Source organism: Lithobates pipiens, unplaced genomic scaffold (genome assembly GCF_037356315.1).
Source record: "Lithobates pipiens isolate NorthernLeopardFrog02 unplaced genomic scaffold, aLitPip1_a1.2 Scaffold_8, whole genome shotgun sequence".
NCBI lineage: Eukaryota > Metazoa > Chordata > Amphibia > Anura > Ranidae > Lithobates > Lithobates pipiens.
In genome coordinates, this window is record NW_027507903.1 from 312,750,749 (window position 1) to 313,039,106 (window position 288,358).

A 288,358-nucleotide genomic window follows, 5' to 3' on the forward strand; every position below is an offset into this window, starting at 1 on the left:
AGAACACCAAAGGAAGACCAAAAGAAGATGGAAGTGGGGGAAGAAGAAGACATTAATAAAGGAATTGTCAAAAACCATCAATTGTCTTTTTTAAAATTTTTGACACTTTTTTTGTGAAATGGTAGGGGTACATTTGTACGCCATTACCAATTCACATGAGGGATGTGAGCTGGGTGTCCCCTTGTTAAAGGGGGCTTCCAGATTTCGATAAGCCCCCTGCCCGCGGGCCCCCACAACAACTGGGCAAGAGGTGTGGGGATGAGTCCCTTCTCCCCATCAACATGGGTGCTTTGGAGTGCTTTGGCTACCCCAAAGAACCCTCCCAATGTTGAGGGCATGTGACCTGGTATGGTTCAGGGGGGAATCCCATGCCATTTTTATCATTTAACTTTTATGTGTATTGCTGGGACTGACAAATTATTATAGCCACGATTAGTTTTAAATGACTTTTTTCCTTTAGAAATGTAATTTTGCTGTCAGACTGTTCTAAACACGGAAAACATGCGCCACTTTACAGGCATACTATAGACACCCCCCAGGTACAAAATGTAAAGAAATATTACACTTTTATTGTTTCACTTTAAGCATCATTAAAATCACTGCTCCTGAAAAAAAAGCAGTTTTTAAAACTTTTTTTTGCATTGATACATGTCCCCTAGGGCAGGACCCAGGTCCCCAAACACTTTTTAAGACAATACCATGCATATAAGCATTTAAAATTAGCACTTTTGATTTTTCATGTTCATGTCCCATAGACTTTAATGGTGTTCATGTGTTCAAACTAATTTTTTGCCTGTTCGCGTGTTCTGGTGCTGTAGTGAGTGTACAGCTTATATAACAGTTTAAATTTGCTGTCCCCTCAAAATAACTCAACACAGAACCATTAATGTCTAAACCACTGGCAATAAAAGTCAGTACAGCCCTAAGTGAAAATGTCCAAATTGAGCCCAAAGTGTCAATATTTTGTGTGGCCACTATTATTTTCCAGCACTGTCTTAATCCTCTTGGGCATGAAGTTCACCAGAGTTTCACAGGTTGCCACTGGAGTCCTCTTCCACTCCTCCATGACTACATCACGGAGCTGGTAGGTGTTAGAGACCTTGCGTTCCTCCACCTTCCATTTGAGGATGACCCACAGTTGCTTAATAAGGTTAAGGTCTGGAGACATGCTTGGCCAGTCCATCACCTTTACCCTCAGCTTCTTTAGCAAGGCAGTGGTCGTCTTGGAGGTGTGTTTGGGGTCGTTATAATGTTGGAATTCTGTCCTGTGACCCAGTCTCTCAAGGGAGGGGATCATGTTCTGCTTCAATATGTCACAGTACATGTTGTCATTCATGATTCCCTCAATGAACTGTAGCTTCCCAGTGCCAGCAGCACTCATGCAGCCCCAGAGCATGACACTCCCGCCACCATGCTTGACTGTAGACAAGACACACTTGTCTTTGTTCTCTTCACCTGGTTGCTGCCACACACGCTTGACACCATCTGAACCAAATAAGTTTATCTTGGTCTCATCAGAGCACAAGACATGGTTCCAGTAATCCATATCCTTAGTCTGCTTGTCTTCAGCAAACGGGCTTTCTTGTGCATCATCTTTAGAAGAGGCTTCCTTCTGCGACGACAGCAATGCAGACCAATTTGATGCAGTGTGTGGCTTATGGTCTGAGCACTGACAGGCTGACCCCCCACCCCTTCAGCCTCTGCAGCAACCCTGGCAGCACTCATGTGTTGAATTATTTTGAGGGGACTGCAAATTTACACTGTTATACAAGCTGTACACTCACTACTTTACATTGTAGCAAAGTGTAATTTCTTTAGTGTTGTCTCATTAAAAGATATAATAAAATATTTACTGTACTGTGAGATACTGTATATATATATATATATATATATATATATATATATATATGTGTGTGTGTGTGTGTGTGAACCCCTTCCCTGCCAGTGTCATTAGTACAGTGGCAATGCATTACTTTAGCACTGATCACTGTTATAGAGTCACTGGTCCCCCAAAAAAGTGTCAGTTTGGTGTCCAATTTGTCGTAGTCCCACTATAAGTCGCTGATCCCCACCATTACTTGTAAAAAAAAAAATCCATAAATATATCTCATACATTGTAAACGCTATAACTTTTGCACAAACCAATCAATATACACTTATTGGGATTTTTTTTTACCAAAAATATGTAGAAGAATACATATTGGCCTAAATTGATGAAGAAATTCGTTTTTTTTTTACTTTTTTCTTAAAGCAGAAAGTAAAAATTTTTTTTTTTCAAAATTGTCAGCTGCAGAGGTAATCAAATACCACCAAAAGCAAGCTCTATTTGTTGGAAAAAAGGATAACAAATTGTATTTGGATACAGTGTCACACCATCATGGAATTGTAATTGGGGGTAAATCTTCCGGATGTGAAGTGGATATTCATTAATGAATTATAGTGCTGACAATTGGTGTTTAAAATATAACTACTTCAATTTATTTATTTTCTATAGTCCCTCATCAAAATTAGATTATTCTCTATGAAGATGGTTGAAGTTAAAGAATGAATATTCACTGTGCTGATATTCAGGGCAGGGGCGGATCCAGAGTCTAGTCTCGGGAGGGGCACTGCCAGAAAATATGGCTGCTTTCACACTGGGGTGGGCGGGCGATGGCGGTAAAGGCCGCTAATGGGACGGTTTTATCTCATTTATTTCTACTGAGACACACAGCCGCTATATCCCAATATGACATGTTGGTGCGGGTCCTTGAATAAACCCTGCATGCATTCTGGGATCCGCACGCATGACATACTGGGATATAGCGGCTGTGTGTCTCAGTATAAATAATTGGGATGCATGTAACACTTTATGCATCCCCAAGCCAGTAAAAGACAGCCCTGCATGTCAGACGCATGTCTGCCTGTGTGAATGAAGCATAAAGATACAGATTTCTGTCATTCTATATCATCATTATCATCATGATAATCACACAATACAGGTGCTGTGGCTCAACGCACCTGTGCTGTGTGATTATCATGATGATAATGATGATGATTGGTAATTGTAATATGACACATGGAGGGGGTTAATGTACTCACTGATGTATTACTGACCAGTGGCAATTAATTAACCCCTTTGTGCTGCATTAGTGGCACTAGTGGCAGTGTTTATAAACCCCTTCATGCTGTAGCATAAAAGGGGTTAATTAACATTGATGGTGCCACTGTCATTAATGCAGCACAAAGGGGTTAATTGTCACTGATCACAAATACATGAGTGAGTACATTAACCCCCTCCATGTGCCATATTACAATTACCAGTGTAAATTATTTCACCCCCCTCACCCCCAAAGCATTCACCACTTCACCTGTAAGACAAGGTGTTAACTAATTAACATAGCAATGCCTGCCGTAGCTAATTAACATAACAATGCCGCTCGTAGCTCATTAACATAACAATGCCCACGTAGCTCTTTAACACAACACTGCCTTAGCTAAGTAAGTGATCACTCACTTGCAGTGCACTGAGCTGGCTACAGTCCATCTTGTCTTCAATCCTGCGCGCCTCTGAATCGTGACGTCACACCAGCCGGGACTAGGAAGCTCCTGTCGGGTAGAGATCACTCCGCCTGACAGGTAAGTGAAGTGACACTCGTGCCGCTCTGCTGCAACTCTGCCAGCATGTAGCAGCAGCCTGTGTCACATCAATTACAGACCCCCATAGTGACCCACTGGCCCCCTCTAAATAAACTGATGGAAGCCAGGGGAAGCAGCAATAAAGTCCCAGCTGCATTTAGATGCCTCATGCAAATCTGGTGAGGTGGCGGAGGGAGAAAGCCCTGGAGTAAGTTCTATTTTCTGGGAGGGGGAAATTGTCCCGTTGCCCCCCCCCCTGGATCCGCCCCTGATTCAGGGTAAAGTGCAACATACACTTATTCCTTTTAAAATTTTCCCAAAAAATCTCCAATGCCATTCTCGGCCCCTTCCATGTCAGCAAAATAACATCTATACACTTCTTCCAAAGAACAAGGTTCATGTCCCGCTCCCCTTTGGGCCAGATGACATTGGATTCCTAATCGGCCATATATATATATATATATATATATATATATATATATATATATATATATATATATATATAGCAAAGCTGGGCACAAACCTCAAACCCATGGGTATTCCAATCAACTGTAGGTAAAACTAAATACTATAGCTCCAACTGAATTGAACATTGACATAGAGCTCTTTGCATTTGATTGACTTTAGAGAATGCTGAAAAAAAGTTTAAGATTTTTATATTATAACATATGTATGATGATGCATTAGTTTCTGGACATGACTGTGCATATTTTAAAATGTTATTGTTTAAAGATCAGCGCTTATTGAAATGTGTCATAGCCATAGGTCATTGGGGTAGGGGAGTCTCTTCTGTTTGCATATGACAGTTAATTTATCTACCAGAGTACCGAAAACTATAACTTAGACTAAATATCTAGTGCTCTCTTTCTTCCACCTTGCTAGTTCACCCCTAGTTCAGACCTGTAGTGCTTTGCATGACACTGCTGCTCTACTATAACCTTGAACACTGGAGCAGTGTGAGTGAAATTACATTTTTATGCAGGTACTTAAGTTGACATGCATAATTGGAGTTGGCGTGAGGATCCAGCAGAAATGAACGTTAACACACAGCAAAAAATTTGAATAATACAAGGGGGGCTTCTGTCCAGTATTTTTTAACCGTATTTGCAATATTTTATTTATTTGGCCACTGAGGTCTACTACCGGGGGGGGCTCTCTGTCAGTGGACCTTAACTTCGGGCTTTGTGGGGTGTTTTGACCCTGTTGGAACACAACACCCTCCCCTCGGTGCCTGACGGTATTCCTGTCACCCTGCACACATTTGGGTGTTCCAAGATGGTCACCAAGTGCTGCTATTGCACATGTGTGGTGACATAGAATAAATCTATAACTCCCGCGCTGTCAGATTAAAACAAGGGTACACTGCAGCAGACACCTGGTTAGCTGATCCTTAACAGATAGAGAGGTAAATGAATAAATGGTGATGTTGTGCTGTAAACCGTCTAAGAAAAAATAAATAAAATGCTAGTGCAATAATCAACACACAAAGTGTATATCTATACAATCAAAAGCTTGCTGAGTGCTAAGGTGCTAAGTTAAACAAATATAGTTACTACAAACAGTAAACATCTATAACTGATGGTAACAGCTTGGAACCGATCACGTAGCGATAAAACAGTGAAAATATACGAACGTGCTGAAGTAATTGATAACTTATAACAATGTGAATAATAAAAGTGCAATGCACACTCTAATTTAGAGTATCTTGAAGGTGTAAATACAATCCCAAAAAATACAGTGACAGTCAAACAATATTGAGATGAGTAATATATCCCTCCACCATGAATGGGAAAAAAAATGGCTCATGCCAGGCCAATCCTCTATAGTGACACCTGAATGTGTACAAGCCCCTCGCCTTACTGCTGTAAGGGTACAGCATTAATGGATCAAATGCAGCAGTCTCCAGGAGGTTCTTCTTTGATGTTTACAGAAATGGATCATGGTATAGCCTTCTCCTCTAGGAAGCTCAATTTGGGGAGTTTGGAAAATGGAAGAAAAGTCCCAATAGCCTAAAATGGTCAGGCGATGATGGGAGTTTGAGGGAGAGACATGGGTATTGCCTGTGATAAGGGGAGTAAGCCAGACAGTGTTTTCCCTCTCTATCAGCTACTTGAATATCAATACTAATTGCTCTGTGTCCATCCTGTCAAGCAGATCTATGTTGCAAATCTGGAGCCAGAAGTCCAAAGATGACACTGCCTACAACCCCTTTTATTTTACTCTGCCTGTCTGTCCTGTATCCCACCGTAATGTCAAGCCAGTCAAGAGCCCAAAGGATCTTTCAGTGAAAGAAAACAAAACAGATGTTGCAGAGTTAAACCAGATGATAGTTTTAATATATCTCTTGGAGACTCTTTTGATTATGTATTTGTGCTGGGAGATGTTGAAATACATAAATGTTGGTGGCAATACTCAGATCTTCCTGCCATAAATCCTGATTTTGTTCCTGTCAAGCTTGAAATTTTATCTGTTGGAGGATCCAAGACATGTGATGCTGTGTACAAACGGTCGGACTTTCTGGCAGAAAAGGTCCAATGGAATCATTCCATCGTAAATTCCGTTCCTGTGTGGGCTTCATCTGACTTTTTCTTTCGAAAATTCTGACGGACCTAGAAATAGAACATGTTTTGAATCTTTGCAGCGGAATCAAATCCTATTGGGAAAACTGTTCATCTGTATGCTATTCCAACGGACCAAAAACTATGCAAGGGCAGCTATTGGCTACTGGCTGTTGAACTGTGGGCTTCATCTGACTTTTTCTTTCGAAAATTCTGACGGACCTAGAAATAGAACATGTTTTGAATCTTTGCAGCGGAATCAAATCCTATTGGGAAAACTGTTCATCTGTATGCTATTCCAACGGACCAAAAACTATGCAAGGGCAGCTATTGGCTACTGGCTGTTGAACTTCCTTTTTCTAGTCCCGTTGTATGTCATCGCGTTATAAATGATTGGACTTTGGTGTGATCGTCTGTAGGCAAGTCTGTTTCAGTGGAACTCGGTTGGAACTTCGTCGGAAAGACCGTCAGAGTTTATTCTGACAGAGAAAATGGTCGTGGCATGAGAAGCCAGCATCTTACTTAGACCACCAGGCTCTACCTATCAAATATAACTTTTGGGTCAAATGACCCTTAAAGAAAAGTGCAGCAGACAGAAACATGCACACAGCCTTTCTATTCCAAGTAGGGTCACACTTTTAACCATCATTAACAATTCATAATGTGCATTAATTCAATTTGTCAGACTGAGAAAGTCAATAGGAACCAAATCCTCTTACTGATTATTGAAGATATGCTGGAGTGAGTAAACTGCAGGAATTGATTATATAATTGGAACTGATCACTGAATATGTGCAGTGTTATTGAGAAAAACACTATACATGCTTAAAAAGAAGTGTGTTCACAATCTTTGTCTGTTTTATTTTTTAGGGTGACTGGATAATACAATGGCACTTCAAATGGACATCAAGGAAATTTTAAAAATTTTAAAAAACTGGTTCTTAAAAAAAGTTATGACATGTACGCAGAATAAAGCACATCCTTGGTAAAACATCTGGTATTTTTTAAAGGATTATCATTAGTTATATTTAAATCTCCAAATGTGCATTAAGTTTGCTACTGCCTATTTTGGCATTTTGTGAAGGGCACTAGACAGCACCTGGACAGTCCTTGTAACTTCCAAGTGGCGGGGCTATTAAATCCCTGTTTCCCTATTACCTCCTCAGCTAATCCCTCTTTTTGGTCTGATGTATAGACTGTTCTAAAAATGGACTATTAGATTAAAATAAGACTGTAATCCAACACTAAATGTTCATTCATCCAAGTTTTAAATGATTTTATTTAATATTAAAAAGAAAAAAAAAGGTGATAAAAGCAATTGCAGGTTTAACCAATCAGTTTTTGGCATACCAATTCCTTATGGTTTGTGTAACTGGGGGTGTGGCCAAGGGGATGTTCATTATCTAAACACTTTTTTGTCTTTATGTTGCTCTTTCTTATCTGAGAAATTTAGGAAGTAAACTGCTTGAAGAAGCAAAACAGGCAATGGTTTTATGAATGTTGCTGATAGTGTTTAGACTGCAGCACCACAGCACCCCAGCTTCGATTCAGCTTATTCCAAAGAACTGCCAGTCAAGTGCTCAAATATTTTGCAGCACAGATCAGATAAAATAGAACATAATTTGTTTAAAAATGAAATACAAAATAATTAGCAGATTAATCAAAGAATCAAAACCAGCTGTTTAAAATGTGTTCAAATGTGTTAACATCTATTCAATAATGTCAATTTTGGACATGTATGCTTTGTTTTACAGTGGTAGGAACAATTAATTTACAACAGAAAAAAAAAACTAATATAAAAGCGGAACTAAACAACTCAATTTAGCTGTTTCCAAAAACAGTTTTGTTTTGTAACTTGTCGCTCGAAGTTCAAAATTGCTCAACAAGTAAAACCCTATTTATTTCAATAGCCCTTAACATCTGAGCTTCCTGTTGCTTCTAGCAAAACGCCTATCACTCAAAAAAGTACATGAGTTACTTTTCAGGCAGAATTGAGTGTTTTTGTCCACATAGACTTGTCAGTGGAAACACCTGGAAAGTGTGACACAAGTTTTTTTTCCAAGAGCGTTGTCGTGTGTTTCTGCTCAAACAGCAGCTCTCCGCACCTTTTAGTTGAAAATACATGGAAAGAAAAACACTTGAAAAATGCTTGAAAACGTGACACTAAGGTGCGAATGTAGCCTGACATTCAAAGCATGCTGAAAATAAAAACCTTGCCAGTAAGGATGAGCCGAACACCCCTGGTTCGGTTCGCACCAGAACCTGCGAACAGACCTAAACTTCGTGTGAACTTTAGAACCCTATTAAAGTGTATGGGACTCGAACGTTCACAATCTAAAGTGCTAATTTTAAAGGCTAATATGCAAGTTACTGTCCTAAAAAGTGTTTGGGGACCTGGGTCCTGCCCCAGGGGACATGGATCAATGCAAAAAAAGTTTTAAAAACTGCAGTTTTTTCAGGAGCACTGATTTTAATAATGATTAAAGTGAAACAATAAAAGTGTAATATTCCTTTAAATGTCATACCTGGCAGTGTGTATAGTATGCCTGTGAAGGGGCACATGTTTCCCATGCTTAGAACTGTCCCTGCACAAAGTGTCATTTCTGCAGAAAAAAGTCATTTAAAATCACTCGCAGCTATAATGAATTGTCGGCTCCCGTAATACAGAGAACACACATTGAAAGTCATTGATAAAAAAAAAAAAAGCATGGGGTTCCCCCAAATTCAATTACCAGGCCCTTCAGGTCTAGTATGGATATTAAGGGGAACCCCACATCAAATAAAAAAAATTGACGTGGGGTTCCCCCTAAATATCCATACCAGACCCTTTATCCGAGCAAGCAACCTGGCAGGCCGCAGGAAAAGAGGGGGGACGAGAGAGCGCCCCCCCTGAACCGTACCATGCCACATGCCCTCAACATTGGGAGGATGCTTTGGGGGTCTGTGACCCCTCAAAGCACCATGTCCCCATGTTGATGGGGACAAGGGCCTCATCCCCACAATCCTGGCCGTTGGTTGTGGGGGTCTGCGGGCAGGGGGCTTATCAGAATCTGAAAGCCCCCTTTAACAAGGGGACCCCCAGATCCCGGCCCCCCCGTTTGTGAAATGGTAGGGGTACTTTTGTACCCCCTTACCATTTCAAAGAAAGTGTAAAAAATAGTTAAATAAGACAAACACACTTTTGAAAAATTCCTTTATTAAAAAAAAATGTATAAAAAAAAATTCCAGCGGTGGTAATCCACTCTTGCTATCCAGCGACGGATGATCATCTCTCCGGGGGCCCAGTGATTGACGCGATTGGGGAACTGACCCCACCCCCCTCTGATGTAACGGAAACCTGTGTTACATCAGAGAGGGGCGGGGTCACCCATACATCATTGGGGAAGCTTTCCTCACTAGCGTCAGAAGGGGGCGGGGTCAGGTGATGGGTGGCCCCGCCCTCCACATATAACAAACGTCAGGCCGCCGGGATCCTCCGTGGAGACAGAAGATGGATGGATGGGCTGTGTTTGATCAGATCAGCCATCGCTGGACCCCGGAGAGATGATCATCCGTCGCTGCAAGAGTGGATTACCACCACTGGAATCTTTTTTTTATTTTTAATAAAGGAATTTTTCAAAAGTGTGTTTGTCTTATTTAACAATTTTTTACACTTTCTTTGTGAAATGGTAGGGGTACTTTTGTACCCCCTTACCATTTCAAACAGGGGGGCTGGAATCTGGGGGTCCCCTTGTTAAAGGGGGCTTCCAGATTCTGATAAGCCCCCCGCCCGCAGACCCCCACAACAACCGGCCAGGGTTGTGGGGAAGAGGGCCTTGTCCCCATCAACATGGGGACATGGTGCTTTGAGGGGTCACAGACCCCCAAAGCATCCTCCCAATGTTAAGGGCATGTGGCCTGGTAAGGTTCAGGAGGGGGGGCGCTCTCTCGTCCCCCCTATTTTCCTGCTGCCTGCCAGGTTGCGTGCTCGGATAAAGGGTCTGGTATGGATTTTTAAGGGGACCCCACGTATTTTTTTTTTTTATGTGATGGGGGGTTCCCCTTAATTTCCATACCAGACCTGAAGGGTCTGGTATGGATATTTAGGGGGAACCCCACGTCAATTTTTTTTAATTTGACGTGGGGTTCTCCTCAATATCCATACCAGACCTGAAGGGCCTGGTAATTGGATTTGGGGGAACCCCACGCTTTTTTTTTTTTATCAATGACCTTCAATGAGTGTTCTCTGTATTACGGGAGCCGACAATTCATTATAGCCGCTAGTGATTTTAAAAGAATTTTTTTCCTGCAGAAATGACGCTTTGTGCAGGGACAGTTCTAAGCATGGGAAACATGTGCCCCTTCACAGGCATACTATAGACACCCCCCAGGTACGAAATTTAAAGGAATATTACACTTTTATTGTTTCACTTTAATCATTATTAAAATCACTGCTCCCGAAAAAGCAGCCATTTAAAAAAAAAAATTTGCATTGATCCATGTCCCCTGGGGCAGGACCCAGGTCCCCACACACTTTTTAGGACAGTAACTTGCATATTAGCCTTTAAAATTAGAACTTTAGATTTCTCCCATAGACTTGTACAGGGTGTTCCGCGGCTTTTCGAATTCGCCACGAACACCTCAAATTGTTCACTGTTCGCTGAACAGGTGAACAGGCAATGTTTGAGTCGAATATGAGTTCGACTCGAACTCGAAGCTCATCCCTACTTGCCAGATGCATATCAAACAGAGGCTGAGACCGCGTACACACGGGCGGATTGTCTGCCCAACTAAGTTCGTCAGACAATCCGACAGACAGTCCGTCCAACATTTGAATGAACGGTCTTGACCACACACGATGAACAGACAGTCCGCTGAAAGCTTGCGCGATGACGTGTACAGCACGTACGACGGGACTAGAAAAACGACGTCCAATACACTGCAATGCAACCTTCGGCCGTGTAAATCCTTTCTGAGCATGCGCCATACTTAGTCCGTCCAACTTGCCTACACACGAGCGGACTGTCCGCTGAAACCAAGTTTGGATGGACAAAACCAAGTTTGGACGGACAAAATTACGGAAATTCCGAAAGACTTAGTCCGTCAGACTGTCCGCTGAAAAAGTCCGCTGAAGCCCACACACGAGCGGATTGTCCGCTGAAACACGGTTCAGCGGACTAAGTTGGGCAGACAATCCACCCGTGTGTACGCGGCCTAAGATGGCAGCTTCCTTGGCTGTAAAGGATAGGATGGTTTAGTTCCACTTTAAATCATACTCATCAAAGTCAGGCCACATCAAGTCTGCTAATATGTATTTCTATACTTTTATAAGGCACACATTGTCATTTCATGAGATTTTTGCAATCGGTCACATGTACTAAATCACATAGCAAAAAGATCCATCTGACAGTCATTAATTAATAATGATAATAATTACTTCATTCAACAGAACAATTCCTTCTCTGATCAACAGCTCCTATGAATAATTACCAAGTAATTGCATTTTGATTCTCATCTGATCTGTGCCAATTTGTGCCAGCATCATAATCCTCTGTGTTGGCTCTAATGGTGTTTAGATTTATTTTGTAGGTCAAAGGAGTCATATATAAATGAGCAGCCTTGGTCAAAAGTGTTTTAAAGTTGTACTTTCACAGGGTTGTGGCTTCATACGTAGATATTCTGTCTGTGATGTAACTACTTGGAAACAACGAACGGAGCTCTGGCAACTAAATTAAAAACAGCTGCATATAATAAAGGCCATATTCATTTGCAGAAAACATTATTTTGGCAATTGTACCTACCACAGACTCCTATGACGTGACCTAAACAAGGTCCCATGTCTTTCTTACACAAAAAAAACAAACAAAATAAAGTAACATATGTATTTATTTTCCAAAATACATGGCTGTATATATATAATGGCAAAAAAAGTCAGTTTGGACACTGTATACTTTTGCAGTTTAATTTTATATTACATTACCATTACATATTAATTTTATATACTGGTTGGTCCTGTATATCCCAGTCTGAAACTGGCTTACCTTTCATAGCACATAGTGTATTGGCAGCTCATCTTCACTTAACTTAAGGATAAAATGGCAGAAATAAAAACAATTTTTTTTTTTTTTAAAGATGCGTCAGGTATTAGCCACCAGGCATTAAGGCACTCCAAAATAACAGTAATCAATACACCAGATATTAAAGTGTATCTATCGCTAACTTTATATTTTTGTTTCGGATAGAATAAAGCAGGAATTATGTTTTAAAAACTGATACATGCAATGCAATACCACCTGAGAGCTAGTCTATATGGACTTTATGGCATTTGCTGATTTGAAAGGATCCACAGGCAATTTATCTCAATAATCACTTAAGGACCGAGCCTCTTTCTAAGATTTGTCGTTTACAAGTTAAAAACATTTTTTTTTTTTGCTAGAAAATTACTTAGAACCCCCAAACATTATAAATTTTTTTTCTAACACCCTAGAGAATAAAATGTCGGTCATTGCAATACTTTCTGTCACACCGTATTTGAGCAGCGGTCTTACAAGCGCACTTTTTTTGGGAAAAATACACTTTTTTGAATTAAAAAATAATACAACAGTAAAGTTAGCCCAATTTTTTTTTTCATTTCCAAAGTTTTTATTTCTTACTAGCATGTTTCCCATTCAGTTTCCAATTCACAACTCTGATTTCATCACCTTTATAAAATTCCTAGGATTTCTAGCTGAGCATTAAAATACTGTTGACCAGGTTTGTGTTTATTCATTTGGGTGGGTTTCACGCATCAGTTTCTCTCCAGGGAAAAAAAATTGAAACCGTCTGTTTAATTTGAGTTTGTACATTTATTACTGCCTTTTTGTTTCTATGCAAGAGTATGGACTTCAAAGTTTATAAAGCCCAGCCTCCATACGCTAAAAAAAAAAAAAAAAAAAAAAATATATATATATATATATATATATATATATATATATATATATATATATATGGGTTATGAAATCCCTCTAATAAAAACAATTAATGAAGTGAATCTTGAATAAAAATGGCAATGTCCGTGGTGGCTGGTCACATTTGTTACCAACTAATACCATAGGCACATCATCAGAATCTTTTGATCGGTTGATCTGTTCTCTGTAATGTTGAATGTCCTCAAAGGACTTTGTGTTGTTAATAGCAAAGACACACAGAAAGCCTTCTCCAGTTCGCATGTACTGATCTCTCATGGCACTATACTCCTCTTGACCTGCAGTGTGGAGAATATGCATCAGACATGATTCACCATCTATCACAACCTGCTTTCAGTATGAATCCTCAATAGTAGGATCATACTCATCAACAAAGTGGTTCTGTATGAGCTGGATGGTCAGAGTGCTCTTGCCCACGCCTCCAGCACCAACCACTACAAGCTTGTATTCAGTCATTTCACTTGCACAGATCCTGTCAAACTGCTGACTTCCCGGGACCTCTGTGTCCGCCTGTAGCGCCTCTCTGGCTCCTATTTTCCAGCATTATATCCATCCTCCCACAGAACTGACACCAGGGATCCGGAAGTGCTAGCCCAATTTTTTTATATATTGTGAAAGATAATGTTATGCCAAGTAAATTGACACCTAACATGTCACGCTTCAAAATTGGGCCTGCTCGTGAAAGGGCAACAAACTTTTACCCTTAAAAATCTCCATAGGCGATGTTTAAAAAATTCTACAGGTTGAATGTTTTGAGTTACAGAGGAGATCCAGGGCTAGAATTATTGCTCTACTGATTGTGGTGATACCTCACATGTGTGGTTTGAACATCGTTTTCATATGCCGGCGCTACTCACGAATGCGTTTGCTTCTGCACGCGAGCTCGTCGGTACAGGGCGCATTAAAATTTTTGTATTTTTTTTATTTATTTTGCCTTTTATTTTTTATTGTTACACAGTTTAAAAAAAAAAAAGTTTATTTTCCTATTACAAGGAATATAAACATCCCTTGCAATAGAAAAAAGCATTAAAGGACCACTTAAAAATGAGATCTGAGGTCAAATAGACCTCAGATCTCATATTTAGAATAAAATGCAATAGAAAAAAAAAAACATTTTGTCATTTACATTTTCTTTTTTTTAAATGGCCCTTTAAGAGCTGTAGACGGAAGTGACGTTTTGACGTAGCTTCTGCCCAGCAATTGTATGGAGATAGGTGGGGGGGGCCATCTTCCCCTCACTCTTCTCCATACTGAGGCAGCAAGAGGACGCGATCGCCTTCATTGCTGCCGACGGCTCTGGTAAGTGGAGGAGGGCACTGGATCGCGGCAGTAGGGGGGGCCCCTCTCCTGCCACCGATAAAAGTGATCTCGCAGTGACTCCACCGCAGAGACCAATTTTATCTTGTAGCGGACCTCCTGCTGAAAAGGAGGATACTGAGGTAATGGCAGCTAGCTTCTACCATAACAAAGATATCCGCCTTCAAATAGCCACCGTAAACCTGCGACTGGTGGTCCGTAAGTGGTTAATATTTCACAGAGGGAGATTTTAGCATAGCTCACTACAATACAGAGGGTAGTATTCTAGTTTTTGTAAGTGAAAAAAACAATGACTTTCCTGAGTCATGACTCTGCTCTGGTCTGAAGCAGGCTGGGGCTAGATAAAGAACAGCAAACAAGAGGAGGGGGACAAAGCAACATGCCAAAAAATAATAAGAAGAACAATAATAATCATTCTACTGTGTGTGGCAGCACAGAAAGTCCTGTGAGTTTATTTTTTGCTTCCATTATGGAGATCTCCCTCATTTCCTGACCTGAACATGCAACAGAAAGTGAGAGCAATCTCTACTAAGTGTCTCTCACGTAGAAAAAAAGCCATGAAGTGAAATGGCAGAGATGAGTTTTTAGGTCCACTCACAGGTCTTTGGCACAGGGCTGACTCAATCTGCTGTTTTTCATTTATAACGTGTCAAGAAATATTGATTCAATATTTAACTGATGTTAACACTCTGTCAATTGTGCTAATTTGCAAATGTGTTTTCAGTCCTTCAAATAGATTAGCTGGTTATAAAGACAGCACAAGTTGTAGACCACTGTAACATAAAGTTATTTGTTGTTTACCTGAGAATGCAAAGATCTAATTGCCATTTTCCTTGTACTCACTGCCCTTAAAAGGGGACACACTGCTCACTAAGTGTTTACCATACAAAATCTGTTAATGGACAGCTTCATCCTAAAATAAAATTGCCAAGCTTCATCTCCCTTTCCAAATAATCCATCCAACCCCCACCCCCCTCCTTGGTGCTTACATTGCAACTGCAGCCTAGCTGCACAAATTTCTGCCTCCCTTGCCCACGCCTGTGCAGTTACTTCCCTTATGCCGCGTACACACGAGCGGATTTTTCAACGGACTAGGTCTGACGATCTTCCCGACGGACTTTCAGCAGAGTTTCGATGGACTTTCCGAATAAACAGACTTGGCCACACACAATCGCACCAAAGTCCGGACTGGAATAAGGAAGTTCATAGCCAGTAGCCAATAGTTGTCCTAGCATCGGTTTTTGTCTGTCGGACTAGCATACACACGAGCGGATTTCTCTATAGGAACTGAGTCCGGCGGAGTTCCAGCGAAAAAATTTGAAACATGTTCTAGTTCTAAAGTCCACCAGATTTTTGGACAGCAAAGGTCAGATGGAGCCCACGCACGATCAAATTGTCCAACGGATTTGTTCCATGTGACCTTTGCTGTCGAAAAGTCCGCTCGTGTGTACGCGGAATTACACTTGATTGGGCCATACCCATACTGTTTAGTAAGTCATCATTCAAATCTATAGGTGATTACTGATTACTGGCCAGGCAATGCGTTATGAGGTTTATTTTAGTGACGCTGAAAACACCATGGAAAGCCACTGTCTTTGGGAAGATGTAAGTAGGCACCTAGGTAGAATAAGAGTAGGGGAGGAGAAGGGGTGCTGAGGAGCTGCTTTTTTTTTACAAAAGCATTTACTTTGCTATGCACTGCATCACAGGCAATCTTACATGCAACATTTAGCCTTCCCTTCACTCTGCTTCTGCTCTTGAGTCCCCCTTCTGGCAGACTCTGCCAGTGCTGGGCAATATTTTGAAAAAGAGCCAAAACACTAATGTGTAAAATACCTTACAGCAAACCATTTTTTTTAGTTTTGGTCTGAGTCTCTCTTGGTCTCCATTGGACAGAATTAAATTATCTTCCTATGCCAAAATCATACATATAATATGTAAAAATCTCTGCAAAGTGATCCTTTTGACATTTTTGCTTAGATAAGTTCCCCTATTAGAAGAAATGTTAAAAACCTTGATAGAGATTCTAATCCATCTATACTCCAAACCGGAAAAACATCTTTATCTTGAGTTTTATTTTAAAATTACAAATTTATGCTTTATACATTTATATACATATTTGCATTTCCTAAAAGTCATCTCACAAGCTCATAACATCCATAAAACCCCACAAGCGTATGAACTTGTGCTGAATCTATATGGGAAAAAAATATTAACTTCAATATAATCTCATTCAGCAAATTATAATACGGCAAAGAACTGGCCACTATAATTACTGTGGATGAAGAAAATTAACACCACTAAGTGTTATGCACCATACATACGAAAAAGCTCTGATGGTTTTCCTGGCAGAATTCCGATGGGATTTCGCTCAAGCTATCTTGCATACACATGGTCACGCCAAATTCCGACCACCAAGAACGCGGTGATGTACAACACGTATGACTGGACTAGAATAAGGAAGTTCAATACCCAGTAGCCAATAGCTTCCGTCTCGTAGTTGAATCTGAGCATGTGTGAGTTTTTGCGCACCAGAATTGCATACACACGATCGATACTTTTTCCGTCTGAAAAATTGAGAACCTGCTCTCAATCTTTTGCTGGCGGAAATTCGGCCAGCAAAATTTCAATGGAGCATACACACAGTGCATTTTCCGATGAAAATTTCTAATCGGTCTTTTGCTGGCCGAAATTCCAACGGTGTGTACGTGGCATTAAAGTGAAACTAAACATGTCTATACTTGGCAGCTCCCTTGGCTGTAATCTTAGGCTGTGTTTGATCTGAAGTTGACATGGTGGTGCACATGTGATCAGTTATGACACAAGCCATGTCTTTTGAGGATGTCTGGAAGGATGTAACGCGTAAAGGAGGGAGCTTGCTAACAGCAACATACTTGACTGGGACCTTTCACTGATTATATTTGCAGAATGGGGGAGCTATTTCCTTCATATTGGCTGGCTTTGTATTACACTGATGTTGTTAATGGATGGTTGTTCACATCGTATATGCTGTTGGCTGGTTTACTATCCTGTAAGTATGTTACATAATGCTGTGGTGATTGATTACATGTTAATTAATGCCTTTCTTGTATCAAGCACTTCTAGACTGCCTATAGTTTAGGCCCCATTCACACCTGAGCATAGCGTTTTCATGCAGAAAACCACGCGATTTTACCGCAATTTTACAGTGATTTTGCGGTGTCTTTTGTAGTGTTTTTTACCGCGATTTTGTGGCATTTTTAACACGTTTTGCCGCGATTTTGTGCAGAGCAAAAGGTCACCAATGTAAAAAGAAGAAAATCGCCCAAATCTGCCTGATTCGAGTGACAAAAAAGGGTCCAGAACTTGTTTGAGCTTCAGGTGTTAGGCTTCAGGCGACTTGAGGTGGAGATGTGAACCATCTCCATTGAGAATAATAGATTTTTTCCCCTCCAGCGTTTTGTAGCTTCAAGCTTGAAGCTACAAAATGCTCAGGTGTGAATGGGGCCTTAGAGTTCTAGGTTTTGGGTGAGTATTCCAAATGGCACAAGGTGATTAAAGGGAACATTGGCTGGTGACACTGGACAAGTTGCTTAACCACTTGAGATCCGCGCTATAGCCAAATGACGGCTACAGCGCGGATCTCCTTTGCCGGGACTACGTCTATTGACGTTGTCCCGTGCACGAGCGGCCTGCGCGCCCCCTGGGGGGCGCGCGCGGCGCTCTCTGTGATCGGCGAGTTCATGAGACTCGCCTGATCACCGATCCGCGCAAGGGGTCGATCCCGACCCCTTATCACGTGATCAGCTGTCAGCCAATGACAGCTGATCATGTGATATAACGGAGCTGGTAATCGGCTATTATTCCTCCTCGCGCTAACAGCGCGAGGAGAAAAAAAAAGCCGATTACCGGCGGCCGTGACTGGGACATCAGTCCCGATCACGGCCAGCCCTGCTAGTGCCCACCTGCCCCCTGCCAGTGCCCACCTGCCCCCTGCAGTGCCAAATGTTTAAAAAGTAAGTGCCCACAGTGCCACCCAGCAGTGCCCACAGTGCCACCCAGCAGTGCCACCCACAGTGCCACCCAGCAGTGCCCACAATCTGCCTCAAAGGTGCTGCACCCCAGTGCCATGTATCCGTGCCCATCAGTGTCATCTACCAGTGCCCAGCAGTGCCACCCATCAGTGCCCAGCAGTGCCACCTATCAGAGCCACCTATCAGTGCCACCTATCAGTGCCCATCAGTCCCATCTATCAGTGGTACCTATCAGTGCCCATCCGTGCCACCCATCCGTGCCACCCATCTGTGCCCATCTTTGCCTATCATTGCCGCCTTATCTGTGCCCATCGGTGCTGCCTTATCTGTGCCTATTAGTGCCGCCTTAACTATGCCAATCAGTGCCCACCAGTGCAGCCTATCAGTGCCCACCAATGCAGCCTATCAGTGCCCACCAATGCAGCCCATCAGTGCAGCCTATCAGTGCCGCCTAATCAGCGCACTTCAATGAAGGAGAAAAATTACCCGTTTGCAAAATTTTATAACAAACTATTAAACATGATTTTTTATTATTTTTTTTGCATCTTTTTTTGTTTGTTTAGCAAAAAATAAAACTCCGAGCTGTAACTAAATACCACCAAAAGAAAGCTCTATTTGTGGGAAAAAAATGATAAAAATTTCATTTGGGTACAGTGTTGTATGCCCGCGCAATTGTCATTCAAAGTGCATCAGCGATGAAAGCTGAAAATTGGTCTGGGACTGAGGGGGGTTTAAGTGCCCAGTAAGCAAGTGGTTAAAGAAGGTCACCTGGTGGGCTATTTTATTGCTTTGGCCATACAGTATATTACACTATAGGACTTCACTGTTTGGTTTTTGCACAGTCAATTTTTTTAGTACTAGCACTTGTTTTCAGGCGTTATATGCCCAGCATATGGGCATTTGGTCTATAGTAATCCTTTTAGGTTGTTTCACCAAATAGTTTGATGCACACATGTTCATGTCTATTTCATGCACTTTTTTTATTACTTTTTTAGATTGAAGGTGTGAAACACTTACCACGTGCTGGCTAGCTGCCCACATAACTTTTGAAACATTGTAGTGCATACATTTTTTTTTATCTTGAATGTATCTGTTTGCGAAACAATTAAATTAATGGGTTTCATGTTTCTTTATATTTTACTTTCATTTACAATATTGTCTGCTTTTACCTTTATTTATTTACTTTATTTAAAAAAAATTTTATTATTGCATGTGATATATTGATTAAATACCCATAAATTCACTAGCAGAAATGTTTGAAAGTCTGTTGCCAGTTTATATTTGATAAACAATAGATTGGTTTTATTTTTCAAAAACTAACAATGAATAATCTATCATTCCAAGAACTGGTGTTATGCCTTAATTCTAACAAATTATCATGAATATGCAATGCATAATACTGTTTTCTATAGTAACCATGATTAACTGGCATCACTTGTCAACTAAATTAAACAAATATATGATTTTAGACTGACATACATGCAGTGGCTCTGGAGTGAAATAATGAACTCGACTGAAATACAGCTACTCCCATTGAATGGACAGAGGGTGAACGTGAGCCAATTAAGCAATGAAAACATTGAGAAAATATTGTCAGATCAGAACATGGGATTTAGAACATCTTCTGCTAAGGCTATTATGGGTGTCCAGGAATATGAATAATGCTATATACCTTTGAATAAATAGACAAACTGACAAATTCTTAAACCTGCATTATAATATTATATTATTGAAGAGGAGATTAATTAAGTTCCACACCACTTATTAAAACTCTCCTTCACTTTGACCTTTAGAAAACCTTATGTGTTTGTGTATATATTAATTGTAGACAAGAATTTAAATTTATCCAGGGGTGGATAATGGACCGCCATGAAGGCATGTGTTTGTCTACTGGATAGCAGATGCTTAAAGATATCATTACCATCTAGTGGAGAACACCTGAAACCCTCATGTAAAGTGTTATTTCGGAAGCTCGTTCAACAATAACATTTAATTCAGTCACAATGCAAAGTGGAGGTCTGTAATAGTCCACATATTATAAAAGATTTATTTCACACTAACCACTAAGATGATGTTATATTATATGCTATCAGTGTCTGAACTGTAGGTCTGCTATAAAATGATCACAAAAATGAGTCCTCAATATAAACAAATGCCTTCATAATTCAATCTCTCTATTTCATGTTTGGTACTAATATTAATGCAGAGGCCTGCTAACATTAAATATAGTGCTTTTATAGTTTTATGATCTGCACGGAGAAGCTAGGCTGCAGCCAAATTAAATATTTCTTCAATTATGAAGCAGTTGTGTACTGTTTCCGCCAGCTGTTGTTTAGCATGTTTCAGCAGTTCCAGAAAAGTTAACTTCTGAGTTATGATTTTCTAGCAGCTCAGCCAATCAAGTAGGAGCTATTCCTAGTGGTGTAAACTAAAGGGGGGTGAAAAAGGCTTGTGTCTTCATGGATTCTGTAGCTTTTTGGCTTAGGCCTAATAGGCTGTGTGTTACAGGAGTCCCAAAATAGCTCCCAACGGTCCCTAATTTTGAGGGATTGTCCCTGATTTGGAACAAAGTCCCTCTGTCTTTCTTTCCACCTCATTTGTCCCTTATACAGTTGTGTATAAAATGTACTTTTTATCTTTCAAAAAGTGATTCCAAGTGCTAAACCTTTCATCCAACTTCTAAATTGCTGCATTTATTTTTACATTTCAAAAGCCAGTATAATAGACTAGTAGAGGTAAAAAAAAAAAAAAACACTTGTGTGCATCTTGTTTTATTTGTATTTATTTTGGAGGGGGGTTTGTCCTATGTCTATATACTTTTGTTAATAGGTGTCTGTGACGGAACCGATCCCACACTCCGATTGAGTGCTTCCGTCAGTATACCACTTCCTAAGTCTGAATATCGATATCAGATATTCCAATCGCTCACAAGCACAAAACAAGACGAGTCTTGCTTAGTGCTAACATGGACTCATTTATTAGAACCAAAATGCCAAGTATTTATAATACAGTAGAAGACTAAAACCTAACCTAATTAGCATGAGCTAATTATCTAAATCAACACTCAGACTAGTAGACTGAGGGATAATACTTTTCGGCTCCTAGCTCACTAACAATTCAATAAACATTACCATAACATAAACACAGGGTTAATTAGCACAAACAACAATGTGTGAATACTCCTACAAGCCAGAGTAGACTCATTTACATAACAGACAGGTGGCTGGAGTTGATGACATTAGCATCTAACAGTTTGTGTCCCAATAGTGTGATTCAGTCTATTGCTAACACGGCATTTACATATCCAGAGTCTGTGTGTCTTGGGGGGGACATGGATCTGAAACCAAGTAACACCACCTCGGGGGTCCCCAGGCATACAGCTCACAAAGAGCACCATTCCCCCAAATGCGAGGGCACATAATCACAAGGCAAGAGGCTCGCATTCAGTCCCCTCCAAGAGCCTCAGTCCCAGCTAGGTCTGTCACAGTGTCCACCATTCCCATCTCAGAAAGTTGGGAGATATGAATACTGTAATATGCTGTCCTGCTAAAGAAAAATGCTTCCGTCTTGGGAAAGCACCCATGGCTGTCACCCCACTTGAGGGAGGTGGTGAGTAACTTTTATGAGGGAGACATTGAACAATCTTCTCAGCTCTCTTTTCTGCTAGCAAGATACCACTTGGTCAGTTCGATTTTTGAGACAGAGTGAATTTGGGGTATAGTGATTTTTCCTCACCATCCTTCCTCCTGACTACAGTTCTGCAATAAATTATTTGTTTGGGTTTCTTCTACAGGTCCCGGGTTTTTTGCTAACACCATAGAGAAAGAACTAGCCCTGAGGTGGATGTGCCTGGAAAGTACAACCAATGTCTTGGACAATCCATTACAATGAAATATGTTATTCCATCTAGAGTTCATTTACTGTGACCCCAGGGTAAATAGTATTAAGCTGGTCATAGGTGACTCATTTTTTACTTCCATTAAACAGCAGGCTGATGGAAAAAAAACTATGATTTCCTCCCTATTGGGGCATTGTATTTTTACAGCAGTATTCCTCGGTTGAGAAATGTTTTCCAATATTTCCATTCAACAGAAGTTGATCCAATGACCTGCTGCACTGGTTTCGATCCACCTATGGCCAGCTTTACATTAGTATTTATTCTTTCAGGGGCCATCAGACTGGACTTTAGTTAGTAATGCAACCAACCGCCTAAAGCTGGCCAGGTTTTTTTTTTCAGCCAGATTCCTCCACACAAACAAGATGGATGAGTGAATTCCCCCAGCTGGGATATTGCATTCTGAAAGTGCACCCACTGCTGTCAGAATGTAGTGATCAGAGGTTGCAACTGTTGATCAAGAAAAGATTTCAAGCATGTCCTTTTAACAGAGGTCAGTCAAATGACCGACTTCTGTCAAGTAGGAACAGCCACACACTGATCAAAATTTGTCCAGTCACCACTGGGTCAGTCTATGGCCAGCTATAGTATCCTGTTACTATCGTCTGCCATGTGGACAGTGTTTAGATTTATTTTTTAGCAGGGTGCCTATGCTACAGTACCGAGGCAAGGCCAAAGGTTTTATAAAGATAAATGGGAACACTGTCTGGGAAAAATTAATGTAAATGCTACTGAACAGTGTGGCAGACTGGGTAGTGGGTCAGTGCGTCATCTAGAGTTCAGGGGAGGGGCTCAGAGAGCAGCTTATTCCATAGAAAAGTGAGCTTGTATCTTAAGTACAGGAGTGAAATTATCAGTTCCTGGGACTCCAATAGCAACATATTTTTCTGAAAAAAAAATGCAACATATTTTTCCTAAATAATTGCAGCTTATACTACATTGGTTCTGCAAAGAGATGTCCAGCTGTTGGGCTTAAAGCAATTGTTTCTGTTATTATGTGCATACACCTCAATCATTGTAGTAGTATGGACATATACATATCTAGATCTGAGAGATCTTATACAAAAGAGGTAGTTCCATCCGCAATACACATTGATAGGGTTCCATAATATATACAAATGACACACCAGACTGTATTTACAACACGATGTACAGCGTAGGTCCCCTGGCTTACATGATATTTCCAAATTACCCACAAACAACCATATTTATAATACAATTAAGATGTAAGCATAGTGTTAGATTACCTGTTAACTTCAGATCGGCCCATGGTGACTGCTCTCTGTCCCCACACTTGGTCACAAAGCATTATATCCCCCCACCTCCTGTTTGTACTGTGGCTAATATATTTCTCCCTAATTGGTCACTGTACCTAGTAAATGAATATTGGGCAATTGGATGAATCAAAGAAGGCTATTTTTTACTACCCAGGTGAGATATTATCAGGGAAAAGAAAAGACCAAGCTTTGAAGTTGAACTAAAATAATTGTTTATGGGTAATCTCCTTTAATATTTGGAGCTTTTTGCTTTGCCTTCTGAAATAAAAACTCTTTGAGAGAAAAAACAAAACTTTTAAACTCTCCATCTCTACAGTCCACATCTCTGGATCCCAGTATCGGTAGTCATTACTTGTTCTGTGTGTCATAAGTCCATAATAAAAATCATAAGATAAAACCACCATAAATAAAAACCACGACAATCCTTGTTCTCAACAGTCCAATAATAATAGTACAAAAGTTCATAATGCCATTCTGCTCCTGTTGTCCTTACTTCTGGGACAGCCTTCCCTGGTGATTCCAATTCGATACAGCATACAGTAACGGCCTTCGGACCAGCTTTCCTGGCTTTCTGAGATTATATTTTATTAATGAGGACAAAGGTAGAGAAAGAAACACGGGTACTTTTAAGACATATGCATTAAAATGAATGCTTGTCGGGTAAGTCTGAGCAGTAAGGACCTTTGATTAGAATTGCCATAGATATACTGCAACATAATAATGAGATCCCTTTCCCAGTGACGTGTAACAATTTAAATGGTTATGCCCTTCAGCCGGGTTGTCTGATTTCCATCCCCGATCTTTCTTCCTCCATTGTCATATGCCTGCAAGTAACTCTGCCCCCCTTCTTCTGAATACCACTGTGTGTGTGTGTGTGTGTGTGTGTGTGTGTATGACCCTTCAAGTGTCCAGAGGGATCTTGTTGCCATCGCAACTCACCACTAACTCCTTTTACTGAAACTGTGCTCAGTTATACCAACCCCGATGGGCTAAAACCTTGGCTGGTGCCAGACATTTGAGCATATAGCTCCGTCCTTGGCTACCATGTGTAGCTATGGTATGAGTCCTGCCTTTAGCAGGCTACGGAAGAGGTCATCACTTTAAGAGTTCTCAGTGAAGATTAGGCAGTGACGACTTATGCCGTGTACACCCGACCGGACTTAGGTCCGACAGACTTTCGACGGAGTTCTGACAGACTTTCCGAATGAACGGACTTGGCCACACACAATCACACCAAAGTCCGACGGATTCGAATGTGATGACGTACGACCAGACTAGAATAAGGAAGTTCATAGCCAGTAGCCAGTAGCTGCGCTCACATCGGTTTTTGTCCGTCGGACTAGCACACACACGAGCGTATTTCTCGGTAGGAACTGGATCCGGCGGAGTTCTGGCGGAAAAATTTGAAACATGTTCCATTTCTAAAGTCTGTCAGACTTTTGCAAATCAAAAGTCCGCTGCACCCCACGCACGATCGAATGGTCTGCCGGAATTATTCCGTCTGACTTTTGATGTTGAAAAGTCTGGTCGTGTGTACGTGGCATAAGAAGACAAAAATAAAACAACGTACTGTATACTGTAAAAAAGTAAGTGCATCCTCCAGTACAATGACTTGCAATGACTTCTGTAAAATGAATGTCATCTTCTGGAACTTAAAAGTGGTGAATGAATGTGCGTGTGACCTGCCACCAATCTGCTTAACGCACACTACTGTCATCTACGTTGACTGTTCAAATGTAAGTAATGCACTTCACAATGGTTTATTTGGCAGTGGGTGACCTGTATCCTTGATCAGCGGGGTCAATCGGAATTATGGGTGGCGCTGTCTTTGTAGCAGCAAATGTGTCCAAAACGGAACACATAATGGCACTGAAGATAAATAACGGATCATCCACTATCCAGAAAACCAGATGCATTTGCAAGTTCTGACTCCCACAAATTGATTCATTAATTAATTTTTTTGTTGCTGTAAGAGCCAGAACGTTGCTTTGAGCAGAACTTCCCCACATGCGACTGCATAATCTTATCAATGCACTTCTGTTTTAAATACCTTGTTTTTATGTATAGCTTTGTACCTATTTACAATTATAGGCAGTAGTAGTAGAAAGAGCCAGCGCAAAAAGGGCCCATAGGTAGGTCGACAGAGATGCCTGATGTGGTTGTTAGACACGAGTCTTCTGCTTTGATAAAACATCCAATTACTTTATTCTACATGTGATCCACCAAGAATATTCCCCAAGGGTATCTCACTGGAAAACAGGTGAGCCATGACTAACTACTAACGTCTGAAATGCGTAGGATGTTTTATAGCTGTGTACATGTATTTAATAAAGAAATATCATTTTAAATGTCATCCTGAGTGCTGACCATCCCTTTCCTTTAAGTGGATCTCACTGCCAGCTGATACTAGAAACCAATTTTATCACCTTGAACTGAGGAAGTGGCAATTTATTGAAATAATTTAGTGAAATAAAATAATTGCATATTTTACTAAAGCAGATGACTCACGCCTATCCTCTGAACAATCACATCAGACACCTCTGCCAATCGAACTACCTAAGGAAGCTTTTTGCGCTGACCATTTCTGCTACTTCGTTTAGCCACCTGATGAGCTCCCCCTCAGTCTTGCAAGCTCCCATAAGGCATCCAGGCTTTCCCACCGATATGTCCCTGTTACTACACAGATTTTCAGAAATTTTGGCCGCAGACCTGACCCAAAACACCATGCAGATTACAGCTACCATCAAGGCCGACCTGCAAAGCCTTGGAGCCAGCATGGATGCCGTTGAACAGGCAGCGGATAACACAGCCGCACGCACTAACCAAAACGCCACCTGTATCCAATTGCTGCAAGAACAACTTTAACCTGCATTGGCCAAATTGGATGATTTTCGAGAACAGGAGCAAACAATACAATTTCCACATCAGAGGCATCCCTGAATCGGTCACAGATATACAGAGCACTGTCAAGCTTTTCATCAAAGACATTATCCCAGATATCCAGGGCCACAGACTTGAGCTGGACAGAGCACACAGAGCCCTGCAGCCCCCCTGCCAGTACAGGCTTCTGAGGGACGTAGTGGTTAAACCCCACTATTATGGAGTGAAGGAAGACATAATGAGAAGAACTCACAATCTGGACAACCTCTCCTTCCAGGGGTACAAAATTAAAATCTTCACTGATATCTCCCCAACCACGATTCAGAACCGGAGATCCCTTAAACCCCTTCTTGAAATATTGCCACAGAAATCCATCAAATACCACTGGTCTTTCCCTTTCCGTCTTCAGTTTCAGTACATGGACAAATCATATGGATTTATCAACTTCCAAGAAGGAGAACATCTGCTACTCCAACTCGGATTCATCTCCCAATAATTACCCCCCAGCAAACAGCCGTCAAATCAAACTCTTCCATGAAACCCCTTCCAAACAGCCCCCTGACTCCGCCCCCCAAGATGAGCAGTTTTCCCCATGCCCTAACGGGATGTTTAACCCCTACTCTTGGTTCAGACGGTTACCCCATTTGTTTGTATAGTGGACTGCCCTACACACACCGGTTCAACCGTTTTCCTCAACGAAACAATTCCATCGATCCATCTACATGGAACCCAAACACTCCCAGGTTTTCACATGACGATCCCTGATCTCAATCGGCTCAATGTGGAATCATTGTATAATAGTATTCCTCACGATTTAGGCATTGCTGCCATTGATCGAGTTCTACTTTCAAAATATTTTATTTTACGATAAAGGCACTTACATACGTATAACAGTATATAAACAAACTGCAGCAGGGAGGGCCTGCTGTCACAATGTAAGTAATGAAAACAGGAGACATTAGTGAAAGACAGACAATATCAAAAGGGTACAGTCGGCATGCCCTTCCTCATCGAGGGGCCACATGAAAATAGAGGTAAACGGAGGGTGACCCCCCAGGGAGAGCCCACCAAGTAGATCCATTAGGGGTAGCCCCCAGGAGCCCCCTTCCCGACACCCCTAAAAGGGAACTTGCTGTGCCAGGATGGGGGGGTATCCTCCCAGGCCCCCCCCTCTCAGAGGGATAAAGTAGTTGGAGGACCGTCCGCAGTGGGCACCGCAACATTAAATTGGACTGTATGGTGAACCTGTCAATTACAGCTCTGTTGAGCAAACCAAAAACTTAGAACGTCTAGAAGGACAGAGAAAAGAAGAGAGGAGGAGAAGAGGAGGACAGAGGGGTAAGGGGAGGTAAGCTATGTCCTGAAAGGGTGGAAGGTTATAGCTGGAGAATGTTTAGCATTCAATGTAAGAGGAGGCGCTTTAGGGGTGAGGTCTGATCACTAGAGAAGAGCCTAGGGGTACCCCAGGCAGCAGAGAGATTCCCATGTAACGGGCCCAAGGGTCCCACACCTTTCGGAATTTAGGTGTGGTATCTGACAGAATACCTGACAGTTTTTCTTGGGACATTATCCACGATATCTTCCTCTTAACTGCGAGGAAGGAGGGTCTGGGTTGCTTCCATGCGGAGGCAATCGCAATTTTGGCTCCTAATAGGATAAAATAAGTTAGTTTCTGAGTGTTACTAGACATCAAAGGAACAGGGGTATTGAGTAACGCAACCTCTGGAGTTCTCGAAACCCGGCAGCCTGTGACTAAGTAAATCAAGTTGAAGATTTTAGTCCAGAACGATCGAAGTCTAGGGCATTCCCACCAGATGTGGATCATGGAGCCACGAAGTTGGCACCCCCTGAAACATAAGGGGTTAGCCGTGGGATATATTTTGGCTAGCCTGACTGGAGTGAGGTACCACCTGGTTATCAATTTGATGCTAGCCTCCATTAGTGAGGTGTTTTGGATCCCACGAAAGGATCTGGCTAGGGCCAGCTGCCAGGTTTCAAGACTGCCAGAGGTCTGGAGATCAGATTCCCATGCCGTCATATAGGGGGATTTGCCCGTTGGGGAAGTGAGAGCCGCGTAGATCACTGAAATACCACCCCTCTGCTCCCCGATCCTACCACACCAGGCTTCATATTCAGTAAAGGAAGGAGGAAGGGGTTTGTTTTTCCAAAGTGAGTTCAAGAAGTGAGATATTTGTTGGAAGCGGAACCTCTCTGTGTCTGGTAGCTCTAAGTGTTCGATGCAATAAGCTAGGGAAATCGGACCCCTGGAATTGAAAAAGTGACCTATCCGGTATAGTCCCTTGTCCAACCACCATCTGAAGGCCGCAATGTCCAGACCAGGGGGAAAGTCATGATTACGGAACATGTGAGCAAGGGGTCTTAAAGTGGAGACTAGGGAAGGCTCTTTGCGAAGACCGTCCCATAGGGCGCAGGAGTGAGATAGGGATGGGGACATGATGGGCGGCCTGGCTTTGGGCGGGCACCATAATAGAAAATCTAGTGTAAAAGAGGGTACAGAACAGCGTTCTATGGACTGCCAATCCGGTTTCTCGTATTTGGAGTAGATCGAGGAGAGTTGGGCTAGGCGAGCTGCAAGGTAGTATTTGTGGAGGTTAGGCAAACCCAACCCCCCCCTGCGTCTATGCAGGAAGAGCGTGTTTTGCGGTAGACGGTATCCCTTATTACCCCAGATATATTTCAGTATTTTGCTTTGCAGAGAGCAAAGGTGGTCCTTCCGAACTGGTATTGGCAGGGCTCGAAAATAGTAGAGGATTTTGGGGAGAAGGGTCATTTTTATGGAGTTAATCCGGCCAAGCCAGGATAGTTCGTGTTTAGACCATGAGGAGAGATCAGTTTCCAGCTGTCTGTATAATTTGGGGTAATTGTGGGCATACAACATCTCTATTTTAGGTGTAAGGGAGATACCCAAGTATTGGATGGCAGTGTCACTCCATTGGAACGGAAAGGATTGTTTGAGTGAGAGGACTTGGTGGGTGGGGAGAGAAATATTCAATGCCACAGACTTGGAGTAATTAACTCTCAAGCCTGAGACCTTGGCAAAGTCGTCCAGTACCCGGGATAAGTTGGGCAGGGTTGTGAGGGGGGAAGTGAGGAACAACAGTATGTCGTCCGCGAAGAGTCCACATTTGTGCGTTTGACTACCGCATTGGACACCTCCAATGTCCATATTGTGGCGGACTGCGATCGCCAGTGTTTCAATGGCTATTGCAAATATGAGGGGGGATAGGGGGCACCCCTGTCTGGTCCCCCTGGTGATGGGAATTGGCTCAGAGAGGTATCCCTGCATTCGAATTTGGGCCCTCGGCTGGGAGTATAAGGCCCGTAATAAGCCCAGGAAACGAGCCCCAAATCCCCACCTGTCAAAGAGCTGGAAGATGTACTGCCATGAGACCGAGTCGAAAGCCTTCTGAATATCTAAGGAAAGGAGGAAGCCAGATTGTCCGGGTCCCCCTTCCCAATTAGACTGCAAAATGGAGATAATATCAATCGCCCTCCGAATTTGATCAGGTCCCTGTCTGCCGGGGATAAAACCAACTTGGTCCTTGTGGACGTAGCGTCCGATGAAGGAGGCTAGCCTATTGGCCATAACTTTCGTGAGAATTTTAAGATCATTATTAATAAGGGAAATCGGTCTGTAGTTGCTGACATCTTCCAAGTTCTTGCCAGGTTTGGGGATGACCGTGATATATGCCGTGTTAAGGTGGGGATCCAGGGGGTCTCCATTAGCTTTATGATTACCGAGATTGGCCAGGTGAGGGGCTAGCGTGTTGGCAAAGGCTTTATAGTAAGGGATCGTCGGGTCCAGGGGCGGAGCTTTTTTTAAGATCCTTTATGACTTCCAGTATCTCCTCTGCCTGGAAGGGGGCTTCCATGACTTGTTTGTGAACGTCCGATAAGGCAGGGATGGGGAGTCCCTCCAAAAACTTTGGAAGGAGGTTATCTTTGGGAGGTGGGGGGCTACTGTAGAGAGAGGTGTAAAAGTTCTGAAAGGCATTCAGAACTGTGACCGGATTAGACGTGGGCGGGAGTCCTGCGCTTCTGATCCGAGGGAGGGTGCTCAGCTTGGTTCTAGGGGAGAGTCTATTAGCCAGGAGTGTGCCTATTTTGTCCGCCTGTGAGTAAAATTTGTGGCCAGACCACCTAACCGATTTTTCTGCTTTCGTGGTGAGGGCGAGATTGAGTTCTAAGCGAGTCTTGTCTAGTACGGAGGTGGGGGTGCGGAGGGGGTCCTTTTTGTGAAGAGCTCTGAGTTTAGAGTATTCCTCTTCTAGCTTCAGGATGGTTGATTGCCTTTCCCGTTTTATTTGAGAACCTAATTGCATGAGTTTTCCCCTGATATATGCTTTGTGCGCCGCCCACAGGGTTTCGGGGGAGACATCAGGAGTCGCATTAATAGAGAAATATTCCTGCAGTGCTTTGTCGAGATCCATAACTCGTGATGGCTCCGAAAGGAGGGATTCATTTAACCTCCAATGCCTGGGGTGTCTCCCACTCGAACCCCCCAGGGCCGTCACAATTACCAGCGAGTGATCCGAGATCACTGTGTCAGTGATGGAGGCTTTGAGCATCCTGGGAAGGAGCGAAGAGGGGACAAGTATGTGGTCTATACGTGCATATGATTGGTGTGGCGCTGAGAAGTGAGTGTAGTCTCTCTTTGTGGGGTTTAATTCCCGCCAGACATCGGATAACCCATGAGCGTGCAGCAATTTGGCGATCCGTAAGCTTGCCTTCGTGGGTCTGGTTAAGCGGGAATGTGAGGGGGAGGATTTATCAAGTCCTTGATCAAAGGCGACGTTAGAGTCCCCTCCGACAATAACCGTTCCCTCTAAAAGAGGTGCTAAGGTGCGCAGCAGGGATTCGAAAAATTTGGTCTGACCTGTGTTCGGGGCGTAGTAGGAGACCAAGGAGTAAAGTTGGTCCCCCACAGTGCCCTTTACAAGTAAATACCTGCCCTCCGGATCCGCTTTTTCAAAACTTTTATTAAATTTGCATGTTTTGGCAATCAAAATGGCCACCCCCCTGGTCTTGGATTCCGCGTTGGCTAAGTAGAACTGAGGGAAGTGGGCATGTAGGAACTTGGGACCATACCGGATAGGAAGGTGGGTTTCCTGAAGTAGAATTATATCTAGTTTCAGGGATTTGTAGTAATCAAGGGCTTTTCTCCGTTTGATGGGGGAATTAAGACCCTGAATGTTATGGGAGGCTATCTTAAGCCTAGCAGCCTGTGGATCAGCCATGGAGCAGAGGGGGAGCCCAGCATCTGAAAGCGACCTCACTTACCCAATCCATAGCGGGGTTCTCGGTAAGGGCATTGGGATCGGTGGCCCGAGGTTGTCTCCCAGGATACCATGCCGACTGGGTTGGCTCAGCCCAACCTGAGGAGAAAAAGAGTAGTGTCATGTAAACATTCAACGGGGGTAGCTTACCATCAAGGGGGGAGAGAGGAGGAGAAAGGGCAAGGAAAGAAAGGGTTCCTGAGAAGAGAGAGAGGAGATCAGGGCAGGAGACACCCCCCGAAATCCCAAGAAAAAACAGTGTAGACAACCGACCCATAAGGTCAGAAGTCCCGACCCTCAGACGCCTGGGAAAGGCCGAGGGAGGGAGAGTTACACATGTGGTCCCTCGTGGAACTGGGGACCCCTAGTCGGGTAACTACCCGAACTGTGAAATCAACATTCAATAGCAATAACATATAAGCAGCAATATACAAAAAAAAAAGAATTTTTCTTGAGGCACGGCTAAACATAATGATTAGAAGACACTGGGGCTAAACAATGAATGCTGTTCTTTAGGCAGAAGGTAGGATGGTATATCCAGGGGGGGTGCTGGGGAATGCAGCCCCCTGGGAAATCCTCAAAGCATCCTTAGGGCTCATTTCGAGGGGACGCAAAAAATATGAGGGGTTACGGGCAGTCCAGTAGATGGACGAAGTACTGCATAGCGTCCCGGAATATTGAAGGCAATGGGGAGAAGGGTAGCACAAGTCCTAGGCAAGGGGAGGGCAAAAAGGGTTGGAGGGCCAAACTTTCAATGTTTGGGGAGCAGTCCTCCGGCCCTCTCCAGGACCTCGGACGGTCAGTCACAGAATGGAGAGTCTGAAAAGGGGTCTGTATGTTGCTCAGGTGGGTGCATTATCCTTGACCTTCTTGGCTCTTCCGGAGGTCCACAACGGGGATTGTGGGCTGTTAGGAGTGGGCCGTTTGTTGGATCCTTGGCTAGGGTTAGAAGTGTCCATATCAGCTTCTTGAGAAATGATTTTCAGCCTGGTGAGGAGCTTTTCCCCCTCGGGGAAAGTGGAGAAGGCAAAAGACTTCCCTTTGACCGTGAACCTGACCGCAAATGGGAATGCCCATTTGTATTTTATGTCTTTTTGTGACATTGCAAGCAAGAGGGGTTTTAGAGCTCTCCGTCTCTGTATAGTGGAGGGGGAGAGGTCCGCAAAGATCTGAACCTGGAGACCCTGGTATGTGACGTGTTGCAGGGATCTGGCTCTCTTCATAACTTCTTCTTTCACCGAGAAGTGATGTGGCTTGGCCAGAACATCGCGCGGGGTGCCATCCTTCCTAGGGGGGCCGAGGGTTCTATGGACCCGGTCAAGTTCAAGCTTAGTAGCTGGGATGTCAGGGATTAGCTGTTGAATGAGGTCTTGCACCGCCCTGGACACATCAGTTATTGATTCTGGAAGCCCGCGAATTCTGATGTTATATCTGCGTGACCTATTTTCGAGGTCATCTATACGGGCCATGGCTATGTCCAATTGCTCCTGTACTGAATAAATGTGCCTGGAGTTTTGGATGGATCTGGCTATGGTATCCTCCATTTTATGTTCGATCGTTTCGATCCGGGAGCCTAGGTTAATAAAATCAGCTTTCAATTCCCCCGTGATTTGCAAGGCAGTTTGGGAGAGGCCCCTTTCTAATAGTTCGGAGAATTTGCCAAACAGGGCATCCATGTGGGAGACTGGGTCTGCATGAGCAGCCTCGTGGGGGGCCATGGCGGCCTGGGAAACCCTGTAAGTCCCCGCTGGGGAGGGGGAGAACTCCTGGATGGTGCGTTCCAGCAGGGAGACCGTGGAGGCCGGGGACGGTGTGGCTTCCTTGGGGAGACCCCTGGGGTAGCCTGGGGTGGCGTGGAGAGGAGGAAAGTCTGTATCTGACCTGAAATCCACTGTGCCTGCGGATCTGTGATCCTGAGACAGGAGCTGTGCTGCGGTGGCCATCTTGGATTTCTCCCTCACGTCCAATGAAGCGAACAGCGGGCCCAGATTGCATTTAGCCAGTCCACCGGTCATTCAGAAATGTGCCCCAACACTTCGGGAGTCCGTCCCTATAGCTCGGGAAGCGGAAGGGTAGCCGTGTCGTGCGGTAGGGGTTCCGTCGTTCCGCGAGGTAGCGGAGCTTTAGATGATCGCGGCCATCTTGGAAGCCTCGCGCATGCGCTCTCTGATTGATCGAGTTCTAAAGCAATGGTCCACTATAGATTGGAAGTTCAACCTTTTTGTTGTACGTATGTTTTTCTTTTAAAAGGCTCCCACTACCTCCAGGTACAGGGAGTGGTAATGGGGATGTGCTGTGCACCCTCATATGCCAATCTGTACCTGGGGGAGTGGGAGAAAGATTTCCTATCAGAGGAGGATTTATCTGTGTATGCGTGCCACATTTTGTTGTGGCAGCGATACATAGACAACGTCCTCATGAAATGGGATGGACCTGAGGAATGTTTGAGGTTGATGAATCACAAGAAACTCAACCTCTTTTTTACAATGTCCTATGATTCCCAGGAGGCCAATTTTTTGGATATCACTATCCGAAAGGACCCCAATGGAGGATTTAGTAGTAAACTATATAGGAAAGAGACCGTGGGCAACACTTTGTTGCATGCGGATAGTTTTCATCCTGATTCATTGAAGAAATTAATTCAATTTACTCAATTCCTTTGTATTAGAAGGAATTGTACGTCTAATAATGACTTCCAAAGAGAATCAGATGAACTCACTACCAGATTGCTGGTAAGGGGGTATACGAAAACCACCCTGAAAACAGCCTTAAATCATGTAAAAGGAACCAAGAGGAGAGATTTAATTTTCAAAACAAACAAAGAGGAAAATACCACTAGGATTATTATAAGGTTCTCCAATGAACATTGGACATGAGTCAAATTAGACAGATTGTTACCAAATATTGGCCTATCCTCACGGAGGATCCAGTTTTGAAAAATCTGGTGACTCCAAAACCACACATTACTTTTAAAAAAGCGTACTCTTTTGGTAATATGTTGACCCAGAGTGAGTTCAAGGGAGATAAAAGAAGAGATCCATGCAAAACCTGGGGCAGAAATTCATGTGGAACATGCTCACACTGTAATGCAATAGGTAGAAGGACCACACTGGGGCTGCCTAATGGGAAGACTTTTGCCCTGAGGCACTATGCTTCTTGTAGGACCCGGAGTATAGTTTAGCTCATGCAGTGCCAGTGTGGGGCCTTCTATGTAGGAAAGATGAAACAAGAACTGGGGAAACGAGTGGAAAAACACATGCACAGTATGCGCATTGGCAATTTATATCAACCACTAGGCAGACATGTTGCCAGAAGATGCAATTACAAACCTCCCCAGGTCAATTTACTGTGCCTAATAGGATACATATATCTATCAGGGGGAGAGATTGGAACAACATTTTTCTCCAGCACGAAATGCGTTGGTTATGAAGTCTTAGGGCCACGACCCCCCCTGGTCTAAATTAGATAGAAAGTTTCCAGGGCTTTTTTTACTCTTGGATAAGCGGTCTAGACTGCAGATTTCTTCATATTCTTTTGTGTATTTCCTAATATTATGTCATTTGGTTTCCCTCCTATTTTTCATTTATTTTTTATTTTTATATTATTTATTATTTTTATTTTTTATCCCCTGTAACTGTAGGCCCACTGTGGGATTCGGTTAGGTGAGAGAATGTTTTTTGATTACAATATGCAAAACATATATAGGGTTTACTAAATTATTATATAATATAAGTTTTTCATTTTTTTCTTATGTTTTTTCTTCTCTTTTTCTTCTTTTTTTCTATTTTCAGTGACTCTGAAGTAGACTAATTTGCCAGAAGGAACGTATATATACTTTATTAATTAAAATTGGTATGTATAGCCATTTTTTTTGTTGCCCAATAGGTGTCCAACTGGATGGAGTTTTTTCTAACATCCCTCCTTATTCAGGGGAGACGCGATTATTGATAAGCAGTATGTGACAGTCCTATGTTATCCCTACCTGACACAGAAAGGCCCCACAGCCTCTTTATGCGCTGGGGCTTTTTTCTTTCTCTGGAATGTGACCTGTTTCACCTCCGGAGATAGTCTGTGTCGGTGGTTGTTTGTCCTTGGACCCAACTATTATCCTTAGGGTTTTTTTTTTGGGTTGATGTATCGCGTTTGGCGACATTATCCCAGCAGTTCTTTTGATGCCCTGCCCATATGTGCATATGTTCCAACAACAAAGAATTTTTCCATCTTACAGGGCCACGTGACAGTGACCCCCTACGACACTAGGGTTAAACTGCACACGTGACCTGGATTATGCCAGGTGGTATTATTAACCTTGTTTTTCCCCCCCTTCCCCTTTTCTTTTTTCGCACTGAGGGTGTCCTTGATTTTTCCGGGGTCACCCTCAGAAGCGACATATCCCCACCGGTATTTTTCATCTTTCATTGTTTTTGGTTTTGCCGGCACTTTTTTATCCTATGCGACCACCTTTTCTGTTCCTGGAGATATCTATATCCCAGGGACAGGATCTCTCTGTCACATCCAGGAACGCTGCATCATCACGTATTTGCGGCGAGTGTTTAGTGGTAGGCGGGATTTCTTCTGATTACGCGGTGCGCTGATGCGTGCCACGTCACCGAGCTACATGTCAGGGCCACTAGCAGCGGCCGGGCAGGTTTCTTTGTGTTTCCGGTTTGTGATGATGACATGGCGCATCGATACATGCCACGTCATCGCTCAGTGGGCATGGTGTCATCATGACGCACAGAATATCTGTATAAAAAGGACACCAAGGACGGTATATGGCGCCATTCCCTTTTCTGAACTGGAAAGTTGCAGGAGTACTTTACCAGGAGACTTTGTTAACATAGTTATTACATTGAAGACCGGAGCTTTTTTATACAGGGTAAGCCTTGTCGGTGTGCATGTGCAATTGCCTGTCCTTTTGCCCCTCAGTCTTTTTATTTATTATAACCATCCAATAATGGTTTTTTTATAGTAACCGAAAATTTTGGGATATAAACACCTGGTTTTTGGATCTCTTTTATCCGGCCGTCCTGTATGGGATATAATGGGGGTGCTTCAATGTGCTTGTCAGAATTAGCCCTCCTTTTTGGACACCATGGGGAATATATCTGCCATTTGATGCTTATCTGAGTAAGTTGTTGTGTATATCACAACATATGAAATATGTTGTACTTGAAAACATTGTTTAATACTATATGCACTAAATTAACTCAATCTATCACTTGATCGAGTTCACTTGAACACTTGATCTAACTTAGATAGTGATACAATATCCCTGATGAAGATTGTATTGATAATTGCTATCGAAATTCGTTGGATTAACCACTTTCTTGTCCATCACCACCAGCTGTTCGGTCCCTGGATTGCATAGTGGATGGTATCACTTTCTCAAATGTTTTTAACATTTAGAATTGCATTATGGTTTTTTCTATGATTATGAATTATGTATGTGTGGATTTTTTGTACAATAAACAAATGAATTTTAAATATATTGATTTTTTGTTGCCTTAAAAATCCCATCATTAGAGATTTTCTACTGTTTTACAGGAGACCCATTTCCTCACCAGTAATTCTCCCTCCTTCCTCCACCGTAGCTTCCCCACCTGTAACTTAGCAAATGCAGACTCCAAAAAAAGGGGGGTTGCCATCCTTTTATCCAAGTGGATCTCATTCTCACAAACTCACACAGTCAGGGACACGGATGGTAGATATATACCGATTAAGGGTCACTTTGAAGGAGTAATGTATTCCATTATTTAATATTATGCCCCTAACCAAAGCCAAGCACACTTCATTTCCTCTATGCTTTCATCCCTCTCCCCATTGCTGGAAGGCAGAGTAATTATAGGAGGAGACTTCAACATCACTTTTGACCACCTACTCGCCAAATCAGCCCACGACAGACCTCATCTTAAAGAAAAAAACTAAAAAATTCTCCGTATCGCCTGGGTACTTCACTCCTTAGGCTTGATTGACACCTGGAGGGAACTGAACCCCAGGCCTAAAGACTATACAAACTATTCTGCCCCACATAGGACATATGCCAGAATCGACTACATCTTCATCCCCAATTCAGAGATCCATACAGCTTCCCACGCATCTATCCACACAGTCCCTTGGTCTGATCACTCCTTAGCGGTCTTAAGAACCACTGGCTCCTTATCCCCCCAGGGCCCCCCAATGGCAAATTCATCTTGTCCAACCCAGATCACTGCACTATGCTGGAAAGGAACCTACAGGATTTTTTTCCTCCTTAACGACACCGGAGACATGACCCCAAGCTCCCTCTGGGGCCCACAAAGCAGTCACGAGGGGAAAAATTATCCAACTAGCCTCCAAATTAAAAATAGAAACAAGAGCAGAAGTAGAGAACCTTGAAAAAGATTTCAAATCCCTCAGTGCTTCCCATAAAAACAATCTCACCCTCGATACCCTTGCTAAAATAGAATCATCTGGAGTAGCCCTAAATCTGGTCCTCACCTCCAAAGCAGACAAACATCTCCAATGGGTGAGTGGCAGATTCTACAGGCTGACAATATTGGACCTCAGCTAGCGGCTAAAATCTCCCCCAGAATTAGAACTTTTCCTCTCACCAAAATCAAATCCCTGACAGGATCCATGACCCAGAACCCCAAAAGGATACTGGAAACTTTCCACTCCTTCTATGCTAAGCTCTACACCACACACAACCCAAATACTCCTAGTAGTCTTGCCTCATTCCTCAAAGATATAACCCTCCCTAAACTCTCAGACTCCCACCACTCTATTCTAGAATTACCCTTCCAGGAAAATAGTCAGAGCGGTCATAAAAGATCTCAAAAAGGGCTCCGCCCCAGGCCCTGATGGCTTTTATTCCCATTATTACAAGACTTTCACTGAGGTCCTCTCTCCTTATTTGGTCCATCTCTTCAACTCTCTGCTCAAGGGTTCCCCCTTGGAAATGGCAGCCAATCTAGCATACATTACCGTAATACCCAAACAGGGCAAAGACCCTAGTGAAGTTTACATTTACAGACCAATCTCTTTAATCAACAACGATTTGAAGATAATGACGAAAATATTATCAAACAGTAGCAGAAGAAGATAACCTTACTACCCAGAATCTTGTACCTCTTCTGCTCCCTTCCCACACCCATAACGTAATTACCCCCTGAGGAAGATACAAATTAACCCCTTGTATCGACACGCATAGGGGAAGGGGACAGGACAGAATGCTAGTCAGTGCACCCACTAAGGACAATCAGCATACCACCCTGATATCAGCTGCTACAGATTGTTTTTTATGCTATTTTTGAGTGGCGCCCTTTCCTGACCTGCCGGGCTACATGCTCAGTAAAGGGTATGGTATGAATTTTTGGGGGACACGCTGTTTCTTTTTTAAATTTTGGCATGGGTGTTCCCCATAAAATCCATACCAGACCTAAAGGGCCCGGTATGGCTTGCATACGGAACTTCACGAAGCGGAACTCTGCTTTAAGGACACCGGCAGCTGCCGACTCCTTAACAGCCAGCTATTTACAGTCTTTGGTAAAGGCGCTGGCTACCATCGCTGGTAAAATACCACAGGCTTTCGATATTTAATTTGTTGTTTTTGTGGGGCTAATAAGCAAACTGAAAAAGGCGTAGGAAGTCAGGAACTGCCATGGGGGACATGTATCAATGGCAAGTGAGCAGAGAGGTCTTGTTAATGCTTCTTTAAGGTTCATTTTGAATATACACAAATCCTTTAAAGGGTTAGTTCATCTTTTTCTGCACATTTCCAACAACCCTCTATACATTTCAGTTTACCAAGCTTATTACATAAACGCAAAGATGAGCTCACCTACTGCTGGTAGAGGAGGAGAGAGTGCAGGGCACATATGCACAGTTTGAACCAGCCAGAGTGCCCACTGGGGGTGCATTTCTAACCTCTGAACTGTTCTACCATTCAGGCAAAGTAAACGGGGGTTTGGCTGCATGTGAGTGGACAGGCCGCACACAGCCTACAAAAATAGAGTGGAAAAGGAACACCATTTTAAAAAGATGAGCAGTTGCATATAGCGAGCTGAGGGTGCTGGAATGCATGAGGGCTTTATTAGAAATGTACTATCTCTTTATATTACAGGGGATGTGTTAAAGCTGTATGGTGTAATGGAACCCCATAATGTTTACAAACAGCCTCAGAAAGGAGGAGGGAAAGAGGGTACATTAGTGAGACTTCATGTACACTAGCCTACAATAACCGCGACTGCAGGAAAATGGAAAACTTTTCAAAATCGCACCACGATTTTGCCATCATTTTGCCACAATTTTGTCATGTTTTGCACTTTGCTGTTGCTGGCGGTCAAAGCATTCCTATACTGAATGTATTCAGTAGAGGGAGGTTGAAACTCACCTAAACACGGCAGCTCCTAAACTCTGCTAAATGCCTATGTGTACATTAACACATAAGCTTTTATGGAGCTGAGTTTTGCTTTGGCAAAAAAACGCTAAAAGCTCCTAAACTCAAGTTTAGGAGCTGCCAGCGTAAGCTAGTGTACATAAAGCCTAATATAGCGTACACACGATCAGACTTTCCAACAACAAAACTGTGGATTTTTGTCTCGAAGGGTGTTGGCTCCAACTTGTCTTGCATAAACACGGTCACACAAATGTTGGCCAACAATTACAAACATAGTGACGTACAAGACGTACGACGAGCCAATAAAAAAGAAGTTCAATAGTCGTGCGCCACCCTTTGGGATCCTTCTGCTAATCTCGTGTTTATCTCATGTTAGTAGAAGTTTGGTGAGTGACGATTCACGCTTTTCAGCCTCATGCTTTTACGTTTGTTTCTGCTTTTCAGGTTGTATCTGCTCTTCAGTGCATGCTTGTCAGTTTGTTTCTGTCTTTCAGTGCGTTCTATTTATAGTTCGCTTCTGATTTTCAGTGCATGCTTGTCCAGTCGTTTCTGATTTTCAGGTCGTGCTTGTCAGGTCCTTTCTAAATTATAGGGCGTTCAGTCAGTTCGTTCTGAGCAGCCGTTCGCTTACTAGCCAGCCATGTTGCGGTTGCGTTCTCATCATAGAGATTGTGCTGTTGTTGAGCTTGGTTTTATTGCTTTGACCCAAGTCCAGTCCATGAACAGGGTGAGGGGGGAGTTCTTGGACCAAGAATTGGTTGCTTAATCGTGACCAATTCTGTTATATTCCTTTGCTGCAGGAGCTCCAGGAGAATAATCCTGATGATTTTAGGAATTATCTCCAGATGACAGACCCCGTCTTTCACCATCTATTGACTTTGCTGTCCTCTTATATTATGAAGCAGGACATCTGCATGCAGCAAGCCACCTCTCCTGAGCAAAGGCTCGTCACCACCTTGCGGTACTTGGCGACAGGGAGAAATCTCCAGGACCTGAAGTTCACGACTGGCATCTCTCCCCAGGCCCTGGGAATCATTATTCCAGAGACCTGTACTGGCATCATTCAATTCCTGCAGAAGGACTATATTAGGGTAAGTTTTATATTTTAACATCACATTCTATGTATTTAATGTTTCCTAATGTATTGTATTAATTTCATCATTCCATAATTACCATGATTGTAATATGCTGTGAATGTCCTCTTTGTCCTCATGCATGCTGTAAGCTTTTAATGCTTCTTTTTTGTCCTTCATGCATATTTGCCTCGCTAACCTCCCCAGCATGCTGTCCTGGGCCGATACACACTTAGCCTAGTCACTTAACAATGTATTTTTTCAGCTCTATTGTAGTGCTTACCCTAAACTCCCCCTAAAATGTGTCCAAATGTTATTGTTGTCCTTAAATTCAGGCAGAGTGCAGGAGGCTTTTTTTGGGGGGCCCAAATTCATTTTTAACCACCCCAACCGCTAAGTCAACCGATACCAATACTCTATTTGCTGACTGTGCCAAACCCATACACACTATACCTACCTCTTTTGTGTTCATATTTATGGATGCATTCACCAAAACACGTAGTGCAAGTGCGTGCCTGAATACGTTCAAATGGTACTGTTTTTAAAGTTTTGTTCCCCTGTTATCTTGATAGGTAATTGCAGAATGTAAAAATGTGCTTCAATTTGGACAGTGTGTATTCATATTTTTGGATTATGAAAATTCTCACTTGTCCAGTGTGCTGCCAATAGTGGAAGTAAGGAGGGGCTGGCCAAAGTAACACACATTATGTATGAATTCAGCTCCCAATGAAGTTAGGGTTACCTGTCCAAAACATCGACCCTCCCACCATAAAATATTTCCAAAGGGTCACCAGAATGGATGAGGAATCTGATAAGTTGACCTTATACTTTTGTCTTTAAATACTCATTTCAATAAATGTTATACTTATGTTGGCCAAGAATGTTTGTGTCTAATCTGCTTGCAATGTTATGTGCAAAAGTACTATTTTTTTCCTTGTTTGACTCAACAGTTTCCTTAGAATCCACAGGAATGGCAGACTGTGGCTTCCCAATTCCACCACCAGTGAGACTTTCCCAATTTTGGTGGTTCTATCGATGGGAAGCACATCAGGATTGTCCCACCACCCAACTCGGGGTCATACAACTTTAACTATAAGGGGTTCAGTAGTATAGTGATGTTGACGGTGGTGACGGCCATTTATGAATTCATCTACCTGGACAAAGGGAAAAAACGGCCATATGTTTGTTGGAGGAGTGATTGCCAAGGCTGAGCTTTACCGGTGTCTCCAAAATGGCATCTTGGGATTGCCACCTCCGGGGGATAATGTTGTGGGCCTCAAGTTTATTATTGTGGCGGATGAGGCCCTTGCTCTGGAGAAACATCTGATGAGACCGTTCCCCATGAGGACCATGACCCCAGAGCAGAGGGTTTTTTATTACCGGCTGGCTCGTGCCAGAAGAGTGGTCAAGAATGCCTTTAGCATAATGGCCAGCTGGTTCAGGCTTTTCCTTACGGCCATCAAAATGGCCGAATACAAACTAAATCACAATGTGTTGAGCTGCTGCATCCTGCACAACTTCCTTTGCAAGAATGCAGCCAGCTGACTGGCTGACTTTTCTGCAGAACCTACATCACTGACTCGAAAGTGGCCATCTTTGCTTGCCCCCCCCCCCCCCAAAGCGCCCACAAAGTCTGGCAAAACTATGTTGATTAGTTCGTGGGTAGGGGGGCATTTGATTTACAAGCAAATCTTGCAGCTGTATAATAATTTTTTTTTTTTTAAACTAAACTCATATTTCATTTGAATTACTGTTTGTGTTTCTTATCTGTCTCCTAGGTTCTCCAATGGCCTTTTATTTTTGGCCATTTTCTTCAATAGTGCAAATGTAACTTATTTGATACACGAGGTGACAATCTTTTCTTCAGCTAACTATTATGTTGTGCTGTGGGTCTGCTACACACACACACATATGTATGTTGATGTATGTAATGCATTCGTGATAAAAATAATCATCCTTTTCAACTCCAGGAATTAATTGCTTAGAGTCCCTAAAATGGCCTGATTTTGTCAAATTTTAGAGCACAGTGGGGGTTATTTACTAAAGGCAAATCCACTTTGAACTACAAAGTGGATTTGCCTTTAGTAAATAAGCCCCATTGCCACTGTAACTACACCAACTCCAAAGCTAAACTGGTATTGAGCATTTAAATAAGAAGCCACACATTGTTGAGTATAAAACATTTTACTCCAAGCACATTAACATGTGCGTTATAAACGGTTTTGGAACAAACCAACATCTTGATGTAGGAAGGCAACGATGGAGAAACAGTTGGAATTAGTGAAGCCTTTGTACACCAGGGCAGACATCAATTATTTGACTGTCAAAATTGGTAACCTGAGGAGTCCATTTAATGAGGAGCACAATACGGTCCAGGGCTCCGAGAGATCAGGAGCGGCAGCAGATGACATATATGTCCCATGGCTGTGGTCTTACAACAGCCTGCATTTTTTGCCAGACCCCACCAAACCCAGGCCATCACTCTCAACACTTCCTTCCAGACTTCCTTCCATGATGCTGTGGTGGGTGGGGTGGGTGTGGTGGTTGTGGTGTTGGTGGAGGTGGTGGAGGAGCATGGTCCAACTCACAGAGGTGTGTTTGACGTGTAAGTTCGACACCTCGTCCCCTTGTTTAGGGCCCGCAGAATTATCTCCTCGCATATAGTGCATTGGGCCTCCTCCATCTGTTGTAATTTACTGACAGTGATACATCCAAACGCCTCATGGCCATCAGGGGCGGTGCTAATTGCCACAGTAGCATGTTTTAGGAAAGCAGCCGTGGCCTCCTCCTCGTTCCTTGTCTTTCTGGTCCTTTTGGTTGGAAGGTGGAGGGGAGGAACCTGTGATTCGGTTAGGCTGCTTGCCACAGCCACCTCCTGGCTGAGACTATCCTGTGTATGAAAATGGTACATAGTTTTAGTTTTCGGTCATCAATCATATACAATTTTGAGCTCATGACTGTTGCAAATTGAATGTTAACAAATAGAAAAGACTATCATTCTGACCCCAGCATTTTTCATTCCCAATCATTTTTGGTTACTACTGTCTATTGATTTGTAAACCACTTTGTTAAATCAGAAATTAGTAATCAATATTATCTAGTTAACATCATTAAATTTTTTACAAGAAATATCTTCAACAATGCTATACCTGAGTCAAGCTGGGCTCCTCCACATCTTCTTCCTGGGTGGAAGGCCCAGGTTGGACCTCAGGAGCCTCAGCTGATGTGGAAAAAAATGTTGATAGCGATGGCCTGGGTTTCGTCTGGTCAGACAAAAAAGCAGGCTGTGGTAGTACCACAGGCTAGGGACATATGCGTCATCTGTTGCTGCTCCAGATTTCAGGGAATCCTGGCCCTTCTTGCGCTCCCTATTATATGTGCTTCTCAGGCTACCAATTTTCACCTTCAAATAGGTGATGTCTGCAGTGGGATACACAGGCTTCACTAATTCCAACAGTTTCCCCAGCGCTGCCTTCCTCTTTAGCTTGTTAGAATAGTCCTTGCATTGGACTTGCCAGAGATATGGCATCAGGGCTGGACTGGGACAAAAATTTGGCCCTGGACTTCATCCAGACCAGCCCACTTTAATTTTGCAAACAAGCACAAAAACAGTTTATAAAACTATACGTAATTGTGCAAAAAAACATAAGTATACCATATGGAGTCCTCACTAACCTCTTTTATTATTTCACTTATTCTCCTCTGTATATTTCTCATCTTTCTCATCACTGCGTGAAGTTGAGAACGAGCCACGCAGTCATTACTTTGTCACTGAAACTGGCCCACTGAGCCATCAGCCCACTGGGAAACTCCCTGTAGTCCCAATGGCCAGTACATGCCTGTATGGCATCTCTTTGTATTTGCTGATGAAGTTTGGCAGGAAATCAGGGGCTGTAAATTTATCAACCATCTTATCTGCCAAACAAAACATAAGACAAACCCTAATGTCAGGCTAAACTCTCCTAATCTTGTCCCAATATAGATTAGATAAAATGTATTATACTATGGGGGTTATTTACAAAAGGCAAATCCACTTTGCACTGCAAGTGCACTTGAAAATGCACTGAAAGTGCACTTGGAAGTGCAGTCGCTCTAAATCTAAGAGGTAGATCTGAAATGAGGGGGAGCTCTGCTAATTTAATCATCCAATGATGCGCAAGCTAAAATGCTGTTTTTTTATTTTTCTTGCATGTCCCCCTCGCATCTGCAGCGACTTTACGTCCAAGTGCACTTTCAAGTGCACTTGCAGTGAAAAGTGGATTTTCCTTTAGTAAATAATAGTAGTTCAAAGATAAACAGCAAACAAATAATTACTGAGAAAAATGTGGCTGTTTATACAGTTACACATCAACACGGTACAATGCCTGAATGCTGTGAGGGGTCCTAAGACACCATGTAGTAGAGATGGAGTGCAGGCTCCACACCCAATGCATTTCAGAAATTGGTTCCTTCTTCAGGGGTGTATGAATGGATGAAAGTTTTCATATTAAATATGCAAATGGATAAAGTTTTAAACAAAAACAGCATATCAAAACAAGAACATTATGGCCTTTGTCTGTTATGGAAACCAAGCCCAAAAACAGACTTACATGTTGATGATGGAAGATCACATATTAGCTCCATAGAGTTGTCCCAATTTAAAAAAGTCCAGCCAGGAGTAACCCATGTGCCAAAAACCACTAGCCATCACCAGGGCTCAACAGAAGGACACCCAGTGAGGTCAGAAAATGGAAAAGGCTCAGCAGGGCTGATGTACAACAGAGAAGTCCTTAGGTTCTGAGTGGTATGGCTGCTGGGCAAAGAAGCAAGTGTATATGTAAGTTATATGGGACAACAACTTGGGCTGTAAAGTACAGCCAAAAATGCTACTTGCAAAAATATTGAATCATCCATCAAAAGGAGAATTTTCCACTGGCCTAAGTAAGTATGCATCTTGATAGCCAGGTAACCAAGATAAAAATTAACATATATAACATATATATAGACCATGATTGCTATAGTAAGCAGAACATAGATGTATATATGTAACCATGGAAATCTAGGTCTAAGTCTAGTAAACAAAGATAAAGATCAATGTAGTCATTCTGTGTCCTAATATATGTGGCCCCATTCAACACAGATATGCTGGCCATCTAAAGGAAATCACCAAAAGGGGGACTTCAGAGCGCTACTTGCCGATGCACAAATAGGCAGAGCCAGGATAGCGTGGCCAAACAACACCAAGGGGTTCTAAGCAGCCCAGGGGAGGAGAGATCACTGTCCGGCACGCAATTTGCCCAAGATGGTAAAATCACCACTCGCTGCAGCCACATGGGTGGCCTTGGTGCGCCAGGTGGGAACCCAGAAGAGCCGAGGGATTGGAGCAGATATGGGAAGAGTAGACCCCGGATGGAGAAGGCTGGAATAAATTACATATTTGAAAACTGATCCTTGGATAATGCAAGGTCTTCTCTGTTGCACATCAGCCCCGCTGAGGCTGTTCCATTTTCTGACCTCACTGGGCATCCTTCTGTTGAGCCCTGGTGATACGAGTGGTTTTTGGCACATGGGTTATCCCTGGCTAGACTTCGCTGTTTTTAAATTAGGATAACTCTGTGTGACTAATATGTGATCTTCCATCGTCAGCATGTAAGTCTGTTTTTGGGATTGGTTTCCATAATAAACAAAGGTCATAATGTTCTTGTTTTGATATGCTGCATTTGTTTAAAACTTTATCCATTTGCATTTTTAGTATGAATGCTTTCATCCATTTGTACAACCCTGAATAAGGAAGCAGTTTCTGAAACACGTTGGGTGTGGAGCCGAGTTGGATATTAGTGCGGCCTCTGCCTCTTTCACTTCCTGGAGCAATGATAGTTCCCACTCTTTGGTCCTGGTCTTTATCAAGGATATGGTTTTAATAAATTGCCCCCAGAGAAATGCCTTAAGGGCATCCCAGCACATACCTGAGGCTGCAGTGTTTTTATTAACAGCTATAAAGTCTGCCAAGGCATCTGAGATAGGGTCAGGTACCTGGAATAAGGACAGCCAAAATGGGTTAACTCTCCAATGGACGCGTTTGGCAGCACCTGCTACAGTAATTTTTGCCCAGTATGGGGAATGGTCAGAAACCAGCCTTGGTTCATACTGTGTGTCTGTAATATACGGTAACATTTCCTCATTGCAAAGACCAAGATCAATTCTGGACAGACCTCTGTGTGAGGCCGAATGGCAGGAGAAAAGTTTGACCTGCAGATTTTTCAGGCACCAGACGTCATGTAGACCCATGCCTTCCAGCAAGTGTACAACTGCCGTCTGAGTCCTGGAACCAGTCCCGCCTTGGTGGGAAATAGAAAATGTATCCAGTTGTGGATTTAGGTAGTTATTGAAGTCACTTACTACAAATGCTGGTACATTGGGGTGTTTATCTAGGAATCCTGTCAGTACCTTAAGTACCTCCGATGAGAACGGTGGGGGTATGTTGTAAGGCTGGCTGCAGGCCAGCCTGTATTTGTAGGAGGAGCCTGAGAGGGCTATTTAAACCTCCTCCTCTGTCAGGGCCAGTGTCGGTAGGATTTCTGGATAGAGGCAGCTGGCGCTCAGGGGGGGGGAGGCTGATCAATCTATCCTCTACTCTCCTCGTCCACGCCGGCTTCCAGGGTGGGGGGGTGATCCTGCTTGCCGTTTCTTCCGGTTTGGGAGGAGGGGAGGGTGTGATCGGCTACCCCCAGCTCCTCTCTCTCTCCCCATGTGTATCGCTCTGTGGGCGGATATTGTTTTGCTCCTTTCTCTCCCTGCCCGCCCTCTCCCCATGTACATGGTCGCCTGGTGAGGGGAGGTGGTGGAGGTCGGCCGCCGTCGGCTCCCCTTCTCCCCACACAGGTACTGAGCGCCCGCTGTTTCTCCTCGTTGGGGGCGGGGGGGAGGTGTTCGGCTGCCGCCGGCCCCCCTTCTCCCCTCGGGGGTACGGAGCGCCCGCCTTTTCTGCTCGTGGGGGGGAGGGGGAGGTGATCGGCCATGCCGGCTCCCCCGCCCCCCTCACATATACAGGGTACCCGTCGGTTCTCCTGGCGGGGGGAGGGGGAGGTATTCGGCCGTGCCGGCTCCCCCTCCCCCCCTCACATATACAGGGTACTCGCCCGTTCTCCTGGCGAGGGGGAGGTTTTCGGCTGCGCCAGAGTTAAATAAGTCGTGTGCACAAATATGCAGCAAACAGCAGGCTGTCAGCGATGGAAGGAGAGCAAAATCCAGACAAATGTCATTGCATAAGACATGAGCAGTTGGGGCACATCGCTGGGAACATGTGTCTCCCTGTACATAGGACGCCTCACACCCAGCGTGCCCCCTGCCTGCACTCTGCACCAAGCTTCCAGAGGGGGGAGGGGGGTAACCCCTTTACTGCTTATCAGCGATCATTCCGGGGGGAGGGTTAGCTCCTTCCCTGCTACCAATAATCATTGCAGGGAGGTTAACCCTTTACCCTTTACAAATAATGATTGGGGGGGGGGGGTTAAGGAATGAAGGTGTTAACTCCTTGCCTGCTGGGAGTAAGGCTCATGTGGGGGGGGGTTTGACCTCTTTCATGGTAAACTAACACTTTCTATAGTCTATATACTGTGTACACTTTATGCTGTGTATGCGGGCCCTTCAAACACTATGTATGATGCATACATTTCATGTGTCATATATGTACTGTGTTATATAGTCTGTTTGAAAATTCTGATGTGTATTTGTGCTCATGTCCTTAGGTACATTTTGTGCTATGTATCCTAAATGCATTCTCTATACACAGTATCTCCTGTGTGCACCGTGAATGCGTTGTGCTCATTTTACGTGCCATCTGAGTTCTGTGCGGGGTGTCCTTTGGGTTGTCTGCACTGTGTGCTGAAATACGACTTATTCCCATTCCTTTCGCTTTCTGGGAGTGGGCTCCAGCGGGGAACAGGAAGGTACATCATATATTTAAATATAAAAAATGGGAGGACAGTATTGATCACAATAATAACTGTTCTGCAGGCTTAAACTTCAAGTGTAACCATATCATCTATTGTTGTTGGCATTAAAGTCATAGAGGCGATTCAGTTCGCATTGTGCGCTATATAAGTATTTCATTCATTCATTCAAAGGGCACCCGGAGCAATTTCACACATCTAACAACACTCCTGAGCTCCACGTGGTGGGCCTCCTGAGCTCCACGTGGTGGGCCTCCTGAGCTCCACGTGATGGGTCTCTCCCCCCCTGAGCTTCACGTGGTGGGCCTCCTGAGCTCCACGTGATGGGTCTCCCCCCCCCCTCCTGAGCTCCACGTGGTGGGCCTCCTGAGCTCCACGTGGTGGGTCCCCCCCGCCTGTGCTCCACGTGGTGGGTTTCCTCCTCCTCACCCGCCTGAGCTCCTCGTGGCGGGTCTCCTCACCCGCCTGAGCTCCACGTGGCGGGTCTCCCCACCCACCTGAGCTCCACGTGGCGGGTCTCACCCCCGTCTGAGCTCCACGTGACATTACTGTCACAGCGCTCAGTCTAGCATTTCCGTCACGGCGTTATGTCCAGCGTTTCTGTTGCAGCTTTTCTGTCGCAGCGTTCTGTCCAGCTTTTCCGTCACAGCCTTCTGTACGGCGTTCTGTGCGGCATTTCTGTCGCAGCGTTCTGTGTGGCATTTCCGTCACAGCGTTGTGCTGCATTTCCGTCATAGCGTTGTGCTGCATTTCCGTCACAGCGTTCTGTGCAGCATTTCTGTCACAGCGTTCTGTGCAGCATCTCCTGTAGTTTTTCAGTCATAGCATTCTGTCCAACATGTCTGGCATAGCGTTTTTTGCCCCTGGATGCCTGTCATAGCATTCTGCCCCGGCATGTCTGTTGTGGCTTTCTGCCCCAGGACTTCTGTTTTCTATTGCATTGACTGCTATGTATGAGTGGAGCCAGTGACGTTACCTGTTTGGAGCCTTTGTGAACACAGCTGGCAGGGAAGCCTGTGTGGGGAACGCCTCCTTCCAGCTGATTGTTTGAATGCACTACTTGGCAGTCATGGTTATGTGAGTGAATTGTCGTGTGTGTAGCACGCAGGAATGGTAATTATTGCGCAATGAAAGCTTTGTTTATTTGGCGCTCAGACCTGGGATTTTACGATTGTGTTTAATAATCATTTGGAAAGTATTCATACCTTCGAATGATACGATCGTGAGTAATATTACTTGGAGAGCTATTGTGAAGATAGTAGTGGCACCCTTTTTTGATCCTGATCCAACTGCATTTGTAGCTGCATATGGATATGGGTGAAGCGACTATTGTATATGTTAATCTGTGGTCATAAGTTGATTTTAAGTATTTTTGAGCATAGTACACTGCTATAGTTGTCTGCACGGATGCATATGTGTGTGTATATATATATATATATATATATATATATATATATATATATATATATATATATATATATATATATATATATATGTTTATTTTGCTATTTGCACCATTTTTGGATTATATATGGTTTATCTGCGGCGTTCTGAACCAGGATTTCTGTCATGGCGTTCTGAACCAGGATTTCTGTCATGGCGTTCTGAACCAGGATTTCTGTCATGGCGTTCTGAACCAGGATTTCTGTCATGGCATTCTGAACCAGGATTTCTGTCTTTGCATTTCTGTCTCTGCATTCAGTCTCAGCGTGTTTTCGGGCTTTGCATTACTTGCCAGGATTCTGCTGTTGCTTCGCTGTCTCAGTTTTTCTGTTATAGCATTTCTGCCCCAGGATTTCTGGCATTTCATTTATGCCTCAGCATTTCAGTCTTGGTTATTGCTGTCATTTCGTTCTGCCACTACGTTTCTGCTTCAGCATTAAGTTTCAGCGTTTTCTGGCATGGTGTTTTTTCATTATGGCATGCTGTGTTTCTGTCTCAGCTTTTTCTGTCTCAGCGTTTTCTGTCTCAGCGTTTTTTGTCTCAGTGTTTTCTGTCTCAGCGTTGTCTTTCTTTGTGTTGCTGCCAGCATGCCTGTCATGGTATTTCAGACTTGGTGTTCAAGTCTCAGAGTTTCTCAGAGGGGCGTTGTTCACTGATGGTATACTCTGGTAGTCATTTGTCTTGTTGATTGTCATGTCCCATCGTGTCTGTGTCATGTTTTGTTCCTGGGTCAGGTAGCTAGGGCTCACACTTCAGGATCTGTCACGTCTATAGATCCATACGGGCTGAGGTTTCGTTTATTAATTGGTTGTTGTCCACAATCTTCTCGCCCGTATACCATACGTCATACGTTGCATGTTCATTCACCACATCTATACGACTACCCACCATTGCCTGTGGGTACACTAGCCCTGAGTTTTCAGTTAATTACCTGTCTCTGCACTGCAGGTTTCTCGGGCTCACTTACCACTTACATGTGGGTGGGGGGGTCCATCCGTCAGGTTCTTTTACGCACAGTGGTCTTGACTTTTCTGCTCATGTTTCATTTTTAGTTAGGCAGGGGGTATTGGTGTTCTCATGTCTGGTTGTCTGTCATTTCTCTAGTTTGTGTTTCAGGTTGGGCCGTCTTGGCATCCATGCCGATATCATCCATGCTTGCTATCACTTCCTTCAGCCCGGGCCTTGTTGGGGCCTAGTTGATTGGTGCTGATGTAATTTCACCACTGGGCTCACCCTTGGGTCAGAAGCAGTCGAAAATTTTCCGTCAGTTGATGTCTTGTTGTGTTGAGGCCCTGGTTACTGCCCAGGGATGTATAGTCTCTCTCAGGGTGTTTGTTAAGCCACGTCCCCGTGACAGTCCTTGGGGGGGGTAGGTTGGGCAGATGTCATAATGGTTTTGGATTCCACTCTTGGCTCTGATCTTGTTTGAACTTATTGCCTGGAGTTCCACTTAGGGACATCAGTCCAGTCGTCTTTTCCGATCCCCAGCTTGTTCCAAGCAGGGGGGCTTGGGTATGTCTGTATCATGCCATGGGGACTATTTCTCCGGGAGGGAGTCTGGCCCTCCTTGGTTCAGGATTCTGTCCCAGCTGTTGGGTTCAGGCTGTAGCATGACCCGATCATATCCGGTGGGACCTGGGTCCTGCGTCCGGTATGGTTTCTCCTGGTTGACAGTATTATTGCCATGGTGCATGGGCCTTATCCGCTTACTCCGTCACATCCATCAGGTTTCCAGCTTTTCGCACTCCTGCTAGTGGTCTTTTTTGCCACTCACCCTATGACTCTGGGCTATTTCACTGGTGTTCATTGGGGTATTTCGCCATCTTTTGCAGGGGTTTCCTCCGGCCAGGCCTTGTTCCTTTCCCCTCTCGTATTCTCTCATTTCACAAGCAGTTCATTCTCGGGTCTGGGTGTCACGGGCATCTGGCTCAATTCAATCTTTCAGGGGTTGTTCAGTTGGGTTCAGGGTAGTGTCACAGGTTCGATAGGGGGTTCCTTCTCATCGCCAAGTCAGGAGTCGGTGTGTTCTTTGCCATTGCGAACACTTTCCGGGTACTTGCTGGATACGTACTGCTGCCGTCCAGGAGCACCTTTATCCGTGATTGTTCATTACCTTCCCTTCTTCACCTAAATTTTGTGTCTTTTTGCCCTCTTCTCAGGCATACTGACCAACTAGGCCAAGGCACACCTCAGCCCTTGGTTCTTAGGAGTATCACAATTCCCTCTTGAAGACTCTGACTACAAGTTGTAAGGCTGGCTGCAGGCCAGCCTGTATTTGTAGGAGGAGCCTGAGAGGGCTATTTAAACCTCCTCCTCTGTCAGGGCCAGTGTCGGTAGGATTTCTGGATTCCCACCCACCCGTTCCCCAGTTTCATATATTCTCATAGTATTTTGTTCTTATTCTTACATTTAGGGTATGCCCTCTTCTCAGGCATACTGACCAGCTAGGCCAAGGCACACCTCAAGCCTTGGTTCTTAGGAGTATCACATTTCCCGCTTGAAGACTCTGACTACAAATATATATTAGCCAGTATACATTCTAAACCCTCCAAATTGCCTCTCAAAAATATATACCGGCCTTTGTCATCCAGCGAACCACAGTGAGAGCCATTATCCACAAATGGCGAAGACATGGAACAGTGGTGAACCTTCCCAGGAGTGGCCTCACTTGCCTCAGTTAAGGTCAGCGTTCATGCCTCCACCATCATGAAAAGACTGGGCAAAAATGGCCTGCATGGCAGAGTTCCAAGGAGAAAACCACTGCTGAGCAAAAAGAACATCAAAGCTCGTCTCAATTTCTCCACAACACATCTTGATGATCCCCAAGACTTTTGGGACAACATTCTGTGGACCGATGAGACAAAAGTGGAACTCTTTGGAAGGTGTGTGTCCAAGTATATCTAGCGTAGAAGGAACACTGCATTTCATAAAAAGTACATTATACCAACAGTAAAATATGGTGGTGGTAGTGTGATGGTCTGGGGTTGTTTTGCTGCTTCAGGACCTGGAAGACTTGCCGTGATAAAAGGAACTATGAATTCTGCTGTCTACCAAGAGATCCTGAAGGAGAATGTCCGACCATCTGTTCGTGTACTCAAGCTGAAACGAACTTGGGTTCTGCAGCAGGACAATGATCCTAAACACACCAGCAAGTCCACCACCGAATGGCTGAAGAAAAACAAAATGAAGACTTTGGAGTGGCCTAGCCAAAGTCCTGACCTGAATCCTATTGAGATGTTGTGGTATGACCTTAAAAAGGCCGTTCATGCTCGAAAACCCTCTAATGTAACTGAATTAGGACAATTCTGCAAAGATGAGTGGGCCAAAATTCCTCCAGGACGCTGTAAAAGCCTCATTGCACGTTATCGCAAACGCTTGGTTGCAGTTGTTGCTGCTAAGGGTGGCCCAACCAGTTATTAGGTTTAGGGGGCAATCACTTTTTCACACAGGGCCATGATGGTTTGGATTTTTTTTCACCTTTAATAATAAACACCTTCATTTACAAATTGCATTTTGTGTTTACTTGTGTTGTCCTTGACTATTGTTTAAATTGGTTTGATGTTCCGAAACACTTAAGTGTGACAAACATGCAAAGGAACAGGAAATGAGGAAGGGGGCAAACACTTTTTCACAACACTGTATATACATTGCCTTGAAAAGGTATTCATACACCTTGAAATCTTCTACATTTTGTCATGTTACAACCAAAAATGTTAATGTATTTATATTGGGATTTTATGGGATAGACCAACACAAAGTGGCACATAATTGCGAAGTGGAAGAGTGGAAGAAAAATGATAAATGATTTACAAAACTTTTTACAAATAATTATGTGAAAAGTGTGGCGTGCATTTGTATTCAGCCCCCCCACCCCCGAGTCAATACTTTGTAGAACCACCTTTTGCTGCAATTACAGCTGCAAGTCTTTTTGGGGAATTCTATACCAGCTTTGCACATCTAGAGAGTCACATTTTTTCCCATTCTTCTTTGCAAAATAGTTCAAGCTCTGTCAAACAAACTGTCAGGCAAACTGCTCCGATCGGACATACTCCGATCATGTGTAGCCTACTCCGACGGACAAGCTGCCACGCATGCTCACATTCAAATTCCGACACGGAAGCGCTCGTTCAGGTAAAACTACTGCTCGTAATCGATATAGCACATTCGTCACGCTGCAATGTTAACAATTCTTTCATGAAGCGCATTATCTTGTTCTTTACAATGCTGCAAGAAGGAACTTCTTTAGATGCTCATAGTCGCACACACTTCTCTCGAACGTATTTCCTGACTCTTTTTTAACCATTTCGGGAATGCAATTTTGGATTTCGTCACATCTACACAATTTAATATTTTGTTGTTTTTTTTTGGATGCATTTATTTTTTGTTTTTTCCTAAACATCTCCTTTTTTGACAGTTTGCTCATTTCTCAATTTTTTAGGGTGTGTTTTGTGTATAAACTTACCACAACAACATTATTATATTTTTTAGATTTTCTTTTTTAATCTACAGGAGGTTGTTTAGTGATGGTACCCATTGTTATTCATTTCACTTTTTTGGGGAAAATGTACCTGCCTGCTCACAAATAAACTGGCCTTTTGGAAGGAAAACACATACGCAAGTATTTCATCAAACAAAAAAAACCTTTATTTTGGTCGCAATAAAATAAAAAGAGGAACGCAGCACTGGAGAAACTTGTTACTTTGGTGCAGCCTTTGGCCCCCAGGGCAGACATGAAAAAATTTGAATAAGAAAAATTGGTGGCCTGAGGAGTACATATCTCAGGGAGAGAAGTCTGGTCCAGAAGTCCTAGAGATCAGGAAATTCAGATGCCATCTATGTCCCCAGGATGTGGTTCTTCAAGAGGCTGCATCTTCTGGCAGACCAGACTGAACCCAGGCCATCACTCTCTTGTCTTCCTTAGGCACTTCCCACCAGGCATCCTTCGAGGCTGTGGCTGGGCTCCTGTAGTTGGGGCAGGAGGAGGAGAAGGAGGGCGATGGTCGACCTCCTGGCTGCCACTTGCCACAGCCTCCCCCCGACTGAGGTCTTCCCCCCGACTGAGCTCCTGACTTTTGCAAATTGAAAGTTACCAAATAGAACAGACTATCATTCTGAGCCCAGCATTTTTCATTCCCGTCCCAATCATTTTTGGTCACTACTGTCTATTGAGATGTAAACCACTTTGTTAATTGCCAACTTACTGATCAATAAGAACATCTAGTTAACATCATTAAATTTATCACAAGAAATATGTTCAACAATGCAATACCTGTCTCAAGCTGGGCCCCACCACATGTTTCTGCCTGGAAGGCCCAGGTTGGACGTTGGAAGCCTCAGCTGGGGGTGAAGGATGCCTTGAAGGAAGACGGTCTAGTGGTGGCCTGGGTACCCCCTGGTCTACCAGAAAATGCAGCCTGTGGAAGTAAACCATCCTGGGGTAATAAACGGCATATGGATCTCCTGATCTCAAGGACTCCAGGTGCTTCTTTCTCTCCCTGAGATATGTAATCTTCATGGCCCCAATTTTCCTATTCATATAGGCCATGTCTGCCGTGAGGACCATGATACGCACCAAAGAAAGAAGTCTCTCCAGCGCTGCCTTCCTCTTTCTTCTGTCGTGATAAAACTGGTTGTTGATCTGCCACAGGCAGGGCATCTCCTTGTACAGTTGGAGTAATAGCCCCATAAAATTGGGGTTTTACGAATGGATCCATCTTGTCTGCAAGACACAACACAAGACAAACCCTAAAATACTAATAATGCCATGAAAAACCCTCCTAATCTTGTCCCAACATCGGCCTAGATAGAAGCAGTCTAGTCTAGTGATGCACCAAGTTAAAAATTTTACCTTCGTTTGCAAGATCGTCGCGTCCGCGCCTCACTCTGTTCCCAGATTGTACATACGACACACGCGTGTTGCGTTTTATATACAGTGCGCATGCGTGAAACTCCGCCCGCCCCTGACGTTCTTTCTAGACTATTCCCCACCCCTTTGCTTTCGGCACAGTGGGGAGAGCACATGGCGGAAAGAACACAGGTGCGCAATCACAGTTCCACTAACGAGGAGGAGGGTGAGGAAGGCCCAGAGCCTGAAACGTCCCGATCCAGGAAGAGAAGATTTAAGGCCTCAAATATGTCTTTTGGAGAGATGTTGGAGATGATGGACATATTGAACAGGACCGACTATGATGGGAATATGGACCTTACCCAAACCCATATATTAGAAAGGCCAAGATCATGAATAAAGTTGTGAAGAGTCTTCATAAGAATTTTGGGGTACGCCGATCCAAGGATCAACTGAGAAAACGCTGGTCAGACCTGAAACTGAGGGAGCACGAGCAGTACATAAGGATCAAGCGTGTTCTTAAAAAAAGTAAGTAGTTGTCGTGTGTTCATATGATTATTCTTGCTTGCATACTGCTCCATGTGCTTTGATTTCATGTTGTGCATTTTAAAATGGCCACTTTCAAGTTTATGGTTTAATTCGTTCGTAAGAAACATCGTTCTGCAGGTAAGTATTCCAGCTTCACAAAGTGTCCACAATAATGTTCTCACCTTGGAACTCGGCCAAAAAACACAATTGTACAACACTTCCAAGCAATGTTTCATATTCCTATTTCTGCCCTCTGTGTGCTAATTATTCTTCTTTTTACATTCTCATAGGGGAGAGAAGACTCGGCAAGTATGAGGACACCAGGGACCACACCCCTCCCAAAGAAGGCCAAATACCAAAACCAGAAACAGAGGAGCAGGAGGAGGAGGAGGAGGAAGGAGAGATCGTTGAGGTTGGGCAAATTGTCACCACAACAGGTCAGTTTCGGAGAACACAGCTTCCGGTAAGCTCATCAATGTATGTCACCATATTTTCATTACATGGTGTGTTTTTCTGCTTTGTTTTGTAGGTGATGTGGAAGAAGATTCCCGTTTTACCAGTGAAAGTGCCCAGATCCTGATTGGGGAGATAATGGGGTGCAATCAGGATTTGGAAAATATACAGCAAAACATCAATGATGTTAAAAATAAAATGAAGAACATCATTGATGTTTTGGGGAGAGTGTGAAACAGAAAAAACTAGATAGGGTTTTAGTTTTGCTATTTTAAAACACAACTTTTGTATTTATCAAAATTACAAATTTGGAAGATGCACAGAGTGTGTAAACATGTACTATCTCCCATCATAGGGGATCAGCCCCAAAGCATGTACATTGATCCCCCATGATGGGAGATAGCACATGTTGACACACTGTGTGCATCTTCCATATTTGGATTTTCCAGGGGTGACACCCTATGTGATGAAGGCAATATCAGCTCAGTTTGTACATACTCATGTCTGATATTGTCTTCACTTTTCAAAGTTCCTGTGTTCCGTATTTTACGTTTTGATACATGCCTGTTTACACAAAAACACCAAGTAAAGAAAAATTAGCTGAAAGACTGTTTTTGATAGACACAATTTCTTGGTTTGTTGTAAAAGCCTTTTCTAAACGCACATGTGAATGTGCTTGGATTAAAAAGTTAAATTATCAGCAATGTGTGGCTTCCTTTTTCATTGCGCCAAAAATGTATTTGGAGTAAAATTTTAGTTTGTGCTGAGAATGGGTGTTATTTACTAAAGGAAACTCCACTTTGCACTCCAAGTGCAGTTTCAGGTGCACTTTTGCAGTGCACTTGTAGTGCATAGTGGATGTGCCTTTAGTAAAAAACACCCACAGTGATGTGTACATTTGAACTATAATGCCATTTTCCTGCCATGGTGCTGAAAATGAGCACGATTTTGGTCAGTAATGCACTACATACATTAGTTACCAAAAACAAGGTGTGTGTGTAGCAGACACACAACATAATAAGCTTATCTGAAGAAGAGACTGTCCCCTCATCTCGCTCAGAAATTGGGTTTGCACTGTTGGTGAAAAAGGCACAACAAGAAAAAAACTAAATTTACCTAGGAGACACCTAAAAGCAAGCCAAGCAGTAAATGAAGGAGTTTCAAATAAATATTTATTTGGAAAATGCCTCTCAGACATTGTCTGGCATATCAATGGCCCCCCTACCCACAAAGTAGTCCATGTATTGGGTTCTAACCTCACGGGCGTTTTGGGCTGGGCAAGCCAGGATGAGCAGGTTCAAGGCCCGTTATCATTTTCCAGGAAGTCTGCTTCTTGTTGGCCAACTGAGACCGCATAGTTCACAGAAACTTTTTTTAAGAAAATTGTGCAGAACACAGCACGCCAGCACTATATGATTGAGTTTGTATTCCGCCATGTGAATAGGCGTTAGAAAAAGGCGAAACCGGCTGGCCAGTATACCAAAAGTGATCTCCACCACTCTTCGGGCTCTGGACAGGCGGAAATTAAAAATCCTCTGGTCTGGGGTGAGGGTCCTCATAGGAAAAGGCTGCATCAGATGGTTCGCCAGGTCGAACGCCTCATCCGTGACGAAGACAAACGGGAGTCCTTCCTGATTCTCCTCTGGGGTGGCAAGCCCAGACTGCCACTCTGGAGACGCCAGTAGAACTCCGTCCGTGTGAAGACTCCACCATCCGACATCCGTCCATTTTGCCCCACGTCCACATACAAAAACTCATATGTCGCAGACACCACCGCCAACATCACGATACTATGAAACCCCTTATAGTTATAATAGTACGACCCCGAGTTAGGTGGTGGGACGATGCGGACGTGCTTCCCATCTATTGCTCCTCCACAATTGGGAAAGTCCCAACGAGTGGCAAAGAGGGAGGCCACAGTCTGCCATTCCTGCGGCGTTGAAGGACACTGTGGAGTGAAACAAGAACCAAAATTAGTAATTTAAATAATCAACTGTCACGTACCTGGTTGGAGAGCCCAAACGTGCAGGGAGCGGCGCCTCGTAAGCCTCCGGCTCGAGAGCCCCTGGAGGTGGAAACAGGGATTCAGGAGTCCGGAGGGCACAAGTGCCAGGCCGGGTAGCAGCAACGGAGATACCACCAGCTGGTGCAGGAGGTCAGGCAGAGGATGAAGGGTGGCAGATAGCAGGCACAGCGGGAGCAGGTAGCTGACTGGAACGGCAGGTGCAACCAGCGCTGGAAGCCGGACAGGAACTGCAGAAACAGCTGGCACAGGTAGTCAGGCAGGAACCACAGGAGAGGTTGGTGCTGAAATTCAGGTGGGCAGGCAGGCGTGGTCAGAGGCGAGCCGGGTCGGCAACTATCGGGCAGCAGAGGTACAGAGCAGAAGGCAGAAGCGAGGTCAATCAGGCAAAGGGTCGGAGGCGGGCGGCAAACAGGCAAGGTCAAGGAACAGGCCGGGTACAGTATCAGGAACACACAGGAACTGGCAGCAGAAGTCACAGGAACGCTGTAGACAGGACAGCACTGGGGAACAGAAGCTGATTCCTTAAATAGCTTGTTGGGCGCCAAGAATGGTCGCACGGTACGTTTGCGTACCCCCGCGGGTAACCGTGCTCCCATTCGGGACCCCGCGTACCCGCGTACGCCCGTTCGGCTCGTCGCGCACCCGCGTGCGCCCGCTCGTGTCAACGCGCACCCGCGTGCGCCTGTTAGGGGCTACATGCACTCGCGTGCGTTCGTTAGCGCCAACCCGCGTCCGAGGGCACCGACGATCCTCTTGTACAGGAAACCTGCGGGTAAGTCTCCTATGTACGGTCGGGATGGTGGAACGATCGTGACATTGCCCCCCCCCCAAGGGGCAACCTCCGGATGCCCAACCGTGTCATCTTATCCGGATGAGACCTCTTAAAAGCAAGGATCAGCCTCTTCGCATGCAGGTTGGACTCTGGTTCCCATGAATTTTCCTCAGGGCCATATCCCTTCCACTTAACCAGGAACTGAGTCTGATTCTGTCTTCTCCTGCAATCCAGAATGGATTCGACCTCATATTCTAATTCTCCATCAATCATCACAGGTTCCGGGGGGTTGGCACTCCGATCGGCAAAGGGGTCCGGGACTGCAGGTTTAAGTAACAAGGCGTGAAAGACAGGGTGGATCCGAAACGACTCCGGGAGTTTTAGTTCAAAAGCCACGTCATTCAGCTTCCTTACAATAGGGAATGGACCCACAAACTTCGGGCCCAGCTTCCTGGATGGGCAAGCTAATTTCAGATTCAGCGTGGACAACCAGACCTGGTCCCCGACCTGGAGGTCGAGCTCCCCTCTTCTCTTCCTATCAAAGACATCTTTATTGTGTTCCTGAGTCTTAGCCAGAGTTTCTTGAAGGATCTTATTGTTGCTCTCGAAAAAAATTAAGGTCTTCCTGTACCGCCGGCACTGAGCATTCAGGGAGATTACCGGGTAGAAAAAGCAGGTGGAAGCCAAAGTTTGCAAAAAACGGGGACTGTTTGGTGGCAGAATAGATGGAATTGTTGTATGCAAACTCTGCTAATGGCAAGAGCGATGCCCAGTCGTCCTGGGAGAAGGAAGAGAAGCAACGCAGATATTGCTCTAGCGTTTGGTTGGTCCTCTCGGTCTGGCCGTTGGTTTGAGGGTGATAGGCCGAAGAAAGGCGAAGCTCAATTTTCAGGGCCCCACAGAGAGCTTTCCAAAACCTGGACGTAAACTGTACCCCCCTATCAGAGGTAATGTCAGCAGGGATACCGTGGAGCCTTACCACTTCTCTAATAAAGATCTTAGCCATCTCCGTGGCTGAAGGGGTCCCCTTCATAGGCAAAAAGTGGGCCATCTTAGTAAACCTATCTACCACCACAAAGATTGTGGAGAAGTCTTCAGAGGGAGGCAGTTCCACGATGAAGTCCATGGATATCATCTTCCAAGGTCTATCCGGGATGGGCAACGGTCTCAGCAAGCCCCAAACCTTTGATTTGCTACCTTTGTTCCTAATACATGTGGCACATGCCTCCACGTATTCCCTGCAGTGCTTCTTCATTTGTGGCCACCAAAACGTGCGTTGGAGCAAGTCCGTGGTTTTGAACACCCCAAAGTGACCGGCCAGTGGGTGGTCGTGGCAGGAGCTGAGAACTGCGGCACGTATTTCTTGGGGAACGAAGATCCTGTCCTGATGCCAAAGAAGACCGTCTCTGGAGGTTAAAGAAATGTCAGGTGGGAGAGCCGGATCGCTGGAGGCCTGCTTAATTCGGGAAAGTAGGCTCTCCTGAAGCAGGAGAAAGTTTCCTGGGGGAAGAATGGTATCAGGAGTAGGGAGCTCCATTGATTCATTGTACATTCGAGAGAGAGCATCGGGTTTAACATTCTTTGATCCCGGCCTGTACGTGATGTGGAACACAAATCTAGAAAAGAAGAGTGCCCACCGGGCCTGTCTTGGTTTCAGTCTCTTGGCCGATTTAAGATACTCTAGGTTTTTGTGATCAGTATAGACCAGGATCGGGTGGGAAGCGCCTTCGAGGAGGTAGCGCCATTCTTCCAGCGCCGCCTTGATTGCCAGCAGTTCTCGGTCACCGACGTCGTAGTTCCGCTCCGCTTCCGAAAGCTTGCGGGAGAAGAAGGCAACCGGATGCAAAAGTGACTTAGGCCCCTGTCTCTGGGAGAGCACTGCCCCAACGGCCACTTCCGAGGCATCCACCTCCAGGATATAAGGCAGCGTAGCATCGGGGTGTCTTAGGATTGAGGCAGATACGAACAGGTCCTTTAGGGTCTTGAAGGCCTCTTGTGCCTTGGAAGTCCATTGAAATCTTTGACCCTGTTTGGTCAGCTCAGTGATGGGGGAAATGATGGAGGAAAATCCTCTGATGAATTCCCTGTAAAAATTAGCAAATCCTACAAACCGTTGGACCCCTTTTCTGTCAGAAGGAGCGGGCCAGTCTAGGATAGCTGAGATTTTCTGGGGATCCATCTCTATTCCTTTTACTGAAATGATTAGCCCAAGGAATTGAATACTTAGCTGTTCGAAAACGCACTTTTCCGGTTTGGCGTACAGACCATGAAGGCGGAGTCGAGCCAAGACACTTTTCACATGTTCCCGATGTTCGGCTAAAGAGGAAGAAAAGATTAAAATATCATCGAGGTATACAATCACAAACAGGTCTAGGTAATCTCTGAAAACATCATTTACAAAATGTTGGAACGTAGCAGGAGCATTACAGAGTCCAAAGGGCATAACCAAATATTCGTAGTGCCCGAAGCGAGTACGAAAGGCGGTCTTCCATTCATCGCCTTCACAAATGCGGACGAGGTTGTAGGCACCCCGTAGGTCTAGTTTGGAGAATACCTCGGCCGACCCCAGTCTCTGAAATAGTTCGGGCACTAATGGTAGGGGGTAACGGTTCTTAATTGTGACTTTGTTGAGTGCTCGGTAGTCCACACATGGCCGTAGGGAGTGGTCCTTCTTCTGGATGAAGAAAATCCCCGCGCCTGCCGGGGAAGTGGATGGCCGGATAAAACCCTTCTTCAGATTATCGTCCAGGTAGGTTTTCAGGGTTCCCAGCTCGGTCTCGGATAAGGGGAAAATCCTTCCGAAGGGGATCTCTGCCCCCGGGAGCAATTCGATAGGGCAATCATATGGTCTGTGGGGAGGTAAAGTCTCAGCGCCCTTTTTGCTAAACACATCCACAAATTGGTGATAAGCCTCGGGCACAGCCTGTCGGATTTCGGTGTCCGTTTCTAAGCAAAGCAGTGAAGAAGGGTCCGCATTGACGACTGGGAGGCAGTGCTGACGACAATAGGCAGACGGAAACTCTATTTCTCCAGTGAGCCAATTTATCAGAGGGTTGTGGGCCTTCAACCAGGGCATGCCAAGGATAACGGGAAAAAGTGGAGACTTAATAATGTCCAGACACAGGAGCTCCTGGTGGGTTCCGGCGATGATGGCATGAAGAGGGGACGTCTCCTGGGTCACAGGTCCGGACTTTAGGGTGGAACCATCGGCCAAGTAGATTGAAAGTCCTTTTACCCTAGGCCGAAGGGGAATGTTGTTCTTTAAGGCAAAGGACAAGTCCATAAAGCCGCTGCAGGCCCCAGAATCAATAATTGCGTTGATGCTGATAGTCTTTCCTGAGAACTGTAAAAGAAGAGGCACAGCCAGATGAGAGGTGGTACTGGTACTAGGCAAGGTAGAAGGAGAAGCAGGAGGTATAAGAAGGCACTTACGCGATTTGGCAGGGCAAGTGCGAACATAATGTCCCGGTTCTCCGTAGTAGAGACAAAGGTTACCGGATCTTCGGCGTTGGCGCTCTTCAGGCGTCAGAGATGGGCGAAGTAGACCCAGTTGCATAGGCTCTGACGAATCCGGAGAAGATGGAACAGGAACAGGAGGGACCGGGCGGTTGGAACTAGGAACCCGTGGCAACATCCAGACAGGGCGAGAGGTAGAAGAAGAACGCTCTAGACGACGTTCTCTTAGGCGCCTATCGATCTGGACTGAGAGATCGATGAGCGCTTCAAGGGTTTCAGGGATTCCCACGCGAGCCAGTTCATCTTTTAATGATTCCGAGAGTCCCATGCGGAACTGGTAGCGGAGGGCTGAGTTATTCCACTCCGTGTCGGCGCTCCAGCGTCTAAACTCAAACACATAATCCTCCACCGGCCTGCGACCCTGTTGGAGCACGTGCAAGGCTGCTTCTGCGGTAGCAGCAAGCTGGGGGTCCTCATACAGCCGAGACATCGCTTCGAAGAAGGCATTTAAAGAGTCCAGAGAGGGGTCCTTTCGTTCCAGGAGACGATGTGCCCAGGCCTGAGGCTCGTCGGTTAGTAGGGAAATGACGAAACCCACTTTTGTTGCCTCGAGAGAAAAGGTCCGGGGTTGAAGAGCGAAGAAGAGCTCACAGGAGTTCCGAAAGGCCATGAACTTGTTTCGGTTGCCGGAGAAACGGTCTGGCTGTCAGGAACTTACCAGCAATAGACAGGTACAGCTGCGTGCACACAGGCGTCGGCGTGTGTCTTCTGCGCGTTCGCGTACGCGTTCGCGTACGCGTTCGTTTACGCGTTAGTGTGCACGTTCGCGAGTGGCGATTCGTACGCGCGCTCGTTCACGTGGTCGTGCGTGGCGTGCGTGCGCTCCTTCCCGCCACTGAGCGTTTAAAGGACCCTCAAGTGCGCCGGTGCGGCGCTGTTTCGTCTCAGCTTCCGTGTGTCTGAATATCTGATCCTGAACCCGGTTACCTTTGAATACCTGATCCTGAACCTGATTACCTGCTACCGTTATCGACCCGGCTTGCTTGACTTCTCTGCCTTCTCCAATCCCGACCCGGCCTGCCTGACCTCGAAACCTCTTCTGCTTGTGATTCCGTTGCCGACCTCTGCCTGCTTACCGACACCTCTTCTGCCTTCCGTTACCACCAGTCTGCTTACCTTCTGACCCGGACCGTCTGACTCTTCTCCAGCCTGCTGCCAGTTCCAATCTTCGGCTTCTGAAGCTACTGCCTGCTTCCAGCAAACCGCAGTCCACTCAGCCTTCAGAGGGATCTCCGCTCTTCTACCAGCTCCAGCGGCCCTATCCAGCAGGCCCTCCTACCCACTGTGCTCTCGAAACCGCTGTTCCCATTCCAGCGGCTCCTGAACCAGCGCTGTAAGAGAGGTCTCCTCCTACAAGTCGGGCTCCACATCTGGACTTTAACAGTACGAAACAGCCATGACTGAGCCCGCAGGAGAGACCTCTCCCATGAAGGAGATCTGCACGCACCTGTCGGCCCTTACCCAAGCGGTAAAATCGCTTCAAGATAGCTACGCCAGGCTTGAAGGACAGGTCCAGGACCTTACAGATATTGGTCACGTGGCCCCTGCTCCGTCCTCCTTATCAGCACAGCCCGTCGCCTCACCATCCGTTGTCATGCTTCCACCTGAACCAAGGGTACCCATTCCGGAAAGGTTTTCTGGGGATCGAACCAAATTTCGGGCTTTTCGGAACGCTTGTCAACTCTATTTTGCCCTACAACCACGGACTTTCTCCCTGGAAGCCACGAAGGTAGGATTTGTAATCTCCCTCCTACAAGGTGAACCGCAGACCTGGGCCCACCGTTTACTTGAAGGAGATTCAGTCGCAACCTTCTCTCTGCAATCCTTCTTTGAGGCCATGGCTCAGCTTTACGAGGACCCCCAAAAGACTGCCACGGCTGAATCTGCTCTGTTTGCGCTCCAGCAGGGCCGCAGACCGGCTGAGGATTATGTCTCGGACTTTCGACGCTGGAGCGCAGACACGGAATGGAATGATGCGGCTTTAAGGCATCAATTTCGCATGGGGTTATCCGAAGGACTTAAGGATGAACTGGCTCGAGTCGGTATACCAGAAACCCTGGAGGCCCTGATCTCCTTGACAATCCAGATTGATCGCCGTCTCAGGGAGCGAAGATCAGAGCGCTCCGCTCAGCAAGCCCGTCCAGTCTGGATGACAGCGAGAGCCCCAATGCCTGCTTCTCGCTATGTACCTCCGTCCAGTCCTATTCCGCCCTGTACGGCTCCTGACACCTCCGAGCCCATGCAATTAGGACTACTGCGCCCCGCTTTGCTTCCAGAAGAGCGTGCACGTCGCCGGCAGCAGAATCTCTGCCTCTACTGCGGTGGTTCGGGTCACTATGTCTTTAATTGCCCTGTCAAGACAAGTAAGTGTCTACCTTCTGCTTCTACCAGTCTCTCTGCATTGACTGCCAATTCAACCCACCTTGCTGTTCCTCTCTCACTACAGCTCCAAGGAAGGACGGTGACAGTCAACGCTATCATTGACTCCGGGGCATGCCGCTGCTTCATAGACTCCACCTTTGCGGGCCGACAGGGCATTCCGTTACGAGGCAAGGCTCATGAACTCTCAGTTTTTCTGGCCGATGGGTCTAGCATCAGTTCTGGAAAGGTAATTCAAGAGACTCTCCCTCTACCTGTCACTATCTCCTCTCAACACAAGGAATTTCTGACGTTGGATGTCATCTCCTCTCCAATGTTCCCGATCATTCTGGGCATACCCTGGCTCCAAGCCCACAACCCCTACATCAATTGGGTTACCAGAGAAGTCACATTTCCATCTTCCTATTGCTTGAAACACTGCCTAACAGATTCCACCAAGCCTTCCGCCACCCTTTTATGTTTAGACTCTGATCAAGACCTACTGCAGACTGTGCCCAAGCATTACCATGACTTTATTGATGTGTTCAGTAAAAAGGGAGCAGACACTCTGCCTCCCCATCGTCCCTATGATTGTCCGATCGAGCTACTCCCTGGGGCCGAGATTCCTTTCGGACGCATATTCCCTTTATCAGAAAAGGAGCAGGGGGCACTAAAGACCTACTTGGACGAAAACCTAGAGAAGGGGTTCATCCGTCCTTCAACTTCCCCAGCAGGAGCTGGAATCTTTTTTGTCACTAAAAAAGATCAGTCCCTCCGTCCATGTGTGGACTATAGAGACTTAAACAAGATTACGGTTAAGAACCGCTACCCCTTACCCTTGATACCCGAACTCTTCCAGAGACTGAGATCCGCTAAAATATTCACCAAGTTGGATCTAAGGGGAGCGTATAACCTAGTTCGCATCCAGGCCGGGCATGAATGGAAAACAGCCTTCCGGACCCGATTCGGTCATTATGAATATTTAGTGATGCCCTTTGGGCTCTGCAACGCCCCGGCCACATTTCAACACCTAATCAATGACGTGTTTAAGGATTTCCTCGACGTGTTCGTGATTTTCTACCTGGACGACATTTTAATATTTTCCAACTCTCTTGATCAGCATCGAGAACACGTCCGTAAAGTCCTAGACCGCCTTCGCCAGCACCGACTCTACGCAAAGGCTGAGAAATGCGAATTTGAGTTACAGAGCATCCGATTCCTGGGACTAGTGATCTCCCCAACGGGCATCAGGATGGATCCCCAAAAGGTGTCTGCTGTACTAGATTGGCCAGCGCCTTTGGATAAGAAGGGTGTACAACGCTTCATCGGTTTTGCGAACTTTTATAGAAAGTTCATAAGAGACTTTTCAGCTATAATTGCGCCCATCACGCAACTGACCAGACAAAACTTCCGCTTCTGCTGGACTCAGGAGGCCCAGAGTGCTTTCTAAAGACTTAAAAAACTCTTCACGTCCGCCCCAATTCTCAGCCATCCGGACCCGTCTCTACCCTTCATCCTCGAGGTAGACGCCTCTGAAGTGGCCGTAGGAGCGGTCATCTCCCAACGTCAAGGCAACAAGGACCTAATGCATCCCGTGGGGTTCTTCTCCAGGAAACTCTCTTCCGCGGAGAAGAATTACGACGTAGGCGACCGAGAGTTGCTCGCCATTAAGGCCGCCTTGGAGGAGTGGAGATACCTATTGGAGGGCGCTGCTCACCCGGTACTAATATACACAGACCACAAGAACTTAGAATATCTACGGTCTGCCAAGCGACTGAGACCCCGACAAGCCCGCTGGGCCCTGTTCTTTTCACGTTTCTCCTTTCACATCACGTACCGGCCCGGATCGAAGAACGTGAAACCGGATGCGCTGTCACGGATGTATGACAATCCCAAGGACTCATCTGTTCCTGACACCATCTTACCTGCCGGGAATTTTTTACTTTTACAGCCTGACCTCCTCTCTCTGATCAGAGAAGCATCCTCTGACTCCTCTAGACCCCCCGGAATCACCTTAATGTCCAGAGATGGCTTGTTCTGGAGGGGAAGTCAAATTTTTGTCCCCAAGAATGTCCGAGTTAAGGTGCTGTCCCTTCTTCATGACCACCCACTGGCAGGCCACTTTGGGGTCCGCAAGACCCTTGATCTGGTACAACGCACGTTCTGGTGGCCCAATTTGAAGGACTTTTGCGAAAAGTACATCAGCTCTTGCCCCGTCTGTATCCAGAACAAGACACCCAGAAACCGGGCTTGGGGACTGCTGAAACCCCTACCTGTACCCGACAGACCCTGGAGAATGATTAGTATGGACTTTATTGTCGAGCTTCCATGTTCTGAGGGATGTTCAACTATTTTTGTGGTTGTAGACCGGCTATCCAAGATGGCCCACTTCTCACCCTTAAAAGGCACCCCATCTGCTGTGGAGACTGCCCACGTGTTCATTAAGGAGATTGTGAGGCTACACGGGATTCCAGCGAATATAGTCTCCGACAGAGGAGTGCAGTTCACCTCACGCTTTTGGAGGGCCCTGTGCGAGACCCTGAAAATTGAGCTGGCACTGTCCTCGGCCTATCATCCCCAAACTAATGGGCAGACAGAAAGGACCAACCAGACTCTTGAGCAGTACATTAGGTGCTTCACATCATTCGTACAGAATGATTGGGTGTCCCTGCTGCCTTTGGCAGAATTTGCCTACAATAATGCTTGTCATTCGGCCACCGGTCAGTCCCCTTTTTTCGCCAATTATGGCTTTCATTTAACCTTTTTTCCTGATTTTCTTCCAGAAACCTCAGTTCCAGCGGTCCAGAAGACAGTGGATTTCCTCAGCCACAATAACCGGGTGTTGCAGGAAGCAGTGGCCAAGGCCCAGGCAGACAGTAAGAGAGCCTTTGACCGGAGAAGAAGAGGGGAACTGATCCTACAACCTGGCGACCAGGTATGGCTTTCTACCAATAACATTAAAATGGCTTGTCCCTCCAGGAAACTTGCACCTAAATTTATGGGACCATTTCCGGTTAAGAGGAAAATTAATGAAGTTTCCTACGAGCTAACCCTGCCTGAGTCGCTTAGGATTCATCCTGTGTTCCATGTGTCACTGCTGAGACCTGCCACCCCTGATCCCTTTCCTGATAGAGGAACTAGACCTCCAGAACCCATCTTAGTGGATGGAAATGAGGAGTACGAGGTGGAGGCCATCCTCGATTGCAGAAAAAGACAGGGACGCATCCAATTTCTGATCAAATGGAAGGGATTTGGGCCAGAGAACAATTCCTGGGAACCGAACAGCAATATCCATGCCAGGCGGTTAATTCACACATACTTGTCTGCTCATCCAGAAAAGAGGAACCTGTTGGGCATCCGGAGGCTGCCCCTTGGGAGGGGGCAATGTCAGGAACTTACCAGCAATAGACAGGTACAGCTGCGTGCACACAGGCGTCGGCGTGTGTCTTCTGCGCGTTCGCGTACGCGTTCGCGTACGCGTTCGTTTACGCGTTAGTGTGCACGTTCGCGAGTGGCGATTCGTACGCGCGCTCGTTCACGTGGTCGTGCGTGGCGTGCGTGCGCTCCTTCCCGCCACTGAGCGCTTAAAGGACCCTCAAGTGCGCCGGTGCGGCGCTGTTTCGTCTCAGCTTCCGTGTGTCTGAATATCTGATCCTGAACCCGGTTACCTTTGAATACCTGATCCTGAACCTGATTACCTGCTACCGTTATCGACCCGGCTTGCTTGACTTCTCTGCCTTCTCCAATCCCGACCCGGCCTGCCTGACCTCGAAACCTCTTCTGCTTGTGATTCCGTTGCCGACCTCTGCCTGCTTACCGACACCTCTTCTGCCTTCCGTTACCACCAGTCTGCTTACCTTCTGACCCGGACCGTCTGACTCTTCTCCAGCCTGCTGCCAGTTCCAATCTTCGGCTTCTGAAGCTACTGCCTGCTTCCAGCAAACCGCAGTCCACTCAGCCTTCAGAGGGATCTCCGCTCTTCTACCAGCTCCAGCGGCCCTATCCAGCAGGCCCTCCTACCCACTGTGCTCTCGAGACCGCTGTTCCCATTCCAGCGGCTCCTGAACCAGCGCTGTAAGAGAGGTCTCCTCCTACAAGTCGGGCTCCACATCTGGACTTTAACACTGGCGTAGGGACCCTTGGTTCTGGCGGCATCATTACCACTGCAGGTGGGACTGAGGGTCCAGGGACAGCTGGAGCTGCGGCAGATAGGGTCTGGACCTGTTCTTCCAGACGGCCGTAGCCTTCTTGCAAGTTCTTTACGGCCTGGGTGAGGCCGGCTAGGTGGCGGCAAAGCTCATCCATTGGCGAGGCTCCTTGCGAGGGCTCGGACATGGCTGTCCTGTACTGTCACTGGTTGGAGAGCCCAAACGTGCAGGGAGCGGCGCCTCGTAAGCCTCCGGCTCGGGAGCCCCTGGAGGTGGAAACAGGGATTCAGGAGTCCGGAGGGCACAAGTGCCAGGCCGGGTAGCAGCAACGGAGATACCACCAGCTGGTGCAGGAGGTCAGGCAGAGGATGAAGGGTGGCAGATAGCAGGCACAGCGGGAGCAGGTAGCTGACTGGAACGGCAGGTGCAACCAGCGCTGGAAGCCGGACAGGAACTGCAGAAACAGCTGGCACAGGTAGTCAGGCAGGAACCACAGGAGAGGTTGGTGCTGAAGTTCAGGTGGGCAGGCAGGCGTGGTCAGAGGCGAGCCGGGTCGGCAACTATCGGGCAGCAGAGGTACAGAGCAGAAGGCAGAAGCGGGGTCAATCAGGCAAAGGGTCGGAGGCGGGCGGCAAACAGGCAAGGTCAAGGAACAGGCCGGGTACAGTATCAGGAACACACAGGAACTGGCAGCAGAAGTCACAGGAACGCTGTAGACAGGACAGCACTGGGGAACAGAAGCTGATTCCTTAAATAGCTTGTTGGGCGCCAAGAACGGTCGCACGGTACGTTTGCGTACCCCCGCGGGTAACCGTGCTCCCGTTCGTGACCCCGCGTACCCGCGTACGCCCGTTCGGCTCGTCGCGCACCCGCGTGCGCCCGCTCGTGTCAACGCGCACCCGCGTGCGCCTGTTAGGGGCTACATGCACTCGCGTGCGTTCGTTAGCGCCAACCCGCGTCCGAGGGCACCGACGATCCTCTTGTACAGGAAACCTGCGGGTAAGTCTCCTATGTACGGTCGGGATGGTGGAACGATCGTGACATCAACATTGCAAGCAGATTAGACACCAACATTTTTGGCCAAGATCAGTATAACATTTTGGGAACTGAGTATTTAAAGCCTAAAGTATAAGGTCCCCTTATGAGAGTCATCACCCCCCCCCCATCCCCCCCATCTTATGGGCCCTTGCTAAAAAATGAGGGGGGTTTTGGACAAGTAACCCTCTCCACTTGATTGAGAGCTGAATGCCAAAATAATGTGTGATACTTTGGGAAGCCCCTCCTTATGCCGCGTACACACGTAGCGGACTATCCGATGGTCTTAGTCTGGCGGACTTTCCGCCAGACTGTCCGTCCGACTTTCCGAACGGGCTACTTGCCCACACACGGCACTTTTTCAGCGGACTAATACGGCACACTGAGTCCGCCGTACTATCCGCCCTACTTTTGAAATGAACGGACTCACCCACACACGCGGAGGAAAGTCCGCTCATTTCGAGCGGGTCTCCAGGTAGGCGGGGCCCGCGAAGGAGACGTCTCTGGCCCCGCCACCTGGTATGTACTTAAAGGGGAACCCCCACGCCAAAAAAATTGGCATGGGGGTTCCCCCCAGGTCCACATCAGACCCTTGTCCGAGCATGCTACCCGGCCGGCCAGGAAAGGGGGGGACGAGCGAGCGGCCCCCCTCCTGAGCCGTACCAGGCCGCATGCCCTTAACATGGGGGATGCCTTGTGGAAGGGGGGGCCACGCGGCCCCCCCACCCCAAAGCACCTTGTCCCCATGTTGATGAGGACAAGGGCCTCTTCCCGACAACCATGGCCGTTGGTTGTCGGGGTCTGCGGGCAGGGGGCTTATCGGAATCCGGGAGCCCCCTTTAATAAGGGGGCCCCCGGATACCAGCCCCCCACCCTATGTGAATGAGTATGAGGTACAATGTACCCCTACCCATTCACCTGTGAAAAAAAGTACAAAAAAAACACAACACAGGGTAAAAATTGTTTATTGCACAGCTCCGGAGGTCTTCCATCTTCGGGGGTCTTCTCGCCAGACTCCTCCACTATCTTCTGCTAGCTCTTTTGCTAGCGGAGGAGCCCGGCTTTCTTCCTCGCCGTTGGCCTCTTCTTCCGACTTTGGGGTCTTGACCCCCTCTTCAGGGGTCTTGTCCCCCTCTTCGATTCTTCTGCCGGGCCACCGTGCCTTCTTCCAGCTCTTTTACAGGCGGTGGCCTGGTCTTCTGTCGCTGCTGTCGTCGTCGTCGCCGCCTTCTGTTCTTTTCTTCTCTTCAGATGTTGACTCGTCACTTCCTCCGCTCACAATGACGGGGACCGGGCGCGGCAACTTATATAGGGACATCACTGGATGACACCATCCTCTGGGACTGTGACACCATAATGGGCGGCGACATCATCTGGTGATGTCCCTATATAAGTCGCAGCGCATCGCGTCGGAGCCATTGTGAGCGGAGGATGCCACGAGTCAACATCTGAAGAGAAGAACAGAAGACGGCGACAGAAGACCGGGCCACCTCCTGTAAAAGAGCTATAAGAAGGCACGGTGGCCCGGCAGAAGAACTGAAGAGGGGGACAAGACCCCCAAAGTCGGAAGAAGAGGCCGGCGGCGAGGAAGAAATCCGGGCTCCTCCGCTAGCAAAAGAGCTAGCAGAAGATAGCGGAGGAGTCCGGCGAGAAGACCCCTAAAGACGGAAGACCCCCGGAGCTGTGCAATAACTATTTTCACCCTGTGTTGTGTTTTTTTTTGTACTTTTTTTCACTGGTGAATGGGTAAGGGTACATGGTACCCCATACTCATTCACATAGGGTGGGGTGTCGGTATCCGGGGGCCCCCTTATTAAAGAGGGCTCCCGGATTCCGATAAGCCCCCCGCCTGCAGACCCCGACAACCAACGGCCAGGGTTGTTGGGAAGAGGCCCTTGTCCTCATCAACATGGGGACAAGGTGCTTTGGGGTGGGGGGGCCGCGCGGCCCCCCCTTCCCCAAGGCACCCCCCCATGTTGAGGGCACGTGGCCTGGTACGGCTCAGGAGGGGGGGCGCTCGCTCGCCCCCCTTTCCTGGCTGGCCGGGTAGCGTGCTCGGACAAGGGTCTGTTGTGGACTTGGGGGGGACCCCCACGCCGATTTTTTTCGGCGTTGGGGTTCCCCTTTAAGTCCATACCAGGCGGCGGGGCCAGCGACGTCTCCTTCGCGGGCCCCGCCTACCTGGATACCCGCTCGAAATGAGCAGACTTTTCTCCGGGCGGGAAAAGTCCGCTCATTTCAAAAGTACGGCGGACTGGCATACACACGGCCGGATTGTCCGCCGAAATGCGAGTACGACGGACAGAACTTCGAAAAATCCGAAATTCTTAGTACGCCGGACTGCACGCTGAAAAAGTCCGCTGAAGCCCACACACGAGCGGACTGTCCGCTGAAATGTGTTTCGGCGGACTAAGTACGCCATACAGTCAGCTCGTGTGTACGCGGCATTAGTTATTACGGTTATTAACCTTATTATTAAGGTTCTCTAACAAACCTCAGAGGGATTTACAGAGCAGCTGTATTCATACTGAGATTAAATTACACACAGGTGGACTATATTTACTAGATAGGTGACTTCTGAAGGCAATTGGTTCCACTAGATTTTAGTTAGTTGTATCTGAGTAAAGGGGGCTGAATACAAATGCACACCACATTTTTCACATATTTATTTGTAAAACATTTTGAAAACCATTTCTGTTTTTCCTTCCACTTCAATGTGCCACTTTGTGTTGGTCTATGACATAAAATCCCAACATGAAAAACATGAAACAATTTGGAAAATTGCAAGGGGTATGAATACTTTTTCAAGGCACTGTATATAGATCAGCAATACAGACACCTGGAAGCCATGGAACTGACCTTGCTAAAAAGAATGGTAACCCCTTTAGCTTTGGTGGTAGGTGAAGGGCTGTGATATACTACTGGATAGGAACTATTGGACAACTTAGGGATCTTCCCAGCTTGAAAATGTGTTTCTTGAAGAAAAAACAATCTGACTATGCATCATTGAGAGGTCTCAAAGTAGCCTAGATCCCTTTTCAGGTATATTAAGGCCTTTCACATTAAGGAACATAAACCTGATTGGAGTATTAACTGATACATGTGCCTTGAGGTGATTGTAGCCGTATTAGTGCAATTGTGACAGAGAAAATTGAATACTGTCCATGATCCTTTTTTTATTTGCACTAACATATAATTTTTCATGGACGAGCTTTCGGGGTGTGTCCCCTTCTTCAAGGTCCAAGTACTGCTTGGACCTTGAAGAAGGGGACACACCCCGAAGCTTGTCCATGAAAAATTATATTTTAGTGCAAATAAAAAAAGTATCATGGGCAGTACTCAATTTTCCCCGATACACATGGTAAGGAATTTGCCATGGTTGTAGTCCCTGATAGAGGATCCACCAGTGAACAGGAGGGAAAGGAGAAAAATAAAAAAATAAAAGGCCAATAAAAAAAAAAGTCTCCCTAACTAACCCAATGGGGCAGGGAGAAGTCTACATGGGGGTGTAAGTAGTATCAGGTAAAATACTATTTATTAAACCCTTGAATATGCAAACAACCTTTTCTATTTTTGACAACACAAAAGCAATGATCTAGCTGGTGAAGCTGGACAGAGCTTCAAAAGCTCTGCCCCAACTTCATACAGATATACCGCTATGGAGTATTCATTTCAGCTCTTAGGCTAGCAACTGAGGATGCTCTATGGGCTGGCCATCAGGATCCTAAACCAATGACATCACATGGTGCACCATAACAACCTATGGCAATTTTGGGCACCTGTAGTGCCACCCCTGAAGGAGTCGCTTGAGTATATTTGGTTCTGTACTCTCAACCCCAAGTACTGTCTCGACCCCTCTGGCACACCTAGTGATCAACTGCACACACAATAGTAAATAGACACAGGCGATGATTGAACCTGAAAATATTTTTACTGAAAGACTCTCTTTTGGCAAAGAATAAAACAGTAACAATATGATGAAGTAATAGTTAACTATAACCCTAATAACTAATGCCACGTACACACGTAGCAGACTATCAGGCGGACTTAGGCCGCGTACACACGGGCGGACTGTTCGCCCAACTTTGTCCGCTGTGTTTCAGCGGACCTTTCTGCTCGTGTGTGGGCTTCAGCGGACAGTCTGACGAACAAAGTTTTTCGGAATTTCCATAAGACAGTCCGCTGAAACTTGGTTTCAGCGGACAGTCCGCTCGTGTGTAGGCTTGTTCGACAAACTAAGTTTCGCGCATGCTCAGAAAGGATTTACACGGCGAAGGTTGCATTTCAGTGTATTGGACGTTGAATTTCTCGTCCCGTCGTACGTGCCGTTCACGTCATCGCGCACGCTTTCAGCGGACTGTTCGTTCATCGTGTGTGGTCAAGTCCGTTCATGCAAATTTTGAGCGGACTGTTTGTCGGATTGTTTGACGAACAAAGTTGGGCGAACAGTCCGCCCGTGTGTACGCGGCCTTAGTCTGGCAGACTTTCCGCCGGACTTTCCGAACTAGCTACTTGCCCACACATGGCACTTTTTCAGCGGACTAATACGGCGTACTAAGTCCGCCGGACTATCCGCCGTACTTTTGAAATGAATGCACTCACCCACACATGTGGAGGAAAGTCCGCTCATTTTGAGCATGTCTCCAGGTAGCCGGGGCCAGCGAAGAAGGCGTCGCTGGCCCTGTCACCTGGTATGGACTTAAAGGGGAACCCCTACGCCGTGGTTCCCCCTAGGTCCATATCAGATCCTTATCCAAGCACGCTACCCGGCCGCCAGGAAAGGGGGTGGGGACAAGCAAGAGCCCCCCCTCCTGACCTGTACCAGGCCACCTGCCCTCAACATGGGGGGGTGCCTTGGGGAAGGGGAGGCAGCGTGGCCCCCCCACCCCAAAGCACCTTGTCCCCATGTTGATGAGGACAAGGGCCTCTTCCCGACAACCCTGGCCATTGGTTGTCGGGGTCTGTGGGCAGGGGGCTTATACCGGCCCCCCCACCCTATGTGAATGAGTATGGGGTACAATGTACCCCTACCCATTCACCTGTACAAAAAGTTAAAAAAAAACACAACACACAAGGGTTAAAATAGTTTATTGCACAGCTCCAGGGGTCTTCTATCCGTCTTCGGGGGTCTTCTCGCCGGACTCCTCCTCTATCTTCTGCAAGCTCTTTTGCTAGCGGAGGAGCCCGGCTTTCTTCTTCGCCGCCGCCCTCTTCTTCCGACTTCGGGGGTCTTGTCCCCCTCTTCGGTTCGTCTTGCCGGGCCACCGCACCTTCTTCTAGCTCTTTTACAAGTGGTGTCCTGGTCTTCTGTCGCCGCTGTCGCTGTCTTCTGTTCTTCTCTTCTCTTCGGATGTTGCCTGGTCACAATGGCAGGGACATGGCGAGCGGCGACTTATATAGGGACATCACCGGATGATGTCCCCGCTCATTATGATGTCACAGTGTCAGTATCCTCTGGGCAAGGGCAAGTTCAGAAGGTAGTAATAAATGGGGAGTACTGGGAATGGTCAGGGGTGGAAAGTGGGATCCCCCAGGGTTCTGTGCTGGGACTAATCCTATTTAATTTGTTCATAAATGACCCGGAGGATGGAATAAACAGTTCAATCTCTGTTTTTTCAGATGATACTAAGCTAAGCAGTACAATAACGTCTCCACAGGATGTGGAAACCTTGCAAGAATATCTGAACAAATGAATGGGTTGGGCAACTAAATGGAAAATGAGGTTTAATGTGGAAAAATGTAAACGAATGCATTTAGATGGCGAAAATATGAATGCAAACCACTCACTGGGGGGAGAACCTCTGGGGGAATCTAGGATGGAAAAGGACCTGGGGGTCCTATTAGATGACAGGCTCAGCAAGGGCATGCAATGTCAAGCTGCTGCTAACAAAGCAAACAGAATATTGGCATGCGTTGAAAAGGGGATTAACTCAAGAGATAAAGCGGTAATTCTCCCACTCTACAAGACTCTGGTCCACCCTCATCTGGAGTATGCTCTCCAGTTCTGGGCAAAAGTCCTCAGGAAGGATGTACTGGAAATGGAGCAAGTACAGAGAAGGGCAACAAAGCTAATAAAGAGACTGGACGGTATTAGTTATGAAGAAAGGTTGCAAGCACTGAACTTATTTTGTCTGGAGAAGAGACACTTGAGAGGGGATATGAGTTACATTTACAAATACCACACTGGTGACCCCACAATAGGGATAAAACTTTTCCGTGGAAGGGAGTTTAATAAGACATGGTCACTCATTAAAATGATAGGAAATGAGATTTAACCTTAAACTGCGTAGAGGGTTGTCTAATTCCCTTCCACAGGCAATGATTTCAGCGGGGAGCATCTATAGTTTCAAAAAACTATTAGATAAGCATCTGAACGACCACAACATACAGGGATATACAATGTAATACTGACATATCACACATATAGGTTGGACTTGATGGACTTTTTTCAACCTCACCTACTATGTAACTATGTCAGACCACTCCCTTCTGTACCGCAACAGCACAGTCTTAAAGAACTGTTCTAACACAGTGTTTAGTTTAGGGATACCCAACCTTTTGAAGAGCGAAGGCCACTTTAGTAACCATTTGCAGGCTACAGTGAGCAGAGCAGGCAGATGACAGAGCAGGCCGATGACAGGTCTGTGACCACTCTGCATATGCAGTGCAAACATGGACACGGCCTGCTCTACTCTATAGACCCTCTAGTCTTATCCATCCAGACAGGAGGGGACGGATCTCCTTCTGTTTTTTTTTTTTAAACGGATCAGGTTGTAGATAGGCAGGTGTAAAAGGACAAAAAAGTCTACATCTGCCGCTCTATAGGGTGGGTATCCCTGGTGGATGGTACTGCTGGTGGGTACTGCTGGCTGGTACTGCTGGCAGGTATGGGTGATGTGTACTGCTGGCTGGTACTGCTGGTGGGTATCCCTGGTGGATGGTATTGCCGGTGGGTATCCCTGATGGGTACTACTGGCTGGTACTGCTGGTGGGTACTGCCTGAGGGTTCCCCTGGTGGATGGTACTGCTGGTGGGTATCCCTGGTGGATGGTATTGCTGGTGGGTACTGCTGGATGTTGCTGCTGGTGGGTATCCATAGTGGATGGTACTGCTGGTGGGTATCCCTGGTGGGTTCTGCTGGCTGTTACTGCTGGTGGGTATGCCTGGTAGATGGTACTGCTGCTGGGTATCCCTGGAGGCTGGTACGGCTGGTGGGTATCCCTGGTGGCTGGTACTGCTGGCTGTTACTGCTGGTGGAGAAGGTCAGTGTGACAGGAGTCAGAAATGGAGGAAGCTTGCGTCTGCAGTAGAGAGCAGATGCTTTCTGTATAGCACCAGCTCCTGTCACCAGCAGAGTACATTTGGTATCACTCAGTCTGTGACAGGAGTTGGCGCTATACAGGAAGCATCAGCTCTGCTTCCTCTAGCACTGCCTCTGTTTTTCACACTGATGCTCGTGGATGGGGGTTGGGGTCCTGCGATCTGGGACAGCGCCCACCAGGTATACTCACCCGCAGTAACGGCCAGCAGTACCAGCCGGGAACCTGCGAGCTTGGCTTGCCGATCTGCCATCCCAGACCTGTAAGTGGTGGGTCACATCAAAGGGTGCACTCCTGGTTTAGTTCAATAAGTTCAATAGTAACCTGTTTGTTTTGTAACTAGAGTCCTGGGTAAAGTATGAACCCTTATGACACTATTGAATTTAATTCATTGTGAGAGTGATATGTTTTAGTCTTTCAGAAGAAATTAGGGCATTATGTCTTTAGCTAGCTCTTTGTTGGCTCACTTGGTGTCCTGTTTAGCAGAGTGAACAAGGTGTATATATATATATATATATATATATATATATATATATATGTCCTGGCAGGCAGGGGTGATGTGCAGTAAGCTGACAGTATCCAAGTAAGCAAGGTGGATACTGTAACTGCTCAGCAGGGTGTAAGTGTCACACAGGTTCTACAGGTGTAGGCAATAAGAAGGCAATGTTGTCTGCATGCAGTGTGTTTTGTTTATATCTGTAAGATGGGCAAGTGCTCGCTCACCAATTCTGTAACCAATGCCCTCCCTCCCTATGCCAATGAAAAGCAGGAGAGGGAGCAGATCGGACGGCTGTTCATAACAGCGCCGCTCCCTGTGACAAGCAGTGCAGACAGGAGAGGGAGAGGAAGAAATCCCCCGCAGCTGCTGACAGGCTCCCGCTCTCTGGCAGAGAGCCTGTCAGTTTCTGTGTCTCCAGCGGTGGTCGGCGGGAGATACAGGGGCCGCGGGTGGGCAGGCTGAGCAGCACCCACTACACACCCAAAGTTCCTACCAGATACCTTATGCCTTATTCAGAGATCTACTCAACTTTAATAGCTGCAACCTGCTAAATAGTATTTTTACATTTATATTTTGCATTGGCACAACCCCTAGGGCAGTGTGGCCTTTGTTTTATTTGGGGGAGGGGGGGGTGTCACCATGCTGTTTTTTACAACAACAACAAAAATTAGCAGCATGTTGCTGTAGTACTACAATTTTGCCACTTTACAGGAAGATTTATGGTGTTTCTCAAGCATGTTGTTTAACCACTTAAGGACCGCCGCATGGCAATGTACGTCGGCGCAATGGCACCGACAGGCACAAGCACGTACATGTACGTGCTCGCCTTCCAGCGGGTGGGGGGGTCACTGGATGCGGCGGTCCGTTTCGCTACAGGAGCGATCCGGGATGAGGGGATGGCCCTTGGTTTCTGCCCATCCCCTCTCGATCACTCCTGGCGAATGAGAAGCTTCCCCCGCTGTGTATAGTAAACACAGGCAGGGAGGAAGTGATGTCATTCTCCTCGGGGCGGTCTTTTTGACCGGACTGCGAGGAGAACAGAGAAAGTAAGTGTGCACCAACACTACACTGACATGTAGGTACACATAGGCACACAAATCCCCCCCTGATCACCCCCCCCCTCATCACCCCCCGATCCACCCCTCCCAGTCACAGTGTCACTGATTGCAGTGATCATTTATTTACTGATCACTGCATTTAGTGTCAGTTGTGACAGTAAAAACTGTCAGGTCAGTTAGTGTTAGGTTCAGGGTAGCCCCCTACCCCCCCCCATAAAGGTTTAACCCCCTGATTGCCCCTAAAGGTAACCCTTTCACCCCCTTGTGCCAGTGTCACTAAGCGATCGTTTTTCTGATCGCTGCATTAGTGTCACTGGTGCCGCTAAGTAGCTAGTTATTTTTTTAGGTTCACCGCCAGGTTTTTATAGCGCTAGGTACCCCCATATACTACCCAATAACGGTTTTAACCCTCCCTGATTGCCGATAGTTAACCCTTTCACCCCCTTTTGCCAGTATCACTAAGCAATCGTTTTTCTGATCGCTGCATTAGTGTCACTGGTGCAGCTAGGTATCTAGTTATTTTTTTAGGTTGACCGCCAGGTTTTTATAGCGCTAGGTAACCCCATATACTACCCAATAATGGTTTTAACCCCCTGATTGCCCCTAGTTAACCCTTTCACCCCCTTTTGCCAGTGTCACTAAGCAATCTTTTTTCTGATCGCTGCATTAGTGTCACTAGTGCCGCTAGGTAGCTAGTTATTTTTTAGGTTCACCGCCAGGTTTTTATAGCGCTAGGTACCCCCATATACTGCCCAATAATGGTTTTAACCCCTTGATTGCCCCTAGTTAACCCTTTCACCAGCGATCACAGTATAATTGCCACTGGTGACGCTGGTTAGCCAGTTAGTTATTTAGGTTCCCCGTCAGGTTTTTATATAGCGCCAGGGACCCCCATATACTACCCAGTAAAGATTTTAACCCCCTGATTGCCCCTAGTTAACCCTTTCACCAGTGATCACCGTATAAGTGTTACGGGTGACTCTGGTTAGTTAGTTTGCTTTTTATAGCATCAGGGCACCCACCATTTATTACCCAATAAAGGTTTAACCCCCTGATCACCCGGCGGGTGATATCAATTAGGTTTTAGGGTCAGGGTCTGCGTCGCCCCAGGCAGAGTTAGGTTAGTGCCAGTACCACTAACACCCATGCGCAAAGCATAAACCTCCCGTAGTGGTATAGAATATGAACAGATCAATATCTGATCTGATCAGATCTATACTAGCGTCCCAAACAGTTTAGGGTTCCAAAAAAACGCATTGTTATTGGGATCAGCCCAGATACCTCCTGGCACCTGCGGTTTGCCCCTTCGCCCAGCCCACCCAAGTGCAATATCGATCGATCACTGTCACTTACAAAACACTAAACACATAACTGCAGCGTTTGCAGAGTAAGGCCTGATCCCTACGCTCGCTAACAGTTTTTTTTGGTAGCGTTTTATATTTAAATCCAGAAGGCAGTACTTGGTTTTCTGGGTCTCGTACATGGCTAGGCTCCCAAAAAGTCCCCCACATGTGGTATCCCCGTACTCGGGAGAAGCAGCAGAATTTATTTTGGGGTGTAATTTCACTTATACCCATAGCATGTGTGAGCAATATATAATTTAGTGCCAACTTTGTGCAAAAAAAAAAATGTAATATTCCTGCAACTTGTGGCAAAATATAAAATATTTCATGGACTCAACATGCCTCTCAGTAAATAGCATGGGGTGTCTACTTTCCAAAATGGGGTCATTTGGGGGGGTTTGTGCTATTTTGGCATTTTATGGAAACTGTGATAGGTAGTGAGGAGTGAAATCAAAAATTTGGCCCCTTAGAAATCCTGAAGGCAGTGATTGGTTTTTGGGGTGCCGTACGCGGCTAAACTCCCAAAAAGTCCCACATATGTGGTATCCCCATACTCGGGAGAAGCAGCAGAATATATTTTGGGGTGCAATTCCACATATAACTATGGCATGTGTGAGCAATATATCATTTAGTGACAACTTTTTGTAAATGTTTTTTTTTTTGTGTCATTATTCAATCACTTGGGACAAAAAGAAAATATTCAGTGGGCTCAACGTGCCCCTCAGCAATTTCCTTGGGGTGTCTACTTTCCAAAACGGGGTCATTTGGGGGGGGGGGTTGTACTGCTCTGCCATTTTAGCACCTCAAGAAATGAGATAGGCAGTCATAAATTAAAAGCTGTGTAAATTCCAGAAAATGTACTCTAGTTTGTAGACGCTATAACTTTTGCGCAAACCAATAAATATATGCTTATTGACATTTTTTTTACTAAAGACATGTGGCTGAATTAATTTTGCCCTAAATGTATGACTAAAATTTAGTTTATTCGATTTTTCTTTTTTTTTTTTTTTTTTTTCCATTCAAAATTTTTATTAGGAAAAGAAAATGGTTACAATAACAGGGCACGTAACGTGCGTGCAAAATCAGTACAGTCCAACACGTGGTACATATTAGAACATAGTACAATTAATCTGCGTCTGAGTATAACATATTTCCATGCTGAAATTCCGATGCAGAACCTACTCACAACATGGGAAGGTTAAACCTCCCGCTATCATGTAATAAACATCTCTTGCCATTCCTTCCAAACAGCTGTCGTAATGCGTTTAACAGGTCGCATTGGAACGGTCTAAGTAAGGGAACGTCTGTTTAGTCTAAGAAATAAAGTAGGGTTCTGTACCCGGGCAAGTCGGTTATCTCACACGTAGTCATTTGTGGGCAAATTGGTAGACCGTCCAAATGAATGTAGTCTATTGGTAGTGAAAAATTAGTAGTTGAGTACGTATGAAGGGTTATCTACACAGGTAGAAGAGGGGAGGGGGGGGGGTAAAGAAACAAAGGGGTAAAGGAGGGGGGAAGGGTGTAGGGAATATGATTGCCTCTCCGGCTTCCGCCGCCCGCGATGTGTGGGCCCAGTTTATCTGGGTCTCTGTATTGTTTGCGCCGTGAAAGGGATCTAGTAGATCCCAAACCTTCCTAGTCTAGGAAGAGGAGGGGTAATGTCCATGTGATTACCTATTAATAGCGTCAGGGTCACCAGAAACTGTCCGTTAATGTGTTTGGTATCTCTCTGAGTTTATGAAATCTCTCCATTGTCCCCAAGTTCTAGCGAACTTATGTGGTGTGTCTTTCGCAATATGGATTAGCTCTTCCATTTCTGCCATCTTCTCGATGCGTTTAAACCATTCTGAGACAGAAGGGGTATCCGGGGAACCCCAGTGAGCTGGTACGCATAATTTGGCTGCGTTAAGCAGGTGCATAGACAGAGATTTCTTGTACACTTGAGCGGGTATATCAGAATGGTGGAGAAGAAATCTCTCAGGCGAGTAGTCTAGCTGGGCGTTCGTAATTTGGGATATGGTGGTGTGAACTAGCATCCAAAAGGCCTGTAGTTTGGGGCATGACCACCAGACATGAAGGAATGTGCCTCTCTCAATGTTGCATCTCCAGCACCTGTCTGTGAGCTCTTTGTTATATTTGTTTATCAAAGCTGGTGTCCTGTACCACCTAGAGATTGTCTTATAATTGTTTTCCTGCGTTGTGACATTAAGTGATGCTTTGTGGGCGATTAGGAAAATCCTCTCCCACTGATCCTCTGTCAATTCCATCTGCAAGTCTCTCTCCCATGCCCTGCAAGCGGTCCCCTCTTTCGGCGAGATCGAGGAAAAAAGGAGTGAGTATGTGATTGAGATGACATGCTGTTGTGGTGCGGATTGGGAGCAGAGACTCTCAAATGGGGTAAGTGAGCGTCCCAGAACGTTGTTTAAGTTTGTCTTTAGAAGGAAATGACGGATTTGGAAGTAGACCCAATAGGGGAGAGGGTCTGCTTCAGGAGTCTTGGGAATTGCCTCGCGTTCTAATAGTTTGCCCCTTTGGAAAAATTGGTGGGCCTGTACGTCTGGATATGGCCAGCTGTTACTGAGAAAGTGGGTGGACATTCCCGGTTGGAAGTCCGGATTGAGCCTAACCGGGGTGAGCGGACCCGGGTTCGAGGAGATCCTGCCCCCTTTGACTGCTTCTCTGAAACTGGATAACGTTGCACTTATGAGAGGGTGATCTTTTAGTGTCTTAGGGATGCCGTGTGGGGGCAACCAAGGGGTACTTGCAATTTGGAGCTCCGTCAGGGAGTCTTCTAGTTTCACCCAGTCTTTGGTATCGTAGTGGACCGCCCAATCAACAATTCTACATAAATGGGTGGCTCTTGCATATAGTAGAAGGTCAGGTAGACCGATGCCCCCCTTTTGTTTTGGTTTGGTAAGTTGAGAATAGCTAATTCTGGGGCGTTTGTGGTGCCATAGAAAGTGTTGGGTCAGCCTTCTCATGACTTGGAAAAAGGAACGAGGAAGTTTGATAGGTATTGTTTGGAATAAGTATAGAACTCGAGGAAGGACATTCATTTTCAATATCGCAGCACGGCCAAACCATGAAAAATGTGATTTGTCCCAGCTGCGTAGATCTGAAGCAATAGCTTGAGTAAGTGGGCCAAAGTTCTTCGCATAAAGGTCTGACAGGTGTGAGGGAAGTTGAATCCCTAGATATCGGATGGAATCATGTTTCCATATGAATGGGAAGTTATTCTGGCATTGGGTGACTATGTCTTGCGGGAGGGATATATTGAGGGCATGGGATTAAGAGAAATTAATTTTTAAGTTGGAAATACGCTGGAACAGGTCGAATTCTTTTAGTAAGTTGGGAATGGAGGTTAGGGGGTCTCTGAGGAACAGCAAGATATCGTCCGCAAAAGCCGCCAACTTGTATGAGTGATCAGCAATGGGTATCCCCTTGATGTTGTCGTTCGCCCTTATGCTATTTAGAAGGGGCTCAAGCGTGAGGATGAACAGTATGGGGGAAAGGGGGCATCCCTGTCTCGTTCCATTGCGGACGGGGAAGGCTCCTGACAGGTGACCATTGACTCTAATTCTCGCCGTTGGAGACGAGTATAAAGATAAGATGTAGTTCAGCATGTGGGAGGGAATACCCAGGTGTCGTAAGGTCATAGCCAGGTAGTCCCAGGCCAGCCTGTCAAACGCCTTCTCCGCGTCCAGGGAAAGAAAAAAGCCTTTCGTCTTGCTAGAGGAGAGATAGTGGTGAATATTAATCGCCTTGATGGTATTGTCCCTGGCTTCATGACCAGGGACAAATCCCACCTGGTCTTTGTTAATCCATGAGGGTAGAAGGGGGAGGAGACGATTGGCAAGGATTTTCGAAAAAAGCTTCAGGTCCACATTTAGCAACGAAATTGGCCTGTAATTTGAGACCGAGGTGGCATCTTTGCCCTCCTTGTGTATGACCGTTATGTGTGCTGCAAGCGTGTCAGTGGGTGGGGAAGGAGAGGTGGATAGGGAGTTGAGGGCTGCCAGAAGCGGGGCATTGAGTAAGTCAGGGAAAGTTCTATAATACGGGGCAGACAAACCATCCGGGCCAGGACTTTTGCCTGGTTTCAGTTGTTTGATTGCCCCTTTCAATTCCTCCTCAGTAATAGATCTGTTAAGGTCACTGGCCATTTCGTCCGAAATAGGGGCAGGTCCAAATTCTCGTAAAAACTTCATAATTAAGGCTTCTCTATCTTTATTACCCGGTAGGGTCGCTTGTTGCCCCGAGATGTGGTAAAGCTTTCTATAGTATTGTTCAAATTGGGCCGCTATGTCTACAGACGACGTGTAAGAGACGCCCGCATGATCCTTTATGGTGTGAATTGTATTATTGGCTTTTTTTGAGTGTATGGCCCTGGCCAATAGTCTCCCGCTTTTGTTGCCCTGTTCGTAAAAGAGTTTCTGTGTCAGGACAAATTTACGTCTAGTTTTGCAATTGAGTAGATCAAGGAGTTGTCGTCTAGTTTCCGTGAGGGCCTGTAAGGTATCCTGCGCCTGCGATTGCTTGTGTGTACGTTCAAGTCTTTTAATTTTATTAATAAGGTCAGTAATCATCCCAGTGTGCGCTTGTTTCCGAATGGCTTTGAGGGTCATAAACTCGCCTCTAATCACACATTTATGTGCCTCCCAGATCGTAAAGGGGGATAGGTCCGGGTCAGCGTTGTCTCTAAAGTAGTTGGTAAGGCTCGTTTTAATGTAGTTGATGTCCGTCTCGGAGGACAACAGGGTGGGGTCCAGGCGCCATATTTTGGTGGTCGTTTTCGTCTGTGGAAGTGTCAGGGTAATCGTAATTGGGTTATGATCCGAGTGTATAAGGGGTTCAATGGTTGCTGACTGTAACAGTGGTAGGTCCTTTTGAGAGAGAAAAAGGTAATCCAGACGTGTGTATTTAGCGTGGGGGGCCGAGAAGAAAGTGAAATCCTTCTCGGTTGGATGTGCTATGCGCCATGAGTCGTGGAGACAGAGATCTTGCAGATGGGATTTAATCTTACTCAGAGATCTATACGGTAGTGATGAGGTACCGGTTGAGGAGTCTAACAGAGGCTGGAGAGCAACATTGAAATCCCCTCCCAAGACGGTGATACCCGCTTGGAAACCCAATAAAAGTTCCGTTACTGTGCGAAAGAAGCTAACCTGGGCTGTGTTTGGGCAATAGATGTTCACTAAAGTGCACCTATAACCGTTGAGAAGGCCCTTAAGAAAGATGTATCTGCCGTCAGGGTCTATCAGGGAATCCTCCAGCTGCCAGTGAAGGTTTCTAGACAGAAGAATGGACACCCCCTTGGTCTTGGCCAGCGGGTTTGAGGCGTGAAAGGCCGTGGGGAACCTGTAGTTGGACAATTTAGGGATTTTTTTCGAGTGGAAGTGCGTTTCTTGAAGAAAAGCCACATCCGCTTTCAGTTTCCAAAGCATGTGCAATATTTGGGACCTTTTTTCTGGGATATTTAGGCCCTTGACATTCTGGGACACTACCTTCAGTGTTACATTGTGGGTGCTGGGGTTATCGGTAGGCATATTTGCGTCGGTCGGCTAAGAAAAGGTGTACGTGACAAAACCTATGCTCCGGCCTCTGTTATATGCAAAGCCTAGACTTCTGAAATCTAAGAGTATGTATTGTATTGAGTCGCGGACCGGCGAAGGCCGGAGAGGCAATGGAAAGGGGTATGTGGTAGGGTGACTATAGGTAGAGAGGGAAGGGAGTGGGGATGGAGAGAGGTGTCAGGAGGACGGGTCAGGGAGAAGGGAGGGGGAGATCGGGGTGGAAGGGGTCACTATACACCACCGGGGGTATGTAGACCTGCTACCTTACCCAAAGTACCTTGGCATCCGGTGTAGGTCAACGAAAATAAGTTCTTTGTCGTTTTGTGGAGGAGTGGAAGGTCGTCCGAAATAATTTCTTACATTGTCCAGTCAGTGTCGAGACCATTTAAACTATCATAGTTTCGAGAGTTGAGTATCTACTGTAGTAGGGGGGAAGCAAGAGGTAAGCGAGTGCAAAAAAAAGAAGAGGTTCGTTAAACATTCTGGTAGTACATCATGTGATATGCTATATGAGACCATGTGAAATTAGTCTAAACTGCATCAACTAAACAGAACAGTAGAACTAGTTAGCTGCCCTTAAAAGGCACCAAAGAATTTGGAGGAACTAAGTGTAAAAACAAACAGAAAAAACATTACCCCGCCCAGTCCCAAATCATCCATGAGCCCAGAAACAGGTGGGGGGGACAATAAATGGGAGAGGGACGGTAGGGGGGAAACAAGGCATCCAGGTGAAGCAGAAAACAATAAAAGTACAAAAAAAAAAAATGAATATGTGTACCTCCGTTCCTGACTGCCATAAGACAACAGGAGACCTGAGGTTATCGAGGGAGTGGGCAACACTTAGGTACTCCACACCCCCGTGGAAGAGCGGAGTACTGATATATCAGAGAAGGGGCCATTGCCACACTGAAGTTCCATGCAATGCGCACAGGGGCCTATCGTCTCTGTACGACTGCAAGCCGATGGAATATATCAATGAGACAAACATGAGAGGCCATGACCCCAAGATCCAGACCCTATCCCTCCAAAAATCAAGGTGAACTTGTTTCCGCACCTCCGTCACCACCCCACAAGCATTAACAGTGAAGAGGCGGGAGTCAAGTCCAACAAGGGTGAGGAACACTTAAACTTTCCAGTAAACCCCCCAAACTAACAAAAACAAACAATACCCAATGTTCCATAAGCTACCTGTTGACCACCAGAAAAAGGGCTCAATGTACAGTTCTAGTCTCCAGAGGCGGCTTTGCCTGGAGCGTCAACCGTATCCCCTTTAAGCAGAACGATAGTAAAGCCTCTAATAGGAACTGATGTTGTCTGCCAGCCCGTTCGCAGTCGAGGCAGAGAGATTGTCACGGGTTGCCCGGGCATCAGTCGGCAGCCCCCGCCGTCCCAGACAAACTGGAAAGTGATACCTTACCGAAGGTGGTCAGCACTCTGAGGCGCGTCCTGTATGAGCAAATGGCAAGTAGTGGATGACCACATGGCCCGTTCAGGGTTGAGGGTCTGGAAAGGGATGTGGGGGCAAGGAGTAAAAGAGCAGGGGATTGTTTCATCAAGTGTCACTATTGTAAAAGCCCGGGGGGTGGCAAGTCACAACAAATGTGAAAAGTGGCAGTATCAACCATTGGAATCCCCTGGCCAAGTGTTCAGGTGGTCCCGTGAGATGTGAGGTTGTTCAGGAACTATCTGGCCTTGCACGCCTGTGTGCAGGGGAGGATGTCGGGCTGAAATGAGGTCTGTCCCTTCGTTCCCTCTGAAGTGGTGGACGTGGTGAAGCAGACCTCCGTCTCCGAATTTGGAAATCCTCTCTTTCAGGGACGATGTCCATGGAATTAGACCTCTGCATACGCGGGGCGCGAAACGCTCTATACCAGTCCGGCAATTCAATCAGGGGTATTTGGAGTGTAGAGCAGAAGTCTCTAAGATCTTCTGGGACCCTGAGATGTGCTGTTCGACCCGCTACTGTGGCAGAAAGACAAAATGGGTGACGCCAGCGGTATTGAATTTCCTTGCGGCGTAGAGTCTCCAGAAGAGGGCGTAGGTCTCTTCTGTGCTGTAAGGTAATGGGGGAAAGGTCTTGGAAGAGCTTAATTTCCGCGCCTTGAAAGGTCAGGTTGCGCCTGTCTCTGGCCCTTTTCAGGATGTCTTCCTTCAGCTTAAAGTTAACAATACAGCAGATTACATCCCTCGGGGGGTCTGAGTCTCTGCCCCTCGGCCTAAGGGCTCTATGCAGCCTTTCAAAGTCAATCGGGGTCTCAGGGGGTCTCCCCAAAAGGTCATTAAAGATATGGGTGGTGGCTTGAGTGATATGCGGTTGTTCAATCGTCTCAGGTATGCCTCTCACCCTGATGTTATGGCGGCGTCCGCGGTTGTCCAAGTCCTCCATGTGTCTATGGAGTTCTCGGATGTGTGTGCTGTGCACCTGTGAGGCCTGCTTTAGGTGGAGGATGGCAGTGTCATGGCGGTTTGCGGCCTCCTCTAGCTCAGACGTGCGGATGTGCATGGCCTGAACGTCCCTCCTCAGGTCTGCAATCACTGATGTAAGGGACTCCTTGATATCATTTGCCACTGACCTGAGGTCCGCCATCGTGATTGTGTGAGCTGCGGGCGGGCTGTCTGGTCTCTGGGCGCTTCTCCTCCCTGAAGGGCTCCTGCTGGGTGAACGTTCGTCCGAGTAGGCCGCAGACGGAGCCTCGGCCTCGCGTGAATGCGCTCGGAACATGTCCGGGATATTGCGCCCGGCGCCGGATCCGAGTCCCCGCGGGGAGCGGGAGCGTGATTGGGAGTTCTTCCCCTTTTGCTTCCCCATGTTGGCGGCTGGTTATCCCTTGGCTAGGCTTCAGGCTCGGTCTCTGGCTGCTGGAGCTCTGTGATCAGGCGGCCATTCCGGAACGGCGCCAAGCCACGCCCCTTGATTTTTCTTATAACAAAAAGTAGAAAATATATTTTTTTCTCGAAATTTTCAGTCTTTTTCCATTTATATCGCAAAAAATAAAAATCGCAGAGGCAATCAAATACCATCAAAAGAAAGCTCTATTTGTGGGAAGAAAAGGACACAAATTTCGTTTGGGTACAACATTGCATGACAGCGCAATTACCAGTTAAAGCAGTGCAGTGCAAAATTGTAGTGGTTAAAGGAATTGTGCATTTTAGTGGTTTCACTTTAAGCCTTGTTAAAAGATCTGCTCAATAATAAATTATATATATATATTTTATTTTTTTGCATTGGCACATGTCCCCCCTGGCAGTCCTTAGGTCCCCATGCCCTTTTATAGCAAAACCTTGTCTATTACTCTAGAAAATGGGAGAATACATTTTCGAGAATCTCCTCCTATTGACTTCAATGGGTTATGTATTAAAGCTTGCAATTTGTGGATTTTTGGACAAGGTTGCTGCATCTGCCTACCAACTGAACCCAAACAGATTTGCTCCTTATTACAGTATATAGCACTATATAGCAAAGTATAATTTCCCACACAAATTTGACAGTGTTCCCTAACCAGATCCTACCCCACTGACAATACGGTTGTTCTTTCAAGATTATTGGGTCTCAGGGACCCATTTGTCCAAGGACAAAGGTGAAGTAGTACATTATAGGTTCAGTTTCAAATTTTCAGCTATTCATTTAAAGTTATACTAAACTTCAAAACTGTGAGATCTGCATTAAACCCAAGATGGCTTCTAACCCAAGCCTCATCCCTATTTTGTACCATGACTTTTTTAACAACTCCTACTTTGGCTCTGCTATATCATACTATATTTAATTAGCAAAGCAATGTGAAGGTAATAAAGCCCATTCAGCCGCCAAACCTCTAAAATCACCTGTTCTTTTCCCTCAAAAGCCTGAACAGGAAACCTGCTGGCACTCATAAGATAGTAGGGAAAGTCCCTGACATCACATGCACTGCTGGGGGTAGATGAACACTGCTGTGTTCTGGAATGAGAACAGGAAAAGGAAAATGAAAGTATATTGTTATCAATGTAAGACAAACATATGAAAAAAAACCTTGATTATTATGAGAAGGTGATGTATATTTTGCAAAAGAAATAGAGAGTGTTCACCTAGCAAAGTGAATTTTCTATTTTAAATGTGTACTGTATGTTCACTGTATGTTAAATGAACCCCAATATCACGGGGAATTCTGTTTTTTGTTTTAGGTGATTTGCTAAAGAAGCTGAGAATTTGTACAAAATAAATTACATTAATATTTAAATCGATTATCTAATCATGTACAAGAGCAAACAGACATTTGCTTATTTAAGTTGAATGTTTGAAGTAAACATTCACTTTCACAAATATTCACAGTAAATTAGCCTTACTGTAACAGCTTTCTAACACATTGGAGCTAATTACCTAAAGTAAAAGGTTAAGATTAACTCACAATTCTGACATTGGGAGGCTAATTTACTAAAAAAGTTGAGATTTTAAGAGTCGATTTAAGGTAAATAGTAAGTTAATTTTACAGGGGAATTTCCCCCTGATCTTAGTGAATGAACAAGTATGCTTTTGTTGAGATTGACTTTAGACTGCAGCACTCTGGGAGATGTAGTCTGGATGGAATCACTGCCAATACTGGGTATTCAACTACTGTACCCAGGGATACCTGCGAGCAGGAGAGGCAATATAAATAGAAAAGCCCAGGAAGGAGCGGGGCAGTTAGGAAGAGTACCAACCTGAGAGGAAGAGGTGCTGTGCTGCGTATTGCTGGAAACGGAAGGGGCTGGCAAGTAGCTTGTATGCTGGAAGCTGTTGTACCCTGGTTGTGACCCAGGTGGTTGGACTCAGCTGCTTCGGTACCTGTTCTGAAATGCCAGTCTGTTACCCAGGACACTGCTTTTCGGAAACGCTGAAGTAGCCACAGAGGTGAACCATCATTCTTCTCACCACAGCTAGTAGGGTGGCCTCTCCAACACTTCAGCCAACCCTTACAGGAAGATTTAAAAGAGAGATTGGTGAGTAGGGATGAGCTTTATGTTTGGGTCGAACATGAGTTCGATTTGAACATTGGCTGTTCGCTCGTTCGCCGAATAGCAAACAATTTTGGGTGTTCGTGGCAAACTCGAAAGCTGCGGAACACCCTTTAAAAGTCTATGGGAGAAATCAAAAGTGATCATTTTAAAGGTTAATGTGCAAGTTATTGTCATAAAAAGTGTATGGGGACTTGGGTCCTGCCCCAGGGGACATGAATCAATGCAAAAAAAATTCACCCCAAAAAGCAGTGAAGTGTTAAAAAAAACAAGAGACGATTTTTGACAAGTCCTTTATTAATAATTCTTTTTGAGCTGTCTTCTCTTTGTGCTGTCTTCTTCTTGCTAAAAACAAAAAAATCTTCTAACGCTGTCTTCCTTCATTGTGTTGTCTCCCGCTGTCTGCCTTTTCTTATATAGCCATGGGGCTTGGCCATCCGATGACATCACTTAGAGAACCCACCCCTTATAACGCTGTGGCCTGGTATGGTTCAGGAGGGAGGCACTCGCTCATTGCCTTCCTATTCTGACCTACCAGGCTGCGTGCTCAGATAATGGTCTGGTATGAATTTTGGGGGGACCCCATGCCATTTTTTTTACATTTTAAAAGTCATAGAATAGAAATCAGGTATATTCTTCTTGGCAGATGAGCTTCAGGACAGTGGCTGGGAACAGCAGTGATCTTTTGGGAAATATTCATATATTTCTTCTCCTCCCTATTGATGTTCTTTGGGAGGGTCAGAAGTGGATAGAGGCAGATGGCAAAGTGTTGGTCAGAGATCCAGGCAAGAAGCTAGTTAGAGGAGAGATTGTAGCTGAAAGGCCTGGGGTCTACTGTTTATGTATTATTAGAAGGAACAGATAATATGCTTTGTTTTCCACTCCACAGGCTGTCTCCAATTTGAACCATAGGAGGACCAGAGAAAAGTGGTTAGATGCTGGACAGAATGATGGAAGACCGCAAGAGCTGTGAAGAGCAAGGCCTTTGATGTATTACAAGCCTGGACTTGTTTCTAACGAACTTTTAGCCAAAGAATGAAACACTGTCTCAGTGGCAGAAATATGGGAGGGAGTTGAATTCAAGGCAAATTAGTGTTTAGTATGAGTTATTAGTGTGTGTAGAGTCTGAGAGGAAAATCAAGGACATAATGTGTTGCATTTGATATAAATATATATATATATATATTAAATTAATGATTATCTCCATCCGTTTTTAAAAACAACCAGTTTAGAAAGAAACAGAAAATCAGGTTACTGTTTAGTTCATTTAAGGATGCTTCTCAAACTAATGCCTTGGTAATAGGTACACAGGCTGTCCTCAAACAATGGAAACTGTTTACAGTTGGTAGTCGGTTGTTAACGTAAACAAGTTTGTAACCGTTGTCAACAAAAGCCCAAATGAAAGCAGCAGCAGAGACTGATAGTGAGGGATATATCATGCCTTAAACACCAAGGACAGTCTATAACCAGCCAGAAGCCATTGAAGAAAAAGACACTTGCGCCTGTTTTCCAGCAACTGCTTAACCACTTGCCGACCGCCTCACGCCGATGTACGTCATCAGAATGGCACGGGCAGGCATAAGCACATATATGTACGTCCTTTGCCTCCCGCGGGTCGGGGGCCCGATCGGGCCCCCGCCCGGTGCCTGCGGCGGTCGGTTTTCGTTCGGGAGCGATCCCGGACGAGGGGACGGCCATTCATTCATGGCCACCCCCTCGCGATCGCTCCCGACGAATGGAAATCCCCGGTGACATCACTTCCTCTCCTGTAATGTAAACACAGGAGAGGAAGTGATGTATTCTCTCCTCCGTGTCGGTATTTTTCGTTCCGACACGGAGGAGAGCGGATCAGTGAGTTGCACCAACACATCCCACACACAGTAGAACATGCCAGGCACACTCACACCCCCCCTTTACCCCCCGATCACCCCCCCAATTACCCCTGCCCCCCAGTCACAGTGACACCAATGTCATTTTTTTTTTTTTTTTTTTTTTTTTGCATTGGTGTCATTTGTGACTGTAATAACTGTTAGGGCAGTTAGGGTTAGCCCCCTTTAGTTCTAATGTACCCCCCTAACCCCCCCAATAAAGGTTTAACCCCGTGATCACCCCCCGTCGCCAGTGTCACTAAGGCTGGGTTCACATTGCAGCGGTTTATGAGAACGAATGTGATTCGCACCGCACTGCAGTGCAAATCACATCCGATCTCTGTGCGATTCGAGTTCAGCCATTCGCCGCACCCGCCGCACCCGCCACACCCGCCGCACCCGCCGCAAATTCGCACGGGACCCTTTTTTTGGCCCGCAGCAGAATCGGATCGCATGGGTGTTCACACCATGCGATCCGAGTTTGCAGATCGCACTGCGATATGCGAACTGATCTGGGGGTGTCAGTAACATTTCACTGACACTCCCAGCAGTTCGCATAGGGCAGTGTGAACTGCCGCCGGGAGGCATGCGATGCGGGAACCCGCCGCGGATTCGCGGCGTTTCCGCATCGCTCCAGTGTGAACCCAGCCTAATAAGCGATCATTTTTCTGATCGCCGTATTAGTGTCACAGGTGACGCTAGTTAGGCAGGTAGGTATTTAGGTTCGCCGCAGCTTTTTATAGCGCTAGGGACCCCCATATACTACCGCATAAAGCCCCCTGATTGCCCCCTAGTTAACCCTTTCACCAGTGATCACCATATAACTGTTACAGGTGACGCTGGTTGGTTAGTTATTTTTTTATAGTTTCAGGGCACCCGCCATTTATTACCTAATAAAGGTTTAACCCCCTGATCACCCGGCAGGTGTCATTTGTGACTAATAACTGTTAGGACAGTTAGGGTTAGCCCCCTTTAGTTCTAAGGTACCCCCCTAACCCCCCCAATAAAGGTTTAACCCCGTGATCACCCCCCGTCGCCAGTGTCACTAAGGCTGGGTTCACATTGCAGCGGTTTATGAGAACGGATGTGATTCGCACCGCACTGCAGTGCAAATCACATCCGATCTCTGTGCGATTCGAGTTCAGCTATACAGATAGTATGGCTGAATTCGTGTCGCACCCGCCGCAAACTCGCACGGGACCCTTTTTTTGGTCCGCAGCAGAATCGGATCGCATGGGTGTTCACACCATGCGATCCAAGTTTGCAGATCGCACTGCGATATGCGAACTGATCTGGGGGTGTCATTAACATTTCACTGACACTCCCAGCAGTTCGCATAGGGCAGTGTGAACTGCCGCCGGGAGGCATGCGATGCGGGAACCCGCCGCGCATTCGTGGCGTTCCCGCATCGCTCCAGTGTGAACCCAGCCTAATAAGCGATCGTTTTTCTGATCGCTGTATTAGTGTCACAGGTGACGCTAGTTAGGCAGGTAGGTATTTAGGTTCGCCGCAGCTTTTTATAGCGCCAGGGACCCCCATATACTACCGCATAAAGCCCCCTGATTGCCCCCTAGTTAACCCTTTCACCAGTGATCACCATATAACTGTTACAGGTGACGCTGGTTGGTTAGTTATTTTTTTATAGTTTCAGGGCACCCGCCATTTATTACCTAGTCTCACTAGTGTACCCCTAAATTTAGGGGTGTCTACTTTCTAAAATGGGGTCATTTGGGGGGGGGGGGGTTTGTGCCATCTTGGCATTTTATGGCCTTCAAAACTGTAACGCCCTTAGAAAGCCTGAAGGCGGTGCTTGGTTTTTGGGGCCCCGTACGCGGCTAGGCTCCCAAAAAGTCCCACATATGTGGTATCCCCGTACTCAGGAGAAGCAGCAGAATTTATTTTGGGGTGTCATTTCACATATGCCCATGGCATGCGTGAGCAATATATCATTTAGTGACAACTTTGTGAAAAAAAAAAAAAGTTTGTAATTTTCCCGCAACTTGTGGCAAAATATAAAATATTCCATGGACTCAACATGCCTCTCAGCAAATAGCTTGGGGTGTCTACTTTCTAAAATGGGGTCATTTGTGGGGGTTTTGTGCCATCTTGGCATTTTATGGCCTTCAAAACTGTAATAGGTAGTGAGAAGTGAACTCAAAAAATTACGCCCTTAGAAAGCCTGAAGGCGGTGCTTGGTTTTCGGGGCCCCGTACGCGGCTAGGCTCCCAAAAAGTCCCACATATGTGGTATCCCCGTACTCAGGAGAAGCAGCAGAATTTATTTTGGGGTGTCATTTCACATATGCCCATGGCATGCATGAGCAATATATCATTTAGTGACAACTTTGTGAAAAAAAAAAAAAAAAAAAAAAAGTTTGTAATTTTCCCGCAACTTGTGGCAAAATATAAAATATTCCATGGACTCAACATGCCTCTCAGCAAATAGCTTGGGGTGTCTACTTTCTAAAATGGGGTCATTTGTGGGGGTTTTGTGCCATCTTGGCATTTTATGGCCTTCAAAACTGTAATAGGTAGTGAGGCGTGAAATCAAAAATTGACGCCCTTAGAAAGCCTGAAGGCGGTGCTTGGTTTTCGGGGCCCTGTACGCGGCTAGGCTCCCAAAAAGTCCCACATATGTGGTATCCCCGTACTCAGGAGAAGCAGCAGAATTTATTTTGGGGTGTCATTTCACATACGCCCATAGCATGTGTGAGCAATATATCATTTAGTGACAACTTTGTGTAAAAAAAAAAAAAAAATTTTTTTTTTGTCATTATTCAATCGCTTGAGGCAAAAAAATAAAATATTCAATGGGCTCAACATGCCTCTTATCAATTTCCTTAGGGGGTCTACTTTCCAAAATGGGGTCATTTGGGGGGGTTTTGTACTGCCCTGTCATTTTAGCACCTCAAGAAATGAGATAGGCAGTCGTAAACTAAAAGCTGCGTAAATTCCAGAAAACGTACCTTAGTTTGTAGATGTGACAACTTTTGCGCAAACCAATAAATATACAATTATTGACTTTTTTTTTACCAAAGACATGTGGCTGAATACATTTTGTCCTAAATGTATGACTAAAATTGAGTTTATTGGATTTTTCTAATAACAAAAAGTAGAAAATATCATTTTTTTTCAAAATTTGCGGTCTTTTTACGTTTATATCGCAAAAAATAAAAATCGCAGAGGCAATCAAATACCATCAAAAGAAAGCTCTATTTGTGGGAAGAAAAGGACGCAAATTTTGTTTGGGTACAACATTGCATGACCGCGCAATTACCAGTTAAAGCAGCGCAGTGCCAAAGTGTAAAAAGACCTCTGGTCATTTACCAGCAAAATGGTCCGGTCTGAAAGTGGTTAAGAAACCTGAGTCATAGTTGTCAACGGAAATCATGAACACACAGTAACCGGAGTAACTTTTAAGCCTATTTCCACTGTTTACAGACCATGGTTTCTGCTTATTTGCTAGGCATCCTGCATGAGATATCTGTGTCTTGATTTGTATTCCAAATAATGTAATAGTTTTGTATGTACAGCATTTTTGTAAAGTAAAAGCACCGTACCGCAGAGGTCTGAACTACCTTGCTTACACCGCAAAGTAAGCTTGCTAGATAGATGCAAGCATAACAATTGGGGACCCATCCGGGACCTGTGCTATATTTCTACTGTTACAGACCATCGTTTCTGCTTATTTACTAGGCATCTTGCTTGATATATCTGCCAGTCTTGATTTATATTCCTAATATTGTAATAGTTTTGTAATATACAGCATTTTGTATAGTAAAAGCATATTTACACACTGCAGACGTCTCAGCTTCCTTGCTTATACCGCAAAGTAATATTGCTAGATAACAAGATAGCAAGCAAAACAGGGGGGTCCTCTCCGAATCCATACTAGACCTGAAGGGCTTGGTATAGACCTGGAGGCCCCATGCCGTTTTTTCCCACAATTTTTTTTGCCAATTTTTTTGGGGGGAAATCTCATATGGGGACACTCAAGCCGAGCTTCAGCACCCTGTGTCTCTTCAGCCTGGCCCCACCCCCTTTCTCTCCTCATTGGCTCACCTACTTTGATTGACAGCAGCGGGAGATAATTAAGATAAATAAGTAGAGAACCCAAAACAACCTGTGGCGCCTGCAAGGGGTAGAGCTACACATGTTACACTTGTATTTAGGGTGTAACATGTAACATGGTGTCAAACTGACTCCCCTTTCCCCAACCCCCAGAACGCCCCAACCTGCCCCCACCCCTTAACAGTGTGAAGGGTATTATCTTCCCTGCAGCAGCTGTCACTTTTGAAATCCGCACATCAGCGCAATGATTCTCCCATGCGGCTGTTTCATTCATTGACAGAGAGTCCTGTCTTCCACAGACCTGTACTTTTTATTGGAAAACAAGTGAAGTAATCACCGCATTATAGTTTATTGACACTTCTTCCAGTTCTCCAATTGAAAGTCTGTACCAACTGAAGGTAGGAGCCATGATCAGTGCAATTTTTTGCAGACTCCTATGCAAGAAAATAATAAATGTACATTTTCTTTCCTGCAAAATATGTGCATTTATTTGATTTTTCCAAACATTGGACTTAACTTTTAAGCCATTGCGTTGTTGATTTAAGCCTGTGTTTTCAGTCATTTTCTTTCTGCATAAGTGTAGTGGTGTGTTTCCACTAGCAACTAACATCCACCATGTCACCCTGGTGCCAGACCTCCATCTATTTGTGAATGTAAATATTGACAAGGAAAAGGGGGAGTAAGGGAGAAAAATAAAAAATGAAAATAAAAGAACCTTCACATAAAAGACCTCAAAAGAAAAAATGTGGGTTCAGTTGGACTTTTTAGGCATAAAAAAAGTTGTAGACACAACCAGTATATTCAAAAAGAATTATTTCTATTTATTTCAATTACACACAAAAAGGAAATGTTTCCTCCTTGTAACTACACATTTAAGACCTAATTGACATCCTATCAAAAACAGTAAGATCCATTTCAAATTTCCAAAAAGGAAAAGACAAAATATGTATCTATATAAATATAGGAGTAAGGATATCAACCATACAGTCAGCAATTACATATATTTTTTTTGGTGCTCTACATGTTTCACGTCTGCGATGACGCTTCTTCAGGAGCTGATAACAGTGTTCTAAATTATAAGGAGAGAATATAAATAAATGAAAAAAGAAAAAAACATATATGTATATAAAATACTAAACAACACATATATAAGCATACATTAAAATACATATATCCAAATATATATGACATATTTCATTATATCACCCATCAGAGTACTGAGGTGTTTCAAAAAAGGGGGGGGGAGACCTCCATCTATCACTTCTGAGACAATGAACAGTCGTTTGCATTGCGTTGCGTTGTTTTGTTTATTGGGGGATATAACTTGGTTGGGAGAAAGGAAATATGGGATGCCCATAGAACAATTGCTTTCCCATCATATTTAAGAATTAGAACAAAAGGTTGAAGCATGAAGTATTGATGTACACATAATAGCTACAGTCACTTCCCCTGCATAACAACATGCAGACTATTTCTCCACCTCTGCGTATCTCCTGCAGACTGTTTCTCCCAGGACTTCCACCCTCCTGCACAAAGTTCCACTGTAGATCATTACTTTTCCTGTCACATCATCCTCTCTTGACAAAAGAGACCACTCTGAACATTCTCAGTTAGTGACTAGAATTGGTTGCACTGTTACTAAGCCAGAGGTGTGCAGTACTTCTCCCTGCAGCCTAGTAATTTAGTAGCATGTGCAGATTTTTGGACTACTGCTCCCAGCTAGTCCGGCCTCAGGTTACAGTGATTTAACACTCTCCCCACAGTCTCTCCCCTGGCCTCACACCCAGATCCCCTAGCATGCCTCATCCAGAACTCCCCTGTGGTCCACTCACCTACCTTCTTCTGCCCCAAGTCTGTGATGGAGAACTTTAACTGGACATATGTACCGGCAGCTTCTCCAACTCCTCTATTCCAGGACACTTCATCCATGACCACTGTGTAAAGATGAAGCTCCCTCCCAGCTGTCCCGGGCTCCTCCGCTAGGCCTCACACCCCCCCCCCCCCCGTTGGGGATTGGGCCCCTGCTTCTGCCTAGTACTCAATTCTCCACTTCTTCCAGCCGACAACTCCTCCCCAGCGGGCTGTTGCCCCAGCTTATATGAGAGGCCAGCCTCCTGCCAATTCCAGTTGGGGATTGGTCTGACTCCTCACATGAGCTGCCTGGCACTCCAGTCCTAGGCCCTGCCCCCCTTCCAGATCATTCTTCCTGGAAGCAGGGGAGGCGCCTCAGAACTAAAGCACAGGTGGTCACACCCACTGCTGCACTAACCCCTCCCTGCCCCCCAGTTCAAAACAAGCAGGCCTAGCCTAAAGCATAGGCCTGCCCAAATTTACCTGTGCTGACAGTTTCCCTTACAAAAATCCTCACTCTAGCACCTACCTATGGTAAAGGGTGCTACATAAGTATAACCCAGCTTCTATTATGCTCCAGATAATGGAATACTACACTGAAATTCTCCTCTATAATTTCCTAATTTGTTTTTAAGCTCAACCTCTATTTGGCCTATACCGCCAAAGTACAGCACAATTAAGCCACAATTTGCCCACACTTCATGGATGGGACAAGGTTTTGGAGTGTACAGTGTTTTTTTTCCCATCTGAAACCAGTGTAGTACCTCCTGCCACAAGTAGCTGCTGCCACAATTTTCAACTCTTCTCTTATTTGTCTACACAACATTGTCAATGAGCATCGTGGAACCTCCTTATGGTCTTTTTCAAACTGGAGACATTCAATAATTGTTTTAGTATTTTTATTATATTTTAGTATTTTACTATGTTTAAGAAATTTCTGCAATTCTTGTAACATACCTCTAGGTTTCCTTTTCACCGCCGTCAGAAATGCAAGCTGCACTTTTTTCATGATCTTTGCAAGATTTCCACTTTTAGAGAAAATAGCAAGACTATTTGCTTCATTAATCGACTATTTTTTTATTGTGGATTGATGAGGTCTAAGGGTGGAAGAAAAGTTTTTTCAGACTTTCCCAGTGATATGCATCTGTACAATTCTTTCTGCATGATCCTCTGAAATGTCCATTGATTGTGGCATGACTCCCATAAATTGATATTTTTTAAGAACAGCAGAATTTTCTGTGTATTTTTACAGAGCAGAGTATTTGTTGATTTTTTTTTTTTTTTTTTTTACTTAGAACAAATTTAAGAACAACGAATGTGGGAATCCAAGAAATTCCAATGTGGTCACAATTTGTTTTGCAACTATTTTACTTTAAAGCTTCCTATGGTTGATAATTATTCTCCTTAAAATAGTGATAACGTTTTCTAGTTTTGTTATAATTTTGTTATATTCAGCAGCTAGCATAGTGTAATGTCTTTTATTTCACTTGCATGGTTCCTGTAATATTATAGAAATGAATAGTCTAGATTCATTTACCTCAGTTTATTACAGGCATACCCCACTTTTAAGTACACAATGGGACCAGAGCATGTATGTAAAACTAAAATGTACTAAAGTGAACCAATACATTTTTCACTTCTGGGGTGTCAGGAGCTGTAGTGGGGGTGTCGGATGCTGTAGAGGGGGGTCAGGGAGTGTGTTTCCAAGTAGGGGGGATCTGAACTACCCATGCACAGATTGGTCAGCTTCAGCTTTAGCTTGAGAGACACTTTACATACATTCACTGGTATGTCCGTACTCGCTTGTGTACGTAAAGTGAGTGTACTTTAAGTGGGGTATGCCTGTATTGTGACATAAAGTTCCTCTTTAACGCATAAAGAAATCACAATGTTTAAAGATACACTTACTGTTCTGTGACAACAAGATGATTGCAGGAAAAGCTGTCATGCCACACTATTAGAATTAGCCACATGACGTCACAAATAGTATCAAGCAGTGTCACAGTGTTATGGTTCATGACCCTTTAATATTACCGTATTTGTATTTTATCTATTATGAAACCAAGCTGATTTTATCTTTATGGGAAGCCAAGCATCAGTGTGAGGTCTAACTGATAATAAGATTTAGTTCTCTGCTTTTAATGATACCTTGTTCAGCAAACCACAAAACAATGTTTAGAGTTTTTAAACCTTATTAAAAAAAAGTACAAATTTCAGACTAAACGTAAACTATAATGTTTTTTAAACTATTGTCCTTTATCTTTTTTTTAACAGTATATATATATATATATATATATATATATATATATATATTCTTTATTTCACAAATAAACATTTATTACAGGACAAATGATTCTAAGAACACTGCAGTGGGTTAGCTAAAGTGATAGCACAGTAGTAGCCAACTCTTTTCAGACAGGATCTCTTATGCCCCGTACACACGAGAGGACTTATGTCCGACAGACTTCCAAAGGAGTTCCGCCGGAGTTCCGACGGAGTTCTGACAGACTTTTCGGCCGAACGGACTTGGCCACACACGATCACACTAAACTCCGACGGATTCGAACGTGATGACGTACGACCCGACTCGAATAAGGAAGTTCATAGCCAGTAGCCAATAGCTGCCCTAGCGTCGGTTTTAGTCCGTCGGAGTAGCACACACACGAGCGGAGTTTTCGAAGGGGACCGGGTCCGGCGGAGTTCCTTTGGGAAAATTTGAAGCATGCTTCATTTCTAAAGTCCGTCAGACTTTGGCGAATCAAAAGTCCGTTGCAGCCCACACACGATCGGATAGTCTGACGGACTCGGTCCTTCGGACTTTGGATGTTGAAAAGTCCGCTCGTGTGTACGGGGCATTACTAATATTTTAGGCTGAGCTAATCATAAAGGGCTGAGCCCCTCATAATAAGTTTTTAACCCTGTGAGCAAATTTGAGTGTAAGTAATTGATATCTGTAAAAGCTGCTCTGTTGGATTAAAATTCCTCTTTCCTTTCATCCTCAATTGTTGCATTTTTTGGTCTGATGTACAGATTTCTATAAAAAATGTACCATTAGCACCTTTTGTCCAACCTATAAATGGCTTTTGAATGAGCAAGTTTAAAGGTGAATTTATACACAAATAAATCCTTTAATAAATAAAACCTTGTATCCAATATTCAGTTTATCTCCACATCTAAACAATATATAATAATCATAAAGTACAATAGTGAAATTAAAAGTCCAATAGTAAAAAAACACCAAATCTCTGATGATTCTGAGATGAATGGATATCCCTCTCACTCACAAATGATAAATACAACCCGTGCCAAAAAACTATTGGTTTGCAAACACCTCCGCCATTCACCTTTTGAGTGAATTGGCATCTCACATTAGAGGAAGACACTTAGGGCACTTTTACACTGGGGTGGGGGGCGTTGCTGTTAAAGCTCCGCTTTTTTAGCAGCGCTATACTGTCATTTTAGCTGCACTTTTCGGCTGCTAGCGGGAAGCTTTTAACCCTCTCTAGCTCATGCAAAGCACCGCGGCCGAAGGGCTTTTCAGGCGCTGGCCATTGATATGAATGGGCAGGGGTGATTAAGAAGTGTATACACTGCTTCTAAAGCACACCAAAGACGCTGCTTGCAGGACTTGTTTTATCATCCCGCAAGCAGACCACTCTAGTGTAAAAGCACTCAGCCTTTCACAATGTAAAATAGAAGAACCTTGCGCTATTGAATAGCTAAATAAACTAATTCTAGATAACTGTGAATATATGTAAGCTGCAATAGTGCTAGCTTTATCTGCTTTGGGGTGTATAATGATAGGGGGCGCTATAAAATTTATAAATTACGCAAAATTTTGTGCATATACAAATAACGTGCATGATGCTCAATTAGATGATAATTTGTGATTAATTAATAATCCAGTGTTGAAATAACAGTGATTTTAAATATTTAATCAAAAACAAATATTTCATCAAAAAACAAAAGTTCATAAATCTTTTGTGATGCAACTTCAATTGCATCATCACCAATGGCAACAACTTCACGAGAAAACACCCAGTGGATGTGAGTGAAATTCCTACTCACCAGACCACTATGACCTCTTTAACTAAAAAGGTCAGATGGAGCTTTTTTTAGGATGTGGGTCTGTGATCTTGCAGTATCAATCAGAAAAAATGAAAGACAGGACCGGACATGACCGGACAGGAAAATAGTTTAAAGCGGGAGTCCACCGGGACTCCGCGTTTTTTTTTTTTTTTTAAAAGCCAGCAGCTACAAATACTGCAGCTGCTGACTTTTAAAATAGTGACACTTACCTGTCCAGCGCGCCCGCGATGTCGGCACCCGAAGCAGATCTCTAGGTCGCCTGTCGGGTCCTGCCGCCGCCATCTTGGGTATGGGAATCAGGAAATGGAGCCTTTCGGCTTCATTTACCGGTTCGGCTTCATTTACCGGTTCCCTACTGCGCATGCGCGAATCGCGCTGCGCAATAAGGACGCTCCCCGCTGCCTCTGGGATCTGTGTGTTTCCCAGCAGGCAGCGGGGCACTTGCGGGAAGGGGCGGGCACTTGCGGAAAGGGGCGTAAGTTACGCCCCTTTCCGCAGAGAGCTATCCCGGAAGTGGGTGCAGTTACCTGGATTATCCAGGTAACTGCACCCCCCTCCCCCCTGAAAGGTGCCGATTGTGGCACCAGAGGGGGGGAGGGTTCCGATGAGCGGAAGGTCCACTTTAGGGTGGACCTCCGCTATAAAACATGAGCCAAATGGTCGCTTACATTAGTAGGTGCCTTTCCTTGGCACTGAAGGTAAAAAAAAAAACATCTGTCACCAGGTAGATGGAAGGCATAGCCGCCACACTCACTCTGTGATGATCGGCATGTGTTCCAATATCCTGGTGAGCCAGAAACTGGAAGTGGCAGGAAGTAGCATGACTGAGATGTGCCTCAACGTACGTTTCATCTTCCCAACGTCATCGAGAAGCGTCATCATAATGGAGTTACAGGAGAGGCGCTTTATATGCGCTATTTTTATCACTAAAATGTCTGTAAAGTGCCTCAGTGTGAAAGTAGCTCTAGGGTCTATTCAAGCCTTGTGTGAAGATATAGGGAGATCTGAAATTATTAGGAACATTATTAGCTAAAGTAGTTAGGAACATATACCTTGTTTGAAGATCGATTCTTGATAATGCTCAGAATATATAAGGAAAATTCATTGCTCAATCCCATTGACCCTTCGGGTCTGGTATGGATTCGGAGGGGACCCCCCACGCCAAAATGAAAAAAATGGCAAGGGGCCCCCCAAAATCCATACCATACCTTTATCCGAGCATGCTGCTCAGCGGTTAAGAAAGGGGAGAGGACAAGCGAGCGCCCCCCCTCTCCTGGACCATACCAGGCCACATGCCCTCAACATGAGTGGATGGGTGCTTTGGGGCAGATGGGATCTCCCCCACCCCAAAGCACCTTGCCCCCATGTTGATGAGAACAAGGGCCTCTTCCCGACAACCCTTGACTAATGGTTGTAGGGGTTTGTGGGCAGGGGGTTTATCGGAATCTGGAAGCCCCCTTTAACAAGGAAACCCCCAGATCCCGCCTCCCCACCCTATGTGAGTGGGTATCAGGTACATCGTACCCCTACCCATTCATCAAATTTTAGTGAAAAGTTACAAAAAACAAGTACCAGCTTTTGACAATCCCTTTATTAGTAAAATAGCTCTGAACCACCGTCTCTGGTTTAGTTTCTCCCAGGGCCCTCGCCTTCTTCTGCCGCTGTTTTCTCCCCATGCTGTCATCTCTCGATGTCGTCATCTTTTACCTCTTCCTCGCATCATCGCCACAGTCTTCTTCTTCCTCGTCATCACCGGTTACCCGCTTAAAAATAAAAAAAGCTGGTCTTGTTGTGAAGCTGTTCCTCCATTGTTATGTTCCCCACTGTCAAGCGCCTCTTATATAGACATGGGGCGTGGCCATCCAATGACGTCACCCCTTGTGATGCCACATGTTAGAAGGGGTGGACTCTGCGGGCAACGTCATTGGATGGCCACGTCCCATACCTATATAAGAGGTGCCGGACAGCGGGGAACATAACATCGGAGGAACACAGCTTCATGACAAGACCAGCTTTTTGATGTTTTTTAACAGATAACCGGCGATGGCATGGAAGAAGAAGAAGACGGCGGGGATGATGTGAGGAGGAAGAAGAAGGCGATGACACCGGGAGATGACAGCCTGGAAGAAAACGGCGGATAAAGGAATTGTCAAAAACTGGCTCTTGTTTTTTGTAACTTTGCACTGCTTTTTTGGTGAATGGGTTGGGGTACGATGTACCCAATACCCATTCACATAGGGTGGGGGGCCAGGATCTGAGGGTCCCCTTGTTAAAGGGGGCTTCCAGATTCCGATAAGCCCCCTGCTCGCAGACCCTGACAATGGTCTAATCAAGCAATTGCCTCCTTTATGGAACTTTTGGTAAAGGAAGACCTTGATCCGCCCCTGACAATGCTGGGTGGGCCTACTTCTAGCCCCTATTGTTACTTTAGGATAATGAGGAGCAAGTAGAAGGTGCAGAGTTTGGAGACAGGTAGCTCACATGCCTAGTCGCTTCTGTCTCATTAGCTGCCTCTCTGAGCATTAGGGGGCCATAAAGAGAGCAGGGACTTGTGGGAGAATTCTGGGAAAGAAGTGAAAGGAACTATATCTGCATCTATGCATGATAAGTAAAAGGACACTTTCCTTCACCCACATTTATCCATCATTACAGGTTTCCTTTAATGGCATTGAATAGTGTTTTCCATTTACAGTATCTGCTCTACTTATGTTTCAAAGAAACAAAACATAAACTGTGAATTATTTCCATTTATTGGGGTAATTAAAAACTATTACATACCAATCTTTAATATTTACCCTTTTGTATTCAACAAAAGTTATGAGTATGAGAACTCATGGATATAAAATTTTCTACTGAGCTGTAACTATAGATCTAATAACAGCATATCAGACTACACAGTTAAATAAATCATCTTCAAAATACTTCCCCCTCCTCTCCTGTAAAGACAGTGCCATCTAGAGCTTTAGTTCAAGTAGCATTCAACATGTGCAGAGCTAGTGCTGGATTGTCTACCTGGGTTGTAACCTAGGGATTTTCTAAAATATATCATATTTTCTCTTAGGGAATTATTTTGGCAGTGTGTAGTAACGTTGTAAGCTTCATTGCTGCACTTCAGTAGATGGTGGTGCTTTAGGTTAAATAAAAAAATGTAGACCCAGGCGTTAAACCCTTATGGATGCCACATGAATGTATCACACCCCATAAACAGCATTTCTATTCTCCTGACACTTATTCATGGCCTTACCAGAATATAAAACCTGCCCATTTTGAATATCTTATGCAAATACACTACCCAAACTTTAAACAGTATCCCTGCCATGATCTAGGCTAATTTGGGAGCACTTCACCAAGATGTGTGGGTAACTTTAAAATATATGCAAAATCTAAACTTTTCTTTACTTTGGATAGAGTAGAGGAGGGTTAAAACTGCTGTCAGCTCTGTCTCATTAGGCAGATTTAATTTTGATTAATATCATGTAGACTAAACCAGAAGTGAGATCATATATTTCCAATGTACGGCATCTCCCCTCTTAGCCCTTGTACACACGGTCGGAGATTCTGACGGAATGTGTCCTATCGGACCGTTTTGTCGGATATTCCGACTGTGTGTGGTCTCCATCGGACTGTTTCCGTTGAAATATCCAACGGACCAACTTTTCCAACTTGCCGGTAAAATTTTCTGACAAAATGCTCCAATCGGACATACTCCGATCATGTGTAGCCTACTCCGACGGACAAAGTGCCACGCATGCTCAGATCAAATTCCTAGACCAAAGCTACTAGCCTGAACGTAGTCCCGTTGTAACAAAATAACGTCATCACGTTATGTACAATCGGATTTTCCGACAACTTTGTCCGACCGTGTATATGCAACAGTTTCGGACAAAATCAGTCGGACAAAATCAGTCGGACAAAATCCAACGGATTTGGTTGTCAGAATGTCCGACCGTGTGTACAAGGGCTTAGACAGTAGTCATTGAAGTGGAGTCCTTATTGGAAGATTTACTCTCTATTCTCCCCTGTTCTGGTGGCAACTCAAAACTTCTGATTTACTCTCACTTTCAGGGACCCAGACTGCAATACAAAACTTGACAGGGATTCAAAATTTCAAATTGTAAAAAAAACTTTGCCTTTAATCATACTTAAAGTGGCAGTAAACTGCTGCAATAAAAAAAAAAGGGAAAAAAAAGCTTTCCACTGCAGAATAATAGCATAACGTTTAGTGTATGCAAAGTTTTACTTGTAGGTGGACCGATATATCATTTACTTTTTGAACTATTAGTTCTAATTATATGTTCTACAACTTTTATCTCTGCATTCAGAAAACCATTACAAGTAAACTCAGCTGAAAAAAGGTTATAGATCTAAATTAATTTCAATGTGCTGCCAAATGATTGAGAATGTGCAAAAAGTACAGAAGGCATTTTTAAAATCATGCTGCACCAACCTGTGTTTTGATTGCCAAAAATGTATGCATGTCTACAGACGACAGCGCATTCCCGCATGGTGGGGGTGCAGTCCCTCATGGTGGGGGTGTCATGGTTATGCAGTGATCTTCCTGTGTTTGCTTACCTCCCCTCATGTGTTCAGACTAAGAGGCCAGCCACTTCCACCTGGTGGTTTTTATAACCTCTCCTCTAAGCATGGCTTCACCCCAGCCTTATCAGGGAGCCCTATATTAACCTGTGCACTGCAGGCCATCAGTGCTGATCAACCATTTTTGTATTCCTTTGTGTGTTTGGCTTCCTGTTACCTGCCGTGTGCTCTTCTGTTGTTCTGTTACCGACTTTGGCATGTCTTTGACTATTCCTGTTTGCCTGTGATCCTGACCTTTTGGCGTGTCCCTGATTACTTCTGTCTGCTTGTGGCCCTGACCTTGGCTTTGTCCCTCACCATCCCTATCCTCCTGTTGCCTACTGTGGGTGTGAGCTGGGGGACCCTGGGGGTCGCGACCTGGAGCCAGTTGCAGCCAAGTCCATCCTCACCACTCGAGGCTCTGGTGAACACCTGCTGGCTCTTAGACTCCGCACCCCAGGGAAGCTTACGCTCTAACGTCTCCCGTCCGCAGCAGTCAGCCGTAGGGTCCACAACCTTGCGGTGCACTCCTGATCCCTACGGTGTGCATCTGTCACCTCGTCTCAAGGTGACCTGACAGTTTGATCAGCCATGGACCCGGCTGACGTGCCGCTTCCTGCAGATGATCCATTGCAGAGCTTAGTTCGCAGACTTGAGATCCAAGAATCACATCAGACCCAGGTGATGCGATTCCTTCAGGATTTGGCATCGCGTGTTGAACAGGTTCAGGCCTCATTAGGACCCCCGGTTCAACAACCTCAACCGCTATCTGCCGCTGCACCTATCGCATCAGTCGCAGCCACACATTCATTACAACTACCAGCTCCGGTCCATTTCTCTGGGGACTCCAAGGCTTGCAGGGGGTTCCTTAGCCAGTGCACAATTCATTTTGAACTTTAGCCCCAAAACTTCCTGTCCGATCGGGCAAAAGTATATATCATATCCCTCCTGTCCGGCGAGGCATTAGCTTGGGCCACCCCTCTGTGGGAACTGAATGATCCAGTGGTTTCTAGCCTGTCTGATTTCTTGAAACTTTTTCGGAATATCTTCGAGGAACCGGGTCGTGTCTCCTAAGCGGCTAGCGCTCTTTTACGTCTCCGTCAAGAGTCTGCGTTTGTGGGACAATATGCTCTTCAGCTCCGTATCCTCACAGCTGAATTGAGCTGGAATAATGAGGCCCTAGTTGCAACCTTTTTACATGGCCTCTCTGATAGAGAGAAGGATGAATTAGCAGGAAGATCCCTTCCTGCTGATCTGGACAGTGTCATCACCTTGTGTAACCAGATCGATATTCGCTTTCAGGAGAGGGCCCTGGAAAAAAGACGCCAGCACTCCCCGTTCTTTAGGCAGCCTGAGCCCCCAGTCCCTTCTCTTCGATCCGAGGAACACCCCCTGTCAACTGAGGAACCTATGCAGTTGGGCTGGACTAAATTATCTCCCGAAGAACGTGCTAGGCGCAGAACTCTGGGCCTATGCCTCTATAAGGGCAGCACAGTGGTGTAGTGGTTAGCACTTTCACCTAGCAGCAATAGGGTTGCTGGTTCAAATCCCGACCACAACACTATCTGCCTGGAGTTTGCATGTTCTCCCTGTGCCTGCGTGGGTTTCCTCCGGGTACTCCGGTTTCCTCCCACACTCCAAAGACATGCTGGTAGGTTAATTAGACCCTGTCCAAAAAGAATTGGCCATAATATGTGTATGTGTATGTCAATGTTGTAAGTGTGTCGGGACTCTACAGGTTAAAGGACCGCATAAATAGCTGCAGATGGACACCGGTGGCAAGAAAAAGCGCCCAGAGGCGATTCAGTTCGTATAGGTAGCGCTATATAAGTCATTCATTCATTCATTCATTGTGGGGCCAAAGGTCATTTCCTTGACACTTATTCTCTTCGTCCAGAAAAACGCTCAGGGCTAATACATCTGGAAGGTGGAGTATTAGACCCTGAAATATCACCTTCACCTTCTCGTCTTCTCCTTTCTGTGTTGCTTCCTCTCGTTCGGTCTCAGCACATCTGGATTCCGGAGCCGCTGCCAATTTCATGGATTGGGAAACTGCATCCTCCATGAGACTTATCCTTTTGCCCCTTACAATGCCATTGGTGGTCTTGGCGATTGATGGCACGGTTCTCCCAGGGGGCCCTATCCGCTTTCAGACTCTTCCTGTTAAGATGTCAGTAGGGAAACTCCACCAGGAGTGGATAGCCTTCCTTGTCTTACCTAAGGCTTCATCTCCTATCATATTAGGTCTTCCTTGGTTACGGCTCCATTCTCCACACATTGACTGGTCTGCTGGACAGATCCTGGCTCGGGGTTCCTCCTGTTCCTCTTCCTGCCTACTCAAGGGTACCCCAAAGGAGAAACTTCCTGTTACCACCATCCCAGTATCTTCTGCTCTTCCCGCTATATATAGCGACCTCTGGGATGCGTCCTGCAATAGTCGGACTGATGCACTCTCTAGGTCATGTAGTACACTGGATGAGGGGCCCACCTATGAACCTGAGTCGATCATTCACTCCAGTTCGCATAACCATTTACCTTTGTCTGTCCCTAATCTCCCTTGGACGCACAGCCAGGCTATCTTGTCTGCAAGTTCCACAGTTGCTATGCCCTGTGATGCGATTGAGATGGTCGCTACACCTGACAATACTATTCAGTCGACCTCTGCACCAGTTATGCCAGTCCAGCCCATGCCCTATGAGCTTCCTGCTTCTTGTTCAGCACCTTCGGTGACCTGGCCTCATCCTACTGCAACTATGTCCGTTCAAACCCGTTTAAGAGGCTTAATCCATCCTTTGGATAGAAAACCTCATTCGGCCAGGAGGGGTTTTCAATCTTTTTCTCAGGGTTCTCTGCATTCTGTTTGTGTTGCAGCTATCCAGCTTGACTCTTGTGACATGTCACTTTCTAACCAACCTGACCTCAGTTATCCACTGACCTCTGCCCAGTCTGGTGGTCCTGTTATGAATGCCCAGCTCATCTTTAAGCCCTTGTACACATGGTCGGAGAATCCGTCGGAATGTGTCCTATCGGACCGTGTTGTCGGATAATCCGACTGTGTGTGGTATGCATCGGACTAATTCCGTCTGAATATCCGTCGGACCCAATTTTCCAACTTGTTGGAAATATTTCCCGACCAACTGGGCCGTGTAGCCTACTCCGGTAAGGTGCCACGCATGCTCACGTTCAAATTCCGACACGGAAGCGCTCGTTCAGGTAAAACTACTGCTCGTAAGCGATATAGCACATTCGTCACGCTGCAATGTTAAAAAAATTCTTTCATCAAGCGCATTCTCTTGTTCTTTACAATGCTGCAAGAACGAACTTCTTTTGATGCTCATAGTCACACACACTTCTCCCGAACGTATTTCATTACTCTTTTTTAACCATTTCAGCAATACAATTTTAGATTTGGTTTATTCTTTTTTTGCTGCTTTTTTATTTTTAATTCCTAAAAATCTCCTTTAAAGACAGTTTGCTAATTTCTCCTTTTTTTGGGGTGTGTTTTGTGTGTAAACTTGTGTGTAAACTTACCACAACAACATTATTTTATTTTTTCTCTTTGGTTTTTCTTTTTTAATCTACAGGAGTTTGTTTAGTGTTGGTACCCCTTGTTATTCATTTTACTTTGTATTTTTGAAATGTACCTGCCTGCTCACAAATAAACTGGCCTTTTGGAAGGAAAACACATTACACAAGTATTTCATCAAACAAAAAAAACCTTTATTTTGGTCGCTATAAAATAAAAATAGGAACGCAGCACTGGAGAAACTTCTTAACTTTGGTGCAGCCTTTGGCCCCCAGGGCAGACATGAACAAATTCTAATCGAAAAAACTGGTGGCCTGAGGAGTACATATCTCAGGGAGAGAAGTCTGGTCCAGAAGTCCTAGAGAACAGGAAATTCAGATGCCATGTCTGTCCCCAGGATTGAATCTTCAAGAGGCTGCATCTTCTGGCAGACCAGACTGAACCCAGGCCATCACTCTCTCGTCTTCCTTGGGCACTTCCCACCAGGCATCCTTCCAGGCTGTGGCTCAGCTCCTGTAGTTGAGGCAGGAGGAGGAGGGCGTTATTCGACCTCCTGGCTGCCACTTGCCACAGCCTCCTCCTGACTGAGGTCTTCCTGTGTATGAAAAGGGGACATAGTTTTAGTTTTTTGCTCATCAATCACACCATTTTGTGCTCCTGGCTTTTGCAAATTGAATGTTACCAAATAGAACAGACTATCATTCTGAGACCAGCATTTTTCCGGTCCCAATCATTTTTGGTCACTACTGTCTATTGAGATGTAAACCACTTTGAGAAATCACAACTTACTGATCAATAAGAACATCTAGTTAACATCATTAAATGTAACACAAGAAATATGTTCAACAATGCAATACCTGTCTCAAGCTGGGCCCCACCACATGTTGCTGCCTGGAAGGCCCAGGTTGGACATCAGAAGCCTCAGCTGGGGGTGAAGGATGCCTTGAAGGAAGACTGGAGAGTGATGGCCTGAGTGGTGGCCTGTGTACCCCTTGGTCTACCAGAAAATGCAGCCTGTCAAAGTGAACCATCCTGGGGGAATAAACGGCATCTGGATCTCCTGCTCTCAAGGACTCCAGGTGCTTCTTTCTCTCTCTGAAATATGTAAGCTTCATGGCCCCAATTTTCCGATTCAGATAGTCCATGTCTGCCGTGGGGACCATTGTCCGTACCAAAGAAAGCAGTTTCTCCAGTGCTGCGTTCCTCTTTGTTCTGTCGGCATAAAACTTGTTGTGGAACTGCCACAGGCAGGGCATCTCCATGTACAGTTCTATGAATAGCCCCATAAAGTTAGCATTTTTGAAAGGATCCATATTGTCTGCAAGACACAACACAAGACAAACCCTCAAATACTAATAATGCCATTAAAAACCCTCCTAATCTTGTCCCATCATCGGCCTAGATAGAAGCAGTCTAGTCTAGTGAAGCGCCAACTTAAAAATGTTACCTTCGTTTTCCACGTTCGTCACGTCCGCGACTCACTCTCTTCCCAGATTGTACGGACGATACATGCGTGTTGCGTTTTATATACAGTGCGCATGCGTGAAACTCCACCCGCCCCTGACGTTCTTTCCAGACTATTCCCCGCCCCTTCGCTTCTGGCGCAGTGGGGAGAGCACATGGCGGAGAGAACACAGGTGCGCACTAATAATAGTTCCACTAACGAGAAGGAGGGTGAGGAAAGCCCGGAGCCTGAAACGTCCCGATCCAGGAAGACAAGGCCTCAAATATGTCTTTTGGAGAGATGTTGGAGATGGTCGAGATATTGAACAGGACCGACTATGATGGGAAGTATGGACCTTACCCAAACCCAAATATCAGAAAGGCCAAGATCATGAATAAAGTTTTGAAGAGTCTTCATAAGAATTTTGGGGTACACCGATCCAAGGATCAACTGAGAAAACGCTGGTCAGGCCTAAAACTGAGGGAGCACGAGCAGGAAATAAGGATCAAGCGTGTTCTTAAAAAAAGTAAGTAGTTGTCGTGTGTTCATATGATTATTCTTGCTTGCATACTGCTCCATGTGCTTTGATTTCATGTTGTGCATTTTAAAATGGCCACTTTCAAGTTCATGGTTTCGTTCGTTCGTAAGAAACATCGTTCTGCAGGGAAGTATTCTAGCTTAACAAAGTGTACCCAATAATGTTCTCACCTTGTAACTCGGCCCAAAAACACAATTGTACAACACTTCCAACAATGTTTATGATTCCTATTTCTGCCCTCTGTGTGCTAATTATTCTTTGTTTACATTCTCATAGGGGAGAGAAGACTGCGAAAGTATGAGGACACCAGGGACCACACCCCTCCCAAAGAAGGGCAACTTCCAAAAGCAGAAACAGAGGAGCAGGAGCAGGAGGAGGATGAAGAAGGAGAGATCGTGGAGGTTGGACAAATTGTCACCACAACAGGTGAGTGTCGGAGAAAACAGCTTCCGGTAAGCTCATCAATGTATATCACCATATTTGGATTACATGGTGTGTTTGTTTGCTTTGTTTTGTAGGTGATGTGGAAGAAGATTCCTGTTTTACCAGTGAAAGTGCCCAGATAATGGGGTGCAATCGTGATTTGGAAATTATCCAACAAAACATCAATGATGTAAAAAATAAAATGAAGAACATCGAACATTGATGTTTTGGGGAGAGTGTGAAACAACAAAAACTAGATAGGGTTTTATTTTTGCTATTTCAAAAACAAAATGTTGTATTTATCGAAATTCCAAATTTGGAAGATACACAGAGTGTGTAAACATGCGCTATCTCTCATCATGGGGGATCAATGTACATGTTTTGTGGAAAGTGTCTGAGATTAAGGGGTTGCAGCCCCAAAGCATGTACATTTATCCCCCATGATGGGAGATAGCACATGTTGACACACTGTGGGCATCTTTCAAATTAGTTTTTTTCAGGGGTGACACCCCATATGATAAAGGCAATATCAGCCCAGTTTGTACATACTGATGTCTGATATTGTCTTCACTTTTCAAAGTTGAACTTTGTAAGTTCCTGTTTTCTGTATTTTACGGTTTGATACATGCCTGTTTACACAAAAACAACAAGGAAACAAAATTCTGATTAAACTCTGTTTTAGATACATAAAATCTCTTGGTTTGTTGTAAAAACCTTTTCGAAACGCACATGTGAATGTGCTTGTATTAAAAAGTTGAATTCTCAACAATGTGTGGCTTCCTTTTTCATTGCGCATAAAATGTATTTGTAGTAAAATTTTAGTTTGTGCTAAGAAGGAGTGTGATTTACTAAAGGCAACTCCACTTTGCACTCCAAGTGCAGTTTCAGGTGTACTTTTGCAGTGCACTTGTAGTGCATAGTGGATGTGCTTTTAGTAAAAAACACCCAGAGTGAGGTGTAAATTTGGACAATCATACCATTTTCCTGCCATGGTGCTGAAAATTAACACGATTTTGGTCAGTAATTCACTACATACATTAATTACAAAAACAAGGTGTGTGTGTAGCAGACCCACAACATAATAAGATTATCTGAAGAAGAGACTGTCCCCTCATCTCGCTCTGAACTTGGGTTTGCACTGTTGGTGAAAAAGGCACAACTTAAAAAAAACTGGCAAAGTGGAAGGCCACAGTCTGCCATTCCTGTGGCGTTGAAGGACACTGTGTAGTGAAACAAGTAAAAAAATTTGTAATTTGACAAATCAACATTGCAAGCAGATTAGACACCCACATTTTTGGTCAAAATTAGTAGAACATTTTGGGAACTGAGTATTTAAAGCCTAAAGTATAAGGTCCTCTTATGAGAGTCATCATCCCCCATCCCCCCCCCCCATATGATGGGCCCTTGCTAAAAAATGAAGGGGGATGTTTAGGACAGGTAACCCTCTCCACTTTATTGAGAGCTGAATGCCTAAATAATGTGTGGTACTTTGTGAAGCCCCTCCTTACTTACACTATTGTCAGCCCACGGGACAGGAAAGAAGTGTCATAATAACAAAATGGAAGCACATTTTGACATTCTGCTATTACATAGCAAGAAAATGAATGTGTTAAAAAAATAAAAATAGCATTTGAAAGTATTGAGGCAGGCCCTTACACTACATGCTTTGGTGAATTCGTCCATAAATGTGATCATGAAAAAGGTAGGTATAGTGTGTATTGGGTTGGGTCAAGTCATCAGATAGAAGATTGCTATCAGCTGAGCTAGCAGTTGGGGAGAGGGGGGTTACTAATGAGTTTGCACAACTCCAAAAATAAAAAAAAGGTCACTTTGCATAAATTGAAGCACACACATCACATTTGTAGACATTTTAGGGCGTGTTTAGGGGAAAGCAATACTATGGAGCTGCCAAAAGACATTGGTAAGTGACTAGACTATAGTTTTAGACTATAGTTTTATTCTTTAGAATATTGAGGGGTGTGCAGCCAGCTTGTTATTTTATTTCCATGCACTTTCTTTTTTCTTACAAGAAGAGCATGGTGGGGAAGTTAGTGAGGCAAATATGCATGAGGACAAAGGGGCAGAGCATATGAATTAGAGCATATTGCAATGATGGTAATTAGGGAATGAGGAAAGAAATGCAAGACATTGGCAATCATGAAATACATAGAATGTGATGTTTGAGGATAAAACTTAGCTTCATATAGTCCTTCTGCAGGACCTGAATGATGGCAGAACAGGTCTCTGGAATAATGATCCCCAGAGCCTGGGGGGAGATGCCTGTAGAGAACTTGAGGTCCTGAAAACATCTCCCTGTCGCCAAGTAGCGCAACGTGGCGATGAGCCTCTGCTACAGAGTGATGGCTTGCCACATGCAGGTATCCTGCCTGGTGATATAAGGGGTCAGCAAAGCCAGCAGATGGTGAAAAACGGGGTCCGTCATCCGGAGAAAATTCCTGAAATGATCAGGATTATTCCCGCGGATCTCACGGAGCAAAGGCATGTGCGAGAACTGGTCACGCTGGCGCAACCAATTCTTGGTCCACAAATGCCTCCCCCCCGTTCATGGACCGGGCTTGTGTCAAAGTAAGAACCCCAACACGAAGCCCCTGCACAGCACAAACTCTACGATGAGTACGTAGACGAAACATGGTTTGAAAACGGTTGGCTCGTCAGAACGGACACCAGAAAGCACCGATAAACAGCAAGGCCTGAAAGAATGACCTGAATAGCAGAAGCAAGCAGACAATAAAAAATGCCTTTCAAAGCGTACTATACCAAGATATAGTCCACAATGAGAAACAAATACTTAATGACTGCACGCACTGATTATCAGATACGCAAAGACAAGCAGAAACCGAAGAGCAGTAGCGATCTGAATCACTAATGTGAAAAGCGCGAATCGTCTCTCCCCAAACTTCTACTAACACGAGATCAGCAGAAGGAGCCCAAAGGGTGTCGGACGTGGTGCTGAAATTCCCTTTTCTAGTCCCGCCGTACACGGCTTATGTCACCGCGTTCTTGGCCACTGCTAAATCCGACAACTGGGTCCGACCTTGTGTATGCAACAGTTTCAGACACAATCCGTCGGACAAAATCCGTTGGACAAAATCCGACGGATTTGGTTGGGAGAATGTCCGACCGTGTGTACAGGGGCTAAGGGTGTGGGAGACCCTGCTCAGACTCCTGATCTTCTCATGCCCTTACCCATTCCTAAAAAGCCTTTAGTCCTCAAGTCCTCTCGTCCTCTCCCTACCTCTGTTTCGGTCTCTGAGGATAATCTAAAATACGAGGTTAGTCAAGTTTTGGATTTCCGGCTCCGTAAAGGCATTCTTCAGTACCTCGTACTTTGGAAAGGGTTGGGCCCTGAGGAGAGGTCTTGGATCACTGCATCTGAGGTCTCTGCTCCCTGTCTGTTAAGGAGGTTCCATCTGGAGTTTTCCTTTAAGCCTGGACCCAGGCGGGGGAGGGGGAGGCCTCGTAAGAGGGAGGGTACTGTCATGGTTATGCAGTGATCTTCCTGTGTTTTCTTACCTCCCCTCATGTGTTCAGACTAAGAGGCCAGCCATTTCCACCTGGTGGTTTTTATAACCTCTCCTCTAAGCATGGCTCCACCACAGGCCCTATCAGGGAGCCCTATATTAACCTGTGCACTGCAGGCCATCAGTGCTGATCAACCATTGTGTATTCCTTTGTGTGTTTGGCTTCCTGTTACCTGCCGTGTGCCCTTCTGTTGTTCCGTTACCGACTTTGGCGTGTCTTTGACTATCCCTGTTTTCCTGTGATCCTGACCTTTTGGCATGTCCCTGACTACTTCTGTCTGCTTATGGCCCCGACCTTGGCTTTGTCCCTCACCATACCTATCCTCCTATTGCCTACTGTAGGTGTGAGCTGGGGGACCCTGGGGGTCGTGACCTGGAGCCAGTTGCAGCCAAGTCCATCCTCACCACTCGAGGCTCTGGTGAACACCTGCTGGCTCTTAGACTCCGCGCCCCAGGGAATCTTACGCTCTAACCCCGGTGGGACCTGTCTCCCGTCCGCAGCAGTCAGCCGTAGGGTCCACAACCTTGCGGTGCACTCCTGATCCCTACGGTGTGCATCTGTCACCTCGTCTCAAGGTGACCTGACAGGGGGGAAATGCGCATGGAAAAGTGCATTTCTCACAGCTCCAGTAGTGTGAATAGGTCCTTAGTCCATATTTCTCAGTGATTAAGTTCAAGAACCATTTTTTCCTGTCATTATTTCATCTTGATTAAATCAAACTCATACATTTAGTCTGCCTGCCAAAAATGCTCTGATACTGCAAGAAATTTCACTTTAGCTGTTCAGGGATCTCATTTTCTGTTAGATATGTACTAATATTCTGGGTTCTCCTGCAAACAGTGTGCACAAGGAGGTCTTCAGATGAAAGATTTCCCAGACATTTTGATTCACAGACTGTCCAACTTTGTATTCTAATGTGTGTTCAATTGCACTTTCTTAAAAGGTCAACCGTACTTTTTTTTTCTCTATAACATATACATGCCACATACACATTTTTTTGTCATTTAATGTTGATAAGTATTTAACACCAAGTCTTCCAGGTCCTGTCCCTCTTCTTCTTGGGATAGAGTTTGACTTTGGTCAGCCATCATGTACACAGTCTCCATACTATATTCCCAGCCTGAGGCCAATTGCTAGAGATAAACACTTTACTACAACTGTTCAGCTCTACTCATACACATTTCCAACACAGCATAATATCACATCCAGATTACTGACTTGCATTGCAGAACACCAGTAATATTAGAACGACATTCTGACAGTAGTTCTAATGTGCAAAACGCTATTTATCTGAGTTTAGCCATCTTCCCACTCAACTGCAGTAGCTCCACAGTGTTTGTTTAGCTCACCATGGAGTTTCTCAATCCTAAGCCCCAAGGCATTCTGGCACCAAGCCACAGACCTACAGTTTAAGGTCAAGGGCGGCAAGGTGTCTCCATTTGCTCCTGGTGCATTGTACACCTATCACTAGTAGTTCTGCCCAGCCAGGCACTCTCACTTTCTCCTCCAAGATACTGTTATACATCTTGCTGTATTGAGGGGACCTGCTCCCATACCCTGCTCTGTCTGGGCACTATCCACAGCTGGCAATGCTTAAAAGAGCCCTGTTTAAGACCCCATTTCACACTGAGGTGCTTTTACACTTAAAAAAGCACATAAAAAGCTCATGAAAATTAATGAATGTTTTCACAGTGGGGCAGTGGGCTGGCAGGGCGGTGAAAAAACATCCCTCTCTATTGAAATGAATAGAGAGCTCTTCAAAAGAGCCTGAAAAGCTCTTCAAAAGTGCTCAGTGCTTTACTGGCAGTTTAGAAGCACCTCAGTGTGAAAGGAGCCATAGGCTCCTTTCACACTGGGGCACCGGTGGCGGTAAAGCACAGCTATTTTTAGCAGTACTTTACTGTTGTTTTTGTGGAGGTTAAAGGATTAAAGGGTTAAAATGGCCCACAAAGCATCTTTGGAGCGGTGAATGAATGGTGTTTACACCGCTCCTCCACTGCTCCTGGCCATTGAAATGAATGGGTAGCGCCGCCGAACCACCAGCCAAGCGCCACTACCCATTCATTTCAATGGGCAGGGGCGGTGGAGGAGGGGTGCATATACTACTCCTTCACCTCACAAAGATGCTGCTTGCAGGAGTTTTTTAAAGTCCTGCCAGTGCATCGCCTCAGTGTGAAAGCACTCGGGCTTTCACACAGAGACTGCAGGGGAGCAGTTTTTCAAGCGCTTTACAGGCGCTAGTTTTAGCCCAAAAGCGCCTGAAAAATACCTCAGTGTGAAAGGGGTCTTAGAGGCCACACTGTCTTTAGGTGCATAGGTAATGTATTAAGATTACATTTTTATGGGCTCAATAGACAAGCAAGGAGGTTTCCAACCAGACATTAATTTATTTTGAGAGAAATTATTACTGCTAGCACACTTGACACTTTTCCTGATGGGAACATTCAAGATTACTGGTAGTGTAATAACTGGAGTAAATATATTAACCAGCTGTTCTTTCTTGTGACCTAACAGGACATCACATTCGGGATTTGGTGAGTTTACAGGTAATCGTAATTTCCTGACCTTACTGTGCTTTCATGATTAATGTGCTATGATTAACAATTCATTAAACAATACCTTTACATCTATTGTATTCTGTATTCCAAAAACACATTAACTAATACTATCTAGGAATGTTAAGGTTAAATAAGTTTGGTTGTGACTTCCTGATGTAGCTATTAGGCCAGGAAGTGATGGAAGAATCGCTAACTTGACATAAATGGAAATTAAAACCTTCCCTTGAGCTTGTCCTTCTAAAACCTATTTGGCTGCAGTTTAACTTTAAGCAGAAAAATACCTCACTTAATTTTATTTGAATGTATTTTTTTTCTACTTTCTATTTCAATTTATTTTACGTAGATAAATAAAAGGAAATGTATATAAAGTACCAGGATAAGCACTGAAAAGAAAGAAATAGAAGCTAAAAAAAGAAAAGAAAATCGGACTAGTTACTGACATTTCAGGTATAGAAGAAGGTACCCCTGATGACGTAGCCACGCCCACACTCCATGCACATGTGCGATCGCATTTTAAACTCTTATCAAGGAGTTTTTTTTCTGCTAGCAGTCTGTTGTTTTTAAATATGTTTGATTTTTTTTTTCTGACTCGTGGAGTTTTTTTTAACTGTTTGAGCATTTAAGCTTCAATAAATCCTCTGATATAACTGTATCACACGATTTGGAGCATTTTTTGGTTTTTGGAAATCTGCCGTAAGTGACCAGTCAAGTCCAAGAAGTAGGAGACACCTGTAGGATTGGAATAATCCTTGGCACCTGGACATCGGTAGGGGGCTCTGTGATCTGATGTGCCTTTTCTGACCTCCCCCTAAAAGGGGGTCACTGAGGATCTGGTAAGCCTCCATCTTATGATTGGTGATTAGAGGTGATGGGTTCTACGTGCTCAAATTGAACGAGTTCAATTATCAAGTCACATTGTGTTTTTTATGCACATGATTTTGTTGATTTTTTTTTTCACATATATGGACACTTTAGTTAAAGATGAACTTTATTCACATTGATTTTTTTTTCATTTTTATATGGACACTTTATTCACAGTTGACCTCTATTTATGTTGATTTTTTTTATTTATTTTTTCACAGCATTTTTTCATGGAATTTGGGGTGTATAGTTTTGTTATTGAATTTCATATATTTGATTGATATTTTATTTTGTAGTATATCTGCACTTTAATTTGAGCAGTCACTTTAACATCTGCTATTGAATTCCATATATTTGATTGATACTTGATTTCAGATGCCCCCCCCCCGTTGTGTTCTGGGAAACACACAGTTCCCAGGACACAGCGGGGACCAGTAGAGACGCGCATCATGACTCACGCATGCGCAGTAGGGAACCGGGCAGTGAAGCCGCAATGCTTCACTTCCCGATTCCCTGACAGAGAATGGCGGCGAGGGCAGCAGAGAGATGAGCGATTGCTCGTCATCTGCCGCCGACATCGCTGGACCCTGGGACAGGTAAGTGTCAATTTATTAAAAGTCAGCAGCTGCAATATTTGTAGCTGCTGGCTTTTAATATTTTTTTAAAAGTTGCAGCTCCTCTTTAATATCTATTATTATTTAAGAGCTACACTTTTTTCTTTTTCTACAGGTATAGAAGGATGCCACTGAATTTTGAAATATTACGTGTAAGAAGGTAAACATTGGTATAAGTAATCAGCAACCGAGGAATGTAACTATTTAAAGTAACAAACAAAGTTTACCACTCTCTCTTTCCCTGCATGGAAAAATTAATGTCTTGACAACTCTTACCTACTCTGGGCAAAAAAAAATGCATTGTTAACAGTGCTGGAGTCACATATCCTCTTACTGGGATTTGAAATTAAAATAGAATTCAGTCCAAATGTTGCCTACCTATTGCTGCACCAAAACTCCAGTTGCAATGAGAGTGATATATTTAGTAGTGATATTACAGGCAGATACTTATCCATCATGCCATATCATCAGGGAGGCCTGTAATTTATTTATCAAATTTATTCATAAAGCTAATTTTGGTATTTACCTGTAATTTTCTAATTACACTTTCATTCTAATAGTCCACAGCAAGGTCTTTACTGACAGTGGCCCAGGAGCTGTCCGCCACCCAGCATCCATAGGTAGATCCTAAGTGAGGGAGATGAACTAGATCTTTCTTCAGACCTAGACTTCAGTGCAGTGCCCTCCAGCAAACATAATCCTTCAGCAATCTTCCCCAGGCCATCAGCCCAGCAGCTGTCGAGGTCCAGACTGCAGTTTCTTATCTTAGTAAAACTGCCTCCAGGGGCTGCAGCCATAAAGCGGTAGTAAACCCGCTAATGTTTTTTTACTAGCTCATTATGAAATACTTACCTTAGAAAGAGGCCCTGACATCTGGCCCAATCCACGCCGAGGGAGCGGACATGTTCCCTCGGCGTTTCTTCCGGGTATCGCGGCTCCGGCGCTGTGAGCGCATGCGCGCGGGAGATTTTATCCTGGCCGGTCGGCCACTGCCAGATTTTCAGCCGAGAATCCCCCTTGTGCGCATGCGCCGCTGCAGTCAGCGGCGCATACCGAGGGGAATATCTCCTAAACCGTACAGGTTTAGGAGATATTTTTGTTACCAACAGGTAAGCCTTATTATAGGCTTTCCTGTAGGTAAAAGTGAAAAAAAAGAGTATACAACCACTTTAAGAGAACCAAATTCCTCCCTTGAGGAAAAAGAACACTCTATTCAGGCCTCCTGCACATTTATGGGCACCTTCTGGAAGCCAGGGATTGGCTGAGGCATGGTCAATATTCAACTGATCATTTGAATCTCCCCACTCTAGTATCTGGAAATGTATTCCAGAGGCAGGTGTGAGTAATCAAACTCTCAGCTCAGCAAACCCCTAATAGACCAACAGAATCAATCACTATTCCATTCACTACAATGGAGCCGAAAACTAAATTTGCATAACAGCCTAACTAGAAGAGGGTGCTGCATAAAGACTATACATATTTTTTAAATAAAAGAAACATCAGAGTGCTGTAAATCCTTAAAAAAGAATTCCTGTCGATTACCCTAGATATAAGATAGCTGGCATATTTAACTTCATGCCCCAGGCACCGCGATATACCTGTATGTCAGCGTGTATTCCCTGGATTAGATTTGCACATGCCTGTGCCCCCCACTGACCTGCGCTGTGATTGGACAGAGCATGAGTTTGTCAGCAGGTTACAGACAATCATTTTGGCTGTATACTTGCTTATCGACTGTGGTTATATGCAGCACAGAAATCTGCGTGTTGGTAAACAAAACATATAGATCTGGCTAGATTTCTCCCTACTTTCAGTTACCGTTCAGAAATGATTTGTAAGTAAAAGCAGCACACATACACTTGTTATGCACACCGTTAACCTCTTGACTGCCTTTCTCATCACTCTTGTCACCTAGCCAGTGCCATTAGTATGTGTCAGTATAAAGTATTATCGCTGATCACTCACTGTGTTAGTGTCACTAGCGGCATTAGTGTCAGTTAGTCAGTTAGTGTCTCTCCCAGTCAGTGTGCCAGATTGTCCGCCACAATATCACAGTCACAATTTAAGTCACTGATCACCTCCATTACTAGTATAGTGTCTGTACAGATCAGTATTTTGATCATGATCAGAACTATACTAGTGTCCCCAATATTATAGTGTCCCCAAAAATGCAGTCTGATTTTTACCAAGGACATGTAGCAGAATACATTTTGGCCTAAATTTCTGAAGACATTTTATTTTATTGGACATATTTTATAACAAAAAGAAGAAAATAATAAATAGGTTTTTTTTGTTATTATTTTTACATATATATATATATATATAAATAAAAAACCCAGTGGTGATCAAAACCCACCAAAGGAAAACTCTATTTGTGTGGGAAAAAAATTATATAAATTTCATTTGCATACAGTGTTGCATGACTGAGCAATTGACAGTTAATTAAAGTAGTACAGTGTTGAATAGCAAAAAAATGCCCTGGTCATGTGGTTAATTAGTCATTTGAGGCATAGTTCTTTATCTCCGTTTAATACTGTCTCCTATTCTGAGATTAAATAATCAGTATGATATAGGTAGGGCAAGCATTCGTACATAAGAGAATAATACACCTACTATTTGTACATACGCTATATTACCAAAGCACACATACATCGACATTCTTTCAGAATAATTGACAAGCTTGATGCTGTTTTGTTCCTGATGTCAGCTACACTATATGACCAAAAGTATTGGGATGCCTACCTTTACACACACATGAACTTTAATGGCATCCCAGTCTTAGTCCGTAAGGCTCGATATTGAGTTGGCCCAGCCTGGTTCACAGTCTCCGCTCCGATTCATCCCAAAGGTGTTCTATCAGGTTTAGGTAAGGACTCTGTGCAGGCCAGTCAAGTTCCTCCACCCCAAACTCGCTCTTATATATCTTTATGGACCTTGCTTTGCGCACTGAACCAAATAATTTGGTAGAGGGGGGATTATGGTGTGGGGTTGTTTTTCCGGGGTTGGGCTTGGCCCTTTAGTTCCAGTGAAGGGAACGCTTAAGGCGTCAGCATACCAAGACATTTTGGACAATTTAATTCTCCCAACTTTGTGGGAGCAGTTTGGGGAAGGCCCCTTCCTGTTCCAACATGACTGCGCACCAGTGCACAAAGAAAGGTCCATGAAGACATGGACGAGCGAGTTTGAGGTAGAGGAACTTGACTGGCCTGCACAGAGTCCTGACCTCAACGTGATAGAAAACCTTTGTAATGAATTAGATAGGAGACTGCAAGCCAGGCCTTCTTGTCCATATCAGTGCCTGACCTCACAAATGCGCTTCTGGAAGAATGGTCAAACATTATCATAGACACACTCCTAAAGCTTGTGGACAGATTTCCCAGAAGAGATGAAGCTGTTAGAGCTGCAAAGGGTGGGCCAACTCAATATTGAACCCTACGGACTAGGACTGGGATGCCATTAAAGTTCATGTGTGTGTACAATACTGTAATACTTTTGGTAATATAGTGTATTTTACCACAAAGTGGTATCAACAATGCAGTAAAAATCTTGTCTTCATGCACAAATAGTGGTATAGTATTTGTTTACTTTGCCATCCACTACTAATTAGTAGTGTACCATTGGCACAAGCAATAAGAATATTTTAGACCTTTCTAAACCAAATGTTTTTTGCTCCTCTCAAAAGTTGCAAGCTATTACGCTATGGGGGTTTTTTATGAAAGGTAAATCCACTTTGCACTGCAAGTGCACTTGGAAGTGCAGTCGCTCTGAATCTAAGGGGTAGATCTGAAATGAGTGGAAGCTCTGCTGATTTTATCATCCAATCATGTGCAAGCTAATGCTTTATTTTCCTTGCATATCCCACTCGGATCTACAGCGACTGCACTTCCAAGTGCACTTTCAGTGCACTTTCAGTGCACTTTCAAGTGCATTTGCAGTGCAAAGTGGATTGTGTAATTGATCCCTTTGAGGAATAATATTAAATTCTCTTATTAAATGTTTGAATCTCCATATTTGCAGAATTAAGAGTGGTAATAACGTAATCATCGCCTGACAGATGGAAGGGCAGGAAGCAGGATGGGAGTTCTGATTAGCGTCATTGTCCGGACAGGGTGAGGAACATGCAATCTGTCACGCCAGCAAGGTGTTCATTCAGAGATCAGAAGTAACCGCAGTGTAAGCTCCGTGTGTGTTCAGCTACATAGTCCAGCCCGTGCTGAGGAAGACCTGCCAACCTTAAATAAACAGATAGATGAAGCTGCATCAGCAGGCGATTAAAACTCTGTCCTTCTGTAAACATGGACAGATTCCAGGTACACTGAGTGAAGTGCAATATGACTCATTCTTTGCATGCGGAGGTGAGGCAAAAGGTACAGGATGCAAGACACGTAATACTGAACATTCCTAATATCTGAATCCACAGTTAGCTCTTGACAATTCCAGCTTTAAGCAATGATAATTCTGTATATCATCATCATCATATCTCTAAGGAAATGTAAGGAATGCTTATAAGTCTGAAAGGAGAAATTCCTGACATGTCATAATTTCCAGTAACCATGTAATTAAAACAAAAATGTAAACTGCACCTTTTATCATTAAAAGGCAGTCCTTGGACTCCAAGCGAGTGACCATGCCTGGGCTGAGAGGTGATTTATAGAGGAGTGATGTCATCAGTTGGCTACGAGCTAGTATTAGCATTTCCTCAGTCTTTTATTTCCCAGTGATCAGATTTCAACATTGTCATTTTTTCATCTAGTCACAAGGTGAGGGGCAATAGCAGAGAACTGAGCAGTATAAGATCTGTATATACTTATTCCCTGTACACACGACTGGTTTTCCTATCGGCATAAACTCTGAAGGTTTTTCCGATGGAGTTTCAACGGAATTCCGCTGAAACTGTCTTGCGTACACACGATCACACCAAAGTCCGATCGTCAAGAACGTGGTGACGATCAGCACGTACGACGGGTCTAGAAAAAGGAAGTTCAATAGCCAGTAGCCAATAGCTTTTGCCTCATACTTGCTTCAGAGCATGCATAGTTTTTCGTCCGTCCCGATTTTCCCGATAGGAATTGGTTCCGTCAGAAATATTTAGAACATGTTCTCTTTCTAGGTCCGTCAGAATTTTGGAAATAAAAGTCAGATGAGGCATACGGAATATACGATGAAAAGCTTCCGTCTGACTTTTTCTGTTGGACATTCCGCTCGTGTGTAAGGGGCATTAGAAGAGACTATAAACATTGCTGCACAAGCCAAAGGGTTTTAATGATTGTGACATATCGGAGTGAATTTTAGTTGCTGATTCTGGATGATTTCTGAAAAATGATGGAACCAACTTTTTAGCAAGGCTGATACTAATTCTGAAATCATTCTTGACAATACACTTATAGAAATGTGTCAGTAAAACGAGAGAATACAAATATTTTACCTGCATTTATAATATTATTCCCTTGCTTGGGCAGCTTTTATGGTAGCACTAAGAGGTGAATCATGAAGATGTATATTAAGGTTGTTTGTCTACCTCTACATCTTGTTTCTAAACAAATTAATTAAAAACAATATAATCCCATCAATGCCATACATACAGGAACTTCCATTTCTTTTGTTTTGGCTATTTCTTTCATTTTAAAATAAAATAATTTCAATCAAATTATGACCTGCAGATTGTATTAATATTTAAGGTTGTATGTTTTTATTTTATTTATTTTTTAATTATTACATTTTTGTGGATGGAACAATTTTTCACTTGAGCCAGCTTAAAGTGTATGTTATCCCAACGTTTCATATTCCTGATATGTGCCTGCTGTACCATGTACATTGCTTCCGTTCTGTGAAATCCCTGGCATTCCTGCCAGTTCTTGTTTTCAAATTAAAAACTGACCACAATAAGCATGAGACCACATCAGGGTCAGTTCTCTAGCTGTGCTAGGAAATCAGCCTGCTCCACTACAATGATCAGACTTGTTTTGACACACCTCTCCTGCACAGTCTGTCACTGGGACGCTCAGTGTGCTGTTACTTCTCCTCCCCCCAGCTCTTATGCAGCTGAGAACAGAGGGAATGTGATCACTTATTAAAAAAAAGGGGAAAAGGGTATTTATATGTATATATTTTTATATCTATACAAAAATGTTTTGCCTTTCATTTCAATTTTAAACTGAATGGGTTGTCTTACAAGGTGATCATTTGCAATCACTTTATTATTCGTTTATTGTTCGTTTTTTGATCTGAGTAGGCAGCATGAAAGATAATATCTATGAATGATCCTGCAGACATACCTTTATTCTTTTGAGAAAAGGAGTTCCTCAGTTTTTCATACCTTCATATTTGTAATTTATCATTTTAAATTCACATAATTCCTCCAGATAAAATTTAAAGCCTAACTTCATGTTTCGGTGAACTTCAAGCTGGTCCAAACAAACTAATTTCCTTCATTAACACATGCGGTATCCTGCTCCCCGCACAAAATAGAGTTGGGCGGATCGCTACTCAACCTTTCACAGGAAACTTTGTATTCTCTGGATGAAATCAAAGCTTTCTCTGATTGGCTGAAGTAGAGAAAAGGCAAATGAAATCACAATGTCTTCCTCAGCCAATCAGTGGATGCCAGGTATTCAGAAAATACAAAGCTTCCTGTGAATGACTGACCAGGTATCAGCTTGACTCGATTTTGTTATGGACGTGGTACAGGAAGTCCCCGTACTATTGCAGAAACACAGAGCTGTATACTGTATGTAGGTTAGGCTACATACAGTTCATGCAGCTCCAACAGACACTGCATGTGTTAGGCTGCTTTCACACTGGGGCGGTATTCAGGCGTTACAGCGCTAAAAATAGCGCCTGTGTAACGCCTGAAAAAAAACGGCCCCTTTAACTCCAGTGTGAAAGCCGGAGGGCTTTCACACTGGAGCGATGCGCTGTCAGGACGGTGAAAAAAGTCCTGCCAGCCGTATCTTTGCAGCGGTGAAGGAGCGGTGTATTCACCGCTCCTAAACCGCTCCTACCCATTGAAATCAATGGGACACTGCGGCAATACCGCCGGCAAAGCGCCGCTGCAGCGGCGCTTTGCGGGCGGGTTTAACCCCTTTTCGGCCGCTAGCGGGGGTTAAAACCACCCCGCTAGCGCCCGCAGACCGCCGCTAAAACGACGGTAAAGCGCCGCTAAAAATAGCGGCGCTTTACCGCCGACGCTGCTCCCGCCCCAGTGTGAAAGCAGCCTTAGTGAAGGACCAGCTTAGTCCAAATGAACTATTTAAAGTTCACTAAAACATTAGGCTTTAGGATAACTGATTTGTGGGCTTTGAGATAGAACCAAGTATTTTTAAAATAACTTTAGCAGCATACTGTATAGCCAGGGCCGTCTTTAATAATGATTGGACCCTGGGTAAACGTTTTCTTGGGGGCCTCCCCCAATACAATTTTGCTCTCCACCTGCTCTGAGACATACAATAAATAGCAGCTAGACTTAAAATCGGTTTACTGTATCTGATCAGGCAGCGATTGCAATTGGTTGCCAGAGGTTACTGTCTATCATTACCCCTTACTGACTGGTTGCTAGAGGTTACAGCACTCATTACGGCTCGCTGATTTCTGCTTGTTGGTTGGTTGCTAGAGATTACTGTACAGTAATACTGCTCACTGCAGGGGGCATGATATCCATATGAATGCTGCCTTTATTTACATATCTATGCCTTCGGGTAAGTTACATATGAATGCTGCTATTAACATATGAATGCCGGGTATTTACATGTAAACACAGGGTCTGCAGGTGAGTCATCTGTACACAACAATAGGGCAGAGCTGGGCAGCATTAGTAGCAGCACTTCACACTGAGATATCAGGACATAGCTAGGGACTAAAACTTCAAGGGACAAGGGAATTTAAACTGGGATAATTGGCAAGTATGAGGCAGTTGCTTTGGGCTCCAAAACAATGACAGGGCCCATGGCAGCTGCCCCTTTTGCCCTGCCTTAAAGACGGCCCTAAACAACACCCTGAGAGACCCTGTGGCAAAGGGACATAACAGTGGCAACGAGGATTATGGATTTTAGCACACATCGCTTTCATAGGGTTTATTCAACCATTTGATCCTGCTGCTGAATCACGGAGCTCCTGGGTGGAGAGGCTGGAGCAGTATATGGAAGCAAATAGTGTGGCTGTAGAAAAGAAAGTTGCAATTTTCCTCACAGCAAGACAAGCCAGCCTCTAAGCTCTTACCTGAGTTAATTCAGAGTCTACATTGGCACTACAAACCGAAACCGTTAGAAATTGCAGAGCAGTTTAAATTCTATAGTAGGAGGCAGCATGCTGGGGAGGATATAAAGACGTATATCATTGCTTTACGTAAACTAGCTGCCACTTGTCAGTTTGGAGACTACCTGCATGCTGCTCTCCGCAACATGTTTGTCATGGGACTCTGCGACCCAGCCATACAGAAACGTTTACTCACAGAACCTGACTTGATTCTGATAAAAGCCACAGACCTTGCTATGGTCATGGAGTTGGCTACACGGGATGCCACCCTACTGAAGGCACCACCTGAACCTCCTACAAGCCAGGGAGAGGAGATATTCCACACTGCTATCACCCGAAAACCCACAACGGCCGTCGCCAAATCAACCTAAACCTCACCACCCTAAATCTTCTGTCTCTAGGATACCAACTTGCTACCGTTGTGGCAACACTTCTCACAGTGCACCTGCTTGCAAGTTCAAGGATGTAATTTGTTTTCTTTGTGGAAAGACTGGTCATATTAGGATGTGTTTGACACAGCTCCCACTCCCCAAACACTACCACAAAAGGTAGACGTAAATAGACATTTCATGTGGATACTGACAAGAACAGTTCCAGCTCTGATGAGGAGACCTGTGTCCAGCATGTTGGACTGTTTCGGGTAGCTGGGAACACTCCTGCGATAAAAGTGGATGTCACACTCAATGGCTGTCCTCTCTCCATGGATGTTGATACAGGGGCGGCTGCGTCCATCATTTCATGGACTGATTTAAAGGCATCGGGTCTGTCCCTACCACTCCAACCTACAAATCTCACACTACAAACCTACAGCAAGGAACTGCTACAGCCCTTAGGTTATGTGAAACCCATTGAGACATTAGGCAAGTGCAGTAAACCTCTACGCCTTCATGTTGTAAGTAAAGGAGGTCCTCCGCTGTATGGTAGGGACTGTTTCAAAGCCCTGGGCATGCCCCCTCTTGCCATTGCCCAATGTACATTGCTTTCTGAGGTAGACCATTGGGTGGAATCCCTGAAATCACGCTTTAAGGAGGTTTTTGAGGACTCTTTGGGCTCGGTAAAAGGAAAAATAGCCCACCTTATTATAAAGCCTGGTGCTACACCTCATTTTTGTAAGGCAAGATCGGTAGCCTTTGCCTTGCGGAAGAAAGTGGAAGCAGAGCTGGACCATCTATTGGCTGAAAAGATCATAACTAAAGTTGATAGAAGTGAATGGGCATCGCCAATTGTGCCGGTCAAGAAAAAGAATGGAGACATTAGAATTTGTGGGGATTTCAGGGTTGCCCTGAATAACCAACTACTTGTAGATTAATACCTGTTGCCTCGACATGAAGATCTATTTGGCTCTCTGGCTTGGGGGGCAAATGTTTACAAAATTAGTCTTATAGCAAGCTTACCTGCAACTGCAAGTACACCCAGATTCACTCCATCTGTTGACCATTAACACCTATAAAGGATTATTCCAATATAACGCCATCTTTATAAGTTCATATAAGATTAACTTGGGTTAATCTGTTAGTTTAAACTCTGTATTTACAGAGTGTAGCGGTTTCCTATAAAGCATACATATAAGAAAATATAGCTTGCATAAGCAGTTTTATTCTGTACTGTCTAAATAAAGAAATTGTGTCTCAATATGTCTGGGCCACAGGACTCATGACTATGAGTCATGAAAGCAGATGGCATAATTAATGATATGTAATGATATGAAATGTACACCTCTGTATTAACCACACCCATGTTCTATGCAATGATTGGCTAATAATAACGTATATAAGTTATATACCCGCCCAGAATTAAACCAGATAAGCTTTTAACATCAACTTTGACTAATTTCTTCTTGTGTTCAGAACGAAGCTGTCTCCTCAGTGCTGCAGTGCTGAGGGGGTTTCTGTAAATGTGGTAATTGCCGTAATTATACCTAGCTGGTCTTTGTCAGGTATATAGTAATACCATTTTAATCACAACAGTTTTTGGCATAGCCCCAGCTCCAGCCATCTGGCAGCGGATCATGGATGAAGTCTTGGCAGGCACAACCAATGTTTACTAGATGACATGCTCATTACTGGTCCCACTGATGAAGAAAACAGAAAGAATGTTGAAGCAGTGCTTGAGAGACTCCAACGGTATGGTTTACGTGCCAATCTTTCAAAATGCTAATTTTTCAAGTGTCGACTGGAATTTTGTGCCTACACTGTAGATTGACATGGGTTACACACTACTGAAGAAAAGGTGAAAGCCCTTACCCATGCCCCTACTCCCCAGAATGTCACACAGCTCAGGTCCTACCTTGGCCTCCTAAATTACTACCATTTCTTGCCAAACCTAGCACACCAGCTCTACCCATTACATTGCTTACTGGATACAAGAGCTAAAATGGATATGGACAGACAAATGTAAAGAATCCTTTCGGCTTTCTAAAGAGCTCATTCTGTCCTCTCAGGTTTTGGTCCACTACAATTAAAGAAACACGTCACCTTGGCTTGTGACGCCTCACCTTATGGACTGGGTGCCGTGCTTTCTCATGTCATGCCAGATGGCATGGAGCGCCCCATTTCTTTTGCCTTCAGGTCTTTAACCTCAGCAGAACAAAACTATTCCCAGATAGACAAGGAAGCTTTGGCCATTGTAGACCACAAAAAATTTCACACGTACATCTATGGACGGGAGTTTACACTTATCACTGACCACAAACCTCTGTTGTCCATACTGAATCCCGAAAAAGGAATTTATACAACAACCGCATCTGGCTTACAAGGGTACGCTTTATTCTTGGGAGGTTATACTTATTCTATCAGTTACCACTCCCACGAGGCCCATGGAAATGCAGATGCATTTTCCAGATTGCCAATTGGAGACCACCCACCTAGAGACATACGCATAGTGGAAGTACACAGGCCACAGTCCTGCATGTCCACCTCCCTAATTGCCAGACATACAGCCACAAATCCTTTCCTGTCTCAGATATTCTTGTATGTTCAGGCTGGATGGCCAGAGAATGTCCCAGGTGAACATCGTCCGTACTTTACCAGAAAATGTGAGCTTGTGACTAATGCTGGTTGCCTACAGTGGGGCAATAGAGTGATTATACCTCAGTATTTGCAACCAACCATGCTAAGGATACTTGAGGGCCATCCTGGCTTGGTGCGCGTGAAGCAGTGAGCCCGGAGCCATGTTTGGTGGCCAGAATTGGATAAAATAATTGAAGATTATGTGGCTCAATGTCCTGGGTGCTGTCAAGCTCAGCGACCCCAAAAGAAAGGAACCCTGCTACCTTGGCCATGGCCGACAGACCCGTAGTCAAGACTCCATTTTGATTTTGCTGGCCCAATCCAGGGTAAAATGTATTTGATCGTGGTAGATGCACATTCTAAATGGTCAAAGGTATTTCAAATGCTTTCTACTACCTCAGCTGCTACCATTCTAGTCTTAAGAAAGCTCTTTGCTCAGTATGGCTTATCAGCAGCCATAGTCTCGGACAATGGAATTCAATTTACATTGCATTCGTTTCAATCCTTCCTCAGTGGATTGAGCATCTAACACTACAAAACAGCTCCTTATCACCCAGCCCCTAATGGGCTGGCAGAACAGTTTGTGCAGATGTTTAAGAAGTACTTACTGTTCACTCTGGACCAGATCGGACTGTCAAAGGAGAAGCTGCTTGACTTCTTGACCATGTACCTAAACATAAAACATGCTACTACTGGGCTGTCCCCTGCTTTTCTTATGTTTGGCAGGCATCTCCGCACCAAACTGGATTTAGTCCATCCACAGAAACAGTCACCAACACCTCCTCCACCAGGCCGTCCTGGATTCCGTGCCGGTGATCTTGTATGGTTTCGGAATTACAGAGGTTTGCCTCATTGGCTTCCTGGCATAATTGATGGACCTCTTGGAAGAAGAATGTACCTTGTTTGCCTGGAGAATGGTGTTTGTGTTTGACAACACCTTTGGCAATTGAGGAAGTGCATTTTTGCCGACCACTAGAGACAAACCCAACCCCTCTTTCTAACCAACCACCAGAGTCTACTTAGGGTTCTACTGGTGACATATGGCATGGTGTGTGGCATGATCCCACAAGTTCACAACCAACCCCTGGAAAGATTGGTGACCATATTCTTAAGGAGTCCGGACATGTGCCTGGAGTCACAGAGACTGGTCTGTTGACATCCACTGACATCTCCAGAACCCTTGACCGACTCTATACCTTCCAGTGCTGTGCCACTTCGTAAGTCTGCCCGCCAAAGACATCAGACTCCTTTTTGGCAAAGCACTGAAATCTTACGGGACAGGAAACGGAGAAAAATGGCTCCTGAAGTGCTGCGGGAGCCACAAGACAGAGTTGGAGATACTACTTGCTGAACTGATCTTGTTTTCCTTGTTCTTTATGTGTTGAGTATTTTATGTGTTGTGTATTTGATCTATCTATCTATATATATAGGTTTTATTTATTTTTCTTCGAGAAAAAGGAGGTGTAATGTTTATGCAGAATCACTGTGACCCTTAACCCCTTTCTCCTGATGCATGCTGGGGGAGGGGCCTTACCAGGAAGTCATGCACAGTGTGTGTGGGACTGGAGGCAGCAGCATGATACTTAGAGGGAGATCTGTTGTATATGAATCCTCCATGTAAGAATGTACATCGCTTTCTGAGTGAGTAATAAACCCTTGCTTGGTTAAGAAGTGCATCCAGCCTGTGTGTAACTTGCTGAACAGACACTGGCAGCATTGCTAGCAACACATTGAGAGATCCTGTGTCAAAGGGACATAACAAATTTTGCTAATAGATGCCCCCCCATTCCCATCTCAAAAGCTGGGAGGTATGCTGTAGTAATGTGGTGCGTGTAGTGGTGGACACTGGGTGTGACCAAATTGCATGCAGGGGACATGGATCAATGCAAAAAAAAGTTTTAAAAAACTGCAGTTTTTTCGGGAGCAGTGATTTGAATAATGATTAAAGTGAAACATATGCCCCATCACAGGCATACTATAGACGCCCCCCCCCCCCCCCGGGTATGAAATTTAAAGGAATATTACACTTTTATTGTTTCACTTTAATCATTATTAAAATCACTGCTCCCGAAAAAACGGCCGTTTTTAAAACTTTTTTTTGCATTGATCCATGTCCCCTGTGGCAGGATCCAGGTCCCCAAACACTTTTTAGGACAATAACTTGCATATTAGCCTTTAAAATTAGCACTTTAGATTTCTCCCATAGACTTGTACAGGGTGTTCCCGTTTTTTCGAATTTGCAGCGAACACCCCAAATTGTTCACTGTTTGCCAAAGCTCATCCCTAGTCACTGTTATCCTCTGACTCCTTAGAGGTGAGGAATTCTCAGAACCCTAAACCTTAGGATGATTCAGAGGAAGGCGAAAACCCCCTTGTTCAAATGGGCTCCAAAAGGGGAAAAAATTCCTTCCTGACCCCCTAAGGTGATCTGATAGTCCCTGAATCATCAGTCTAGGGTGACCAGTTCATCTCCCTATAAAAAGCTCTACTTTCTTTACTCTTTAATAGGTCAGAACATGCATTCTATTTAGATGCCTCTCCATTGGTGGTGATGAGGCTCTAAATTGATGTTACTGCCTCTCTGATGGTGGTGATGAGGCTCTACATTGATGTTACTGCCTCTTTGATGGTGGCGATGAAGCTCTGCATTGATGTTTTCCAGTGGTGTGGATCAGGCCACTGGCTGCAGCTTCAGACGCTCACTCACATAAGCCATAGAATTCCTTCTGCTTCTCTGGCTTTATCCGCTTCCCATGGTCTACAGATTGAATGAATTCATCCACTGGCACTCCTTCACTCAGATCTTCCTCAGCAAGCTGGAAAGAGAAAAAAATATTTTGTTAATGTTTCTGATTGGTTTCGAAAAAATCCCTAGAAATCTCCCCATTGTGCTGGGACTCCTCCCTTATCCGTATTATTACATTTCCTGCTGGAAATGGCGGTGGTAATTTCCCCTTCTCTGTCTACTTCCAGTCCACCATCTGTAAGAATGAGTGTTCTCTGATCTCACTTACTAGCCTCATCCGCTTCTCTTTATCTTTACATAGAAACTGTAAAAAAGGAACAAAATATAATAAGAAGCACTGAAATAACATGAACAATATCTGAACAACAGAACTCTTCTTTTAGTAATTGATTCTGACAGTTACATATTTCATTTTCCTTAATTTTGATCTGTGTGTAAACACACAGTTTCCGGTTCTCTGAAGGGAGAACAGACAGATCGTTTGGATGTCTTTGATGACGCCCTGGAGGAGGGGTGAAACGCGTCAACGTAATTTCTGGTCTATGGCTTAATCAGTGATGACATTTCCTGCCTCCGTGGAGCGCACGCTGCATGAGCGACGATTGCAGAAGTTTCTGTATGAAAGTTTGCTTTTCTCTATTCGTTCTGTAAGTAGCGCTTGGCGCGCAACATTGATTGAGCCTCACAGTGCTTCACCATACAATTTTTTCTCTTTTACCAGTGGAACGTGGCATTTCCTTTGTGATCCAGTGTGCACTCAGAGTCTCCATTTGGAACTTTTCATATCATCAGTTCATTCATTGTTTCTGGACTTGAAAGTTTGCCTGTCTGGTGAGTGCGGTCTCAGAAGGGGGATTTACTGTATGCACTTTATTCACGTTGGACTTATTTTTAATCATTGTCAGATATTGTGTTTATTGGCATGAGTTGTCACTTATATTTACATGTATGTTTTTTCACATTTGCCAGCGCTGTTTTTTTTTTTTGAATAAAATTTTATTGAAATAGTGCATTACATAAAGTGTCAGGTACTCACCAAAGCCTAAGTGCTGAGAGCGGCTTCCCTTGCAGCTGGGTGCACAGTACCCCTGAGGATGGAACAGTGGGTACAGGGCACAGAGAGGCACGGGTTACCAGCAGGTGACTGGAATGCAGCAGGTCTACTGAAGGAAGAGATGCCCGTGCAGAAGGTCTCGAAACTGGTAGAGGTAAACGCCTGCCAGGGGTTCCAACACCTGGAGTGAAGGCCGAGGGTCAAACACAGGTACAGTCCAGAGGCAGGCCAAGGGTCAAGTACAGGTATCAGTCCGTGAGATAAAGGATATTCCAGAAGCAGGCCAAGGGTCAAGCACAGGTATCAGTCCGTGAGATAAAGGATATTCCAGAGGCAAGCCGAGGGTCAAGCACAGGTATCAGTCCGTGAGCCAGCAAGGCTAAGTGTAGAAAGTCCGTTTAAACAAGCCAGGGGTCAGATCAGGAGAGAAGCAGAGTGGTCTTCAAACAAGCCGGGTCACAACAGGAAGTGGTCAACAGGAACAGGAAACAGGAACACAGGAACACAGGAACACAGGTGAGCTGAGGAGACAAACCAGCAAAGACACAGAGCACATTGATGCCTTTTATAGGACTGTCAGGCCAATCAGGTAAGGCCCATAGCCGTGTGCATAGGCTTGCACATGCGTGTACGACATTGTGTCGTACGACGCATATGCATGCGTCGTTGTGCAGCTCTTCCCCGCAGGCGCACGGGGAAGTGCCGACGTTGAAGTCTGGTGATTCTCTGACAGTGCCCCCCCCCAAGGGGCAGCCTCCGGATGCCCAATCTGGCTGGTAGCTTGGGGTGTCTCCGGTAAAAATCCCGTATCAGGCGAGGAGCGTGGATGTTGCTGGAGGGTTCCCAAGAACTGTCTTCAGGGGGATACCCTTTCCATTTTACCAGGTATTGGGTCTGTCTTCCCCTTTTTCGACAGTCCATTATGGCTTCAACCTCGAATTCTTCCTCGCCTTCGACTTGGACGGGTGGAGGTGGTGCCACTTGTCTACCGGTGAAGGAGCTTGGAATCACTGGTTTTAATAGGGATACATGGAACACCGGGTGAATTTTGTACGAACTAGGTAGCGCCAGTTCAAAAGCTACTGGGTTTACCACCCTTTTGATTGCAAAGGGGCCAATGAACTTGGGACCGAGCTTCCGTGACGGGTATGGCAATCTCAGGTTGGCAGAAGATAACCAAACCTTATCCCCGATCTTGAAACTTGGGCAACTTCTTCTTCCTCTATTGTAGTATACCTCATAGTCTCTTTGAGCCTTCTTCATGGCCTCCTGAATCTGTAGGAAATTGTCCTGAATTGACTTTACCCGTTCTTGGACTGCAGGAGCGGAGACTTCAGGGACGGAATCTGGCAAGAAAGAAGGGTGGTAGCCATAGTTCGCCCAAAATGGAGTTTGGTTGGTGGCGGAATGTACAGAATTATTATACGCAAATTCTGCGCAGGGCAGGAGAGAGGACCAATTGTCTTGAGAGCAGGAGCAGAAGCAACGAAGGTATTGTTCTAGTGTCTGATTTGTTCTTTCTGTTTGCCCGTTGCTTTGCGGGTGGTATGCGGAGGATAGTGAGGACTTGATTTCTAGTGCTTTGCAGAGGTCTTTCCAAAATTTGGAGGTGAATTGGATTCCCCTATCAGACACGATGTTGAAAGGGACGCCATGTAGCCTCACGACTTCCTTGATAAAGATACTTGCTGTAGCTGAAGCAGAAGGGGTGCCATACATAGGTAAAAAATGTGCCATCTTCGAGAGACGATCTACCACTACTAGGATTGTAGTGAACTGGTCAGAAGGTGGTAAGTCAACAATAAAATCCATATAGATCTCTCTCCACGGGCGTTCAGGAACAGGTAAGGACCTCAAAAGTCCCCAGGCCTTGGTGTTTGCCCCCTTGTTACGCTGGCAAGTGATACAGGATTGGACATAGTTCTTGCAGTCCCTTCTCCAACCCGGCCACCAGTACGAACGACTGATTAGATCGGCAGTCTTCTGGATCCCAAAATGTCCTGCCATCTTGTGGTCATGAAAGGTTTGCAAAATCTGAGGTCTTACTGAAGGAGGAATGAATACCTTGTTGTGTGCCCATAGCAAACCGTGTTTCCTTTCCAGGGAGGATACTGTAGTTTTGGAGAGTTGGTTAGTGGCTTGTTTGATGGCAGTTTCTAGATCGGGCTGGATAATTTGGAGGAAGTTGTGTGGAGACAGAATAGTTGTGGGTACAGGTGGTTCTTCGGCTTCTGGAAACATTCGGGAGAGTGCGTCTGCTTTCCCATTTTTGGAACCGGGACGGAAGGTGATATGGAAATTGAACCTGGAGAAAAAGAGAGCCCAGCGTGCTTGTCGGGGTCGGAGGCGTTTAGCAGCTCTGAGGTACTCCAGGTTCCTGTGATCTGTAAAGATCATGATGGGTTGAGACGCACCCTCCAGCAGGTACCTCCATTCTTCCAGTGCAAACTTTATAGCAAGAAGTTCTCGATCTCCGACATCGTAATTCCTCTCCGGAGGACTGAGTTTCCGAGAGGCGAAGGCAACTGGATGAAGGAGAGCCTTCGGCCCACTTCTTTGGGAGAGGATAGCACCTAATGCGAATTCAGAGGCGTCCACCTCCAACACATAGGGAAGGCTTGGATCTGGATGTAGGAGGATAGAAGCTGATATAAAGAGTCTTTTTAATTCATCGAAGGCTTCCTGTGCTTGTGGAGACCATCGAAATTTGACCTGCTGGCGGGTTAGTTGGGTGATGGGGGAAATAATCGTGGAGAAGCCCTGGATGAACCTGCGATAGAAATTGGCAAAGCCAACGAATCGCTGTACAGACTTTTTGTCTGAAGGTGCCGGCCATTCTTGAATGGCTTTGATCTTCTTTGGATCCATTGAGATTCCTCCTGTGGAGATGATAAATCCAAGGAACTGGATGGTGTCTCTCTCAAATTCACACTTTTCTCCCTTTAGGTAGAGCCCATGTTCTCTGAGGACAAGGAGGACCTTCCTGACGTGAGTACGGTGCAGTTCTAAGGAATTGTAAAAAATCAAAATATCGTCAAGATATACTATCACGAAGTTGTCTAGATACTCACGGAAAATATCGTTGACCAGATGCTGGAATGTGGCCGGGGCATTGCAGAGCCCGAAGGGCATCACTAGATATTCAAAATGCCCGAATCTTGACCTGAAAGCCGTCTTCCACTCATCCCCATCACGGATTCGGACTAAGTTATATGCTCCCCGAAGATCTAGTTTAGTAAATATCTTGGCAGTTCTTAGGCGTTGAAAAAGTTCAGGGATGAGTGGAAGCGGGTACCTGTTCTTAATGGTAATTTTATTAAGTTCCCTGTAGTCCACGCAAGGCCTGAGAGAACCGTCCTTTTTTTCGACAAAAAAGATGCCTGCACCAGCTGGAGAAGAGGATGGTCGGATGAATCCCTTTTCCAGGTTTTCATCTATGTAAGAGCGTAGGGCTTCTAGTTCAGTCTCTGATAATGGAAAGATCCGACCAAATGGAATTTCGGAACCGGGTAGCAAGTCTATCGGGCAATCATAGGGCCGATGGGGTGGCAGAGTATCAGCCTTCTTCTTGTCAAAGATGTCCAAAAAATTATGATAGGCTGAAGGGACATGTTGCAGGTTATCAGGTATGGTCTGTATGGTTAGGCAGGAGGTGGACTTGTGGGAGGTCGGCAGGTGACAGTGCTGTGAACAGTAGGCAGATGAAAAGAGTACTTCTTTCTTGTTCCAGTTGATCTGTGGGTCGTGGGCTTGTAACCAAGGGAAACCCAGAATGATTGGGAACATAGGAGAGTGGATAACGTCAAAGCGAAGAAATTCGCAGTGACCAGAGTCTGTGGATGTCAAGATTGGTACTGTTTCCTGGGTCACAGGACCGGAGCAGGGTAGGGAGCCATCGGCCAGATGAATCTGAAGGTGTTGTTTTTTAGAGCAGAGGGGAACGTGCAGGCTCCGAGCTAGGGTTATGTCCATAAAGCAACTGCAGGCCCCGGAGTCAATGATGGCTCCCAGCCGAACCTCCTCTTCCGCCACCTGTAATGAAACCGGGAGGACAAGGTGAGACCGGGTGGAAACCGCAATCTGGGGCTTCACAGCAACACGAGGTTGGCACTTACTGGCTCTCACAGGGCAGCTGCGTAGGAAATGGCCCGCTTCACCACAATATAGACAAAGGTTGGCTTGACGCCGACGGAGTCTCTCGTCAGGGGTGAGTGGAGCCCGGACCAAGCCCAGCTGCATGGGTTCGCCATCAGTAGAGGAGGTGGGAGCTGGAACAGGTGCGGGTACCGGGGGTACCCGGGGTAGCATCCAGATGGGTCTAGGTGACTGGAGGCGTTCGGAGCGACGCTCCCGTAGACGTCGATCAAGTTTGGTAGCCAACTGGACCAGATCTTCCAGGGATGTAGGGGTGTCTACTCGGGCTAGTTCATCTTTTAAGGTCTCAGACAGGCCCAGACGGAACTGATACTTAAGGGCAGCCTCATTCCAGTTAGTGTCCCCAGACCATTTCCGAAATTCCACAATGTAGTCCTCTACTGGTCTCTTTCCCTGGGTAAGGGAATGCAGGATGGCTTCAGCCGTAGCGGTGCGCTGGGGATCGTCATATAGTTGTGACATAGCTTCAAAAAAAGTCTCTACTGAATCAAGAAGGGGGCTCTTCTGTTCTAGGAGGTTATGGGCCCAGGACTGTGGCTCATCGGATAGCAGGGAAATTATGAAACCCACCTTTACCGACTCAGAATGGAAGGTCCTGGGCTGCAAAGCCAAATACAGGAGGCATGCGTTTTTAAATGACCTAAACTTCTTCCGGCTGCCCGAAAAACGCTCAGGAGTAGGGACCCTGGGTTCCGGAAGGGTCATGGCTACCGCAGGTGTAGAATCGCCTTGGGCTTGCGAAGCAGAAGGTCTGCTGGATGAAGAATCTGGTAGACTGGGAGCGACTGCCAAGTGCTGAAGGCGACCCTCAATCTGGAAGTAGCCATCTTGGAGTCGCTGTACGGCCTGGGTGAGGGCTGCAACCTGCTGGCAGAGAGCCTCTAAAGGTGAGCCAGCCCTGTCGGCTTCTGACATGGCTGGTTTGTACTGTCAGGTACTCACCAAAGCCGAAGTGCTGAGAGCGGCTTCCCTTGCAGCTGGGTGCACAGTACCCCTGAGGATGGAACAGTGGGTACAGGGCACAGAGAGGCACGGGTTACCAGCAGGTGACTGGAATGCAGCAGGTCTACTGAAGGAAGAGATGCCCGTGCAGAAGGTCTCGAAACTGGTAGAGGTAAACGCCTGCCAGGGGTTCCAACACCTGGAGTGAAGGCCGAGGGTCAAACACAGGTACAGTCCGTGAGGCAAAGGATATTCCAGAGGCAGGCCAAGGGTCAAGTACAGGTATCAGTCCGTGAGATAAAGGATATTCCAGAAGCAGGCCGAGGGTCAAGCACAGGTATCAGTCCGTGAGATAAAGGATATTCCAGAGGCAAGCCGAGGGTCAAGCACAGGTATCAGTCCGTGAGCCAGCAAGGCTAAGTGTAGAAAGTCCATTTAAACAAGCCAGGGGTCAGATCAGGAGAGAAGCAGAGTGGTCTTCAAACAAGCCGGGTCACAACAGGAAGTGGTCAACAGGAACAGGAACAGGAAACAGGAACACAGGAACACAGGAACACAGGAACACAGGAACACAGGAACACAGGAACACAGGTGAGCTGAGGAGACAAACCAGCAAAGACACAGAGCACATTGATGCCTTTTATAGGACTGTCAGGCCAATCAGGTAAGGCCCATAGCCGTGTGCATAGGCTTGCACATGCGTGTACGACATTGTGTCGTACGACGCATATGCATGCGTCGTTGTGCAGCTCTTCCCCGCAGGCGCACGGGGAAGTGCCGACGTTGAAGTCTGGTGATTCTCTGACATAAAGTCATCATCAGCAGGCACAAGTATTTTTTTATTTTATTTTTTCTGTGTAAAGTACAGTGTACAAGGCAAAATAAAACAACAAGACGAGTCTCGCAACGTCTTAAAGGCATAAAAAGAAAACTTAATCGAGAGAGGACACTAATCCTCTCCCTAGCAGGACTAGGAAAACACGAGGAGATTGTAACTGGATGGATCTAATGGCCATAAGGCTCTAAACTAACCTTATAGGGCTAACAAAGTATGGTACAAAACAAAAGGGAGGATGGGAGAGGGGGGGGAGGCCTAAAATCGTTTACTCTATTGAGGGGAAACATCCAGTAGTAGAAAGGGTCATGTTCGACAAGGATCCTTGTAGACAAAGGAGAGTTTATCAAGGTGAGTTCGGTCGTGTGGAGAGAGCTGCACCATAACAAAAAGGTCCCATCTGTCGTGGAAGCGTTGGGAGGCTTTCTGGTGGTCCAGATTGGTATTGATCTTGTCCCGAAAAAGGAGTTGCAGGAGATCTCTTTCAACCTGGGAGATGGAAGGCGTGGATGTAGAGGTCCAGTTAGCCAGTATGGCCCTTCTTGCTAGCAGGACGCAGATCAAGGTCCAGTCTTTCCCCGGTGGGCTGGGAGCGGTGGACCAAGGGAGCAGTGTGGGGTCCCAGTGCCCAAAGATAAGGAGGAGCGGGTTCTTGGGGAGCTTCAACAACGTAATCCGGAATATAAATGCCAGAACTTGATCCCAGAAAGCAGCAATATAGGTGCAAGTCCAGTAACAGTGCACGAGAGAGGGCTTAGGTTGCTGGCACATTGGACACAGTGAGGGCGAGGTTGAGGCTGAAGAATGTTTAGAAGTTGGAAGAAAAGGAATATGGGCGCGGTGAGTGATTTTCAGCTGGGTTTCCCTCCACGATTCATTAGGAACCAGGTTGTATACAGAATTGAGGCCTTGCAGGATTTTGTCCACTATGTCCTCTTCTGGAAAGTCTTTTGCCCAATTCAACACAGAGGATGAGGCTAGAGAGGGAGTAGTTTTCAAAAGTAGAGGTTTGTATATGTCAGAAATTTTGCAGGTGTCATTTTGTATGAGTGTGTCCAGGAACGATGGCGCGAATCTTGTGGATTCGTTCCTGCAGGTTTTTTTTTGAAGGAAGCTAACACATTGACCATAATGTAAAGCAGAAGCATCCGGGAGAGAAAATTTGGCGGCTAGGGATCTGAATGGTGCTACCCGACCGGATTCAGGATCACACAGGGAGAAAAAAGCAGCGAGACCCTTTTGGCGCCACTCATCATATGGCTGGCGTTCCAAACCCGGAGTAAAACTCGGGTTTCCTTGTGTCGGGAGGAATCTGGAGATAAATGGAGAGAGACGGAGACTTTTCCTTACCTCCCTCCAGGCAATGGCAGTGTCTCTCAGCAAAAGGTTGTGTTGGTGCGGAGTTGGTAGAGATTTCCACTTGCAGTGAAGAAGGGCAGTAAGGGAATAGGGATGGACCATTGCTGTCTCTAGGTGAAAGTTGGAACATTGGGACTTTTGGGCAATCCAGTCTAGGCTCACCCGCAAAAGACAAGCTAGATTATACAGTCTAAGATTTGGAAGACTAATACCACCCTCGGTCCTGGGAAGATGGAGTTTTGAAAAAGCGATACGTGGTCTTTTGTTTCGCCAAAGGAATTTTGATATTGCAGAGTCCAAAATGTGGATGTCCTTGTGTCTGATATGTAAAGGTATCGTTTTGGAGAGGGTATAGCAGGCGTGCGAAACTGACCATTTTTACCAAGTGACATCTTCCCAGGAGCGAGAGGGGCAGATCCATCCAGTTTTCCAGTTGCAGAGTGATCTTGGCAAAGAGGGGAGGGTAGTTCAGATGGTAGAGTGAGGAAGGGAGTTTCCCTATCTTGATACCCAGGTAAGTGATATGTGACTTTGCTATCGAGAAGATGGAATTTTGAGTCCAGGCCGGAGGTGGGAGGGGACCGAGGGGCAGTATCTCGCTTTTGGAATAGTTTATGCGTAAGCCAGAACATTTTCTGAATAGGTCAAATGTGTTTTTTATCGTGGGCATGTCTGTGGAAGGATTTGCGGAGAAGATGAGGACGTCTTCAATTGTTGTTCCCCTATTGTAATGCCATGGATTGGGGCCACTGTTAGCAAATATCTAGAAAGTGGTTCCAGGGCCAAATTAAAGAGGAGAGGGGATAGAGGGCAGCCTTGTTTCGTGCCCTTATGTAGGCGAAATTCATTTGAGAGCAGGCCAGCAGCAACCAATCTGGCTGCCGGAGAGGTGTACATAGATTTTATGAGATGCAGAAAAGGGCCAGTGAATCCCATTTTGTTCAGAACCAGAGATAGCCATTCGATACTAACGTTGTCAAAAGCCTTAGACGCAGGTTAGTGTCTATGTCTTCTGGATAATCCGGTTCCACGGTGGTCACTATCTCCAGTACTTCTTCTGAGGACTCATCGCCGCTAAGAAATGGATGTCCGGCGTCCGCCATCACGTATACTATTATTCCCAGGGCGCAATAGTCGGCCATGCCAAAGTATGGCAAACGTTGAAGGATCTGTAAAAACATAATGCAGAAATAAAAAAAAACATAATAGAGAAATAAGGATGAGCTCATTGTCAGGCCAGACAGAGGACAGAGATAACTACACGCTGGTATATGTGCTCTATGAGGGGTGCTAAAGGAGGAGTCCTAAAATTGTGCGCAAAAGACATCAAACTAAGGTGGAGCTTGCGAATATTTAACCACTAGAGATCCGCGCTATAGCCGAATGACGGCTACAGCGCGGACCTGCTTTGCCGAGACGACGTCTATTGACGTTGTCCCGTGCATGAGCAGCCTGCGTGCCCCCTGAGGGGCACGCGCGGCGCACTCTGTGTTCGGCGAGTCTATGAGACTCGCCTGATCACGGATCCGAGCAAGGGGTCGATCCCGACCCCTTACCACATAATCAGCTGTTAGCCAATGACAGCTGATCATGTGACAAAACAGAGCCGTAATCGGCTATTTTTCCTCCTCGCGCTGTCAGAAAAAAAAAAGCCGATCACCGGCGGCCATGATCGGGACATCAGTCCCAATCACGGCCAGCATATCAGTGCCCACCTGCCCCCTACCAGTACCACCCTGCCACCCAGCAGTGCCACCCATCAGTGCCCATAGTGCCACCTATCAGTGCCCACAGTGCCACCTATCAGTGCCCACAATCTGCCTCAACAAAAGTGCTGCACCTCAGTGCCACATATCCGTGCCCATCAGTGTCATCTACCAGTGCCCATCAGTGCCGCCCAGCAGTGCCACCTATCAGAGCCACCTATCAGTGCCCATCTATCAGTGGTACCTATCAGTGCCCCTTAGTGCCACCCATCCGTGCCACCCATCCGTGCCACCCATCAGTGCCATCTTATCTGTGCCCACCAGTGCCGCCTATCAGTGCCCACCAGTGCCGCCTATCAGTGCCCACCAGTGCCACCTATCAGTGCCCACCAGTGCCGCCTCATCAGCGCATTTCAATGAAGGAGAAAAATGACCTGTTTGCAAGATTTTATAACAAACTATTAAACATGATTTTTTTTTTTTGCATCTTTTTTTGTTTGTTTAGCAAAAAATAAAACTCCCAGCTGTAATTAAATACCACCAAAAGAAAGCTCTATTTGTGGGAAAAAAATGATAAAAATTTCATTTGGGTACAGTATTGTATGGCTGCGCAATTGTCATTCAAAGTGCATCAGCGCTGAAAGCTGAAAATTGGTCTGGGCAGGAGGGGGGTTTAAGTGCCCAGTAAGCAAGTGGTTAAGGTGGGTCTTTGGGTCTCCCAGAGACACAAAGGGAAATTGGTTGAAGTCTCCCAAATTGAGGGAAATTTCTCTCTTAGCCCTTGTACACACGGTTGGACATTCTGACAACCAAATCCGACGGATTTGTCCGAAACTGTTGCATATACACGGTCGGACAAAGTTGTCGGAAAATCCGATCGTTCAGAGCGTGATGACGTCATTTCGTTACGATGGGACTACGTTCAGGCTAGTAGCCAATAGCTTTGGTCTAGGAATTTTATCTGAGAATTCTCTACACACAATCGGACAAAGTCCGATCGGATCATGTTGTTGGAAAATTTTATAGCCCAGCTGGAAAACTTGGTCCGTCGGATACTCCGACTGAAACAGTCCGATGGAGACCACACACTGTCGAATTATCCGACAACAAGGTCCTATCGGACATTGTCCATCGGAATATCCGACCGTGTGTATAAGGGCTTAGAGAATTGTCCCCAGAACTGGAATCCCCATTGAATGTTTCTCCTCACCTCATGTTCTGGGGAAGACTCTAGACTTTAGATCTCCCCTTACATTCTTTCTCAATGACAATGGTCACCAATACAAACAGATGGGGCCCCAAAGGAGACACACACAGACACCTCTGCAAAGCTGACAGATGGTCAAAACCCTTCCCTGCTCTTACCAAAATAAAAATAGAAAGGTTTTGCATACACCTAAATAGCCCTAGATAAAGGTATACTGATCCCAAAAGCTCAATGTTCACAAGCACTCATCATGTTAAAGAGAAGGAATACAGCAAGTGGGCAACTCATAAAGATTTAATCCCATTTGTAAGTGGGAATTGGGCCGGACAGAGCCAGCCATCTACACCTGGCCTCAATGTCCCCTCAGGGCCGTCTTTAAGGCAGGGCAAAAGGGGCAGCTGCCCAGGGCCCTGTCATTGTTTTGGGGCCCAAAGCAACTGCCTCATACTTGCCAATTATCCCAGTTTAAATTCCCTTGTCCCTTGAAGTTTTAGTCCCTAGCTATGTCCTGATATCTCAGTGTGAAGTGCTGCTACTAATGCTGCCCAGCTCTGCCCTATTGTTGTGTACAGATGACTCACCTGCAGACCCTGTGTTTACATGTAAATACCCAGCATTCATATGTAACTTCACCCGAAGGCATAGATATGTAAATAAAGGCAGCATTCATATGGATATCATGCCCCCTGCAGTGAGCAGTATTACTGTACAGTAATCTCTAGCAACCAACCAACAAGCAGAAATCATGTAGTGTAACATCTAGCAACTAATCAGCGAGCCGTAATGTGTGCTGTAACCTCTAACAACCAGTCAGTAAGGGGTAATGATACACAGTAACCTCTGGCAACCAATTGCAATCGATGCCTGATCAGATACAGTAAACCGATTTTAGGTCTAGCTGCTATTTATTGTATGCCTCAGAGCAGATGGAGAGCAAAAAATTGTATTGGGGGGGGCCCCCCCAAGAAAACGTTTGCCCAGGGTCCAATCATTATTAAAGACGGCCCTGTGTCCCCTACAAAGAAGCTCCAAAATTGCTGCAACTCTCAGAAATCCCCACCTTTTTGGGGGATATAGTTCCAGCCTGGAAACCCATTGAAAGCAATCAGGGCACCAGTGGAGAAATTCTTCATTTATTGAAAAGGGAGCACCCTTTATCTTATCCCTATATTCCATAATGACAAACATTACAATTAGGTCGGGTGGATAGAATGTATCTTACCTCAGGTGCCATGTACAGTATTGTCCCCAGTCGTCCTTCAATCCGCTTGGACTCCGTGACACCGAAAGCCGCCAAGCCCAGGTCAGCGATTTTGATGTGGCCGGCGTCATCCAAGAGGATATTTTCTGGCTTAAAGTCTCTGTGGACAATCTCCTTAGAATGCAAAAACTGCAGACCGCAGAGCATTTCCGCTATGAAGTATCTGTTGTGGAAATAGATATGTGAATCCCAAATCATCACAGACCAATTAAAACTGAAGATGAAATGACTTCTCCCTATAGTACATAGGAGTTTAGGTGGACTGGGCTCAGGTGAAGGGGCTGACTACGTCACTGCCTGTCCACAGTGGTCAGTCACCCCGACTCCAGAGTGACCCGGTTATTGATCTTACCTTATGGTGTTCTCAGGAAATGGAGCTCCTTCAACCAAGGTGTCAAAGAAATTGCCTCTGCTCAGGCATTCCATGGCAAGGATGAGATGATTCTGTGTGAACATAAAGAGGTAAAGTTTATATTATAGACATTCAGGATTTCATTTTGTGGAGGAATAGACAGAGACACACACATACACACACACACACACACACACACAATTTAGAAAAGCAGGACAGAGAAACTACAAATTGCTGGACTGTTCTTATTGCAATGCTAGAGCTTTTCTTTGGTTCACCATCCTTGACGTCCCATGTAGATCAGGAGGCCTGACTTCTCCTGTCTTGCTAGGTGCGGACTTGTTCTTAGTGACTCAGAGTTTTGAGACCATAAGCAACCAGGCAAATAGCAATTTCAAAAGTAAGTCAGATGACAGCCTCTTCAAATGTGGTTTCCTTAACCGCTTGCAGACCAGTTGCCGCCATTAAACGGCAGCAGATTGGCACAGCTGCGCAAATCACTGTAGGTGTACGTAGGCCGTTTTAAGAGCAATAGCAGGTGCATGCACAATGCCGATGCGCGTGGCCAGCGGCCGTGATGTCCGCCGGCCACCCACGATCGCTGCACAGAGAGCCACGGGGATCTATCAATGTAAACAAACATCCCCGTTCTGACAGGGGAGTAGAGAGAGCTCGCCTGTTCCTAGTGTCCAGGAACAGCGATCTGTCTCTACTCCCAGTCAGTCCCCTCCCCGCCACAGATAGAAACACCTCCCTAGGACACACTTAACGCCTTGATCACCCCCTGGTGTTAACCCCTTCCCTGCCAGTGTCATTTATACAGTAATCAGTGGCTATTTTTAGCACTGATTGCTGTATAAATGACACTGGTCCCAAAAAAGTGTGCAATGTCGCCATCCCGCTAAAAATCACTGATCACTGCCATTTCTGGTTAAAAAAAAAAAAAAAAAAAAAAAATGCCATAAATATATCCCCTATTTTGTAGATGCTATAACTTTTGCGCAAACCAATCAATATATGATTGTTGCGATTATTTTTTACCAGAAATATGTAGAAGAATACATATTGACCTAAACTGATGAATACATTTGTTTTTTTCCCCAAAAATTTGGGATATTTATTATAGCAAAAAGTAAAGAATATTGTTTTTTTTTTTTCAGAATTGACGATCTTTTTTGTTTATAGTGCTAAAATAAAAACCACAGAGGTGATCAAATACCACCAAAAGAAAGCTCTATTTGTGAAGAAAAAAAAAAGGATATACATTTTGTTTATGTATGTCGCATGACCGCGCAATTGTCAGTTAAAGTGACGCAGTGCCGTATTGAAAAAAATGGCCTGGTCATTTAGGGGGTAAATCCTTCTGGGGCTGAAGTGGTTAAATATAACTTCTACTCTGTACAGTTTACCTAACCATCCTCCAGTCTTGTAGGAGGCACTTTAGAGTTCTGCTCTTCCCCATACTGCTCTACACCCACTACATCTGGAGCCCTCAGGAAAAACCTGGTGTGGGGCACAAATGAAGCTTCCTTCTGCCTCTCACAATTCAGCACTCAGTGCCTAAGGGACTTTTACAGGTGTGAAGACCATCATATGAGGGGGAAGGGGGTTGCTTAGCCTTATGTAAATTACAGCTCTCAAAAAAGTCACCATTTGCCTAAAATTTTTGCAGGGTCTGGATTAGTAGTGGAGTACAATACAGGAAAGAGGTGAAGAAATTGGAAGGTGAAAAAGACTTACCTCTGTCTGGAACGATCCAAACAGATGTGTAATAAATGGACTCTCCCTGGCTGCCTTCAGGACATCACGTTCTCTGAAAATCGCGTCGCAATCATTATCTTTAAGTATTCTTTTCTTTTGCACAAGTTTAACTGCCAGCTTCTGGTCAATGGCAGGATGAGAGGCCAACACCACCTTCCCATAAGACCCCTCTCCAAGAATTTTATAACAGGTCATCTTTTCAAGGGAGAATACACATGGCTGGTCCTTAACCTCCCTGGCGGTACGATTATTTCGAATTTTAGGTGCTAAAAGCGGTACCATTATTTTGCATGAAAATTTGGCGTTTTATATTGTAGTCCTGTAATTCTTAGGAATAACTCTCTTAAATCTGTCCAAACCAGAGTCTAGCAGACATCCCGGGTATGATAAAGTTTGAAAAATGAAATCATAAATTATAATATAATAAATAACTATAAATAATTGTACCAAATAATAAAAATAAATAAAAATTATTTAATAATGTAAGCAAATCAAAAACACTGAAATTTGCTCAGTTGCAGAATTGTCACTGTCATTACTTTTCAGTATTTGATGACGGATCTTCCCACAAATCGCTATCGCTCAATTCTGCGAGTGATTCCAATTTATTATCGCTGTTTTCTAGCTGGTCTAAAACCACTTTTGATGTAAAGGGACAGGTTGGTTGCTATGGACAATCTCCAGTTTCCAGGCAGAAAGAACAGTTTTTATTATATAAAACTGCATGCAGGACACTGGGCAGACCACTAGGGACAAAGGGGAGGTGAAATATTTACATACAGCAATATAATCTGTAAGATTACATTATACTGTATGTATACTGTGGGTTTCACTTTTTGAATTTGGCGCCGATCTCCGTCCCTGTGCGTCGCAACGCTCGCAGGGAACGGAGATCGGCTCCGTGATAGATCGAGCGAGACACGGCTCGCTCGTACAGCGGGGAGACAACGCTGGATCCGAGGGAGAAGGTAAGTAAACCTCCTCCTGGATCCAGCGATGCGGTCCCGAGTCTGGCTCGGAGATACCGCTTTTGGTATAAAAATTCCACCCCGAGCCAGACTCGGGAATACCGTTAGGGGGGTAATGGCACTGCCAGATGGGACTGGTGAAGCTGTCTCGTGGTTTGTGCTGCTGATAGATGAAGATTGCAGACTCTCAACACCACTACTGAGTGCAAATCATGAAGCCTGATTGCTTGATAAGTCAGAGTGGAGTGATGAAAGTGAGAGAGATGTGTTCAGTTTGGTGATTCTGAACTCAATTGATTTCTTCTCCTTACCGGTGGATGGACTGACTTCTGTTTTCTTGTCCTCAGTTACAGCCTGTGCTGTGTTCTGGTCCTCACTGATGGATGGAGTGACTTGAATGTTCTTGTCCTCCATAGTCACAGCCTGTACAGTCTTCTGGCCCTCACTGGTGAATGGAGTGACTTTAGGGGCGTACCTAGAGCATTTGGCACCCGGGGCGGATCCTATATCTGGCACCCCCCCACCATAAAATGTAAAAACACCCACCGTGTCCCCTGCATACCTCTGCATCCTTCAATATCTTTTTGTCACTACTGAGTACCCCCCTCTCCACAACTGCACCTCTGGACCCCTTTAAATTACACAGCACCCTGCACCTCTGGACCCCTTTACATTACACAGGACCTTGCACCTAAGGACCTCTTTACATTACACAGCAGCCTACACCTCTGGACCCCTTTACATTACACAGCAGCCTACACCTCTGGACCCCTTTACATTACACAGCAGCCTGCACCTCTGGACCCCTTTACATTACACAGCAGCCTGCACCTCTGGACCCCTTTACATTACACAGCAGCCTGCACCTCTGGGCCCCTTTACATTACACAGCTCTTGTACCTCTGGACCCCTTTACATAACATAGCACCCTGAACCTCCTGACCCCTTTACATTACACAGCGCCCTGCACCTCTGGACCCCTTTACATTACACAGCACCCTGTACCTCTGGACCCCTTTACATTACACAGGACCTTGCACCTAAGGACCTCTTTACATTACACAGCAGCCTGCACCTCTGGACCCCTTTACATTACACAGCTCTTGTACCTCTGGACCCCTTTACATAACATAGCACCCTGAACCTCCTGACCCCTTTACATTACACAGCCCTTGTACCTATGGATCTCTTTACATTACACAGCACCCTGAACCTCTGGACCCCTTTACATTACACAGCCCTTGTACCTCTGGACCCCTTTACATTACACAGCACCCTGCACCTCTGCACCCCTTTACATTACACAGCCCCTCACAGCTCTGGACCCTCTGCATGTTACACAGATCCCCTACAGTGCAGACCCCCCTCCCTACCATACAGACCCCCATCTACAGTGTAGACCCCCCTATAGTACAGAATCCTCCCCTACAGTGCAGACCCTCCTACAGTATAGACCCCTCCACCCTATAGCGCAGACCCCCCCCTACAGTGCAGACCCTCCTACAGTACAGACCCCTCCCCCTACAGCGCAGACCCCCCTACAGTACAGACTCCCCTACAGACCCCCCTACAGTGCCGAATCTTCCCCTACAGTGCAGACCCCCTACAGTGCAGGACCCCCTACAGTGGAGGACCCCCCCTACAGTGCAGACCCCCTACAGTGCAGGACCCCCCTACAGTGCAGAACCCCCCTACAGTGCAGGACCCCTTCTACAGTGCAGGACCCCCCTACAGTGCAGGACCCCCCTACAGTGCAGGACCCCCCCTACAGTGCAGGACCCCTTCTACAGTGCAGACCCCCTACAGTGCAGGACCTCCCCTACAGTGCAGACCCCCTACAGTGCAGACCCCCTACAGTGCAGGACCCCCCTACAGTGCAGAACCCCCCTATAGTGCAGGACCCCTTCTACAGTGCAGGACCTCCCTACAGTGCAGGACCCCCCTACAGTGCAGGACCCCCCCCTACAGTGCAGGACCTCTTCTACAGTGCAGGACCCCTTCTACAGTGCAGGACCCCCCTACAGTGCAGACCCCCCTACAGTGCAGGACCCACCACAGTAAAGAACCCCCCTACAGTGCACAGCCTCCCCTAAGGACCCATAGTGTACCTCGAGCCCAAGGCAGCGGCATTGCAGGGGGGAGGTGTGGGCAGCACCCGAGTGAAGTGTCCCCTGTCGGCTCAGTGATCCGGGACCCGGCGCAATAATTCCCTTCTCTCTGTGGTCGCGTGACTCACGTCGCGCCGTTCTGATCACTCTCGGGCAGCGGCTGTCACTCACAGCCGAGCAGAGTGAAGCCGCCTCCCCCTCCTTGTCTACACAGTGCTGTGCATAGAGGAGGGGGAGGCGGCTTCACTCTGCTCGGCTGTGAGTGACAGCCGCTGCCCGAGACTGATCAGAACGGCCGCGCGACGCGACCACAGAGAGAAGGGGATTATCGTGCCGGGTCACTGAGCCAGCTGATGTCACTCCACTCGCTCGCACCCCCCCCCCCCCCTTGCAATGCAAAATTCCAATGAGAGCTTTTGGTCGAAAAAAGTGATTGTGTGTATGCTCCATCGGACTTTTGCTGGTGGAATTTTGGTCAGCAAAAGATTGAGAGCATGTTCTCAATTTTTCGGTTGGAAAAAGTTCCGATCGTCTGTACAAATTCTGACGTGCAAAATTCCTACGCACGCTCGGAAACAATTTGACGCATGCTCAGAAGCATTGAACTTAATTTTCTAGGCTCGTCGTAGTGTTGTACGTCACCGCGTTCTCGGCGATCAAAAGTTCAGAGAACTTTTGTGTGACCGTGTGTATGCAAGCCAAGCTGGAGCAGAATCACGTCGGAAAAATCATCAGAGCTTTTTCCAACCAAAATTACGATCGTGTGTATGCGGCATATGAATTCCCATGTTTAAGGTGGAACCCTGGGCAAAAGAAAAAAAAGACATCTCCGATGCAGTCTGCCCACCCCCCCCCCATAACATAGTTTGATTGCCTGGTGATCCTGCCAGTCTGTTATTTTTTAAGTCTGTTATTTTTCAAGTTCCTTTATCAGACCAAGCTGTCCAGCAAAAGTGGCAGTTAGAGGGGAAAGACAAACCGCTTAAAACTGACGGGGCCCTTTCACTCAGATGGTTAAAAAAAAAGGTTGACCTGTGTTTCACTACCTCCGGAAGCCAAACTAAATCCCACCATGGCAGCCGGAAGGGGTGGTACAGATCCCACAGCCTTGGTCGAGTTTGTTCAACACAAATTTGCCCATTGAGCTCAATAGGATCATGCCATCACTATGAGCCAAATGCTTTGAATATAGTTGGGACACAGAATTTCAACATAAAATCCCTCTTGGGATGAATAAAAAGAAAAAAAGAAAAAAAAACACATACAGGAGGGGGCAGGATCACCACGTAAATGCACGGGAGCAGCTGTTCTAACGCCAACATCCATAAAAATGTATCTTCTTAAACAAACGGTATACAGTGAGACATGGCACCAAATGTGCTGAGCTATCTATGTATATATGACAGTATTATTGTTATTAATATTGATAATATTAATTATTTATTTATTAATTAATAAATAATTATAAATAATAAGTACTGATTGATATATATATATATATATATATATATATATATATATATATATATATATATATATATATGTATATATATATATATATCATTTTTTAAATTATATTAGGGCTGTTATAGATTAAAAATGTTGTGTTCGATTAATTAATCAATTATTTTAAAATCAATTAATGCGACTAATTTTGATTAATTATAACACACATACAGATCCAACTACTTTTAGCTGATCTCCTTGCATTGCAACTCTGCATTAGCCAGTGATAAATGTGGTATACACTATATACAATCACCCGACACTAGTTAGTTTCTACAATCCATGACTTAACATCACAGTTCATACAAATACATTCATTTTAAATTCAAACTGCAGCACTGACGTAAGTCATTTTTTTTTTATTAAACTTTAAGAAAAACTTAGAAAGTTAGTTTAAACCACTTCAGCCCCGGACCAATTGTCAGCCTAAGGACCAGAGGTCTTTTTACAATTTCGCACTGCACTGCTTTAACTGGTAATTGCGCGGTCATGCAATGTTGTACCCAAACTAAATTTGCGTACTTTTCTTCCCACAAATAGAGCTTTCTTTTGATGGTATTTGATCGCCTCTGCGATTTTTATTTTTTGCGATATAAATGGATAATGACCGAAAATTTTGAGAAAAAAATATATTTTCTACTTTTTGTTATAAGAAAAATTGAATAAACTTAATTTTAGTCATACATTTAGGGCAAAATTTATTCAGCCACATGTCTTTAGTAAAAAAAAAGTCAATAAGCATATATTTATTGGTTTGCGCAAAAGTTATAGCATCTACAAACTAGAGTACATTTTCTGGAATTTACACAGCTTTTAATTTATGACTGCCTATCTCATTTCTTGAGGTGCTAAAATGACAGGGCAGTACAAACCCCCCCCAAATGACCCCATTTTGGAAAGTAGACACCCCAAGGAAATTGCTGAGGGGCATGTTGAGCCCATTGAATGTTTTTTTTTTCCCAGGTAATTGAATAATGACACAAAAAAAAAAAAGTTTACAAAAAGTTGTCACTAAATGATATATTGCTCACACATGCCATAGTTATATGTGTAATTGCACCCCAAAATACATTCTGCTTCTTCTCCTGAGTACGGGGATACCACATATGTGGGACTTTTTGGGAGTCTAGCCGCGTACGGCACCCCGAAAACCAATCACTGCCTTCAGGATTTCTAAGGGTGCAAATTTTTGATTTCACTCCTCACTACCTATCACAGTTTCGAAGGCCATAAAATGCCAAAATAATTTTTTTTTTTTTTTTGCACAAAGTTGTCACTAAATGATATATTGCTCACACATGCTATGGGCATAGGTGAAATTACACCCCAAAATACATTCTGCTGCTTCTCCTGAGTACGGGGATACCACATGTGGGGGACTTTTTGGGAGCCTAGCCAGGTACGGGACCCCGAAAACCAAGCACTGCCTTCCGGATTTTAATAAAAAGCGCTACCAAAAAAAACTGTTAGCGATTGCAGGAATCAGGCCTGACTCTGCAAACGCTGCAGTTATGTGTTTAGTGTTTTGTAAGTGACAGTGATTGATTGATACTGCACTTGGGTGGGCTGGGCGGAGGGGCAAAACGCAGGTGCTAGCAGGTATCTGGGCTGATCCCGCTAACAATGCGTTTTTTTGGAACCCTAAACTGCTGGGGGCGCTAGTATAGATCTGATCAGATCAGATATTGATCTGTTCAGATTCTATACCACTACGGGAGGTTTATGCTTTGCGCGTGGGTGTTAGCGGTACTGGCACTAACCTAGAGCTGCCTGGGGCGACGCAGACCCTGACCCTAAAACCTAATTGATATCACCTGCCGGGTGATCAGGGGGTTAAACCTTTATTGGGTAATAAATGGTGGGTGCCCTGATGCTATAAAAAGCAAACTAAATAACCAGAGTCACCCGTAACACTTATACGGTGATCACTGGTGAAAGGGCTAACTAGGAGCAATCAGGGGGTTCAAATTTTTATTAGGTAGTATATGGGGGTCCCTGGCGCTATATAAAAACCTGACGGGGAACCTAAATAACTAACTTGCTAACCAGTGTCACCAGTGACACTTATACGGTGATCGCTGGTGAAAGGGTTAACTAGGGGCAATCAGGGGGTTAAAACCATTATTGGGTAGTATATTGGGGTACCTAGCGCTATAAAAACCTGGCGGTGAACCTAAAAAAATAACTAACTACCTTGCGACACTAGTGACACTAATGCAGCGATCAGAAAAATGATCGCTTATTGACACTGGCAAAAGGGGGTGAAAGGGTTAACTAGGGGCAATCAGGGGGTTAAAACCATTATTGGGTAGTATATGGGGGTACCTAGCGCTATAAAAACCTTATCAATTATTTTACCTATAAAATAAATATGGGACATCTTTATTTAAAATTCATCTACTTTCTCCATGTTTTTATGTATCGTTTTAATAATAAAATCATTTATTCCTGCATAAAATGTGTATACATACATGTAAACACACACACATATACTATATATATATATATATATATATATATATATATATATATATATATATATATATATATATACTATATATATATATATATATATATAGAAAGGCCAGTATGGTGGCCTGAAATTATGGGAGGAGCCCGGTGGAGTATATAACCAGCCCGTTCGCCTATCCTCCTCGTCGGTTCCGGTGCGCGATATCTGATACGTCAGATATCAAGGGCCGACTATCCTAGACCAGACGCAGTGAGCCCGTTCGTGAGTTCCCGCGTTGTTCGTCTCCGTCTTGACAAACTCGTCTTCCCGTTCATCAGCGTCCGTGGCTTTCGCCGTCGGAGTGTCGTCATACCCATCGAATTTGTCGTTACACGTTGGGCCGGCTGTCGCAGGTAGGGCTTCGGCACCCCCTTTTCAGTTCATGTATTACAATGTCCTATCAACATTCCCTGAACTCACGAACCGCTCACTTCTTTTCAGTCGAATGTTTTACTGTGGCTCTCGTACTCATGTCACTGTTTCTACTTTCGATGTAGTCGTTATCACCTTTCGGCATGTTCGGTCACGCCACGTCAGGCAATTCATTCGCAGGTACGGCATTCGAAACCGTTCGACTCCCCGAGCGTTTCTATTAAGTATCGGTCGAATCGTTCGACTCACAGCCGACTGCTTGTTACGACAAAGCAAGCAGTCCGCACGTATCAGTTGGTCTGCTCCAGTTCGAATATATCTCATCATTCATGCAGTTATGTTATGTATCTCATTTCATCTCATTTCAAGTCATTTCGTCCCAGTCATTTCTACCGTTTCAAATCATTTCTGTCACTCCAGTGACAGACTCCCGGGCAATTGTCGCAAGCACACGTTTAACACACTTTAGGTCATGCCAAGGCTCGCGACTTAGCATAACTTTCTTATAAACCACTCACTGTTGTCTGCCTACCCGTCTCTTCCTTAGGACAGTTGAGTTCAACTTCCGTCCCGCACCAGGATCATGTTGACACACGCAACTGGCTTCTTCCTGTAGCACGCCCAGGCTATTTCTAGCCAGCGTTCAGCATTTCTTATCCTTACAGTGCACGGAGAGCCATCTGTCATTCGGCCCGTACAGCAAGATCCCCACTACGAGGCATCCAGAGGCATCAGCCCATAGCCAACGGCAAACGCTCGCCCATCACAACTACCATCTTTAGGGGCATATAATATCCTTGCATATTCCCCAGTCTAGTCATCCAAAAGACACCTACAGTCCCTACACGGCATGTCGAGTTTCCCTATGCGCATCATCCCTCAGGGTCGCGCCTTTGTGTCACGCCTATTGGTCTTACTGTCCCTCTCACAGGATCCAGAGCAAGCCCTCAGCCTGGATCCCGCGGCAATAGCAGTCCTTGCTATGCGGGAGGAATTCCTATCGTCTGGGAATGGCGTCTCCCTGTTCATTCCCTCCGTGTCTTCCCTTTCTCCCCAGGTGATGACCGACGCAGTGGCCTCCACGGGCTTGCGGCTGTTTTTGGCCACCTCTGGCTCGCAGCTCCCTGGCCTCCCCAGTTACTGGCAATTCCTGGCTGCGCCAAGGCGTCCTCTCTGTTGATTATGTCCTTCCTACGTCGACTGGTCCAGCTCTTGTGGTTGTTTCAGTTCAACATCCGCTGTTCTTTTATCCCCGGTAAATTCAATCAGGCAGCGGACGCCCTCTCCCGCTTTAACCTTGTCTCGTTTTCGATCAGGTACCCGGAGCCGGACCAACATCAGCAGCTATCCTGGACTGGTCTCGACTGACCCTGGATTAGCCCCTCACCTCCTAGCGGCTACCCAACTCATTGATCACTCCCTTTCCCGCAATACCCTCAAGGCCTATCAATCAGCCTGGAGGGCCTTTAACTGCTTAATCACGTATCACAGCACAGAGACGTCCCGTGTCAAGCAAGTCATAGCCTTCATTTCCTACTGCCACTCGCAGTTGGCGTTATCCTTTAATACGATCCGGCTATACCTGACCGGTATAACATTTCACCTCCCTCCAGGACCCTACCGTACCCTCCTTATTTTACCACGCCGTTCAGGCTGTTATGCGCGGTATCCAGAAGCGCCAGCCGATGGCCGGCACCAAACGACTGCCTATCACAGGAGACGTTTTAGAAATATGTCAGATATCCTGGCCACTTCACCTTTTCGGTCTCCACATTAGTGTCATTTACAAGCAGCCATACACCCGGCCTTCTACGGCTTCTTACGGCCGAGCGAGTTTACTGGTAGTAGCCTCACGGCACGCATGCTGTGCAAGCACCACCTGGTCCGATTCAAAGACCATTTCGTCTTACACTTAGCAGTCTCCAAGACACAGCAGCTTGGCTCGGGTACGGACATACACTTCTATAAGTCCAACAACCGCTGGTACCCGGTCGCCATTCTCGCCCGCTTGTTGACCCTTTTGGCTGATCAACCAGGAACTAGTACGCTTCTGCCATTTCACACTAAGCCTCTGAACGCTGCCCGCTTTATGGAACATCTCAGGATACTCCTGGGTATCCTTCACCTCTATCCTACTCACTACTTCGGACATTCATTCCGTATCGGAGCAGCTTCAACAGCATCCCGCCAAGGGGTCCCGGACCACATTATCAAGAAGTTGTACATATAAATGTACATATGCACACACATATAAACCAGTGGTAGCTGGTGCTCAAAATTTTTAGGGGGGTGCAAGCAAACTGAAAAATTCAGAAAAAAAAACATCAAATACAGCCACTGTACCATCAAACGCCACCACTGTGCCATCAAATGTCACTACTGTGCCCATCAAACGCTGCCACTGTGCCCATCAAATGCCACAAGTGTACCCAAATGCTGCCAGTGTACCCATCAAACGCTGCCACTGTGCCCATCAAACGCTGCCACTGTGCCCATCAGATGCCACCACTGTACCCATCAAATGTCGCCACTGTGCACATCAAATGCTGTCGGTGTGCCCATTAAATGCTGCCACTGTGAATCCCCCAGGCCCGCTCGCTGTCTGCCCACCACTTACCCTGTCTCGGTGGGGCAGCGTGTAACGGCCATGAGCGGGGTCCTCCATGCATCTCCTGCCATCCTTATCTCCCGTCCTCTCCTCCTGATAGGCCTCCAATAGCTGCGCCTATAGTTTCAGCCAGTCAGGTGACGGGTAACAGACCCACACACCTGATTGGTGGAGAGGCAGTTCAGAGTTAGGAAAGTGAATATTAATTCACTTTTCTAACACACCTGGGTAGACTGTGAGTGTCAAGCATGGCGCTCCCAGTTCACCTATTTTTAAGCCTATTAGAGCCTATGGCTCTAATCATGTGCTTCAAAAACACCCCCCGCCGCTGTAATTCAGGCACCCGGCACCCCAAAAGGGACCAGACACCTAAATATGGGGGTGGCAGAGGTGGCCATGGATAGATTCATGCTATGCTATGCATGAATCTATCCATTGGTCATAGAGGGGGTGGCTGGACAGAGGGGGCAGCACCTGTGCACCCTTTTGGATGCTCCGCCACTGATAAACACATGCACATTCACATACATACATATGCATACATGCACACTCACATACATGCACACACACATGCACACATGCACACATACATATATGAACACACACGCACACACACACACAAGCATGCGCACACACACACATACAAGCATGCTCACACACACACACACACACAGATACATGCATGCTCACATACTCACGCACATGCTCACATGCACACACACATGCACACACACACACATAAACACAAATACAGTAGATAGTCTTATAAAAAAAAAACGGCAGACATTTACCTTGGCTCTTCCTGCCGGGTATTGCACTGTAGGGGGAGACAAAGAGCACAGCACTGTGCTTTCACTTAGGCTAATGTGAGGAGCTCCCTGCATAGTGCCGATTACAGTTCGGCTGATGATTGGGGAGCTCCTCTCAGCCTCCCCCCTATCGAAGAGTACAGGGGGCCATCAAGGCCCCCCTGCAGCAAGGGGCCCAGTCGCCATGGCGATCTTGGCAACCCCTATAATTCTGTCATTGGGGGAGAGTGTTGTTTCCAGTGAAGGGAAATGCATGCCTTAGCAGCATTGAGAAGGTGGCAAACAAGTGGTCTTCTATATTTTTTGATGGGGATCGTAGAGTGATGTAGTAAGAAAAAAGCGGCATTATCTGGGACAGCGTAGTCTGTAAACTTCTGGATAATGCAACGGACCTCCTCCCAAAACGTCCGCAATCTAGGACAGGACCAGAAAATGTGGAGCAGGGTGCCCTCATCCTCAGCACAGCGCCAGCACTGGTCCGAGGACGAGGGGAAGCACCTCTGTAGCTGGGAAGGCGTCAGATACCAACGGGTAAGGACCTTGAAGTTGGTTTCCTGAATTTTGGTACAGGTAGAGGATTTAAGGGCCAGGGTGATAATACGCTGAGTTTGTGATATCGAAAACGTATGGGCAAGGCCTCTTTCCCATTTTGCTAGACAGGGTAAATGTGGCAGGTCCTTTGGCGTGATTAACAATGTGTATGTTTGAGAGAGAACGTGAGCCAGTGGGTCAGTGCCCAAGCACAATGTCTCAAATGGGGACAATTGCCTCGAAAAATCCTGGAGTCGCGGGAGGGAGTGAAGAAAATGGTGCAATTTTATTTCTTTCCAGAAGGGGAGTTGGTACCTTCCCAACGGGTCTGTGAGTTCTGAGATCGACGGTCACCGCTCCCCGATGAGAAATTTGGCTGCATGGTTGCAGTCAGAGTCCCTGAGGGATGTACACTCCACAGGGTTCAGACCTGGCTCAGCCAAGGCCATTTTTTTTAAAATGCTTTATTTGCACTCATGTTAAAAATCTGTAGAAATGAAACCCCCCAAAAAGTATATATTTTCTGAAAGCAGAGTTACTGGAGAATAAAATGGCGGCAGTTTTAATTTTTTATGTCACACGATATTTGAAAATGTATTTATCAAACGTATATTTTTAGAAAAGCAAATATGCCTAAATGAATTTTAATGCAAACAAAGACAATATTGTACACTTTTTTTTTGTTTTCTGCAAGAAACACGTGGCAAAGTATCTCCTGGACCATTTTTCCACATCCTGACTTGTGCGATTTGCAGCATTTCTTGTGATTTTTGTTGCATAACAAAATGTGTCCTTTCTTGGCAGGGTTTTTTTGTACCATTAACAATTAATGGCGCTGCAAGTGCAATGCACATTTTTCACTCCCCGGAGACACACAGATGTGAATGGAGCCCTTGTACACATGGTCGGACATTCCGACGGAAAATGTGTCGTCAGATAATCCGACCGTGTGTGGGCTACATCAGACTGTTTCCGTCGGAAAATCCGACCAACAAAGTTTTAGAGCTGGGCTATGAAATTTTCCGACAACATGATCCGATCGGACCTGTAGAGAATTCAGATCGGACAAAGTGCCACACATGCTCAGATCAAATTCCTAGACCAAAGCTATTGGCTACTAGCCTGAACGTAGTCCTGTCGTAACTAAATCGTCATCATCACGTTACGAACGATCGGATTTTCCAACAACTTTGTCCAAACATGTGTAAGCAACACCAGTTTCGTACAAAATCCGTCGGACAAAATCTGACGGATTTTGTTGTCGGAATGTCCGACCGTGTGTACAAGGGCTTAGAATTAGCTGTGAATTATTAGACATGTGCACTGCCTAAAAATGTGTTCATTTTTGTTTTTTTGTTTTTTTTCGGGTCATTCGTTATGAACGAAATTTGTTATTTAAAAAAAAAAGCTAGGAAAAATTTGAATTTGTTACTTTTTTATTTGTTTAGATGCAGTATTTGTTATTTTGATAATTTGTAAAAATCCGGAATTTGAAAATCCGAAAACTCGAAAATCCGACCATTTGAAAAATCCAAAAATAAGAATGAAAATTTGAAAGAACGAAAATCCGAAAATTCGAAGATACGAAAATTTGAAAATTTGAAAATTCGAAACTCCAAAAATAAGAACAAAATTTCTAAAGAAATTAAGTCCGAAAATTAAAAAATTCAAAAATCCTAAATAATAACTACCTAACTAACTAATAATCTGAGAATTTGAAAATTAAAAATTCTGAAATAATAACTAGCTAACTAACTAATAATAACTAACTATTAAATTATAGGTATTGGAATTTCCTTTCAAATTTGGCTGTTAGACCCCTTTCACACTGAGACCATTTTGCAGGCGCTATCGCTTTAAAAATAGCGCCTGCAAACTGCCCTAAAACAGCTGCTCCATTCACTCCAGTGTGAAAGCGTGAGGGGTTTCACACTGGAGGGTTGTGCTGGCAGGGCGTCAGAAAAAGTCCTGCCAGCAGCTTCTTTGGAGCGGTGAAGGTGTGGTGAACTCACTGCTCCTCCACCGCTCCTTCCCACTGAAATCAATGGGGCAGCGCTGTCATATCGCCGGCAAAACGGCGATGCGGCAGCACTTTGCGGGTAGATTTAACCCCTTTTAAAACCGCTCCGCTAGCGGCCCAATAGCGCTGCTAAAACGACAGTAAAGCGGCGCTAAAAATATTTTCGCTTTGCCGATGACGCCTGAGGTGGCACAATGTGAAAGGGGTCTTAGTGAACATAACAAATTTGAATTTATCCAAAGTTACGAATTATCCAAAATAATGAATACCGCATCTAAACGAATGGAACATAGCAAATTAACCATAATAAATAATAATAATAATTTGAAATTTTGGAAAAATTTGATAAATGGATTTACATTAATTTGAATATTTCCAAATTAATGAATTTCGTCGAATTTCGACGAAAAAAAAATTCAGAACGAAACTATATGCACATATCAGTGAATTATGGCCCCAGAAGTATGGATCTTACCATGATGGTGGGGTGATAGCTCATATGTAGGGTGCAGATGATGTACACATGATCTCCCTATACTGCACTTTTTATTTGTGGGTGTGTTCAGGGAAGTGCTTTAAAGGGTAACTTCACTTTCATGGGGAAAAAAAAAATAGCAAATAAAGAAAAAATTATATAGCGTATACAATTGCGACACAAGTCATATTGTAATTGAATGTTATTAAAAATGACCTTTCCTTTTCAATCTGCAGCTCTGTAATTTTTTGAAAATGCAATATGGCTACCTGGAGGTGTTCTGTACACAGAATGCACACAGAACACCCCCCCCCCCCCCCAGAAACATAATTTCCTGCTTGTGTGATAGGCTCACTGATTTTCCCAGAAGTCTACCTAAGATACAAGTCAGATTTCAGGCATCCCCTGCAACAAAAATGTAATTTCTGGTGAGATACTCCCAATAGGAAATCACGTCTAAGAGGATGCAGACCCTGCCACTTTCCTCATTCGAGCTTTGCACCTGCAGCAACTGATTGATAATTATGATGTACAAGAGGTACGGAGGAACACGCAGGGATTTCTTCAGAATATCAAAAGATAGGAATCTGCAACAAAGTTTGTTAAAATCCCACCAATGTTCATAGATCACCCAGAGGGGAATGTTTTTTTCTTAACAAAAGTGGAGTTACTCATTAAACAATTTATTACATTTATTTTATTTCATACAATGTTTTTCTTAACACTTTTTTTATTTTTAACTTTATTCCTATCACCAAGGAGGGGAATATTGATCTACAGACAATAACAATCTCAGTCAATATTTTTTATTCAAATGTATTATCTGTCTTATAGATCATCCTCCTGATGAAGCGGTCTTTCCACAAAACTAGTTGAGGGAATTGTGTACACTCCTTTTCATTTGAAACTCTTCAGTGGAACCCGCTAGTAGTTCATCAACTGTGGTGTACACTATGTATTGTTTTAATGTACTGCTGTCTGTGTAACTGTCTTTTGTCCTTATTAAACTTTATATATTTTTAATTATCATTTATTTTCTTTGATTATCAAGTACCGGGGTAGTCCAACTAACAATCTTGTTGGGTGTAGTTGCATGAGGGTCAGTATGAGCAACTGCTCTGGCACCTACATACCATCCAATTTCTCTATATTACGAATTTTGGATGAGGGTACATTTATTCAAGTTTAATTTCTGTGAATCTGAGACTATACTCACATTGTGTCACAGACATATGACATGTGTGATGATGGAGACAATAGAAGAGAGTCTTCCCAGTATAGACAATGGGGGAGAGGGGGCAAATAAAAAGTGTCTGAGACAAAATATTCCTCACCCAATCAGTTTTTATATTTTAATTTTCTTAGCTGTGTCAATCAAAGAGAGATAGAAGCTGATTGGTTGCAATGGGCAATTGGACCAGATTGGATAGAATATGAGTTGGACACATTTTATTACCCCCCCCCACCCCCCATGTGTCTGGTGCCTGCACTGGGGCTCTGAGAGCACAGGAAGGAAGGAGCAGGAGGGGGTTGTATGTATTAATGATGTATAGGAGGGGAGACTCTGCACAGCTGTCACACTGTTGATTACAAGAGGACAATTCATGGAAGAGAAAAACAAAAAAACACAGAGCGGCTACAAGAAAATGGCCATCTCAAGATAAACACATATGGCTACAAGAAAATTGCTGCCTCAAAATAAACACGTCTACAAGAAAATGTCTGCCTCAAGATAAACACATATGGCTACAAGAAAATGGCCGGTTCTGTTTCAGGAGCATGCTAAATGTCTGTTACTATGGTAACCTTGTTTACTCCTGGAAGGAGAGATGGGTACTTCCTGTAGCAGGGGCCGTCTCTTTCTCTCCTATCACTGTGCCCATTGTACTGACACCGGACAGTTTGTAAAGAAAATACAGATTTCTCCCAGTGGATGGGATGTCCCACCAACACTGTTATTGTTAATGGTTGCTTTCTAGGACCATGACAACCAATCAAGTCCCTTAGGGGCCGCTATCACACTGACACCAAACACATATGGCTGCCTCACGATAAACACATATGTCTACAAGAAAATGTGCTGTTTCAGGAGTGTGCTGATTGTCTGTTACTATGGTAACCAGGGCTGTCTTTAATATGGTTGCTCTTCACCCCAACATCTCAAAAAACAGACCCACACATAGAATTATCTAAAAAAAAAAAACTTTGCAGACCCCCTTCACAGCAGTCCCACAGTGTCCTCAGTTCCCTCTCATGTCACAGCACTCCATTACATTGCAGCCTCTTCACATCACAGCGCCACATTACATTGCAGACATTGTCACATTATAGTGCCCCTTTACACATCACAGCACCCCAATTACATTGCAGACATTGTCACATCACACATTCACATGTAGGTGTTTTGGCAGCCCACATTTGGCAAGGCACAGCAGCTCATTCATTTGAATGGGCTGCCATGCCTTTGTTTCCATGCTTGTTTTGCATGCAGCATTTTTAAAATTGCAGTGGCATTGAAATCCATTCAGCTTTTGCACCATGCAACTTACCTGCAGTTCCTGTGCACACAAACGCACTGTGTTGTTAAAAGTGTGGCCTAAATATCAAAAAACGCAGCAAGTTTGCCGGTGCAGGAACTACAGGTAAGTCACATGGTGCAAAAGCAGAATGGACAGACAGTGCTGTATTTCACTGCTTGATGGGCAAAGGTGTGCGCAGCCTATTATGCCGCGTACACACGATCAAACAATCCGGTGGAAAAGTCCGGCAAACTCAAGTCCGCCAAACAATCCCCCCGTGTGTAGCCTCCGGCATACTTTTTTGACCTGAAAGTACGGCGGACTTAGAATGCCGTGTTGCACTCCAATCTTCCCCCTGGACTCGCATTTCGGCGGACAATCCGGCCGTGTGTATGCCAGTCCGCCATACTTTTGAAATGAGCAAACTTTTCCCGCCGGAGAAAAGTCCGCTCATTTTGAGCGGGTCTCCAGGTAGGCGGGGCCCGCGAAGGAGACGTCGCTGGCCCCGCCGCCTGGTATGGACTTAAAGGGGATCCCCAACGCCGAAAAAAATCGGCGTGGGGGTCCCCCCAAGTCCACAACAGACCTTGTCCGAACACGCTACCCGGCCGGCCAGGAAAGGGGGGGCGAGCGAGCGCCCCCCCCCCTCCTGAGCCATACCAGGCCCCCCACCCCAAAGCACCTTGTCCCCATGTTGATGAGGACAAGGGCCTCTTCCCGACAACCCTGGCCGTTGGTTGTCCGGGTCTGCGGGCGTGGGGGCTTATCCTCCGGGACTGTGACATCGTAAGGGGGCAGGGTCACCATGTGACACCAACCCATGTGACATAAACCCATGTGGCACCGCCCCTTGTACCTATATAAGTGGCAGCGCAGCGCATCCCTGGCATTGCGGCCGGAGAGATTGTCGAGTCAACATCTCCTGGCGAAGAAGAAGAAGAAGAAGAAGAACGGAAGGCGGCGGCGGCGACAGAAGACCGGGCCACCGCCTGTAAAAGAGCTATAAGAAGGTGCGGTGGCCCGGCAGAAGAACCGAAGAGGGGGACAAGACCCCTGAAGTCGGAAGAAGAGGCCGGCGGCGAGGAAGAAAGCCGAACTCCTCCGCTAGCAAAAGAGCTACAAGAAGATAGCGGAGGAGTCCGGCGAGAAGACCCCCGAAGACGGAAGACCGCCGGAGCTGTGCAATAAATTATTTTATCTCGTGTGTTGTGTTTTTTTTGTACTTTTATTTTACAGGTGAATGGGTAGGGGTACATTGTACCCCATACTCATTCACATAGGGTGGGGGCCGGTATCCGGGGGCCCCCTTATTAAAGGGGGCTCCCGGATTCCGATAAGCCCCCCACCCGCAGACCCCAACGGCCAGGGTTGTCGGAAAGAGGCCCTTGTCCTCATCAACATGGGGACAAGGTGCTTTGGGGTGGGGGGGCCACGCGCCCCCCCTTCCCCAAGGGACCCCCCATGTCGAGGTACGGCACAGGAGGGGGGGGGTGCGCTCGCTCGCCCCCCCCTTTCCTGGCCGGCCGGGTAGCGTGCTCGGACAAGGGTCTGTTGTGGACTTGGGGGGGACCCCCACGCCGATTTTTTTCGGCGTTGGGGTTCCCCTTTAAGTCCATACCAGGCGGCGGGGCCAGCGATGTCTCCTTCACGGGCCCCGCCTACCTGGAGACGCGCTCGAAATTAGCAGACTTTCCTCTGCGTGTGGGGGAGAGTCCGTTCATTTCAAAAGTAGGGCGGATAGTACGGCGGACTTAGTACGCCATATTAGTCCACTGAAAAAGTGCCGTGTGTGGGCAAGTAGCCCGTTCGGAAAGTCCGACGGACAGTCTGGAGGGAAGTCCGCCAGACTAAGTATGTCGGACAGACGGCTACGTGTGTACGCGGCTTTATGCCCCGTACACATGGTCAGAATTTCCAACAGAAAAAATCAGACGGGAGCTTTTCACCGTATATTCCGATCGTGTGTATGCCTCATCTGACTTTTTACGTCAAAAATTCTGACGGACCTAGAAAGAGAACATGTTCTATATTTTTCCGACAGAACCAATTCCTATCAGGAAAACTGCTCGTCTGTATGCTGTTCCGATGGACCAAAAACGATGTATTCTCTGAAGCAAGTACGAGACGGAAGCTATTGGCTACTGGCTATTGAACTTCCTTTTTCTAGTCCCGTCGTAGGCGTTGTACATCACCACGTTCTTGACGGTCGGAATTTGGTGGGACCGTGTGTACGCAAGACAGTTTCAGCGGAATGCCGTCAGAAAAACCTTTAAAGTTTATTCCTACAGGAAAACCGGTTGTGTGTACAGGGCATGAGATATAAATTTTTATCAGTAAAAAGTATCAGGGCCATCTTTAAGGTGGGAAAAAGGGGAAGCTCCCCCAGAATGAGCACAAGTAAAAGTGACATACAGTGCACACACGTGTTCAAAGATCCTCCACCCATATGCAATGAACACTCACCACCAGTATTGTGCTGCCATGAAGTATGGAGGTGACACGCTTAATAAAATGGATGGAAGCCGACATCAAATTACAATTTCTTCTTTCTCATTCGGGGACACCGTGTCGCTTTCTGCACCTGGTTTTCCCACTGCTTCAGTTCCTCTCGGAGAAAGAGTTCGGTGGTATTGCTTTTACTGAGAGAGTGGCACAGTGTCCACAGAACCCAGGTTGAAAATGTCTGCTCTAGAAAGTTCCTATCTAGCTGAGCTTAGACTGGAAGAAGAGAAAGCAGAGAGAGGGGACAATCAGTTGTACTGCAGTGCTTGTGTGCTAACAAGGGACATGCTGTTGGGACAGAGCACAGTGACAGAGATGTTAGCTCATTCCATTGTGTTGCCTCTTCATTCATATTTAACCACTTGACCTCCAGAAAATGTACCCCCCTTCATGGCCAGGCCACTTTTTGTGGAACCGCATTACTTTAACTGACAATTATACAGTCATGCAAAGCTGTACCCAAATAAAATATGTGTTTAATATAACTTTTTGGGTGTATTTGATCACCAATGTGATTTCTTTTTCGATATAAACAAAAGAAAACAATAAAAAAAAAAAAAAACATTTTTACATTTTGCTATAAAACATATCCAATAAAAAAAATTCAAAACATAAAATTTCATTATTTTAGGCCAATATGTATTCTGCTACATGTTTTCGGTAAACAAAATCTCAATAAGCGATTTGGTTTATGCAAACGTTATAGTGTCTACAAACTATGGGGTATATATGGATTATTTTTTTCATACTAGTAATGGTAGCAATCAGCGACTTATAGTGGGACTCCAATATTGCAGCAGGAGAGATCGGACACTAACTGACACTTTTGACACTTTGTGGGGACCAGTGACACTAATACAGTGATCATTGCCTAAAATAGGCACTGTAACAGTACTAATGGGAAGGGGTTAACATGCAGGGTGATCAAAGGGTTAAAGTAATTGTAAGGGTTAATTTTTCTTTTAAAAAATAACAAACATGTCATACTTACCTCCACTGTGAACCTTGTTTTGCACAGAGTGGCCCCGAACCTTGTCTTTTGGGGTCCTTTGGTGCCTCTCGCAGCTCCTCCCCGCATCAGATAACCCCCTGGGAGAAGCGCTCTCCCAAGGGGATTACCTTGCCGGTGCATAGTTCATCAATTGTGGTGTACACTATATATTGTTGTAATGTACTGTTGTCTGTGTAACTGTCTTTTGTCCTTATTAAACTTTATATATTTTTAATTATCATTTATTTTCTTTGATTATCAAGTACCGGGATCAGGGCCGTCTTTAATAATGATTGGACCCTGGGCAAATGTTTTCTTGGGCCCCCCCCCCCCCCCCCCCCGAATACAATTTTGCTCTCCACCTGCTCTGAGACATACAATAAATAGCAGCTAGACTTAAAATCGGTTTACTGTATCTGATCAGGCAGCGATTGCAATTGGTTGCCAGAGGTTACTGTGTATCATTACCCCTTACTGACTGGTTGTTAGAGGTTACAGCACACATTACGGCTCGCTGATTAGTTGCTAGATGTTACACTACATGATTTCTGCTTGTTGGTTGGTTGCTAGAGATTACTGTACAGTAATACTGCTCACTGCAGGGGCATGATATCCATATGAATGCTGCCTTTATTTACATATCTATGCCTTCGGGTGAAGTTACATATGAATGCTGCCATTTACATATGAATGCTGGGTATTTACATGTAAACACAGGGTCTGCAGGTGAGTCATCTGTACACAACAATAGGGCAGAGCTGGACAGCATTAGTAGCAGCACTTCACACTGAGATATCAGGACATAGCAAGGGACTAAAACTTCAAGGGACAAGGGAATTTAAACTGGGATAATTGGCAAGTATGAGGCAGTTGCTTTGGGCCCCAAAACAATGACAGGGCCCAGGGCAGCTGCCCCTTTTGCCCTGCCTTAAAGACGGCTGTCACGTACCTGGTAGGAGAGCCCAGAATGCAGGGAGCGGCTCCTCGTAAGCCTCCGGCTCGAGAACCCCTGGAGGTGGGAACAGGGTTTCAAGAGTTCAGAGGGCACAAGTGCCAAGCTGGAGTAAGGTAGGTTCGGACCCGCAGCAGCAAGAGATCCACAGGGGCACTGGATAGTAGACACCCGGTAGGCAGGTAGGGATGAGGTTAAACAGTAGGCACAGGTGGTTGACTGGAACAGCTGGTGGCAGTCCGTGGGTAACAGCAGGCACTAGCGGTCAGGCTGGAACAGTAGGTGGCAGTCAGCAGGCTTCAGCAGGCACTAGCAATCAGGCTGGAACAACAGGCGTCAGACAACAGAGTCGGGAACAAGCCGGGTCGGTAGCAGGCGGGCAGCAGCGGTACACGGGAAGAGACGGAGACGTAGTCAGACAGGCAGGAGGTCGGTGGCAGGCAGCAAACAACGAAGTCAGGAACAGGCCGGGTAACGGGTATCAGGAACAACAGAAAGCAGATAGCAGATTCACCGGACACGCTGTAGACTGGACAGCAAGGAGGAACAGAGGCAGATTCCTTAAGTAGCCCTTTGGGCGCCAAGAACGGTCGCACGGCGAGTCTGCGTGCCCCCGCGGGTAACCGTGCGCCCGTTCGTGACCCCGCGCACCCGCGTGCGCCCGTTCGCGCCATTGCGCACCCACGTGCACCCGCGTGCGCCCGTTCGCGCCATTGCGCACCCGCGTGCGCCCGTTCGTATCTACGTGCACCCGCGTGCGTCCGTTCACGCCAACGCGCGCCCAAGGATACCGACAAGTTCTCAGCAAAGGAATCCTGCGGGCAGGTCTCCTATGTGCGATCGGATCACCAGGTCGACCATGACAACGGCCCTGCATGGTTCCCTCAGCTTTAATCTTAGGAAAAGTGCCACAATCCAAAGACCAGTGCAAGATCACATTGCAATTTCACCTTGCCATAATCCAAGATTTACTTACAATGTGAGTCTTCAGAGACTGTGCCACAGCTCTTGGCCTGGAAAGAGCTATGCAGCTATCTAACAAACTGTATTTATCGCCACCAGCAGAGCCCAATGCCCGAAGGTCACCTTCCAGGCTAATTGTGTACTCTATCGTCTCATACTTGTTGAAGGCTGAACTGACGACAGGGGTCTCCTTTACACCTGCTGTCCTGTTTGTCCCCCAAGATTGATGACAGGGTAGAAGGCCTGTAGAACTCCATGGAGTGGCATGGGCACCTGTAGCAAGATCTGACCAGCAGAAGCTCTTGATCTTGTGATGAAGTAGAAGCTGAAGAACAGAAACTTGTGCTGGATGTTGTCACAGGGCTTGCAGAAGCAGGTGACAGGAATGTAGTGGGACAAGAAGAAGTCGGCAAGAGGCAGCAGAGGTAAAAATTCAGAAGCAGAGAGTGTTAACAGAAGCCAGACCAAAGTCACTATCACACAGGCAGAAGATGAGTCTAATGCCGCGTACACACGATCAGACGATCTGGCGGACTTAGTCCCGCAGACAATCCGCTGGACTTTCCAGTGGAGGTCTGCCGGACTTTCCGAACGAGCGGACTTGCCCACACACAACCACACATGACCGGACTTTTCCGGTGGACTAGGTCTGGTGGACAATCCACCGGACTTTTGGTGGAGGTCCGCCGGACTTTCCAAATGAACGGACTAGCCCACACACGGAGTAAAGTCCATTAATTTTGAACGTGACTCCAGAAAAACGGTGTGGGGGTCCCCCCAAGGTCCATACCAGACCCTTGTTCGAGCACGCAGCCTGGCCGGTCAGGAAAGGGGGTGAGGATGAACGAGCACCCCCCATCCTGAACCGTATCCGGCCACGTGCCCTTAACATGGGGGAGTGGGTGCTTTGGGAAAGGGGGTGCCCTGCGGTCCCCCACCCCAAAGCACTTTGTCCCAAATGTTGATGAGGACTTCAAGGGCCTCTTCCTGACAACCCTGGCCATTGGTTGTCGGGGTCTGCAGACGGGGGGCTTATCGGAATCTGGGAGCCCTCTTTAATAAGCCCTACCCATTCATCTGGGGGAAAAAGTGTAAATAAAAAAACACACAACATAGGTTTTTAAAGTAGTTTATTAGGCAACTCCGGGGGTCTTCTTTCCACTTTGGGGGTCTTCTCACTGGGCTCCTCCGCTATCTTCTGCTCTTTCTCCGCTCTTTTGCTAGCGGAGGAGCCCAGCTTTCTCCTTCGTCACCATCCGGGGGTCTTCTTCCGACTTCTCTGTGCTTTCCGGCCTCTTCTCCCGCTCTTCGTTCTTCTGCCAGGCTCCTCTGCTATCTTCTTCCAGCTCTTTTACTAGCGTTGGCCCGGTCTTCTCAGTCTTCGCTGCCGCCTTCTTCTTCTTCTTCCTTATTCTCTTCTTCCAATGTTGACACAACACTCTCTCGTTGCGCAGCGACTTATATAGGCATAAGGGGCAGGGTCACCGGGTGATGTCACATGGTGACCCCGCACCTTATGATGTCACAGTCCCAGGGAAGCTGGGATTGTGACATCATAAGGGACGGACATCACCCGGTGACCTCGCCCCTTATGCCTATATAAGTCGCCGCGCAATGTGTCCCCAGTATTACAGCCGGAGAGAGCGTCGTGTCAACATGAGAAGAAGAAGGTTAACGAGAAGACCCGGCCAACGCTAGTAAAAGAGCTGGAAGAAGATATGGGATGAGCACAGCAGAACAACTGAAGAGCGGGAGAAGTGGCCGGAAAGTGCGGAGGAGTCGGAAGAAGACCCCCGGACGGCGACGGCGACGAAGGAGAAAGCCAGGCTCCTCCGCTAGCAAAAGAGCGGCAAAAGAGCAGAAGATAGCGGAGGAGCCTGGAGAGAAGACCCCCGAAGTCGGAAGAAGACCCCAGGAGCTGCCTAATAAACTACTTTAAAACCTTGTTGTGTGTTTTTTTATTTACACTTTTTCCCCCAGGTGAATGGGTAGGGGTACGATGTTCATTCACATAGGGGGCGGGATCTGGGGGCCCCCTTATTAAAGGGGGCTCCCGGATTCCGATAAGCCCCCCGCCCGCAGACACCGACAACCAACGGCCAGGGTTATTGGGAAGAGGCCCTTGTCCTCATCAACATGGGGACAAAGTGCTTTGGGGTGGGGGGCCACAGGGCGCCCCCCTTCCCCAAAGCACCCACCCCCCATGTTGAGGACACGCGGCCTGGTACGGTTCAGGAGGGAGGCCGGGCTGCGTGCTCGGATAAGGGTCTGGTTGTCAGGTCACCTTGAGGCCAGGTGACAGATGCACACCGTAGGGATTCGAAGTGCACCGCAAGGTTGTGGACCCTACGGCTGACTGCTGCTGACAGAGGTCAAGGTGATAGGAAGGCAGGGCCGCCAGAACACCAAGATGGATCCCACCGGGGGATAGAGCGTAAGATTCCCTAGGGCGCGGAGTCTAAGAGCCAGCAGGTGTTCACCAGAGCCTCGAGTGGTGAGGATGGACTTGGCTGCAAATGGCTCCAGGTCGCGACCCCCAGGGTCCCCCAGCTCGCACCCACAGTAGGCAACAGGAGGATAGGGATGGTGAGGGACAAAGCCAAGGTCGGGGCCACAAGCAGACAGGAATAGTCAAGGACACGCCAAAAGGTCAGGATCACAGGCAAACAGGGATGGTCAAGGACACGCCAAAGTCGGTAATGGAATAACAGCAGAGTACACGGCAGGTAACAGGAAGCTAACACACAAAGGTTGATCAGCAGGGCTGGCCTGCAGTGCACAGGTTAATATAGAGCTCTCTGATAGGAACTAGGGTGGAGCCATGCCAGAGGATGGATTATAAAAGCAGTAAGGTGAGGGTGGGCTGGTCTCTAGAAATGAACACATGGAGACAGGTAAGCAGACGAACTCTATTGCATAACCATGACACTGGTATGGACTTTGGGGGGACTCCCATGCCGTTTTTTTGGCGTAGGGGTTCCCCTTAAAATCCATACCAGGAGACGGGGCTAGCAAGGTGTCAATCTCTCCAATGGAGGTCGGCAACAGCGACTTACTTCTCTAGTCCCGTCTTACCTGAAGTCACGTTCAAAATGAACGGACTTTACTCGAGTCCAGGGGACAATTTTGAGTCAAGTCTTCTTTCAAAGTCCGCCGGACTTTTGGGAAGAAAAAGTCTGCCAGAGCCCACACATGGTCGAATTGTCCACCAGACTCTGGTCCACCGGATAGTCCGATCGAGTGTACACGGCATAAGGGATAAATTAGGTACGGAGTTGAGAAGCAAGCCACAGTTCAGGTAATGGAGGAATAGAGATCAAGTGTAGTCAGAAGGCATAGAGTATATCACAGGATCAAGGGACTGGTCATGGGTCACAGGAGCTGACATCCACTGTGCAATGATCTGGAGTCTTGTTTTAAATACCCACTGGATGCCAAAGTCAATTCAACATGTACACACTTGTGTAGATGTATGCACGGCTCTGATTCTCTGCACAGTTCTGTGGGCCATTCCACGTACATGTGCAGTTCTTTGAGCATGGGCATGAACTCTGTTTTCTTTAAAATTGTAATATATGACTTTTAGTTTACATTAGCTCATTTGTCTGGGGTTTATGCAGCGTCATTTTCTTTGCTATTTATAGAGATATAGCTGTAAGGAACAAGTAACTGGTGCCATTTACCTCCTGCAGTTCACAGTATGGTATTGCCTTAATGTAACCTATAAATTCCCTAGAATTTAGTGTGATGACATGAATGATTAGGTCGATCCCAACTTCAATTTCTTGTTCACTTTTTAGCCCTTGTACACACGGTCGGAGAATCCGTCGGAATGTGTCCTATCGGAGCGTGTTGTCGGATAATCCGACTGTGTGTGGTATGCATCAGACTGATTCCGTCGGAATATCCGTCGGACCCAATTTTCCAACTTGTTGGAAAATTTTCCGACCAACTGGTTCGATCGGACATACTCCGATCATGTGTAGAGAATTTTGATCGGACCAAGTGCCACGCATGCTCAGATCAAATTCCTACATCAAAGCTATTGGCTACTAGCCTGAACGTAGTCCCATCGTAACCAAATTACGTCATCACATTCTGAATGATCGGATTTTTCGACAACTTAGTCCGACTGTGTGTATGCAACAGTTTCGGACAAGATCCAACGGACAAAATCCGAAGGATTTGGTTGGCAGAATGTCCGACCGTGTGTATAGGGGCTTAGAAAACCACAGTGTTTTCTAAAAATTAACCTGGATGTAATAATTTACTTTTGACTGCAATTGATGTTAAAGTGAAAGTTTACTTTTATACAAAAAATAAACATGAATGTATAATATCTAAGGGCCTTTGTAACCCAAACAAATGGAACAAAACAAACAACTTTACACACTCAACCCCTCGTTCTTTAACCAGTTGCCGACCGCCGCACGCCGATGTACGTCGGTAGAATGGCACGGGCAGGCATAAGGACATACATGTACGTCCCTTGCCTCCCGCGGGTCGGGGGCCCGATCGGGCCCCCGCCCGGTGCCTGCGGCGGTCGGTTTTCGTCCGGGAGCGATCCGGGACGAGGGGGCGGCCATTCATTCATGGCCACCCCCTCGCGATCGCTCCCGACGAATAGAAATCCCCGGTGACATCACTTCCTCTCCTGTAATGTAAACACAGGAGAGGAAGTGATGTATTCTCTCCTCCGTGTCGGTATTTTTCGTTCCGACACGGAGGAGAGCGGATCGGTGAGTTGCACCAACACTCTACACACACAGTAGAACATGCCAGGCACACTCACACCCCCCCTTTACCCCCCGATCACCCCCCCAATTACCCCTGCCCCCCAGTCACAGTGACAACAATGTCATTTTTTTTTTTTTTTTTTGCATTGGTGTCATTTGTGAATGTAATAACTGTTAGGGCAGTTAGGGTTAGCCCCCTTTAGTTCTAATGTACCCCCCTAACCCCCCCAATAAAGGTTTAACCCCGTGATCACCCCCCGTCGCCAGTGTCACTAAGGCTGGGTTCACATTGCAGCGGTTTATGAGAACGAATGTGATTCGCACCGCACTGCAGTGCAAATCACATCCGATCTCTGTGCGATTCGAGTTCAGCCATTCGCCGCACCCGCCACACCCGCCGCACCCGCCGCAAATTCGCACGGGACCCTTTTTTTGGCCCGCAGCAGAATCGGATCGCATGGGTGTTCACACCATGCGATCCGAGTTTGCAGATCGCACTGCGATATGCGAACTGATCTGGGGGTGTCAGTAACATTTCACTGACACTCCCAGCAGTTCGCATAGGGCAGTGTGAACTGCCGCCGGGAGGCATGCGATGCGGGAACCCGCCGCGGATTCGCGGCGTTTCCGCATCGCTCCAGTGTGAACCCAGCCTAATAAGCGATCATTTTTCTGATCGCCGTATTAGTGTCACAGGTGACGCTAGTTAGGCAGGTAGGTATTTAGGTTTGCCGCAGCTTTTTATAGCGCCAGGGACCCCCATATACTACCGCATAAAGCCCCCTGATTGCCCCCTAGTTAACCCTTTCACCAGTGATCACCATATAACTGTTACAGGTGACGCTGGTTGGTTAGTTATTTTTTTATAGTTTCAGGGCACCCGCCATTTATTACCTAATAAAGGTTTAACCCCCTGATCACCCGGCGGGTGTCATTTGTGACTAATAACTGTTAGGGCAGTTAGGGTTAGCCCCCTTTAGTTCTAAGGTACCCCCCTAACCCCCCCAATAAAGGTTTAACCCCGTGATCACCCCCCGTCGCCAGTGTCACTAAGGCTGGGTTCACATTGCAGCGGTTTATGAGAACGGATGTGATTCGCACCGCACTGCAGTGCAAATCACATCCGATCTCTGTGCGATTCGAGTTCAGCCATTCGCCGCACCCGCCACACCCGCCGCAAATTCGCACGGGACCCTTTTTTTGGCCCGCAGCAGAATCGGATCGCATGGGTGTTCACACCATGCGATCCGAGTTTGCAGATCGCACTGCGATATGCGAACTGATCTGGGGGTGTCAGTAACATTTCACTGACACTCCCAGCAGTTCGCATAGGGCAGTGTGAACTGCCGCCGGGAGGCATGCGATGCGGGAACCCGCCGCGCATTCGTGGCGTTCCCGCATCGCTCCAGTGTGAACCCAGCCTAATAAGCGATCGTTTTTCTGATCGCTGTATTAGTGTCACAGGTGACGCTAGTTAGGCAGGTAGGTATTTAGGTTCGCTGCAGCTTTTTATAGCGCCAGGGACCCCCATATACTACCGCATAAAGCCCCCTAATTGCCCCCTAGTTAACCCTTTCACCAGTGATCACCATATAACTGTTACAGGTGACGCTGGTTGGTTAGTTATTTTTTTATAGTTTCAGGGCACCCGCCATTTATTACCTAGTCTCACTAGTGTACCCCTAAATTTAGGGGTGTCTACTTTCCAAAATGGGGTCATTTGGGGGGGGTTTGTGCCATCTTGGCATTTTATGGCCTTCAAAACTGTAACGCCCTTAGAAAGCCTGAAGGCGGTGCTTGGTTTTCGGGGCCCCGTACGCGGCTAGGCTCCCAAAAAGTCCCACATATGTGGTATCCCCGTACTCAGGAGAAGCAGCAGAATTTATTTTGGGGTGTCATTTCACATATGCCCATGGCATGCGTGAGCAATATATCATTTAGTGACAACTTTGTGGAAAAAAAAAAAAAAAAAAAAAAAGTTTGTAATTTTCCCGCAACTTGTGGCAAAATATAAAATATTCCATGAACTCAACATGCCTCTCAGCAAATAGCTTGGGGTGTCTACTTTCTAAAATGGGGTCATTTGTGGGGGTTTTGTGCCATCTTGGCATTTTATGGCCTTCAAAACTGTAACGCCCTTAGAAAGCCTGAAGGCGGTGCTTGGTTTTCGGGGCCCCGTACGCGGCTAGGCTCCCAAAAAGTCCCACATATGTGGTATCCCCGTACTCAGGAGAAGCAGCAGAATTTATTTTGGGGTGTCATTTCACATACGCCCATAGCATGTGTGAGCAATATATCATTTAGTGACAACTTTGTGTAAAAAAAAAAAAAAATATTTTTTTTTTGTCATTATTCAATCGCTTGAGGCAAAAAAATAAAATATTCAATGGGCTCAACATGCCTCTTATCAATTTCCTTAGGGGGTCTACTTTCCAAAATGGGGTCATTTGGGGGGGGTTTGTACTGCCCTGCCATTTTAGCACCTCAAGAAATGAGATAGGCAGTCGTAAACTAAAAGCTGTGTAAATTCCAGAAAACGTACCTTAGTTTGTAGATGTGACAACTTTTGCGCAAACCAATAAATATACAATTATTGACTTTTTTTTTACCAAAGACATGTGGCTGAATACATTTTGGCCTAAATGTATGACTAAAATTGAGTTTATTGGATTTTTCTAATAACAAAAAGTAGAAAATATCATTTTTTTTCAAAATTTGCGGTCTTTTTACGTTTATATCGCAAAAAATAAAAATCGCAGAGGCAATCAAATACCATCAAAAGAAAGCTCTATTTGTGGGAAGAAAAGGACGCAAATTTTGTTTGGGTACAACATTGCATGACCGCGCAATTACCAGTTAAAGCAGCGCAGTGCCAAAGTGTAAAAAGACCTCTGGTCATTTACCAGCAAAATGGTCCGGTCTGAAAGTGGTTAAAGACTATATCCAGAAAAATGAACAAAGGCATGCAGTTCATCGGTGAAATGCATGTACAATTTCCTTGTGTTTTTTTTTTTCAATAAAATTTTTATTGAACAAAGAAGGTAATGAAAGATACAACATGTCAAGTACACAGTCATAAGAAGTACAGATTTCAACATACAACTTCAGGAAAATTTTAGCACAAAGCTATCAGTGCAATAAACTAATAGAAGAATTAGGTAGGGTTTGCTTACCAAATCCAAACCACAGGACAAGAAGTATAGACCCACGTTCAGCTTAGTCAAGGATGACTATGGGATGAGGAGAGTAGGATAGGAAGACGGGGGGGGGGGGGGGGGGGGAAGGGTAGAACATCAGAGAGAAGAGGAGATCAGATAAAGGAATGGAGCATTGTGAGAAAGAGGTGAAAAAGCCCCAGCACAGGAGAAGCCACTCTCCTATCGGATGAGCTAAGGAGAGGTGTATGATCAGCTCATAATCTACCGTCCAGGTAATTTCCATGTGTTTTATCACTTTAAAGACCCTGCAAGTACAAAAAAAAACTGTTAATCTGCCAGAAATGCACTCTGCAATAAGTCCTATTGTGAGCTGTCAACACACAGCAGTTTTGTGGCCCACTCCAATCCACTCAAATCTCTGCAACACAAAGGCTAATCATTCTGTAGACCAAGCTAGGAACTAGAAGTTTTCGTTTTGATCACTCGGGAAGTGTGCAGAGGGCACAGGGCAACTCAAATTCTTAACAAGACTAAACTGAACTTTTTTTTGCACTTAAACAGATATAATAAAATGCTTTTTTCAACTGTTTACTTAACAAGCCAAAAGCAATCAGATAAGAGAAGTTCATTTCTAGGGTTTGCATACGCTTCAAATATTTAGGACTCATATTCATACAAAGAGAAATACTGCTCCAAGCACTTAGTCCTAAAGCATCTCACAGCACTGAATAGTTTGTACAGCCTATTGTACACCAGCAGACGTACAAAATGTTACAGACATATCTGGTCATTGCTGTTTAGTGTATTTTTTTTTTGCAAGTCAATTAAACCAGGAGATGTCCGAAGTGTTTCACATGCAATGCTTAGACTTTTTGTAGCACGCTTGTATATTTCATAAAGCGAGCTTTACACAGTCTCAATCTTGAGGAAAAAGCAGCTTAACTCTTCAGAGCAGACAGTCTAATGCCGCGTACACACGACCAGACTTTTCAACATCAAAAGTCCGACGGAATGATTCCGGCAGACCATTTGATCGTGTGTGGGCTGCAGCGGACTTTTGATTTGCAAAAGTCTGACAGACTTTAGAAATGGAACATGTTTCAAATTTTTCCGACAGAACTCCGCCGGACCCAGTTCCTACTGAGAAATCCGCTCGTGTGTGTGCTAGTCTGACGGACAAAAACCGACGCGAGGGCAGCTATTGGCTACTGGCTATGAACTTCCTTATTCTAGTCCAGTCGTACGTCATCACGTTCGAATCCGTCGGACTTTGGTGTGGTTGTGTGTGGCCAAGTCCGTTCATTCGGAAAGTCCGTCAGAACTCTGTCAGAACTCCGTCAGAACTCTGTCGAAAGTCTGTCGGACCTAAGTCCGGTCGTGTGTACGCGGCATTAGGCCCCATTCAAACCTGAGCATAGCATTTTCAGGCAGAAAATCACGCAATTTTACCGCAATTTTGTAGCGTTTTTTGCGCCGTTTTGCCACGATTTTGTGCAGGACAAAAGGTCACTAAAAAAAAGAAAAGAAAAGAAAAACGCCTAAATCTGCTTGATTTGAGCGACAAAAAAGGATCCAGAACTTGTTTGAGCTTCAGGCGACTTGGAGTGGAGATGTGAACCAGCTCCATTGAGAATAATAGATTTTCTCCCCTCCAGTGTTTTGTAGCTTCAGGCTTCAAGCAAAAAAACTCAGGTGTGAATGGGGCCTAAAGGTGATGCAAAGCAAACAGTACTCTGCTTAATGGATTTGTGAAATAAACTTTATATAGTTCCCAAAAAGAACTGCTATACAGTGGATTGGAAGAGGTTGATATCAAATCAATTTCAGATACTTAAATTCCTCACATTTTAAAAATACATTTGATGATGCATTAATTAATACAGAGCTGAATTAATTTGTGTCTTTTATATCTGCCTGGAATTCAGCTGAATTCAGCTTTAAGCAATGTACATCCAGGGGGTACACGTACAGTTGTTGCAAGAATCTGTCCCTCAGCAGTAGATCCTGTATAGATTGTGCTCCATCATAAAATGGTGATGATGGTACTGTGCTCGCTGAAGCAGATAATATTTTGATGACTCCAAACAAGTGCCATTCATAGTATATTGTCTAGCTATTACATACATTTTGTGATATGGAGGAATGCTGCCTAATATCCATACCAGACCTAAAGGGCCTGGTATAGTATTTGGAGAGGAACCCTATGACATTTTCTTTGATAGAGCCTCCCATTAACATTTAGAATGGTCTGGTATAGCTGAAGGGAATCCTTGGCCTGCTTGTTTACAAACAGAGCAAAGCTGTAATTTTCCAACAATTTAAATGGCATTTTTTTGGGCAAAGAGAGGGTAAGGCTTCCCTTAGGCAGGTTATCTAAAGGAATTTTGCAATTTTAAAGTTGCCTTTTAAACATTATTAAATCTCCACTTCCCTCAAACTAAAGTTAAATTTGTCTTTTTTTGCTTTGATACATGTTCCCCATAAACAGAGTGTAGTGAGATGCCTTTACAAACACCCGGGGAATAGGCTGTGTTTGATGTGATCATTGCCTATTTTATACTATGTAATGCTGCTTTCACACTGGGGCGGGCGTGGATGGTAAAACACCATTAGTTTTAGCAGCGCTTTACCGTCGTTTTAGTGGCACTATTCGGTCACTAGCTGGGCGCTTTTAACCCCTGCTAGAGCCCGAATACAGGGTTAAATGTGCCCGTGTATAGCCGCAGCTGAAACTCTTTCCAGGTGTTTTGGCAGTGGTGCCCATTCATTTCAATGGGCAGGAACTGCTTGCAGGACTTTTTTTTAACGCTCTGCCAGCGCAGCTCCCCAGTGTGAAAGCACTTGGGCTTTCACTGGGACTGCAGGGGAGGTGTTTTTCAGGTGCTTTACAGGTGCTATTTTTAGCTCAAAAGTGCCGGAAAAATGGCTCAGTGTGAAAAGGGTCTTACCGTGAAAAGAAAAAGTTCTGACAGGACAGTGCAGAGACAGTGAGGCGAGAACACCTGTTCCCAAGATTTTCATTTCAGAGAAAGAGAGAGTAGTGAGTTATCAAGGCCAGTGTGGAGAGAGGATGAGTCACCAGTGAAAGCTACTACAGTGTGGGGAAGCTCTGGGACCAGATCGTGGAGAGACAGAGCCAATCCCGGGATACTGTCTTTGCCATGCTGCATGCCAGAGTCATCCTAAGCAACCTAGGCAAATAGATGCCTGATCAGAGGGGCAAATAGCACAGTTTTACCGGGACTGGTGAGTGGGCCTTGTGGCCAGTACTTGCTACCACTGCTAGGGAATAAAGCCACTAGGAGCCACTTAACTTGTGACCCCATAGCTCTAATACTGCCTGCAGGCCTTACTGACAGCCACAAAGAGTGCAGATGAGCTCCAATGAAACTTAGGACTAAGCTCTGCCCCTAGCTGTAACTACCTTGAAGCTCTATCTGCTGGCCAGTTTAAAGGTGTACCATACCTCTGTCTATTCATTTTAGTGCACTCAAAACCTAGTGTGGATTTATAAGTACCCTTTTTGCATTTAACGTTTTACGCATTGTTTATTGCTAAACTGCCTGCTTTGTGTGTTCAATTCGGTTTAACTCTTACTTAGGCTATAAGAGTCAATCAATAGATTAAAGAGGAGCTGCACCTAAAAAAAAAATATTAAAAGCCAGCAGCTACTAATATTGCAGCCATCCTCTGTCAGGGAATCGGGAAGTTAAGCATGACGGCTTCACTGCCCGGTTCCCTACTGCGCATGCGCGAGTCGCGCTGCGCGTCTCTTATGGTCCCCCGCTGTGTCTCTGGGAACTGTGTGTTTCCCAGAACACAACGGGGGGCGTCTGCGGCGGTCTGGCCGGAAGTGGGTGCAGTTACCTGGATTATCCAGGTAACTGCACCCCTTTCCCCCCTGAAAGGTGCCAATTGTGGCACCGGAGGGGGGGAGGGATCAGAATAGCGGAACTTCCCCTTTAGGGTGAAGAACCGCTTTAAGCGTATTTACCACTAAATAGGTGTGTGTGTGTATGTGTGTGTATTTATTGCCATTTCTCACTTGTGTTGTAAATTGTGCTTGCAGTAATTTTATTCAACCAGGTGTACCAGAGGGGCTGAGGTTGTTCATGGAGACGAAGCACAAAACAGAGAACCCAAAATTTAGCCAGCGGCTCCTTCAGGGGTGGTGCTACAGCAAGTAACCCTTAGGGAGTATCTGCCTTTTATTCAGACTTCTGGGGAAATCAGCGAGCCAATCAAAGAGGCAGGAAATTACTTTTTTGAGGGTTGCCATATTGCATTGAATTTGACAGAAATTACAGTGCTGCAGATTAAAATAGAAAGGCAAAAAAGAAAGGCAATTTTTAATAATATTAATTTACAATATGACATGTATATTAATTAAATATACTATATATTTTTTTCATTTGCTAAAAAAAAAAAATCCCCATGAAAGTGGAGTAACCCTTTAAAGCTAAGAAAAAAATAAAGATCTTTTGATTGATTCTGCATATACAGTAGTATATGAAACAAAAGTTCATATATAGTGCCTTAAAGAAATGTCTTTATAATCAAATAAAGTCTATCTGTGCTCACTGAAGAGATAGAAGGAGGAGACCATCACCAGCACCCAATCACACTGCCTCTTACAATCAGTATATGAACTGTACACAAAAAGCAAAAACCATGTATGGTCAGGTCCAGGGTTCCGCAGTCTCCTTAGGCCGCGTACACACGGGCGGATTGTCTGCCCAACTAAGTTCGTCAGACAATCCGACAGACAGTCCGTCCAACTTTTGAATGAACGGACTTGACCACACACGATGAACAGACAGTCCGCTGAAAGCTTGCGCGATGACGTGTACAGCACGTACGACGGGACTAGAAATACGACGTCCAATACACTGCAATGCAACCTTCGGCGTGTAAATCCTTTCTGAGCATGCACCATACTTAGTCCGTCCAACTTGCCTACACACGAGCGGTCTGTCCGCTGAAACCAAGTTTGGACGGACAAAATTACGGAAATTCCGAAAGACTTAGTCCGCCAGACTGTTCGCTGAAAAAGTCTGCTGAAGCACACACACGAGCGGATTGTCCGCTGAAACACGTTTCAGCGGACTAAGTTGGACGGACAATCCTCTCGTGTGTACGCGGCCTCAGACTGATTCACCAATCCAAGTTCTCTCCTTCAGAAACCTCACCAAGTAATACGCATATAGATCTCAGGCCAACCTTATTTGCACAGGTGTACTCCAAATAAATAGCGTGATGATCATGTATAAAAACGAAAGAGATTTTCTCATTGCACAGATATCATGAAAATCGAGAAATTTTATTGCATAAAACCCAATAAATATAAACTCACATTTGTTTAATACAATATAGGCATATAGAAGAGAAAGCGCCCAGCGCTTCATACCGACAAGACAGAAACCACTCCTCAATTCACTCCTAGCACGTCACTGGTCCCTCAGTCACCCCTCAGTGACAATGCAAAGTTTGCTGCCACAGTCGGCTCTTCTGGTGATCAGTCTGTGCTGTTTTATACTTGATAGGTTTATCATCCTGTAAATGTACCTGTGGTGAGTGATTATATGATTTCATGTGTTTAGCAACTGACAATAAACCACTAACATGCCTTTACTTGTGTAGCACCCTGAGGTTTAGTCAGGGACCTTCTCACAAATGTACTTGCCAAGAGTGGTCATCTTGGTCGATTGATAGAGATCTAATGATTTCTCCCTAAGTTTGGCCTTGTTGCACTTTTTTCTTCTACCATTAGGTGGCCGGGTGCTTCGGGGTACTAGATACGAGAAGGGCAACCCAAGGTCAGGTTATGGGTGTATGGGGTATCTCAGCCAATTGGCAGGGGTTTTCTTAAATCCCTTGGCCTGCTGGCAGAACCTATATATTCAGGTTAGGTCAGGTAATCTATGTTCTGTGCCACCTGGACAGCTGCCTGGGTGGATGTGTGTCGTATGCCCCGAGCTGCTAGGCAGGAGATTGGGCCTATCCAGGGGGCATCTGGCTGCCAGGCTGTGTGAGGGCATATCCAAAAGTGAGAGGGCAGCACAGAGTTGGGACTGCGGCTTGGTCGCCACAAAGGGACCAACAACCTTTACCATATGGGGTTTCCAGACGCAGAGCATTGTGCTCGGAGCCCACCCAGGTGTGTTAGAATAGCGAATGTATATTCACTATTCTAACACTGAATCGCCTCTCCACTAATCGGGAAGCGCAGGTGTGATACGCGTTTCTCAATTGGGCAAAAGGAAAATCGCTCTGATTGGCCGCCGAAGAGGAGGGAGGAGACGGAAGCCACAGGGGAAGGAGATGTCCACTCGTGATGCCCATCGAGGAGAGCCGGGGAAGCTGCCCGTTTCTGAGGTAAGTGCCCCGACTGTCTGACCGACCCGGGGGGGGGGGGGGGGGGCGGATGGCAGTTGCACTGTTTGCCACCCCCCCCCCCCCCAAAAAAAAAATTACCACCAGCCGCCACTGATATGCAATACATGTATTATATGACACTGCTGATAATGAATATATGCAACCAACACTAAGGGTTCTTTCAGACTGCTCCACGGCAGTTTGGCCACAGTGCGGGTACAGAGCAGGGTACCTGAGGTTTTTGTGCTGGATACTTGTGGTTTTCCATAGACTTTTATTATGTTAAGTCCTGCATGCTGCTTATTTGGTGCACTTTCAGAAAACACACAAAAAACTGACATATTAGAGGTTTATGGGAAGCCGTGGGTAACCCGCACAAACACCATGTGTACCCTGTTCTGAACCCACACTGTGGCCAAACCACAGTGAGGCAGTGTGGAAGAGCCTTAAGTGCATGGGCAGACTTCAATTAAGTACTCCCTAGGCCCCTTTTTTTTTTACTTTAATCTTTTAACCTTTAACTTTTTATCTTTGTGGCCACATAGTTTTGAATGGCCTGCATAGGTGTGAACAGGGCCTTAGGACTTGGAGTAGCCCTCTGAAGAACGATTCACATTGGCTCAAGAGGAAAGGAAAAAAATTACTAAAAATTAAACCCTTATGAACAATAATTCCATATGATCGAAAAATTATAACCGATAATTTCCAATATTAATGTCCACATCAGATGACTTCCATATAGCAATAGTTCATTCGCAAAAGAAGGAGTTATTGCAAGAACACAATCCTCTCTGGTAATCCTTATTGTAAGCCCTTGTACACACGGTCAGACATTCTGACAACCAAATCCGTTGGATTTTGTCCAACGGATTTTGTCCGACGGATTTTGTCCGAAACTGTTGCATACACACGGTCGGACAAAGTTGTCGGAAAATACGATTGTACATAACGTGATGACGTTATTTCATTACGACGGGACTACGTTCAGGCTAGTAGCCAATAGCTTTGGTCAAGGAATTTGATCTGAGCATCCATCGGAGTAGGCTACACATGATCGGAGTATGTCCGATTGGACCAGTTTGTCGGAAAATATTTCCAGCAAGTTGGAAAATTTGGTCCGACGGATATTCCGATGGAAACAGTCCGATGCATACCGCACACAGTCGGATTATCCGACAACACGGTCCGATAGGACACCTACCGACGGATTCTCCGACCGTGTGTACAAGGGCTAACACCTCGGTGATTTACACATAAACAAGTGAAAAAAAAGGATGCCCGACCACCGAGATGCAAATGTGCTTACCAGACGGCAAACAGTAAGGAGCATTTAAATGTAATTCTTCCGCATTTTTAGGATTGGACCAGGAACTACAGATCACCTTGGAACGGACCCTCTAAACCGTCACTGAGATCTCCCAGACTCCACACTTCTGCCATCAATTAGGTATACTGCTATGGTGACTCAAAAAGAAGGGAAGCCTCCCATAGTGTAAAACCATTAAAACGTTTTATTAAACACGCTAAATTATTGCACTTACAAAAAAGAGTTGCATCAATTGTTTTGGATAAAACAGACAAAAAGCCGCCCGGCGTTTTTTCGGGAGTCCGTCCTCCCCGCATATGGCGTGGTGGCATCACTGCGTGCCTTCCCAGACGAGTTTCATTATAAGTGATGTTGTTAATGGGGAACGGGCAGCGCAGCGACGCACCACCATTTAAAGACCAGACCTCGTTCTGAGACGCTAGGATCCGGCTAGTAGCGCCATATTGATTATGGGCATATCTTCTCTATTAAACAATAAAAAATAAAATTAGTATTATACAACAATCTCTCATTTAATTCACGTATAATATTTCCCAATATCACCTCCAACTATCCTAATTCCTAATCAGACCCTAGCAACAGTGTAAGAAAAATAAAAAATATCAAGTAACAATAGCAGTGGAGATCAGGAATGTTAATTCATTCTCACCATTTATCATCTGCCAAAATTCATTAACTAATTTAAACACTAAAAAATAATAAAAATAAAATAAAATAAAATGAAATAAAATGTGAAATGTTCACAATGGCTGCAGGGCAGTCACAGCTCAGTCCCATTCACTTGCATGGGTCACATTTAGGCTGGATTCACACCTATGCATTTTTAGTGCTTTTTGCATTTTGCAGATTTGCACTACAGTCCATTTAACATTGTTTCCTATTGAACACGTCCCGTAGTTCAAATCTGCAAAATGCAAAAAGCACAAAAAATGCATAGATTTGAATCCAGCCTTAATGGGTAGTGCTGCCTGTCAAACATATGGGAGGATCATTTTTTTTGGCTAAAATTTGGCCCATCTATGGCAGTTTCTAATGATCAACTTCTAAGGAATGGGAATTTCGGAAAACTTTTGTCGATCATCAGCTTTAGCATTAATCCATGTATTCTAACAGAAGAGGTGTACTTTTGTCAGAATATAATAGCACAGAGGGAAGGATTCCTCCATCCAACGCACTTGTGTGAATTGAGGAATCCCTTTATCTTTTTCTTTTTTTTTGTTCGGCCCATTGGGTAAACAAAAAAAATAAAAAATAAAAATCTGTAGGTAGCTTTCTTCCTTGCTTCTATACTCTTCTACACTCTGCACATGTTGTAGGTTGCATTGGGGGTTATTTACTAAAGGAAAATCCACTTTGCACTGCAAGTGCACTTTGAAGTAAAGTTGCTGTAGATCCGAGGGGGACATGCAAGGAAAAAAAAAACTGCATTTTATCTTGCACATGATGGGATGATAAAATCCGCAGAGCTTCCCCTCAATTCAGATCTACCCCTTAGATTTAGAGCAACTGCACTTCCAAGTGTACTTGCAGTGCAAAGTGGATTTGCCTTTCATAAATAACCCCCATAGTCCTGACCAAAGCCTTTATTATCTCATGGCACTCTATATGCACCACAGAATTTGTTTTCTGTTCAATCTTATGGTTCCTCAGGTCTTTCAACATCCTAGTCATACCCATATTTTGTCACATTGTTATGACTTTTTCACTGTAAAGCCAAGCGGATTACTTGCAATATGTATTGTTAATGTTTACATAATGTTTAAGTTTAAGTGTCAGTTTAATGATTTTGAGCAGGAGCCAAAGGCAAAGGCCCTACAACTGAATTTTTCCTGTACTATGGAACCAGCAGGCGCTACCTAAAGTCACCTAAAGCTACCAAAAGACACCCCGACTTTGCTGTAGTGCGCTCAGAGTATGTACTGTCCTCTTTTTTTTTTTTTTTTAGGATTGCTGCACTTCTCTATTAAACCTACACTTATAACTAAGGATGCACAGATACTTTTTTTTAACACAGAGCATGAATACCAATACCAAAAACTGATACCTATTGTCTAGGAAGAGTAGGTAGTTTGGGGTGATTTGGGAGGTGGGGGGGGGGGGGGGTAGGGAGTTGGGTGATGCCGGGGTGAGAGCAGGTGGTGGGGGGAGTAGGGGGTTAAGTGAGGACAGGGTGTAGGGGAGTAGGGGGTAAGTGAGTGAGGGCAGGGTGGGGGGGAGTAGGGGGGTAAGTGAGGGTATGGTGGGGGGGAGTTGGGAAGTAAGTGAGGGCAGGGTGGGGGGGATATGGGGGTAAGTGAGGGCAAGGTGGGGGGGAAGTAGGGGCGGTAAGGTAGGGCAGAGTAGTTGAGGGTGGGGGTGGGATAGGGGCTGAGGGCTGCGGTGGTTGGGATGCAGATTCTCATGCAGGTGGACCCTCTGGAGCTGGGACCAGCTAAGCACTGCTGATACCTCTGGTCCTGTCCCTTCCTCCTGGGTAACTGGGGCTAGGGGGAACTCAGTGAGGGGCAAGAGGTAGAGCGGGCAGGGAATTCAAAATTCTGTGTACCAATGAGCTAATCCCCCGCTGTGCAACTATTGAAAAAGAAAACTTCTCCAGGTTCCATATGTTCAGTAGATGCCAGGGGACAGAAAGCAGACTATTTAACCACTTTGGGGTTTAGGCAGATTAATCTGCATCAGTGCTCTAGACCGGCCCCAGTGTACTGATATAGAAGAGACTAACTTTCAATGCAATTGTGTGAAGCACTGCTGCAGATTAATCTGTCTAAACCCAAAAGTGGTAAATAGTCTCCTTTCTGCCCTGGCACCTGAACATTGGGGACCCAGAGAAGTTTTTCTTTTTTTTAATAGCTGCACAGTGTGGGATTAGCTCATTGATACAAAAAATGTTGGAGTCCCCACCTGCTCTACTGGCTGATGTGGTATGAGCGGTTGGGGGTGAAATGGGAGCAAAAGTGACAGATGGCAGGTGGGGAGGGAAATCCAGCGGACAGCTGAAATGCCATTGGTTGCTAAAGATGCGGCGGCCCCGCTCCTTAACAACCAATAATTGCCACCATTCTTTTCTTTACATTTCAGCTGTTAGCGGGGAAATCCCACTGACAGGTGAAAGAACCGAACCAGAAGGTATTGGTTTTGGGTATCAGAGCATTTGCATCAGTACCAATACCCATGCAAATGCTTAGTATCGGGACCGATATCGATACCAGTATTGGTGCAACCCTACTTATAACTACTAATATTATTTGTGTCATATCATGTAAAAAGTCTGTTAGCTTTACTACCCTATTAGACCAGGTTTAAAAAGGAAGCTAGATTGCTGAAGTGAATTGTGAACTGGACATTGAATAGACCATTCAGAAAACTGCATTAAAAAGCCGGAAAATGGTACTAATGTGTACATTATCTGATCTGACAATAGGAGGAAGACTTGGCAGGCATACATAAAACCTGCCATGCGCTCCATCTAAGTATTCATGTGAAAGAATCTTTAACTGTTAGGCCTCGTACACACGCGGGGACTGTTCGCTCAACTTTGTTCGTCAAACAGTTTCAGCGGACAGTCCGCTCAAAATTAGCATGGACGGACATGGCCACACACGACGAACGAACAGTCCGCTGAAACCGTGCGCGATGACGTACGTCACGTACGACGGAACTAGAAACAGGAAGTACAAGACACAGCAAAGCACCCTTTGGGCTCCTTCTGCTGACTTTGCGTTAGTAGAAGTTTGGTTAGAGACGATTCGCACTTTTTAGACTTCAGCTTAATTTGTCCGTTCACTGCGGCGCAGTCTACCTGTGAGGTTTATATCTGCCTTTCGGTACGCGTGGATCAGTTGTACCTGTTATTAGGCGCTTCTGGTCCGCTCGTTTCTGTGTTTCAGGTCGTTCTTCATAGGTCTGGCTGTTCTTCAGTGCGTTCAGTTGAGCTTGTCTGTCCAGCCGACCGTTTCAAAGCCATGGAGAGTGGACGTACTCGGGAACGAGTTCGTGCTATATTGGGGCTTGGTGTTTTAGTTGTTATGAATTGTTTTTATTTAATGACTATTTTTTTTTTTTCCCTGTGTTTGACTCCCCAGTGTCCTTCCACGCCACAGGAATGGCAGACTGTGGCTTCCCAATTCGCTGCCCGTTGGGACTTTCCCAACTGCGGAGGGGCGATCGACGGGAAACATGTGAGGATTGTGCCCCCACCCCATTCGGGGTCCTACTATTGGAACTATAAGGGGTTCCATAGTGTGGTGCTAATGGCGGTGTTGTCGGCACAATGTGACTTTCTTTATGTGGATGTGGGGAAGAACGGCCGGATGTCTGACGGAGGAGTCTTTAGGCAGACCGAGTTCTGCCACCGTCTCATCACTGGTGGCCTGGACTTGCCACCAGATGCCGAGAATGTGGAGGGTCTACCGTTTGTGTTTCTGGCTGATGAAGCGTTCGGTCTGAGTGAACATCTTATGAAACCCTTCCCCCAAAGGACCCTCACCCCGGAGAGGAGGGTTTTTAATTACCGGCTGGCCAGAGCAAGAAGGGTTGTGGAGAGTGCCTTTGGCATTATGGCCAGCCGGTTCCGTCTGTTACTGACAGCCATCAACCTTTCAGAATATAAACTGAACTATGTGATTCTGTGCTGCTGCATTCTGCACAATTGTCTACGTAAATGTTCAGGTAACCAGTACCTGCAGCCTATTGGGCCTGAGGCCGGACTCATATTTCCAGAACTGACAGGGCTGGATCATGCCCTTCCTGGCTTAGCCCCCCAAACAGCACGTGAGGTGCGTGACCGCTATGTCAGCTATTTTAATGGTAGGGGGGCTATTCCAATGCCAGCTGAGCAATAAAAATGTATTTTTCTTGAAATATGTCTTGTCTGTTCGAATTTTTAAGTTTGGTTCTTGTTTGCTTTTCACGTTGCTTGTCTCCTACATTGTCCTAATTCAGGGATATGCAATTGGCCAACCTCCAGCTGGTGCAAAACTACAAGTCAATCATGCCTCTGGGTCTCATGCTTGTGGCTGTCAGTCTTGCTATGCTTCATGGGACTTGTAGTTCTGCAACAGCTGGATTTCCACTAATTGCATATTCCTGTCCTAGTGCATTTGTATTGCAAAGTGGTTTTTGACAATAGGAAATAAGGCCCTTTGTGACAGAAAACACAAAATGACTTCCCAAACTGGTATTGAGTATTGAAAGAAGTAGACACACACACACATCTTTTTTTTTATTTTTTAATAGTGCACATGCCAACTAGTGCCTCTGTTTTAGATATTTTTTTTGTGTTTTTTATTTTCTTTTGGAAATCTTTGTTTTTGTTTTTTTTTTGTTTTTTGGAATTTTTTTTTTTTTTTATTTATTTTTTTTTATTTTTTTTGTAAACATAGAAATATATAGAAATATCTAAAATACAATTATCACAAAAATAAAAAAATAAAATCAGATTTTTAACTATTTACATAAAACAAGGGGTAAAGCCAAATTTTGAAGATGCACACCCAAAAATGGTAATGTCAACATGTGCTATGTACCATCATGAGTGATCAATGGACGTGTTTGGTGTGTGCAATCCCTTCCTCTCACATACTAGAATGAGGAAGGGTTTGCAAACACCAAATGCGTACATTGCGATCCTCTGTGATGGCACATAGCACATGTTGACACACCGTGTGCATCTTCAAAATTTGGCCTCTAAAAACAAGGATGTAAAAACATTAAAAACTTTTTTCAAAGGGAATGAAGAACATGATCGATTGGGTTTTAGGGAAAGGGGGCTTAGATTCTCCCTAAAACATCAATCATGTTCTTCATTCCCTGCCTCATAGTGACCAGTTCTCTTTGGATGTTGAGAATCTGGTTCTCCATCCGGTCAATCTGCCCATTCCAGGCCATGATGTCACCAATCATCCTCTGGGCACTATCACTGGTAAATGGGTCCGCGACTTGTTCTACCACAACCAGATCACCTAAAAACATGTGTAGATAAAAAATTGGTTAAAATATACAGCCATTAATTGTTTACCTTAAGCTGGGTTGTCAGACACTCACTTTGTGGGGTGTGTAATTCCACCTGCTCTTCCTCCTCCACATCTAGCCCTGGGCTCGGCTCATCCAGTGGAGCTACGGAGCTTGGTCCAGCGGAGGATACCGAGCTTGGCTGCTCCCTCGCAGACACAGGACTGGGCAGCTCCAATACCGACGCAGGGCTGGGGCTAAGTGCCCAATCAGGCTGGCGAGGTCGGGGGGTCATGGGCTGCTCCGCCTCTTGTCTGAGTCTTTGTTCCCCTATGAGAATGAAAAGAAAAAAATAAAATAAAATAAAAGATACTTTTAAGCATAGTGATATTTGAGTTCAGAAATTTGAATATGAAACATTGGTTTGAAGTGGTGTACAATTATTAGCTGGTTATTACAAGATCCTAGTTTAATACATCCTTAAAATGACTTTTTTTTTTAGTTAGGCTGTGTTCAGACTGGTGCGATGTGCGAACGCAGCAAATCTACTGTGGTTTCACGCATCGCATGTGACCTGCTGGGAGTATCAGTGTAAAGTTTTATTGACACCTCCGAATTAGTTCTCATTTCACAGTGCAATCTTTAAACTCGGACAGGAATCGGACCACATGGTGTGAATACCCATGTGATCCGATTCGGCTGTGGACTAAAAAAAGGGCCATGTACAAGTTTGGGCCGGATGCAATGCAAATTCAGCCATACTATATGTATGGCTGAAATCGCATCACACAGAGATCACATGTGATTTGCACTGCAGTGCGGTGCAAATCACATTTGATCTCGTACATTGCAGCAATGTGAACCTAGCCTTTAACCAAACTGTGATACTGTATATCTTTTGTCCAAGTTTCACAGACGGACACACTCGAATCAACGCCTGGAGTACCTGTGTGTGATTATGTCAAAAATGTTCTATGAAGGCCCAAACTACACTTATAAAAGTTTCCTAGTCCAGATGTTGAACCAGAATTTTATCTATCTATCTCATTTTTTTAATTGAGTCTACATTGCACTGAATAAATTTATGAAACTTTAGTAAAAATGTATATCCTATAAACTGAGCGTGACAATTCAGTTTATCATGAACAATACCAAAAAAAATAATAACTAATTAAAATCTAATCCAACACCAGATAAATTTACACCATACACAAATTCATGCTATTTACGCCCACATATACGAACAACCATATGCGCTCATTACAAGAACTATTAACTACACGAACGATCAAATCCGCCAGATCTACATAAACTACCTACACGAACGATTACGATCTAATCCGCCAGATTTACATACACCGCCTACACGAACGATTACTATAAAATCCGCCAGATTTACAAACACTATTTACACGAACGATTACGATCAATTCGCCAGATTTACCAATGCCTACACGAACGATTATGTCCGACAGTCACGAGAAACGCGGAGTTTACTCACTTTTTTTCAGGGCCTTTTTGATGCGGTAATATTGGTCCGGCTCCCTGGACTTGATGTCCGACCATCGTTTCCGCAGCTGGTCCTTTCCTCTTCGTACCCCAAATTTCGTCTCCAAGGCTGTGACTACCTCATCCAAGATGGCGCTTTTCCGGACATTAGGTTTTGGGTAAGGGCCATGTTCCCCATCATAATCCTCCCTTTTTAAGATAGCCACCATCTCCACCATCTCATCGAAGGCCATATTGGTGGCCTTATATCTCCTCCTTGCTCCTGATGAAGCATGGGGCCCATGGCTTTCCTCCACGCTGCTCACGCTGCTCCTAGAATTTACGTCCGTCATTTTCTCCTCTCATTCACCCACAGCGGAAGGAGGGTAAAAGGGGCGGGGAAACACGGTCGCAAGGAACGTCAGGGGCGGGCGACGCAGGCGGAGCCTGAGCGCATGCACTGTATATAAAGCGTTACCACGAGGCCGTACGCTTGTCCGAACGGAATCAGCGAGTGCTACACGCGACGGTAAGATAGTTATCATTTTATTTTAGTTTAATTTAAAGCCTGCGTTAGGGATGTGCATATTGAATTTTATTCTTATTGATGTTTAATTGATTTTTATGTGGGTTGGTGGTTGAGTGGGCTTGGTGTTTTGTGTGGTAGTGTGGGGGTGGGGGTGGGTGTATAGGGGGGTGGGGCTAGTGTGTGTGTGTGTGTGTGTGTGTGTGTGTGTGTGTGTATGTGTATGGGGCAGTAGTGTGTGTAGAGTGTGTGTGTGGGGGGGGAGTGTTTGTGTGTGTGGGAGGGGTAGTGTGTGTGTGTGTGTGTGTGTGTGTGTGTGTGTATGTGTGTGTGTATGTGGGGGGGTAGTGTGTGTGTGTGTGTGTGTGTGTGTGTGTGTATGTGGGGGGGGGGGGGGTAGTGTGTGTGTGGGGGGTAGCGTGTGTAGTAGTGTGTGTCTCGCCTACATTGTCACAATATAGTGTGCATTTGGTCTGACTTTTTTTTTTTTTTTTTTTTTTTTTTTTTTTTTCAGAAAATGCAAAAGTATACTGCAGACCCCTTTAAGGAGGAGGCCTTCCTCTCAACCTTTCTCGATTTAGTGGAGTCGCACAGCAATCTGTGGGATACAAAACACCCCCAATATCCAATCCGTGCTGCCCGGAAGAAGACACTGGAGACAGTTTTGGCGTTTGTGAAAACCCGAGTCCCCCAGGCAGACACTGACTTTGTGAACAACAAAATTAAGAACCTGCGTAGCGTGTATAGGCGGGAGCGCAGAAAGATCCTAGAGTCCCAAACATCAGGATCAGCAGCAGGTCAGGTCTATGTACCTAGGCTGTGGTATTATGACAGGCTGCGTTTTCTGGATGACACGTCAGAAGCCAGGCCGTCACTTTCGACTCTTCCGTCTACCCGTCCCTCCACCCTTCCCTCCGCCTCAGGTGAGCCATCCCTGGAAGATCCAGACCCTTCCTTGCTGGACGAAGTTGATGCGCCCAGCTGGAGCCAGGTATATTTTAGTTTCTAAAGTTTGGATTGCTCAAATATTAATGATGTCAAGTTCAATGTTTGAATTGCTTCCAAATCTAGGATTTCATCACAAATTAAATTAGATAGAAGGATACAGTAGTTTACACAAATGTGGCTCAAATCTTGGTGAACTGATGGAAAAATGATGGTGTCAAAATGATAGCCTTTTGTATTTCAAGACAAATGTATTTGCAAGTGAGAACTGTAAAATTGTTAGTGATTGATGATTTCTAAATATAGACATATTTTAGTTATTGATTGTTTTGTTTTTTTATACACAGGATGAGCTCACCCAGGAGGAGGCCGGGACCAGTGGTATGGAGGAGGAGGCCGGGACCAGCCACACACAAGAGCTAGCTGGGCCCAGCAGGAGTCGGACTGAGAGCCAGGTCCCTCCCCTCCGCCTAGCCAGCAAAAGGCCCAGGAGGATGGGCCGTACAGAGGAGGAGTCCTTGGTGCTGATAAGGCAAGCCACACAAATTTTGTCCAAACCCCCCAATCCGGAGGAGGCCTATGCCACTTATCTGGCTAGCAAGCTACAAGAAATGGACAAACCACAGCGAAACTTGTGTGAGGCAATCTTTTTTGATGCCATCCAACGGGGTCTGAAGGGTGAGCTCACACCCACCACTAAGCTTTACAACACAGACCCTACTGCTCCTCCTCCTCCTCCTCCTCCTCCTACCACAACTCCACCACCAGAGGCACAGCCTCCAGCGACGCGTGGAGGGAAGGCTAGACGGAAGAGTCGCAAGTGACTGCCTGGCTTCAGTCTGCTCTGAAAGAAGACGCAGGCTGTTGTAGTACCACAGTCTGGGGACATAGATCTCATCTGCTGCTGTTCCTGGTCTTTGGGATTCTAGGACCTGGTTGTGCTCCCTATGTACATGCTACGCAGGTTCGGAATTTTGGTGTCCACTGACTTGATGTGTGCCTGGGGGACAAAAGGCTTCACAAACGTCAAAATTGTCTCCAGTGTTGCCTCCCTCTTGATTTATTTTGGTTCTGAGGAAAAATAAAAATTTATTATTTCCAAAAAATCTTGTATGTTTTTTTTTAAATTTTTTTTTTTTTTCAATATTTTTGTATAATTTTGGCTTAAAAAACAAAGTTTATTTGTTAGTAGGCAGATACATGTCAAAAGACTCTGGGGGTTATTTACAAAACACACGTTCATGTAAATATGCTAACTTCAAGTGCATTTTTTAAAGCACTGCAAGTGCACTTGGAAGTGCAGTCGCTGTAAATTTGAGGCTTAACATTTGAAATGAGGGGAAGCTCTGCTGATTTTGAACATGCAATCATGTGTAAGCTAAAATGCTGGTTTGGGTATCTATCTATCTATCTATCTATCTATCTATCTATCTATCTATCTATCTATCTATCTATCTATCTATCTCTACTTGCATAGTCCTGCTTGGCCCAAAAAAATGCAAGTCCATCTTGTTTCAAACCCCCCACCAAAAAAAAAAAAAAAATGACAATAGTATTTCCAAAAATATATAGTAATAGATAAATTCTAGTTTTTTTTCTGAAATAAATATATATATATATATATATATATATATATATATATATACATTTTTTTTTTTTTTAAGATAGACACACATACATATATATATATATATATATATATATATATATATATATATATATATATATATATATATATATATATATTCTTTTTTTTCATAGGGTTTTTTTTTTTTTTTTTTTTTTTATTTGGAATATATTTTTTCTATAATTGGAAGATTAATCATAGGATGAGGATGAATAAAAACATGTAGTATAACTCTGTGTGAATATAAGCAGCAAAGCTACTTCACTTTTCTTGCATTAAGAAGAAGAAAAGAATGGGCTATATTAAAAAACCACAAAATTAGCAGCATGACGAATATGCTAGCTTCAATACGAACACTAGTTTTACAAGACCGAGCGCTTCCGCCCTGTAAATTCTTTCTGAGTATGCGCGGAACTTAGTTTGACGAACAAGCCTACACACGAGCGGACTGTTAGCTGAAACAAAGTTTCAGCGGACAGTTTTTCGGAAATTCCGAAAAACTTTGTTCGGCAGACTGTTCGCTGAAACTGTCCGCTGAAAGCCCACACACGAGCGGACTGTCCGCTGAAACACTGTTCAGCGGACAAAGTTGAGCGAACAGTCCCCGCGTGTGTACGCGGCCTTAGCTGACCAGCTCACGCTAATATACTTCGGCAGAAGGGCACGTACAGGCAGATTAACGTACCTGTACGTTGCCCTTTAAGAAGCAGTTTGCGGGTGCCATTACCTCCGTGAGTTTGATCACGGGTCCCATGGACTCCATGTCCGAGGGGATAACCGCAATCGTCTCACGGAGAGGAAGAACAGGGAAATGATTGTTTACATCAGCAATTCCCCGTTCTGCCTAGTGACAAGACACTGATCTGTCCACCATAATGTCGTAGTCATGATAAAAATCGCTGATCGCCACCATTACCAGTAAAAAAAAAATAATAAAAATGCCACAAAACTATTCCCTATTTTGTAGACTCTATAACTTTTGCGCACACCAATCAATAAACACTTATTGCAATTTTTTTAACCAAAAATATGTAGAAGAATATGTATTGACCTAAACTGAAGAAAAAAAAATTAGTTTTTTTGGGGATATTTATTATAGCAAAAATTAAAATATAATGAGTTTTTTTCAAAATTGTTGCTATTTTTTTGTTTATTTTGTTTATAGTAAAAACCGCAGTGGTGATCAAATACCACCAAAAGAAAGCTCTATTTATGGGGAAAAAAGGACTTCAATTTTGTTTGGGAGCCACGTCGCACGACCGCTCAATTGTCAGTTAAAGCAACGCAGTGCTAAATGACAAAAAGTGCTTGCCACCTTGTACCCAGTTTAAAGGGGTTTAAAGGGGTTTTCCACATTCTGTATGGCCTCCTGTCTGCAGCCCCCACAACCCTAGCCTAGGATTGTGTGGAAGAGGCCCTTGTCCCCCTGAATATGGGAACAAGGTGGTTGACTTTTGGGGTGCCCGAGCCCCTCCTGCCCACAAGCATCCACCCCCCTTCATGGCCTTGCTTGCTGTGTGTTTGGCTAGGGGTTTGTTAGTGTGTGGAAAGGGCACAATTTTTTTTAGTTTGAGGTGGTATTTTTCACGTAGGGATTCTCATTTTAAGCCTTAACAGACCCAAATGACCTTGTATGTATTGGGGAGGCAGGCTATTTTTTGTTTTGGGTTAAAATCTTGCAGCTGCAGGGGGGCGGGGCCTGACCTCAGCAGATGATGGCAGCTTAGTCTTACAGCTCCCGCCAACAGAGAAGGATTTTACCGCTATTCGGAGGCTTTTATCAGCTGAAAGACATGGGGACATCCTGCCGCAGCTCCTCTGCCTCAAGACCCTGGTCACCCCGTGACGATGTGGGCCGAATCAGCCAACACATCCCAGAAACGTTCCGGACACAGGCCCGGCAACATTGTGACCTCACAAGGCACTCAGCAGAATCCCAACAGGGCACCCGGCTCCCATCAGAGGGACCCGCCAGAGGACGGCATAATCCTTACACTACAAGTACAGCCCAGCCTGCATGACCAGCGCTCTGTGGCCACGGACTTTAAAAACACATTAACGGCAGCACTCATGGCCGCCATCTCTGATCTTAAACTAGATCTACAAGCGAGGAAGAGTGCAAGAAGTGGAAAACACCACAGCTATCCACTCCACCGTCCTCCGTCAGTCCTGCCAGATCCAGGAAACTGACACCTTGCAGCTCCGAGACTTAAATCGCCACATGGAGGACCTGGACAATCGTGGGAGGTGCCATAACCTCCGTGTGAGAGGCCTCCCGGAGTACATAGACACTGTACGCCTTCTACCTGAGGTAACAACCCTATTCAACAACATGCTTGAAAGAGAGCCGACTACCCCCATAGGTATAGAACGCATACATGGTGCCCTACATCCCAGGGGTAAAGATTCTGACCCCCCCGTGAGACATAGTATACTGTCTCATTGATTTTCAATTGAAAGAAGAGATCCTGAGAAGAGCCTGTATTACAACCCCTCTCATTCATAATGGGGCAGACATTCGCCTCTTCCAGGATCTTTCCAACATTACATTGCAACGACGAAGAGAATTGTGCCCCCTTACTGGATGTCTTACAATCCAAAGGGATCCCATATAGGTTGAGATTCCCCTTTGCTCTATCTGCAACAGCCCAAGGAAGAACTGCCTTCCTCAGGGTACCAGAAAATCGACAAAACTTCTGCAAAACACTGGAGACCACCTGTACAGAAGACCCGGATTGGTATGCGGCATTTCGCACACATGCCAAGAGGTCAACATCCCAGTATGGCGTCCCGATGGATTCCAGGAGACCACGTCGGGACCATTGAGGGACGATGGAAGCTCTCGCCATTTTCAGCTAAGCTCTCCCCAGCTGTTTCCCACCATTCTGAATCTACCCTTCACCTCTTCCCCTGTTTCCTGCTGCCTGACCCCAGACAGATGGCTCCTCTGCACCTATCGCCACAATGAACTGACTGAATGAAGGTACCTCTTGAATTTTTCTTGCACGCTATCTTCTTAGACGACTAATGAGTCACAGACTGCTTCCCCCCGCCCGATATCCAAACGAGTTGAGACTACTGACTCAACAGGACCCTGGGCATCACGGCCGTATAGGCAGTTCAAGAAAGGCATAGCTTGTAAAATTTATTTTTTACCTCCACTAACTGTGCTTTTATACATTCCCAGCTATCATACCGCTATACAGACTTATCAGGAACCAGATGCCTACCTAGAGTACAGCCTGTAGCAACGCTCTATACATGAGCCTTTCTTAAGTCTTCACCCCATCCAATCCACCCCCCCCCCCCTTTTTTTTTTCTCCTCCCTTTTCTTCCCTCTACCACTCAGGTAATGCTCCTTACAATTATTGAAAGAACCAGAGGTCTAACAGACCAATAGGGAGAATTACTGATTACTAACTGTATATTGTATGTGCGTGGCCGGAGGTGAGGAGGCGGGTTTAAGGACACTGGCCGCTTATCCATGCCACTCCCATAACACATAACCACTCTAAACATGAACCATAGAGGTTAGTAGGGGTTCCCTTATAAGACTATATGGCCTTTGGCCACTGCTCAATCAGTCATATTACTTTCGGGATCCTACACCCCATGAAATAAATATGGGTATAATCCTGCCCTTTACATACCAATGATGAGATTTGTCGGACCGTTGTCCTGCCCGCCTCCTCACCTCCCAGTCAATAGAACATGTATTTTATTTGTGATTACTTTATCCATCTCACACTAATTGGGAGGAATAGTTTGTTAAGGTATCATCACCCCATAACCACGATACCCATGCTGCAGAACTAACTAATACCCTAGCAAGCCCTCATTTCCCCACAAGCCCCCCCGATGGCACAAACCCCAAAAAGGTGAAAGGGGAGAGGGAATGGAATTGGGATAGAAAAAGGAAAGGATAAAGGAAAAGTAAAAGAGAAATAAGGAAACGGGAAATAATGAACCTTCATTACCCTGGAGGGATTACACTGATTGTCCCAGATACACTTCCCTTCCTGACCGCAGATTTGCGACTCAAAACACACAGAAATTCTGAGTCCCCTCAGAAGTAAAACAATAGCGCTAGGTAAGTTCGAAGCTTTGATCAGGACTCACCTACATGCTGCATCACCACGCATAACTTAGAAACTACTCTCTTAACTGACCCCTGGGGTCAGGCAGATACATGTTCAAATGTTTACTTGTTTTTTAGTTTATCCGTTTACGTGCCTAAAAAAAATGGGTTACATCCTCCACTGTATGTGACAATTGTATTTGACAGTCGGAAATCTTGGCGAAACCCAATGCGCTTACAGCACCACTGTGGTTTTTTTTTTCACCAGTAGAACCAATGGGTACACTCTTTTCACATCCCTCATTCACACCACCATTTGGGGGTGACAACCCCCCCTTACCCAAACACCAACGCAAATGCCTCTGCCTTACAACACACTCGGTTTCTGTCCGCACCTCTTATGCCATTCAGGAAACTTATGCCCCAATGACCTTACGACATACGTAGACCCTATACACCACTTAACTATTTTCACTCTCAGCCTCCGTCTTACATTCATCATTTGACCTTCCTCTGTTCGGTGGACTCTGACCCCACTACAACACACAAAAATCACCATTATTGGCCGTATCGAGCCTCCCCCTGCTCAGTGGTCATTTAAAAAAAAATGAGTTAACCACACACACATATTTGTAAAACGCCACTGTCCCATCCCGCCGTAAGTTGGATACGATACACAAAGTATCCTTGGAGTAGCAAGCAGGATCTCATTAATCCCCGGTTCCCCCCAAACCCTTTCCAAAATTCTATGACTTCCACATTCAGGGAGCACACCTGATGAATCAATCAACTCTAGGCGGATTGCCATCCCTCAATTTAGAGCCTGTACATCCACACCTCTGAACCTCCCACTACCCGGTCTTTTTCCCCCTGTTCCCTTTCCCTCAAATCACACCAAACGAAGCGGTTGAGCCACTGAACTTTCCCAGAGCCAAAACTCTCCCTCGGACCATCTCCACATAATGCCAAAAAAAACACCTGCCTCCTCTCACCTGACAACAAAAATTGTCTCATTAAATGTTTGTGGGCTTAACCTCCCCAAAAAATGTTCATAGGTCTTGCTCTCAATGAAGAAAAGTAAAGCTGACATTGTCTTCCTTCAGGAGATACGCTTCAAATCTAGCTCAATCCCTAAACTATCAAGCACAGGATTTACAACAGCCCTACACGCGACTAACCCAACAACGAAAACCAAAGGGGTCTCTATCCTATTTTCAAAATATAGCCAATTCCAAGTATCAGACACATGCATCGATGATGATGCAAGATTTATCTTTGTAAAAGACACCTTGCTAGGACACCGAACAACCTTAGCAAACATATATGCTCCTAACACAGGACAAGTTCCATTCTTCAAATCTACCCTGCAAAAACTTTCAACTTTCCAAGAAGGTCTCCTTGTGCTGGGTGGAGACTTCAATGTACCCCTCAATCCTGTACAAGATTCTTCATCAGGCACCTCCTCATTACCCTACAAAGCACTAAAGGCGATCAAATCACAAATACAGGAACTTTCGCTACATGACTCCTGGCGTACTATAAACCCAAACGAAAGAGACTTTACCTTTTTCTCTGCCCTCCACAACCACCACTCAAGACTAGATTACCGCTTCCTTACACAACGAGACATTCCCTCACTTACAGCCGCCACCATCGACCCCATGTTCCTATCTGACCACAATCCAATTTCATTGATGCTAAAACTTACGAGCAACCACCCCAGATCTTATTTTCGAGAAAACAAAACCCCAGAGATCTCCCCCATGCTGCTTTAGGAAGCTCAGAAGAGCACCATCCGGGAAGAACTCATATCACTCTCAGCCAAGCGGAGGAAGGAAAGAAATGTTTTTATTGAACATCTATCCCAAAAGATTCAAAAACTAGAACAAGTTCACTAGCAACAGATTCCTTGCCAGAATTAATCCAGGCCAGAAAAAACCTTTTGGAAGTGTTAAACAAACAAATTATAAGGAACTATATATTATCCCATAAAACTTTTTACGAGTATGGGAATAAAGCTGGCAAGTTTCTAGCAAGAGCCCTGCGGAAACAAGCATCTGCCAGGACTATACACTCCATCACTAATTCGCAAGGCCACAAACTAGTCAAAAACTACCAAATTGCAGAACAATTTGTTTAGTACTACACCCGCCTATATAATTTGCACCCAAGCAACCCACAAACCATAAATCCCCATAAAGCTCAAGCAATTAAAGACTTCCTTAGTAAGCATGGTCCGTCCCCCCTTCCAGACGCAGAACTAAATAACCTAGAACAACCAATCTCCCCATAGGAACTTGACGTGGCACTTAAGCAACTAAAAACAGGCAAAAGTCCTGGGCCCGATGGGCTTACAACAGGCTACTTCAAAACTTTCACTGACTCTCTCAAACCACACTTCCTCACAGCCTTTAATTTGTTATCACCCGAAAATCCTCCCCCAAAAGACCTGCTAACAGCCCACATCTCAGTTATCCTCAAACCAAAGATTCCTCGTTAGTAATGAACTATCGGCCGATATTATTACTAAATGTTGATCTAAAACTATACACAAAGATCCTAGCCAACCGTCTCTTGCCTCTTCTACCCCACATTATTTCTTTAGACCAGGTGGGTTTTATTCCTGGTAGAGAGGCAAGAGACAACACAATAAAGGCAATTAACATCCATAATTGGCTTTCGTCGTCCAACCAGCAAGGAATCTTCATCTCCTTGGATGCGGAGAAGGCGTCTGACAGAGTGGCCTGGGACTATATGTTTGAAGTCCTAAAACAGATTGGCATAAGAGAGCGCATGCTGCATTTCATAATGTCCCTCTAATGCTCTCCATCCGCTAAAGTTAGAGTGAACGGCCACCTTTCGAACACCTTCCCCGTATCCAACGGGACCCGCCAGGGCTGCCCACTTTCTCCTTTAATTTTCGTCTTCACCCTTGAACCCCTTCTCCAATGCCTAAGGACCAAACCCGATATCAAAGGAGTAACTATCGCAAACAATACCTACAAGATCTCTGCTTTTGCAGATGACGTCCTATTATTCTTAACAGAACCACACATAACCATACCCAACCTCCTTAAAGACTTAGAGACATTTAATTCCCTCTCAAACTTACAAATTAATTTCGCAAAATCCGTAGCCCTAAACATATCCCTCCAGAAAGAGACCATGGCTATCTGCCAACAAAACTTCCCTTTCCGTTGGAACACTGATGCTAACACCTAATTAGGGATCAAACTACCTACCCACATGAAAAATCTTTCTTTCAAAAACTACCTCCCTACCTTGCAAAGCATCCAGAAAGATCTCAAGGAATGGTCAACTGGAATCTTCTCCTGGTTCGGTAGGGCCTCCATAATCAAAATGAACGTACTCCCCAAAATTTTGTACCTGCTACAAACCATCCTCATTAAGTTGCCCAAAGGCTTCTTTGCCTCTTTCCAAAAAACATGCAGCGACTTCATCTGAGAGAAGGGTCGCCCCAGAATCAGTTACGCCAGATTGACTTTACCCAAACTAAAGGGTGGTAAAGGCCTTCCTGACATCAACAAATACTACTGGGCCTGTCAACTAACAAGAATAGTAGACATGTGCATTCGTTTTCGTCCGAATGCATTTTCGTCTGAATTTCAGCTATTTTCGTTTTCGTTTTGACAAACGATAACGAAAGCACAGAATCCGAAAAACGAAAGATCCGACATAAATAAATGCTTTATTTTCGTTTTCATTGTTACAACAGTTCGATATAGAATAGGAGATTCGATGTGACTCTGACAATAACAATCTGTGTCTATAGAACCTGTGGTCGAATGTGCCTAAACTTACCTCTATTAGTCCAAGATTATATAGAGAAAATATCCGACAGAGAAAAAAGATTTGACAGAGAGAAAAGATTCTGCAAGTTACTGTCCTAAAAAGTGTTTGGGGACCTGGGTCCTGCCCCAGGGGACATGTATCAATGCAAAAAAAAGTTTTAAAAACGGCATTTTTTTCGGGAGTGAAACAATAAAAGTGTAATATTCCTTTAAATTTCATAGGGGGGGGGGGGGGTGTCTATAGTATGCCTGTGAAGGGGCTCATGTTTCTGGTGCTTAGAACTGTCCCTGCACAAAGTGTAATTTATGCAGGAAAAAAAGTCCTTTAAAATCACTCGCAGCTATTATGAATTGTCGGCTCCGTAATACAGAGAACACTCATTGAAAGTCATTGATAAAAAAATAAATAAATAAAAAGCATGGGGGTCCCCCAAATTCAATTACCAGGCCCTTCAGGTCTGGTATGCATATTAAGGGGAACCCTGCCTCAAATTTAAGAAAAAATTTGACGTGGGGTTCCCCCTAAATATCCATAACCAGACCCTTCCGGTCTGGTATGGATATTAAGGGGAACCCTGCGTCAAAAAAAATAAATAAATGACGTGGGGGTCCCCCTAAAAATCCATACCAGACCCTTTATTCATGCACGCAACCTGGCAGGCCGCAGGAAAAGAGGGGGGGACGAGAGAGCACCCCCCCTCCCTCCTGAACCGTACCAGGCCACATGCCCTCAACATTGGGAGGATGCTTTGGGGGTATGTGACCCCTCAAAGCACCTTGTCCCCATGTTGATGAGGACAAGGGCCTCATCCCCACAACCCTGGCCAGTGGTTGTGGGGGTCTGCGGGCGGGGGGCTTATCAGAATCTGGAAGCCCCCTTTAACAAGGGGACCCCCAGATCCCGCCCCCCCCCCTGTTTGAAATGGTAAGGGGGTACAAAAGTACCCCTACCATTTCACAAAGAAAGTGTAAAAAATAGTTAAATAAGACAAACACACTTTTGAAAAATTCCTTAATTAAAAATAAAAAATAAATAAAAAAAAGATTCCAGCGGTGGTAATCCACTCTTGCTATCCAGCGATGGACGATCATCTCTCCAGCGATGACTGATTTGAATCAGCGCAGCGAATCCACCCTTCTTCTGTCTCCATGGAGGAGACACTGCAGGGATTACGGTGGCCTGACGTTTCTTATATACGGAGGGCGGGGCCATCCGTCACCTGACCCCTCCCCCCCTCTGACACAAGGGGAAACCCGGGGTTCTCCGTGACGTATGGGTGACCCCGCCCCCCTCTGATGTAACGGAAACCTGCCTGTTTTCTTGGGGGTTCCCTTAAACTGTCAGGTGGATGGATGGGCTCTCCTGAATGTTTTCCGGGCACTGGGATAAGTGAGGTGTCCATAACCCCAGGGGCCACGTGTGCTCGCTCTTTCCTCCCTACCTGAGAGTGGCTGATGATTGGGAGGGCCGCTTATTATCCCTTGGAGACCAGGGAAGCTGCGTACAGGCTGACCGCTGTGGCTTCCCCCTGGGAAGAGAACTGTGCCTTTCCCTGTGTCTGCTCGGCGCGAGCGGCATGCGCGGCCACTACTGTGCATGTCCGGAAGCCGCCAAGACTCGCGTGAGGTAATTTCCGGCGATTCTGGACTTTGCCAAAATGGCGATGAGCTCTGATGGAAGAGGCAGCAAGCGGGACAGAGCAAGAGGCCTGAGATCCACTATCCCTCAGAGGCCTGAGCGCCAGCACATACTTCCACCGATAAAGCTGTAAGGATGGAAAAAGGAGGGAGGCTCAGAGCTCACAGCGCCAAAAGGTTGCAACAGGCGGTGAGTAACTCTGCTGGAGCTAAAGGGGGTGACAATCAGGGTGGCCCTATTTCCCCTTTGCCCCAAAAAGGATACTTGGTGACAGTGGCTAATGGGGCAACTTTTATTTACAGAGACAGAATGCCCTGCTGAAGATATGGAGGGTCTCCTCAGGGTTATCTATGACTCGGAGGACATTCAGTTGCCCTCGGCCCAGGTGTCAGCACAGGACAGGGTCTACAGAGGTCTGGGTAAACTACAAGCTAGATCCAACACCAATCCCTTAAAGATATAATTCTGAGGGAATGGAAAGAGCCTGAGTGGAAACTCCTAAAGCTTAAAACCTGAAAACGTAGGGGCCCTTTTAAGAGGGAGGAAGGATATATTCTTTAAGGTCCCACGTCTAGATGTGGATGTCCTTGGCACAGGTGTCTAAGAGGTCAGACCTGTCCTTTGAGGACTCAGGCAACATCCAGGATCAAATGGATAAGAAATCTGAGACATTGTTGCATAGGACATGGGAGGCCAGTACAGCTGCGATGGGCCCAGCATTGGCCTCCGCATGTGTGGCCAGAAACGCAGATGCATGGCTCAACAAGTTGATGGACCATGTCTCTCGTGGCCCCTCTGCAAAGAGCCAGTTTAAGAGCAAGAGTGAACAGAGGAAGAAGTGGGGGCTTGGGAAGGGCAAGGAAAAAAGTGGAATTCTTTTTTCCAGGTCCGGACCTTCCAGTAAGGATACCAAATGATGCCAACATAAAAGTTGGCGCAAGGCTCTCAGAGTTTCTCCCCAGTGGGAAAAGATCTCAGAGAGTCCTTACATCCTAAATCTCATAAGAGAAGGATACAAGTTGGAATTTCGGTCACTCCCTCCTCAAAAGTTTCTCGTTGCTCATCTTCCCAAGGACCCAGTGAAAGCGAGAGGCCTTTCAGGCAGTGTCCGCGAACTCGCGTAACAGGAGATGATTACCCTGTTCCAGTGAGTCAGATGACTCTAGGCTTCTACTCCCACGTTTTTGTGGTTCCAAAGCCATCAGGCAAGTTCCGGCTGATTATAAATCTGCAGAAGCTAAACCAGTACTTGCTGTAAAAAAGATTCAGGATGGAAAGCATCTACATGGTCAGGAAACACCTCCAGAAAGGAGTTTTCATGATCACGTTAGATCTGAAGAATGCTTTTTTGCATGTGCCCATTGCCCCAGAACATCAAAAATACCTGCGGTTCGCTGTACGCATGGAGCAGGGGGTACAGCATTGGCAGTTCAAGGCACTCCCCTTCAGCCTTGCGGCCAGTCCAAGGATCTTCACCAAAGTTCTCGCCGAGATGTTATCTTTTTTTACACCTGCAGGGGGTAGCACTGATACCATACCTAGACGATCTGTTGATTTACAGTCCATCCCGAGAACAGCTCCAGAGGGACTGGGATTTAGTCCTGTCCACTCTGGAGTTGCTGGGTTGGATGATCAGTCACGAGAAGTCCTCCCTGGTCCCTGGTCCTATCGCAGTCCAAAGTGTACTTAGGGTACCAGCAAGACTCTGTGGCCCAGAAAATTTTTCTTGCTCCGGAAAAGGTCTTGAAAATTCAGGGGGCCGTGACAGCTCTCCTCGAGACCGGAGAGGTCTCATTTAGGAGCATTATGAGAGTGCTGGGGCTTATGGCCTCCTGCATCCCAGCTGTTCCTTGGGCTCAACTCCACTCCCGGGGGCTTTCTTCTCCTCTTGGGATGGGAGAAGAGGATCCCTGGTGAAGAATGTTTCTCTAATAGAGGAGATAAGAAACTCCCTAGAGTGGTGGCTCGACCCATTCAATCTTGCGGGAGGTCGAACACAGCTAGAACCGATAAGCTTAACAACGGACGCAAGTTCCTGGGGCTGGGGTGCTCATTTGGGAGATCACTACACCCAGGGTCACTGGGACCAGAGTCAGAGCAAAGCTTCCTCCAATTTCAGGGAGCTTCTGGTGGTCGGGAAGGCATTGAGCCTTTTCTGGAACCAGGTCAGAGGGAGAGAGGTACAAATCTTCTCGGACAATCGGTTAGCGGTGTCTTACTTGAACCACCAAGGAGGAACAAAGTCAGAAAAATTGAGGGCACTAGCTCTAGAGATCCTAAGGGAGGCAGAGAAGAATATTCTCTCGCTCTCGGCAGTTCATATAAAGGGGTCACTCAATCTACAGGCAGACTTTTTCAGCAGGCAGCCAATTCCTCAGGGAGAGTGGGAGCTGAACAAGGAGACTTTTGCTCTGGTAACCCGTCATTTTGGCAGAGCAGAGAAAGATTTGTTTGCCTGTCAGAAGAACAAGGTTCAGATATTCTTCTCCCTCGCCAGAGAACAGGGGTCAGGGGGTGTGGACGCCCTCACTCAGAATTGGGATTTCGGTCTGGCGTATGCCTTTCCCCCCCTAGTGCTCATTCCCCGGGTGTTGCAGAAACTATCCCATTCAAGCGGAGATCTCATTCTGATTGCACCCTGGTGGCCGAAGCAGGCCTTGTTCACCACCTTGTGGAGATGGTCGATTGCTCCTCTGTTACATCTCCCGGTGCGGCGAGATCTCCTTTGCCAGGGCCCAGTCGCTCATCCCAACCCGAGATTTCTATCTCTGACGGCCTGGCTTTTGAAAGTCAGATCCTCAGGAATAGGGGATGTTCGGAGAAGGTAATTGATACACTCCTCATAATAGGAAGAAAGTCACCAGACAAATCTATGCCAAGGTCTGGAAGGTCTTCTCCAGTTGGGTTCAGTCTAAGGAGGGAGCTCTCCAAATGGTTCTGACCATTTTAGATTTTCTCCAGGATGGGGTAGATCAGGGGTTAGCGGTAAGCACCCTTAGGGTTTAGGTGGTGGCCCTGTCAGTATTCTTTGACAGTAGTCTAGCTTGGGACCCCCTTGTGAAAAGATTTTTGTCGGCCAGGGAAAGGTTAACCCCTGTAAGGACAATCAAGTTCCCACCATGGGATTTGTCTCTGGTCTTGGATACCCTAACGAAAGGGCTTTTTGAGCCGGTGGCACAAATTTCATTTAAATTCCTTTCCATTAAGATGGCCTTCCTTCGGGGGGCGTGGCCGGGATGTGAAAGGCAGAAGACGTGTGACTGCTGAGCTCCGCTCCAACGCTCATCCTGCATACTTCCAGCGCCATTTCTTTCATCGCACAGCCTCTCCCCCTGACACCCCGGGGCGTAAGAAAACCTCCGGTACCCCGTGGCCCTCTCCGAAGCCCCCGGGAAGGCTCCGTTTGTCCACAGCAGGTGAGGCCCGGTCTGTGGCGGCCATCTTCCCCACGAGGCCCCCTGCCGCCACGATGTCCATCGGCTCCCAGGCCGCCGCTGATCCTCCTCCATTCCAGGCTGATTCCCACGCCAAGCTCCTGGCAGCGATCAAGGAGGGCAGGGATTCGGTGATGGTGAAGATCGATCACTTAGTGGCCGATGTAAGCCTAATCAGGCATGATATGGACAAATTTAGGGCCCGGTTCACAGAGGCTGAAGGCCGCATATCACAGCTAGAGGACACCACCAGATCTGACTCCCGAGACCTCCGTGCATTACAGTTGCAAGTTAAAGCCTTGCAGGAGAAGTCCATAGATACAGAAAATAGGCTCCGTGTCACAGGCCTCCCCAAGAAAGCGGAGGGCGCGCGGCCTGCTGAATTTACTGAGGCCTTCCTAAAAACGCTCCTGGAACTACCTGACATGCCTCCCACATTCGTAGTGGAAAGAGCACACATGCTCCCTCCAACTCCCCCCATCCCGGGGGCTCCACCGCGGCTTTTTCTGCTTCGGCTGTTAAACTACAGAGACTGGGACAGGGTTTTGATGGCAGCTAGAGAAAAGCGGAATTTATTCCCACTGGATCCTTGCCAGGTGGCTGCTGCGCCTGCTGACTCACACCTCTTATCCTGCATGGACACTGGGGAACGGAGTGCTGCCGCATAATAAGTGCCTGTTCCAGCACTTACACCCCCGTGTTTTCTTCCTGTACACACGGCTGTGCAACCATTGCTGATCTGTTGGGCACTTTTGCAGGAGCGGGCCCACTTAGCAGACTGCGGAAGACACACACTGCTACAAGCAAGTACTTCCACTGCGGCGTGATTGCCGCCCCACCCCCCCTGTTTTTTTTTTTTTTCTTACCCTCCCCTTCCCTGTCCCTTTTTGTATTTTTTTGTTTTTTGTTTTCCCCCCCTTTCTGGTCAGTGGCCAACGTCACCTACTCTTGTCTTGCTCCATGGCCATGTGACTTTGACCAGTGGTGCGAGGGGCGAACACTGACGGTGTAAGGTCCCAGTCGGGGGCGCTTGCACCTATTTGGTCTAACTTTTTTTGTTTGGGGACAAACTATTCCCGGACACTCCCATTGTTTGTTTTTTTTTAGGGGGAGCGATGGGACATAGTAGGAAAGGCACTCCGTGCCTGGGAAGTTTGGAACCTGTTTGGGTCTCCACAGTTCTTTATGCAAATGTTTATGTCTGTTTATGTTTTATATTGTGTCTCAGTGCTGACAGTATTAGCTGCAATGCAATAATGATCTTGCTGCTTACAGGGTGCTCCTGGGAATGCCCCCTCCAATACTCCTGCTCCCCCTTTCTTTCTATGCCATATAGCTAACCAGGTCTCGGATTCGTTCACCATCCTCTCCTGGAATGTTAGTGGCCTTAACTCTAAATTTAAGAGAGCTCTGCTCTTCCAATATTTAAAAACTCACTCCCCCCAGTTTATTCTCCTTCAGGAAACTCACCTTTTGGGCAGCAAGGTCCTAACTCTTAAGAAACCCTGCATACAACGGGGGAATACATGCCACTTACTCCACTTACGCCAGGGGGGTATCAATTCTTATTAATAGGAATTGTCCTTATGTTATTGAAGAGGTCCGCACGGACCCCCTGGGGAAGTGTTTACCCTATGGTCTCAAAGGTACATTATTTTAAATCTCTATATTCCCCCTCCTTTTTCACCTGCATTACTGTACGATGTTTTAGACAAGATCTCACCCTTCTGTCCTGGGCGGGTACTGGTGATGGGGGACTTCAATGCCACCCTATCTCCGGAACTGGACAGGCCTGCACCGGCTAAGAAGCAGTGCATGGAACTCTCCGTGTGGGCTCAGGCGGTTGGTCTGGTGGAGGTCTGGAGGTGGAGACACCCTGACAAAAGGGCTTACTCCTGTGTTTCAGCTCCTTATAAGACGGCCTCCCGGATAGATTTGGCTTTCTCCAACCCCGCACTGTTAGCGGATGTGTTGGAGGCGTCCTATCTCCCCAGTGGATTGTCTGATCATAGCCCACTGACGGTGGTGCTCCACTCCCCAGCCTCCCGTAACGCGGCACTTTGGCGGTTGGGTGCACAGTGGATCTCACACCCTGACCTTTCCGACAAACTGCCGGACCAGCTAGCAGAATTTTGGGAAAAGAATGTGGGGTCCTCTTCCCCTGCAAATGTTTGGGATGCTTTCAAAGCACATACCAGGGGCCAATACATTTCCTGTATTGCTGACATAAAAAAAAAAAACAGACGAGAATGACTCTCTCACTGCAACAAGCTATTGATAATTGTAACGACACATACACTATGGACCCAAACCCTACCAATTTTGACCTACTAATGGCAGCTACACCTGACGGAAATTACACGTCTTGACATGTATAAGGGGAAACAGCGGGTCTTTGAACAGGGAGATAGAAATGGCTGTCTGCTGGCGATGATGGCTCAGCATGACCAGCCCCTCACTCTAGTGTCTGTCCTGCAGACTCCGGACGGAGAAACCGTGACTTCCCCCTCGGATATACTACGGACTTTCAGCACCTTCTATGAAAAGTTGTACTCCTCAGGCCTCCCTACTGACTTTCGACCCGAGTCACTCCACACTCTATTGGACCAGTTGGCGCTTGGATGGCTGTCTGACTCGGAGAGGTAAACTCTGGTCCAGCCTTTTACAGTACTGGAGGTCCTGGGGGTCATTAGATCTTTTCCCCCGAGTAAAGCTCCGGGGCCTGATGGGCTTCCGATGGCCTTCTACAAAACCCACGAAGATCTCCTGGGGCCCCTCCTAGCTCAGCTCTATACTACCTGTCTGACTGCTGGTGAATTGCCCGCCTCGATGTACCATGCACACCTAACATTGATTCACAAGGCCCCTAAGGACCCCACCTCCTGTGCTTCCTATTGGCCCATAGCCTTATTAAATTCTGACTTTAAAATATTGACCAAGCTCCTGGCCCGTAGACTTTATCCCATGCTTCCTTCGGTGATAGACTCTGACCAGACAGGTTTCATGCCCCGTAGATCTACAGATATTAACCTCAGGAGACTTTTTACTAACATTCATGCCCAACATTTAAATGTGGGAACCCGGGTGGTGGCCTCCTTGGATGTCGGAAAGGCCTTTGATACGGTGGAATGGCCTTTTTTGTGGGAAACACTGCGAAAAATGGGCTTCCCTTTACTGTTTATCAATTGGCTCCAGGTGATTTATAGGAGCCCTACTTCGTCGGTGCGACTGGGGGGGCCCTGTCCGCCCCTTTCAGGCTTTTTAGGGGGACCAGGCAGGGCTGCCCTCTTTCTCCGGCCTTGTTTTCCCTTGCAATCGAACCTGTGGCGGAGGCACTGCGTGTCTTGCCCCAGGTGTCAGGATTGCGCATTGGGCTGCTGGAGGAGAGGGTGGCCCTGTACGCAGATGACATGCTACTCTTACTGAATGATGCTGGTCCTGCGCTGAGGGGAGTGTTGGATGTGCTGGATACCTATGCTGGGGTCACCGGTCTCAGGGTGAATCGGTCCAAGTCTCTTCTGTTTCTGATTGATCAGGAGGCAAGGGCCACATCGCTCTCAGACAACCCCCTTGTCTGGGTTGACTCCTTTAAGTATTTGGGGGTTCAGGTATCGCACTCGGCATCAGATTACCTCACACTAAATCTTTCCCCGGTGGTTTTGGATGTCCAGTCTAAGCTTAAATCGTGGGGCAACCTGCCACTGTCGCTCTGGGGGCGTGTAAATCTCCTTAAAATGAAGATCATCCCCAGACTTACTTACCTTTTTCGTCACTTCCCACAGTGGTTGCCTAAGTCGTTTTTCAAAAAACTGAACTAGATTTTCTCCTCCTTTATTTGGGGCTCCTTGACACCCAGATACCACCTGACCACTTTGATGAGACCACGGGCACAGGGTGGTATGGCTTTTCCAGACTGCTACAAATACTACCTATCCGCACAGCTGGTTACAGTGGCCTGGTGGCTGCAACCGGACCAAACAAACTCCTCCACTGTTCTGGAGGCTACTGTTGTGGGTTCACTGGAGGCCCTCCTGCTTCTCATCTATCGAGGCCCTCGGGCCCCATATTTTTTAACACCCTCCATGATCGCTACACTGCGAGCATGGCGGGCGGGACTGGCCCTGGAGGGATGCGGGCACACTGGTATATCCCCAAATGCCCCACTGTGGCTGAATCCTGGCCTACCTCACCTTTACAAGATCCCTGACCCATAAGCATGGACTAGGCACGGAATTAAGCTTAGGTGGCGCAGGGCTCTCTACTCCCCTTTACCAGCCTGATCTCTTTGTACAATGTGCCTGGCCACTACCTATTCAGATACCTTCAATTGGTCCACGCGCTTGCAGCACAATTCCCACATTCCTCATGCCATATGACACAATCGAAACTAGAACGCACACTCAGGGCCGACTGCGACAAAAAACCTACTTCCGTTTTATACTCCCATCTCATTAATGTGTCGCTGCCGGCTCTTGATAAACTTTGGACCAGATGGCAGACCGACATCCCCACACTAGATACAGATGATTGGGATGATGTTTGGGACCTTCCTTTTAACTCCCTGGTCTCTATTCGAGACCGCCTTGTGCAATTTAAAATTGTACACCGGGCCTACTACATCCGGTACAGACTCCATAGGATGAACCCCTCGCACTCTCCGAGTTGTTGGAGGTGTGGGGCCTCACCTGGGGACTTCTCGCACATTTTCTGGCAGTGCTCGAGGGTCCAGCAGTACTGGGAGTCAGTGCTGAATCTAATTAGAAAGGTCACCATGACTGCTGTGCCTTTGGCCATGGAGGTTTGCATACTGGGACTCATCGAGCCCATGATGCAGTCCACTGCCAAACGCACTATGATTGGCCTGCTGCTTTTTTATGCTCACAAGAATATTGTTATGCACTGGAAAAAGGCAGAACCCCCATCCATGGTGCAATGGAAACGCCTGGTGAACAACAGTCTTCCCCTATACAAAGATACCTACCTACACCGGGGATGTCCACAGAAGTACAATAAGGTCTGGCACGATTGGTTGGCTGACCCCGAAACAGCCTAGATGGTGGAATGGAACGTGGCTGCTGACGGGTCTTTGTTCCCTGTCCCCCCCCCCCCCCTCGGGTTCTTGGGGATGCTCTGTTCTCTTGTGAATCCAAACAGGGGATCGAATATAATTTGCCGGTTGAGTTGGGGCCACCAGTGAAATACCCTTCTAATTGTGGAATGTTGAAATGCTGTGTTGCAATACATACTTCTGTGTCAATGAACGACTCTTATATACTGTAAGCACTGTTGTTATAAGTGTTGGTCCGGGAGGATAGGATAGTCCTCAGACAGGATCCACTTTATTTACCAAAGGTGATCTCTGGATTCCATAGGTCACAGGAGATTATTCTTCCATCATTTTGTCAGAACCCCAAAAATGAGAAGGAAGAAAGATTGCACCTCTTAGGCCGCGTACACACAGGCGGATTGTCTGCCCAACTAAGTTTGTCAGACAATCCGACAGACAGTCTGTCCAAATTTTGAATGAACGGACTTGACCACACACGATGAACAGACAGTCCGCTGAAAACTTGCGCGATGACGTGTACAGCACGTACGACGGGACTAGAAAAACGACGTCCAATACACTGCAATGCAACCTTCGGCCGTGTAAATCCTTTCTGAGCATGCGCGATACTTAGTCCGTCCAACTTGCCTACACACGAGCGGACTGTCCGCTGAAACCAAGTTTGGACGGACAAAACCAAGTTTGGACGGACAAAATTACGGAAATTACGAAAGACAAAGTCCGTCAGACTGTCCGCTGAAAAAGTCCACTGAAGCCCACACACGAGCGGATTGTCCGCTGAAACACGGTTCAGCGGACTAAGTTGGGCAGACAATCCGCCCGTGTGTACGCGGCCTTAGATGTTAGACGTTGTATGTTAGTCTATTTAGATTGAAAGAATTTAGGAGATCGAACCATCTTCTAATTACCTTTTGTGGCCAAAGAAAGGGTCTTTAGGCCTCCAAGCCAACAATAGCCAGGTAGATAAAACAGGCGATAGCGGTAGCTTATAATCAATCGAGTAAGCCGGTCCCAGCCCACCTTAAGGCTCACTCGACTAGATCTCTGCCGACCTCCTGGCCAGAGAGGGTAGGCGCTTTGATTGACCAAATCTGCAAGGCAGCAACCTGGACGAGCCATAATACCTTCCTGAGACACTGTAGAGTGGAGCTGTTGTCCCCTCAGGACTTGGTATTCGGCAGGAAGGTCCAACTAAGTTTGTCAGACAATCCGACAGACAGTCCGTCCAAATTTTGAATGAACGGACTTGACCACACACGATGAACAGACAGTCCGCTGAAAACTTGCGCGATGACGTGTACAGCACGTACGACGGGACTAGAAAAACGACGTCCAATACACTGCAATGCAACCTTCGGCCGTGTAAATCCTTTCTGAGCATGCGCGATACTTAGTCCGTCCAACTTGCCTACACACGAGCGGACTGTCCGCTGAAACCAAGTTTGGACGGACATAACCAAGTTTGGACGGACAAAATTACGGAAATTACGAAAGACAAAGTCCGTCAGACTGTCCGCTGAAAAAGTCCACTGAAGCCCACACACGAGCGGATTGTCCGCTGAAACACGGTTCAGCGGACTAAGTTGGGCAGACAATCCGCCCGTGTGTACGCGGCCTTAGATGTTAGACGTTGTATGTTAGTCTATTTAGATTGAAAGAATTTAGGAGATCGAACCATCTTCTAATTACCTTTTGTGGCCAAAGAAAGGGTCTTTAGGCCTCCAAGCCAACAATAGCCAGGTGGATAAAACAGGCGATAGCGGTAGCTTATAATCAATCGAGTAAGCCGGTCCCAGCCCACCTTAAGGCTCACTCGACTAGATCTCTGCCGACCTCCTGGCCAGAGAGGGTAGGCGCTTTGATTGATCAAATCTGCAAGGCAGCAACCTGGACGAGCCATAATACCTTCCTGAGACACTGTAGAGTGGAGCTGTTGTCCCCTCAGGACTTGGTATTCGGCAGGAAGGTCCTTCAGGCGGTGATCCCACCCTAAGGTAGGCCTGTAGTTCTTGCTTATCGTCTCAGGTGTGCCGTCCTGGAAGATGACTGTAGAAAATTACCAGTTACACTTAACGGTAACAGGTTTTCTGGGAAATCTTCCAGGACGGCATGCCTACTTCCTACCCTTAACTGTTGGTGATGTTTTTTCTCATTCTTCACAGAATTTACCTTCTGGCACTGGTGTGGGCCTATACTTTGTCATAACTGAGGGTCAGAGGGAGGGGTGGGGCATTTTAAACTCTGTTGTTGATTGTGTTTCCTGCCAGGTGAAACCAGTCATCTCTCAGGTGTGCCGTCCTGGAAGACGTTAGGCCCCTTTCACACGGGGCGGATCAGTAATGATCTGCCCCGTGATGATCCGCTCACTCAGCGGGGATCGCTCCGTTGTCCCCACTGAGCCGGCGGCGGACAGGGCGGTCTCAGCACACTGTGCAGGGACCGCCCTGTCAGCTCTCCGCTCTCCTCTATGGGGATCGGATGAGCATGGACCGTCTGTCCGTGTTCATCCGATCCGCTCTGCAGACGTATAGAAAAATAGGATTTTCCTCCGTCTGCAGAATGGGACCATAGCGGAGGCAGACAATAGCGGGTGTCTGCGCATGTGCATCCGCAGACACCCGCTATCCCATAGGGATGCATGTATGTCCATATTTCATCCGCAAACGGATGGATGAAATACAGACATACTGTCCGCATGTGTGAAAGAGGCCTTACCAGTATGTGTAACTGGTAATTTTTTCCCTCAGTTAAGGCTGATACGTATTCTTCTACATATTTTTGGTAAAAAAAAATCGCAATAAGCGATTATTGATTGGTTTGCACAAAAGTTATAGTGTTTACAAAATAGGGGATAGTTTTATGCAATTTTTATTAATATATTTTTTTTAAATGGCGGCAATCTGCAATTTTTATCATGACTGTGATATTATGGCGGACACATCGGACATTTTTGACACATTTTTGGGACCATTGTCATTTATACAGCAATCAGTGCTATACAAATGCACTGATTCCTGTGCAAATGACACTGACAGTGAAGGGGTTAACCAATGGGTGGCAGTGTATGGGGTTAAGTGTGTCCTAGGGGCATGTTTCTAACTGTGGGGGGCGTGGCTGTGTGTGACAAGTCACTGATCTCTGCTCTGATCACAGGGAGCAGAGATCAGTGACACTGTCAGTAGGCAGAATGGGGAGATGCTTGTTTACATTAGCATCTCCCCATTCTTCCTCTCTGTGAGGTGATCGGGGGTATCCCCACGGCGATCGAGGCATGAGGCGGTCGGCAAGCAGTTAAGGTAAGCATTTTAGGCCATGTTTGGAGATATTTCATCCTTCACGTCTCAGTTTGAGCCATAAAGATTGCCTTGCTCCAGCAGCTCATGTAGGCTTAGTTGAACTCCCGTTCGAGTCGGGTTTCCGGACCAGTGACCTAAATTTGTGGTTGAAGAAACGAAATCATCTGCAATGTTCTGGGGTAAGCCTGTCCTGGTAAAGTTGGACAGCGAAACGACTGTGACCTACATCTGGAAACAAGGCTCAGTCTCTCCCTGCTGAAGGAGGTTTCTCTAATTCTAGAATCTGCCCATGTCAATCTTCTGTAGCTATCTATGGCCTATGAGCCTGGTCAGAAGAATCTTCAGGCAAACTATTTGTCCAGGACAAGTCTGGACGACAAATAATGCTCCAGACTACTGTGAGTCTTTCAAGAACTAAGTGAGCTTGGTATTTTCTTCCAGAGGTAGACCACTCACATCCCCAGTCAACACCAAGTTGCTTAAGTTCCATTCCAGGGCCCAGAATCAGCAAGCAATTGGGGTGGAGGTGCTGACAGTAGAGTGTAGCTCCAAGACAGCTTATGCCTTTCTGCTGCTCCCTCTGATTTTCAGCTTCCAACTGAGGCTGTGGCGGGGGGAAGGTGACAGTTCTGGTGATGATCCTAGATTGGCCGAAGAGGCCTTCGTACCCTTTGCTCATCCTTATAAGTGTCCAGGATTGACTCCCTCTGTAAGATCAAATCTTCTCCAAAGTCCCATTCATCCAGCATCTGACAGGCTGGCCTGGGTCTAGAGAGGCAGAGGCTAATGGATTTTGAATGCCCTGTGAAGACTGTAAATACTCTTACGAAAACAAGAATGGACAGCTCTAACTGTGCCTATAGTAGAATATGGCATAAATTACCAGTATTATTGCTGATCAAGATTTTACGCTGGACTCTTCAGAAGTCTGTTCTGAAATGCTTGCCGGCATGACTTGCTTAGGTCTATGCATAAGTATGCTATAGGCCCACATTTCCGCTATCTTGGGGTTGGGGTTTAAAGAACCCATACTTGCGTACTTCCGGACAGGGTGGTACTCATGCCAATGCTCAAATTTTGTGCCTGAACTGACCTTCAGAGTCCATATCACACAAGAGGTTGTCCTACTACTTTACTTTTGGAGAGTACTCAAGAAATTAGCCCATTGGATGTGGGCCAAGCTTTAAAATGTTTAATCGAGGTGACTTCTGCCATCAGGAAGTCAGAGCATCAGTTTGTCATTCCAGGTGGAACGCATAATAATTTTACAGCTTCCAGCAAGATTATTGGCTCTTGGTTGGTAAAGCTTATCTCCTTGGCCCACAAGTTGAAAGGGTTGGCCATGCCAGGAGAATCATGGCACCCTTCACTAGAAGGGTCTCGACCTTGAGACTGGCAGCAGGTCGAGCGTCTGAAACTATCTGCAAGGCAGCTACGTGGGCATCAAAAATATTCGTGGCTTAATGACAGTTGAGTTTGGCAGATGCATCCTGGCTTCTGCTTTTTTAGTCAGAATTGAGGAGTGTGTAGCATTATCCCTCCCCTGTTTTGGCTAGTTAGTTCTTCACTGTGCTGACATGGTGCCATCAGGAAAACGGAAACTGAATTCAAATACTTACCGTAATTTTCCTTTCCTGGTGAGCTCCATGGCAGCACAGATCCCACCCAGCTTGGTAGGACTAGTTACAGAATACAGAGGCTGTAGGTGGGCTCAAATGTATGAGTTAAAGCCTGGAGGCATAGGGGGCGGGGTCTATACCCAGCTGTGCTGCCATGCTCGACAGGAAAGGAAAATTACGGTAAGTATTTGAATTCAATTTTTTGTTTTTGTGCTAGCTGCATTTGGGTTGTTCTGGGTATACTCAGGGACTTTTTTTGCTGTGTCTTTTGGTGTATGAAATGCATTTGTGTTGGTCTGGGCATGCTTAGGGACTTTTTTTTTTGTGTGAACAGCAGTTGGATTTTTCTGGGGATGCTCATAGATTGGGTTTTTTGGGTTAATTTAAGGACATCCTTAACAGGTGTACCTACATTGAAGTTCTGTCTCTACATTGGATGAACTTGCATTTTGTGTGTTTCATTGACTGTGCATGTGTTTTCAATTGCCTCATTAGCACACAAACCTATGTTATATGAAGCTTGCTAGCATTCTTTACCTTGCCCTGAAAAGAGGCAAGATTGCTTGATGAATTTTCTTTGCTGAGCTTGATGGAGTGAAGGGGGATTCAGAACACCTTGTGGTTTCAGGTTATGCCTGGTCATTTGCATTAAGTGAGTTTGGAGTTCCTTGTGCGGGATTTGCTCTTGAAATCGGTTGGAGTGAAACCACGACATATCTATTGTATCCAGGACCATGCAGCACCAAGGTCCTATAATGTTTCTTTTGTGCATAGCAATTTTTGCACAGGAGTTATTGAGAAGTGTAAGGGATTTGAAAAAGCTAACCATGAGTCTATAAGGTCTTTCATAGTGGAACCCTTGTATGCTATGGAGGAGAAGCCATTGGATGTTCACCTGTTTAACCCCTTCACGATCATTGCTTTGGTAGTGGCCTTTTTGAGGAGATACTGCTCTTCGGTGAAGGGAGGCGTCAGGCTGACTAATTGTCTAGTGTTTTGTCAAACTGAAGGTGGATTCTGAAGGGATCGGTGGAGTGCAGCATCCACCAGCTAATTTTTCAATAGCAGGAAATAGAGGGTTTCTCTACTACCCTGGTCAATCAACATACTGCAGGAGGTCATAAGTTTGGACATACCAGAGATGAATGTAATGTGGAGATGCACTGCCAGAACTCTGGGGAGGAGGGACATGAGGCTGGGGCTTGCTTGGTAAAGCAGGCCTGTGATATATGTGGACAGCGTAATCACATAGTGAAGAATTGTCCAAAAGTAAAAAGGGCCTATGTCTCTTATGCTGAAGCTGTCAGGTGCACTTCTGAGAGTGGACGACCAGTGTCCACACAGGTGCTGTATGACTCTCCTGAAAGACAGGTAGAGGAGGGGGAGGTGGAGGTGGAAGAGGAAAAAAAGAGGACACCAGGGTGTGGAGGAGAGAGTAGAAATGCCACCCACCAGTGTGGAGCCATTAACAGCGGAGAGTGGAGCAGTGGTGGAGAGGGCGGTGAAGGATGCTATGGAGGAGTTGGCAGCAGCCTTGCAGTGGGAGCCAGAGGTGCAATAAGCCCAAAAAGAGGAGGTGGAATAGATGGAGACACTGGGTGCCAAGACCAAGGTGGATGCTTTGGAGAGCCCTAAGAAGAGAAGGGCTACGAATTTGAAAGTAGAGGCAGCTGAAATTGAAACAAGTAACCCCTTTGAGGTCCCTACCTAAATAATTTTCATGCAACAGATTTCCCATCTGCAGCTTAACTAAGCTGATTGGCATGGCAAAACTAAAAATTGGTGTTTTGTCTAAAAGCTACTTTCCTGGTGCCTTCATGGTAGCATATGCACGGATTGTGCATATGCTGCCATGGATAGGCACCAGGAAAGGAAAATTTACAGAGAGGTAACTATTCAATTTTCCATTTTAGCACAGTGGTTCTCAGCCTCAGTCCTCAAGTACCCCCGACAGGACAGGTTTTTGGAATGTATCTTAGCCATTGACTCATTTAAAGCAACTGTGCAAGATGAAGGTAAACCTGCAAACATGGCCTGTTGGGGGTACTTGAGAATAGGATTGAGAACCACTGATTTAGAGCACTAAAATCTAGCTCAAGACAATCCCATTCTAATTGTGGGCATTTGAGGGAAATCAAGTGAGCGTTAGAACCCCGCTTGTCTTTTTTAGGTTGGGCTTTGTGTCCCTTTTCTGAAAATTTATTTCACTTCCTGTCACATAGCTAAACAGGAAGTGAGGGTAAAACCCTACCAATATTTTTCCTTGGGGGTGCACAGGTCAATCTAACTATTGTCCCCATTAAGCAAATTGCACTATAGCCCTTTTTTTGTGTACACCCCAAATTATTAGGTATTTGGGTGTTTATTAAAGGCAAATCCACTCTGCAATACAAGTGTACTTGCTGTAAATCTGAGGGGAAGCACTGGTGATTTTATCATCCAATTATGTAGAAGCAAAGATGCTGTTTTTTTATTTTTTTGCATGTCCCCCTTCGCATCTCCAGCAACTGCAGTTCTTCCAAGTGCACTTGTGCAAAGGGGATTTGCCTTTAGTAAATAAACCCCAAAATCCAAGATACCTAATAATTTGGGGTGTACACAGCAAAATGCTAGAGTGAAATTTACCTAATTTGGATATAGATAGATAGATAGATAGATAGATAGATAGACTCTTGTGTCCACCAGCAGAGAGAAGTTGGGTAGATGCCACCCTCCTTATAATGGAGGCATAATAATGGTCTAGCACGGGGGTCTTCAAACTACAACCCTCCAGTTGTTCCGGAATTGCAATTCCTATCATGCCTAGTCATGTCTGTGAATGTTAGAGTTTTACAATGCCTAATGGGATGTGTAGTTCCGCAATAGCTGGAGAGCCATAGTTTGAAGATTCCTGATCACGCTGGCATGTCTTGAAAAAAGGTGTTTTTTTTTCATGTGTCTTGTATAATGCCCAAGAAATATCATTAGGGAAATACAAGTGAGTCATGGCACAAATTTGGCACTTAAGATGGTCATGCACTATGCAATCTGATTGGCCAATCTCTGTACAACTCGATATTTATGCAAAGTAGGTAATAGGAAGAAGAACTTGAACAATTAATTCAAAATATAGGAAATAAAACAGGCTCTTGTACTAAATAAAATGTATTTAAGATCTAACTGATTGCAGTGTATGGTCACCTTTAAAGATCAAAATCTGAAAATATTAATTAATTGGGTTTAGAAACACTTCTCTGTTCATTGTAATGTATTGAAAGATTTGGGTAAAAAAAGAAAAACACATTTCAAAGATATATTAGAAGTGATAGGAATGAGATTAGCATCAAATGGGTTAATTAACTGAGTACGCCTACTAATTGCCTAACAAGACGCATCAAATGAGATGAAATTAACCAATTGTATTGGGCGTGGGCTATTATCAAGGAGAAAACCGCAGCTACCTTAGCGCCAGTTGCAGTTTACATATGAGGCTATTTATTATCGTAATTTGCACTTCGATGTGCGCCAGTTCGCACGTTCAATTAATTACTTTTCTGGCACACCAATTAATGTATGAACTGGTGCAGTGCCTTCTTCTAAATCACCCCCTATGTAAAGATGTAAAAAAAAAAATCACATGGTAAATAGTTACCTTGTCATATGCAAGAAACACTTGAAAATGTGTCAAAGGTGTGTATGATTTATAATATACTTAATATAATATACATTGTACTATTTTTGTCTTGCTCTGCTGGCAGACCTATTATTATTATTATATTATGTTTCAATTAGCAGTTCCCATACTCAGAAACATATTTTTTGGATCCTAGCTTATATGTGCAGGGCCAACCCTTTACAGTTAACCTAAGGCTGCTCGGTCACCATGTAGATTCTTATATCTCAATTCAAAGTAAACATTCAGCCAGTGCCCTCAGATCCTTTATTACAAAGTTACAGGCCACCCAGTTAAGTGCTTATCTTTACAGCTCAGAATACTGAAGCCAAAGGGCAGTTGTTCACAAATGAATTCCCAAAGACTGAGGAATGGCCATATTAGGGAAGTTTTGAGCATTTTAATAGTATTGTACATGGCACATAGATGTTCAGAAGCCCATAGCAACTAATCAAAAATCCACAATAATTTGCTTGCTGATGATACAGGTACACTTATACAGTATATGTTTCAAAACCCATGAATCAAACAATTTCAGATGTGCATCTGCTTAGGTAATATGTGCAAACATACGATAAGAACCAATTACATTAGTTAAAAATGTTGTTTGTTTAAAAAAAATGTCACTTAGTTCAGCTCTAAAAATAATTAAAAACACAACTACATAAAAAGCATGACCAGTAGGAAAAACTACAGCATTTAGCATAGTTGAAAACAGCAATAATAAATATGCACCTCTCCATCCAAAAAACAGCAGTTATGTAATTGCTGTTAAAATGGAAACATGTGTCAATGAGTTAAGCTCATATTCAAAATCAAAAATTTAAGGAGACTGTTTAATCACTATTAGACACCACTGCTTGTATTGTCCCTCTATTTCAGCATACGCTTGGCCGGTCACAAAACACAACTTCAGCATAGACTCATTGATAAGCTATGGGTTTCTGCTGTACCTAGAAACTCAACTCCATGCTCCAGTCCTCTGCTTCTGTTTGCCCCCAGTAGATCACCTATACACCTGTTAGAAATTCCGTATATAGCCTCACAGAACAGACGGTGCACAGTCCAACTTGGCTTAGCTCCTTAACTGCAAAAAGGAAACAAGAACTTTATTCAGCATGAAGACATAGAGTATAGTCATATATGCTGCTAAACACCTATAAGCACTGCCATCTACTGGCTGATGTAGTTGTTGCACAAAATACATGAACAATGTATTCCAACACCCCCACTCAACAACTACTCCTTATATTATGAGTATAGTTAAACAGGGGCAGAAAAATTGGGCCTTTGGTGGTGGTGGTGCCACAACACTGTAAGCCCTCACAGTTACTCGGCCATGCTGTGAAATATTTGATTAAAAACTGTAATATTAAAAAAAAAAAAAAAAAAAAAATGCAGTTTTTTTCTTAATTCTGTCATAGGGTTCCCCTTAACCACTTCAATACAGGGCACGTTCTTCCCTCCCTGCCCAGACCAATTTTCATCTTTCAGTGCTCTCACACTTTGAATGACAATTACTCAATCATGCAACACTGTACACAAACAAAATTGTTATTTTTTTCACATAAATAGAGCATTCTTTTTGTGGTATTTAATCACCACTGGGTTTTTTCAGTAAATAAAAAGAGCAAATATTTAGTAAATAAGTAATTTTTGTTCATAAATTTGGACCACAATTTATACTGCTACATATCTTTGGTAAAAATAACCCAAACTAATGGATATCTAATGGAGTCTACAAGCTATGGTGTAAATAATAAAAATATGATCGCACCTGATATACTGATGGCTTATCTCATTTCTTGAGGCCCTGAAATGTCAGGACAGTACAAATACCCCAAATTACAATTTTTTGGGAAAGTAGATAGTACAAAGGTATTTAGTGAGAGGCATAGTGAGTTTTTTGAGGTTGTCATTTTTTTCCTGCAATTCTTGGGAAAATTAAGCAATGTTTTTTTTTTTTTTTTTTTTTTTTATACAAAATTGTCAGAATAATGGAAAATTTATGTCAAATACTTACCGTAATTTTCCTTTCCTGATGGACTCCATGGCAGCCTACGTGTGGGTTTAGTCCCGCCTTCATTACCCTATAGGACGACACTCCCATAAATCTTTGCTCCCTGCCACAGGCCGTGTTCGGTGACTATCCTACTCCAGCCATTTGGGAGGGAACTCCTGCTGCCATGGAGTCCATCAGGAAAGGAAAATTACGGTAAGTATTTGACATAAATTTTCCGTTTTCCTGACAGACTCCATGGCAGCCTACGTGTGGGAAATAACTCGCCAAGACACACCCGGGTGGGCAAAAATGCTGCTTAACAAAGATTTATTTGACACCGTCAACTGACAAAACTTTAACACCAAAATCAACTGAGGATAAAGCCGCCGGCTCAACACAGTAATGAGACATAAAGGTGTGAATGGAAGACCACGAGGCTGCCCTGCATATCACGTCAGGAGCCACATGGCGAGAAGCCGCCCACGAGGTAGAAAGACTTCTGGTCGAATGTGCCATCACCGCCTGAGGAGGAGCCAAGCCCTTTTCTCTGTATGCCCACTGGATTGCTTGAACTATCCATGCTGCAATTGCCCTGACTGATGCTCTAGTGCCCTTGTTCTTTCCACAGAACAGAACGAACAGGAAATCCGACTGCCGGAACGGAGCTGTAGCTTCCAAGTAGAGCTTTAAAGAGCGTCCAACGTCAAGAGGATGAATTTCTGAGGAATCCGAGGATCTGAATAAGGGTAGAGAGATTTCCTGATTATTATGAAAGACTGAAGTGACCTTAGGGTTTGACCCTAACATTGGAACTAGGACCACTCTATCCGGAAAAAAGGTTAGAAAAGGCTCCTTAGCTCCCAGAGCTTGAATCTCCGAAACTCGTTTCGCTGAGGTGACCGCCACCAGGAAGGCGGTTTTCAAGGTAAGTTCTCGGATGGAGAGATCCATACTGAGCAGAGAAAAGAAGTCCAGGACTAGAGGAAGATCCCATTTGGGGAATCTGGGTTTCCTTTGGGGTCTCAATCTTACTGCACCCTTGAAAAACTGCTGGATGAGGGCGTGGCTGGCCCACTGAACCCCTGTAAAAGCAGAAATAGCTGAAACTTGAACCCGAAGGGAGCTAACTGATAAAGATAAGTCCAAGCCTGATTGCAGGAACCCCAACACATCTTGAACTGTGGGTGAAACATAGGAACTGGTTCTGGAGGACACATAACAAACAAACTTGGCCCAGATTCGTTCATACACCTTATTAGTGCTTCTTCTCCTTGCACTTAGGAGAGTGGGAATGGCTTCCTTAGGACACCCTAGAGCTTCCAGCCTTCCCCTCTCAAGAACCAGACCTTCAACCGGAGTTGAGCCGGACATGGATGGAGAACCGATCCTTGGGAGAGAAGGTCCCGTCTGGACGGAAGAGGAACCGGGTCCCGAAAGCTGAGGAGGGATAGGAGAGGAAACCAGGGCCTGTTGGGCCAGTACGGGATTATTGCCAATACTTCTACTCCTTCCCATCTGAGTCTCTTCAGGAATTGGAAGATGATTGGCGTTGGGGGAAAGGCATATGCCTTGTGGAATCTCCACTGCTCTGTTAGGGCATCTATCCCGTAGGCCTGCGGATCCTTGAACCTTGAATAGAACCTTGTTAGCTTCTTGTTGAAACGAGAGGCGAAAAGGTCCACTTCTGGAGACATCCCCAGGGATAGAACCCACTGAAACACCTCTTCGTGAAGGGTCCATTCGTTGTTGTCCAAGTGGACTCGTGATAGAAAGTCCGCCTGGACATTGAGGACTCCGGGTACATAGGCTGCTGTTAGGTTGGACAGGTTCCTCTGAGCCCAACGCATTATTGGCTCCACTTCCTTCAGCAAAGACCGACTTCTGGTGCCCCCTTGCTTCCTCACGTATGCGACCGCAGTCGTATTGTCCAGCCTGAGGACTACGGATGCACCCACTATCAGATGTGGAAACGCCAACAGCGCTAGGAAGGCTGCTCGTAGTTCCAACACATTCGACACTATTCCCCGAGAGGGAAAGTCCCAAACGCCCTGGGCCACTTCCGAAAGACAATGTGCCCCCCAGCCTTTGTTGCTGGCATCTGATGTTACTGAGATCCATTTGTTTGGCAGAAGAGAGTGACAATTCAGTAGATTCTCCCGACGAAGCCACCAAAGGAGGGAACCTCTCATGGTCTGAGTAACTTCGATAGACTGGGCCTTTTCTCCCGACCATTGACGGAGAAACCCCACCTGAAAGGGGCGCATCCTCCATTGTGCCCACTTCACCATGGGTATAGTAGACACCATGGTGCCTATGATCTTTAGGCAGTGAAGAGCACTGAGACGAGATGAGGAGAGAGCTAGATGGATCCTGTCTCGTATTACTGCAATTTTCTCCTCGGGCAGAGAGATGGTACCTCTTGCTGTGTCGAACAGGGCGCCGAGGAACATGAGAGACTGTGTAGGAACCAACTGGCTCTTCTCTAAATTCAGGAGCCAACCGAATTCTTTGAGGGTTGCAATGACTTGATCCCTGTGGCTCAAGAGACAATCCTTGTCCTGAGCGAGAAGAAGCAGGTCGTCTAGATAATGATGAATCCGGATCTTTCTGACTCTCAACAAGGCCTACGACTGCCAGAAGGACTTTCGAGAAAGTGCGAGGGGAGGTTGACAGACCGAAAGGAAGGCAAGTAAACTGTAAATGGAACTGGCCAATGGAAAAACTGAGAAACTGTTGGAACTCTGTGGCCACTGGGACGTGAAAATAGGCGTCTTTGAGGTCTATTGAGACAAGCCAGTCCCCTGGCTGCACTGATTGTTGAATCGTGGACAGCGTTTCCATTTTGAACTTTTCCTTTTTTATGTAGCGATTTAGATGCGTCAGGTCTATTACGGGTCTCCAAGAACCGTTCTTCTTCTGGACCAGAAAAAGAGGTGAATACATTCCCCTGCCGCGCTGGACATCTGGAACAGGAATAGCGGCGCCTTGATCCAACAAAGATTTTATGTAAGCTAGAAGAATTTGTCTTTTTTCTTCCGACTTTGGAATGGATGTGGGGACACACTTGAGTTTGGGTACACTGCTGAACGTCCACGTGTGTCCGGAGGAAACCGTCTTGACGGTCCAAAAATTCTGGATCAAGGCCGCCCAAACGTGTCGAAAGTGGAATAAACGTGCTCCTACCCGGACCGCCTGGACGGGCTTGATCTCAAAAGGACTTAGTCGGCTCCTTCTCCCCCATTGAACTGCCTTTCGCAGACTTCTTGAGAGATGTCTGTCTGGACCTCCAAGATCTAGAAAATTCTCGTCCAGGCCTGTAAGTGCGCGCCTCCCTAGCACGATCTTGAACCTGCTTCCTAGGGAACGATCTTCTTTGACCCTGCAGGCATCTATCCTGGGGAAGAAACCCCGACTTACCTCCAGTGGCTCGAGTTATGGCACTATCCAGCTTATTGCCGAAAAGGGAAGAACCATCAAAAGGAATACGGCACCAAACCTGCTTAGAAGCGGGATCGGCTAACCAAGGACGGAGCCAAAGGGCACGCTTGGCAGTTACAGAGGAGAGCATAACTCGAGCCACCAGATGGATAATGTCGATCGAGGCCTCTCCCAGGAAAGCTGAAGCCAGTCTCAATTCCTGAATGGGAGAACTCCTGGCCAGATCTTCAGAAACATTCCTGAGTGAATCATCAACATTATTGGACCAAACCTCCATTGCTCTAGACAGAGCCGCTATGGCCAAAGCCGGCTTGCAGGCCATCCCAGCCGTAAGGTAGATCCGCTTTAGGTCAGAATCAATTCTCCTATCCAAAGCGTCCTTAAAAGAGACTGTGTCTTCCAGGGGAAGGGTCACATGTCTGCCCAATCGCATTACTGCTGCGTCCACTAGAGGAGGAGACTCCAAGTTCTTAACTTCTTCTTCCTTGAAAGGATAAAGTCTCTGAATCTTAGATAGAAGAGAATTCTTCTTCTCTACCTTACTCCACTCATCTGAAATCACTTCTCCCAGTTCTGAGAGGAAGGGGAAGCTAATACGCTCTTTCTTCAATTGTTTGAAAAATTTTCTTTGTTTTGCCGGAGCCACTACCGGCTCTTCCCAGTTCAGCGTTTCCTTAATGGCTTTGACCAAGGGAGGGAGCAGGGCAAAGTCAAAACCTGAACCGGACTCTTCCTCTTCAGATTCACTCTCTGAAAGGACAGCAGATGGATGGCTAGGCAACGAGGAATCCCAAGTGTCCTGGGCCTGAGCATCCCTCCCCGGAGACCTTGGAGACTCTATGGGAGACAACTGGGGGGCTTCAAATTTCTTAAGACTGTCCTTAACCAATCTTTCCACCATAGACCTTAGCTGTTGGTCAGAGTCACTCCTTTCACCCGTCGCTTTGATATAACAGGCATCACAAAGGGACTTGTCAGCAGGAACCTGCGTCTTGCACCCCCAGCATACACCTTCAGCTACGTGACTTGGGTGAGCTGATGAAGGGCGGGAAGATTCCCGGCTACGGAGACTGGTTCTCGCAGGAGAATCATGTCGTCTGGACCTGGAAGAGGAATGCCGGCGGTGGGACTTAGACGAGTCACTTCCTCGGTGAGAACTTCGTCGTTGAGTAGACCTAGAAGGGCTGTAGAACAAACCAGCAGTGTTAGTGGAACATTCCCTAATGTTCCACTGCTTCCCCCCCCCCCCCGACAGGTAACCCCAAAAGAAGTACCTTCTCCGAGAGGGCTGGCCACTAGCAGGAGGTGAGGCATCCCCAGGATCCATCAGGGCTGGAGAAAAAAATAGCCTAATTTAAACACAGAAAACAGCTAAGGAGGCAGAGAAGAACTGACCCCATAAAGACACATACCTTAAAACTGAAGAATCAGAGCTCAGGAATGATGCTGCAGGCTTCACAAACATCCCAGGAATACTACCAGCTGTTTTCCGTTTTTAAATTCGCCGCCATAGTGACGTCACGATTTTTGTCACTAAAACGCTAGTGCGCATGCGCGAAGCCCGCATCGTGCATGCGCGAACCAAGCCTCGTCCTCGCTCCGGTCTCGCGCATGCGCAGAACCACCGAGCGGCGAAACGAGGAAGTAACTGGGCGGCTGGAACGCACGGAAACCAGCCGCCCAGACAAGCCAGATACATCGCACAGCGCTGTATGGGGGAATGAAAAACGAAGGGACACTGCACACAAAAGAAGCAAACAACAAACAAATACAGGCTGCCATGGAAAGAAAACGGCTCACCACTCCAGAAGACGGACACCAGCCGAGGTAGGTCCCCACACACGCCGGACTTCTGAGAGGAGGAGGGGGGGGGACGTTGGGGGCGAACAGTCACCTGCTAGTAGCAAGGCTCACGACTTTAAACGCGGTTTCACCTGTCAGTGACTAGGCATATACCTCTTCAGCGCCTCTTCCATGTGCCCCTTTTTCATACTCCGCTAGTAGCTAGAGCTTATTGGAAATTTGCGACTTCCAAGTCGCACGGCCGGTCCGTAACGCAGAAAAAAGTAAGTCTTCAGGGTAAAAAGACACATGTTAAGTCCTATGGAGGAGGACAAAAAAAGAACACGGCCTGTGGCAGGGAGCAAAGATTTATGGGAGTGTCGTCCTATAGGGTAATGGAGGCGGGACTAAACCCACACGTAGGCTGGTGTGAGACTTTTTCACAGCCTGGCCCCATAGAGAGTCCCAACATGCAGGGAGAACCATCAGGCATTCAAGGAGCATAAATTACACATCTAATTTCATTCCTACCTATCACACTTTTGAAGGTCCTGGAGCACCAGAACAGTGGAATTACCCACAAAATGACCTTATTTTGTAAAGAAAACATCCCAATTTATATTCTGAGGCATGGGCTGCAGATAGGTACTCGTGTATTCTGATGGGCTGCAGGAGGGAGGGAGTGTTACTTCTGGTGTCATTTTACAATGTGCCGGTGGAGAAGTGGTTAAAATCTATACCAGAGTCAAAGGGTCCCCCCCACGCTGTTTTTTACCCAATGTATTTACTTTCAATAACTTTTATTGAGAATTTTTCATACAAAACAGAAAAAGAGAAAAAGAAAAACAATGATGAGCTTGTGAACAAAACACTGTAGGTCATTTGAGCATATAAGTACAGCTTCTTAGTGTAACATAAGAGAACAAAGATAGGCTTGTGTATCGTCATTAGGTTCTTGAGTTGTAAACATTATAACTTTGCTGGTAATCTGTCTATTGTATTAATGGTTATAGTAATGATTGCTACTATTGATTGGTCTAGCATTGCGATGCTCCTCTCATCAGACGCCCCATAGGGATCATGCTGCGTCTGTTGTTTGGAGCCAGCAAGGCCACTTTATACACTTTAGAAGTATGATTCATTATGAGATTTCTAATATGTGACAGATCACATTAGGTATGATTCCTTTGTATTGTTGGTTGATCACTTACTCTAAGATATGAGAAAGTTGAGGCAATTTAGATAAGAAGAATAGCAAGGAAATTGGATGCAGCTTTCAAAACTAGAAGTGGATATGGAACTGTGTATATGAGGTTTGAAGTTTGAAGTTTGATGTTTGAGCTTTGAGATTTTAGCTAGGTGTGTTAGTCTTACTAGGTTAAGTTAAACAAGGGACGCCAGTAAGGATACTTTGAGTTGTAGTTTCCTTGGGAATTAGCGAACATTACTTTGTACGTTATATGTAAGTTAGTGGTTCTAAGTACATCCGCAAGATTTGGAATGTCAGTGCTTTTCCAGAGTTTAACTAGTTCTAGTCTGGCACTGATATGAATGTGGGAAACTACCATTTTATCAGTATATAACACGCACTTTTTCCCCTTAAAATCAGGGGAAAATCGCGGGTGCGTGTTGTACGCCGATACTTCGCGATTTCCGCATGATTTTTTGGGCTCTGGGTGGCTTTCAGCCGCCTTCGGCCCTTCTTGTGGCTTTCGCCTGCCTTCAGCCCTTCTCGGTGGCTTTCGGCTGCCTCTCGGACCTTCTCGGTGGCTTAAGGGCGTTCTTGGACCTTCCGAGAGTGGCCGAAAGCTGCCGAGGTCCGAGAGCGGCTGAAAGCCGCCGAGAAGGGCCGAGAGTGCCCGAAAGCCGCCAAGAACTTCCGGGCACCACCGAGATACACAGGACATCTCGGCGGCGCCATTTAAAAAAAAATAAGCGGACAATGCACTAAGGCTGCAATGAGGACAGGCTGCATGACAAGGCTGCAATGACAAGGCTGCAATGAGGACAGGCTGCATGACGAGGCTGCAATGAGGACATGCTGCATGACAAGGCTGCAGTAAGGACAGGCTGCATGACAAGGCTGCAATGAGGAAAGGTTGCATGACGAGGCTGCAATGAGGACAGGCTGCATGACGAGGCTGCAATGAGAACAGGCTGCATGACGAGGCTGCAATGAGGACAGGCTGCATGACGAGGCTGCAATGAGGACAGGCTGCATGACGAGGCTGCAATGAGGACAGGCTGCATGACAAAGCTGCAATGAGGACAGGCTGCAATGACAAGGCTGCAAATGACGCTGACGAGGCTTCAGATGGACACTGATAAGGCTGAATTGATGGGCATTTAAATGTAATGTTTTTTTCCTTAAATTTCCCTCCTAAAAGTTTTTTCCACAAAATTCCCTCCTAAACTTGGGGTGCGTGTTATACGCTGGCGCGTGTTATACGCCGATAAATAAGGTACGTTTCTTAGAGAAGGTGGGACTTCTTCTATTCCCAATGACAATATAGCTAGCCCTGGATTTTTGGGTAGTGGTGAATTAGTGAGTTTTCCTATCATTTTAAAAACATCTGACCAGAAGGTTCTCAGTAATGGGCATGTCCAAAATATGTAAAATAATGAACCTCTGTGTCCACATTGTCTCCAACAAAGCAGAGACGATTGAGGATTAAAACCAGCTATCCTCGTAAGTGTTAAATACCCCCTTAGTAGAATTGTTTGGGAGGGTTCCCATAAATTAACACTTAGTAGCTGCATATGTAGATGTGAGTGAGGGTTGCCTTTGTTCATATGTAAAGGAAGACATTAAGTCTAATTCCCATGATTTCATAGATGGGGTTTTGGAAAATATTGATTTTTGGTTTAGGAAATTATAAAATAAAGATAAACCCTAACACTTATATTAAAGACATGCAAAGTAAAGAAATATTCTCCAAGGTAGTGTAATGTAGGGGGTTAGGGATGGATAGTAGTAGGTGCGATACTTAGACGTAGGCGTATTGGTCATTTGATTCAAATCCATGTTTGATTTGGACTGCTCTAAAAGTTTTAAGTGATGGACCAATTTTGATATCCTCTACAGTTGTAATACCCTTGGATGCCCAGTGCCCCACTTTTAAGTTTGGGATTAGTAGTTGCAGACTAGAGATAGGCAGGGGAATGGACTTAGAGTTTGTGTTAATTATGGGGGTGGGGGTGTGTAAAAGTGTATTCCAGGCTTGGATTGTGGCTCACATAGTAAGTGATATTCCACATGGTATCCAGGCCTTGAATTCACTGGTCAGAAGTAGGGCATTGGTATTTCTCCAGTTCTTACCATCTTGATCTTTGGTTTTGTGGGAACCACTGTTTCACTTGAGCTAGAATGGCTGCAAAATAATAGTCCTTAAGTAGAACATGGCCCACCCCCCCTACTGTTCTAGACTTGATCCGTTTTCGGAAAGCGCACCTAGCTATTTTCCCTTGCCGTATGTATTGATTACAGATTGGGCTTTAGAAAAAAAAATTCAGGGACTGGAATGGGAAGTGCTTTAAACAAGTGAATAAATTGGGGTAGAGCAATCATTTTGAAGGCCCCAATCTTCCAGACCAGGTCAGTTTTGTTATGTCACCTAGTTTAGGGTTGAGTTTTTACGGAGAAAGGGCATGTAATTTGCCTCTATTAGTTGGTCTACGGTTGCTGTCGGGGCTATTCCTAAATACTTTATCCCTGTTGAACTCCAGGTATATGGATATTGTTTTTTCAACTAGATTTCATAGAGTCATCAATTCCTAAACCCAATATGTGAGATTTGCTTAATTAACCTTGTAATACGATATTTGATTAAACATAACCAGAGCTCCATGCACCGCAGCCAAGGAAGGTTCAACCACTGTGAAGATCATGATAATGTCATCAGCGAAGAAGCTGATGGAATGATCACCATCACCTGCTGAGAAACCTTTAATATTTGGATGTGTTCTAATGTAAATGGCAAAGGGTTCCATTAATAGGTTGAAAATTAAGGGGGATAACGGGCACCCCTGCCTTGTTCCATTTGATATGGTAAATGGAGAGGATAGGATACCGGCCAAGTATACTCAAGCTGATGGTTTGGAGTATAAAACCATAATGGCTGATAGTTCCCCCAAAGCCAAATGATTCCAATACCCTGACCAGATATAGCCAGTGCATACAGTCTCTCGGCCTTTCAACATTAGGAGCAGAGAAAACCTTCGCTGTACCTTTGTAAAAGATATTCACTAGTCTTCGGGTGACATATGAGGTTTGTCTATGTTTGGTAAAACCCGTTTGATCAGGGTGAATAAGTGAGGGTAATATGTTAACAAGACGTGAGGCTATAATTTTTGCACTTAGTTTCAGATCTATTTCATCAATGAAATTGGCCTGAAGTTTGAGGGAGTGTCTGAGCCTTCCCTTTGCTTAGACAAGGTTGCAATCAATGCTTCCAACATTTCAGGAGGGAGAGGCAGAGGCAGAGGCAGTGGTGATGTTGAAAATTTGGTGTATATATGGGGATAGAAGGGTCTTAAATTATTTGTAGTATTCCCCGCTGAAGCCATCGGGGCCAGGGGATTTGTTTGGGGGCAGGGAGTCTATGATTTTGTGGATCTCTGCTTCCATAAATGGTGTGTTTAAAGAGTGTAGTTGGCTAGGTGACAATTTTGGTATGGATAAAGTTGAGAGGAAACTGTTGATTGTTTCTGGGGTTAGCTGATTTGTCATTGGGTAATTTTTCAGGTTATATAGTGAACTGTAATAGAAACGGAAGGTGTCTGCTGTTTTTTGGAGGTGATATTCTTTTTGCTTAGTACCTGGTAGAATGATATACAGGATTTTAGATTTATATCTGTGTCCTTTAAGATTTTGTGCCAGTAGCTTGCCTACTCTATTACCATTGGCATAATAGGTCATCTTTAATATTCTACTGGATTTCTCAAAGTTTTCTAGCAAAAGGAGTCTGAGGTCATATCTGAGTTGCAGTAGATTTTAAGAAAGGGCCAGGGAAGTAGTATGTTTATTCTGTGTGTCTATGATCAAGATTTCTTTTGTTAGGTCGGCTATTCGCTTTTGCCTCTGCCTCTTGGCCCTTGCCCCCATCTGAATGCCAATACCCCTCATAAACTCTTTATGAGCGTTCCATAGCATAAATGGCCTGTGTACAGATCCTGTGTTATTTAAAAAAATCCAGTAAATGGGCTCATAGAGTCTTCTTCATTTCTTGTTGTTGCAATAGGTATGAGTCAATTCTCCTCCATATCGGATTAATTTTAATGGACGTCGAGTCTGCTATGGAGAGGACAATAGAAGCATGGTCTGACCAAGTGCTTGGATTTATGATATCAGATTTAGTTTGAAGCAGAATTTGTTGATCCACTAGAAAAAGGTCTATTCTGGTGTAGATGTGATGTGATGGGGTGGGGAGAAAAAGGTAAAGTCCTTTCCACCGGCATGGAAGCAACGCCATGCATCGTGCAGATTTTGTTTGTGGATAGGATGGAGTGTCGGCAGTGAACATTTCGATTGGGATGTAGAGTCCAATAATGGATCCGGGGTAACATTGAAATCCCTGTACACTATCAGTAGACCCTTTTGGTGGGCTCTAACATTTTTCATTAGCTTGTTGAAGTGGATTTGGTGTTTGTTGGGAGTATTCATTAACTATCGTATATGTAGTGGAGTTTAAGTTGCAAAGCAGTATCAGGAATCTGCCCTGGGATCTCACACTACTTTGTGCATTTTAAACACCACTGAGTCTGTGATAGTGATAAGGACGCCCTTAGTTATGAGAGCATTTAGGGGGGTTTAGTGAGCGGAAATGAGTCTCTTGTGCGCACAGTACATCACTGTGGTGCAAAAGTGACTCTTTCTATAAAAAGTTGCATTTCACAGGATGGTTGAGCCCTTTGGTATTAATAGAGAGAACATTAAGTGTAATTTCTTGAAATTATAGTTATTGCTGTGGGTAAGGTAAAGATCCTCTTTTGTGAAATGTAGGTTCCCTCTAGTGGTTGTAACCAGAGCTGCGAGTAAAGAAAGGATTGATTATTGAGAAAATTCAAAATAGTGTACTCGTATTGAGTAATGCGGTTTCTTCCTGTAGTGTTGAAAGTTACCTGAGGGAGTCCCATTTTAGGTGTTGATGCTTTGGACCGAATGATGTTGAGGTGGTTTTTCTGTTTTCCTGATTCTACCAACATCCACAAAACGTAAAGCATTACAGAGAGGTAAAAGAGAAAAAAAAAACAGTATAACATGTATAACATTAAAGAGCACCTAACATGGTGTAACGAGCAAAGTGGGGGGGATTCACCCACAGACAGCATTTGTCAGGAACCATGAAACAGACAGAAGTACAATCAAATCACGCTTGTTTACTAATAAAAATAAAAAGGTAAATAGGAAAAAGCATAGTCAAGCAAGCCAGAGTCCAGTAGCCAGATCGGGTAGTCAGCCAGTCCAGACGTCAGGGATCCAAGGTGAGCAACTGCAAGCAGGATGGAAGCCAGGAGGGATGTCAGCAAGCCAGTCTTGAAACAACAGCAGGAGATGGTTCCTAGTGATGTGACCCAACGTGAAGGTAATGGAGAAATGAGCTAGAGACTTTAAATAGGCTGGCCAGACAAGCATCATCGGAAACAGCTGGTAACAGTGGAGAGAGAAGAGAGCTGGCAATTAGCCGACAGCTGAGCGTCCAGCCCAAAGGAGGAAGGGCTAAGCCAGCCCTGACAGCATTTTGCTGCAAGATACTACTGGGGGTTAAGTTCAACCGTTTAGTCCCTGATGCAGTTTCTTCAGGGACTAGCGAGCTAAAGTAGACCATCCGGTCTTAATTGTGCATGAGATTTGGTGTTCTTTGCGGAAACTTTTTTCAAATTACGTTCAATTTGGTGTGGGGCACTGGTGGTAAGGTTTTCACCATCTGGATCTGGGAGAATGCCCCATTCCTTCAGTAGGGTAATCACTTTTTCCAAGGAGGTTATTGTATAAGTATGGTTTTCTTTGATAATGGTAATTTTTGTGGGTTGACCCCATCTGTATGCAATTTTATGATTTCGACATACCTTGGTCACCGTATTTAAGCTCTTCCTTTTCTGAATTGTGTATTGTGACAGATCAGCAGAGAATTGTAGGCTTGTGAAGCTGTGGTGCTGTGAAGGGATTTGATCTTGCTTCCTCATAACTGCCATAAGGTGTTCCTTCACATAGAAAAAATTTAGGTGTAGGAGCACATCTTTGGAAATGTGGTCCGATAGGTGGGACGGCTTGGGGAGACGGTAAATCCTGAAGATAGTGACATCTAAGTCTGGGAGACTGGGCAGAAGGTTTTTAAACAGTGTCACCACATAAAGGTTCAGGTCAGATTGTTGCACTGTTTCAGGGATCCCCTTATTTTTAGATTGTTTCTTCTTGACCTGTCCTCCATGTCAGCTAGCTTTGCTTTGATCCATTCATTTTCACCCTCCCTCTCATCAGGAGCATCAACCAGGTCATTAATGGTTTCTACATACTCTTCCATCTTAGCCTCTATGTGGTCCACTCTGTTCCCCACTGCCTGTATATCACTGTTAAATCTGTGCATATGGTGGCCATATCTGTTTGGATTGTGCTCCACAGAGACAAAAGCATGTTCTTTCAAACAGTATCCAGCACAGTCTGGTTCTGCGTGGGGAAGGATTCTATGGATTTTAGCTTCTCCCTGGTGTCCTCCCCTGATTCTGAGGTAGGGCTCCTCGTCGGGTTCAATCCAGTGCCATGTAGCCTGGGTTTGGACTTTGCAGGGCTATTGGTGGACAGGGAGGGAGGGTAGGAGTGCTGGCTAGCAGGTGATTGTCTTTCTTTGAGGCTTTTGTTTGTGAGGAAGTGACCAGAGGAGAGAAGGCCTCGCCGCCATCTTGCTTACCTCCATTAACGGTCAGAGTGAATGTCTGTGAGATGCTGCAGCTTCCTATCGCCGCACCGTTTGTTAGGCATGATCCCGGTGGTGTTCCAGGCTTATGCGCTGTGGTTTCAGGGTGATAGATTTCCTGGATGGGGTTGCTTTTAGCCGCTGTGTCCCTGTGTCTCTGGAGCTCCAGGATTATGCGACCATCCGGCTTCAGGCCACGCCCCCTTCCCAATTTATTTGAATTTACGTTCTTTTTATACAATCATCTTTTTTTTAGCTCTCAGGGGGGAAGCCTTAACAACCTATTAACTGTGCGCTCAGCAGTCGAACATCCCACTAAGTGCCCAGAAAGTTTTGGTGTTAGAAGTTTAGGTGTTAGAACGCCCACAAATGAAGCTCCACGTCTGGAATCTTGTGATAGCATAGATGTGGCGCTTCTCATAAATGCACTGTGTCCATCATTTCACTGTGTCTGGCATCCGAACACAGTGCACTTAAGGACCTTTTTTGTATTTTTTTTTTTTTTAAAGGCCCCATGTGCCCCCTATGGACAGGCCGCCACTGCTGCTGACATAGAAACAGAAACACCTGTGATGCAGAAGGGGAACAGCAATTATGCCCTATTATTCTTAGCCCCTGTACACAGGGTCGGACATTCTGCCAACCAAATCCGTTGGATTTTGTCAGACGGATTTTGTCCGACGGATTGTGTCCGAAACTGTTGCATACACACGGTTGGACCAAGTTGTCGGAAAATCCGATCGTTCAGAGCGTGATGACGTTATTTCGTTACGATGGGACTACGTTCAGGCTAGTAGCCAATAGCTTTGGTGTAGGAATTTGATCTGCGCATGCGTGGCACTTTGTCCGATCGGAATTCTCTACACATGATCGGAGTATGTCCGATCGGACCAGTTTGTCGGAAAATATTTCCAACAAGTTGGAAAATTGGGTCCGACGGATATTCCGACGGAATCAGTCCGATGCATACCACACATAGTCGGATTATCCGACAACACTGTCCGATAGGACACATTCCGACGGATTCTCTGACCATGTGTACAAGGGCTTTGTGCTTCTGTCCCACAGAAAAAATAAAAATAAATTACAGGTATACCACTGCTGTGCTGATGCAGAAGGAATAACACCTGTGACACAGAAGGGGCATTGCTAATAATGCAGCAACAGAACCTAATACTGCAAAAAAGGATCAGTGGTGACACACCAACACTTTATTAGCACCACAACACTGTTATTCACACTACACTGCACTGTATTATATACACTGCACTATACTGTATTATTCACTATGCAGTACACTGTATTATATGCACTGTGATATGTATACTACACTGACTGCACTGTAAGATATATTTGTCAGAGAACTCACCATGTGAATGTCCGTCCCCGTGTAGCAGCGGTTCATTTCGTCCCAAGGGCCATGCGCGGTGTCCCTGTCAGAGGCGTTCCGGAACGAACGGACGCACGCCAATACGAACACGTGGACGCACTTGCGCCAACCGAACGTATGCACGTACTCACGCACGCACGGCCACGTCCACCAATCCGGCACATCTCGCCCTATATAAACAGGATCCTGACTTAATACCAGTGCTGGATCGTCTTCAGCTCATCCCTGGAATACCTGATCGTTCTTGTACCTGTGACCTTGCTCCTGACTACCGGCTTGCTCAACTATTCTTTGGGATCATCCCTGTTTACTGTTTCCTGGACTATTTCTGACCTCGGCTTAGATTTCCTACTTCGGCTTGCTTCCCAATTTTGTACCTTATTGCCAGCACGTTACCAGACCCCTGCTCGTCCCTGACTATGCACCTGCCTTTCGTTTCTGTACCTCGTTGCCAGCCAGTTGCCAACCTTGCCTGTTCCTGATGTGCAGTGTCTTCCTCACACATGCTTGGCTCCCGCTGTATTCCACCAGTGACCGGCCTACGCCTCTTCATCTGGGAGGACCCAGTATCTTCAGGCCTTCATCTCTAAGCCGCAGGGACCTGCACCCCTTCGCTGCCTCCACACTCCCTGTTCCCACTTCCAGTGTTGTGGAGACTGGAACCGTGCTAGAGGCTACCCCCAGCAGTCTGACTCCGCTGTAAGGTACGTGACAATATTCTACATTGACTGCACTGTAATATATGTTCTACACTGACTGCACTGTAGTATATATAGTCTTCAGTGCCTACACTCTATATATACTACACTAACTGCACGCTCTATCCACTGACTAACCTGCCTATGCTATCTCCACTCCAACACACTACATACGCTCGCCGTGTAAGAAGCCTTATATAGTGTGGGGCATGGACTTAGCCCACAACTGTATATATAAAGGGTTGTCCTTTATATATGAAATGCAAACTTACCTAAGCTAAAAATTATAAAAACCTTAGAGCAATGTATGGTTATCTTGCAACCAACAGCATTGTTGCGCTATGATCCTCTATATGTTTTAGAAGTTTAGAGGCCGTTACATTGCCTAGTTATTGCCAAAGATAAAGGGGCCCATCTACATCTATGCTGTTGGTTGCAAGAAACCCACCATTGCTCCGAGGTTTTTATAATTTTTAGATTTTGCATTTCAATCACTGTGATTGGACTTCTTTTTCTTTGAAGATTTGTTTAGGAATTTATCTATTGATTTATCATAATTTTATTGTATTGCATTTTTGTTTGATTCATTGTTGAGAATTTTCATGATAGGTGATCAACCACGTTGATATTTTGTAAGTTGATACATGAGTTAGTGCCACACCTTTTTTATCAATTCATTAAATAACTAGATTAGCTACCGTAATCTAAATGAAACAAAATTAAACATTTTTTTTTTTGACATGCACATATCTACTGTAGTGAATTCACTGCAAAGCCAGAAGCACCCTCCTGGAGTAAGGTTTCGGGCCTGGCAGGATTACCAGATGTTTATTCAATGAAAGAATAACTCTCTCATACTGATGTGGAGGCCAGCAGGAGAAATCAGTAGAGCTTCAGGTATTACTCCATTGTCTCCAGCTCTTAAACCGCAGGGGTGATCAAATACCACCAAAAGAAAGCTCTATTTGTGGGAAAAAAAGGATGTCAATTTTGTTTGGGAGACCGCGCAATTGTCAGTTAAAGCGATGCAGTGCAGAATTGCAAAAAGTGGTCTGGTCTTTGACCAGCAAAATGGTCCGGGGCTGAAGTGGTTATACAGCAATCACTGCTATACAAATGCACTGATTCCTGTATAAATGACACTGGCAGTGAAGGGGTTAACCAGGGGGTGGCAGTGTAGGGGTTAAGTGTGTCCTAGGGGCATGTTACTAACTATGGGGGGCGTGGCTGAGTGTTAGTGAACATTGATCTCTGCTCCAATCACAGGGAGCAGAGATCAGTGTCACTTGTTGCTAGGCAGAACGGGGAGATGCTGTTTACTTCCGCATCTCCCCGTTCAGTCTCCCCGTGAGATGATCGCGGGTATCCCCACAGCAATCGAGTCCGTGGGACTCGTGACCAGACTCAGGGGGTCCCAACAGGCACGCGCGCGCGCTGCAGGCGGCGCACACGCGATGGCAGGGCAGCAATTTCAAATGGATGTACCTGTACGCCAGATTGCCTGCCCATGCCATTCTGCTGACGTACATCATCGTGCGTCGGTCGGGAAGTGGTTAAGTATGCAGTAGAACATGGTATTCCCAAAGACCTGTTAAATGAAACCAGAAAATGCTTCAAAACAGTATGTAATTACATGAAGATTACAAATTAAAAATATATCTAGTATAAGACAACTATGGTGTGATATCTGTCTGCATTGCTTGTATTGCTTACTATTATTGCTTACTATGGTTCAAATCGTCCATCTCATGTACCATGACCTGTACAGCTTCTCCTGGAATGTATAAACCAAATTTTAAGTATATTGCTTATCGATGTGTATTTGTCTATCGCTGCAATGATTGATGTAGATGGATGTGTCAGGGTTAGGGTTAATTTTAAAGGTTAGGGTTACGGAAAGTGTAATGCCCCATACACCGATGGAAAATGTGCGATCGGATCATGTTGTCGGAAAATCCAATCGTGTGTAGGCTCCATTGGACTTTTCCCGTCTGAATTTCCGACACACAAAATTTGAGTGCTGGATCTAAAATTTTCCAACAACAAAATCCGATTGCGTAAATTGTGATCGTGTGTAGACAAGTCCAATGCACAAAGTGCCACGCATGCTCAGAATAAATTATGAGATGGAAGCGCTCGGTCTGGTAAAACTAGCGTTCCTAATGGATATAGCACATTTTCTTTTTCTTTATAATGCTAGAAAAATTAAGTTGTTTTGCTGCTCATATTCACACAGACTTCTCACAAACTTCTATCTTTATTCTTTCTCCTTGTTTCATGAATATAATATTTTTACCTATATATTTACTATATATATTTTTAATTCAGATCTGCCAAATCATTTTTTATTTTTATGTTTTAATATTTTTAAAAACATGTGTGGTTGTTTTTTACTCAAGCTCTCCTTTTTTTATTTTGGTGATCTCCATAATTGTTTTTGTGTGTTTTGTGTGTCAACTTACCACTATTATTATCTTTTTATTTTATTGTTTTATTTTTTAATCTCAAGGAGGTTGTTTGGTATTCGTGTCCCTTGTTAATTTGACTTTTTATTTTTGAAATGTACCTGCCTACTCACAAATAAACTGTCCTTTTTTAAGTAAAACACATAGGCAAGTATTTCTTTAACAAAAAAAAAACCCTTTATTAGGGGTCATAATCAAATAAAAAGGCAACGCTGGTGAAATTGAAGTCTTTGGCCCCCAGGGCACAAAAGGCAACGCTGGTGAAATTGAAGCCTTTGGCCCCCCGGGCACACATCAATTATTTAAAGGGAAAATTGGTGGCCTGAGGAGTCCATAGGTACAGTCTGGTCCAGAAATCCAAGAGATCAGGAACAGCAACAGATGACATCTATGTCCCTAGGCTGTGGTCATACAAGAGCCAGCATCTTTTGTCAGACCAGACTGAATACAGGCCATCACACTCTGGTCTTCCTTCCAGGGTGTGGCTGTGGTGTTGGAGGTGTGACAAAAGGAGGAGGAGGAGGAGGATGGTCCAACTCACACAGGTGGGTTTTGTTGGTGATTTTGCCCCTCAGCACCTTGTTTAGTGTGAGAAAATGTAATTCCTCACACATGAGGCGTTGCCCCTCCTCCATTTTCTCCAGTTTGCAAGCAGCCAAGGAGGCAAAAGCCTATTGATGAGTGGGAGTGGTTTTGAGGGCCGCAGAAGCCTCCCCAATTAGCCTGAGGGCTGACTCCTCCATGTTCCTCCCCTTTCTGGGTCTTTTGGTTGGAAGTGCCTGCCAACCTCCTGGCTGCCACTAACCCTTGCCTCCTCCTGGCTGCCACTATCCCTTGCAGTTTCAAATATAAATTTATTTAAAAAATGTCTCTAAGACATTGTCTGGCATATCAAAGGCCCCCCTACCCGCAAAGTACTCTGTGGATCTGTTTCTGACCTCGCAGGTGCTTTGGGGGGGGGGGGGGGCAAGCCAGGACGGCTGTCAGGTTGGAAAGATCTGGAAAGTTGGCCTCAAGCCCAACTGAGGTCACATAGTTTGGTGTGTTTTTTCTGAGAAAATTTTGCAAAATGCAGCAGGAAAGCACTATATGATTCTTAAAGATAAGGGGAAGGGAGAAAGGGGCTGGAGGGTAACCAACCCCCGGGACTTTTAAGACGGTACCAAATATAAAGGCAAGATAATCACATGCCAAGAGTAAAATCAATAAAATTTTATTAAGAATACAAATACATAAAACATTTCCTAAAAGAAGGAGTATGGATGTATGTAACAACTACTGGAGTACAAGAGATGGTACAAAATCACAGATAACCATACATGTTACCAAATTTGTACATAAGTATGCTGCATTTTTCTCTACATGTTTCGCTCTCTTGAGCTTCTTCAGGATGTTGCAGCGTATACAGTTACAAAGAAAAACTGAGAAATAGAGTAATGAATAAAATTACCAAATACATCTGAAAAGTTTGAAACAAGAATTTCTATATTGAGTTGAATATCTGCTTCAATCAACATAGTTGATCCAAGCGGATACACTCCTTTCAATCAGGTTGTCAATACAAGGACATATATTATATTATAATAAGTGAATGATAACAAATACATATTAATATATTAAGAAATGTGTATGTGAATACATCATTCCAGGCATTTAACAGAAAAACAAAACAAAACAATTCAATTTAAATTAAATTAAATTCACAGAATGGCCGTCTTACCCAGTGGGTCATAGATCCATGCTTAATAAGAGGTTGATCAAATCGACTTTTATGTGTGGAAAAAAACACACACAAACAAATGAGCCAACGAGGAGCCCTGGTGTTCCCCGGCAGTCTGTAGAGGCACATGATAGAATGAACAAAGAGTATAGGTTTAGGCCAGAAAAAAGGGCAAATATTGATCACATAGGGACATACCTGAAAGGTGTCAGAGATATAAGTGTTTTTGAGCCAATTTTTGACTGTAGAGGGCAGTGTACCTCGAAGTGGTCGGAATATTGTCAGATGGTATTGATAATTGGGTCCTCTGAGTAAATGATTAGCCTATGAGGGTTGGAGGCAAAGAGGGTTTTTAATGATATGCTGTCTGTTTGATAGAGACCAAAAAAGTTCCCCAGCATAATTAGGTAAACTTTTTATATTCAAAAGGGCTCACATACAAAAATAGCCCACAGTGTATTTTAAATAAAGTTACTGAACTGTAGCTTTCCCCAGGAGAAAATAAGAAAGACTGTGACACTCCATCCAGGTTGCTCCAAAAAGTCAAATAGATCCTTCTCCGTCAAATGCCGGGTGGGCAATGGCAGTGAAGGTGTTTAAATCTCGTGGCTCCAGCCCGGCGGCGTCTGACGTCACCGCCGGGCTGCGGGCGTGTTTTTAGAGAAGATTCCCCTTGATGTGAGAGATTTCATTACTGCACATACGCGGACGACGTAGCTCACGTCCTTATGGCGCATCGGCCATTTTTGAAAATGGCAAACATTCAGGTGTTGCCCACCTCTGTGTGCTGCGCCTGCGCGGACGACGAAAAACACGTCGTTCTCATGCCAGCGACCATGATGGAGAATGGCAGAAATGTCCATTCATATACACAGACAGGGAAAAGTGCTGAACACAGGGAAAAGCGGAACGGCGAGGTGACACCACCGTCGTCCATCATTCCCATAGCTCCAAAGGATGGACAAAAGGAAATCAGCAAGTGGGCAAGTGAATGCTCAATTTACAAAAGGGGCAAGTTTGCGAAAGTCGCATTGGACAAACAACTTATTAGCAAATCATGCCCCAGGGCACCCGTACAGACTGCCTTAAGGTGGTAGCAAAGGAAAGTTCCTCGTGGCGAAAAAAAATATTCATTCAGAATTAATTTTTTTTTATTTAAATGTCATGGCTCCCCTATAAGAAGGGCTTAAAACTAAACGCATCATTTAAACCTGGGGACCGAGTGGCCCCCAGGTTAAATATCCATCTGGTTTCCCGTTGTAATGGAGTACGGTTGTAGTCACCACCCCTCTCCCCCGGGGGGACATGCTCTAATGCAAAGAAGTGCATGAAATTATCATTGAATTGATGATGTAAACCAAAGTGACGACTGATGGGAGTCTCCATCTTTTTCCCCCGTGCCAGGGACTTTCGTTTTGCCTATATAAAAGGCATTACATTGGCATACCATAATATATACTATGCCAATGGACTGACAGGTAACTGTGAATTGAGGTTTGAACAAATAACCATTGGGTAGTAGAATAGATTCAGAAGCATGCAAATACCTGCAAAAGCCACATCTGTGGCAGGGTGCACATCCTTTACGTTTTTTACCAATCACCGGGGAAGGGGTAAAGTGACTCTGAACTAAAGAATCTTTTAGAGAGCGTGACCTTCTGTAGGTAACGCCCGGAACATCCGGAAGATATTTGGCTAGTATTGGATCCCCTTTCAGAAGGTACCAGTACCTCTGAAGGATATCCTTTATTTGTAAGTGTTGTTCATTAAAGGTAGTTATAAGTCTAACTCCAGGAGATGTTCTGGATGGTTTTTGACCATGTATCAGCATCGCTCTATCCTGTTTCCTTGCTTGTGAATATGCATGTTTAAGGCATTTATTGCTGTAACCTCTTTGGCGTAAAGGCATTCTCAGCTTTTTAGCCTCAAGAGCAAAATCACTGTAGTTACTACAATTCCGTCTAAGACGGAGGTACTGCCCATAGGGAATGCTCGATATCAGAGGGGACGGGTGTGAACTCGATGCATGCAGCAGCGAATTTGCCGCAGTAGATTTTCGGTGGAGGGTGGATTGGACCTCAGCCTTGGAATTAACAAAGATTTGTACATCCAAAAAGGTTATTTTGGAGAGGCTTTTTACCATAGTGAACCTTAAGTTGAAGGGATTATCCCCCAGTAGATTCACAAAAGTAGCTAGATCGGTTTCATTGCCTGTCCACATAAAGAAGATGTTGTCAATAAATCTCCACCAAATTGGGATTGAATCAAAGAATTTTTGAAGATTTTCCTGTCGAAAAATCTGACGCTCCCATCCCCCCAGGTACAGGTTGGCGTATGAGGGGGCACACTTGGTCCCCATAGCCACACCCTGCACCTGGAGGTAATGGGAGTGACCAAACATAAAAATGTTAATCACGAGGATAAATCGTAAGAGGTCCAAGATGAACAGAATATAATTGTGCGGAGTTCCACCATCCTCCACTATGAAGCTCTCTAGAATACGAACACCCAGATCATGAGGAATCGAGTTGTATAGAGCTTCCACATCAAGAGTCACTAACCAGGTCCCCTCCGATATCGAGACACCATCCAAGGCTCGCAACAGGTCAGAAGTGTCCCGTAGGTATGACGTTAGGCCCTCAACAAAGGGGCGTAGGAAATCATCTACAAGGGCGCTAGCGTGTTCAGTTAAGCAGCCCCTCCCCGAGACTATGGGACATCCGGGGGGTTTTTGGGGGTGTTTGTGTACCTTTGGTAAAGCCTACAGGGTAGGGGTTTTAGGGTTCTGAACATTTAGAAATTCCCATGTCTTTTTTGTAATTACTCCTTGTCGATAACCTAGTTCAATCAATTTGCCATATTGGGCATTGACATGTCCAATGTGGCTTGCTGGGATTTTCCGATACCGTTATTAAGTAGGTCTAGAACCATTTCTTCATACTGTGTGACAGCCATTATTACAAGGTTACCCCCTTTGTCAGCTGGTTTAATCGTAATGGCCCTTTTGATTTTAAAAGGGAAAGAGCCTCCCTTTGTTGTGGAGTCAGGTTCGATTGTTTTTGCCCCACCCACTTGGTTTTAACAACTTCTTTTGTGACCTGTTGCAAAAATGCCCATATATTGGGTTTGTTTTGGAGGACTGGGAATTTGTTTGATTTGGGTTGGTACTCTTTGACTGAGTATGAAGTACAGGGCATATCAGATTGATTAACCCCAGGGGAACCTGGGCTTATGTTGGAGGACAATACTGAGGCCTCTTCAAGATCTGTTTCATCCCAGAGCTCCATCAGTTCCTCAATAGCTTTGACCTCTGAAAGGCTCAATCCCTTTAGAGGTACAATTTCAACCTGCTGTGGACTTTGCACAGGGGTTTGAGATTCATCAAAAATTGCTTTGAACATTAATTTCCGAGCAAACAGATGAAGGTCTTTCACCAGTTCGAAAGTGTCAATAGGTTGTGTAGGGCAGAAGGAAAGACCCAGCTTTTAATACAGAAATTTGGGCTTCCGTTAGTGAACTGGAAGATAGATTAATTACTTCAAGGGAGTTTTGGTCTGTCTCAAGGGATTTGTGGTGTGATCTGGTGCTTTGGGAACGGGTTGGCAAAAAATGGGGGCCGTGCGAAAACCCGACTCAGAGGTGGTAGCGTCCCGCCCCCCACTTAATTGGGGCGAGGCCGCGAGCACCTGTGAGTCGGATGTGCCGTTGTGCGAAATAAGTGAGGAAGAAGTGGTAGACTTAGCTATAGAGGCTATTTTTGCCACTGAGGCTCTAGTATTCATAAGAGTGCTTTGTGTATGAGGAGTTGATTTAGATTTAACTCCTCCTTCGTTACTGTTAATGCGCTTAGTGTGACGCGTCTTCTTAAACGATGCAGCAGTAGCCATGGTCTATGAAAGAGAAGAAGAAACAGATGAGTGAGACGGCATATCCGAATCTGATTGCTCTGAAACATTTACAGTTGTGTTGACTGGTTTTGTCATAAATTTATTTTTATTGCGGTTAGCCGTCCAGTTATATGCTTGATTACTGTCATAAGCCAGTTTATCTCGTATAAATGTCCTCTCTTTGTTTTGGATTAAGTTGGCAACATATTGTTCTAAATTTTATTTTTAATGTATTTTCCCGATCAGAGAAGGATTCATCCGAGATAACCATGGTATTTTCCTCATATAGTTTTTGAATTTCGCTATCAATGATGCTTAACTCACTGGTGTAATGAGAACACAGTAGTTGCATCATTGTAGCGGAACACTGTTGGAGATTGGCCTCCCATTGAAGTTTAAAGGTTGGATCTAATTTATATATTGTAGGAAAAATTTGTATTCTCAAACCCCATGGGGATATCTCATCGTCAGTGTATTTTACAAAGTACTGCTTGTTCCAATATATGCGAGATTTTTTTTCCAGCATTCGTTGGAGCCTCAGAAAAAACCTGTCCAAAGATAGTCCTCCTGTCATTAGACTTTGGGAGTGATGAAAAGTGTCCATGAGCCCATCGAACTCACTGCCACAATATCACAATATTAAGCCATAACAGAAAAAAAAAAAAAAAAAAACTTGAATCACCTCTAATGTCAATAGCTTAAATTAGGCATAAAGTCAAATTAGTCAGTACAACCTAGTACATATGACATCAGAGAGAGGTTGAGATCAGGAGAACTTCATCTAAATTTCAGTGAACAGGTGAAATTGAAGTCTTTGGCCCCCAGGGCACAAAAATCAACGCTGGTGAAATTGAAGCCTTTGGCCCCCAGGGCACACATCAATTATTTAAAGGGAAAATTGGTGGCCTGAGGAGTCCATAGGTACAGTCTGATCCAGAAATCCAAGAGATCAGGAAAAGAAACAGATGACATCTATGTCCCCAGGCTGTGGTCATACAAGAGCCAGCATCTTTTGTCAGACCAGACTGAATACAGGCCATCACACTCTGGTCTTCCTTCCAGGGTGTGGCTGTGGTGTTGGAGATGTGACAAAAGGAGGAGGAGGATGGTCCAACTCACACAGGTGGGTTTTGTTGGTGATTTTTCCCCTCAGCACCTTGTTTATTGTGAGAAAATGTAATTCCTCACACATGAGGCGTTGCCCCCTCCTCCATTTTCTCCAGTTTGCAAGCAGCCAAGGAGGCAAAAGCCTATTGATGAGTGGGAGTGGTTTTGAGGGCCGCAGAAGCCTCCCCAATTAGCCTGAGGGCTGACTCCTCCATGTTCCTCCCCTTTCTGGGCCTTTTGGTTGGAAGTGCCTGCCAACCTCCTGGCTGCCACTAACCCTTGCCTCCTCCTGGCTGCCACTATCCCTTGCCTCCTCCTGGCTGCCACTAACCCCTACCTCCTCCTGGCTGCCACATTCCACAGCCACCTCCTCGCTGCCACATTCCACGCCCTCCTCCTGGCTGAGGTCTTCCTGTGTATGAAAAAGGGACATACTTTTAGTTTTTGGTTCATCAATCACACACAATTTTCAGCTCATGACTGTTGCAAATTGAATGTTAACAAATAGAAAAGACTATCATTCTGACCAGAGGATTTTTCATTCTTCTTCCAAATATTTTTGGCTACTACTGTCTATTGATATGTAAAACACTTTATTAAATCAGCAATTAGTGATCAATAATCACATCTAGTTAACCTCATTAATTTTTACTCAAAAAATATGTAGAACAATACTATACCTGGCTCAAGTTGGGCTCCTCCACTTTCTGGCTGGAAGGCCCAGCGTGGTCATCGGAAGCCTCAGCTGTGAAAAAATTTGGTTTGCACTGTTGAAGAAAAAGGCCCAAAAAAGTTCAAAAGCCTAGGAGACAGCTAATAGAAACCCAAACAGTAAATGAAAACAAATATTATTGCAGTTTCAAATATACATTTATTTAAAAAATGTCTCTAAGACATTGTCTGGCATATCAAAGGCCCCCCTACCAGCAAAGTACTCTGTGGTTCTGTTTCTGACCTCGCAGGTGCTTTGGGGGGGGGGGGGGGCAAGCCAGGACGGCCGTCAGGTTGGAAAGTTCTGGAAAGTTGGCCTCGAGCCCAACTGAGGTCACATAGTTTGGTGTGTTTTTTCTGAGAAAATTTTGCAAAATGCAGCAGGAAAGCACTATATGATTCTGTTTATATTCTGCCATGTGGATTGGAGTCAAAAATAGGCAGAACCGGCTGGCCATTATCCCGAAAGTATTCTCCACTACTCTTCTGGCTCTGGCCAACCGGTAATTAAAAACCCTCTGGTCCGAGATGAGGGTCCTCATAGGGATGGTCCCCCAGCTCAAATGCTTAATCCGCAATGAAGACAAAGGTCCTTCCACATTCTCCTCTGGAGGTGGCAAGCCCATGCTGCCATTCTGGAGACGCCAGTATAACTTCGTCTGGGCGATCACTCCACCATCCGACATTTGGCCATTTTTCCCAACGTCCACATGCAGGAACTAGTAGGTAGCTGACACCACCGCCAACATCACTATACTATTATACCCCTTGTAATTATATAGTAGGACCCCGAATTGGGGGATGGGACGATGTGGAAGTTTTTCCCGTCAATTGAACCTCCACAATTACGAAATTCCAAATGGGTGGCAAAGTGGGAGGCCACAGTCTGCCATTCCTGTGGCGTTGAAGGAAACTGTGGAGTCAAACAAGAAAAAAAAATGTCATTTGCACATCAACATTGCAAGCAGATTAGACACAAACATTTGTGGCCAACATAAGTATAACATTTATTGAAATGAGTATTTAAAGACAAAAGTATAAGGTCCACTTATCAGATTCCTCACCCCATCTCATGGCCCATTGCAAAAATGTAGGCGGAGGGAGATGTTTTGGACAGGTAACCCTCTACACTTCATTGAGAGCTGAATGCATAAATAATGTGTGTTACTTTGGCTAGCCCCTCCTTACTTACACTATTGGCAGCCCACTGGACAGGTAAGAGGTGTCATAATAAAAAATAAAAAAAATACACACTGAACAAATGGAAGCACATTTTTACATTCTGCTATTACCTATCAAGATAATAATAGGAGAAACAAACTTTCAATAGTGGCATTTGAAAGTATTCAGACTGGCCCTTGCACTACATTCTTTGGTGAATTCATCCATAAAATATGACCACAAAAGAGGTAGGTATAGTGTGTATGGGTTGGCAAAGTCAGCATATAGAGGATTGCTATCAGCTGACTTAGGGGTTGGGGGGAGGGGGGTTCCAAATTAGTTTGGAACACCAAAAAAAAAAGGCTCTGGCACTCTGCATGAATTTAAGGACACACATAACATTTGTACACATTTTAGGTGGTGTTTAGGGGAAAGCACTACTATGGAGCTGACAAAATACATTGCTAAGTGACTAGGCTATAAGTGTATATGGGCCCAGAATCGCATGCTGGTTAGTGAAGGCAAATATGCATGAAGGACATGCTGGTTAGTGAAGGGCATGCTGGTTAGTGAAGGCAAATATGCATGAAGGACAAAATAGGAACTTTAAAAGCTTCCAGCATGCATGAGGACAAAGGGGCACAGCATATTACAGCATATTACAATCACGGTAATTAGGGAATGATGAAAGAAATACAATACATTAGCAGACATTAAATACATAGAATGTGATGTTAAAGGAGAAAACTTACCTAAATATAGTCCTTCTGCAGGACCTAAATTATGGCAGAACAGGTCTCTGGAATAATGATACCCAGAGCTTGAGGGGAGATGCCTGTGGAGAACTTGAGGTCCTGCAGTCTTCTCCCAGTTGGCAAGTCCTGCAACGTGGTGACTAGCCTCTGCTCCGGAGTGATGGCTTTCTGCATGCAGGTATCCTGCCTGCTGATATAAGGGGACAGCAAAGCCAACAGACGGCGAAAAACGGGGTCCGTCACCCTGAGATAATTCCTGAAAAATCATCAGGATTATTCTCCCGGATCTCACGAAGCAAAGGCATGTGCGAGAATTGGTCATGCTGGAACAACCAATTCTTGCTCCATGAACTCCTCCTCATCCTGTTCATGGACTGGCCTTGCGTCAAAGCTAAAAGCCCAACACCAAGCCCCTGCACAACACGAACTCTATTACGAGTAGGTACACGCAACATGGCTCAAAACGGTCGGCTAGTGAGAACGGACTAACAGAAAGCACTGAAAAACAGCAAGGCCTGAAAGAACGAACTGAAAATCAGCAACGCGCAGACTAGAACGCACTGAAAATCAAATACGGTACTACTATAAATACCACGCACTGACAAACAAATGTGAACTGACTACACGCACTGAAAAGCAGATACAAACCCACAAGCACAAACTGAAGAGCAGTAACGATCTGAAGCACAAGTTTGAAAAGTGCGAATCGTCTCTAACCAAACTTCTACTAACACGCGATAAACACAAGATCAGCAAAAAGGAGCCCAAGTGGTGCCGCACGTGGTGCTGAACTTCCCCTTTATAGTCCCGTCGTACGTGATGTCACCGCGTTCTTGGCGATCAGCAACTTTGTGCGACCGTGTGTATGCAAGACAAGTTTGAGCCAACATCCGTCTGAAAAAATCCGATGGATTTTGTTGACGGAATGTCAAACCGTGTGTACTGGGCATTAGGGTTAAGATTAGGGTTAAGGTTATCTGTAGTAAGGATATGGTTAGACTTGTGCACAACAGAAAATTTTGCTTAGTTTTGGTTCGTTGTCATTCGTAAAATACATCATTTCGTTCTGTTATATTCATTATGTTACGTTAATACGTTTTCGGATAATTCGTTATTATTTGAAGAGTGTCGAATTCATTTGTTCGTATTAGTAAAAATTCGCTATTTATGTATGTATAGACATTCGTGATAATGATTTGTAGTTTGGAAAGTCGTTTGTTTATTGAATCTTTTAACACACACAATGACAACGTCTCTTCTCCTCGGCTCAAATACAATACAACACCCTTCTAACTCAGTTCTCAGCAATGCCAGTAATCCAACCTCCAGCACAAAATTAATTAGCTGATTGGACTATAAGATTTACTTTGAGCTGACCTTTTGTTTCATTAGATCTTTAAAGAATTACCAAATTCATTCGAATTCATTCGAATTCGGTCGTTATATTTCTTTCGTATTCGTTGTTATTCGTTATTTTTTTATTCGGACATTCGGATGCATCCGAATGTCCGAAAGATGCAAAATTCGGCCGAATTCCGATTCGTTACGAAACAAATTGCACAAGCCTAGATATGGTATGGGAAGATCGATATGTACACAACACACCCTGTAAAATAATGATACTCACGTTAACAGTATCAAATAATATCAAATAATTTTTTTTATTTTTACTGATGAAAATTTACACCATGCACATATGTGAAGCAGAGTACAGCATTTTAACCTATTGCATCGAACTGCCACGATAGCTGCCCATTTGCTGACATAAAGTACTCTGTGAAGTCCTGGCGAACATTTTCCCCACTGTAGTTGCCACGGGTTCTGATCCATGTTGAATCTTCAAGGTCATGCATCAGAGTCCTCAAATAGGTACCCATCTCGAGTACGGACAAAATTGTGCGATGCGCATGCTGCTTGCACTGCAATGGCATGCTCCATACTAAGGCTGATAGGTGAGTGCAGGAAATGCCACTTAGCAAGTATGCCAAAAGCACACTCCACTACAGGTCTTGCCCTTGACTGTCTGTAATTGAATACGCTCTTTGCAGTGGAAAGTCCTCTGTTTGCATATGGCCGTAGAAGGCGCTCAGAAATGGGGAATGTCTCATCCCCAACAAAGACAAAAGGCTCCAGAGGTAGATTTGTTCCAGGAAGTGGTAGATTATCAGGAAGGTTCAGTGAGTTTTCTGGAAGGATCTTGCCAAAAGAAGAATGCAAGAAGATGTTGGAGTCAGAGCTACTTCCATATGATCCTATATCCACATAGGTAAAGGAATAATTGGCATCAACCACTGCCATTAGGACAAATGAAAATAATTTTTTTATAGTAAAAATACTTTGAGCCACTACGAATTGGGCTGATTATTCTGATGTGCTTTCCATCTATTGCAGCCACACAATTCGGGAAATTGCACCGCTCCCAAATAATTTTGGAAATTTTAGCCCAGTCTTCCCTAGTCGGCTTCTTCATCGCCAAATCCTTTAAAACTAGCCAGATAGCTGTACAGGTTTTATGCACAATAGAACTCATGGTCGATTTGCCCAGCTTGAATTCGTATTGTAAACTGGTGAAAGAATTGCCGGTAGCCAGGTACCTGAAAAAAAGGAGAAGGATAATTAATTGTGAGCTTACTTTTTTCGTTTTTTACTCTAAGTTAAGTAAAGACGAGGTGGCATAGTCTACGCAACACCTACATCAAATACGTGAGACCAAGAGTGGATCAGCTGCCATGACAAAAAAAGCATACGCATTCGCTGGCTATCTGGCTTTTTATTAAATATGTTACCTTAAGGTGACAAGTAATCGCTCAGCTGGCTCCACACTATTTCGGAGGTGGTGTTCTGATGCTCCACACTGCTGTAGATAAGTTGAAGTAGGGATGAAGGGGGTAAGGGAAAGTGAGGGATAGATGGGTGAGGTATAGTGAGGGGAGGGATGAGGGATATTGGGGGGGGTGGATGTTCGGATTCCAGGGATGGAGGGGGGAGGGGGGAGTGATGTAGGGTGAGGGATGGAGGTGGAGATGTAGGGTAAGGCAGGTATGGAGGAATGGGGAGCAAAAGTATAACTTTTACATAATTGCTCACCTGTCAACTGACATATGAGTGTAGTTGAAAACATTTTCAGTATGTTGACGTAGATCATTGTAGAGGATCTTGAACTCTCCTCTCTCCTCCCTATTTGCAATTACAGGGTGTACCCAGTATATTCTGGTTGGCAGCATCATCATCCTCCTCCTCCTCTGCCTGGCTTTCTTCTTTTTTTATAATGACTTCAGCAGTAGCAGTAACTATTGCTGCCATAACCAAAGCCAATGAATGGTACATTCTGACAGACTAGCCACACTCCTCTCTACATACTCTCCACACACTCCACAAACACCAGGAAGAGAACGGGAAGTTTATATAGCTATTTCTTTTTTTTTCTTTACATCAGCATAACACTGGGTTCCATTGGTCAGACATGAAATCACAGTCACCTCCCAAAATGACAACTAATTCCAGTAGAATCACAGTAAATTCTCAACAAACAGGTAATGAATTCACAAAGAAGATTCAAAATGCAATCAGGTAAAAATGTCACTAAATTTGCAACACATCAGTGTGTACCGAGCCTTAGAGAGGGAGCAAGGGCTGTGCTGAATTCCAACATAAGAACACCCATAAATTGGGCTACATACAGGGGTGGAGCTAGAGCATTATGTTAATGGGACCAAGTGCTATGTGCAATGGGTTCCCTATGGGATTTAACAAAACTTTTAAACTTGCAATTATACGTTTCCTTTAAGCAGGTCTTAGGGAACATTCCCTACAAAAGTATCTTTTTGTTTGGCCTTAGGCAGGGTTTTAGTCTTTTAAATGTTTAAAATGATTAGCAGGTTGTTTATTGACTTCTGACTTCCAATTATCTGGTACGAGTAAATAGAAATCTATTAGTGAGCATTTAAAAAAAGAAAACAGCCTTTTCTGTGTAAGCAGTTAAGAAAATAAAACTACAATAGGCTGCATGTATCTGAAGGACAAACTGTCCTTTTTTTTTTTTTCCTTACAACAACCAATTATCCAATCATTTTCTACTGTTGTATTGTAAATATGAAAGGGAGAATACATTAGTTACTATGGGTTACAAGAAACGTTTTACCCTTAGAAAATGTTGTGCAAACCTCTTAAAAATCACTTGATTCACAAAATGAATCCATTCCATGTAGCTATATGCAAGTTATATACACCTTTGTAGCTCCTATATGTATAAAGAAACGTTATTACAGAGCATAGACCCTTTGTCACGAAATGTACTTCTTTCAATTAAATGGAGACATTACCCAAAGCTGGTCAAAGTGACTGCAGAAAAACACTCAACTTAAAAAAGCCATAATAATTTGCTAAAATACAGAGCTTCCTGGCAATACTGAAACTAACGGGACAAATTGAGAACACTGTGCACTTGTCCAAAGAACACAAAGTATGCACATTACCGGCAATGAAATATAATTATGTGTTTACCTGTTTACTGAGCTTGTTTTAAAAGAAAAAAATAACTCTTTACACAAAATTGTGCCCTTATTAGGATCATCATGTAAGTGGCTATGGGCATTTGGTGTAGAATCAAAACATTCTTGAAGTTTGTGTGTTTGACTTTCTAGTACATGCGGTCATCAAGATAAAGAGGAACCCCATGATACTGTGAATTCTAACTCCAGGTACTGGGGTTTATTTACTAAAGACAAATCCACTTTGCACTACAAGTACACTGCAAGTGCACTCGGAAGTACAGTCACTGTAGATCTCAGGTGGACATGCAAAGAAAATAAAAAACAGCATTTTTGCTTGTACATGATTGGATGATAAAATCAGCAAAGCTTCCCCTGATTTCAGATCTTCCCCTCAGATTTACAGCGACTGCACTTCCAAGTGCACTTTCAAGTGCACTTGTAGTGCAGAGTGGATTTTCCTTTAGTAAATCAACCCCACTGTCTCTTCCTGTGTCTTCTATGGCTTGTGCATGATTTGTAATTACTGTTGGGAAAATCTGCCTGACTTTGATTTGCCAAGGGTTTGATGAATCATGTTCAAAATTCACTGAACCTGAACTTAGATGTGAATCCCATTGAAGTCTATGGGGGTGAATCTTGTAGATAAGTTCTGTCCATTTGTAGGGTAATGCCCCGTACACGCGATTGGATTTTCCGACAATAAAATCGTGGATTTTTTTCTGAAGGATGTGGGCTCAAACTTGTCTTGCATACACATGGTCACACAAATGTTGGCCAAAATTTCTGAGCGTGAGAACGCGGTGACGTACAACACTTACGACGAGCCGAGAAAAGGGATCTTAAACGAATCTGGCAATTCGGAATCAAAAGCACCCTTGTTAATCCGTCTTTTCACCGGAAACAGCCCCACAAACTTAAGGCCCAGTTTCGTCATAGAGCAGGCTTATTTCAAATTTGTTGTTGCTAACCACACTTGGTCACCAGGATTCAGGATCAATTCTCCCCTTCTCTTCCTGTCAAAAAACTCCTTATTATAGGCCTGTGTCTTGGCCATTGTTTCCTGTAACAGTTTGTTGTTAGAGTTGAAGAAATCCATTGTTTCAAGAACAGCTCTTACAGGGCAATCTGGTATTGTATAGGACAGAAAAGAAGGATGGAAACCATAGTTAGCAAAGAATGGTGACTGTCTTGTGGCTGAGTGAACTAAATTGTTATAAGAGAACTCGGCTAAAGGAAGCAGTGGGACCCAATGGTCTTGGCAGAATGAAGAGAAGCAGCGTAGATATTGTTCAAGAGTTTGATTGGTTCTTTCTGTCTGTCCATTTGTTTGTGGGTGATAAGCTGAAGGAAAGTTCAATCCTGAGGGAACCACATAATGCTCTCCAGAATCTGGAGGTGTACTGCACTCCACAATCAGACACGATATTGGCCGGAATCCCATGAAGCATTACAATTTCCTTGATTGAGCCTGGGTTCACACGTGTGCATTACGAATTGAAGCTGCGGTTTCACTGCGCAGATAAAAATCAGTTGTACGGCGGTCCCTCTGCGTTTTAGCTGCGGATCAGCTGCAAATTCAGAAGTAACCCCTGAAGTGTCTAATTAGAGCTGCAAATTTTGATCTGGCCAATCGCTTGTTATCCATTTGTGAGGCTGCTAATAAAAAGATTGATTTTTGTGGATACTTCCAGGTTGTCCAGGAGTCTGTAGTGTGTTTTTGTTTGTTAGCAAAATGTGTGCTGCTCTGCCCATGATAATGCCAACAGTTGTTGGGGCAACAGCAGCAATCTTGCTGGAAGTAGAGAAGAGGAGAAGGAGGAGGAGAAGAAGATACTGGGTTCATCCCAAAATTGTAAATCGGGAGGAGAGAGGCCAGTTCATGATCCTGTATGAAGACCTCCATGTGCATGATGAGAAATTTTTTAATTATACACGCATGTCAATAACTAGGTGAGTCATTTACCTGCCAAACCATTCATTTTTTTGCATGCATATTTCCATAGTAGGGGATGTCTGAAAAAGACACAAGTCCATCAAGTGTAACCTTTGTGTGTGATTATGTCAGTCTTATATTTTGATAAATAAGCATTGTTTCCCCCCCCCAAAACACATTGTCCCCAAGTTGATGGGGGGGGGGGGGGATCCAATGCCACTTTGTTGTGCTGTTTGTGACCAGACAATTGTTATTGTTCAGTTCAAAAGCCAGTGGCTAGATCTATGTCCAAATTATGTCACAACTGCAAATGACGTAGGATCTTATTTTTGATGTCACTTATTTAACCTACATTTTGATGTAGATGAAGGATGCAGGCCTTCTTTGAAATAATAATGTTCTCTACCACTTACCTTACTATTTTGAAGACTGTATGGCAAAATGTGTTTCATACATGTATCTAATCTAATTTTTTATTTATTTCGTTTTGATGAATTGCTTGGATTAATCTCCCCTCGCTTGGATCGTCAGAACACGTGCTACAGAACTAGTATCCAGCCTGCTGAAAGATTACTGATCACATTAACCACTTCCCGACCAGCGCACGACGATGTACGTTGACAGCATGGCACGGGCAGGCATATTGGCGTACATGTACGTCCAATATTCGTTGCCGGCGTGCCTTTGGGAGCGCGCCGCCGGCGGCGCGCTCCCGCGCTCCCGCGCTGGTCGGGACCCCCATGAGTCCGGTCGCGGGACCCGCGGACTCGATCGCCGCGGGCATCCCCGCGATCGTCTCACGGAGCGGCCGAATGGAGGAAATGCTGTATAAACAACATTTTCCCATTCTGCCTAGCAACTAGTGACGCTGATCTCTGCTCCATGTGATTGGAGCAGAGATCAGTGTACACTAAATGAAAGCCCAACCCCCCCCACAGTTAGTAACACACCCCTAGGAACACTTAACCCCTACACTGCCACCCACAGGTTAACCCTTTCACTGCCAGTGTCATTTACACAGGAATCACTGCATTTATATAGCAGTGATTACTGTATAAATGACAATGGTCCCAAAAATGTGTCAAAAATGTCCGATGGGTCCCCGACAATGTCGCAGTCACAATAAAAATCGCAGATCGCCACCATTTCTAGCAAAAAAAAAAATAATAAAAAATTATTAATAAAAATGCTATAAAACTATCCCTATTTTGTAAACGCTATAACTTTTGCGCAAACCAATCAATAATCGCTTATTGCGATTTTTTTACCAAAAATATGTAGAAGAATACGTATCGGCCTAAATTGAGGGAAAAAAATGTTTTTTTATATATTTTTGGGGGATATTTATTATAACAAAAAGTAAAAAATAATGCGTTTTTTTCAAAATTGTCGCTCTATTTTTGTTTATAGCGCAAAAAATAAAAACCGCAGGGGTGATCAAATACCACCAAAATAAAGCTCTATTTGTGGGAAAAAAAGGACGTCAATTTTGTTTGGGAGCCACGTCGCACGATCGCGCAATTGTCAGTTAAAGCGACGCAGTGCCGAATCGCAAAAAGTGGTCTGGTCTTTGACCAGCAAATTGGTCCGGTCTGAAAGTGGTTAAGGTACTTTTCTTCACTGAGGTCCTTTGTCGTGTGAATTTTGGAGCATGTAATCTAATGTTTTTACAACTCTTCAAACATGTGTAATTCTAAATATATAACCCGACAAAAGTTGGCGTAATAAAGATTTATTCAATTATCCAAGATATATTAAAAATATATATATATATATATATAAAAAAAATAAAAAACATTTGCTCATGTAGCCATCATAATTTAACATAGAAAAATGTCAAAAAAAAAAAAAATGTCTCTCAAGTAGGCCTCTTCAACTTAGTTTACAAAAAAGGTGTCCTCTTGGTCCTCAACCTTGGACAGACATCATTAATCATAGATTGTGATAGGTTTTTTGGAAATGGGGCTCATTGGAGTAGTGACTGGCAGAAACTGGGTCATTACTGGCAGTGCTGGGAGCAGGCCTAGCCTCACCAGTTTGACTTGGCACATACATACCATGATTTTGAGGGGGGGCCTGATTGAAGGAATTGGGGATGGGATGGGATAGGGAATGTTACTGTGTGGCACTTCATATCTGGAGATTGCCTTTTCAAAACTTGAAGGATAAGATGGGGCATTATAGGGGTAAGGTTGGTGTTGTTCAGGGTACTGGACATATCTGAGGTAGTTAATGGGAGGTCTTGGTGGTGGCACATATGGCACTTTAAATGAAGCTTCCTCACATGGCTGTGAGAAGGAGTACAGCACCTGTTCAATAGTGTTTCGCATTTCGAAGTATCTCTCTGGTGGTACCTTTTTAATTAGAGGGACAAAACTGAGCGTCAGAATAGAATCCGGACATAAAAAAGCATCCACCTTTTCTGACATGGTTTTCAACATTTCAAGTAGGCGCTCACTTATGTTAGGTTGGATTTGAGGTGCTCACCTCCGTGGCACTTTGGCTGGCAGAACAATGTCTGCAGGAGCAGAGGAGGGCTCAGGGATAGTCTCTGCCACTGCGGATTGTTCATCTGGATTAGTGATGGACGAACTTCCGACGGGACGTTTCGCGAACGCGGACCGCGAACGAGGCCGACCGTTCGCGGCGGGCCCCATTGACTTCAATGGGAGGCGAACGTTTCAAACCTTTAGGTCGAATTTGCAGCCACAGGATAATTATTAGCTGGGCAAACATAGTCCCACCACATGGCCAATGACATAATACATGTATGAGGTGAATTTGGGATCGATAATTACAAGCATTCTTTTTTTATATGGGAAATTGTTCTGACAATTCAGGACTGTGGGGCGCATGAAGGCAATGGAGGAGAGGGAAGGTCAGGGACCAGGGTAGGCAAAGAAGAGGGTGCAGGAGATGATCACCAGCAGCGTGACATACAGCAATGACACATGCCCCGTGATAGAGGCATCTGACAACAGCACCGTGATAGAGGGCACTGACATCAGCAGCGTGACATAAAGCATTAACACCAGCACCGTGACATACAGCATTGACAGCAACACCGTGATAGAGAGCACTGACATCAGAAGCGTGACATACAGCACTGACATCAGCACCGTGATATACAGCACTGACAGCAGCACCGTGACATACAGCACTGACATCAGAAGCGTGACATACAGCACTGACATCAGCACCGTGATATACAGCACTGACAGCAGCACCGTGACATACAGCACTGACATCAGAAGCGTGACATTAAGCACTCACACCAGCACCGTGATATACAGCACTGACAGCAGCACCATAAGCAGCCCCAGGAGGAAGTCAGCACAGCACAGGGGTGGTGTGATCCCCTCATAATAAGAACCCCAGGTGAAAATCAGCACAGCACAGGGATGGTGTGTTCCCCTCATAATAAGAACCCCCAGGAGGAAGTCAGCACAGCACAGGGATGGTGTGATCCCCTCATAATAAGAACCCCCAGGAGTAAGTCAGCACAGCACAGGGATGGTGTGATCACCCTCATAATAAGAACCCCCAGGAGGAAGTCAGCACAGCACAGGGATGGTGTGATCCCCTCATAATAAGAACCCCCAGGAGGAAGTCAGCACAGCACAGGGATGGTGTGATCCCCTCATAAGCAGCCCCAGTAGAAATATGACACCGCTCAACCTCTTCAAAGAGGAGGGTAGGAGCATATAGTACGGTGTTCTTTTTTGGGACAAGGAAGTGAGCCAAATGAAGAAAGAAGGTCTGTGTGATTGATTAAAAAAATTGTTTATAGACATATACATGGTCTACTGGTCACATGTGTTGAATTCCTCCGAGATCCATGCCTCATTCATTTTTAGAAATGTGAGGTAGTTAACACTGTCGTGAGCTAGGCGAGTACGCTTATCGGTCATGATCCCCCCTGCTGCGCTGAACGTCCTTTCGGACAGGACACTGGATGAGGGGCAAGCCAACAGTTCGATTGCAAATTGGGCAAGCTCTGGCCAGAGGTCAAGCCTGCCCACCCAGTAGTCCAGGGGTTCATCACTCCTCAGAGCGTCCACATCGGCCGTTAACCCGATGTAGTCGGACACCTGACGGTCTAGGCGTTCCCTGATGCTGGATCCGGATGACACCTGTCGATGGGTCGGCTGAAAGAATGACCTCATATGCGAAGTCACCAACACATCTTCAAACCGGCCTCTTCTTGCAGACGCTGTTGGATTGGTACCCGCAACTCCTTCTCTGGGAGTGGGAATTGCTCCTCTGCCAGCGCACGCAAAAGCAGAATGCAGCATTTCTCGAAGCAAGGCCTGGAAGTGCTGCATTCTGACAGCCCTCTGCGACGGCGGTAACATTTCCGCCATTTTGTGTTTGTACCGGGGGTCTAAGTACGTTGCCACCCAGTACTGGTCCTTGACCCTTATGCTTTTTATACGGGGGTCCCTATTAAAACACTGGAGCATGAAGGCCCCCATTTGCACTAAAGTGGAAGCGGTGTGGTGGCCTGGCTCCTGCTCATCATCCAGGATAATCTCGTCCTCTTCATTCTCCTCTCCCTATCCACGCACAACAGGGATCCCAGAAAGGTTTAAAGCACGCTCTTCTTGCTCCTCCTCATCCGCCCCGGCACCATCCTCCTCTGACTCCTCTTCAGACTCCTGTTGTTGACTTGTCTCAGATAGAGTAGCCCCCCCTGGGAATTCATCCAGCATTGCGACTTCCTCATCTTCCCGCTCCTACTCCTCCACAGCCTGATCAATGACACGACGCAATGCACGCTCCATAAAGAAGGCATAAGGTACCATGTCACTGATGGCGCCATGGCTGCGACTGACCAGTTTGGTGATCTCCTCAAATGGCCGCAGAAGTCTGCATGCGTCGCGCATGAGCAGCCACTGGCGCGGTGAAAAAAAACCCAGCTCCTCAGAACCGTTTCTTTCGCAGAGTTCATACAGGTAGACGTTAACTGCACGTTTCTGCTGGAGCAGCCTATCAAGCATATAGAAGGTTGAGTTCCATCGCGTCGGGCAATCGCAAATAAGACGTCTGACCGGCAGATGGTGTCACCGCTGAATGTCAGCAAGGCGAGCCATGGCCATGTAAGATCTTCTGAAATGGGCCGAGATTTTCCTTGCCTGCCGCAAGATGTCCTGGACCCCAGGGTATTTGACAAGGAATCGCTGCACGACCAAGTTTAAGACGTGTGCCTTGCATGGCACGTGCGTGATTTTGCCCTGTTTCAATGCGCTAAGCAGATTGGCACCGTTGTCACACACCACTTTACCAACTGTCAAATTGAGCGGTGTTAGCCACTGATCTGCCTGTGAACGCAAAGCTGAAAGGAGTGCCGGGTCAGTGTGGCTCTTGGCTTCCAGGCACAACAGACGCAGCACGGCATGGCAACGTCTCACCTGGCATGTGGAATAGGTTCTGGGGAGCTTGGGCGGTGCAGCGGAAGAGACGCTAGCAGCAGAAAAGGAGGAGGCAGCTGAGGAGGAGAGGGAGGAGGATGGAGTAGGAGGAGGAGGAGAAGAAGAGTCAGGCCTGCATGCAATCCGTGGCGGTAAAACCAAATCTACACGGGTGCCACGGGTTACATGCTTGACGGCCGTCAGAAGGTTCACCCAGTGGGCAGTAAAAGTGATATTCCTTCCCTGCCCGTGTTTGCTAGACCACGTGTCTGTGGTCAGATGTATCTTGTACTGTGTGCCAGAGATACATTCACTTGCCGCTGAACATGGCCATATAGCTCTGGGATGCCCTTCTCTGAGAAATACTTCCTTCCTGGGACCTTCCATTGTGGTGTTCCAATGGCCACAAATTTGCGAAAGGCCTCCGAGTCCACCAGTTTATATGGCAGTAGTTGGCGGGCTATGAGTTCTGACAAGCCAGCCGTCAACCGTTGGGCAAGAGGGTTATCCGGTGTCATCATTTTTTTACGCTCGAACATTAGGCCCACGGAAGCCTGCCTTTTTGCAGAAAAACGTGAGCTTGGCGTGATGGAAGGTGGAGTGGAGGACAATTGTGTGGAGAGAGGAGAAGTAGAAGACGAGGCTGGACGGTGAGAGCCTGCAGTGTGGCTTTGTGTGTTCCGTTGCTCCCACTCGGCTCGGTGATGGCTGCCCATGTGCCTTCTTAAGGCGGTCGTCCCTAGGTGAGTGTTGGGCTTACCGCGACTAATGCGTTGACTGCAAAGATTGCAGATGGCAACGCTATTGTCAGCAGCGGACACGTTAAAAAAAGCCCACACTGCGGAGCCATGTGCCGGTGTCCTGGGAGCGTGAGATGTGACCGTACATGGTCGATGACTCGCTCCTGATACATTTGCAGTCTGCTTTGTCCCTCCTGTGCAATGTAAGTTAGTCCTGCTTCTCCTCCCTATCTGCTGGTCCATATCTCCCTCTAAACTCCCCTCCTCTTCCTCTCTTGTGGGCACCCACGGGACATCACTAGACACGTCATCATCAACGTCACCTTCCCCACCGCTATAAGTAGAGATCTCGGAGTAGGCAGCAACACCGGGGACCAACCTCCTCCTTGGGCTGATCTGGGTACTGTCGTCAGACTGCTGAGTAGCGGTTGTTGCTACCTCCTCTTCCTGATCCAATACCAAGAGTGGCTGCGCATCAGAAATGTCCTCTTGATATGGATCGGAAAATAATTCCTGTGACTCAAGCGGAAGGTATGTGGTGGTGGTGGTGTTGTTGGTGGTAGTGTCTTTGGGGGTGCACATAGCAGAGAGTGAAGAAGAGGGTGCAGATCAAGACGATGAGGAGGGTGCAGAAGAGTAAGGCTGAGTGAGCCACTCAACCAAGTCTGGTGCGTCCTTTAAAGTAATTGAACGCACCTTCTGCAACTTCCCACTTTGGCTCAAGGCTGGTGCTCCTGCCCTACCCCTACCACCCCTGCGGAAGGGCCTGCCTCTTCCTCTGCCTGTCATTTTTTAAATCACCCTGTGACAGAACTCTTAGTCCCTATACCGATGAAGGACTGCTGCAGTATAGGGCAGCGGTCAGCAGTGGTGCACCTCAACCCTATGTATTGTGGACCGATAGCGGTCCTTACAGAACAGCAGACTGTACCGCACTCAACCCTATGTACTGTAGCACCCTTCACCAAGTTACCAGTCCTTATAAGGACCTTTGTGGACCAAGTAGGTTGTGTGTGACTGATTAGCAGACTGTACGTCATTCCCTATACCGCTGAAGGACTGCTGCAGTATAGGGCAGCGGTCAGCAGTGGTGCACCTCAACCCTATGTATTGTGGACCGATAGCGGTCCTTACAGAACAGCAGACTGTACCGCACTCAACCCTATGTACTGTAGCACCCTTCACCAAGTTACCAGTCCTTATAAGGACCTTTGTGGACCAAGTAGGTTGTGTGTGACTGATTAGCAGACTGTATGTCAGTCCCTATACCGCTGAAGGACTGCTGCAGTATAGGGCAGCGGTCAGCAGTGGTGCACCTCAACCCTATGTATTGTGGACTGATAGCAGTCCTTACAGAACAGCAGACTGTACCGCACTCAACCCTATGTACTGTAGCACCCTTCACCAAGTTACCAGTCCTTATAAGGACCTTTGTGGACCAAGTAGGTTGTGTGTGACTGATTAGCAGACTGTACGTCAGACCCTCTACCTCTGAAGGACTGCTGCAGTATAGGGCAGCGGTCAGCAGTGGTGCACCTCAACCCTATCTATTGTGGACCGATAGCGGTCCTTACAGAACAGCAGACTGTACCGCACTCAACCCTATGTACTGTAGCACCCTACACAGACCAAGTTACCAGTCCTGATAAAGAGCTTTGTGGAACAAGTGAGTTGTGACTGATTAGCAGACTGCAGCAGATGGGCAGCAGTCAAGTATAATATTATTTCTATATTTGGAAGAAAGAATATTATACGTGTACAAGCCTATTACCGTACCACTGATACCAGTCCTGAAAAGAACCTTTGTGGAACTAATAGTAACAGCAACTCTTTAAACTGACCCTCACTGCCTAACACACTGCTTCCTTCCTTTCCCTATACAAACTGGCAAAACAGTGGAGACTGGAACAATTACTGGTTACTGGAATAGCTCTTTTGTGGACCTGATAGTAACAGCTAATGATGATGATGATGATGATGATGATGACTAATCTGGCTGTCCCTAAAATAGCAGCAGACACACCGCTCTGTCCCTTTCTCTAAACTGACAAAAGACACTCAGGCTGCTGCAAGAATCAGTAGCACAGCAAACCTATATACACCTAACACCTATACCAGTCCTGAAAATAACTTTTGTGTACCAAATAGCTAGCGTTTTATCTCTCCCTACTCCACACAGCAACCTTTCCCTATAGTGACAGAAGAAAGAATGTAAAATGGCTGCTGGATCGGGTGTATTTATAGGTTAGGGGGAATGTCCAAGTGTCCATGTGCTGTCATGTCTCAATTGGCTGTCCTGTACCCCATGATGGATGTGTCAGCATAGGTCAAAGTTCGTTTACACATTAAACACGTAAGTCCGCCGGGGCGAACAACGCCAATAGTCCGCGAAACGAGCGGACCGCGAACAACCGAAATTCGCCGCGAAACGACCGCCGGGCGAACCGTTCGGCCATCACTAATCTGGATTTGTTTCCCAAAGATTGGACGAGCTTTGGATTTGTGATAAATCCTCTATGCCTTCTGGAAATTCAATCTGGCCTTGGGCCTCCGGTTGAGCCTCTGGTTTGTCCTCCATTACATAAAAAATGAAGATGGGAACTTAACTAGGCATAATCAAAGTTAAGAGATTAGCAGATACACAGATGATATAGATGAAAACTTATACATATATTTTCGATAAGCATCACGCATGCTACGTCACCTTGTCTGTAAGTTGAGCACTGAAAAACATAAAAATGTATACTTTTATTTATGTTTGCTTTTAGGTACCTAGCAACAGAAAATTCTTTTGGAAGTTTGCACTATGAATTTAAGGTTGGGGAGTCAACTATTAGTGGCATAGTTAATGAAACCTGCCTAGACATATGGGAAGAACTGAAGGATTTGGTTATGAAGAAGCCAAAAAAAACGAATGGTGTAAGATAGTGGAGCTATTCTGGGAGTGTTGCAACTTCCCCAACTGTCTGGGAGCCATATATGGGAAGCACATCAGCATCCTCAAGCCTCCAGCTAGTGGGAGCCAATATTTTAATTATAAGAAAAAATTTTCGTTGGTATTAATGGCAGTGGCAGACGCCAATTATAAATTTATTTATATTGATGTGGGTTCTTATGGCAGCAGCTCAGATTCTAGTGTATTTTCACATTCCTCAATCATTCCCAATCTTGCCCAATCATTCTCCCCTGCCCGGAACAACAGAGCCTTCCCTCCCACATGTATTTGTAGGAGATGAAGCGTTTGCACTTTCAGAGCACATGCTCAGGTCTTTTTCGAGTCGCTCTCTGACAACAGAAAAAAGTGTTCAATTATAGGCTCAACAGGGCACGACGAGTAGTAGAATGTTCATTTGGTACCCTATGCAAGTGGAGATTATTGCATACTTCAATAAACCTCAGTATTGAGCATGCTATCAGTGCTGTTAAAGCAGCCTGTGCACTGCTCAACTATGTGCGTGGACGAGATGGCTATCTATTTGAGGATTCCCTGAGCCATAACATGGAGGCGGCACAGTGGAATGTTACTAGGGGCACCACTACTGGTACACATATTCGTGGTGAATTCCCAAAAAATTTTATGTCACCAGCTGGGGATGTGACTTGGCAGATGATTCGATATAATCCTAAAAAGTGTTTATTTGTTTGCATTATATTATCAGGGCCTTTACAAAATGAAAAGTGTGCTGTAACAAATGTTTTTTTATGTCATTTTGATTTTTTTAAATAAAAAAAATGTTGTTCACATTTGTGTTGTATATATTATATTATTTTGCAAACCTAAGCAAATCTAAGATTAGTAATTAATTTAGGGACTCCTCCGTCGCTGGATGATGCAGTTATGTGCCTAATGTTGAGAGCATGTGGCCTGGGAAAAAAAAAAAAACTTACATTTGTCAGCCTGAACTTGGGATGAGCACATGCTCCACTCTGGCAAGATGTTTCTGGCAATTTCCAGCCAACCCCTTTTTTTTAATAACGTTGTCTTTATATTTAGGATGCCGGGTGTCATAAATCATTGGTTTCTCCCTCACAAGTCTGATCAGCTCCTCACAATCCACAGATTCTTTCACCTTTGATGCCACTTTTCGCCCTCTTTTTGCCATGCTTGCTCTCCGGTCATCACCACAAAACAGACAGGGGAGGAACAGGAAGAGGGGGCTGTGTAGGAGGAGGGGAGATCATTTCTGTTTACACCGCAACACAGCTGCGAATCAGATGCATGCCCATAGAAGATAATTGCCTTGTAATTTGCACCACAATGACCAGAAAACGCACATGTTTTTTGTGCAATGCGCAGTGCGAATGCAACGCACATATGTGAACTTGCCTCATTCAAATTAACTTAGTTTAAAATGTCTTGCGATCTGGATGCGTTGTAAGCCACATCTAATTCGCATAGGTGTGAGGGTAGTTCTAAAATAAAAACCATTGAAATCATCCTCCAAGGTCTGTTAGGGACAGGTAATGTTTTTAGCAGACCCCAAGCCCTGGATTTGCTGTTCTTGTTTCAGATGCAGGTGGTACAGGATTCCACATATATTTTACCATCCTTCTCCACGAGATATTTGAGGTATTCGAGATATTCAAAATGCCCAAACCGTGTGCGAAGCACCATCTTCTATTCATCCCCCTCTCGTATACGGACCAGGTTATAGGCAACCCGGAGATCCAACTTTGTGAATATGGTGGCAGTACCGAGTCTCTGGAATAATTCAGGCACTAGTGGGAGAGGGTAGCAATTTTTAATGGTGACCTTGTTAAGTTCACGATAGTCCACAAAGGGTCGTAGCGAATGGTCTTTTTTTCTACAAAGAAGATTCCTGCTGGAAGTGGAAGGACGGCTGAACCCCTTTTTTAGATTATCAATATAGTCTTTTAATGCAACAAGTTCAGATTCGGACAAGGGAAAGATTCTTCCAAAAGGGACTTCAACCCAAGGGAGAAGTTTGATTGGACAGCCATAAGACCAATGGTGAGGAAGAGTTACTGCCTTTCTTGCTAAATACATCCAAAAAGTCATGATATACTGCTGGAATGGTTTGGCAGGCTTCAGAATCCGTGTCAAGGCACATCAAGGAAGGTTGGTCACAATGGCTATCTTGCCAGCAGTGCTGAAGGCAATAGGGAAAGAGAAACTTGATTTCCTCTGTGGCCCAGTTGATATGCGGGTTATGAGCTTTTAACCAAGGTATGCCACGGATGACCAGGAACAGAGGAGAAGCAATGGTATCCAAGCATAGCAGTTCTTGGTGGCTCTTGGCAATGGTGGCGGATATCGGGATGATTTTGTGGTTAACCAACCCGGATTTAATGGTGAAACCGTCTGCCAGATGTACAGAAAGTCTCTGAGCCTTGGGTTGTTGCAGAATGGGATGTTTTTAGGCAAAGGATAAGTCTGAGGCAGCTGCAAGCTCCAGAATCAATTATAGCGGGAGTCTGGATAGTCCTTCTTGGGACCTGCAACAGAATGGAAAGAGCAAGGGGAGCAGAATTACTAGGCAGGGTTGAAGAAGAAGTAGAAGTAACTGAGAGGCACTTACAGAGTTTATCTGGGCAAGACCTCACATAATGTCCTGGTCCTCCACAGTACAGACAGATTCTGCCGACATCTATGTTGGCGCTCTTCTGCAGAGAGTGAGGGGTAGAGTAGGCCAAGCTGCATTGGTTCTGGTGTGTCAGAGGTGGATGTGGCAGGAGCAGGTGGAGCAAAACTGAAAGAACTGTGTACTCATGGTAGCATCCATACTGGGCGTGACTGGCCAGTAGCTCGTTCTGACCTTTGACCCCTCAGACGACGGTCAGTCTGAATTTACAAGTTAATAAGGGCCTCCAGGGCTAGTTTGTCCTTAAGGGGTTTGGAAAAACCCATATGGAACTGGTAACACAGGGTAGCATAGTTCCAGTTGGTGTCAGTTTGTGTCAGAACTCCAGCGTCTAAAGACGTAATCGTCAACTGTTCTGTGACCCTGCTGAAGCATATGAAGAGCAGATTCTGTGGTGGAAATTTGCTGGGGGTCTTCATATAGCTGGGCCATGGCTTCAGAGAAGGAGGCTAAATCCATAAAAGATGCAGCTGTTTGCTCTAGGAGACGGTGAGCCCAAGCTTGTGGTTCTCCCTGTAGCAAGAAGATGACAAAACTGACTTTAGTTGCTTCCAGAGAGAAAGTGCATGGTTGTATTGCAAAGTAAAGTTTGCACGCATTGCGAAAGGCCCTGAATTTGTTGCGTTCTCCAAGGAACCTCTCTGGAGTCAGAACTCTGGGTTCAGGTGGTAGGCAGCATAAAGACTGCAGAAGCAGAAGAGATTCCCGGTGGGACAGAAGATGATCGAGCAGATCCTTGAGTGGATGTGGAGATAGACAAAGTCTGTGTAGGACCTTCCAGCTGGGCATAGCCTTCTTGTAAGTCTTCAATAGCCTGCGTCAGCCCTGATAGATGTTGGCAGAGTTCCTCCATAGGGGAGGGTCCTCGCATAGGCTCAGACATGGCTGTCTGCTACTGTCGCGTACCTGGTAGTAGAGCCTGATATGCAGAGGATGGCCTCCCTTACTCCTCTGACTCAAGGCCCCTGATAGAGTAGACAGGAGGCGCAAGAGTGCAGAATCGCATGAGTGCCTGGCAGGATCGCTGACAGCAGAGCTGGACTGGAACTCCCGATAGAGCTGCGGAGGAATGCAGACACAGCAAAGGTCCAGGAACAACAGCAAGCAGGAATCTGGCACAAGCTGGTACTGGAACACCACAGACAGAGGAGCAGATGCAGCTGCAGGAGGGATGGATGCTCTTCCAAGGCTGAAGAGAAGGCAGGTACAGGCAGGCCGGGTCATACACAGGCGGACATGTCAGGAACTGGTGCACAGACTGGAGCGAAGTCAGGATACAGGCCGGGTCGGCAAGGGGCTGGCAGCAAGATAGCAGAAGGAGGAGGCAGGTGCAAAGTGAAGGACAAGCCAAGGTTGGATGCAGGCAGAAGGCAGGAACGTCAGCAAGCTAGCCAGGTCACAACGGGAACAGATATCAGATATAGTAAGGCAAGGCCACACAGAGAATGCTGTAGAGCAGACAACATTGAGTCTGGGTACCGACCCAGTTTAATTAGCCTATTTTGGCTCCATGAACTGTCACAAGGTGCGTGCTCCACAGCACACAGGCATACCCGTGGTATTCTTCTAACAGGAATTGAGATTCTGCAGCTACCATCTTGGTTGCTGGTATGCCCTTCCTAACAAGTGCTTTAGTACTCGTGCAGGGGTGAATCCTGCTGCTTCAGCCCCATTCTGGGTGAAGTGAGGTCTTTGGGAAAGAGCGTCAGCGTCTCTATTTACCACTGCCTGTCGATATTTCAAACTGAATTGGAACTCAGACAGAGCAGCTAACCACCAATGCCCAGTGGCACCCGGTTTGAGAGTGGATAGCAAATAAGTCAGGGGGTTGTTATCAGTCTTCACCACAAAGGTGACTCCGTACAGATAGTCCTGTAGTTTATCCACTACTGCCCACTTTAGGGCCAAGAACTCCAACTTGTGCACAGGATAGTTCTTCTCAGAGGGGGTGAGGCTGTGACTCACATAGGCCACTGAACGGAGTCTCCCCTTCCGACTCCTGGTACAACACTCCCCCGATACCATCTCTACTGGCATCCACATGTAATTTGTATGGCTTTGAGGGATCAGTGTAGGCCAGCACTGGGGCTTCAACCAGGCTCTCATTCAACCGCTCGAAGGACCTCTCACACTTCAATGTCCATTGTTCCTGGATAGATTGCCAAGGCTTCCTATCGCCCTCTTTCTGGGTTTTCTGCTGTTCCCTTCCATTAGATTCTGCAACATCTCATTCCATAGCCAAGCAATCTGTGAGAAGTTCTTCACAAATTGTTTGTAGTAGGCGCAAAAGCCCAAGAACACCCTCAATTTGAAGACAGTAGTTGAACGAGGCCAAGAAAAAACCACCTCCAATTTTTGTGGGTCGTGACCATCCCATAGGCACATACCACATGTACTAGGTATGTGACTGAAGTCTAGTAGAATTGGTACATCTCTAATGACAGCTTCAACCCCTCATCATGTAGTCGCTGGAATCCCAATCAGGTCTCCTGCTCTTCCAATATTCGGCCACACACAATGATGTAATCTAGGTAGACTAATACTTCTACCAAGTTCATATCACCCACCGTGTTCTCCATCAGTTGCTGTAAAGTGGCAGGGGCTCTGGATAATCTCTGTGGCATTCAATCAAACTCAAAGAACCTCATCTTCTCTCGGTCTTCTGGGTGCATAGGAATCTTATAGTATCCACTCTTTATATCCAAACACTGAACCATTTGGCCCTGGATAAGCATTGTAAGGCTTCTTCTATCTGAGGAGTTGTGTATTGATCTGGAATAGTCCTTCTATTCAAAGTTTGATAATCAATACACATCTGGAGGGATCCATACTTCTTCCTTACTGCCACAATTGGCAAAGCGTAAGGGCTTCTGGACTCCTTGATGACCTCTGACCTCTTCAGTTCAGCCAGTTGCTCTTGAAGATCCTCCAAGCTGCACAGGGGGACTCGCCTTGCCGTCTCTCGAAATGGCTTATCTTCTGTCAGTCAAATTTGATGTTGAAGGCTCGCTCTTAGCACAGCCCACATCAAAGTCATTCTTGGAAAACATTTTCTCCCATTGAGCTATCTGGGCTTTAATCCTTTCCTCCCAAGCAGGGTGGAGACTTGGGCAGCGGACAGCGGTGCCTCCTCCATCTCTGTCCCTGGCTACCTCATGCTTTGCTACCGGAGTGGCAGCACTCACTTTCCCGATCACCATGCAAGGCTTTAGGCTGGTCGGATGGTTAGTGACATTCTGCACACTGACAGGAATTCTCTCTCTACTTCTTAGCAAGGCCTGAGTGGGTACAATCTCCGGAACTAGTTCTATCCCAATCTCTTCTTCTGTGGGATCAGCTTCTCCCACCACGTATGGACCCAGCTGGTCCCAAGACAACTTGACTGTGGCTTTAAGACAGGCCCTTTCTCCAGGTTGCAGAATTCTCTCTTGGTGTCCAGTCGCCACAATGTTTCCACGCCTTCCACAGGTGTCTTTTTTTCTTGCAACACTCTCTGAAATGCTTGTCTCAAGTTGGGATGAATTTTCCCAACAGGAGCACCTTCTAAGGCCAAGGGAGTGAGTAACCTTCTCACTAGGTTGGTCTCAGTACCTATCAGTAAAGAATTTTGGCCAGCTCCAGGTGGTTGGGGGCATATGACAGCCAATGTGTCAAAGGTTTTCGATCTTCCTGCTATAGCAGAGTAAAATATTATTTTAATGGGTATGTAACTAACATAAGGTCACTTCTGAGTCCCAATACCCCAAATTTCTAGCATCAAGTTTGCACAAAGGATTATGCCTCAAGTACTTGTGGTAAGTCTTGATATAGCAATGTTACTTGGGCTCCAGTATCCAGCAGTGCTTGTGCATAGATGCCCTCTACCTGTACTGATACTATGGGGAAAGGCCCCACTAAGTTCTTGGGTAGGTTTCCCACAGGTGATTCTATTGTTTGAGCTCTATCCGGCCTCGCTGGAGGTGGTGGATTTGGTTTAACTGCTCATTTAGCAAGGTGTGCATTGATTTCCTGTCCCTCGTCTTCCATTCTCTGAGGGTTTAATTCTCTAGTGTGCTTAGGAACCGGAGGGTTAGAGAGGACTGAGGGCTTATATTCCTCTTTTTCCTTGGCTCTCTTCTGGTCTCTTCTCTTGTCCTTGGAGCGCAGTTTTCCCTTGGGACTCTCAACTAGCTCCTTCACTGAGGTCCCTTGAAGTTTCCGGCCAGCTTTGGAAAGAGACATTTCTGTAAAGCTCTTAGGACTTTGCTGAGGAGTTGAGGACTGATGCCGGATTTGGGGCACTTCGCTCAGAAATGTCCGACCTTTCCGCATCCATAACATCTCCTCTCTTGCTCCGGGTACAACTCCTGTTCACTTGCACGAGCTGCTTGCTCCTGAACTTTAACTTGGGTCTCCATCACTCACATCAAAGCATGATACATTTGAGTTTGCGCCTGTCAGAAGTACAGTTAAATCACACTTGTTTAATAATAATAAAAAAGGTAAACAGAGTAAACTTAGTCAAAACATAGCCAGAGTTCAGGAACAGAAACAGATATTCAGACAAATGTCAAATGTCAGGGAGCCAGATATGGGTGTAGTAGAACAGCAAGCAGGATCTGGAGCCAGAAGGAATGTCAGCCAAGCAAGTCTTTAACAGAAACACAGGAGAGTGTCTCTAGAGATGTTACCAAGGCAAAGGCAGAGATCATCTGGACTGGACGGCTTAAGTAGGCAGGACTGACGAGCAGGATATCATCAACAGGTCAGTCACTGTGGAGAGATAGGAGCTGGCAATTAATCGACAGCTGAGCAGTGAGCTTTGAGAAGGAAGGGCTGAGCCCAGCCCTGACAGAGCCTGAGCCACCTGACCCATTAGTTCTGTTGGCCTGAGATCTGCCACTGGTTTATGGATATCAGGGAGGGCCGTTCCATTTGGTTCAGACTCAGTCCCACTATCATCGTTGGAGAACTACATCTCTGCGTGGATGGCACGGGCCATCACATCCTCTTTGTCCCAGTAGCAGAATTCAAGTCTCTTGATCGTTGATTTTTCTCTTCCAACAGAGCCTCTTGCTCTCAAATTTCCTTTATCAACTCAGGATATGTGGGTAGAACCTGGGTCCTTTTCAGCAATAATTTCAACACAATAAGATGATTGGGCCGGGCCCTGTGCAGAACCTGATCCAGATGGGCCTGGTCAACATCTTTAGGGTCAATGCCATTCTTGAGGATGATTTGATGTAGCATCAAGTCTACTCGGGAGATGTAGTCAGACAGGCTCTTCCCCTCTGCTGGTGAGTGTGGTTGAATTTATACATCAAATCAGCAGTAGTTTCAACTAAAAAAAAACAGCACACAAGGCATCGATGTAGTCCATGGCAACGATTACATCAGCCACTGGTCTCAAAGGCTCTCACTAAGCCTTTGTCATTTCGCAGCCTCTGAAATACTCCACTCTTCCATAGCCTGTAAAGCTTGACTCATCCATGTTTCAAACTCGTCTTCTCTCTGTCAGAAACCATGAAATCAGACCAGACCAAGACAGAAGTACAGTTAAATCACACTTGTTTAATAATAAAAGTAAAAAGAACAAACATAGTCAAAACATAGGCAAAGCTCAGTAACCGGAAGGGATTGTCAGCCAAGGCAGGAGTCAGGGATCAAAGTAGCGGAACAGCAAGCAGGATCTGTAGCCTGAAGGGATGTCAGCAAAGCCAGTCTTTAAACATGACCGCAGGAGATAGTTTCTTGTGATGTGACCAAGGTGAAGGCAGAGCTTCTAAGGACTGGATGGCTTAAGTAGGCAGGACTGACAAGCTGGATCAACAACAGCTGGGCAACTGTGGAGAGAGATGGGAGCTGGCAATTAGCTGACAGCTGAGCAGCCAGCTCAGAGAAGGAAGGGCTGAGCCCAGCCCTGACACTCCCACAGGCGTCGGTAATTGTCCTGAGAAAAATCTAAGTCTTTGATAACTCTGATTAGCATTCCCAGACCCTTTCTTCACCAGACTATTGACTAAGTGACTCATATCTGTGTAGAAAGAAAGAGGAGAGGCACTGGCCCCTTGTGAGTTGGATCCCACAAGTACTGGACTTTTCTCGTGAGTTTTTGCCGAGAGTGACTTCTCGGTCTGTCCTCTCTTATTTCAGTGGGAACACCCTTGCAGCCACTTCTTAGTCAGATGGAACTCTTCCACCTGAAAGCACACTGGCACCTCTTCTTGACATTCTTTCAGTGTGCTGACTGGATCCAACTCCTCTGAGGCTTCAGTCTCCACCAGGTAGGCCCTGTGTCCTGGTGCCAGAGTTCTCAGACACCTTCTGATGTCCCTCTCAGTCTGCTCATATCCCAAGATCTCCAGAACAGTGCTTCTGTCTGTTGGGGTCGCATGAATTCTACCCCTAGCAACCACGGCCATGGAGGCTGCTTTCCATGCAATTGCAGCTAAAAACTAGGTTAGCTAGGGCCAGCTGCAGATAGCATCCCAGGGGAGCCTCCAAATATAACATGGCCCCCTAGAGGACTGCTTAGAATTACCTGCTTTTATGCACGGCCATGACCTGATGAACTTTCCAACCCACCTGACACTCTGAGTTCAGACATCCTTGTATCACTGTGTGGGAATAATCAAACAACTCAATGTATTTAGGTTATATAAATATTTTACTTGAACCTATCAAAGGGGAAGTTGTCACAAGAGGAGGTAATAAATCTGCTGAGTTCTAGGCAACAGCACCAACTCAGCAAAAGAATTCCTCCGAAACTCACAAGACAATATGTCAACAATGACAATACTATATACATATATGTACACATTCCTTAGATGTAATTTTACCCCCTAGGGGATGTTTCAGGTAACTGCATATACTGCCACACTATAGATGATGGAACCTAGCCAGCCTAGACACTATCCTTGGAAGGGAGAGCGGGTCTAGAGAAGACTAATATAGGGGCTTTTCTATAAGAAATGGCAATAAAGTCTATGTACCAAACAAAAGCACCTAGGGAGTCTTGTCTTCATTTAATAAGGAAATTCTCACTGACTATATAGCGGGGGTATAATCAAAACCATATATACTCCAAAAGAAAAAAAAAAAAAGAAATTGATACTAATACACCCTAAAGAGTTAAATTACCAACATTTATTAACCACTTCAATACAGGGCACTTTCACCCCCTTCCTTCCCAGCCCAATTTTCAGCTTTCAGCGCTCTAGCGCTTTCAGTGACAATTGCGCGGTCATGCTACACTGTACCCAAATGAAATTGTTATCATTTTGTTCGCACAAATAGAGCTTTATTTTGGTGGTATTTATTCACGACTCCGTTTTTTTTTTTTGCGATATAAGCGCAAAAAAAGCGGAAATTTGGGAAAAAAACAATATTTTCTTTTTTCTATTTGAAAAGAAATCCAATAAAATCAAATTTTGTCATAAATTTAAGCCAAAATGTATTCTGCTACATGTTTTTGGTAAAAAAAATTCCGTTAAGTGTATAATAATTGGTTTGTGTGATCACGGACATATGTACGCAAATGATCATGTACATATGTGTGCAGGTGATCACGTACATATGTGTGCAGATAATCATTGGGACATATGTGGGGGACATGTTTTTATTATTAGGGACATGTGTTTTTATTATTTGGGGACATGTATGTTTTGGGACATGTGTGTTTTGGGGACATATGTGGGGACTGTGTTTGTACTGTGTGGTGTGTTGTGTGTTGACACTACACTGATGATCAGTGAGTAAAAAGCTGTGAAAAGCAGCCCATACTCACTGATCATCAGCCGGCTGCAGCGATCCGCTCTCCTCTCCTCTGCGATGACTTCCGTGTGAGGAGAGGAGAGCCGATTGCCTAGCAACCGGCTGTTTGTTTACATCACATGACGGCCGTGATTGGACACGGCCGTCATGTGATCAGGAGGGCCAATCACAGAGCCCTCCTGCCGATCTGAGATGTGCCGTGTCCGGGTGACACGAGCACATCGGGATCGCGCCGCTGCGCGGGCGCGCGCGCGCGCGATCCCACTACTCCTGAAGGACGTTCCTGAACGTCCTATCAGGAGCAGGCGGCTCCCACCCGGCCGTATATATACATTGGCCGGGTGGGAAGTGGTTAAGCTATCAATAGCAAAGATAAATAGCAAGCATATAAAAATCCCTAAATCCCCAATACTGACTCCATACATAAAAATCCCTCTACCACCATCCCTATACAAAGATGTAACCCATTCCCCAATAAACCATATCTGTATAAGATGTTAGAAATAAACCACCCTCACAAAGGAGGGGAGGAATACATGATACAGAGGATGATTACCACCCTCTCCTAATATTTGACACCCTCAGTCTAACACCTATATAAACCCCCACAATCCACCTATAATGCGAACAAAATCTGTACAATTTCAGAGGGCAGCAGTGTAGCTCCAAACCATGGATATCAATCAACGCTATTGCCTTGCAAAATGACCCAGGAAACAGTAATATAAAGTCAAACAGTCAGTCATCCGTCAAGAGATATCTCCAGCTGGAAAAGAGACAGTTCCTTCTATAGGAGAACAGGCATAAAATGCTATATAGAATGTTCTTTTTCTCTTGATAGTCCTCTGTTGTAAGATGAAAGACTTCTTGTATGTATTACCAACATAAATTTCTTTTAGTGCAATCAGGCTGAATGAAATTGAAAAACAGGCACTGCATGATTATACTGACTCATCACGATCTTTGCCATAGTAGGGACAATGACTGCTGCTCTCATCCTGGTAACCAAATGACAAGGTTCCCACTACATGTAGGTATATCCTCTAAGCAATATTCAAACAGACAAATTATTCTTGGTTACTTACTGGATGTTGACCTCGCAGATTTTCTCAGTCCAAAAAGAGGGATTTATATTGCCCATCTGTGTCACATGGCATTAGATCCTTGATCAGCAAGTTGTCAGTCCGCATAAATGATATAAATGCTTACCACAATTCCACCGCCAGCTGAAGTGTCTGTATTTAGTATTTCAACAAATGTTTCTCCAGGGTCATTTAATGCTGTTCAACCCAGTAAACTCATATATTGCACATTGTTCTTTCGCAAGGTTGTAATATTTGGTTTTGATAGGGAGGCACTTTACACAGACATCTTTACTTCAAGAACACTTTACTGCATTATTTGAACACTGTGCTCAGACACCTTTAGCTTTCTTCACTACAAGGAACATACTGTTCTCATCACACCCAAGCAGATTACAGTTAACAAGCTCTGACTAGCCGTTGAAGAACATCAGATCTGCATTGTAGACTTTATTACTCCAAAAGAAAAAAACAATAATGGTGGAAAAGAATGGATAAAGGTCAAGCAATTTTCTCTCTCACCAACGACCAGACCATTCTGATGTCCTCCGAACAGGAACTCGTATAGCGACGCTTGTGCAGTGGATTCGCTGTCTCGATCTTCCGATGTGAAGCTTGCCACACACCGACAGGCAGGTGACTGGAGTGGTGCTGGAAAGGATGTCTGACAGGGAACACCTCAGGCCACGGGTTGGAAGTAAGACTCCGCGTGGTAGGCCGCGACCTCTCTCACCCTGTTGCACAGAAAGGTCCATCTTGTGTCAGGCTCAGGAGGAGGAGAGCCTCCGCTTGGGCTTCTGCTGCTTTTATAGCTACTCCCAGCAATCTTCAGATGGCAGCAAGGATCCCTGGGATAGGTAGTCCTGGCACACATTCGTGCAAAGCAATTATCTGATGGGAAAACTATTTATACCACAATCCTTTTATTTGGCACACAGCTCTGATGTCACGGGATACATTAATCATTAAAGGGACAGGCAATACCTCGAAATGCTAGAATGTACAGTGCTTTAAGTTTGTACTCAATATTGCTACACAAGAAAAAAAGAACAAAGGAATTAATGTGCTTCCAGGAGTTGTCCATCGGGGTTGGCTGGGGCTGGTGTCTCACAGGAACATAGTCAGACATGCAGATCGGTCAGTTCATGTGGCAGGCAGAGATATGGTCAGCAAGCAGGCAAATCAGTACAGGCAGTGGGCAGAAACATGGTCAAAAAACAGGCCAGGATTGGTACAGCTGGCAGGCAGAGGGAACACTGCACTGGTGTGGCGGTGAATAGAAACACTATTGCTGGTTACGCTGGTCTGGTGACAGTGGGACTTGTGTAGCGGCAATCAGGAACATTGCTGCTGACTTACACTAGTCTGGTGACACTGGGGATTAGTGTGGCAGCAATCAGGAACACTGCTGCTGGCTTTCACTGGTCTGATTACTCGGGGACTGGTATGGCAACAATCAGGGGAACCACTTTTGGCTTACACTGGTCTGGGGACACTGGGACTGGTGTGACAGTGATAAGGAAAATTGCATGCTGCAGTAGTTTGGTGTAATGACAATCAGAAACACTGATTCTAGCCACACTGGTCTGGTGACATTATGGCTTGGTGTGGTGTGGATCAGAGAATTGTGACTGGCTGTACTATTAGGGCATATTCACTTGTGAGGTTAAGAGGTGGTAAACCTTGTGATTGAGCGATGGGTTTATTGTCCCTCAACCGCTACCCCCAATAGTTGCAGAGGAAGTGGCCATGTTGTAAACATGAATCTGCTGCAATGCTTTGATTTGCAACTGTGGCAGAAATTATACCCCCCTGTACATCTGCTGATCATGACCTATTCGAGTGAATGGGATGCTTGTGTGGCATTCAAGGGGTTAAAGCAGGTGGAAGGTTGGTAACAACACCTTCTCATTGCCTGTCAAATGCTCTCTGAAGAGTGGCTCAAACACCTCATGGTGACAATATAACTTGTGTGGCAGTGATCAGGGACATTAGAACTGGTGTGGTGGTGATCACGGACACTGGGACTGGTGTGGTGGTGATCAGGGACACTGGGACTGGTGAGGTGGTGATCAGGGACACTGACTGGTGCAACAGTGATTGGGAACACTGACTGGTGCCGTAGTAATTGGACACTGACTGGCAGCACTGGTCTGGTGGAGTTGTACTACTGTGGCAGCGATCAGAGATGATGGCTGATGCCACTGACATACAGTGCAGTATAATATCATCATAGTAACACTGTGCTTACCCTGAAGACTGTAAAAAATATATAAATTATAATTATTTTTATCATTTTTATTTTTGTCAATTTTTTTACATTATTTTTACATACTGTCACCAGAGTAGTGCCGTGTCACCATAATATGATTGCCTATACAGTCGCAATCATTGTATAAGCAGTCATTTATGTCCATGTTTACCATTCTTGATGACGTTGTTTAGTACCGTGATTGCTGTCACAGAGATCACAGAAGTAAACAATGGCATCATGAATGTAAGCCATTGTTTACTACTGCTGACTGATCACTATGATTGGTCACAGCGATCACATGGTACAGGGCCAATTGAATTAGCCTTGCACCTTGATCTGTGATCTTCTGTGTCCCATGGACACAGCAATCACAGATCATGCCGCTCTGTGGCCCTGAAGCCATGCGTGAGCACAATTGGCAGATGGTTAAAGCAAATGAATGCTGTACTTTGTCAGGTGAATCATGTACATAGCCGTTCACATGCACATGTATTTGAGTATGGATGTTTTGGCATCTATTGGTCTAGTTAAAGCAGCTCGTGTGACCAGTGACTAGACTAATTTGTGTTTTGAACCAGCTTGAACCACTGAACCACTCTACATGTTCCTGATATGTTATTGCTTGGTTTTCACATTTGCATGCATTTGCATTCAGCCCCCTTTATTCTGATACCCCTAACTAAAATCTAGTAGAACCAATTGTCTTCAGAAGTCACATAATTAGTAAGTAAAGTCCACCTGTGTGTAATTTAACCACTTGCCGACCGCCGCACGACGATATATGTCGACAGAATGGCACGGGCAGGCATATGGGCGTACCTGTACGTCCCTGCCTTCCCGCGGGTGGGGGGCCCGATCGGGCCCCCTCCGGTGCCAGCGGCGGTCGGTATCCGTTCAGAAGCGATCCGGGATGAGGGGGCGGCCATTCGTTCATGGCCACCCCCTCGCGATCGCTCCTGACGAATGGAAGTGAGGCGTGACATCACTTCCTCTCCTGTAATGTAAACACAGGCAGAGGAAGTGATGTAATCTCTCCTCCGTGTCGGTATTTTTCGTACCGGCACCGAGGAGAGAGGATCGGTGAGTTGCACCAACACGACACTACACAGTAGAACATGCCAGGCACACTCTCACCCCCCCTTTACCCCCCGATCACCCCCCCAATCACCCCTGCCCCCCCCCCCTCCCAGTCACAGTGACACCAATTGCATTTTTTATTTTTTTGCATTGGTGTCATTTGTGACTGTAATAACTGTTAGGGCAGTTAGGGTTAGCCCCCTTTAGTTCTAAGGTACCCCCCTAACCCCCCCAATAAAGGTTTAACCCCGTGATCACCCCCCGTCGCCAGTGTCACTAAGGCTGGGTTCACATTGCAGCGGTTTATGAGAACGGATGTGATTCGCACCGCACTGCAGTGCAAATCACATCCGATCTCTGTGCGATTCGAGTTCAGCCATACAGATAGTATGGCTGAATTTGCGTCGCACCCGCCGCAAATTCGCACGGGACCCTTTTTTTGGTCTGCAGCAGAATCGGATCGTATGGGTGTTCACACCATGCGATCCGAGTTTGCAGATCGCACTGCGATATGCGAACTGATCTGGGGGTGTCATTAACATTTCACTGACACTCCCAGCAGTTCGCATAGGGCAGTGTGAACTGTCGCCGGGAGGCATGCGATGCGGGAACTCGCCGCGGATTCGTGGCGTTCCTGCATCGCTCCAGTGTGAACCCAGCCTAATAAGCAATCATTTTTCTGATCGCTGTATTAGTGTCACAGGTGACGCTAGTTAGGTAGGTAGGTATTTAGGTTCGCCGCAGCTTTTTATAGCGCCAGGGACCCCCATATACTACCGCATAAAGCCCCCTGATTGCCCCCTAGTTAACCCTTTCACCAGTGATCACCATATAACTGTTACAGGTGACGCTGGTTGGTTAGTTTTTTTTATAGTTTCAGGGCACCCGCCATTTATTACTTAATAAAGGTTTAACCCCCTGATCACCCGGTGGGTGTCATTTGTGACTGTAATAACTGTTAGGGCAGTTAGGGTTAGCCACCCTTTAGTTCTAAGGTACCCCCCTAACCCCCCCAATAAAGGTTTAACCCCGTGATCACCCCCCGTCGCCAGTGTCACTAAGGCTGGGTTCACATTGCAGCGGTTTATGAGAACGGATGTGATTCGCACCGCACTGCAGTGCAAATCACATCCGATCTCTGTGCGATTCGAGTTCAGCCATACAGATAGTATGGCTGAATTCGCGTCGCACCCGCCGCAAACTCGCACGGGACCCTTTTTTTGGTCCGCAGCAGAATCGGATCGCATGGGTGTTCACACCATGCGATCCGAGTTTGCAGATCGCACTGCGATATGCGAACTGATCTGGGGGTGTCATTAACATTTCACTGACACTCCCAGCAGTTCGCATAGGGCAGTGTGAACTGCCGCCGGGAGGCATGCGATGCGGGAACCCGCCGCGGATTCGTGGCGTTCCTGCATCGCTCCAGTGTGAACCCAGCCTAATAAGCGATCGTTTTTCTGATCGCTGTATTAGTGTCACAGGTGACGCTAGTTAAGCAGGTAGGTATTTAGGTTCGCCGCAGCTTTTTATAGTGCCAGGGACCCCCATATACTACCGCATAAAGCCCCCTGATTGCCCCCTAGTTAACCCTTTCACCAGTGATCACCATATAACTGTTACAGGTGACGATGGTTGGTTAGTTATTTTTTTATAGTTTCAGGGCACCCGCCATTTATTACCTAATAAAGGTTTAACCCCCTGATCACCCGGCGGGTGATATAAGTTTGAGGGTCAGATAAGGTCTGCGTCGCCCCAGGCAGCGTCAGGCTAGTGCCAGTACCGCTAACACCCACGCACAAAGCATACACCTCCCTTAGTAATATAGTATCTGATCAGATCTATATTAGCGTCGCCAGCAGTTTAGGTTTCCCAAAACGCATTGTTAGCGGGATCAGCCCAGATACCTGCTAGCACCTGCGTTTAGCCCCTCCGCCAAGCCCAGACCAGCCCACCCAAGTGCAGTATCGATCGATCACTGTCACTTACAAAACACAACACCCATAACTGCAGCGTTTGCAGAGTCAGGCCTGATCCCTGCAATCGCTAACAGTTTTTCTTGTAGCGTTTTGATACAGTCGCTGACAGCCTAGGTGCTTTTTTACCTGTGAGTCTCACTAGTGTACCCCTAAATTTAGGGGTGTCTACTTTCCAAAATGGGGTCATTTGGGGGGGGGGGGGGTTTGTGCCATCTTGGCATTTTATGGCCTTCAAAACTGTAATAGGTAGTGAGGAGTGAAGTCAAAAATTTACGCCCTTAGAAAGCCTGAAGGCGGTTCTTGGCTTTCGGGGCCCCGTACGCGGCTAGGCTCCCAAAAAATCCCACACATGTGGTATCCCCGTACTCAGGAGAAGCAGCAGAATTTATTTTGGGGTATCATTTTACATATGCCCATGGCATGCGTGAGCAATATATCATTTAGTGACAACTTTGTGAAAAAATAAAATAAAATAAAAAAGTTTGTAATTTTCCCGCAACTTGTCGCAAAATATAAAATATTCCATGGACGCAACATGCCTCTCAGCAAATAGCTTGGGGTGTCTACTTTCTAAAATGGGGTCATTTGTGGGGGTTTTGTGCCATCTTGGCATTTTATGGCCTTCAAAACTGTAATAGGTAGTGAGGAGTGAAGTCAAAAATGTACGCCCTTAGAAAGCCTGAAGGCGGTGCTTGGTTTTCGGGGCCCCGTACGCGGCTAGGCTCCCAAAATGTCCCACATATGTGGTATCCCCGTACTCAGGAGAAGCAGCAGAACTTATTTTGGGGTGTCATTTCACATATGCCCATAGCATGTGTGAGCAATATATCATTTAGTGACAACTTTGTGAAAATAAATAAATAAATAAAAGTTTGTAATTTTCCCGCAATTTGTGCCAAATATAAAATATTCCATGGACTCAACATGCCTCTCAGCAAATAGCTTGGGGTGTCTACTTTCTAAAATGGGGTCATTTGTGGGGGTTTTGTGCCATCTTGGCATTTTATGGCCTTCAAAACTGTGATAGGTAGTGAGGAGTGAAATTACAAATGTATGCCCTTAGAAATCCTGAAGGCGGTGCTTGGCTTTCGGGGCCCCGTACGCGGCTAGGCTTCCAAAAAGTCGACCACATGTGGTATCCCCATACTCAGGAGAAGCAGCAGAATGTATTTTGGGGTACAATTCCACATATAACCATGGCATGTGTGAGCAATATATCATTTAGTGACAACTTTGTGTAAAAAAAAAAAAAAACATTTTTTTTTTGTCATTATTCAATCGCTTGAGGCAAAAAAATAAAATATTCAATGGGCTCAACATGCCTCTTATCAATTTCCTTAGGGTATCTACTTTCCAAAATGGGGTCATTTGGGGGGGGTTTGTACTGCCCTGCCATTTTAGCACCTCAAGAAATGAGATAGGCAGTCATAAACTAAAAGCTGCGTAAATTCCAGAAAACTTACCTTAGTTTGTAGATGTGACAACTTTTGCGCAAACCAATAAATATACAGTTATTGACTTTTTTTTTACCAAAGACATGTGGCTGAATACATTTTGGCCTAAATGTATGACTAAAATTGAGTTTATTGGATTTTTCTAATAACAAAAAGTAGAAAATATCATTTTTTTTCAAAATTTGCGGTCTATTTACGTTTATATCGCAAAAAATAAAAATCGCAGAGTCAGTCAAATACCTTTAAAAGAAAGCTCTATTTGTGGGAAAAAAAGGACGCAAATTTTGTTTGGGTACAACATTGCATGACTGCGCAATTACCAG